Source organism: Colletes gigas, unplaced genomic scaffold (assembly GCF_013123115.1).
Source record: "Colletes gigas isolate AHSC1104 unplaced genomic scaffold, ASM1312311v1 Colletes_gigas_Sc00020, whole genome shotgun sequence".
NCBI classification, from domain to species: Eukaryota; Metazoa; Arthropoda; class Insecta; order Hymenoptera; family Colletidae; genus Colletes; species Colletes gigas.
In genome coordinates, this window is record NW_025106649.1 from 2,094,686 (window position 1) to 2,380,171 (window position 285,486).

At 35.0% G+C, this 285,486-nt stretch overlaps 16 protein-coding genes across 27 annotated transcripts; 9 read left to right on the plus strand and 7 right to left on the minus strand.

Annotated features, from left to right (window-relative positions):
• Positions 1 to 3,273: 3,273 nt before the first annotated feature.
• LOC122400722 (juvenile hormone esterase-like) lies at positions 3,274 to 7,963 on the minus strand. Its single transcript, XM_043402325.1, has 10 exons — positions 7,726 to 7,963; positions 7,104 to 7,238; positions 6,874 to 7,033; positions 6,613 to 6,798; positions 5,816 to 6,024; positions 5,230 to 5,389; positions 4,808 to 4,881; positions 4,571 to 4,718; positions 4,032 to 4,164; positions 3,274 to 3,531 (listed from the first exon to the last, which is right to left on the minus strand). The coding sequence occupies exons 1-10, from the start codon at positions 7,933 to 7,935 to the stop codon at positions 3,309 to 3,311; spliced, it is 1,638 nt and encodes a 545-aa protein (XP_043258260.1). The 5' UTR covers positions 7,936 to 7,963; the 3' UTR covers positions 3,274 to 3,308.
• Positions 7,964 to 64,522: 56,559 nt separating this feature from the next.
• On the minus strand, positions 64,523 to 68,526 carry LOC122400751 (protein obstructor-E). Its single transcript, XM_043402377.1, has 5 exons — positions 68,478 to 68,526; positions 66,641 to 66,835; positions 65,726 to 65,910; positions 64,701 to 64,933; positions 64,523 to 64,559 (listed from the first exon to the last, which is right to left on the minus strand). The coding sequence occupies exons 1-5, from the start codon at positions 68,524 to 68,526 to the stop codon at positions 64,523 to 64,525; spliced, it is 699 nt and encodes a 232-aa protein (XP_043258312.1).
• A 2,132-nt stretch (positions 68,527 to 70,658) lies between these two features.
• LOC122400764 (protein obstructor-E) lies at positions 70,659 to 76,343 on the minus strand. Its single transcript, XM_043402398.1, has 4 exons — positions 76,215 to 76,343; positions 72,365 to 72,685; positions 71,059 to 71,455; positions 70,659 to 70,795 (listed from the first exon to the last, which is right to left on the minus strand). Exons 1-4 carry the CDS (start codon positions 76,249 to 76,251, stop codon positions 70,678 to 70,680), a joined length of 873 nt encoding a protein of 290 aa, XP_043258333.1. The 5' UTR covers positions 76,252 to 76,343; the 3' UTR covers positions 70,659 to 70,677.
• Positions 76,344 to 76,846: 503 nt separating this feature from the next.
• Positions 76,847 to 87,070, minus strand: LOC122400886 (sodium/potassium-transporting ATPase subunit alpha-like). Its single transcript, XM_043402621.1, has 9 exons — positions 86,777 to 87,070; positions 84,775 to 85,087; positions 84,327 to 84,455; positions 83,359 to 83,765; positions 81,544 to 81,813; positions 81,149 to 81,463; positions 80,095 to 80,512; positions 77,895 to 78,183; positions 76,847 to 77,417 (listed from the first exon to the last, which is right to left on the minus strand). Exons 1-9 carry the CDS (start codon positions 87,068 to 87,070, stop codon positions 76,847 to 76,849), a joined length of 3,006 nt encoding a protein of 1,001 aa, XP_043258556.1.
• Positions 87,071 to 87,591: 521 nt separating this feature from the next.
• Positions 87,592 to 93,306, plus strand: LOC122400772. 3 transcript variants are annotated; one of them, XM_043402412.1, is made up of 3 exons: positions 87,592 to 87,953; positions 88,814 to 90,044; positions 90,132 to 93,306. In XM_043402412.1, exons 1-3 carry the CDS (start codon positions 87,801 to 87,803, stop codon positions 92,435 to 92,437), a joined length of 3,690 nt encoding a protein of 1,229 aa, XP_043258347.1. In that variant the 5' UTR covers positions 87,592 to 87,800; the 3' UTR covers positions 92,438 to 93,306. The 3 variants fall into 3 exon arrangements, with proteins under 3 accessions (XP_043258347.1, XP_043258346.1, XP_043258348.1); XM_043402411.1 differs by having other exon boundaries at positions 88,814 to 93,306; XM_043402413.1 differs by having other exon boundaries at positions 87,622 to 87,729; positions 88,814 to 93,306.
• A 1,410-nt stretch (positions 93,307 to 94,716) lies between these two features.
• Positions 94,717 to 186,842, plus strand: LOC122400774 (aquaporin AQPAn.G-like). Of its 2 annotated transcripts, XM_043402414.1 has the most exons (5): positions 94,717 to 94,931; positions 123,995 to 124,115; positions 155,445 to 155,638; positions 178,451 to 178,594; positions 185,475 to 186,842. In XM_043402414.1, the coding sequence occupies exons 1-5, from the start codon at positions 94,848 to 94,850 to the stop codon at positions 185,868 to 185,870; spliced, it is 939 nt and encodes a 312-aa protein (XP_043258349.1). In that variant the 5' UTR covers positions 94,717 to 94,847; the 3' UTR covers positions 185,871 to 186,842. The 2 variants fall into 2 exon arrangements, with proteins under 2 accessions (XP_043258349.1, XP_043258350.1); XM_043402415.1 differs by lacking the exons at positions 94,717 to 94,931; positions 123,995 to 124,115 and adding an exon at positions 150,539 to 150,944.
• A 2,421-nt stretch (positions 186,843 to 189,263) lies between these two features.
• LOC122400775 (SET and MYND domain-containing protein 4-like) lies at positions 189,264 to 197,363 on the plus strand. Its single transcript, XM_043402417.1, has 7 exons — positions 189,264 to 190,479; positions 193,195 to 193,729; positions 193,800 to 194,122; positions 196,056 to 196,264; positions 196,414 to 196,538; positions 196,639 to 196,848; positions 197,000 to 197,363. Exons 1-7 carry the CDS (start codon positions 190,173 to 190,175, stop codon positions 197,319 to 197,321), a joined length of 2,031 nt encoding a protein of 676 aa, XP_043258352.1. The 5' UTR covers positions 189,264 to 190,172; the 3' UTR covers positions 197,322 to 197,363.
• Positions 197,364 to 197,457: 94 nt separating this feature from the next.
• Positions 197,458 to 203,870, minus strand: LOC122400776 (RNA-binding protein 1). Of its 8 annotated transcripts, XM_043402418.1 has the most exons (7): positions 203,776 to 203,870; positions 202,449 to 202,662; positions 202,177 to 202,269; positions 201,578 to 201,625; positions 201,397 to 201,444; positions 198,912 to 198,998; positions 197,458 to 198,544 (listed from the first exon to the last, which is right to left on the minus strand). In XM_043402418.1, the coding sequence occupies exons 2-7, from the start codon at positions 202,655 to 202,657 to the stop codon at positions 198,541 to 198,543; spliced, it is 489 nt and encodes a 162-aa protein (XP_043258353.1). In that variant the 5' UTR covers positions 202,658 to 202,662; positions 203,776 to 203,870; the 3' UTR covers positions 197,458 to 198,540. The 8 variants fall into 8 exon arrangements, with proteins under 8 accessions (XP_043258353.1, XP_043258355.1, XP_043258357.1 ...); XM_043402420.1 differs by lacking the exon at positions 201,578 to 201,625 and having other exon boundaries at positions 197,459 to 198,544; XM_043402425.1 differs by lacking the exon at positions 203,776 to 203,870 and having other exon boundaries at positions 198,403 to 198,544; positions 202,449 to 202,663.
• Positions 203,871 to 204,462: 592 nt separating this feature from the next.
• On the minus strand, positions 204,463 to 205,331 carry LOC122400820 (mediator of RNA polymerase II transcription subunit 18). Its single transcript, XM_043402492.1, has 2 exons — positions 205,053 to 205,331; positions 204,463 to 204,967 (listed from the first exon to the last, which is right to left on the minus strand). Exons 1-2 carry the CDS (start codon positions 205,253 to 205,255, stop codon positions 204,520 to 204,522), a joined length of 651 nt encoding a protein of 216 aa, XP_043258427.1. The 5' UTR covers positions 205,256 to 205,331; the 3' UTR covers positions 204,463 to 204,519.
• A 3,640-nt stretch (positions 205,332 to 208,971) lies between these two features.
• LOC122400732 (translocation protein SEC62) lies at positions 208,972 to 212,242 on the plus strand. 2 transcript variants are annotated; one of them, XM_043402344.1, is made up of 5 exons: positions 208,972 to 209,125; positions 209,684 to 210,127; positions 210,258 to 210,605; positions 210,671 to 210,771; positions 211,068 to 212,239. In XM_043402344.1, the coding sequence occupies exons 1-5, from the start codon at positions 209,090 to 209,092 to the stop codon at positions 211,237 to 211,239; spliced, it is 1,101 nt and encodes a 366-aa protein (XP_043258279.1). In that variant the 5' UTR covers positions 208,972 to 209,089; the 3' UTR covers positions 211,240 to 212,239. The 2 variants fall into 2 exon arrangements, with proteins under 2 accessions (XP_043258279.1, XP_043258278.1); XM_043402343.1 differs by having other exon boundaries at positions 209,102 to 209,225; positions 211,068 to 212,242.
• Positions 212,243 to 215,027: 2,785 nt separating this feature from the next.
• LOC122400887 lies at positions 215,028 to 216,350 on the plus strand. Its single transcript, XM_043402622.1, has one exon. It carries the CDS (start codon positions 215,028 to 215,030, stop codon positions 216,348 to 216,350), a length of 1,323 nt encoding a protein of 440 aa, XP_043258557.1.
• Positions 216,351 to 216,488: 138 nt separating this feature from the next.
• On the plus strand, positions 216,489 to 219,335 carry LOC122400888. The gene has a single exon (XM_043402623.1). The coding sequence runs from the start codon at positions 216,489 to 216,491 to the stop codon at positions 219,333 to 219,335; it is 2,847 nt and encodes a 948-aa protein (XP_043258558.1).
• Positions 219,336 to 222,357: 3,022 nt separating this feature from the next.
• On the plus strand, positions 222,358 to 223,251 carry LOC122400889 (protein NYNRIN-like). The gene has a single exon (XM_043402624.1). It carries the CDS (start codon positions 222,358 to 222,360, stop codon positions 223,249 to 223,251), a length of 894 nt encoding a protein of 297 aa, XP_043258559.1.
• Positions 223,252 to 237,822: 14,571 nt separating this feature from the next.
• On the plus strand, positions 237,823 to 252,426 carry LOC122400790. The gene is made up of 6 exons (XM_043402453.1): positions 237,823 to 238,191; positions 241,763 to 241,996; positions 243,818 to 243,975; positions 245,018 to 245,418; positions 246,217 to 246,294; positions 251,858 to 252,426. The coding sequence occupies exons 1-6, from the start codon at positions 237,823 to 237,825 to the stop codon at positions 251,998 to 252,000; spliced, it is 1,383 nt and encodes a 460-aa protein (XP_043258388.1). The 3' UTR covers positions 252,001 to 252,426.
• A 2,068-nt stretch (positions 252,427 to 254,494) lies between these two features.
• On the plus strand, positions 254,495 to 259,120 carry LOC122400792 (inositol polyphosphate 5-phosphatase K-like). Its single transcript, XM_043402454.1, has 9 exons — positions 254,495 to 254,869; positions 255,093 to 255,209; positions 255,274 to 255,351; positions 255,459 to 255,606; positions 255,678 to 255,853; positions 256,273 to 256,500; positions 256,569 to 256,722; positions 256,806 to 256,995; positions 257,925 to 259,120. Exons 1-9 carry the CDS (start codon positions 254,844 to 254,846, stop codon positions 258,101 to 258,103), a joined length of 1,296 nt encoding a protein of 431 aa, XP_043258389.1. The 5' UTR covers positions 254,495 to 254,843; the 3' UTR covers positions 258,104 to 259,120.
• Positions 259,121 to 261,453: 2,333 nt separating this feature from the next.
• On the minus strand, positions 261,454 to 275,567 carry LOC122400793 (probable G-protein coupled receptor Mth-like 10). The gene is made up of 7 exons (XM_043402455.1): positions 275,280 to 275,567; positions 272,914 to 273,708; positions 268,969 to 269,210; positions 265,984 to 266,150; positions 265,470 to 265,703; positions 264,349 to 264,612; positions 261,454 to 262,655 (listed from the first exon to the last, which is right to left on the minus strand). The coding sequence occupies exons 2-7, from the start codon at positions 273,022 to 273,024 to the stop codon at positions 262,168 to 262,170; spliced, it is 1,506 nt and encodes a 501-aa protein (XP_043258390.1). The 5' UTR covers positions 273,025 to 273,708; positions 275,280 to 275,567; the 3' UTR covers positions 261,454 to 262,167.
• Between the last annotated feature and the right edge of the window lie 9,919 nt (positions 275,568 to 285,486).

The following is a 285,486-nucleotide window of genomic DNA, read 5'->3' on the forward strand; positions in this document are numbered from 1 at the left end:
AAAGAACTTTAATCAAAGTTGCAATTTTTTGTAACGTTTCTTACATGATAATATTAAAATATAATAATTGTAATTAACGATTCAATTTGTGAGATAATCGTGGTGACAATCCAGCGATAAATAGATCGTGACGACACTTCCTACACTCACCAGCAGAGGGCTACGCTCAAACTATACCACTCTCACAAGTACTCGATCTACATACTTATTCCTATGTGCATACATATGTATGTGTGTAAGTGTTGGGGTGTTACAAAAGGAAGAGAAAAATATATGACTTTACACTCTCACTTTATAGTTTATTAATTTTTTAAGGTTTAGAAATTGTACGTATGGATACAGCTTAAAAAATTCGAGTTTCGACTTCAGGGTTACATAGTTCATTCATTCCCTTGTGTTAGTATAAAATCTTTTAAATAATTTGTGAACGTAGCTTTAAAAACACAGTTCAACTTTATTATTAGACATTTCAGTCTTATGTTTCGACCAATTACAGTAGCAATGACCTAAATAGCTGTGGAACAAGTAGATGTAAATATGATAGAGTTAATGTAACGTACACTCTTTTTAAGTAAATAATAATCCACTAAGGAGAAATTGATTTACTAACTACATATCACAATTCCACAATAAAATATGTAAATTACAATTTGCTACACTGCCTAAGAACTTCAAATGCCTAGTAAAAAAAAAATAAAAAAATAAAAAAATAAAAAAAATGAATTTGGAACATTTGCAACTATAAATAACTTTTTTCAGAAATACGATTAATATTGTTACAAACAACTTTATTTCCAGTTTTTGTGTTTTTATATCCTTTGTTCGCGTTTGAAGGGAAGCATATTTGCTCGGTAGTCGATGAGCGAGTACTTCGTCGAACATTTGCGAGCCCTTTCGTTCGAAACGAAAACAGACGCACGTATATAATGTCATCGGTGACTGATCTTTATGTAGCGATCAGTTTAATAGATAAATTTTCCCTCCGAGTGATTTTAGCGACGTAACCAATGCGGATAGCCTCGACTTTCCGTGAGTGCATTCTGGGTAGGTAATTTTTTCCGGCACGTCGAGCGTTTGCACGTTGGCTCGAATTGAACTGGGAGTTACGCGGCCTCCAATTAAATTTCTCCATTGGTCCGCCAGTGTGATTCGAAATCGATACTACGTACCTCGAGTGACATCGTGTAATAATGTCGATGAGCTGACTCGTCGAGTACGAACATGTGGAAAAAAGAGAGTTTCTCTGGCGGTCTGGAAAATCTTCTCTGTCGATGTTAAATGGAAATGCTGTATTAGCCTCGCCGTACAAGGTATTTCGGTCGTTCGATAATTTGTAATATTTCTAGCCCTGAAGATAGCAAATACCTTCACCGACGATGCATAATGAAAGATCAGTATAATTTGTTATCTTCCTACACATTGGTAGTAATTTTTTTTTATTAAGCATTTGAAATTGAGAAAAAATAGCGTAACTTTGTAATTTGCATTTTTTGAGGAAGATACGAGCTTTCGAACCTGTAAATAAGCCGTGATTGCTTATTTGCAATTGGAAACTTAAAACTATCGGAGGGTTGATTGATCGAATTCTTTGCCTGTGGTAGAGATCATATTGTAATGGTTATTATGTTGAAAGAGTTTAATTATCGATATTTCGAATATTATCAAATTTTGAAAATTATTGATTTCACAGGAGTTTAAAATATCGCCACGGTTTGCAAGAAAGCTTTCAAACACTGTCCATTGATTTTTAAGCTATAAAAATGGTGAAACCTCGCTCGATAGACGACGAGAGCATGTGTCAAATTTAAGGATGATCCGGCTTATAGTTTCTCATTAAAAAATTTTCAAACATGACCCATTTTTCGAAGCGTTAAAGTGAGAGAACCTCTTAAGGTTAGAAGTGCCATAACGGCTTTCATAGCTTGCAAATTAATTTAGTACCTCGGTGCACGCGATAAACTGAGAACGTTGAACAGCGATACGTTAATTGGCTTTTTTTTTTAAGAAGCTTAGACCGACGAATCGTTCCAAAATAAAATCTTGAGCAAATCCAGACATATCCTTTTTTATAATTTTTATTTTCGTGCTGAAAAGTAAGAAAGTTTCGTATTAAACGATGTATGTCCTGCTTAGATAATTTTTTAGTTTAAATTTATTTTTAAGCGTACTTAGATCTAAAATAGTCTATTCATCTTAGTAATAGAAATAAGTAATTAATTATATATTTTAATCATTCCAAACTTTTTCGTTGACATCATCAAGTTTTGTTCGTATAAAAATGAAAGGGTCTCAATTTTTTGAGGATACAAGAATCGTGATGCACGAAACCGTCAAAGGGAAACGTTAAAGAAGCGAATATCAAATTTTTTCCAGGAAAATCTCTTCGAACTATTTAAATCGTACTTTCGGCTGTACAACACGCCCGTGAAATTCGCCGGAACTATGCGGAAAGTGTTTGACGTGGAAACGGGAGAACGAACTATTCTGCGTTATATACGCAACTTTGAGATTCGGGGTAACCAACGAAAAGCCACAGTAACTCACAGTCGAACGAATTCGGATAAAATTACTACAGCTGGGCTAACAGCTTTATTTCAAACAAAATACCTGCACGATTGTTGCACTCGATCTTGTCTTTAGGTTTATTAGATATAACGGATAAATATCGCGAGACAAATTGCGACAAAATCAATTAAAGGCTAATTTTACGCGAGTGAAACGATCAAAGAATGAGAAATAAATATTTTTAATGCTTGAAAAATGATTTCTCACGGTTTACTTAATTCGTGGTAACATAATCATTTGAGACGTAGGGTTCTCGACCAAGTTCTCATTTAGTTAAAAAATTTATATTCATCTTTTAATTTCGCACCAAAGCTGATAACACAAAAACGTGCTTTTCGATCCTTGAAGTTATACGTATGAAAAAATATGCATGTCATTGTCAAGAACAATATATACAGTATGATTTATTTAAATTGAACATCTAAGTTATTTCAAAGTAACAAAGAACTATTGCATAAGATGTATCGGTACAGCAAAAGGGGAAAAATTAATGTGATACTGGTTTATGGAGAAGCTATACAAAGTGTGGTTAGAGCATGTGATTTATATGCAGAACAGTATCCACCAGGACATCATCCTTCGTGTGTTCAATTTTTAAAAATTCTAAATTTATTTCTTTGCGTAAAAAGTATTAAAAAAAGTTACACACTTTCTCAGGATTGGGAAGAGGTTTGAAGGAAATTAGAGTGGCTTTTTTACTCTAGCATTATAGTTTATTAATTTTTAGAGAAACGGTTGCAAATTCATAGGAAAATGCTATTATACGAGACAGAAAAGTCAATTTTACGGCAAGAACTTATATATGGCCCCGAGAAATACAACAACCTTTCAATATCCAAAGTTTTTCCGGATGCTACTCGAGGAATCATTTCGAATGTCTCATTTATCTTAAGCATTCTTCCACTTTTTCCAGCTGGTTCCCAAATCACGCCATCGATGGGATTGTTATTTTTCGGTGTGGGATTTCTGCAAACATAAGCAACAATAAACTACTCACATCGAGTCATATTTCATTAAAATCATGATTTTATATCCATACTCAAATGAGAAATCAGACATACAAAATTCTACTCTAATGAATTGGATATCCATCAATTATTTAAAATAGGCGTGCATAAATTATTGTGAAAATTAATTTACATGACGTAGTTCAGGTTGTTTGAGAATAAAATTTGACATTATTTATTTTATGATTTTATGCTATTAAAAACTCCAATTATATTTCTATCAAAATTCGTATTAAAAGAATTTAAAAAAATACGAAATTGTAGCACATAAAAAGTGGATGGCTGTCCCCCACGCGACTAGAAAAGTTACCCTCGCTTATGCGACTAACGAAGGATTAAATGCGCAATGAAACTGATGACCATAGCGGAGTTAAAACTGGATGGCAGATATTTTCAGCGACAAAATGTCCTGTAAACCACGGAATACTTTTAAATTCCGAATGAATTCCTTTAACGTACCCATATTTGGCGAAATTCGCCCACAAACTGACACATTCGTGTCGAAACACGTTAAATGGATCATTCGGATCGGTAGGAGCGTTTATGTCATCTTCATTGAATAGAAATCCATTATCATCAGCGTGGGCAGTACCTGAAACACACAATAATATTGTGTACATTGTCGAATCCTAACAAACTGAAAATAATATCCCTTAAACCAGGGTTTCTCAAACTTCAGGTCCTCACGACTTCCTAGAATAAAAGAAAATTTCTAGTGAACCTTTTATAGCAGAATTACATAATTTAATATTGTTAAATATATTTGTGTTGCAAACATTTTTATTCAATTTAAATAGTATCTTAACACTCCAGGTTTAAAGTCCCTTTTAATCAGAGCAAAGTACTACGAGAACCATTTTCCTATTCCACGGATATAATATGTTCTTTTTTCTTCTGACAGCTCACAGAACTTCAGAGATCAACAAATCCAAATTTAAGAAACACTGCCACATTTAAGAGAAAGTTCCAATTTCCCAGTTAGAAAGATGTTACATTACCATTTATTGGAACACCAGTGGCTCTGTGTGGTGAATACTTCGACTCGTACGTTAAATAATAGTAATAAACGGGATGTTTGCCATTTTTCGCTTCCAATAGTTTTTCGGTCAAATCGAGAGCTGAGGCGGCGGCCAAATCTGATACGACCTGCACACAAGAAAACGCGACATGAAATCTGTGGAAATACTGTACACGGATGCATTGAGAACAACTTTGAAAAGTGTCTAAAAGGTTACCTGAGCAGTGTCATTAATGAGATTGTAGGTCAACTCGCGTGGCACAGCAGTGTAATTTGCTACTAAAAATAATGCTGTAACACATAAAAATGATGGCCAATTAGCCTACAGTAAGGATTTTTCGAAACTGCATTGATCCAGTATTAAAATCCAAATGGAGTTAAAACAGATCAAGTCTGGACGATTAGAGAGTTTGGAAGTGCAATTAAAATTAAATACAGAAAAGACGTGGTAACCATGGATCACTGCGTCAATCAGAATAAGTCCCCAGACTTAAATTCTAATCACCAATGTCAGTTAATACTTCGATTTGTTTCTACTATCGAGGATTTGTTATTAATATACTGGATTAAATAAATTATACAACTCATTGTTTATTGTACATTGAATTTTGAGCATCATGTAATAGTATTCACACTTACAAGGGGTAAACGCAAGAGCTTCGTTGGACGTCATTCCAAATATCTTCTCGCACTTCTTCATTTTGCCTGTCATAACCAACGTTATGGGGCATTCCGAAATGAACGTATTCTCCGGACAGTTCTTAGGATTTTCAATCGTTGGCATAAAAGGCAACGTGACCTAAAAATTCACAACTTTGAAGATGCGCGAAATAAACATTATCCTGCATCGAAAATCTGCATTGTGGAAAATAAATGATCAAGGGGCTTTCTGTTCGTTTTCTGAAAGTTTGAAGCCTTAAGAATATTACTCGCATTGTTTATCATTTCGTCGAACAGAAATAACACATTAGGTGTCACTCTTTCCATAAGAAAATAGAGCAAAGTCCAGCGGATGAATATAAAATTAAGGCTAAGCAAATACGTGTAACAGGTTTAATCAAGTATAAAAATATACTAAACAGTTAAAAATCAAATCGAATGGTTCTTGTACGAATAAATGCCAAAAAATCGGCGATTGTTATGCAACGGAAATCGAAAAGATACGCTAAAGCGGATGACACGTTTTAATAGTACTGAATACTGAGAAACAAAGTTGAACACTAACCACTGCCGGTAGCAAGTTCATAGTGTTCGTCACACGTACTATCTTTTCCGCAGGGACGTTAACGAGTTTTTTGAACAGTCTATTCGTGTTGAAATCATCAACACCAAGATTTAGCGCTAGATGATGAGCAGACGCAAGAGCTTCGATCGGTGTAGAGAATAGAAGATACAGCGGAGTCCCACTTTGAGTGATGGACCGGGTAAATAGATCTATGGAAAGACAGATACGTTTCGTTTTTTTCTGTTCATCACACGCCAAATTAATCTTGCATGATCAATGAAGATGGGTTAATCTTACACAATGTACGAACTAGATCAGTTTGGTTTCATGACAAAGCAAGGGATACACGTTCGTTACTTGAGAATTTAACCATAATTGGACCGTATCATTTTTTTCTTTAAGGGAGAAATCGACCCTTTTGTCTTTAATTATTACGAACAGAACAATCTTCTTTAGTCAATTTCATTCAGGAAAATTTCACGAATATATCTGACTATTTTAATCTTTTCTTAAAATTGGCAAACCAACAACGACTATAACTATAATTAAGTTAATTGCATATACTATTGTCAAATTTTATTAAAATCACTCAGAGCTACACCTTAGAACCAAAACCTGATAGTTTATTGTCTATTCGACCAGACAACTGACATAAGGAAACTGTCTAGTTTGAAGAGCGACGAGAAGTCTTTTCATTGTTAAGGACACGTTCTCTCAAATATAGCGAAGGATTTGTGCAAGTATTGAGAGTACCATACACAAATGGTATAATAAAATAGCATCAGACAATAGGATACCTTTCGATTTATCGGATAAATGATGAAGTAACACAGACGAGCCGCCAGCACTTTGTCCAAACAGTGTTACTTGAGATTTATCGCCTCCGAACATGGCGATATTGTCCTGCACCCATTGCAGCCCCATTGCTTGATCCTTCATTCCAGCGTTGCCCGGTGCACTTGGATTGTTCAGATATAGAAATCCTAAAATGCCCAATTCCTTGAAATTTGTTTATTCCATGACTGTCAAAGTAATGTCTGTCATCAAATGGTTTGTACCTAAAGCTCCCAGGCGATAACTAATGCTGACAACAATAACCTTTTGCTCTATGAAGAAATCGGGTCCGAACTGAGTCGTGTTCACGAAACCTTTAACGAACGATCCACCGTAAATCCAGACCATGACGGGCAGTAAGGCCATGTCCTCATGGAAGTCCAACTATTGCATGTGGAAGAAGCAAATGTTTTGAATTTTAACTAGAAGCTACGTTACGATAGTAATATTTTACCTTTGGAGTGAATACACTCAGATGCAGACAGTCTTCGTCTCCTATGTACGTATCATCCCCAAATATTTGAGGGCATACGCTACCCTCTTTAGTAGCATCCAGTACGCTAGTCCATGGTTTTACTGGTTCTGGAGCCTGTGGTAATTTTAAAGGAGATTGACAAAATTTAGAAAAATCGTTATGAGAATGCTCTATATTACATCTGTATCGCAATATATAGTAGCGAATTTTTTATTGCCAGTTAATATTGTTCGTGATAGTTGTAATAGAGTGTGGTGATGCTAAAAATATTCTTAATAAGATGTAACGAAAGTTAGTTACGTTGTACGAGTGTTTCATATTTGTACACTAGATATGTTCTGTATTTGAATACTGATAAACATCTGAACGGTTCTTGGTCCTTTTTCATAGAACGATAGTGGTTCTACAACCATGATGACGACTAGATGATAGACTGGTGAATGTCCATAGCTGTGTAGTGTATTTTTCAAACGAAATTTATACGTTTCTTTCTATGAACACTCCTAGAATTCTTTGAAATTAGCCTGTCGTTGAAGTATTACATGTATCGTGGTAATATAATAAAGTACGTAATTAACTCGTGTAAGATGAACGCGTTTACCCGAAACCTGAGTTTTCCAATCGCTGGCTCTGCATAACGGATTCCTTTGAACGAACAGTACTCTATTCCGTTCCATACCGTCTTCAATACTTCACCCTGGACAGGTCCGCGGGTTGTGTTTATAATCGGAGTATAAACAAGCCCAATACATTGGCTAACGAATGCTAGGAGTATCGAAACAATAAAGATTAAGTTACCCATGTTAGACATTTATTGTTTGCAAAAAATCAAACGTCTTACCACTCCAACGTTCGCCTTTTATAGCTGTTCGCCTGCAATTGTAATATTTTTATCGCTCATTCGTCACACATCATTTGCTTATCGTAAAGTTAAACAATTACTTATATAAACAGCAGTACAAAGTTACGCCATGCTACACAGTATATTGGGAAAATAACGGAACTTTTTAAATTAAAAGAAAAAAATTAGTTATTTTGCCAAAATTATTTTTTTTTATTCAAAATACATCCCTTCTGCATTAATACGCCGCTGGGCACGTTCGAATAGTGCCAGCATAGATTTTTTTATATCATTTTGTGGAATCGCCTCAATGACTCTTGTCACCGCGCCTTGGACTAACACTATCATAAAAAGTTCCGTTCATGGCCAGTTTGAGTTTTGGGAATAGGATATAATCACATGGAGATAAGCCCGGCGAATACGGAAGATGTTGGAGCACACAGACCTGTTTTTTCACCAAAAATTCACGAACAGCAACAGTCCTGTGCCATGGTGCACAAACGCTCTATAACATCCAGATAATATTCACCATTGACATTTTCACCCTGTGGGACAAATTCTCCAAGTATAATACCTTTAGAATCATAAAACCAGATCAACATTGTCTTCTCTCGTGACTTCTGGAATCGCAATTTTTTCGACTTTTGAGAGTCTGGAGACTTCCACGCTCCATTTTGGCGCTTTGTTTGTGGATCGTACTTGAAACACCAAGTCTCGTCTCCAGTCACAATCGATTCCAGGAATGTGCAGTTCCGTCTAGCTGTTTTAATAAGATCCTTGCAATTTTCAACGCGAGCAATCTGTTGGTCCTCATTTAATGCGTGAGGAACAAATCGAGCACAGACTTTCCGTTTGTTTAAGTCCTTTGTCAAAATTTTGTGAATCATACCTTTAGTCGTATTTAATACCTTTGCCAACCATCTCACACTTGAAGTCGCGTCGTAGGTAATCATTTCACGCACTTTTTCCACCAACTCATCGCGGTTTTTCTTTTTTGGCCGGCCTGGCTTTGGGTCATCTTCCAAAGCATCACGACCGTCCTGGAACCATTTATACCATTCAAACACACGTGTACGGGATAAACAATCATCACCATAAACTTTTTTCATGAATTCAAATGTTTCTGTAAAAGTTTTCTCGAGCTTGAAACAAAATTTAATATTTGCTTTTTGTTCCATTGTGTTTCTGCGACGAAGTGACAAAAGGTACTGCTACTTTAACCGTTATAACTTGACAATCTGTTAGTCGATTCCAATAATGATACTTTTGTTCTGCAGAGGAAATATACAGCTTTCAGGTTACATATTGTTTCAATAGATGGCATTAGCAATTTTCATTAAATTTAAAAAGTTCCGTTATTTTTCCGACATACTGTGTAGTTATACTTACGAAAGAAAACATGCTGTTTGGTGAAGCCACAATGAACAAGTATAAAAAAATTCATTTATCTTTACTGCCAATTTTGATAAGTTACGTTTTGATGAAACTACGCGAGAAGTGTTTGAGGTGAAAACGAGAGAACGAACTATTCTATGTTATATATGCAACTTTGAGATTTGGGGTAACCAACGAAAAGCCACAGTAACTCACAGTCGAACGAATTCGGATAAAATTACTATAGCTGGGCTAACAGCTTCATTTTGAACAAAACACAATTGTTGCACTCGATCTTGTCTTTAGGTTTATTAGACGTAACATATAAATGTCGCCAGACAAATTACGACGAAATCAATTAGAGTTTACTTTTATACCAATGAAACAATCAAACAATGAGAAATAAATATTTTCAATGCTTGGAAAATGATTTCTCGTGGTTTACTTAATTGTACTGCGTTCTGTTATGCTTCTATACGTAGTAACGTAGTCACTTGCGACGTTTCAGGTTTTCATTTATTTAAAAAACGTATATTCTTTTATTCTTACACGAAGACTGCATAATTTTTATTGACTTGTCTCATAATCTGACGTATTAGAATCCTACTTACAGAAGAAGAGGACCTCGAAAGAGTATGTGGCAGCTATTGATTTTTACTTACTGGACCAGATTGGAAATCTTCTCCAAAGAAATAACACACTTCAAGTAATTAAAGTAAAAGAGCAATATAGACTTTAGTGGAACTCTATTTAGGTATACATCGGAAGCAATTTATAAAGACTTCATCAGAAGATATCGATTTCATTCGATTACGTTTATATAAACCTTTTTCGCCATATTTTTATATACAAACCTTTTTATATCCCCCATCCATCGAATGATCCCTACTTTTTACATTTGAAATTTGTTAAGTCTCATCTCCAGAATGGTTTCAAAACATAAAGCATATAATTTCTGTATAGTGTGAGCCATGGTATCATAACAGAAATACGTGCTTTTCGTAATGGTTAAGTGTTGGGAAAATTTCCACCTACAAACCTTCAAGTTGCATCCTGGCTGGTGGGTGGTAATTTGTGCTGCGCAAATATTTTCGAGACCCACCCCCTCGAGAATGCAAGACAACTGATTGATCAGTCACATTGTGCCTCGTCGACACATCTTAATAATTAAGGGCGGGAAACTATGAGAAAATATAGACTTGTTGGAATATCTTGGAAAAAGATAGAGCCTTCTTAAAATTGTATTAGAGGAGAAGATAGCATTAACTCATGCAGCTTATTTGACATGAAATTGTCTAAATTTATTCATCAAAGTTTTTAAATTTGGACTAATCTGAAAGTCTCTAAGTTAAAAAATAAAAAGCCATTTATTTAGTTGAATTTTAAACAAACTATATTACACAAATGACTGTGTTTCCTTCAAGAAGGTCCTTCGAATAACGTTGACACATCACGTGTTTACTGAACAAAGCCTGAACGACGCAGGTCAGCCAAGGGCATCAACATACATACATGCTGTTATTAAGAACAATATATATGCACATATATCAAAATTATTCACTTACCTAATATTTAAATGTTTGTTATTATCTACTGGTATGTTACCATTGTGTATATACAGTGTTTTGTTTTAACTTAAAAGTATTTTGGAAACTACTTAAACTTTGTCGAAAAAAATGTTTCAAACATTTTATGTTAATCTTGTCTTGACAGTGAATCAAAGTCATGCACCTGCACCACGATTCTTGTAGTTTTTTTTTTAATGAAAACGCCCATTTTTCAATATGAATTTCAATAGCAAAAAAAAAAACAAATAGTTTTCGTTCTTACCAGTTCTTATGTTTGACCTTTGCACGGCGAATTTTGTGGCGGATATAAAGTTTATTCAATTATCTTGTTTGGTACTCTCCTGCTTTAATTTCGGAATGATAAGATAATAAAATAGACAAATATTGGCCGTAATTTCGGTCGTCAAAATTGTCTACATATGTATCTAGTCACTATATTTTCATCTTTATCTTCCAGTGAGAAACACTATTAATAACCCCGTATTACAATATTGTTCGCAACAATTTAAAGAAATTAATCAAAATAAAATTCTACGTTTGATTCACGAATATACTATTATTGTTAGGAAAAGGTATTCAGCAAATACGTTAGAATTTTGCTCACGAAAATTTTATTCGTAAATAAAACAAACGATTAATTAATTAAACACTTCCTATAAAAGTAAGCAGCTGTGCATTACAGGAGCATAAAAATGGCTATAACTTAAAAATAAGGTCAAACGCGACACATGTTGGCACTATGTCCAACTATGTTTATCGTTGTTTTTATGTTCCTTGCCCACCACTAAAGTGAGCACCACATTTTATGAAACACCCTCTATGGCGTTATGTGCATAACATCCACGTTTCCCGCTGATCTCGAGTTCATATTTTATTAGAATTAATTTTTTATGGGACCATTCTAGATGGCAAAACTAACAAAATTCCGTTGTCAATAAATATAGTCCACCTTATGTTTACATCTACCAAATGTGTTACTCTCACTTTCAGACGCAAGAATAGTTAACATTTTTCCTTAGAACTGCAAAGCATACTCGCCTGAACAATTTTTAACCATAACATGGGTACATTACTATGAAAGCAGACGAAGTCGTACGTTACCATATCACGTCGTGTCACATGAAACAAATACAATAGTACCAGATTTTCCAAGTCTTTGTATAACTCACTGTCACACGATATAAGATTACGCTCCCTGTGCAAGAAGGAATATTTCTGTTACTGACGTGCAAGTCATTCCACGCCAAATCGATTACTTTTATGTATGAAATATGTTGCAACCTCGTAAAAATGGAGGAGGAAATTAAATCATTATTTTGCTCTTATTGAAATCGATTAAAAAATACAGATCCTCAAAGTCAGCAGTTCCTACTTATATTTCACACTAATTTTCTTTCCGTAATTTTCTACATTTTTAAACAAGCCTATACTAAAAACCTAAAAGATTGATAAAAAAAAAGTAAATTAAATATCAAATTGTTTCCCGTGTATTTCTGCTCGTATTCTTGAAATTGCAAACGCTTTTTGAGAGAACATTTTCTTGTAGTTTACACGACTCCACACTGTACACAGCAAGGTGAACCGTGAAAGTTGTCCGTCCTAATTATTTTCGTCATTAGTGAAGTAATATAAGCTTTAACCGAGCCCAGCGTAGCTGAAGCAAACGTTCCTCCAAGAACCAATTGCGACGTATGATACAATTGTCGTTACATGACTGTGACTGATACAAATTATTATCTTTCTGTATTTTAAATTTTCTTTCCTTCTCTAATTCATAAACAAGCAACATTTTACTGGTCTCTCTTCAGTTTCAAGTTTGAACGAAAAGAATAATTCCAATAATAAAAAGCTGATAAAAAATTTGCGTTTGCATTTTTTTAGAGTATTGCGCTTGATAAAAAAGTGAATCATAGAAAAATGGACGCTAGAGATATATAGTCTGCCTCGATTTTCTTGAATATATTATATCACATAACGTTATCAGGGCAACGAAAAATATTTCTGTTTTATCGAACGGAAATATTGCAACGGGTTTAATATAGATACGGTTTCTGTAGTAATTAAACTCTCGGCTTTTCGAAGTTTTCAAATGTATCCGTATCGGCGGATCGATGTGTACTAAGCGATCCCCGAAGGTTTCCGTAACTTTGAAGCTCTGTGGACCGAAAAACGAAAGCTTGTTGAAGATTCTTCCCGCTGAAATGCTCCACGGTGGCATGTCGAGGAAATTTAATGCATTCCTCAACTGTATTCCGTGCAAATAACGGCTGAAACATGCCTGACAGCCTTGACTGATCTGACGTTTTTATATTATGTGCGTGCACGTTTGTCAGGAGAAACATTGAAATTTGCAAACTGCCGAACAACTCTAAAACGAAATATGTAAAAAAATAGTCATCTATAACTCGATTCGCTTTTCTGAAACAATCAAACTCTCTATTATGATAACACATTCAGTAAAAAATAGGATTCTTATGCGAAATATACGATAGTTAAAGTATTAACTATTTTTATAAATTGATAAATCTTACTTTTGAAAATTCCTGACATTAATTTCATCGAGAATCCTTTTCAGAAATTGTTTTTCCGTAATATGTTAATATCCAATTGAAATTCTAAATCCATCAAATTTTTTATCTGTGTTATAATTGATATTTATACATTTTATTTTATATTTCATTGACAGGTGAAACAATTTTTTAAAATTTTGATAGAAGAGTAATATGAATCAGATTGTTCTAATATGGCTACTGAGGAAAACTCAGCAGATATTTTATCAGAATTAATAAAAGATAATTTATTAAACATTTGAAAATTCATGTGTATGCAGTTTCAACGAAAATTAAAGACGTTTTTTGGTTAAATTTTTTAATTTGCATCACTTTTGATTTCAATCACGCGCACTATGAACAATTACCTCTTGCCTATAATACTAATTATAAATGCTGAAATTTCTCACCCCCGATTTTTCTCTAGAAATTATTAACCTATTATAATCGAATAAAAATATTTCCCTTCGGGCGAAGATGTTAAATTAATTAAACGGAGATATATGAATAAATTACGTTTGGTTTTGTATCTTTTTTCCAATTAAATAATTGGTTAGTCAGCCCGTACAATTATTGTACATTCATGGTAACAATATACTGTATTTCAGAGAAAAACACGTACCATGACTGGTGTGTTATAAATAAATTACAAATGCATTTACTGATCGTGGACTAAATTACGCAAATATTGTATTTTAATAAAAAGCGAGGAAGAAATATGTCATCTACATTTTATTCATCAGACACTATTTAAATTGTCAATCTTTCTGAAATAATATATTTTTTGTTATGGAAAAGAAACAAAATCTTATAAAATAAAAACTATAACAGTTTATAACGTGAGTTATTTGTAGAAATTCATATATTTCGTATTATTTTGAAAAGAAAAGAACAAACTTATGTGCACGAATTTTTTTAAATGTTCATTGTACACAAATAGTTAATTAGTTAATTAAAAATAGTTAAATTTTTACTTAATTATTTGAATGTTTTCATATGAATTATATATCGTACGAAACGTATGTTTTCTTCTTCTTGCGTGATTTAATAAATTAAACTAGATTACAGAAGATTAAATAGATCGTTGATTCGACTAAATTTTATGCATTTCGATAAACACCAATTATTGGATTGAAGTATTTGTCGTTTGAACCGAGGCACTTTCGACTTTATTTATTTGTCAAAGATAATCATAAAAATCATAAAAAAATAAACTGTCAATGCACAAATAAGTTTTACGCGAATAACGGAATTCTATCTCTTCGTAGAGCATTCATGAAAAAAACTCGATTAGATGTGATTTATTTAGACAAGCCGCATTTATTTAAGCGAATCACAATACAAATTTTTCGGCTATTATTGAAATCGACGATAAATCGAGTTTCGAATACAGAGAAGAGCAATCACACCTGAAGAGAAAGGATGCAGAACGGAAAGCGTCGCGAAATATGCAGACTCGTGGAAGATCGCAATGCAAAATAATGTTGTCGTAAACGTAGAATAGCTGTCTGCGCTGAGCACGCCATAAAAATACGTAAATTATTTGCGGAAGGAATGTTAGAAAGCAATGACGACAAAGTGAACTACAACTGGAAGTTCAGTAAATAACTTTCATTTCTCATTCGATGCTTCGACCAAAATTTCAGGCCCTCCTTAAAATCACAAAATTAAAATTAAACAGCTAGTAATGAAGATAAATATAAAAAAAACAATTTGGTCTTAGATCGTTCTATGTTTAATTTTCAAGCTTTGCTAAATAATATATGTAACAAAATCAAGATTTACTTATAAAAAAAATATTATTAATTATAAAATTAATAATACGTATAACAGAATCAAGAGTTATTTATAAAAGAAATATTATCTAACTCTTGATTTTGTTACGCGTATTATTTAGCGAAGCTTGAGAATTAATATAGGACTCATTTTAGGCTAACATTTAATTAATTAACATACGAAAGGAAAATATTTACCTAAATTTCATTCAAGGTCAGACAGATTCTACCAAAGCATTCGTGTCACAATTTTCAGTCCAAGTCCAAGAGGGTCAATTGACTTCTAGGTTAGAGTTATTTATACAAAAAACATAGGACTAATTTTCAATTAACATTTAATTAAACAGAATATTCCAATGTACGAAGGAAAAGTATTTACTTAAATTTCATTCGAGGTCAGGTAGATTCTACCAAAGCATTCGTGTCACAATTTTCAGTCCAAGTCCAAGAGGGTCAATTGACTTCTGGGTTAGAGTTATTTATACAAAAAACATAGGACTAATTTTCGACTAACATTTAATTAAACAGAATATTCCAATGTACGAAGGAAAAGTATTTACTTAAATTTCATTCGAGGTCAGGCAGATCCTCCCAAAGCATTCGTATCACAATTTTCAGTCCAAGTCGAAGAGGGTCAATTAATTCCTGGAACGGAAAACACTTTACGATTTAATTAAAAGCTTGCAAATCGATTCGAGTGTAAAACAGAGTTGGTCAGTTCGGGGTTGGGTAAAAAAAAAAAAAAAAGAAAATTGTTACCACTCTTCCGGGGGTGTCCTCCATGTCGGATACTCAAATTTTAAGCGGCGTTAATCTCGCGCGTGGGGAAGCCTTTTATTTATCACGCGTTAATTTTGACGCAGCTCCGGTTAAAACGTGTCGCGTCCGTCGGCCTCGTCGTGGGTGTGCGCGATCAATCGCCGCGCGAATTATTCAATGTTATCGTTATCATAAATTCGGTGGCGCCCTATTCTCGCCCACGCGCGCGCCACCCACGGAATGATCCTGATAAATTATCGAGCGTAGGGTTGCACCTGCAGTGCCGTCGGCTGCGCTTAAATTTTCATACCCGCCACAGACCGAAACCGTAAATCCGATTCTAAAAACGTTTCCTGATGGATCTATCGAGCAGCTATCGTTTCTCCATCGTCCCAATTCGCGCATGGCCGGCGTTCGTCAACCTGTTGTGAGTTTTGTTATCTTCCGGCGTTTCCAACTTCGCTTCTATCGCGTGTAATACGAACGGAACCGCGCATACACCGCCGCTATATTTCACAGTGGCGCGCAACCTTCCGAATTACGTCTATGGAAATATCGGATTGTATCATTATTTTTTGCCGGCTTTTAATTAAATCCGGACGAGAGTTGGAAACTTACAAACCTGGATTTATATTCTGGATCGCCTTAATATTTTGTAGGATAGTTTCGAGGCCTTGAATAATTACTTTATTCCGTTCAGATTTCCAATATTTCGTATCTTCAGTAATAGAAGAATTCTAGCTAAATAATTTACTCCAAAGTAGTGGCGCGATGGTCGAAAGTAAAAACAGAAATTATACGTTGCTGGCGTTCATTTCTTCCCGAGAACGAAGAAAATGAGAAAAAGAAGGGGAGAATAACAGCAGCAAATTTCGGCAGTAAACATTCGAGATAACCTCAACGACCGGCCATGCGAAATGACTTTTGTCGGGTAACTACGTAGTAGGAAGTTTCTCAAAAAGGTTGCTATTACGTACTACACCTCCCAGAGATTGGACTGCATCTTTTACGATCGACTCGTGAATATCTTAAGTCCTGCAGCTGCAGAGTACCATCTCAAGGCATTCCTTAAATCACACGCAAACGAACCAAAACAATTCTATGTATACTTGCATTACTTCGTGAAATCAATATATCTCCGCCAAACGCTGATATCGCTACGTTTCTCAGTAGAATATCCAGAAAATCATTAAATACTATGATAGATGACGCCTAACCTTGGTACTTTACAGAAAAGAGAATATTTTGCATAACATGTTGATGGATTGATTTCAAATAAACACTATGGTTTCACGATTATTTAAGAGTATTGTATTTACAAACAGAAACGTACATTAGTTTGCAGTCATAACGCAGAAAGAAGCGTGTGATTGGTTCTTGCCACTAGAGCACGTGACCTCTAAAAAATGGCTCCGAGACCGCGAGTTTTAAATTCTGTTTAACGCATACACGTCTTATTTTGCCAATTATTCTTTTATTTCCTATTTTTGATTGAAAAATGTCCATTATAAGATACACTCCTTCAATGTGGAACAAAATTTTGAAAAAAATCTCGCATCAAATTTCAAGAGGATTTATGTAAGGAAGCTTCAATTTTCGACTTCGTGATAATTTTATTATAAATATATGCAATGTTGGGCATAACTGCTTGAACATTCCACTTATTTTATTAAATATCTATTACATGCATTAAATATCTGCCACTTTCTTTTAAAGACTGTTTTCTACACTCTTTCCTTACGATTCAGGTATATCTATACTATCTATACGCTGATGAAGTTCCTTAATTAAAAAACCTACAGTGACGTTAACTATGTGGCACTTTGTCTTTTAAGTCAAACTAAGAAACTTTTATATAATAGTTTCAGCAAGTTTTATGCAAAACTTGAAAGCTGCTTTCTTTTCATCTTAAAGATCGTGACACGAGACAAAACTTGAACGAAAGTACTCCATGGTTAATTAACTAATTTATCGAAACAGTTGAAATATTTACGATCTGTCGTTAACTGTTTCTATAATGATATCCATAAACTGACTTTTTGGCCTGTTTATTAATTTCTATTATTTTTGTATATCCGTGTACAGTCCTAAAGACATCATCAAAATACTGAAATTCTTGAGGGTAGTTTCAACCCTCAAACTAGAGTTCCTACAACTGAAAAAAGTATGTATCTCTTATTTTTAGCTGCTGCAAAGTTTCGTTTAAATGAGGAGGGGAAGTTTCTTGTGGGTCTACAGAAAAGAAATTAAATTAAATTAAGAAACTCACGCTGCAATATTTAACAGTTTTATTAAACCAAACATAGTACATATTTGTCTACATAAATTAAGTCTACAGAATATGTAACTTATTCCATATGTCAGGCTAATCTCTCGTACCTTTCAACAATCCATTTGTCAATACACAATTATGATATTGTCAACGTCTACATCCAGTAGTAAAATATAGTTTCTACAATTCCTGGAACTATTTATTCACAAGGAAAAGTAAAATGAAACCATAAGACGATTGTACATTTACATTAACGGTAATATTTTAATAAATATATTTCGGGCGTAATGTTCCTAACAAAATTAATAAATTCTTATTCGAATTAGGCTTCGTCCATACTCATCGCGTCTATGTCTTCGTCAAGTTGCAAAGTACCCTGTTCGAGTCCCATCAAGAAAAAGTAAATCTTCATTATTGTAAAGCACACTATACAAATTAAATTGTCCACTTTTTCCGCGAGACAGTAATGGTAGTACCTAAATCTATTAAAATAGTACTTCAGGGGGTTCCTTGGCGTCTGTTGCACTTTTTTCTCATCTTGCTGTTTATCCGTTGCACGGTCTGCGTCTGTGCTTTGCCAGTCTCTGTTTCCTATTAACAAAACCTGTTGCAGTGCAATGGTAGTTTTAAAAAAATTAAAAATAACAGAAACTTACGTCGTTTACGTATTTTGTCCATAATTGAGCTTCTTTGGAGCGATTATCGTAACGGGAACATAAATGATCGTTCTGTAACAAGCAAGTGATAGTAAATACGTATATAAATATACTATAAAATAATAATGCCTATTTCACAAAATGTTTCTTTCTTTTCTATTTATAATTTAAACACATTCAGTTTTCTTTTTTTATTCTATAGTATAGTATTGCTTGTTCTGTTTCACTGAAAAAATAATAGCAGATAATAATAGAGTAGTACATTATTTAGTCAAAACATTGATCAGTCGAATGTATATTTTAATAATTATGAGATCCTTTACGACTTGCTGTCTGTTATTTACATCGTAATCTTTGACTATAATTAACGATATATGTATATATTTATTTAATAGATGAACAAGTGGTTATTTAAAAATATATATAAGTAATTCTACACGTACATGTACGAAAATATAATGTTTCAGTTTATATTCGTAAACGTTTTTGTTTTAGTTACAATTTAGTTTTTAATATGTAGGATATCTGTAAATATAACGAAGTGCAAATGTTTCTAGGGCTTTTCCCTGGAAATGTTTTAGATACAGTCCAACTAAATATTTTCTATTACTTACTTTTTGCCTTTAATTATCTTCACCGTTAATTTTTATTACCTCGCGAGGACAAATATGAAAATGTCAACCGATGTCACAAATTTTCTTCTATTTTACATACTCATACAAACACTGAACTTTAATGTATCGAACTCTGATACGCGGACATTTATTCAAATTATTCTATTAAGTAAACAATAGCATTCATTAAAGTAGTATACAATTATCACATATAAAATTTAGAGAACGTAACATTAAATTAATCGAAGTTATTATTGAAGGAAATAACTATCAGAATGTATTGAAAGCGCATATTATATATCAACAATGGTAATGATGATAGTAACAATATATTCAATCAAGGTAAAAAAAGCAATTTCAGACGTAATCAAAATTCAATCAAAAATCAATAATATTAAACCTTTCATACAAATTACAATAATTTGCATTTAAATACGGTTTTTTCAATGTTAAAACAATTAAAATAAATACATCATTACCGATAAAAACAAAATAGAGGACCTAACGGCATAATTTATAAAATTAACTAGCGGACGCAATAAATCACTCAACAAACGAAAACACAGTTTAGGGTTATCAACATACATCATTAACGAAACGTAAACTATTTTTTCAAGCCCTATCAGACGAATAAGAATTTCACTGTTTAACGATAAGGCACATTTCAACAATTTAGTTTCGTTTTATCTTGAATTTCTCCAACACAATCTTAATGTTGCCAACAATTTTCCGTACAAATAACAGTATTAGTAGTATTAATACACGAACAAGCTTTGAACAATGCAAGGAACGTCGTCTTAAACGAATAAATTAATTTCTTTTATCGATAAAAAAAAGGGTCGATCAAAAAGAGTAACGACTACCGTAGTCGAATTTTTGTAGTTTCTTTTCTAGAAAAAAAATGATCTACGTAGAACATCTTCGATTCTTATTAATCTCTAAATAACGCGAAGTTGAAAGATGAGCTCCTCTTCTTAAATCTCCTCGCCACTTTCGTATAACTTCCTTCAAAACAGCCAGTTGCTCAAAAACTTCAACGAAGTCAACAAGACAAATAACCAAAGTTTTACGTGAATACATCTAAATGAAACTTTCACTATTATTATTCCCAATACACTCTCGTCATTAGCCCTATTAGAGTGATTAATGTATGAAAGTCAACGAAGTCGTTAACGCTCGAAATTTCCATGAGATCACCCCTAGACCTGACGATCTGCATACTTATAATTATGTTTATTTATGCTGATTCCCCTCGAAGTTCAAATTTCAAAATACAAACGCGAAGAAAAATTCTTCGGAAATTATCGTCTCGCAAAATTCTAGAATGCTAAAAAGATTTAATTTATTTGCTCTGGAAGTGCCCTATTTATTAACTAAAAGGAAATAAATTTGTTGTTGTGATATTTCCTTTTAGATCCGCTGCAAGACTCGTCAGCAAAACTTTTCTAACATAAATTTTACAATTGAATATTGTCTTCCATAAAAGGAACTAACAAATTAGGCAAATAGATCATTATTATCAATTAATAATATTTCGAAGGCAATTTTGTAGCCATTCCAACATTATATCATAAGCAAAAAGATACAGCTCCTACAAAAATAAATAAAGGGATTCGTGTAAAGGCATATTTAAAGAACACAGATATATACATATTTATAACAAGACATATTGAACAAAATTTAGTCATAAATAAAATTATTTAATTTCTTGAAGATTTCACAGTTTCTATAACCACAAAAATATGGAACTTTATCCTACCAAAATATTCTGCTCCAAAATAAAATAAGTCTTTTTTTTATTATTAACGGAAACTTAATTCTCTTTCAAGCTTGCAAGACCAGTAGAGTATACATAAATATTGTAGCCAATATGGCTATAGTGGAAATAAAAAGAAAAAGAAAAATTGTAGGGGGTGGGAGAGGTATCTATTTTATCAAGCAAGCATAAAATATTAAATAAATTTGAGTCAAGGTTCGCTGGAAAAGCCATTTTGGCGAGCCTTCTGGCGGATATAGGACACCATAATTTCATCGCCCCGGAAACCAACAAATTCGCCAAAATTGTTCGAATGCACTTTTTGGGGTGACAGAGGGTTCGCGCGAAACGCAACGCGTTCCTGTCGTATCTGATTATCGTAGATCTCCTTAAATTGCAATACGACGCGAAGCGTGTCCCGGAGATTTCGTTGTTCGCAAAATGGTACGTGTAATCTCATCGCGCGTAAAATGTGAAGAGGAGGGGAGGGGGGAGGGACAAAACCCGATTACAATTCCGCGCGACCGTATTTCCACGATTTGAAACGGTCTGTCTGGCAACACCGATAATGGCAACACGGACAAAATAAAAATATCAAAGACGTTGATGCGTACATGTGAGCTAGGTACCATAAACAGTGCGTCGCGACTCCGTGTAACCGTTCCGTTCGATACAATCTCCATGATAATGCGTATCCTTTTTATCCTCAATGTTTTCTTTTTTCTTTTTTTTTTTTTACTGCAACATTCTTACGTAAAGTCTTGTTTATAGGTCTATTATCATTTTAACACTCCGTACGCGGTGTACTAAATGAAAATCTAAGGATATCGAAAGCAGTATTTCTCAAAACATTCTCGTAATGTTTTATTTCGATAAATTGAGATTCCTATTAATCGAACAGTTATATTGTGAATAATATCTAATCCAGATTATTTAATTTGTAATTTATTTTCAGAGAAAATTAACTAGTGAAATATTTATTAAACTTAGATTTAAATACTCTTGAAAAGTGGAGTTGTTATATTTCCACTGCGACTAATTGTCGCGATTAATAAAATAACGCTAAGGAATAGAATAAGAGTTTGAGTAGCGCCTGATAATTTGTTAAAATGTTTTCGCGAGGAACTTGCAGGTGAAATAAACAGTTATCCACGTAAACACGATTGCTCGAAGTAACGACGCGAGACTGCAACCTTTAAACTGAACTTTATGTCTCGGAGATAGTGCGGCTATCTTCGATGTATCGCAATTTCGCGTTTAACCGCGTTTACGTTGCCTTAAAGAGTCGTAGGACTTCGTAAAACATCAATATAATCCGAATACTAACTCTGGAGATGAATTCTGTTGGTGAGACAACATCGAATAAATACGGTAAATGCCCTCAGTTATTCTGGTGTTTTTAACGAGTAAACTAAAAATATTGTCACAATGCAGAACGAAATCTTTTGAATGTCAATTTATATCCAAGGAACAAAAACATAATTTATTCTGTACGAATTGAGAAATTGAAACTGACAGTGGTAATTTTAGATAAAGTAATCTTTTTTTTATTCCAATTTCTAAAGAGTAAAATGAACCGTGAAGAAACATTTATTTGGAGTTTTACTAAGAAAGGACGAAGAATGGAACTTTTCCAATAGAATCGATATCATTTTCTTAATTTTATGAAATTTTTATTTCACGATGGTTCACTCGATACACAAAATTAACCTAGATCAATAATGAGATGTCTATTTTATCCATTGTTTGAATTAAGAAAAGCAACAAAAACAGTGACCTCATTTTCGTTCTAAAATTAATTCCTCCTCGAAACATTTTACAGACTTCGAAAGAGATAAGAAATAAATCAGAGAAGATGGAATGTCTACTAATTATGAATATTCATTTCTGCAGATTGTTTACCACCAGGATCTGACGGCACTGGTATCATACTGATTATACTAAATAAACTGGTTTAACAAAAGGAAATAAATGAATATGACAATAGAAATTTATAATAATAACAGTAATATAAATGAACACAAATTTATAAACTAATATTGGGGGGCATTAAGAATAGAAAAAGGACGAATTTGAGAAGAATTAATTATGTAGATTCGACGAAATTACATCTTCAGTTTTTACTTTAAACGAGTTGACAATTTTAGGAAACACCATGCTAAGTTCGCTGACAGCAAAAATGTTAACCACTTCCGTTGGAAGGGTGTGCTATAAAGGCTGCACGCGACTCCCTACTCGCAATGTAGACGGAAATAACGTGCGTGACTCCTCATGAATTTGCAACAAAAAAAAACGCAAACCGTACTACAATATTGCCACGACATTTTTATTAGCGCATTTTTAGCGAATCGCGACAGCCACGCATTTAAAATAGTAATTTCCCTCGCTTACTTTGCACCAACCTTTGCGTAACAATGTGGAAATCTTTTTGATTTCAATCCTCTCGAAATTTCACCAACTGATTTTCTTATTATTTATTTATTAATTGGATTTCATGGAATACATATAATTATTGGAATTTTATTTTATCAAAAATTGTTATACGTATAAATATATCTTGGAAAATATGTTGGAAAATTTTGGAAAAACCATAACTACGTAATAAAATCTCTGAGTTATTAGTGGTCGTTTCATATTTGGCATGAGCTTTTGAAACACGAATTTCTAAAAATCCTAAACCTAACACATTTAAAAAAAAGATCGAGATGTCTAAATAAATGTCTAAATAAATCTAAATAAATTTGTTACAAAAATAACTAAGATAAGTTTTAGATAATGTAAATCAAAAAGACCACATTTTTCATTCATTGTTAGATCAAAACTGTACAATACAATATTGCAAGACTAAAATTTTAATTTTAGATCATCTACTACGTAAACTACAGAACCTAAAATTTGTTTCGATACTTGTTTCTTAAATAACTCTTATCCAAATTTATTTTTCTCAACATCTCAACTTGAGAATTAATTTTTCTAGAAACACCCCTAAAACTAATTTTATTCCTGCTCGTGTAAAATACCGAAAATATTCAACATCGTTTTTTATAGAAGTTGTACTTATAAAATTGTATTTATAGTACTTCTACACTTATAGAAGTCGAAGGATAAAAAAATTTATAGTTAATTCACACGTTTATATGAAAAATTTAAAATGTTGTTCTCGATTTCGTCCGACAATTTCATGGACTACGGTTTGAGAGACACTGATTCAGAAAATGGCTGGTTCCTCGTGGTCAACGGAGCGTCCCGAAGTGCTCGACGAAACCGCGAAAGCGAATAAAAATCGACTCCCTTCGATTTTACCGTTCCGCTCGGTGAAGCGACAACGGAAGCGTGAACTGACACAGAGTGAGAACGGGCAAATGATATTTTCGCGTTATCGAGAAACAATAGATGTCGAGGTCGACGCCGAACATTGACCAAACTTCCGACGTTTCTCGAGAAATTTCGGTACCGGGCGTCAATTTCGCATATTTCCTACCAATTCCACGTTCGATCGTAAGTTTCCGGAAACGAAATAGTCGCCATTTTTACCTGCCCTTCGCCACCATTTTTGTTTAATGGATGCGTTCGAGATGAAAGACAGAATCCAATATCTTTTTCTTTTTGAAACTGGCGTAGATTTGGCTTGCGCGAAGTTAGCTGAAAGCGATACACGCGAATGTATTTAGAATCCGTGGATGTGCATTGTTACGCAGTTTCCAGGCGATAGTCTGCCAACAATTCGACTATTCACGCTTCCACAATTGTAATTTAAACTAGACGCGAACACGGTTTCTCTTCTAACGTTGCATTTGTTTTATCGCTCGCGTTGGAAATTATTAAAGATCCTTGAATAAACGTGGCAACGATTTTGAAGATTTTTTATTGTGTGATAAATCACATTTTGTATGATCTATACGCAAAGAATTCAATCTGTTTATTTACAAACCCAACATGAAGTCTTATAAAATTATTTTTTTTTTCTTGAAAAATATGAATTACAAATTTAAGAACTCAAATGTTTAACAAAAAAAAAAGTAAATCTACTATAATTAGAACTGTGTACTTTGTTTATTTATTAATAAGGGAATTAAATGGACACAGAAAAGAAGGAAGTTTTGCCCAATTCGGAAAATCAAAACTTATTTTATAGTAATTAAATTTAAGAGGAAATCTTGAAAGAAATCGTTTATCAATATTGTAATCAAAAACAAAAGTAAATATATCTCGTGGAGACTATTACGAAATATGTTTTATTTAAAAACACGAAGGAAAATTGATTATTTTAAGGTTTACAAGAAATTCTTGGTATAAAACGAAATATGTTTTATTTAGTGTTTCATTTAAAAACACGAAGTATAAAAATTACTTCAAGCAATTGTATATATAAACATGTGTTCTATGTATTCAAACAATTCTTCCAAGATTCTTAAAAACGTCAAGTCGTCAGTCTGTCTAATCTGTGGTTCTATACCTTGCTTTTAGAGAGAGTTTATATTGAATGATAAGAAGATAGTTACCACTAAACTTTTATCAGCTGGGAAAACAAGTCACAGACGTACGTAATCACAATTTTTTAAGCCCAATTCAGAATTTAACTGCGCTGCTCCAAGGACCGATTCGCACTGCACAAAAATGCGTTGTTGCTACTAACTTTTATGGCCATGCCTATCAAACTCGTGCTATATTAGAATGCCATAAACGCGACAGGCTTTGATAACGATTCTGTTATGGTGGAAAAGCGCCCACGACTCGGTTTAAATTGTTCGACACGTGTAACAATATTTTTCAAAAGTTTATTTTGTTTTAAAATAACTTTATGCTGTAATAGATCTTTCAATTATCTCTGACAGAAGAGAAATTAATATTTAACAGCACTATTTGAGGATAGAAAATTTATTACAACGAATTGATTGTTGAAATCGTAACTTGATTATTTAAAAAATTATTTTTTTCATAACGTATTCTTTCTGCTGAAAAAATTTTTTATTTTCATAATATTACTCTGTAATTGATAATAGATGAACCCGAGTTAATAGATGAAATTACCTTTTGCAGCCAAGTGCTTGATAAAAAAAGGCCAAATTTTCGTAAACAACAAAATATTCTTTCCAGAATAATTAAATTATACTAAATGATAAAGTTTGGTCGTTTTATCCATACCGATATTATATTTATGTATTTTCCTACATTGTGCTTCATAGCGTTAAGCATCTAAAAACTGTTTAGATAATTCTGAAGAATGAACGAACAATTTATCACTGATAATGAACGGTAGTCATTTGAATCAGTCATACTCGAATTTCTTGAAAAGCTTGAAAATACATATATGTACATATATACATTACTATAATCAAATGCATGATACGAAAGAGTAATAAAAGAACTACTATGAAAATGATATGTTAAAATATAGTAACGAATGTTTAGAAGGAGCAGCTTAATGTAATTTGTCGTAATGTTGCTAACATCTGTTGGTCGACGTACCTTCGAATGGAATCCCGGGAATTATACAAGCTGCTGTGTTGCAGACAGTATGAAACAGCAAAAGCTATTCTTCGTTCAAAGGAATCCCTTATGTGGCGCCAACAGTTAGAAAACCGTTGTCCAGGTAAACACGTTGATGGTACACGGATTAAGGTTATAAAGGTAACAACGGCTTCCACTCCTCGAAAACTAGTTTATTATCGCAAACATGTTGCTGGACTACGGTGCAGCAATCGACTACCTTGGTGGCTCAATTTACAGCTGATTAATTTCGAAAATTTATCGGAAACGTTCATAGAAAGAAACGAAAATTTCCATTCAAAATTATTAATAATATCCTAGGATAATGAAGATCATTAAACCATACGAAATTTATGATTTTATCCTGCATTTAGATTGAGTCCATTTCCCCTTTGAATTGGTAATCTTCCCCCCCCCCAAAAAAAAAAATTAAATGGGCTATAATTATTTATAAGTAGCAGAGTGTAAATTATAATTTGCTAAGTATTTGTACCATTTTAGGCATATGTTTTATCGAAGAAAAAATACATATGATGGTACATGGCTTATTGTATTCGTACCACATCGCATTTACATCGTATGACATAAAAACTCCATTTTTCTAGTTGAGTCATTCTACGCTGTATCGATCACTTTCAGTATCCGAAGTCAGGGATTTCGATGGAATTGAAATGTGTTGTAGTCCAGCGTGAAACAAAGGGGAATGTTCTCATTTTGATGGGTTCACATTTGTTGGAAAAAGGTATAGCTATCAAAGTTTCCCATTTTTGCATATTTAAACGACAGTCGAGCCTGAAACTCTTCAAAAAGGCATTTTCGATATTTTACACATTCCAATAGCTACTAATTTTCCTGCTCATTTTAAGCGGCAATTTATGGAAAAGTTTCAAAAATTTAACAACAATTTTATTAATCCCAAGCATTTTCAATATTTATAATACCATTCGCATAAAATTTTGATAAGACACTGAATTTATTATTGTATTTAATTACGAAGTTTCTTCAAAGGATAAAATATACTACATTGCCCCAAACTTTTAACGAAGTTATAATAATATTCTAAAATCTTTTTGGCTCGAGAAACAAAACAAGTTTACGCAACAGCAAATATAATTTTGCATTTTAAAAAAAAGGGCTCAAAATATGCTGCTGAAACGATTTTTGAAATACATTTGAACGTACGGACTTTAACGTAACGTTGATACGATACTTAACACGAATAGGCTTTAAACTCTGCAAAACAGTAGTAACAGGGGCTTTCGCGATAGCTATAAATGAGATTTCGTTGATCGAGCGTGACCAGGGTCCGATACAAGGGATCGTCTGCTAGAGACTCGGAATTTTCTTTTCACTTCTAAACTTTACCATTTACCGGCTTCTCGATACGCGTCGATTTCAATAATACTGTTTCACGGTTTCCTTCGATACATTACGAATAAAATACCATACTTCGAACCCGTTTCCTTTCTTGTACCATTACGTATCAAACTATCGGTTCCATCGAAAGTACGACGAAATGAACCGTTAAACGTAATAAATTTAAGATTTGATTTTCCCGACCGGTGAATTCCGCGGAACCGGAGTAATTTTCAGGCGTATCGCTGATATCGTTAGCGACGGGATCCATAAAACTGCGGAGGGGAGATCTTTATTGTTGAACAAGATTTCTTACTGAAAAATTTTATCCCATTGCGTTCTCGTTCATGAAAAATGAGGTAGCTGGATTGTCCCTGGGAAGGACTGGAAAATTTAACTGGACTAATGTGCTGCAGGCTCCATTCGAATGCATCAAACCATTATTTCACGTTTCTTCTTAAAATCTCCAGTTTTTGATAACCGTTCACACCATTCCGTGTACGACGAATAACTGTTATAGATTATTCGTGAAAATGCACATTTTTATAGAGACTAGATGATAAAGGATTTGGATAGAAATTTATTTATTATGCACATTTTATATATTTCATATGTCTTACATATACAATATTTTGTTAAGTAAATATAGTCATCGTGTTTTACATAGTTAATATTTTGTTGATCGAAGAGTGTATATATGTATATAGGAATAGGTCGGGTACTTGTGAGAGAGCGTAGCCCTCTGCTGGAGAGTGTAGGAACTATCATCACAGAACTTTCGAACTTTACTAAGCAAACGATGCACCCACAATTAATTAACATAGTCCATGTTTATAGTTAGTTTTTTCCTTATCATTTCTTTCCCTTTTTTATGACGCCAAAAGGAATTGACAATTAATCAAACGGTCAATATTAGAATAAGTGGGAATTAATAGCGAGCCAGAAATTAAAATGAAAGCGTAATACGATCGAAGGTAGCACCAACGATAACGATAGCAATGCAAATTCTTCATTAAGAAACTTTTCGATTCTTAAATGATATAGAAACTAGTTCACGTCTGCACATCGATTATCGACGCCCTCGGAAATTATAACTTCGGTTAATTCGAACGAGCCGAGATTCCAGAAGCGATTTAATTACGGCGAGAAGTTTCAGAAGCTGACAGACACGTAATTTGTAAGATAATAGAAAAGTCGTGGATGGAAGAAGGCGGGCCCGACGAGATCTTACTAATGCCAAGGGAAAGAAATAAAACGAGACATATTCGGTACAAAAAATAATTAAATCCATCCGACGCTCCCGGAAGCTAATTACTTTCTGGAAAAAAGTTCTGGTATCGCGCGCTGGGAAAGTGAATCGCGATTTTTTCTACCGCCAACTCGATATTGTTCGCTTATTTAAGATAAATTTTAGGATCACCGAAGTATTAATTTTTTCTATTCATTGTGAACGATTCAGCGGTTTGGTCCTATTTTAGGTTCCCTAGTGTGAAATTAACCCTGAAACACCAATATAAATACTATTAATAACTTACTTACTTCGTAAATAGAAGTTAACCTAATTTTAATAAACAACAGTTGGTAAAGATAAATAAAAAAAATTCAGAAGAAACAAGTTTCTTTCCATTTATAGTGAAACAGTATACAAATACGAGTGATAGTAAAACTGTATAAATAACTAAGATTGAAATAATCGTTAATAAATTATAATGAAACAAAGCAGACTTAGATATAATAATAAAAGAACAAACGTACGACGCAAATTTCAATACCATTATATTTATATTACGTTAAAAATGTTCACACTGATCAAACGTTTGAAAAATGAACATGAAACAAATTCACCGAAATATTTAATATACTGCACGCGAGGATTTATTCGGATTGAAACAGTTTTATAAAATGTAACTGACTGCTTCGGTAAAGGTTTGGTTAAGTCTCACGGTATAGTTGGATCGTTTGGTTTGAAAATGCAACACGTGATTGCTTTGATGATTAAAAAGCAACTCTCGATTGGTTTGAAGAGCAAATCGCAATGCATGGACAAATTGGTAATAAAAACGAAGCTAGTCGATTTCGTGGTTGAGTTGCGGATTCCATTACCGTTATTACCATTATCACTAATACCACTAAATTGAACAAAATATGTTTGTTGTATATTGCTTGTATCGATTGATAGCTGAAGAACCGACAAATAGTTTCGTACATACTATGTATAAACATTATTCCACTTTTTTTGTTAATCGTTACATCCATTTCTATAAATATTTTTACAGAACAAAAACAAGCTGAATTTCTATAAGCTTAACATTGAAAAAAAATTCCTTTTTAGAATATAAAATAATTATTATAATTTGCCCAATGCTCCACCATGAACGTTTAAATATTTTATTACTCGCAAGAAAGTAGGCAAGGAAGAATATGAGCATGGAATAAATAACTTTGTGTAAGTAGAATAATTAATTCTTTATCCCTATATAAACTGCATTTGAAATTTGAAATGTATTCTCACTAAAAAACTCATTTTCTTTTAAACACAAAAATGTAGTTCTTGAACGAAGAATTTGTTCAATGCGTAGTTTTCTTATTTTATGAATGAAAAATGAGTACGTTTCAGAACGAAAATCGATCATTTTCATTTTAACGAATTTTTAATTATTTCATAAAGAAGTAATAATACAATAGGGGATTTCGAATTTGAAAGGTTTGGTCTACGTAAATAATGGGCCGGTTAAATGGCTTTAATATTAATGATAAAAGCAGGATACGTCTACGCGGATAATTTCGATAGCCTTAACACCAGCAAACAGTGAACGAGACTAGCGCACTAATTAATCAAATAACCCACCACGTCCAAACGCGCGATTAATTCACGAAACTTAGAAACTACCCGTCAGCCAACCAGCAACGATATTCGCATTTAAACGCACAGAATATTCCAAGTATCGCTTAGGACTGGAAATTCAAACATTTCCTTCCACGATAGGTACTAAAAATGTCTAGAAATATTTTATTCGAAGAAGCACGCAATACATTTTCCGCGAGTTTTCAAGGATGTATATTATTAATAATTTTATTAAGAAACGGACACAAGATAGAACACATGTAATGTTTCGATTCAGAGACGGGGTACGAATTAGAATCATTGATGTAGATAAGAAATATACATATAGGAAAGATGAAAGGAGAGAATCTTTAGTTTCCACTGTCTCAGAACAGTCTAACAACGCGTATTAAATATAGTTAAAATTTAGACGCGTGCAGTTTCGAAACTACTAGTGTTTTCTCCGTTATTGAGCCGTTGTTAGCGGCGGCAAAGCTTCCTCTTTGAAATGGCTTTTGGTTTTTGTCGATCCGACTTTCCGTTTTCGAGATATCGTAATTTATGTAAAAGGGTATTTTTCTTAATTTGACTATCTCTGTCTCCGTCTGACGCGTCGGATCTCTCGCTCGCACGTGCGTCGTGCTGACCTACCTCACGTACGTGACTGTCGTGACCCAGTTCCGCGTAGTGTTTCCAAGAATTTACTACGCGCTACTATTTACGCACGCGCGAGTTCATTCGCCATCAATGAAACGTAAACAAACGCTTCGGACGCTTCTATCTCCGTAACTAGCCACCGCATCGACTTGAAACTAAAATTCTCATATCTCCGGAACTAATAAAGCTATCGACTTGTTCGAACGCTCGTTTTAAAGGGCATTTCATCCTCTATCCAATGACTATTATTATTTCTGCAATCTTCTATGTTTATTTTGACATTTACTTTGACGCTGTATACCCAAAGAAGTTTTAGCAATTCCTATTCATCTGGTCTGCGATAAAACTGAATTATAAATTGTTTATTTAAATGGAAATGAATTTAAATTTGTGTACAGGGTGTTTGCATAATTACTATGCTATTTTGTTCGTAAATAATTGTTTTCTCCGGAATTAACTACGGTATCGAATTGAAATAAAATTCATTTTCGAGGGCGTTTTATTTTCTATCCGATGAAAATTAAAAAATTTCGACGTAGTTTGCAAATTTGTTGTACGAAGTTAAAGTACTAATGCACGTTTAAAGTAAAAGTATTGAATGTTTTTGTACAGATTTTTAAAACGTATGCTTTAAGAGAAAATATGTGACATAATAGAGAAAGATATCTTACGAATAAACTTTAAAACACGATTTTCTATACATATAATGCAAAAATTAGAAGGACGTTGACTCGTAAAAGAGAAAGAGAAAGGTCATTTAACCAATTATGATAGGAACATACAAGTGTATATGAAGTGTCGGTAGGTTTAGTGTTAAGAAAGAACAGTTTTATTTTCTTGGTATCTATATAGATAATCAAATGTTTTAATAATAATTCGAATAATCCTAATAATACTAGTACCAATCAGATAAACCTTGATTGCAGACACATTAAAAATTATTCCATCTAAGAGCGGAACAATTACCTCGAAGAATGATGTGACTTTTACCACACATTGTGCACACATTTCCATTAGAGAACTTTCTTCGTAAAGACAAAAACAGCGGAGATATTTGCTATTTCAGTCTTGAGAGGCGCGCTGTATAGACGTATCTTACAGAAGCTCATTACGGTTGGATGCTCGGACTTTTGAAAGACTGACAATCTTTACCTTAACTGAATGGCGAACGGAGAAACAATGATTTAACTGTCAGCGAAGCGGCCCGTTTTAATGGGAAATGGAGAATATCGTTATGTTACGTAACGAAGTATCAAGCAGAAGAGAGTAAGAAGGAAGAAAGTGCAACGGACGAGAAGAAGAAGACAAGAGAAACGCGAAAGCGAATAATGCAAAAGGGAGAGTCGAAGGGCAGAGTAATGAGGATAAAAGAAAATGGACTCGTAGAGACGAGAAAACGCTATGGTATGAGTTTCTTCGACGCCAGATGTGAGTCATTAGGGAACGTTCATCGCAGTGAACAAAGCACGGCTCTTAATGTAAGCGGTTTACTATTACACAGACCGTCGATGATGTTTGCGTAACGAGATTATTTTCCATTTATCTGTAATTAATCTCGTTTCACGTGCAAACGTAAATTCAAGGAAAAATGTGGAAATTGCCTGCGAAACTTCATTGCGAAATCGACACAGATTTCGACAATTTCGGTAGGGATTATTTTAAATTTCACCAGGTGCAAATATTTAAATGGTATCGAAGGGAGATACCATTCTTTTTGTCCTGTTATTTTTTCACTTTTCAAGATCCTCGTTACTTTTGATCAAAAAAGCTTATATTTATTTTTATTCCATTTTATAGCGGCTGAAAGAATACATTTGAATGTACTTAAGTCTATTCTTTTTTCTGGTCATTCCACTTACGAACAAATTTGAACAAAGTTAAATACTGTACATAATTAAATCGTACGTCAAGGGGTTAGTCTGCAATTTTTATTCGTTATATGCGAATAAAATTGATTCGACTCTGCCCTCAAAAAGACGAATTGACGCCTCCCACTATATCCAGCTTAATTCGTAAATTAACGTTCGTTTGCGTTTCTTAAACTGCCAGTAAAAGCTAATTCGGGAATTAATCTATAATTTTTATTCGTTATACGGGAATAAAATGCGCCCGACTCTGCCCTCAAAGAGACGAATTAATGCCTCCCACAGTAGATTCCCCAGCCGACCATCAAATATTCTGGCATCCGAAGCAGAATCTACTAAGTAGTATTACATCAGACCCAGCCCAAAACGTGTTCCTTTTCTCCTTCGTTTTTCTTCTTTCGTCCCTGTTCGTGTTTTCTCCCCGCCTAAAAAATAAATATAGACGTCGAAACTAGTTTTTATCATCGATTCGAATAGAAAGCGATCTCTTCTTGCGCGGATAATTCCGTCGGCTAGCGATTCGCCGAGTTTGATTAGCTTTCGTAAAACTTCGCCGCGAGTTGAAAAATGAAGTTTCCGGTCCTAGTGTTCGTTTCGGGGGAACACCGGGACTAAAAGTAGGTATGCTGAAGGGATTAAATGCGTTCGCCGGTAAAAGCAGTTTATACATTCGCGTACGAAGGGCGCGGAGGAAATTAGAGTGGAATGGAAAGGAACGGAAAAATAGGAGGAAGGAAGGAAAGAGCGACGACAGAAAGAGGAAGAACCCAGAGGGATAAAATCGTTGGGGTGAGCGAACAGTAAATCTCGCGGTACCGCGTCACGACGATTTGCAGTCGGCGCTGCCACTAATTGCATGTCAGCCCCAATGTTTTGCGTTTTATCTGACCGGCGCGTCGCTTTTGCTATCTACCAGGTGTTAACTGCCGTGTGAAATTCCACGGTCCAGAACCATACATCCGTTTGGTCGAAACGTAAATGCTCCATGAAGCCATCACCGACGACTTTACTCGTTTAAAACAGAAGACATTAACGTCTCGCCCCGTTCCTAAATTTACCTTTCCCTAAGAAAATTCGGGGGACAGTCGATTAATTCCATTGTCCAAATATTTCACATTTTTAATGAAACAGAACATGCAAGAAATGGCAAGAATGGTAGAGTCATTTTCAAACTTTTAATAGATTGTATTTGTTGAGTTAAGAAAGAGAAATTTTTTGTTTTAAACACGAACTAAGTTTGTTTATTAAAGTTAAATGGATAACGAAATGTATAATTGCACAGAAATGTGGCACAAACATATATCGATATATATTTTTTTAGGTTAAAAGACTCCATTTTTATTTGTATGGATACGCAGCGCCATCTCTTGAGATTCGAAGTAAAACATGGCGGGTGATTTGAAAATTTAGAATCGCGATTGCAATTCCAACAGTATTGAATAAATTTGTAATTTATATAAGAAATTGAATAAAGAAAAAAGCACTATTATTTTCCATCACTGTGATATCTATATATTTGAATCAATTGAATAGTTAAATACATTGGAATGGATATAACATGAGCCAATGTTTCACATTCGATCGATCTTTGACGAGCAGATCGTGATTAAGAATATATTTTAAAATAAAAATAAAAGGGTTATTCTCTATTTTATTGTCGTCAAAGATGATTAATGCATGAAAATTTAATAGTCGTGAAATAGGAAGCACCATCGTATGCCCGGTAAATCCATGTCGCGTGAAATAACGAGCAGCAGTTAAAACACATGTATCCGTGTATTAACATTTAAATGACCGCGTATTATTTCCAGTAGCTTTGCTCTAAGACTGGTGATTTTCTCGTTCGAAATTAATTTTCGAGAAATTTCGTGACCGTTCTTTCGCTTCCGAGCATTAATGCGCGAGAAATATCGCGAACGATCTTTTAAGTCGTAATATCGCGTGAAATAACATTCCATATCGAAGCGGGAAAAAACATTAATTTAATATGTGAAATGGAAGATTCTAATCAGCCCTTTGTACTCTAAGAATTATTTTTAATACGAGGTATGAATTTTGTTGCATGGGGTAATAAATTGTCCAATTCAAGATATTGTAGCATTATGTGTCACAAACGAGGTGTACGAATAGACCTTACATGCAATGTATTTTTTCGGCTCATAGAAAAAATAAAGTCCCATTTATAACAAGGAGAACAATAATTAGTTATCGGATATATTAACATAATTTAATTTAATCATTGGACACATTTTTCATTCATAATTTCGTTTTGCTCGTAATAACATAGTGGAAACAAGAAACAAATGGCAAGAAACAAGAAAGAAGTACATATCTTAATGTATTTTGTTAGATAATTAAACAGGGAGGATGTAAATTAATTTAAATTTATAGTTAGGTAGGCTCTAACAGTATGTTTCAGGTAGAAACAACAATGAAGAATCAAAAAGGAATTGTCATGTACTTTATTAGATAATTAGATAGGTAGGATGTAAACGAAATTAGATTTATAGTTAGGTAGAATATAACAGTATATTTCAGGAAATCTTCGTCGAAGGATCAACAAGAAGGAACACATTTACTATGCAGTTTGTTAGATAATTAGATAAGTAGGATACAAACGGATTTAGATTTATAGATAGGTAGGTTATAAACGAATTTGTATTTATAGTTAGGTAGAGTACAAACGAATTTAGATTTATAGTTAGGCAGGTGTTTGGTTGTTTACATTAATTATTATGTCAGGCAGGCAAATTCATTCGAAAACTCTTTCGTTGGTTGCACTTTCGTTCATTGCTTCCTCGACCAACGATCGTTGGTCACAGAAGATCTTTATTAATGGAGGGTGGATGGGATTCGTTTAGGGCGGGTCTCCATTCGCAGCAACCTCCACGCGGTGAGACCTGGGTAATATTATTTAGCTTTTAATTAATAATCGTATCACTCTTAGCTGGGTAATGCAATTATTAATTAAAAACTAAATAATATTAGCAAATTGGCTGCGATCCGCCTTGCATAGATCATCATAAACATAGAGCTTCTTCACTAGGTTAGTTTTTATTCTCATTGATTCATCAAAGTTTCTAGTATACAGGGTGTTCGGCCACCTCTAGCAAAAATTTTAATGAGCGATAGTAGAGGCCAAAATAAGACAAAAATCAAGAATACTAATTTGTTGGTGGAAGCTTCGTTAAAAAGTTATTAACGTTTAAAGTGCCGCTCTTACTGAATTTTTTTCTCGAAAATGCGCAAGATTTCGGGGGTATGTCTATTCACCAAAAATGACTGTAATTGAACCCTACAACCGAAAATAATTTTTCCACAACGATTTGCAATTTTTTAATTTTCTCGAATAATTTCACACCTTCTCTATTTTTTTTCTCGAAAGTGGGCAGGATTTCGTGGGTATGTCTAATGACAAAAAATGATTATAATTGATCCCCGCAACCGAAAATAATTTTTCCAGAACGATTTGAAATTTTTGAATTTAATTGTTAATAACTTTTTAACGAAGCTTCCATCAACAAATTAGTATTCTTGATTTTCGTCTTATTTTGGCCTCTACTATCGCTAATTAAAATTTTTGCTAGAGGTGGCCGAACACCCTGTATAGTTGACAGAAACTTTGACGAAGTCTATAGGCCATACTTAATGATTTTATATTTCCAATTAAATTAATCGATTGATGCCCAATTTTAGGACCGTACAGCTTTCATTCCGTTAAACAACAATAATATTTCTGTTATTTCATTTCCTGTCTCACTTCCTCTTGTGTTTATTTCTGTAACCTGTTGATAATGTTTCGAGTGACACGAAAATGGTAATGAAAAATGGGGCAAACAAATACATTTGATGCAAGGTTTACTCGTATACCTCGTCTGTGGGGTCACGAAAGTCCATAAGGTGTAAGGTTTACTTGTATACTTCGTCTGTGAACGTGTCATGCGACTCTCAGAGTGATTGGCTTGACAGAACCATCATTAGTATCGGATATCGATTACGTAGCTACCTTTCGTGTAAAATTTATCATTAAAAAAATGATAAATCTGCTCGAATTACGATCGTTTCGATATAAACTACAAGATAATTTGCTGTAAGATCTGATAGATACCGATCGAAACGATTCGAATGATAGATAAAGAATCTTTCGAAAAAGGATTATTTCCAATCGAATAGTTGCGTACCAAGTGAAAACCGCTTTCAACGGCAGAAATACTAAACTACAGTGGTTTCTGAAGTGACGTTTATACTGCTGGTATGTATAGCGATACGATAACTGTTAGCTCTTCTATGAAATTGTTTGACAAAGAATAAAGTAAGACGTTTCTTCGCTTCGAACATTTTTATTGGTCGTATAATTTCTCAACTTTTATACTGAGAAGTAAATACAATTTCGTTAACTCAGGTAGAACTGGTAATAAATTAAATCGTTGATTAACAAACTACATTAGGTTGGAATGAATTAGCACTCTTCAGAAAATAATATTCACTTATACTTTTATAATAGCGAAATACTATTCTGTCCAAAATTGACAGATCATTAATAAAATAAAATTTTAACTCACATTGGACACGAATTCTTTTTTAGGATTCATTTTCTCGTTAAATATTACTGTTTCAACGAATAGGTGGAAGAAAATTTGATAAAACATGTGAACTGTGTACCCGGTGGCCAGTGTGTGACGTAATAAGTTGGTGGAAAGTCACGTATCCTATTAATTCTGCAAGGGATTGTCTCGTATCGCGACTTTAAGAATGGAGGAGGGTATAGGGAAGATTAGAGCACCGCGGGAAGGCGGATGGAAGATTTGGTGGAAAACGCGGAACCCACTTAAGAGCGAAAATTTTCGTTGAAAGTCGGGAAATAAATAATTCTTGAACGCGGCATTTCCGCGGAACGAAGACCCACCTTTCCCTGGTACAAACTCTGTTCGAGCTCTCCGTCCTCCTTTCTAGTTGAGCGAGATCCAAGATCGACCTTCGTTTTCCTGTGGGACAGCCACCCTTATCAACCATTGATTTACATCTCGAATTGTTCCTACGGGAACACGCCTACCTGTCGCACTTCTTCCATTCCTATTTTTCTTTTCCCACTCTACGGAACGGCTGCATCATCTGACTTCTCGTTTTATGCTCCCGAGTCTTACAGAATACGCTTCCTCACGATACACTCCTTTTCCAATTATTAATTTTCATTCAAGACTATTCAGCCAAAATTTTGCGACCATTTTTTACTTTTTCCTTTATCTATGTACGTTTACTTTTATCATTTATACATATAGACAAGCGAATAAAATTTAATTTTCAATTATAATGTTGTAACAATGGTGAACCTACAAAATCTCGTCGATGTTAATGAAAAATGTAATTTAATAACGTCAAATATTAATTTAGATTTCCAATCAAATTTGAATTTCTAATATTCCAATTTCTAAATTTTCAATGACATTGTAATAACGATTTCGTTAACAATGCTTTAATGTATCACGCTGAAATTAGGAAACTTTAAACTACACAACGAAACAAACCTGTTCATCGTTTAAAATAATTGCTAGTCTTTTCTCGCAACAAGAACATGCAATGTGGCGCAACACACGAATCCCCGGGTTTTTTATTCGTCTAACCATTGTCCTTTCAGCAACGTACACGTTGCTCAACAATTTCACAGTGCTTTTAGAAAATTACTTGGAAACGACGACCCTGAAGATTACGATCGAATAATTCACGGGGATAATTAAAAAGCCACGAGGGTTAGAGAGAAGCGCGCGAAAACGCATCGAAATCGCACGTTAATGAGGAAAATCGAGCAAAAATAATGCGGACTATTTTGCTAATAGATTTTTCAACGGAATGAAAAGATCGCTGCTGATATCGCATTTAATGGAGCAGAAATACGTTTATAGCGGGGAACATTCAGAAATGAGTTCTCGCACACTTTGATTTTCACGCTGTTCGTTTCCCACTGTGCGCGCTATCTTCCTTCCGCAGCACGGTCTGTTTGTTACCATACATAATCAAAATATTATTAAACTCTAAACTCCCAATATGCAATAAAACATCGTATAAAATTAAATTCAGTATTATCTTCAAGGTAAAATAACGAAACACTATCAATGTAACTAATTTTAATGGGATTACTTTCCTGAAAATCACTCGCTTTCGTTTAATTCGTTATTTAATTTTTTCGTCCTATACCATTTCGTTATTTCTGTTAATTGCTTGAGCAATTATTCCTTACAATTATTATCCTTACACTCTCCTTTTTTGTTCTTTTCTCCTACTATCTCTCTCATTTCTTCTTCCAACAGCAACTGCCAATTATTATTATCTTGGGAAAATACCGTAACAATTTTCACCGTATACGTTGGGTCATTGTCATGTTGGAGGAGAATAATATGAAATAATTTTTCAAACTATTCTATGAATGGAACGTGTGGGATGACCTAATATAAAAAACAACTTAACTAATTCGTACAACATTGATTAATACTCGAACCCATCATCTATCAAACTCGTACCGTGATCAGTTAACAACTTGGCCTAAATCACCCGTGCGTCATTTGTCATTCATATAACTCAAATTGTTAAAGCGTCATTCTGTCAAACCGATAGCGTACAACGTCTTACCTAACACCCTTCATATACCATGTAGGTGGAAGCGATTACACGATGCTTCCATTAATTTGTCACGTGATCTAGACGGTCACAAATTATCGGAATCGTATCAAAAATTTATAAACATTATATTCACCTTCTTTATGCTTTTTTTCTACATAGAAAAGTAATTTATCTTCGCTTTAACTTTTATCTTCGCTTAAAACTGATTTATTCACACGAGATTTTACTTTTCGTTTACAAACTCTTGCATACATGTCTTGAAATAATAATGACAATTTCTAGCAACAGTTTCTATGAAAGCAAAAGCATAGTTATTACGTTATAAAAGCGACTGCAACTCATAGCGATGGGATGAATTCAATAACATAATCATTAACACCGATACGTAACACAGATATTAATAAGAGGTACTTGTTAACATTTATCGATACAATTGGAGCATGAACATATCATCGACGATATAACTACTTTACTATCAAATTGTGGCTCATTGAAATAGCTTTCGAATAAGTCTTAATATAATAAAAAATAAGGTATAATTAACGAAAGAAATTTACAACCGTTCAATGCGGTTTTAACAATAAATTTCGATACGTATTTGACATCATAGCAAAACTAAATACATACATATATTCCTTGCTGGACAATGTAATTAACTTTAACCCGATAAAATTATCATTAAAATGATCATGTTAATGATAAATCGATTACATAGGAACTACCGCGTGACTTATTAAATGAATATTAATATCTACGACTGTATCAAATAGTTCGATTCCCCGTTTAAATCTATTTTCTATTTATCCTCGACGGTTTCGAAAAATGGTAACGCACAGTATTCCAATAAATACTTGTCCCAGCAGTTTTCTTTTTATTTACCGTGTCCCGAAATGCATCGTGACAAATTGCATTAGATTGCCACCCAGAGGCGCAACGAGCAGAACGGTACTTCGTCCTAATGCTTACACTACTTCGTTATTTCCGATTGCCGTTCTGCTCTTCCAGGCAGTCACTCAAAATTCGATTTCCTCCCTCCACCGAGACACTCCCTTAAACATTTTAACCGTTCGTTCTGTCTAGCTTCTCTATCGCCGTTTTTCCGCTATCGTTCCACGGATATACGATTAACCCGACAGAACCCGAAGAACGATAGAACATGAAGCAACGATATAAAAAAAAAAAAAGAAAGCAATACAAAGCGTTTGGCGACAATTTAGTTTCCACTGTTTTGCACAGCACACTACCATATACAGGGTGGGCGACGACGGGTGGTACAAGCGACCGTAGAGTGATTCTTTGTGCAAAAATAAATCGAAAAACCGGATAAAATTTTTTTCCACAGGGAACATGGTTTTCGAGGAAAACGACTTAAAAAATTCTGTCGCGTGACCGTGCATTCGACTAGGTGCTATCTGGATAACGTATTTAATTCGAGGGTAAATAAAATAATTGAAACGTATTCCCACGGAAAATTAAAGAGTTACTCGTTTAAAAGGATCGCTTGGAAAATAGGCGAATTCAAATTTCTGTGATTCCGTGAGAAATAGTTGTACAAAGGGCATTTTGAAGTCTGAAAACTCAGCTTTAAAAGCGTATTGAACGATTTTCTCGGCGGTCCTTTTCCAAGCAGTGGCACCGAGCCAAACGTGCCTCATTTTTTAAAATTCCTCGACTCTCTACTGGCAAAGTTGAAGAATTTTTTAAAGTTTGTCACCTTTTTTCAACTCTCGACTCCCAAAGTTAAGGGATTTGTTAAAATTTGGCACAATTGGCTTGAAAAAGCCGAGGGAAATCGTTTAGAACATTTTTAACGCCGAGCATTCATACTTCAAAATGCTTTTTTCCTCGTGGAATCGAGGACCTTGAGTTTCGTTGTTTCTCAGCCTGTTATAAAGTGATTCTTTCATTTTTTGTTGAATTATTTATTTATTCACTAACAATTTAATCAATACTTTTTTAAATAAATTAAATTTTCTGTCAATTTTTTATGAGATTTCGATAGATTTATAATTGTTATAAATATTAGCGCACTTTTTATGAATAAATAAATTAATTTTGAATTTACATAGCGTTTCATAAATTTTTTGTTTCAAATATGCATTCGATACATTTTAAACGAGTTTTTAATCATAATAAATATGGAAATTAATAAATTTATGAATATATACATTGACATTGGATTTATAAAATAAATTCGATATGAATAAATAAATAAAAATTTATAAAATACATTGCAATAAATATGAAAATTGATGAATTTATGCAAAATTTATTTTTTAAAGAGTGATACTAATACTCAAATTGAAATGTACTGAATATTTATATTAGATAAAGTGTTCTGTAGCTATCAAATAAAATATTCAAACACTGTTAAGCATTCGAGTATAAACAAAAACCAAATTTTTAAAATTTTCGTCGTCTCAATAATTTCTAAAATCTGAAATACATTTTGTCCATTCTTTGTCTGATCAATATTGATCATTTCTACTTGACATTTGTAAACATTGATGGCAGCATAGTATTATTCGTTTTAGTCGATTCTAATTAGCTACGAGATAGTGAAATGGAAGATAATTAATACTATGCCACCGTCATTATTCACAAATACCAAGGCAAATAGAAATAATGAGTAATAGTCAGCCACGTTAGCCAAGTTGTACACTCGATTAAACGGATTCGTGACTAAGCAGCCATTGTCTTAATTCTTGCTACTCCATCTCCTTAACAATACGTTTGCAAATGTCTCGAAGGAACCAGTGGACTAAGTAAATCCAAAGAGTCACAAACTTCTATGAAACGACTGTGGATGCTGGCATCAATTTTATTTACTTAAATGGTACAATGAAATTAATCATTTGATGTGCAATCAATTTTTCGAAAGCGACTGATACAGGAGTATTAATTTATTATATTCAGATAGCTGCTAATCACCACTCTATACATAAATAATAAGTTATTTATGCGTTGTATAACAAAGTAGCTGAAGCTTTCCAAAATATTTAAATTTGATACATCTGTAGGATTATATTTGGAACAAATAACAAATAATAAATTACAAGAACGAATAATTTAAATCACACTGGACACAAATTTTTAATATATGTATAGCAAGAACATCTGTTTTTCATGACTACTTATTTTCTAATGAAGTTCTCTTGTCCCCAATCACCTATGTGGCAACACTTTCCGCACTCGCCACCAGAGGGCTACGCTGTTATCTCTCTCACAAGTACTCGACCAATCTCTAATTCGTATATACAGGGTGTTCGACTACCCTTGGGAAAAATTTTAATGGGAGATTCTAGAGGCCAAAATAAGACGAAAATTAAGAATACTAATTTGTTGATAGGGCCTTCGTTAAAAAGTTATTAACGTTTAAAGTTTCGCCCGAACTGAATTTTTTTCTAGAAAGTTGGTAGGATTTCGGGGGTAGGTCTATTCACCACAAATGATTGTAATTGACCACCGCAACCGGAAATAATTTTTCCAGAACGATTTGAATCTTTTCAATTTCGCCGAAAAATTTCACACCTTCTTGAATTTTTTTCTTGAAAGTGGGTAAGATTTCGAGGTTATGTCTAATGACCAAAAATGATTGCAATTGACCCCCACAACCGAAGATAATTTTTCCAAAACGATTTATAATTTTGTTTTTGCCGAAATATTTCAGCGCCTTAACCCTGCCGATTTTTCTTAAAAATACGTTTTTGATTTTTAATAAATTTGTTTGACGCCCTACAGAAAAGTTCTCTAATACTTTTTTGTAGGTACCTATGAGCTCTACTTCAGAAAAAAGTTTCATTGAAATATATTCACTTTTGCCGGAGTTATAGCTGTTTGAAAATTGGACAATTTTTACGGGGTTTTTCTCATTTTACGAGGTCAAGGAACAACTTTTTGAATATTTTTGCAACTTCTACATATTCTCTACTAAAATACGCATAGTTTGCATTTTGAAACATTAAAATTGTCCAATCCGTGCAGGAGTTATGACGTTTTAAAGATTCTCATGACATTTTGGGGCAACATTTCTGGCCAGAAATTATATTTTCGCTAAGGAATTTTTTAATATGAATAAAATGATTGTAATTGACCTCTGCAACTAAAAATATTTTTTTTAGAACGATTTGAAACTTTTCATTTCACCGAAAAATTTGTCCACCTACTCGAATTTTTTTCTCGAAAATAGGTAGCGTTTCGAGGATATGTCTAATGACCAAAAATGATTGTAATTGAGCCGCGCAACCAAAGATAATTTTTTCAAAACGTTTTGAAATTTTTTAATTTAATTTTTCAATAACTTTTTAATAAAGCCTCAGTCAAGAAATTGAAATTTTTTATTTTCGTCTTATTTTGGCCTCTAGAATCTCCCATTAAAATTGTTCCCAGGGTTGGCCAAACACCCTGTATACCCTCCTCGATCGACCATTGACTGTTGTGGTTCTTTTCTTTCCTCCTGCTATCCCGCTCACTTCTTCCTACAACAACAAGAAAAGCCTTGAAACACACATATTTAATCCCTTCTGCACAAAAATCAACATTGAATAAAATTACAAATGTAAATTTGTACATAAATTTACAAGTACAAATCTCCTACACAATTATCTACTGTTTATGACTTTGAAAACAACAATTTGTTCATTGGAGTGACAATGAAAATGGCATGAACCTATTGACAGATTGTTATAGATGGCAGGAGTTTCCGTTGAATGAACATGAGAATTATATGATTCCATTTAACGAAATTGAAGTTATCTTGAAATTTCAAAAGCACTTCGACAATAAAACTGGAATAAAACTTTGTGGATCATCGAACGTCCTCCTTAAAACAGTGTAGATCTTATCTCAAGCTCGAGTAAAAAATACGTGTAAATTCTCGTAACGTTCGCTCAACACAATTAAGAAACCTTTTACCGAGGGTTCGAAACACCTCGTAAGTTCGAGATTCGACAGTGACAAGCTTCCCCGTCGAGATTCAATAACCCCGACGTATGATGTCACCGAAAGCACGAGATTCACTTTGCCGCGAGAAAAGTGTTTCCAGGAAAACTAATTTGCCCCCGCTGGAAATGATTGCATCCTTAGAAGCTGGATATCGGTCTTTGCTCTCAAGGGATTAAAACTACTCTGTCTAGAGACCCGGGTTGCTCGCGTGCACACTACGGGCCGGATCGTGTGCGCCTCCATCGAGACATTCGAAAGAAAAGGAAACGTCAGACTAAGGGAAAACAAAGGGCAACACGTTCCTGGTAGAATGCACCCGGCACGTGTTACATTACATGCAACCACGAGATCGTTTCCCGATTCTCGTTGAACTCGTACTCCAGTCCATGGACAAACATCCTTCGACGATCTTCGAGGAACGAAAAGGCGTTTCTATCGAGGAACCCTTTTCTTATTTACAGTGATAGTCGCGGCCTTCGTGCATCGACGTGTCCTTCGCGTTATACAACATTCATGTTCCCGTTTAATGGGTATTAAGGTGAAACGAAAAGGCAAACGTTCGATTACGTAATTGCAAATGTAACTAACTTTTCAATGTTTCAACAGGGTGTTCGATATTCATCGAGTGGAAATAATAATCGTAATATCGAAATTTTTTAACGTAAAATTTGAATGTTAAGTTAACTATTTATTTATTTATTTTATTAATTATTAATTATTTATTTATTTGAGTATTTTAACTTAATTCGTTGTTAAAACTGTTTTCAATTTTGTTGTTTCAGAATATTTAATTGACGAGTTTAATTAGTTAGTTTTTGTATATTTTAAAATTGGTACTTGAATCATCAATACGTTCAAAATTAAGATTTCCTAATGAATTAGCTCTAGAATGATTCGACGATGTTTGATAAATTTCAATCGACAAATATTGCTTTGCAAGTAGAAAATAGATGGCACCTAATGTACGAGATTCTAATCACTTTCAAGTTACTCACTTGTGAATTTGTAAGTATATTGCTAATGTTTTCTGAGCCAGTGTATTATACATATAGTAAAATAATGAGTGTTACTAATAATTATGTTACTAAAATTTATGTATGCATATTTAACCTCATTATCTATAATATCTTATTTATTTTCTTTAACAGATCGCTTTGAAAATTAATTTATTTATGTCATTAATTAAAATTCTGTAAATTTCTTATAAAAAATATATATATGTATATTGTACTCAGTATATATAATGGTAGAAAAAAATTTGCTGCTAAAACGATCAAAAAGAGACGAAAAAGTCTCTAGTTTTGTCACAGAATATGTAAAATATTGGAAAGTTCATAATTGCTAGAATTAAAAATAACGAATAAAAGCAATTAGAATTTCGAGGCAATAACCGTCACTGAAAGGGTGTAGAATTTTTAAAAGCAAAGAACTATAAATTAGACCGAGCAATGCAAAATTGGATATTGGTAAAACGAAGTTTCGGTATGCTAAACTGCGTTGAATATTACATTAACATGGACGAAAGCTCAAAAGGAAGTAGATGCTGTTTAAATATTCATTTTGGAAGGAACACGAAACTTGGTTACATCCAAGAATTATTAATTTGCTTCTTATATTACATTTGCCATGTGTTATTTCAAGCAATAGACACACTTCTTTTAATATTATTTTTTGTCATTCTATCAGATACTTGCAATTTTGATTTCCAGAGTCAGATTGTTGTTTCTTTATTAGTTTCCATCTATATCTCAGTTTTGCGAGTGATATGTGATTTTGATTTTAAGTAAAATATATGTACGACTGTCTAAATATTTTAAATTACAATGATTCACGGTCTGAGAAATCTGAAGTCGATACGTGAGAGTTTTCGAGGACTTCGTCTGCTTAATTTACGCTGTAACAGTTTCCATTGCCAATGATAATGCTATCTTAGCTGATAAACATCGAGCACTCACAAATTGATTATTCACTGTTTGTCTTATAATATCTCACCGTTCTCGTATCATAAGTATTGTTGACTGACCTGATCGTGGCTTGTTTGCCGTGCAATTAGTTTTAAGCCAGAGTTGCAAAATTTAAATTTAAAACTCTATTGATTTCTCTATAAACTTTACGCAAGAAGACATTAATGTTCTCATAGATTAAACTAACTTTTTAGTAGATAGATTACAGTTACATAAAAATGTCAAACTACAAACTGACGGGATTTTTAATAGGATTTTTAATATATACTCACTTTTTTTTATCGGGTTTCAATAAAAATTCTACAAGAATACATCGTCTGTAGATAATATGCTACTAAGGAAAACGATACATACTAATATGCAATTTGTTTGAAAAATGTTCAAACTTAAATTAAGATTAAAATTAAAATAAATTAATAATCAAGGCAATGTCAAGAACTGAAAACTAATATCAAAGTCGTGTAAAAGAAATTTCATTAAAAGAATGATAAATATATGTAAAAATCTGGAATAAACTAAACGAAAATATCCCATTAAATTAAAACATACAACTGCAGATAGTGAACCTACAATAGATTCATCTTATTAACATCAGTTTTACTGTAGTTTTATAATATAAAGGTGCATTTCGTTCAACATTTTTTATTCGATTTATTACAAATTATACATGTTTGAGGCAAGTAACAATATAATATTCAGTTTAACCAATAAACTTTGATTAATATTAAAACTTTGTCTTATAAATAACTGATATTTCTGTATGAAATAAATATATTTTCACTCTATATATTTTCAATAAGTAATGAATAAACATTCGAGAAGATAACAAAAGAATAACGCTAATACACAAAAAAGGCGTATATCTTCTAAATTGTTTATAAAGATAGGAATGGAAAACATACGACTGCAGATAGTGAACCTATAATTATTTCCATTGTATGTACCTGCCATTTTCTTGCACAACATGTTCACTGAACATTATGAATTACATGTATTTAAACAATACAGAATACAGAATTGGCCATCCAGGACTAATAACACCAATCTTATTGATATTGAAACTACCGACAATTATAGTGATACTTGACGAAATGTATAATGCAATGGAAATAAATGTTTACTCGTTCTCTTATAGAGAACCACAGTAAATTTACAAAAATCCAGTCGAGTAGTAACAACTTTTATTATTGTAGGAGATTTGTATTGAATATTTATGCCACGCTGTAGCTTTGTTGAATGTTAATTTATGTGCAAAAGGGTTGAAAGTGTTTTGTTCGCGAAGAAATGAGTAACCGGGGACAGCGAGACAACAGAGAGAACGAAACGAGTGGTTGTGAAGAACAGACGTGATTCTTATATGATATTAGTTTGTGTAAAAAGTTGGTGTGTTTGGTGTGTTTCAAATTCGTTCGTATAATTATATCATTTGTACATTTGTTCCAAACACAATTCTCTTTGTTAAATCCTACATTACAAATTACGAATGGATCATTTTGACCAGTTCGGTAGTTTCAGTGTTAATAAAGCAATACGAGGAAAGAAATACAAGGATTAAAGTGTCATAATAAATATCCAAGGAATCGTACGCTCATGAGGCCAGACACTCCGGAGTTATGCGCTCGACAGAGTACGTAAATCCATAAGTTCTGGACTTCCACTGTCTAGCGACTTTGGTAGAAAATGAAACTACAGAATAAAATCGAGGGAAACTAAGGAGACACGGCGAAATCCTTGCTAAAATATTTATTACCGTCGAGCTGATCGACTCGTACTTCTGCCATGGAAGTTTCGAAACTTCATCGGGCTCGTTCCTCCTCCTCTCCCCTTACAGTGATTCCGCAGCCTGGTAACCGAAAAAGAATCGAAGGAAGAGAACTACATCATCCGACCATGGAAGATGCATCCGCCCTTTCGGAAGCTACCCTTTGTTCTCAGCCAGAGAACTTTTAAATTACTTATACATACGAATGGTAATACAATTCGAAAGCCCTACCTCGGGGGGACGAATCATAATTTTATTCGCAGTCGACAGCGCAACCAGCGAACATTCGACAGTATTTGGATAAGGCTTTTGAAACGAAGCAAACGGTTGGAATATAAATTGCCTCTTCGTAACGTATTCGCCAAGAAAGGTTTCGAGGATGTACGAAATTAAAATATTTGTGGTGCGCGATCACGCGTCGTTTGATTTCTAAAATCAGACTCGCTAAAGCGTATATCGGTTGTAGCGGAACAAACTGGACGCGCGTTTATTTAATATTCCGAGCTACCTTTAAACTACGAGCGAAATTAATAATACCAAATGTACCGAATCGCGAACGTTGAAACTCCGCGTATCAAGGTATTGAATTACTGAAATGAAACGACCAAGTATCGCAACTAATTCACCGTGCATGTTAATTCTCGTGAAATAAAATACTCTGCGGGATAAATTGTCGAGTGTGCTTGAAATCGAGAAATATTTTGAGAATTAGAGTATTGGAAAGAAAGAGTTTGAAACTGTTTGGTACGTTGATTGATTCGTTCACTGATTAGCTTTCGAGTAGTTGAAAACTTCGACGAATGAGATTTATTCAATTCCAGCGAGATAAAATATAACAAATATTTACATAAATTGCTGGTTCGTTGGGTTTGAGGTACTAACGAGTCAAAAAGCTTCAAAAAAAAATGTGCATTGTTCGTCGGGTGAATGTTGTTGATGAGTTTACTGTAGCCAGTTTTATTTTTGCCATTGCAGTCTCTATTTTTAAATGAATTTTAGCAAACGAAAAATCAGTAATCTGTATTAAGATTCAAAAATAATCATACATATGCCAAATATATATTGTAAATATTAGATTTAAGACTTTTTATAGAATTAATACGAAAAGTAGCTCTAAACTCGCGCTCGTTAGAGCAGACTATCCCCTTAAAAACTCTCAAACCATAGTCAGTGAAAATGTAATTACGTTTAAGGCAAGATTTTCTGGGTCAGCCTTGCCAGAGGAGTCCAGGAGCAAAACCTGGACGAAACTCCAATTTTATTTGTGTAACCCTTTCATCTGATGTTCCAAACCCAGGGACGAATCAATAAATGTATTGGAAGCATGTATGTGCTCGTAGAATTATTGACAAGACTTTCAGAGGCACAATCCTGTTATCGATACAATGCTCCTGTACCCCATTACTCTCTTAATGTTTACTCTATTAAAAGAGTAGCAATTATTTCTGATGATGCATTTATTCGTTGAACAGTGACTTACAAACGATCGATATTTTCTTTATATTATAATTTTATATCCGATTTTGAGAAGTAACGTCATTCCAATATTGAAAATGTAAAGTATTTACTTATTTTAAAAATAATTTTATCGATGATGTTCGTTACTCTGAAATTAGTTCGTCGATTTGAATAATTTTCAGAAAAATATGTGTAGAATTATTTTCACTCGTATTCGTACATTATAATCGTGATTTATAAATTTGGTGTTTTTTTAGGAGTTTAAATTTGAATAAATTAAAAGTAATACTTGCCAGCGGTCGTGGAACATTGAAAATATGGGCTCTCGTATGATTTTCGCTTGGGAAAATACTCGTATTGTTGAATTGTATGATGTTTTTATACTACTAATAGCTCTCTAAAAAACTATAATAAACAACATTTGGTAGAAATTAAGTAGAAAGAAATTCATGAAAAGGAAAAGTTTCTTTCCAGTTATATTGAATCATAGCATTACAGTGTACGAATACCAGTGAAAAAAAACAGTACATATATTCGATGTTCTAAATTATGATATAAATTAAAATTGTTAGAAATTCATGATTTCTCTATAGCTTCAAGCGTTGTAATCTGAAATTCGTCGAATTAGATTTGTCTGTAAATCTGATTTTAAAAGAATAACGAAATCGGTTAACGATCGTAATCGAATACATTAAACAACGAAAGTAACGCGCCAAGAGTTGAATATCAAAACGAAATAACTCCCCATTGTGCCTTTCATTAAGAATTCTCTCGATTTCTGTGCCCGTTCTTCCCACCAGTTTCTAGACACTCCTTCATTCTCTATTTCTTTGCCACCACGCAGTCGCGAAGTTGGACGAAACTCGTTATCGGATAGAACGGCCGATTACCGCCTCGTCTCGAGTTCGTCCTCGACTTTTAACGCGATTATACGTCGCTGAAACGCTAAATTGCACAGCGCAACGAGAGTTAACGCCTACGAAAACTGCAAGTTCGAACAATACACCGACGAACAAACACGGTGAACCCCGCGACGGCAAAAATTTACAGCGAAACCAACGATAAAGATATGAATTCTAGAAAACTAATATTAACGCTCTGAATTAAACCCAAATCACCATAGATTATTATGAAAAGTAACAACCATTTCTGGCCCTAAAACAGTAGCAATTGGCAAACAAGGTAATCATATTGCATATACAGGGTGTACCACACTTGGAAAAATTTTAATGAGAGATTCTAGAAGGTAAAATAAGACGAAAATCAAGAATACCAATTTGTTGTGAAATTAAACAATTTCAAATTATTCTGAAAAAATTATTTTTTGTTGCAGGGGTCAATTACAATCATTTTTGGTGAATAGACATACTCCCGAAATCCTAGACACTTTCGAGACAAAAGTTTTTTACCGCAAATATAATGTGTGGCTAGAGATCTGTGATTATATTCCACATTGTTATCACTTCATATGTAAATATAGTCCAATTATCCAGCATATAAAATTTTAACGGGTTATTTTACAGGGCGAAATAAGACGAAAATCAAGAATACCAATTTGTTGATCGAGGCTTCGTTAAAAAATTATTAACGTTTAAAGTTTTGCCCGAACTGAATTTTTTTCTAGAAAGTGGGTAGGATTTCGGGGGTAGTTCTATTCACCAAAAATGATTGTAATTGACCCCCGCAACCGGAAATAATTTTTCCAAAACGATTTGAAATTTTTTTTTCACCCAAAACTTTCAACATCTACTTGAATTTTTTTTTCGAAACTGAGTAGAATTTCAGGGGTATGTGTATTCACTAAAAATGATTGTAATTGACCTTCGTAATCGAAAATAATTTTTCCAGGACGATTTGAAACTTTTCAATTTCGCCGAAATTGCCGATTTTTCTTAAAAATTCATTTTTGATTTTTAATAAATTTGACGCCCAACAGAAAAGTTGTCTAATACTTTTTTTGTAGGTGCCTATGAGCTCTACGCCAGAAAAAAGTCTCATTGAAATATATTCACTTTTGCCGGAGTTAGAGCTGTTTGAAAATTGGACAATTTTTACGGGGTTTTTCTCATTTTACGAGGTCAAGGAACAACTTTTCGAATATTTTTGCAACTTCTACATATTCTCCACTAAAAAACGCGTGGTTTGCATTTTGAAACATTAAAATCGTCCAATCCGTTCAGGAGTTATAACGTTTTAAAGATTTTCATGACATTTTGGGGCAACATTTCTGGCCAGAAATTATATTTTCGCTAAGGAATTTTTTAATATGAATAAAATGATTGTAATTGACCTCTACAACTAAAAATATTTTTTTTAGAACGATTTGAAACTTTTCATTTCACCGAAAAATTTGACCACCTACTCGAATTTTTTTCTCGAAAATAGGTAGCGTTTCGAGGATATGTCTAATGACCAAAAATGATTGTAATTGACCTCTGCAACTAAAAATATTTTTTTTAGAATGATTTGAAACGTTTTCATTTCACCGAAAAATTTGACCGCGTACTCGAATTTTTTTCTCGAAAGTAGTTAGCGTTTCGAGGATACGTCTAATGACCAAAAATGATTGTAATTGACCTCTGCAACTAAAAATATTTTTTTTAGAACGATTTGAAACTTTTCATTTCACCGAAAAATTTGACCACCTACTCGGATTTTTTTCTCGAAAATAGGTAGCATTTCGAGGATATGTCTAATGACCAAAAATGATTGTAATTGAGCCGTGCAACCAAAGATAATTTTTTCAAAACGTTTTGAAATTTTTTAATTTAATTTTTTAATAACTTTTTAATGAAGCCTCAGTTAAGAAATTGATATTTTTGATTTTCGTCTTATTTTGGCCTCTAGAATCTCCCATTAAAATTGTTCCCAGGGTTGGCCAAACACCCTGTATACCCTCCTCGATCGCCTGCAGAACGGCAATCTGCCTTACGTGCAATAGTGGTTCTTACTCACAAGATAACTTTTTAAGGAAGTCTAGATCAACAAATTGGTATTCTTGATTTTCATCTTATTTTGACCTCTAGAATCTCCCATTAAAATTTTTCCCAGGTGTGATCGAATACCCTATATGTTTACGTGATTTTATCGAGTTTATAAAAGTGCTACGATAAATATTAAATGTTCCAATTGTCCAAAAATAGAACGTGTTACACCAACAAAGAGGCTGAACCTGATGCAAAACGCTCGCGTAGAAACTACGTGAAAACATTTGTATCGAAACGTGTATTGATGGAAGCCGTTACTGCTTCTTCGAGAGTAAAATAGCCAGAGCTCAGGGAATCAATCGTCCCTGAATATTTGAACTGTTCAGAATCAGTAAATAACTGAAATTGTACTAGGTGTTCAAATAAACTATCTTCTCAGAATCCGTTCAAATAACACCCCAATTCCCTAAACGTATAACATCGTAAAAATGCACACAGCGCGAGTAAATTTACCGCTACGCCGACGCCATAAACTTTAGATTGCGTCTGCCATTCAAAGAAATCTTTCTCGTTTAAAAATCCTTTGATACAGGCGGAAGATGTTGATTATGAGTAAAATGATCCTGAGACTTCTATTAAAAATATTAAAATTAATTAAATTAATTACGATCTAGTGTGCGCAAAAAATGAATCGTAACTTTTCACTTGGCAGAGTTGGAGAAAAATAAAAATTACCTAAAAGAATAGGAATACAGACGACTCGATACTAAATATAGATAAATTTTTAAAATAATAATTTAAATATGGATCATTTTTAATAGTCGTGAAACGTGTTTTTCAATAAATAAAATTTTTCTCTGTCAGAACATTTTTGTTTTGTCGTTAGAAAATAAAAATGATGGGAACAAAAGCAGAGGATTTAGGAACTCTATAATTAACGGTTGATTACTGAAATGTTTAACGGTATTGTGGTTCGAATCTCGTACAGTGCAGCAGAAATTATGCTTTCGTGCACACAGTTACCCCTCCTACTATTAGGTGAAAATTACAGAGCACGATTAATTCGTAATAGTTACAATTAGGTAATGCTATTTATTCCCCAGACTGCTTATGCAACATTTCGTATAACGGAATCGCAATCCCGACGTAGACGCATTTACAACTTATTTGCACCTTTTACTGCAATTGCAGCCATCGTTCTGCCCTCGTAAGATCATCTCAAGACTAACTCAACGACACTGAGGGTTAAAGATAAGCGCTATTTACTTTCGTAGAACCTCGAGTCGCCATTCTAACGAACCAGCAAGCTTCTCAAGATTTTAATGCAACAACTCTGTAACCGTTTGCATTCAACATAATCGACATTAACCTATTCCATACTTAATATCTGTAATTTTTAGATTATTAGTCATTGCAATCTTGATGCAAATAAAGAAAGGTACATATTATTGTTAGAAGATCAAATCATTTATATAAACCCATATCATGTGTTAAATAATGTTTTCATTATTAATATTTCAACTCGTGTATTTTAGTTTAAAATAAATAAGCTGTGTTTATTATGTTCATTCCAAATACATGTGTCGAGACATTAATAATAAAAATAGCTTGTCCAAAACTGATATTTAATTATTACTTATTTATTATATTGCTTTACCAATATTTAACACGTTAACTGCCACGCCAGTTTTCAACATTTGTTATTCTACAATATTCCAAATTAAATTAGCGTTATTAACAATTCTACAAGCATTAAGGTTCTTCCAATGTAAACAATATTGCAACATATTGTAAGTTCAAAGTGTCGGTCACCGGTGACCACCGTGGCAATCAACCTATTAAGAGAGGAAAATCAATGTCTATTCATATACAAATTCTGCTCGTTTACCAGTTATATTTTCCAAGTTCACACGATGAATGACAACAAAATGAACAGTGTATGTAAATACGGGGGAAAAACATATGCATAATGTGCATCGGATTAATGGGCAGCTCTGCACTTTATCCCGTGAAAAGAAAAAAGAAAATTGACGAAAGGAACGAGAGGTATACGAGAAACCTGAAAGATCGAACCAATCACTCACCTGCTCCAGCAATCGCACACCTGTAAGCACGCCAGCTACTGCTAAACCAATCGTCTCGTACGTATCGTTGTTTGGCCAGTTTACGAGCCCCTGCACTCCACGGATATCGATTACCGATCGGTTCGGCTACCCGCTACCTTCTAATAATAAAAAATGAACCCGAAGACTTTCCGCAAGCCCCCCCCGATGAAAGCTCTAGCGTAGAAGAATCCTTGATATCGAGACTGGAAAGAGAACTTTCCGAAAGAATGCTCCAAAACTTTTAACGTTTTATCGGCCAAGATCGTCAAAGAGCTGGATGGAATATCAAACGGCTCCTTATTCTTCGAATTGTTCTACTAGAGGAGGCCTTCTACTTTAGAGCCCTACAAAATAAGCGTTTCTTTCTTAATTTGATACTCTAACGCTCTTGATAATGGCTCTAGCAAAACTTTGCGTGCCTTTGTTCGTGTTTCGAGCAACCGTTTCTTCGTAAATAAATATGAAGTTATCGAATGAATACATTCTGAAGCGAATCGATGATAAAAATAATGCCCTGAACGTGTTTAATAAAGAGAACAAATATTGAGAATTAGTGAGGCGACTACGCCTTTGTGGCGATAGTGCCTGCATTCGCCGTCAGAGGGCCACGTTCAACTTGGCCCTCTCACAAGTGCTCGATCGACCTGTTCCTACAATACATATGTACACTCATACATAGGAATAATAAAAAAGAATTTATTTTTTTTCAATAATTCAAATATGATCGGGGGGTCTTAAAACGTGTATTTCCGTAAGAAAAATTTCACAAAATTTTTATCATTATAGTACCTTGCTTATGTTCGTCTACATACATAGGTCGGAAAGTAAAAAATACCTGGGCAGTCGAGACTTGGAATCGTATGCCGTCGACGTGAGGTCGAATTTCAATTGTCCAAGAGCGAGAAGGCAAATGTGAGCCTTCCTCTCTCGACTCCCACGAGGCGGTCCGAAATTACTTCGGGCAGTTTCGGAGAATCGAGAAAGAGGGCATGCGTCAGTTTGTCTTTGTCGACTTTCCGTAACTCCACGAGCTCACGTATGCGTGATCTGGCATGTGTGAGTAGTGCACCCGGTGCTCAATCTGGCACCTCTGCTCAGGACTTTCCTCCTGCAATTTCGGTTATTTCTCGAAAAAAGAAATAGCAAAATTGTACCGACAAAGTGGGGCACTTCTACGAATTATCAGTTGGTAATTTTTTCTTGTTAGAGCGATTTTTCCTTTGTTAATCTTCGAACGTGTTCTTTATCGTTCTTTATCACGCTCATAAATTCATAAAAGGTCAAAAGAAAACGCGTGAAAGAGAATGATTGTAAACATCCGTAAACAAAACTACACGATACCGTAATCAGACCGTTCGAAAACCAATTTGCATATGCCATTGACCTTGTCGAGGTTTGCTTGTTCCGTTATTAGCGTAACTTTGCCCTTGAAAGCGTTCGTAATACATTTATACTTCGGCTATTCAACAAACTTCTCTGTAGTCTCTTGAATATTATCCTAATGGGCGGCGCGAGTGTCCTTCCACGAATTAACGCGCTATTACACCCACAAGTACGCAACCAACGTTCTTTGTGTGGCAGACTCCGATTGTTCGTACACCATTTAATCAGAACATCCGATATTCCGATATCCGGTTGATCGAAAAACTTTAAAGAAATTCCCGGTTACTTTGTGTAACAGATTATAAAAATTGTAACGTCAATGGCTTTTGAAAATAAGATAAATATAATAAAGGTAACGATACGATGCAAGATGAGATTGTCGAGGGGTGAATAAAAATAGTAACAAAAATTAGGAGATCGATAGAGACCAACAGGAACATTATTAAAATTGTAATTATTTCCTATTCGATATTTAAAATATTTGTATAATGTCAGAAATATAATATTACTGATAGAAAAATCTGTCAGCAAAAAACAGATTTAAAAAATCGTTGCTAGATCGTACAAAAAACTGTGAAGCCTAAAAAAGAATTTTACCCTTGTTTCTAATAATAAATTTCTATGGAAATAGCTTATAGTTATTATTAATACGAAATTAAAATGTGGTTCGCGCTGTATATTTTATCAAATATTAAGATTGTAAACTGTGAGATTTACAAATAATTTTTGTGTTATTTTAAGACGTAAATTTCAAGAACACCTTCTATGATAATAAAAAGAATATGTTTGCATGGCTCGAATCAAAGCGACAATTTATAAATATTGATTCTAATCAGTATTCTCGAACGAAGTACGTCTCGTAAGAAATTCTACGACCAATCGAAGATCGGTAACGTATTTACGGATTTCCAGCGTGCAACTTGATTGCGATTAGACTTTACTAAAGCCAGTCTCTGCTTCCCTTTCGCTGTACGCGGTACCTTAAGGTACTCTTACAATCAGGACCAGGATTCAACCGATCCTCGTTAGACGCAAGAAATTTCAACTTAGTTTGAATTGCGTATAAATGAATGCTACAATTACACAACCACACTGTAATCAGGGGGACTGTTCCGAAAGTTTAGATTGATCATACTCATCTCTATGTTCTACTCGCGATTATTGCAAGCATCTCTCAGTTTTCGAACCGCGGAAAAACTGAAACTACGCGGCCATTTGACTCGCGACAACACGAACGAGGATGAAGGGAGATAGGAACGCAAGAAAATTTACTGTAACATACTCGAAGAACGTTTATGGACTGTCAGCAAGAACGTAATATTCAATATAAATTATGAAAAAAAGGACCATTACATTCTAGCTAAGCTCCATTAAAATTCAATTAAAATCAGATCTTAGGTTCCTTCCTTTTTGAGGTAAATAATTTTTTAGGTTATATTGCTTTTTTATGAAATGGTATATTTACGGATGGTGAATAGTTACAGAAGAACATAAGGTGGACTAATATAGTATATGTATAGGACTAATAAGAACATAAGTTGGCTCAAGATTTTACTCAAATGAGATCTTGAGATGAAAAACATAAATATAAGAAGGAATATCCTAGATCATAAATATGAGTAAGATGAAGTTCCACCAAAAACTAAAACCAAATTAACTTAAATAACAGTATGGGAAAAAATGATACAATTTTGCAGGCCACCGATTTTAAGTGAAAAACAATCAGATATATATTCATACTCGAAGAACGTTTATGGACTGTCAGCAAGAACGTAATATTCAATATAAATTATGAAAAAAAGGACCATTACATTCTAGCTAAGCTCCATTAAAATTCAATTAAAATCAGATCTTAGGTTCCTTCCTTTTGGAGGTAAATAATTTTTTAGGTTATATTGCTTTTTTTATGAAATGGTATATTTACGGATGGTGAAAAGTTACAGAAGAACATAAGGTGGACTAATATAGTATATAGGACTAATGAGAACATAAGTTGGCTCTGTATAACAATACCAGAGAAACCAAAAAAGCTACTCAAGATTTTACTCAAATGAGATCTTGAGATGAAAAACATAAATATAAGAAGGAATATCCTAGATCATAAATATGAGTAAGACGAAGTTCCACCAAAAAATAAAACCAAATTAACTTAAATAATTTTAAGTAAAAATAGTCAGATTCGCTGTGAATTGCATTATTTATCTTCAGAAACTAAAAATGTATAACCTACTAAAGCAATTTTCGATACCTGCATGACCGATTGTGCACAGTCTTGCTTCGCCAAAGAAACGTATAAGTAATCGGGGTCGCTAGTGCACAATGAAGGCGACATACGGCCATTGATAAATATTTTTGCAGGTTGTAAGAAAATAATTATAAAATAAGGGCTATATGCTATATAGAATATATCAATCATCGAATATATTATTTTGTCACGTTCAACGGTATCGATTCAGATTTAAATAAGGGTGTAACACTAGCAGCAATAAACAATAAAAATTAAATATGACTTGTTTTCAAGATGGTAAAAAAATTTAATTTAATTTTGTCTCGTAATAGTTGATCGATTTTATAATTGTTTTTACGTTTAAGAATAAACTAAATTATACGACAGTATCTTTATCGTTTCTAACTTGCTGTTTACGCAATTAAGGGGAAACGACGTGAGCAGTTTTTAAACTTCTTTCAACTATATAGCAAGACGAAAAGAGTCTTTTATGTTTGCCAAATGTACCGACTTCGATGTTTAGATCGAGACACGGGCAAGAAATAGGATAGACCTGCTACTCGATGGGAGTTCGTATCTCGAGAAACGAAGTACCGACCTCCTAAAAAATTAGTAGTTTGGAAAACTTTCTATCCCGCGACTCGTGAAGCTCTAACTAGAGCTCCCTTGCCATTTCAATATCACTTGCAATGTTATTATAAATAAGAATTTAAATAAAATATAATTATAATTTAATAATTATAATTTAAATAAAATATTTAAATAAAAATAAAAGTTTTAACTAATCATGTAGAAAATTACTGATTTACAGATCACCAACATTCAACTTTGCACGTATCAATAGATAGGCCTTCCAAAGAAAATTTAGTCTGCCAAATATTAATCAGCTATCCCTACTGTTAGGGTAGTTACAGAGCAAAACGTAATTTACAATTTATATACAAATTATATTAATAATATTTACATATTTTGCCTGAAGGCGTACACCTTTCTCAATTTTTTCAGAATTTTTTCCTGCAAAACGGAATTTTGAACAATTAAAACAGTTTTGAAATCTTAAATTCGAGGAACATACGATAAAAAGATATTATAACATGTGCTGATTTTGGCAGAACAAAATTATAAAACAATTACAAAATAATTCACATTTATTTAATAGTAATGTTTGATCAAATGTCACATTATTTTTGTGAAATCTCTTTTACCTGTTTATCACGTAACAACAGTTATTCAGATTGTTTTGTATAGTTTTTTAATTTCTTTTCATTATAGGACATTCCAACTTTCAGTTCGTTCATATTTTTCATTTACCTTCCACCTTTTCATAAACACTTAAATTGTCTTCTTCTCCATATAAAAATGATAGAAATGTTCGAAATGTCTTATATTTTTGTCCAATACTGTACCTGCAAGAAGAAGTTTATAATCGTGACATTACTGTTTTTCAAATATAGAGATGCATTGTTTATTCGATGCAAAGCTGACCCAAACGTCACAAATCATTTGCTACTGGCTTTGTTTCCTCTTTTTCGAGTCTAGTGATTTTATAATCGCGGTGATAGACCCCGAAACGAACGATCTGTTCGTGATTCCGGCCGCGTACACGAGTAACGATTTCTTAGAATCGTAAAAGTCATCTGCGTGCTGCACGGAATCTCGAACTTAGGCTGAAATTCCAAGTGGACGTTGCACCCAAAGAAAGAAGAGGCATCGTACCGAGAGAGGCCCGAACAATCTATTTCAAGAGAGGGCTGCAACAAATGGCTCTCCATATTAGGATGGCGAGTCCATTCTTGATATTACTCTGTCACTGTACCGGCCTGTATTAGTTTCAGTAGTTTGTTTGTTCCTCGGTTGATGCATGTGGCATAATAAAGCCCTCTGACTCGAAAATTGTTGGGTAAATTACAGTTTGAATAAATCTTTTCACAATTTTGAATGCTATTCTCCGTTCCAAAATAGTCTGCATGGAATGTTCTCTGAGAACTGTTTAGGTAAACTTGGCAATCTTTTCTTTTAGATTGTCCTTTGTCAGAAAAGGAAGTAAACAATTGTTTCGAATTTATAATAGGATGAGTCAATGTATTTGTAAAACTAATAATAATGTGGCGTGCTGTTGTAGAAAGAAATGAGCGAGATAGCAGGGGGAAGTCGAGTACTTGTGAGAGAGATAAGTTGAGCGTAGCCCTCTAGTAGCCAGCGCGAGAATTATCTCCACAATAACGTCATTCGTTAACTCTCCAACGCTTTCAATCCATCATTGAGCTCATTTCTTTCCACTCTGAGAAGAGAATGTTTTCTGCCAAGAGACGTGTCACATGTGCGTCACACTATTAGTCTCAGTGGCAAACTAATAATCTCGTAAGACCTCTCCTGATAATTCCATCATCGATCCAAAAACATCTAAGCGTCACTGTTCCTACTTTTTCCACTCGTTCAGAATTATCGACAATGAACGTATACGGTCATCCAGATTTTTCCTCGTGTTTGACACTCTTGCGACCATTTTTCAACTTTTCAATCCAATCATGCTGTGCTAGTAGCCTTCAATGGTACACCCTCCGACAACAAAAACTGAATGCTTTCTTGCTGCATTTCTTCAGTGCCAATGAGAATAGGAGGGATTGCCATTAACTTCGCGATTGGAAGTGGTGGAAAATGTTGTAATCTACGTTGCAATGGCGAGAGAAAAACCACGTCTAGTAGTACTTACAAAACAAAAAGTGTAACTGTAATTATTGGCCTTGGTAGCCGAACGTGATGCTGGCGCTTTAAAAGTAATTTTATTCTAATTCTTCTGGAATGCTCCGAATATCCCATACTTATTTTCTATTTGTTCTATAAAGTACGCTCAACGCAAATGTCAGTCTTATCCCAGACTTCAGCCACACCTTTCAAATAATAAATCCTTGTCGTGGTATTACGATAACGTTAATGTAGGCGGCGAGAATCAGACGTCGCATCTAAATAGCCAAAATGCAGGGTTCTGTTTAAATTTGCGATAACACTGCGTACAAATATTTGTGACCAAATTACACATGATAGGATCGAAGACTAGAGTCTAAAACCTAATATTCTGTTCATTAAAATTCAGAAGAAAAATGTTTTCACTTCATACATCACCTCAGAATTGAGGAATTTTTAAAAATTTGATAATATCAACTTGGAAATATTTGGAACCTAATTACACAAGATAGAATTGAAAATGAGTGTCTAAAGCTTAATGTTCCGTTGATCAAAGTTGAAAAGAAAAATGTTTGACCTCACAATTGATGAATTTTTTTTTTAATTTGATAATATCATCTTAGAAATGGTACCGTCGTTTAGGAAAGCACTCAATACACTTTTAAAGCTAAGTCTTGATACTTTAATATGGTTTTTTCGAATTTCATCAATTTTCACATGATTGTAAAGAGATTCTTGTCACATAAAATATCTATTTTACGAAAGCAATATTAATTTTACTATTTCTTCCGATAACTCAAATATAAAAGCACATATTGACCAGTCGATCGAGAAGGAAAAGATGAATTTATTAGCCTAAAGGATGAATTTGTCTCGATGCAAAGAAAAGCTGTAGAATCTAATTAAGAGGAGAATAAGATACGACTCAAGATAACGAATTGCAAGGAAAAAAACGGCGACAAGTATTGAAAGAAGAAAGGAAGTCGACGAGAAACGATGAACAATGAAGATGTTCGATAAGGGACATAGCAACAGGATGTGTAAGAGGAGAATGGCGATCGCGTCATCGTACGCGATATTGTGATACTGTCAATAGAAAAGGATATCCAAAGAATCTTTAGAAGACTGAAAATGTATTTGGAGGAGAAGACACTGACGATGTACGAGAAGACAAAGGTTATAAGGTTCAGAAGAAGGAGGGGAAACGATAGGTATAATGAAAGTACAATAGAGACGGGAATGAAGGAAGATTGAAGAGCTAACAGGATTTGTGTACTTAGGATGCATGGTGAAAAGCAATAAAGAGCAAAATGTGAGGGATCAAGAAAGGCGTGGGAGTGACAAAACAAGTACAGGGAACAAGAAAGTGTAAGTTTGCAGGAAATTGGAATCGGAGGTATGCGTAGTGATACGGATCAGAGATCTGTGTCTAGAAAGGATGGGATAGAAAGAATACAAAAGAAGTTTACAGGATAGGCAATACGGGCAGGGGTTGAAAGATGCACCCCGAAGTTGGTAAAGAGAGATAAGTTGGGAACCAGAGCGGAAGGAAGAGCATGGAATTTCGAAGAAAAGAAAAAACAAACTGGTTAGGAGACACTAAAAGGAGATTAAGACGTATTTAGAGGATAAGAATAAACACAGGCGTAGAAAAGGAGAAAAAAACATGAAAACATTCTTAAAAGAGGAAAGGAAAAAATGTTGAATGGGCGAAAATCGAAGGAATCTAAAGAAAGAAATATAAGAAAAATATCGTACGTAATAAATATCTGCCATCGTAAAATATTAAAAAAAGGATGATCAATAAAGGGGAAATATCTATGCTTGAAAGAATAGGAAAAGAGATTATGTGGAAGACAAACCGGAAGAAAACAGACCATTTACTTGGAAAATACGAAGTTAAAGTAAAGAGACGGAAAAAGAAGTTTTATAAGCTCAGTAGTCAATGTCGAGTAATTTTTAGTTAATTCCAAACCTCACTGATTATGCTCGAAGCTTTAAAACTTTCTACAAAATGAATACAAAATTATGTGGTTCTCGAAATAGAATGAATATAAAAACACTTTCACTGAATGTTGTTGGTAAATCAGAATGAACATTAGAAAGTGTGTATAATCGACATTTAACGATTAACGAGTATTTAGAATAACTGATAAGGCAAGTTAAAATATGCAGTCACTGAAATTTTCATACTCACGGTTATTTATGCATAGAATGTACCAAAGAGAACCAAAGTTAAGCTTTCGTCTTTAGTTTTATTTTGTTTATTTTTATGATTCTCAGTTTCAATTGATTTAGTAGATTGTAAGTTTTCGAAATTATAGATTGCGCAGTAAATAATGGATAGAGAGAAGAAAGCATGGGGCAATTATAACTCACTAAATAAAAAAAAAATAAACATGTAAACTGGAAGGATTAAATAAAATAAATAAATAATAATACATACACAAACAGAGATAGGATCAACTTTCATTGTTTATCAGCATAAAAAACACTCGATACACTATGCTACAACTGGCTATTACAAGTAAAAAATCAGCTGCTATTGGACACCCGTGCAAAAAGCACATTAATATGAAAGTTGTCTATTGGATGAATCGAAGAACGAAATAACAAAAGTAACAAAACAAGGTGAAAGTTTCTATCGATTTACTTGATTGATAGCTGAAAAGAAATCACTAAAAGAAATGAGATTTTTTCTGTACGCAGAAGTAAAATTATTAACTACACAGGGACTAATAATTTTTCAGATTAAGTCTTTGTTAACGATACCAAGACTCGAATTTATATAAAGGATCAGGCCACGAGTGAAAATGACATATCAGTAAATCACGATTAAGGTAAAATAGAATTTATTATTTACGAACATTCAAGTATCTAAACACACACATGATTACACACTAAACGAGGATGATGTGATTTTACGATGATGTCAGGATCCCGATGCGGGACATATAAATTTCAAAGGTCCTTCATGGCTTTTTGTCGTCGTCCTTGTACCAATCCTCGCTGCAACAAGAGTTATTTTCAATTTATATTATAAGCTGTCACTGGAATTATATACGATTTTTATCCAGCAAAATGTTAGGTTGAAATTATTATGATATCTTGAAAGTTTGTTTAAAAAGAATTGTTTCGATTTGTACGCACCATCCGGCGACATTTTCAGGGGCGTCGCATCTTTGTTGCTCCTCGTTGTAAACCGTGCCATCGCTGCAGCCTTGTTCGCGCGGAGTTACGCCATTGAGGCAGACATAAAATTTCTGACAATCGTCCGGATGAGAAAATTTAGGGTGATCGACGACCATTCCTCTAGTGTCGACCTGACTTTCCTTCGGACACTCGAATCCGTCTTTTAACTTTTTATCGACCACGCCACAGCCCTGAGTAAAACAATTAGTACCATAAAATTATAAAACTATAAAATCTTTGTCAAATTCTACGCGTATGAATAGACTATGGATGTTTATGCAATTCTTAAAAAGGTACAAAATGCATTTAATACACAAAAATATAAGAAATACGAATTATAATATTTAGGGGTTGAGGTAACCCTCTATAAAATTCCCATTTCATTAATACCATTAATAAAAATATGAATTTGCATAGAGATCCGCAGCCAACTTATAAAAGCTTTTGATCTTCGATGTTTCGATGGTTTTTTTAATTTTCTATCTTTCATTATTGGATGAAATTCGATCCCAGCGCTGGCTAATGGCGGACAACAGGCTCTTACGAAACTTCGATAGAGATAAAAATTCAACCTTTCACCGAGAAGTTACCATATGTCAGGGACTAAATCGAGAATCAGTTGCAACGTAATTTATCAACAGTTGAAAAATCATCGATATTAAAGAAATGGTAATGAATATACGAGAATTACAAATAGAACGGGTTAGGAAGAATGAAATGGCTGTCCATTACGATCATCGACAGGGTACGTCCATAGCACCCGCAGCCGTTTCCAGATACCGTTAATTAATCAATCAGCAAACTAATAGTTACCTATTAAATCGATTAATTATTCGGGTGAACATAATTGTTACAATTACAAACTACTAACGCATGAGGATAGAACGATGATCGTTAAATCGCAATTAAACCAACCGGGTGACTGAAAGAAAGAACTATCAATATAGTATATTGTACGTATCAAACGTAGGATAATTATTTACTTCGCGACCGGCGCTGTCGGGCCAAACGCAGGTTCCGCTGTACTCGTCGAAATGCAATCCAGTGGTACACGTGATTTCTATGGCCTCGCCGTCGATACAATTGTAAAAGATGTTGCAGACAGATGGATCCGGATGGGCGAAGAAACCATTTCGTCGCGGACACTTCTTCGTCGGTTGAGGCGGCTCTGGGAAGGTCAGAGAGTTATAACGGGAATTAAAAGCACTTTCGCTACCTATCGTCATTGGATCCTGTATGTCAAGGACACAAACCGCAAAAGCGAATGACACGTGTAACGTTCCCGACTCCGGAGATCTCGATTATATTCCGGAGCGTATATTTCCAATATTCGATACAATCGTTTCACAGAAAAATATTAATGGTATTAATACTTCTCGACGAGTCTGACGTAACATTTTTCTTTTTAGTAATTGTGGCTGCACGATTGGTTCAAATAAATTACGATTCAATATTTTTTAACATAAAGTTAATTATATTAGAACATGACACTTTGCCCTTGGTTCGATCTAATTTATAAAATGAAAAAAAAATTATATATATGTATATATGTATATTAATTGAATCACTAGGGCAAATTTATATTCGAATAATAGATACAATGACCAATATGTAGGAGTGTACTCGATCGAATAAATATTTTTATTTATCCCCTGTAAACTATTGCGAATTTATCTTCTTTTCGAATTTAGTTGGAATTTTTTTTATCTGTGATTGCTTGCATCGAGTGAAACGTTCGATCAAAATATTGAACCTTGCTTACATTGCTACAATCTACTCGAATTAATCTTTTATCACAGCGAGCCATACACGTTGAAAACTCGTCGGTGTGGCTGCTAATGCAGGAAGCTCGACACGATTCTTAATGCCGTGGAAAGTGAAAATTATGATGGACTCACGTAGTTCGAGCCGATCTCCGCAGTCCACGTTGAATACGTGATCGCACTTGTTGACTTTACGATTCAGAGGATCGAAAACGAGTCCATCTGGACAAAGTTTCTCCGTTGCAATGCCGTCCGCGCACTCGTAGAATTTGTCGCATTGTTTCGGGTCCTCGTACTGGCCATCTTTGCTCGGGCAATTTATTGCACCGTCTAGAACATCACAAAAATCATATTTTTCCAAGACTTTTCTTCACCATAACTTACACAAAATTATATAATAGAATATTTACAAAAAAAATCAATTATAGTCCAAAAGGTGTCTGTAATATTTTAGAAACAATCTGTGTCGTGTTTAGGATTACAGAATACAAAAATAACGAAACAATATTTCGTAAGAAGTGTATTTTTTCCGTAGAAACACTCAAGAAGAGAATATCAAGCATGAAATAAAACTTTCTTCGAAGGAACGTTTGACAATTCGTACAATTTATCGCTTTGTTTCGGGTCCTCGTACTGGCCATATTTGCAAAGCAATTTATTGCACCGTCTAGAACGTCACAAAAATCATATTTTTTCGAAAACTCTTTTCACCATAACTTACACAAAATTATATAATAGAATATTTACAAAAAAAAAATCAATTATATAGTCCAAAATGTGTCTTAAAATTTTAAATTTTTAAAATCTGTGTCGCATTTACGGTTTTCGAATATAAAAACAACAAAACAATATTTTGTAAGTATCCCATCGAGTCATTAACGCTAAAATTATCAAAGCAATCAGAATGATCCATACGTACTTTCTAATAAAACTTGTAAAAGATTAGCTCGACACGGATTTTCGAAAATCTACCGTAGTCTTCTATAAGGGAACAAATACACATTTATTTGCATATTTATCGTTTTAATTCCTCTGGTAGAAATAAATACACCGTAACTGCGTCGAAGAAGAAAATATCAAGCACGAAATAAAAATTTCACCGATGAAATTTACCAATTCGTTTCGCTTTAAAAAATTCGAGAGCCCGAAGCAACGAAATAGCGTGGAACAAATTTCAGAAATTTCTCCGCGCCGTGGGCAGCGTTCGCCTCGATATACCGGAAATCAATGCCACGCTTCAAGAGGCATATAAAGTAGCCCAGAAGCGCGATAGCAAACGCGAGGTGGTCGAACCCACTCTCGACTTCTCTCGTCCCGTTTCACGAATCCATAAGTCGATCTTATTGTTTTGTTTCTTTATGTAATTTATCGGTACTACGTGTGTGCAGGGACGATTACCGCCGCGGCTACTTATGCAACATTCCCAGAGCAGTAGATCTGACATTTACGCTTTAGAAAGTTTGTGTGCTCCGCCGCTGTCTCTTACGCACTCCCCGCGCGAAATTAATACCCGCTCCGGAGACGGAACGAACAATTTTTATCCGCAGGATGGACAACGAGTTTTCAGATATTCAAATCGTTATGAAATTTTACCGGTTTTACGCGACGATTACGATACCGGAAATTTCTGTTGCATTTTAGAGGCTGCGTTGCAGACCGTGCCAGAACCGAAGAGAAAGTCCCCGTCGTCCGTTTCAGTGAAACCGTTCTTTTTCTCCTCGCCGATTACCATGCACTATTTTTCCTTTCGATCGAAAACTTCTGGTAAATATGGTCTGGGTTGAAAGAAACAAGGTCTGAACAATTTTCTGATTCGTACAAAATCGATTCCATCGATTATCGAAAACCTCGTGTAAACGTCTTTTCATCGAAAGCGTAAAACTTTTCTACTTTCGTGATTTATAAATTACGAAGAAAGTTTTGAATATATTTTCTGGATTTTTAGTTGTTTCACGAGTGAAATTGTACTTACGCGTAATCGCTGCAGCAAGCAGTAGTGTTAGAACGGAGGTTCTGATCATTTTTGTTTTCTCGTACTTTCTGTCCAAATCACGGAATCACTGGTCACTGACGAGTCGATTGGAGAGTATGTGTTTTGGTGTCCCTTTGAAATGCTGTCCCCGTCGCGAAACACTGCAGCTCTTCGGGATCTCGGCACAGGGTATACCCCATTGGTCCCCACTACATCCGATGTTTCTTCCCCACTTTCGCCGCGTTTTCATCGATGGATAACTGTCTAGAATCGAGATTAATCAGAAGGACCACGCGCTTTTACCCGTCGTTCTCTCTTCTCTCTACGGCCGTCGTTATTTATCTTCTTCCTCTTGTTCGCGGTGTACTCTCACTTCGGTGTCCTTCGCTATTCGCGGAAAAATTAAAATTACCACGATCTCTATAAACGATCGTCGCGGTCTTTAAACGTTTCGTAATGAAAGTAATTGTGAGACTCGCGGTGGCAGCCTTTTATACAGCTCGATAGAATTTTCTTTTTATTCGATAGATTAGTCGGAAATTTATTTTCAACGCGAACATTGTCCTATAATGTTCCACTTTATATCGCAGAATTTATATCAGCTTTTATCGAACCAAGAATCATGTTCTAATATAGGACACTTTACGTTAAAAAATATTTTTAATATTTAACCACAGAATTCATATCAGCTTTTATCGAACCAAGAATCATGTTCTAATATAGGATACTTTATGTTAAAAAATATTAAATCTTAATTAAAAAGGCCAAATGAATCATACTCGTTGAGAAGCATTGATATTGTTAATATTTTTGTGAGAAACGATTGTATCAAATATTGGAAATAATGACCGTTCCTCATCACACCACAATTTTTATCGAAACAAGAGTCATGTTCTAATATAATAAATTTTACATTAAAAAATATTAAATCTTAATTTATTTGGATTCGAATTATTTAAAAAAAAATATTAACCTTATCTTACTCGATGAGAAATATTAATATTATTCACATTTTTGTGAGAAACGATCGAATGTTACAGAATTTATAAAACTATCAACATCTATCAAACCAAGGACAAAATCATATTCTAATAATATATACTTTATGTTAAAAAATATTAAATCTAGATTCATTTGGACCAATTTTACAGCTACAAAAAAAAAAATAATATATCAAACTCAGTGACAAGAATTAATATTATTAATTATACTTCTCGTATTAATCTGCATTCTATTTAATAAAGTAGTTTATATCTAAACAATAACTGTAGAGGCAATCGACCTTTCAAAGTTGAACCTTGCTAAAAATCAAGCAAAATAAAAACATTTACATTGTATAATTGTTATTTGAATCATGAAATTTTGTATTTAATAATGATATAGCATACATCGTAAATTATGTGGCGTTAAAGTCCAATTTGCAGAAGTAATTAAAGAAGGTAAAAGTGAGTTATGAATGTCGTCGTTTACACAAAAAGTGATTAATGTTAACTAATCCAGTTTCGTTATTACTGCGTATAGATTGGACCGTTAATGTTATCGTTGAAAAAGCTTCGAAGTAATGGGGAGATACGCGTATTTTGATAAGAGACTTTCGTTTCGTTACATAAAATCGCCTCGAATGAATAATTATGAAAGCGACGCTAAAATGAATTTATTATCCCGAATAGTCATCGCGTTGCTAATTCACCGTCCAACCGAGTGGATTTCGGAAGCGTTTCCCGTGAAATGCGAAGAACTTTCTGACTTGGAGCACTTTCACTGCTGCACGGGAAAATTCCCGTGACAACGCGCGATTTGAATCCATTATTCAATCGCGAAAAAGTAGAGTACTCGCGCCAACGTTACGAACACGAAGTCGATCGATCTGATAGAAGACAATCAACGATAAAACTTTATTTTATGGCGTAACGAAACTGTAAACAAATTCCAAAGCGTTACATAAGAGGGTCCAAACGATCTAGTAAAACTGCAGCTCTAATTGAAATAATTTACACGATAGCTAACAAAATACTTGGCTTACGTATATTTCTGTTGTGAAAAGTTTGATTTATGGTTATCTACGACGTAACTAGACTTTCAAGTCTCGATAAATTACTTCCTTCGCGGAATAAAAGGTGATCGTGTTAGAAAGAGTTTTATTCTCCAGATAGTATAAGTCAATGAATAATAAAATCTACATGGGTGTTTAGGCTTAAATCTACGAGGGTTTGGTGCCTTTTCTTCTACTGTGGCCACCGGTAGGTTTTGGTTTTGGCGGTGGATTTTCTAACGCGTCCAGTTCCTCGTCGGTTAGCTGACCTTTGTACCAGTCTTTGCTGAAATTTTATTAAAATATATAAATAGAAACAATTTTTGTTTCTTGTACGTTTCATCTTTAACGCTAACGCTACAGTCATGCTGTATCTATTTGTACCGAAGAAATGTATAATGGAAAAAAGTGCTTAATTCATTTTCTTACAAAGAAACTATTTTTGAATTTATAAAAATTTAATCAAGTAATTTTTTTACTATTTTTATTAGAAACTACGATTATTTCGAGCACTTTGATAGTTCTAGCGTTAATCTTGTTTTTATTTACCATTCGGGTACTTTTCTGGCCCAGTCGCACTTTCCTGTGCGTTCGTCGAAGGCCTGCCCCAATTTGCAACCGTTTCTCCTCGGTATCTCGCCGTTCACGCAAACATAGAAATATTGGCAGTCCTCGGTGTCAGGGTATCGTGGATGAGTGGCAGCGACAGAGTCGTCAACCTTTGGACAGGTGAAATTGAAAAGTTCCCTGGAACCACAGCCCTTCTTCTGCGCCTCGTCGGGCCAATTGCAGATACCAGTCTTCTCCGAGAAGACCAGACCGTCCGGACAAGTGATCATATTGAACTTCCCCTCGACGCAGTAGTAAAACGTGATGCATATCCGAGGGTCCTCGTGGGCGAAGTATCCGTGCATTCTTGGACAATGCGGCGATGGTTGTGGTTTCTCTGCAATCGTGTTCGTTTCAACATTGTAGCATATATAATCTAAACTATTCCATAGAAATATTCTTCTTTCTTTGATGGAATTTGTCGAAATCAGAAACTATAGAGATCGAACAAATTATAAGTTTAGAGGTCAAAATAAAAAATTGAAACATTTAACTTTTTCCAACGAGAAAGTTATAACAACGTTGGGTCATAGTACGTTTTCATTTTCTTACTTTTCCTCGAGAGTAGAGTTCGTAATAAGTGCCCTGGGCTTAAGTGTGAATCGGTGAATGGCAAGGATAAGACCAGGCGATTAGACTATGATTTAGGCCTGTAGCCTATCTAGCAAATGTCATCTTACACTGCTTGAAATAAACAAGATTATGGAAAGATGGAATAAAGTTCAGGAGTCTTGCTTAACTCGTTGATCTATGCAATACTTTCAAATTGTTTATCAAATTTGGACGCTACGTCCCTGCAAAGAAAATCTAATTTAAAATTTAATTTCCTTCTATTATCTAATCGACAAGCTCTAATACAAATGATATGGTCGAGGTAAAAAATATAAAGTAATATATGAAATACTTAAAAATACAAAGAATTATTTTATATTTCACAGCAACGAAACATTATCAAGTTAATTTATTATCGACAAGAGAAAATCAATATTAACATGTTAACTTCCATACCAAACCTCTCTGAATTTATATTTACAGCTTCTATTCACTACTTCCATACCAAATCGCTCAAATTGTCCACAAAAACGAAATTTAGATTTTAGACAATTGCTTTTAGACTAGTAAACCCACAATTTATCAATAAATTAATATTTACAGCCTGCTTAAAATTCAAGAGTCCTGTCTAGATGTATTTTCTTCAACGTTTAATTTTTAAAATTAATTTTTCTTGACCCAAGACAATACTCACGTAATTTTGGCCTTTTGGAGCAGTCGATTCCGAACGGTAGATCGCACTTCTCGTGCTGGGGGCTGAAATCGTTGAACACCAGACCGTCAGGACACAGTTTCTCGGTGAATTTACCATCCCGGCAGTCGTAGTATTTGTCACACTGTTCGGGGGCAGGGAAATAACCGTTGGGTTCAGGACACTGGTCCGAAAGTTCCTCCTCGTCCTCGTATTCTTCTTGCTCCGCCGAGGCAGACTGCTGTTTCTTCTGCGTCGGCAATGACACCTTTCGACGACTCTGCTCCGCTGCCTCTTGCTTCCTCGTCAATGCAACGGCAACGCCTGAAAACCAATCGTTTAATTCTTATTATTCATCGAATAAACTGTCAAGAAAAAAAAATCAATTCATCTTCCACTTATACTTATTACTAGACTGCGGATGTTTATGCATTTATGGGGAATTTTAATTCTCAAGAAACTACAGAATGCACTTAATATGCAAAAATATAAGAAATACTTAAAGTAAGATACGAATTATTATATTTAAGGGTGAGACAATCATCTACAAAGCTTCCATTTTATTAATTCTATTAATATAAATATGAATTTGCATAAAGATCCGCAGTCTACTTATTACAGTACATTTGACGTTCAGCTGAGCTTTATTATGTTTCACTGTAAAACAACTGTGCTTTGCTCGTTTAAGAGCATCTAAACGTTACCATTGGCGCATTTCTACGTAGTTTTACCAAATAATGGATCCGCCATTGCACATGTACGCCAATAATACAGTTACAATAATAACAATCATTGTTCTAACTATAATGCAATGAAAACAAATGCATTCGACTGCTACTAATTGAATAGAAGTGACAGCATTTGACGTTTAGCTTTTATTAAATTAAATTTAATAACTTTTATTTATTACAGTAAACAAACACATGTGTCGATTTGTTTTCAAATTCCATACATTGTTTTAAGTCAATTATTTACAGATTGATATAACAATTGTTCACGTATATACAGTAGAACCTCAATTAATATTTCTTAGTGTCTGGGTTAAGTCTGGGTTTACAAAAGAAACAATAATAGAAGAGATAGTTTGTATAATTATACAAACCAAAGAACCACGTCTGTGTAAAGTAAATTATTTACAAATCGATATAAGAATTGTTCACGTATGTACAGCAGAACTCCAATTAATTTTCCTTGGTGTCTGAGTTTACAAAAGACACAGAGATAGAAGAGATAATTTTTCTAATTATGTTAAAATAAATTTCTAATATTCATATACTCAAAGGAGCTTCCCCAATCGAATAAAAAGTCTCTCTAGCGGATGCAATAAGGGTTCTTTCATGCAGAATCCGAGCACACGAGCGACGAGACAACTTCCAACGTGAAAACTCTTCCGCCTGCTCGTGTGAAAAAGCTGTTATTGCTTTCAGGAAACTCTTAAGTGGATACCATAAGGTCTGCTCGATTCTGTATAATCCAAACGAAGCGTCAACTTATTTTCCTAACTATTTCGAATTCATGCTGATGCACGATGGTTTTTCCGTCGCGTTAATCTCTACCTTGTTTGCGACTGATTTTATCCTCCTTTGCCTATTTTCGTCGTCGAAGGAACTCTCTGTTGGGAAGCTGAATTTATTTTTATATTCTTTTCCCCAGCGGAAGGCGTGGTAACACAATGCGGATGTGTTCCCGTCGGTGGACGAGAATGACAAACGAATGGAGGAGGGATGGAGGGGAAAAAAGTGGAAAGAGCAAGAAATAAAAACGGTGAACGGCGAGAGAGGGTCAACTGGTCGGAGTGTTTTCAAGGCGTTGCGACGTCTTGCGTCCCTGAATAAAACGCCGGTCGTACGTAAACGCCGGTCGACCTCGCGAACGGAAGAAAGCGAGAAAGTGACCGGGCTCCCGTGTATCTGATCGGCCAGAACTTAAATGTCGTGTAATCGCTCGGACCTGTTAACTTTCCAACACTCTATATAGATTTCGAATTATTTTTGAAGATCCTAGACAGGTTTGCCTAGCCACGGATCACCATCAGGCTGTGTTAAAGCGTCTTATCTGGTCTAAAATAGAGCACAGACGTGGTCCTCTTCGAAATGCTTCTTAAAAACAATAATACGATGCTTGGAAACTGGTCTAAACGTTGCATTGAATGTTTATATTACTTTATATGGTCAATTTCTATTAATACACGTTCACAATATTAAATAGTCTTTTTTGAAAATGTTGGCTATATATTCGATTGTTAAAATTAATAAACGCTTTTGTATTCTAAATTGGTCTCAAACTGATCAAAACGTTGAATTAAATTGTGTTTATATTACTTTATATGGTTAATTCCTATTAATACACGTTCACAATATTAAGTAGTCTTTTGAAAATAGCACAAAAGCACAAAAATACCACTTGCAGAGAATAAATTTCGACAACCGGATTATTAAAATTCGTACCATGTAATCCAAACGAAGTGTTATCAGCACTTTTCTCAAAAACACCATAATTTCCACAATGTCTTAAATTTTTAAATATTCCCGTAGGTTATGTGATACACAATATAATGAAAAACAATAATATTGTTCGATTTCGAATTTTCAAACACTGTTGGAACCAGAATCACTTGCGCCCGGGGGCACCGCGCATGCGCAGATCTACGCCATCTTGTTTGCTCGATTCTAACGTACACATAAAAAGTCTACCTAAAGCTTATAAAAATTTCGTGTATATGATTGAAGATATCTTTTCAAAACACTATTTTTTAAACAGGTGTTAATTAACAAGTAACCATAATTGCAACTCAAGATGTAATTAACCGATTTGAAGCTATGCAAATATAAAGTACATCTATTGTGTAATATTATTGTATGTTGAAATTTCTATAGTTACTCTATAATCATGCTGTAAATTTTTATTAATAATATTCTTTTAATATTCATTTCTTTGAAAAGAAAATGCTTGAATCGTTTACACCATTAAGCAACTACGCTTTTCACGCCCTTCGATACAAGAATTTATATTTCAAGAACAAACGGTCATTGATACTTGACAAAATTGACACAAGTACCCAAAGCATGCACAAATTCTGTACAAAATGTTTAATCGATTGGACTAATATTTTGTCTACAATAAATTTGCAAGTAAAACTTAAACTTTCGCTCTTCGGACCAGGCTATTATTTTAACATGATAATTATCTAAATTGAACGAGTTTGCAACGTTTGAATTTAGTGCACCGAAAAGAAATTAACGGTGCCCAGTGGAGAGAAGAAAATTGTTTAACGATACTAGTTTCCATTGCTGGAAAGCGAATCTCGTTAACAGCTATAATAAACTCTTTTGTAAATCTGTTTTTAAAGTCGCGAGCCCACACGTGGCCTGGAGAAATTAAACTTTCTATAGAAGTGTAAGGCGAACTGATTTCTCAATAACAAACGATGGCGTAAGCTCGGTCGTGGTTAAGCAAAGATCGTGTCTCTACGTAGAATGCATCAATAAAATCCATCCGTGAGTCATGCGAATTCTATGAGATACTTCGAACAGTATAACACCGTGTATTGTATCCGAATAATTTCCATATTGAGTATTCGTAGCATTATAAACAATTGAAACTGTAGTCGAGTCGTGGTGCAATTATTAAGCGAAGTAAAACAATACTTCGTGCAAAGGTCATCTTATCACCGATCGTCGCTCGTCTACCATTCGAAATTCCTTTGTTCCACATGTTCCATACATTCTAAGCAGTAATTTTACTTTCACTAATGTACGAGAGCGTGGTCGGAAAAAGAAGAGAAGTTTCAGGCGTGCACGCGATTGCAAAATCGCAACCAGTTCGGTAACCCGGTAAATGTATGATTACTCACCGAGACAGATCAGTAGACAAAACACCTCCGTCTTCATCCTGACGGAGGACAGGATCAACTAGGGGGGGAATGAGGTCTTTTCGTCGTGTCGGTATCGAGTCACGGTTCTTCGAACGTGAAGGAATTGATGACTAGAGACTACTGGGCCCCATAGAGAGGGTCCCAGAGCCTTATATGCAGCCCCCACTTTTCCCTCGGCGAGGTTACAACACTCGACGACCGCGTAGAACCAAACGAGAACCATTGCTCTTCTGCATACTCGTGTACTCCGTTAAAGATGCATCGAGTTAACTGTACATCGAGATGGCCGACGTTCGCACTTTTTCAGCGCGAACTGCACCGATGAAAATTTAGACCACGTCCGCCATTTGCATTCCTGGTATTCTCGATCATCAATCTTTTGATTTTACATTTTTAACAATTATTACTACATTAATTCATCGAATCCTTGTGAATTTAGTAACAAGTCTCGCGGTCCCACCATCCACCAGGATCTCTTCTGATCCACAGTTTCCTAAGTTCGCCGTAGATCAGAATGATTATGACATTTGCATTCCTGATATTCTCGATTACCAATCTCTTGATTTTACATTTTTAACAATTATTACTGCATTCCTCGAGTCCTAGTGAATTTAATAACAAGTCTCGCGGTCCCACCATCCACCAGGATGTCTTCTGATCCAAAGTTTCCTGAGCTCGTCATAGATCAGAATGATTATGGCGTAAGGTACTCCAGGTAGCCACCATTGGAACTTCAACGGATAGGTTCTGAGGATTTCGTCCATGTAAGGCGCGTAACAAACGACGCAGGCCACCGCTATCTCGATCAGTATCCCGAAATTGAGGACCCAATTGTTCATGCCCTGGCGGAAAAGAGAGTTCCTGCGTGTTTTGCAAATCATGACGTCGGCCGCTTGAACGATCACTATGCTGACGAAGAAAGCGGTGTGGCAAGTGTATTCGAGAATCTTGCGTTGTTCGTACGTCCATTCCTGGCCAAAACTGTCCTGCAGGTCGTTCACAACGATACTGTCCCACAAAGAACGCAGGTCTAGCAGTTTGCCGGGCAGGAAACCGTGTTCCGCCATTACAACGAAATATGTGAAGAATCCGGCGCAGGCCTCGATCATGCCGATCTGTCCGTAAGCCATGAAGATCAATCGACGACTCACGAGATGATCCACGTGTGGTATTCTAGGCTTTCTGGGACCGGAATTTTAATATATGACGCCATATAGTCATTCTACATATTACTATACATATTTACATTAGTACTTCATTCTAGGGACCCTTTTTACAATATTTTCTTTTAGTTTCTGATTAAATGTGTGTGCATATAGGGTGTTCGGTCACACGTGGGAAAAATTTTAATGGGAAATTCTTGAGGCCAAAATAAGACGAAAATCAAAGATACTAATTTGTCGATTGAGGCTTCGTTAAAGAATTTTTTTCTTGAAAGTGAGTAGGATTTCGAGGGTATGTATATTCACCAAAAATGATTGACAGATCGATTTGAAATTTTTTAGTTTTGTCGACAAATTTAGGCACCTTCCTGAATTTTTATCTCGAAAGTGCGTAGGATTTCGGAGGTATGTCAGCTTTTCAAAAACGTGGACAGTTTAAAATGGGCCCTGTGAAATATTATTTAATATTGTAAGAAGTTGGCGAGTATGTTGGTACCTGAACATGATATCCGATTCAGACTTCTCGTAAGCAAGTGAAACTGCAGGCCACATATCTGTGCCTAGATCTATGCACAATATACAAATCACGCCTACTGGCAAAGGAATCCCAAAAACGATGAATGCCAAGAAAGGCGTTATCTCTGGAACATTGCTGGCCAAAATGTACGCTATGCTGGATTTCAAGTTGTCGAATAGTCTTCGACCTTCCTCGATGCCAGTAATTATCGAGGCAAAATCATCGTTCAATAGGATCAGGTCTGCGACTTCTCTCGTCACATCCGATCCTGGAAGAAAATACACACTACACATTATAAATTGAAGCATTCGAGATTATGCATGATATTATTGAGAGTTTCAAAAATAAAATGATAGACCGGAATTTTAAAACGTGCTTTAGTAGAATAGTTTAAATAACCGGACCTAAGTTCTTTTTAATTTTATAATAAAGAAATAATATTGGGATGAATTCATTGATAAAAGGGAAACAATTGAAATTATAAAATGAATGTATCATAATAAATATAAATATATAGAATTCATTAATAAAAAGAAAACTAAATATAATAAGGAAAAATATATATATAATAAATATTATAGTAAATATAAACATATAGAATTCATTATTAAAAGGAAAACGATTGAAATTATAAAATGAATGTATCATAGTAAATATAACACTTTGTCTTCGTTTATAGTAATTATAAGTATTAAAGAAATTTACGAATTGTGATTGGACGATCATTGTACCTCCGCGATAAATGGAACAAATTAGAATTTCCTCGGTTTAATAATTGCTTTAGAATAGAAACAAAAAGTGAAACCGAGTGAAAATAAAAAGAACAGTATTATTCCTAAATATAATAATTAGATAGAAAGTATGTCAAGAAGAATGAAAGCTGTAGCGGCTAATAAGAGAAAATGAACTAAATATTAGTTGTTGCCGTTAATGTAACAAATATTACTCGAGTAGAAAAATACAAAACATTGTATGCATACCTAGTTTTTCAAATACTTTATATACATATATGATTACCACATTAAATGGAAGTAAAGTACATATTAGGTTTTACGGAATACATTCATCTTGTAAGTTTAATTATTTGTCTTTAGTTACTGGCAGTGAGTTCAAAATATTTGCAGTATTAACGTTTCATTGCGAAATTAGCGTCGTGTATTTACACTTTTGCTCGTCGTTGGGCAAACAAGACTGAGGAATTTGAAACAAATCCTATAGATTTAAATGGAAAAGGATAATTCGAAAATCCCACGATCATAAATTACGAATAGTAATAGAAATATTAAATTATTGGTGGTTGTTTAATATTTGTAAATGAATAAGGAAATCTGTAGTGTTCAAATGCAACGTATACTGATTACACGTCAGTTTTTTATTAAAAAGAACTACAATGCTTTTAGCTTGCAAAGCGTGAGAAGCTTCTCATTTTACTTTTCATCAAATATCGAACGAACGCGCTTCTTTTGCTATAAAAAAGAACATGAAGTAAAGAGAAATGCCAACGAGACTACAACTTATCGCCACACATGCTCTAACACAGTTTTGTTTAAGCATATATGAAACTCATTTTTGCTCAACGACCAATTTACATTTTACTATCACGCAAAAAAAGGAGAGGGTAGCACAGATGAATAATAATTTTATATTAGACAAATATAGTATAGAGAACATTTTTCAGTTATATTTAGCCTACTTAAATAATATTATTTCTTTCTTTTCTTAATATTTGACACTGTTCTTATAGACATCGAAGTGTTGTTTAAAGAAGGTATTAATCAACTAATCTAATGCTCCTTCAGGTATTTTGTCGTTCTTCATCACTGAAAGAAGTTATTCGCATAAATATGTACGCACAGGCAGAGATATAACAGTAGTATACGAGTATCTATACTAATTATTTAATAATTTTAATACAAAAATAAAAATATTAAAAAATTCCTAAAATATCAATGGATACTCAAAATAATACTTATACTCTCAAATTCATAGTTCACTCTCAAATTGAGAGTAATACTGAAATTTAATAAATAAACTTTGAATATGCAAAAATATAAGAAATACTTAAAGCATGGTACGAATTATTATATTTAGGGGTTGAGACAATCCCTAACCTTTGATTTCGTTAATTCTATTAATAAAAATCCACAGTCTAATAACAACATTTATTTAAAAAAACTACCTGCAATGCCCATAGCAATGCCAATATCGGCCTTCTTCAGTGCTGGCGAGTCGTTGACACCGTCGCCGGTGACAGCGGTGATCAAATGCAATCGTTGACAACTCTCGACGATCTGAAGCTTCTGCACAGGCGACGTTCTTGCGAAAACAATCTCAGGATAGGTTCTTATAATACCGTCGAGCTCCGGCTGCTGAAGATCACGCAACTCCATACCGGTCACCACAATCGAACGTTTCGTTCCATTGTTATCGTTGTGCAAAAGATCCTCGGTGATGATGCCGACGTATTTTGCGATCGCTCTTGCCGTGTCAGGGTGATCACCAGTCACCATGATCACCTTGATTCCAGCGCAACGACACTTATACACCGCGTCTGGCACCGTTGGCCTCGGAGGATCCATCATCGAGATCAGCCCGATCTAACAATGTAGAGTATCGATACGCTTATGGAAATCCCCAGCGTATAGACGTAGCAAAATTAATGCGATCGTACAAGGATAATCATATTTTCTCGATGAAATAGTCCACGGTTGTCGGTCACGCGTACAACGCGTGCTAAAATCATTTATGACATGTGTTCTTTTAAATTTCAACAATGAAAGACTCTTGCTAAATATCGTTCGATATTACGAGAATTTTTTAAGGGCCGTATCTCTATTTTAGATTATTAGATTGTACTGCAAATAATGAAAATGGTTAAAAAAACTTGTGCAATTATAGTACTCTGTATGTATAGAAAAATGTAAACATGTAAATTAGAAGTTATCCTAAGCCTCCTAGACAAGGATTAAATAAATAATAATGGATTTAAATTTTATATTATTAGATTGCATCGTAAATAATGAAAAGGGTTAAGAAAGCAAGTATACAGAAAAATGTAAACATGTAAACTGAAAGTCATCCTAAGCCTATTAAACAAGGATTAAATAAATGATAATATATTTCAATTTTATATTATTAGATCAGATAGAAAAATGTAAACTGGAAATCACCCTAGTCCTCCTAGAGAACGATCAAATAAATAATGTACTTGTATTTCGTGAAAATCGAATTACCAGTCTCAAATTCTGAAGCGGAAAGTTCGGAGGGTCCTCTTTAAAGTCGAAACCCGGCGGGAAAGCGGAGACCGGGAGATCGAAATCAGCGAAACCTAGCACACGTTCGCCATTGTTCGCAAGTATATAACAAGATTCCGTGTAAGCGTTCTTGATTTCGTCATTGAGCTCCATCGTCTCGTTCCCGAACGCCACGGTTGAACATCGCTCCAAAACGCTTTCCGGCGCACCCTTGAAAAAAACGAAATGCTTCTTGCGGCACACGTGAACGCTCGCCTGGAACTTATCCGTCGAATTGAATGGTATTTCGAACACCTGCGTTTCAGAACAAACATCTAATTTTCTGTATGGGTTGTTAGGGTATCGTGATACACGCGACCGCGAGTCTGATGTACCTTCGTGCAGATTTTCCTGTAAGAGTCCACGCCCCCCTTCACCAGAACTTCCATACACTTTAGCAAAGCTGCGTCGGAAGCGTCGCCCAAAATTTTCCTTTTGTGCAATGGCGGCAGTGGCACGTTTTCGGCCAGAGGTGCCCATTCGGCGCGATTGCACAGGCTAGCCACTCTGGCTAAATTATTGAATCCAGGGTCTTTGACGTATTTTTTCCACGTGTCGGAGGCCATTACTTCTCGCAATTTACCGCTGTACCACATGTGTCGAACCTGTGATATTTAAAACGAGATCTATTCGTATATTGTATTATATTTTTAATTGGAATTATTTCACGTTTAAAAGACAAACGTGCAGGATGGTCCACGCTACTTGTAATCCTCTACGATTTCCAAAATATGCGTTGGACAAACAAATTTTGTATACAAAAGTTGCATGGTTTAAAGGGATATAATTAATTTGAAGGCCAACTTTGTTATTTTAAATAGAATACTATGTTTTTTGTATCAAAATATGGAAGAATTTATTAGAATAGGACCTTTATTAGCCCTAAATCTAATAGCTAACGAGTAATTTCATTTCATTTCGTGACAATTTTCTTCACGTAATATCAAATTGGATAACCTTATCACAGATTTCTACATTTTTTTTAAATTTTTTAAACGTGTGTAATTGTTAAATCTTCAGTCAGTCAAATTTTGTTTTTATAACGTTAATTTATGATATACACAAATTGTATCTTATAAAAGAAATGTCTGTTATTTTTAAAAAGTTTTTTTAACAAAATTGTCTATATTATGTTGTACAACATTGTTCTGGTTTGAACCAGGGTAAAATAGAGCAGCAGCTTAAAAAGATGTTGAAGAATAAATGCAAAAATACAAAAAAAAGAGACAATATTTGCACAAGTAATGATTAATTTTATTTATCTATTCATATTTTTTTAATTTTGTCTAGTAGTTCCTAAAAGAAAACAAAGCTCATTACTGGATTCAAAAGGATTTCATAGTTTATATTTTATGTTTTATATTTCTAATATAAAGGTAGAAACTTACTTCTAGTGAAACTAAAAATAAACGCCTTGTTTCTACGTTATTTTTAACATAGCTTAATAATGTAAATACATTACGAAATACAATGTACGATATTTAACTTAAATGCTCACTAAAAATTTCTTCGTTTAGGCATCAATTCAAATTAGTGCTCAATTAACACCTATATTAAGACTTTATTCTCAAGTTGAGTGTAAACTCTGAATTTCAATATTATTTTAGAGTAATACATTTGAGAGTAAACCTTGAAATTGAATGTAACTCTCATTCAAAATCACACTCGACTTGACTGTTATTTTGAGTATCCATCGATTGTTATTTTCGAGTTTTGTTGAATATTTTTCCCGTGAAGGATACCATGACTAATTTCAAATTACAAATAATGGTAAAACATATTCTCCTAAGTTATAACTCCATTCGTATTAAATATATTATATCACTGCAATGTGGATTAGATTTTTCGTATATTTTTCCCGTAAGGGATACCATGACTAATTTTAAATTACAAATAATAGCAAAACAATCTTTCACAATTTACTAATGCCACTGCAATTTAAATGACCATTACTACCTTAAACGCCCACAAGTCTCAGAATGCAATCGAAAATAACCAAATTATACGAAAACCGAATTGCAGTCAAAAGAAAATATAAAAAAAAATCTTCCCATCGCAAGGAGTTAAAAATGAAACGTTCGATTAGAAAATCATTCGAAAGTGCCGATCCCCCAGAAGAAGAATGGCCGCCAATCGCGAGCCACGCTTACCGTCATTTTGTTTTGCGTGAGCGTTCCCGTTTTGTCGCTGCAAATAACAGCCGAGCATCCTAACGTCTCTATAGCTTCTAGATGCTTCACCAGGCAATTTTGATTCGCCATTCTCTTCGCCGTTAGAGTCAGGCTGACTGTCATGGTGGCTATCAGTCCTTCCGGCACGTTCGCTACTATGATCCCGATCAGAAATACTATGGAATCTATCCAATTGTAGCCCATCGCGATCGACAACGTGAAAAAAAGGAGACCGAGGAATATCGCCCAGGACGATATCAATTTCATGAAACGATGAATCTCGCGTGAAAGCGGCGTCGGTCTTGGCTTCAATTTAGACGTTAGTTTAGCAACTCGTCCCATCACGGTGTGGTCGCCGCAAGCAACTACGACTCCTTTTCCGGTGCCTGTTGTGCATTAACGAAAGTTTGAGAAATATCGCAGGAAAAGCTTGGGAAACCGTAGGAAACACTTAAGAAACGAACGTGCAGAAATTCGTTACGCAATTTAATTAAACGTTACAAAATATCGTACGATTAATACTGCGCCTTATATCGATTAAAATCATCGTGAAATCATCTATTTTCCTTTACGATTATAACGTATTTAAAATATTATCTTAGATGCTCCAATAAAAATAAAAAAACATTCGATATATGAATTTTTTCGCTTCTATGGACAATTCTTCAATTTTTATATACGTTTATAAATATAATTATGAAATAAATTAGGATGTCGAAGAAGAGACTATTATAATATAGCTTCATAATGCCGAAACTGTAACGCAAATTTCAGTATGAAACGTATTATACTCGAATAATAGAGGAAACACACAAAATAAAAAATTATCAGGTATTAAGTTATTGATAAAATAAAATAAAAACGCATAGTATAATACAGTTGTAATTAATTCAATAGCGAGAATATTAAAACACTCGACTATAAAATTATTTTCATCGCGCCATTACCTTCAACTATATCGGTCGAGAAGAAAACCAAGTTTTTAGCTTCGACGACGGAGTCCGTTAAAGGAACGTTGGCAGTTCTCAAAAGCGGTATGGATTCGCCAGTAATCGAGGCATTGTCGACCTTGAGACCTTAATTCCAACGCACAAACGTAATAAAATTGAGCGATCGCGATAAAGAGATCTCAAATATAAAATTAAAAATTGTCGGTGAACTTTACTATTTGGTAAAGAAAAATGGAAAATAAAACTAATTTCCGTACAACGAGCAGAGTCCACCATTCGCGGTATGGTTTAAACAGCTTGCTGCACGAGCAGTTCCACGATTCTGTGAAATTGTATTTATAAGGAACACAATCAATGCGATATCTCGAGCGTCAACGAAGAGAAAGGACCTTTTTTCTCGAGAAATAAGAAAGTTACGGCTGCAACTACGGCGATACGAATTTACCTTGACATTCCAGGATCCTAATGTCAGCGGGTACGCGGTCACCGGTTTCCAAAAGGACAATGTCCCCGACGACTAATTCGGCGACGCAGAGCTCCTTCTTCGCACCGTCTCTCAGAACCTTCGCCTTTTGCGGCAGCATCTGCTGAAACGATTCCATGATCCGCGAACTTTTCGATTCCTGGTAATGGCTGAACATCCCCGTGACCAAAATCAGGGCCACCAGCACGATACCCAGACCCAGGTGCTCATTGGAGGCTTCCCCGTAGGTCTCGTACTCCAAGACATAGTTGCAGAAACACAGCAAAGCGCCCACCTACAAACATTAATTATTCCCACGTCGATCAATATCCCAATTTTTACTGTGAATTTCGCAATACAGGACAATAGAATTTATAATGCAATTTTTATTCGTATTTATGCGATTAGGAGTAACGAGTATAGTTAGAACGTCGACTATAAAAAAATTTATTATAAGAAGAAACTAATACAGTTACGGACTAAATTGAGTGGACAGGTAAAGGAAATAAATATCAATAAAATTTAACCAAAATAGTATAACTATTATGCATTTGAGTTTTATATATTATACAGGGTGTTCGTCTACCCCTGGGAAAAATTTTAATGGAAGATTCTAGGAGCAAAAATAAGGCGAAAATCAAGAATACCAATTTGTTGATTGAGGCTTCGTTAAAAAGTTATTAACGTTTAAAGTTTCGTCCATATTGAATTTTTTTCTCGAAAATGCGCAGGATTTCGAGTGTATGTATATTCAACAAAAATGATAGTAATTGACCTCTGCAATCGAAAATAATTTTTCCAGAGTGATTTGAAACTTTTCAATTTCGCCGAAAAATTTAGGCGAAATTGAATTTATTTAGTTCGTTCTTCATTTTTAGTAATGTTATTTGACGCCCTACAGAAAAGTTGTCTAATACTTTTTTGTAGATGCCCATCAGCTCAACTTTAGAAAAAAGTTTCAATGTGATACGTTCACTATTGTAGGAGTTATGGCCGTTTAAAAATTGGACCATTTTTATGGGGTTTTTCTCATTTTGCGGGGTCAATGAACAACTTTTCGAATATTTGCATAATCTCTACATATTCTCCATTAAAATACGCGTTCTTTGCTTTTTGAAACATTAAAATCGTCCAATCCGTTCAGGAGTTATGACATTTTAAAGATTCGCATGACATTTTGGAGTAACATTTCTGGCCAGAAATTATATTTTCGGTAAGGAATTTTTTTCTCGAAAGTGCGTAGGATTTCGGGGGTATGTCTATTGACCAAAAATGATTTTAATTGACTTCTACAACTAAAAATATTTTTTTTAGAACGATTTGAAACTTTTTCATTTCACCGAAAAATTTGACCACCTACTCGAATTTTTTTCTTGAAAATGGATAGGATTTCCGGTGTACGTGTATTCACCAAAAATGATTGTAATTGAGCCTCGCAACCAAAGATAATTTTTTCAAAACGTTTTGAAATTTTTTAATTTAATTTTTTAATAACTTTTTAACGAAGCCTCAGTCAAGAAATTGATATTCTTGATTTTCGTCTTATTTTGGCCTCTAGAATCTCCCATTAAAATTTGTCCCAGGGGTGGCCGAACACCCTGTATAAACAAATTATAATTTATTAAATTAAGGTTGCGTTAAATTAAAATAATATGCTTACGTAGAATTAAAAAAAAATATTTGTTTTTAATAAATTTTCGGAACGTAACTCCCCTTTTTATACTGATTCTGAGTCTCATATAACACGGTTTCACACAACATGGAACCTATCTACCGTGTTATGGGAAGGTTACCTGTATAATGTACAAAACTTAAGTGCATAATAGTTATAGTACTTTGATTAAATTTAATTCGTGCCTATTTTGTACCTGTTTACTTAATCTTGCCCGCAACTGTATAACGAATTTGAAATTTAAAGGAAAAATATGGCTACACTAAAATCCATCATAAATGTATATCATATTTTTAAATTTATATAATATACCCAAATTAACAGAGAGAATCCTCCGAAGCATCTACGCAAGAATTTCAGCGCGCCAGAAGTCTTTCTAGGCGGCGTAAGTGCGTTCAACCCGTTTTTGTTTAAAAGATCGCGTGCAACGGTCGTGGTTAAACCGTGCTTCGCATCGGTTCGCAAACTTCGTAATAAATCCTCCGCTGGCCGTAAGTGAACGTCCGTTTCGATATCCCGGCGCAGAGATTCCAGATTACTGGTAGTGTGCCTTCGCCTTCGCTCGCTAAAGTAACTAAATAATTTCCAACCGGAAACCCAGCTCATCTCACGCGCCGTCGAACGAGAATTAAAAGCGAAATGTATACTTTTCTTCTATAAAAATGCCGAATAACCAAGATTTGTGCGTTCGATAACAAAACTCGAGATATCGTTGCACGCACATTCGACCGATCGAACGTCACGCTTCGACCGCATTCGATTGCTTACTAATACGAGGATAATCAAAATAAAAATTCGTGAATCGTACAAACTATTGATACAAGTCGGTATTCGACGAATATATATCGTGAAACTTTTAAAGAAAATTCCAAACGTACTCGTTCGATCGAATAAATATTGTTTGCCAGGGAAAGTTTAATATACCGACAGTGTGATTATTGCGACGGGAGGAATATTCTGCGCTACCCACGGAGCATCGATGGCGGCGGAAGGAAGAGGATGAATGGCGGCGCCAGTGTGGAAAGGCCGCAGCCAGACGAGCCTCGAAAGTCGAAAGACGCCACGCAGAGGAAACGAGTTTCGGACCGCCATAATAGCGCCATAGCGGTGTATACTTCGTCCCGCTCGTTCGTTGTTCGCGACGCGACGCTTACCGACGCTCGGCGTCGTTTATTAAAATTCCGATTAATGAGCGATCCGTTCGTAACGCGATTACGTTCGCAGTGTGTTAAAACGTGTATAGACGACGCACGAGAGGGCTCGAGGTAAGAACGACGTGAGAGACGCGTGAGTGCGTGTCTTCGTGGGTGCCTGCACGAACGATAGGCAGGAAAACATGGAGAACAGGCCGGCGCCGCTCCGTTCGAGGAGAGTCTGTCGGTTTTGCTTGACAGAATCCGAACCACTGAACTTCATTTATGAAAGGGATCATAGTAAGCCGTTTCAAGTACCGCTTACCCTGCAGATCATGTCGTGCGTCGCCATCGAGGTAATTATTTTCTTTAAAGACGGCATCGACCGCCACCGACCTATTCTCTACCTTTTATACCATATTCTTGTGATAGGCATGCCACGTTATGCGTTAGTACTGATTCTGTGCGGCCGTTTGTTTCGTACGTCGACGATATCGGTTTTCGTCGAATCATTTGTTGAAATTGATGCTCTTTATCGAACAAAATGCATACTACGCTAATAAACAGCGAACGGTTTTGATAACACAGATGTCACGTTTACCGGTTGAGTCGTATATAGTCAACGACTTTTCGTTGAAATCGATCATGAAATTTCGTTCAGGTTTGGTAAATAAATGATTTATGATAGGAACGGTTAGCAACGTTCGATTGATAATCAAGCATGAACGAAATTTCAATACGCACCCTTATTTAATTATGATTTACGTAGTGAAATTACGCTATCAATAATATAATTTCAATGCTGCGATGGTAAAATATGATGTCTGATTTGTCTTGTTTTTAAGTCATTAGGATATTCCCTATTTTCGATGTTTATATGTACGATGTAAAATGATTTGAAAAATATATTTATCGACTTATTTTACGAAATACTTTTTTGTTATGATAGATTGAAATAATTCACTTTGGCGGGAAAACGATCAACGTGCACGTTCTACCCGATTGTTGTACATAATTGTGTTATATACAAATATTATATATTATTATATGTTCTGCTTTTATAAGTCAGGACTATATTTTGAAAATAAACTTGTAAAAACTTTCATGTAGTACTTTTTATGCTTCTAACGTTACAATCTCTTCTCATTTTTGTTCGTATAAGCTTACATCTCTTAAAAAGGTTTTAATTAACATGTCATAACGTATTATTTTTAAGGTGTATGCAGCTGATGGAATGCCTCAAATGATATGCACTATGTGTCGTTGGAATTTGGATCGCTCTTATAAATTTAAACTACAGTGCAAGAAAGCAGACGAAGCCCTGAGAGCTTATCCGCTGTCTGGTGTTTTACCAAGACCGTTTCCACCGATTCCTAATGATCCTCCAGAGACAAATAATAAACGTCCTTTGGAACAGAGATCTCAAAATGAAGGCGTAAAGAAACCTCGTGTAGACAATGGTGATAGAGAAAGACGAGAAACACGAGAACGAGACAGGGACAGGGACAGGGATAGGGACCGAGAAAGAGAAAGAGAAAGAGAAAGAGAAAGAGAGAGAGAAAGGGAAAGGGAAAGAGATAGAGATAGGGATAGGGATAGGGAACGAGAAAGGGATAAGGATCGTGACAGAGACAGAGAAAGAGATAGACAAACTGAAAAACAGGATGAAACGCATGATTTTTACGAAGAAGAGCATGACGGTGGTAGCGAAGGAGATCAAGATACAAAGCGTATTAAAGAAGAACGGAAATTAGAACCAGGTGAGATTAGAGTACATGCATGTGATCAGTGTGATCGTACATTTCCTTTGCGTCAAGCTCTTGCTCTTCATGTTCAAAGAGCTCATCGAGATCGTAATTACAAGTGTACAGAATGTGACCGTATGTTCTTTTCTAAATATGATCTTGCAAAACACATGACTACGCATTCGGAAGAGAAACCATTTTCTTGCCCAATTTGCAACAAACAATTTTCAAGAGCAAATTTATTGCAACGTCATGAAAAGGTTCATAGGGACGAACTAAGATATGGTTGTCAACATTGTGATCGTGAATTCTTTACAACCGAAGAATTAGAAAAGCATGAAGATTCTGTGCACAAGAAAGAGAAACCTTTCCAGTGCAACATCTGTAACAAACGTTTTACATACAAACAAGGTTTAGAGCGTCATGAAGTCCTACACAACGAAGATAAAACTTTTGTTTGCGAGTACTGCAAGGAGGCATTCCGTACGAGTACGAAGTTGGCCAGTCACTTAACGACTCATGCTGGACATAGACCATATCTATGCAAACTATGCCCTCGTTCGTTCCTGCTGTCTCACCATCTAACTAGACACATGCGCACGCATTCCGTAGAAAAACGTCATGTTTGTGAAGATTGCGGTAAAGCATTCAAACGTAAAGAGAGCTTGGAAGTACATCAATTAACGCACACAAAACGCACAGGTATGGGATTAACTTGCGATGTCTGCCAGGAGTCTTGTCGTAATAGGGCAGATTATGTAACTCATATAAAACAACATATTGAAGCAGGTGAAAAAATGGGACCAGATGGATTGCAGCCAGACAATAAAACTAAACTTGAATTAGACTCTGATGAGGATGAAGAAGAGGAACAATATTCGGATGGAGATGACGATTATGAACCACCAGCATACATTGTGAAGAAACTTCCAAAACCAAATAAACCAACCGAAAGCGACGATGAAACGGAAAGGACTGAGAAGGATGAAAATCAAAAGGAGCAAGTGGTATTTGTAAGACATAAAGATGGTAATATGATCAAAAAGACAATTAAAACATTGATGCCTATACAACGTCGGGAAGTGCAAGATACGAAAACGAAACAAAGTCCAAATAGTAGTCAGCCTCAAGCGAGTACAAAAACTGTACATTCTACTGTACAATCGAAGCCGCCTGAAGAATCTGCAAAGTCTTCCCGTGTGGATGAAACAGAAGCACAAGTTCAAAAAATTGTTGCGTCTGTGTTTAAAGAACATAAGATTCCTTTGAAACATCAAAATGTTACTCAAGAACAGAGTAAAGAATCGCCTACATCTACAAAGAATAATTCACAGAATCAAACGCCCATAAAAGATGATAAACCTGAGGCATCTACACCGACCACCGGTACTCCAAAAGCTGTTAGTACTGTCAAAGTAATAAAAAGAATTGTTATGAGGAAGCCTAGTGGAAGCACCGAAACTCCAACAGGTACATCTGTAACAAAGGAAGGAGATGCAACAGGTACCACTCCTCAGGTGGCTAGTACAGGTCACAAAGTTACAAAACGGGTGATTGTTCGTAGAATCATTCGACAAGGTGATACTACAAGAGAGGTTATTATGAATCCTGATGGTACAATAATAGATCCAGCGGAACTGGCAAAATTACCAACTGGTAATGTAGTAAAGAGAGTTGTTGTAAAGAAGCCTCTTGATAAGCATTCGAGCCTGATTCAAGCTGTGTTGCAATCATCGGCAACGCAACGACCAGCAGCAAGCATAAAGAATAATGATTCAGTATTAAATGAATCTCCAAAGTTCGAATTAAAAACATCTCAACCTGTAACTCCATTGCCGTCGACAACAAAAATTACAGCAACTGTTGAGAAACCCGCCCCTACGGCAGGAGATCAGGAAACTAAGGAAAAATTAGAACAACTAGAAAAGAGAGTGGAACAACAACGCCTGAAAATTGAAGAATTAGAAGCACGCAAACAGCAGGAATATGAGCCTATGGAAGAATTGTCACCAGAACGTCACGATGAGTCCGAGGATGAACAGCAGTTACCTCTAAAGAGAGTATTTGTGAAGAAAAAGCAAAGCATGTACGATGAAGAACAGGAGTATAATGACAATGATATAACAACAATAACTCCTGTAACCACGTCTACAGTTACAACTGCATCATTGACAACTGTTGCAACAACATCTACCGCAACAACATCTGCTGCAATAATACCTGTGGCATCAACACCTTCGCCAACAACGCCTACGGCAACAACGCCTTCGACAACAACACCTTCGTCAACAACATCTTCGGCAACAATACCAACAGTGACAATCCCTGCGACAATAATAAGGGAAAGTAATCAATTTGAATCAGATAAAGATATAATTGAAACTGAGATGAAACTAGATGAAAATACGCAGAAAGAACCTGTAATACTGCCAAAGGTAACATCTACACCTGTTGTTAGAAGAGAAGGTAAACCATTGATAACCAGCTCGAAAGTTTATGGAAATAAGAAAATTATTGTTGTGAAAACGGACGAGGCATCAGAAGTGGAAGAGATGAGCCGAGAATTATGTAGTATATTAGACTCTGCTGATTCTGTGGTGAAAATGCAAGAAACGGTTCTAAGTAATCTCACTCAAATATCTTCTTTCGGAGAATCTTCTCAGAAAAATTATATTGACAAACCAAAAGCTGGTCCTTCTAACGCGGATGATAATAATGACGACGTCATCCATGATTCAGTAAAACCAGAACTTAATGTATCTGGGCCCCAAAAAGATACGTCTATGAAACTAGATGATGCTACACCAATGGACGTAGAGAATTTGGATGGAGGCGACATTAAAACAGAACCCAAATCTGAGGATGATCCAGGCGTTCGACAACCCGAACAAAACTCGAATTTGTCTTTAGATGAACAAGATCTTTCCGAAGCTACAGATATTTTTGAGCCCTCAGATAATGTCTTAGAAGTTCAAAAGAGTCAGTTAGGGGACTCTGTGATTGAACTTGACCATGAAAATCATACAATAAATTTAAACGATACTAATGACAGTCAAGATAGTCTTGAAGATAAACTTCAACAAATGGAAGGTTAAATTTCCTTACAGAAGAAACTGTAAAATGAGAAGGTGGACGAGATTTAAAAACCAGCAGCTCGAATTTAATCAATGTTACACTTTTGATTACAATTTTATAAATTGAAAGTCCGACTTTGATGCATTTTGGACAGATATAGAGAAATATATTCATTGTTTTATTATTAAATTCATTAAGAAATCGTGAATTTAAAGTAACTTGAATCTTATTATATTGCATCTAAACTTCCCTATGTATCTTTGATTTTTTTCCGTGTGATAATTATTGAATCATTTCTGTAATGTTAATTACGAAAGGTATCAGTGAAGTATGAAAACAAAGCGTGCTATCCATTAATGAACATAACAGCATGAAAGAAAATTTTTATTTAAATTATAATAACGAATTCATGTATACCTTGTGTATGTATCAAGAAATTTGATATCTGCGTTATTATCTCAATTGTGCCAATTGCGTCGATCCAATTGGAGGAATTTTTGAATTTAAATATCTCTGATTTATTATCTGGTATATGTGCATGTAATTACCGAACGTAAGACATTTGTATATACATTGGAAGTTATATTTTGTTTCGAATATACTTTGTTCGTAATAACAATTCTATTGACAAAACATTTTGATCGTATTACATTTTTCCTCATTGTTATTCACAACTGACTCCATTATTGGGAACACAAGGTACTTTAAAGAATTAAACTTACTATAATACTTAATGATAATTGTGCGAGACTAGAATGGAAACGGTACATAGATTATTCAATATTCTATAAACATTTGAAGCTGTGTATCAAATACAAACTATGGTGTGTAAATGTAAAATCACGTGTTGCTTATTTTCCAGGAAAACCTTCCGCCCATGCAATATAGATAAATCCACTCTATTTAACTTTTACGTAAAACGTGCATATTTTATTTTATGCAATAGGATATAGGACATATTTAGGTATGCATTTTAATATTAATATTTTATTTTATATAATATTATTATAATATTATATAAACATGATTACATGTCTGTTAATATTATTTCCGTCGTACTATGATGTACAATCTATAAAAATAATATGTATCTTATAATTATAAATATAATAGATACAAAACAGTAGTGAATTTGAATATAGTCATCGGCATACCACCAATAAGGATGTACAAAAATTGATTAAATACTGAAAGCATACTATCGTTACAATTTACACATTATATTCTGATCGTTTATTACGGTATAATAGCACAAACGAGATATTTATCTACACGTAGATAAATAAAACACGTGAAAATAATATAGAATAACTTCTAACGTTTAACTACAATTACTTTCATTAAATGATTGCGAATGCATATCTAAATACATGACAAAAATTAAATAAATTTTGCAGTATTTATTGGGACTATGTCGTTCACATTATTCAATAAACGTATCGCGTTTATGTAATGGTAGATGTCGCCACCATGAAGTTTTACTTGGGCAATGTCGATCTTTGGTTTTTAATATCTTTCGATCATCGATGTAATAAATTCTAATTTACAAAAGTAGCTGCGAATTATTGATGAGAACTACGCGCTTATAAATCATGCAGACCAAACAAGTATATGTAATCGAATTCAACGAATATATATGGAAATGTGATAAATTAAATTATATTAATCGAGAAGCTTAAAATGTAATTATTGGAAGGTTAGAATACTTTAATTAATGATAAATAAACCACTCGGAAATAGAATACAATTTACGGTTACGATCTCGAAATACTGACGTCAGCCAGTTTTCGAGTTTTCAAGTTGGACAGTATTTATAATAAAATACGACGATTAGCAGCAGCTGGAAGATCAAGCGGGGTTGACGTCCTTCTTACTGGTAAGGCTCTCTAGCTGCAAAAATAATACTTCGCATGTTTTTCACTGTGTTTTGACAACCACTTATAATAAGAAGCAATATAAACAAAAAAAAAAATATATATAGCATTCCCGTCTTCGAATCTTTCTTTGTATCTTCGTTTCTTAAAGTCCACCCCTTCCACTGTCTATGTACTCGAACTGCTGTGAAACAGAGACGATCGAAAATTTAACCAAAAAAAAACTATTTTATATCGTCCTCAAATTATATGTATATGCATGTATAAATAAAACATAGAAAGATTCTACAACGAGAATTTTATAGACCTGACCGAATCAAGTTATTATACTCATTTAATATCATTGTACTTAATGAAATATGGTTGGCCCAAAAATGAAATTCAAAGTATATTTTCTTTTAGCTTCGGTAGATAAATTCCAACTAAACTGGTCCTCTTGCGACAGTGGTGTACTGCTCTTCCTGTTCCTTCGCAGGACCGACTGCATGCTCATAAACCAATCCACCCGCCATTCCTCCAAGAATCGGACCAACCCAATAAACCCAATGATTGTCAAATGCACCCATCACAGCAGCACTGCCCAATGATCGTGCTGGATTCATGCCTGCGCCAGTTCTTGGTACCTGTTACAATGATTCAGGTAAAGATACGCTTTTCCCATATTTGCATTAATCGATTACGACAAAATTAACCTAGCACGTAGACATTTTCTTTTCGAAGATGGATACGCGATTTGATGAAAATCTGATATTTAATAATTTAGATTTATGTAAAAGTTCGTCTGACTAAATCGTTTCGAAAAGTAAGGAAATTTTACAATTTATAATTTTTATTAAAAACATTTACGATTTTTCTCCTAATTGTACGAAAAGTTTATAATTAATCGATATTCTATAAATATTAATTTTAGATTATCGTATAATCTTTGCATTTTATAATCACAAATATTTAAAATTAAAAATTTTAAAAATATAAAAATTTTTTGTTAACTAATTATTCGTTAAATTGATGACGGAGTTTCCTCCATTAGAATTGGTGGGAGGTTTAGCAAGTTCTCTTGGATTCTTCGGTTAGATTGTCGGAATGTAGAAAATTCGAAAAATCTTACTCCAACAAGATGGCCGACCGTAACAGCGAGTCCAATTATGAGTGGGGCCATTCCTCGACTGTGTGGCTTGGCTGCGTCGCATGCTCCGCACACGACGAGAACTAGTATGAAGGCTAGAAAGAATTCTATTCCAAAACCTTGTACAGGCGTAACACCCTCGGAAAGTTGCACTACTCCGAGTGCAGCCTCCATTCTTTCGGGGGACAGCGCCCTTAATGCACCAGATCCTGCTATTGCTCCCACGCACTGAGCCAACACGTACAATAATCCTCTAATTATTGGTACCTATAGAATAAAAAAATCTTTTATTACTTACAATTAGAGAATTATAAAATTCAACGTTGATGGTTAGGTCCGAAAACACAAAATGGCCCCTGACTCTAGGCATTCTTTTCTTCCAAATTTTTCAATTAAAATTACACATTCACCAACGAACACTATTATTTGTATTATTTTGTTCAGAGAAAATTCCATTGATATGCGTGAAATATCGAAAAAATAATTACTCGACACTATTACTTGTAATTTTAAGAGTCATAACAATTTCAAACGTGCTTCTTAACAGTCTGTTCATGTGTACATTTTTACACAAAATACGAGTACTTGCAATGTGCCAAAACTGTTATTATAATATCTATTTTCAAGAAGAAGGCTCATCACTGAGTTTGGTACCACATTATTTTAAAATCCTTTGATCAGAACAAAGTAAAAATGTATCATTCGTGAAATTTATTTTGAATGGACAATTAACGTTACAGAATAATTATCATATTCGTTTTACCTTGCCCACAATCATTAAACCGAACGTAACAGCAGGATTAACGTGGCCTCCGGAAATATGGCCGACTCCTTGTATCGCGGCAGCCACCGTCAAGCCAAAGGCGAGACTTATGGCGACGACGTTCGCGGTGATGACCGATCCGCAGCCAAAGAAATTCAACAGCATCGTGCCTAGAAATTCCGCCAACAGTGCTCGATAAAGGCCAGCCTTTGTATCGGTTAGTTCGTTCGTGCCTACGGTCGCCTTTAAGTTCTCCATCTGCGAAACGAGATAGCCGATTAATCATCATCGCGGCCGCGTAAAGGATGTCGTTTAGACGCGTTTTCGATACTACAAAAGAAACGACTGCCGTTCTCGATGGCGTACGTTTTAACCATAAAAAGCAACGTCTACTTTTTCGCGTAGTTTCGCGGCGTCCGCGGCTTCTGTCTGCTCTGTAACGGTCCTTGAATCTCGCTTGGCGAAAAGCTTTTTACGCAACATCGATAAAGAACAATTAATAATGCCGTCGTTGCAAAGAAAAAAACGCGGCAGACTCGCGTCGAAGAAAATCATCGATGAATAGAATACCGTAAACAATTGAGGCCAGGAAAACGGACTGTTCCGAGGGTTTTCCATTTTGAATTGATCTCTGGATAAACGAGATATTTTATATCAACGTCTTGTGTAGAGAATAAATATGATTCGTTGCATGAAACAATGACATGTTTCGTATAAGAAATTCGCGTGACTTTTATGCTCCCCTTTGTGGAATTGGTGTCAGACTGTTTGTAATGTTTTGGCAGATGTCGCGATAGACACGATTCCCAAAATTACGTCTTTTTTTTTTGAAGAGTTCTATACGTGCATTCTGACCTAATATTTTTAAATCTTACAGAAACTGATTATAAAACTACGATTTCATTAAAATTTGTTACGTTGCTCTTCGAATCTTTTTCACCGATTATATTTGATTTCGTTAAATTGTTGTATTCATTTATCGAGTACAATTGCATGAAGTAAATTATTTTTCAGAAGTAAAGCAATTCGATTCGTTGTTTTCGTTTTACGATTTTATTTTGTATCTTTTCTTAAGGAAGAATGCTAAACGGAACACTAATGAAACAACTTATGCAATACGAGAAGACATGAAGCTAATTAGAATGCAGTACACTATAACTGTACCAATTACTGTTATTTTGTAGGCAATCATTTTATAATATCAAGGAAATTCCAACATTTCAACCATTTTTGCACGAATAGTTTATGTTCCTTTTCGAAGTCGTTTGTCGCTCATTAATTTATTATATATCTCAATAATTTTCAGTTAAAAATTGTCAAGTTTCTGCTTATATTTTCATGATACATTTTCTTTCATTTATTTACTTAACGTTGTATCAGCTTGATAGACACATTTCTATTTTATATCTTCACCTTTTAATATTTCATTTTATTACTTATTATTTATGTACCTTAAGTGCTATAAACAATATATCTGCCTAGTACAATTCCAATATTTTTGTTAGCAAAACCCTGTTCTTTTTCCTGTTTCTCTGTTAGAAACATTTCTAAATGTATAAATAAGTTTAAATTATGGTTAATCAATTTGAGAATAAAGTTGTACGATCGTTTAACAGTTCCGTCGACTCGGGTCATAGATCTAGATCGAGGACGCGCGTACGCTAAACGTGCGTAAATATACAGGGTAGATAAAAAAGGACTGAACGTTTTAAACCAAATTATTCAAAACAAAATATATTTTTGAATTTAAACTTAAATGGTTTTTTGTTAAAAAAGAATTAAATTAATTTATCAAATTTACCAAATCTTCTCCTGTGGATACAAGATGGCGTAAGAGAAGTTCAAAGTTTACGTTAACTTTGATGTATCACATATACATATTATGATAATAATAATATGTGCATGTGTATCACGTATATTGAATAAAAATAGTAATCGTACGCTCTAGAAGTCGACATCGATAAGTAAAAATTACGGAAATCATGTCAATGGAGCGATAATAAATAATTCTGAGATAAAGACAGCTCGTTAACAGACATTTTAAATTAATATCCAGGCATGCAAAATACTGAGTAAATGCTAGTTAATGATTATTTTTTAATAAAATTCGCCCAACTCGAAAAGCACGATAATTTAATTCATATTTAAATTCAAAAGATTGGGTCCATTCTCGATTAGCCTTCGATTTTATCAAAATTTTATCACTCTAAAATCGGCTCCAATCACATCGATTTTCATGATAGACAAGTGTTTTTCAAGGGTGAAACCGATTTCACGTGGTACAAAAGTGTTTTTTCGAAGGGTAAACCGATTTCACGTGGCGCAAAAACGTTTCTGTTTCGCCTTGTAACACCGTTACGAATTACGTCGTCGAAGAAACGAAACGGTTACGTTAACCAGCGACGCATCCAGGTTACATTACGCATGCAGATCGTCATATCCTCGACGAGTGCGACAGCCGGTCCCGATCGCCTCGAATTACTTAATCGTTCCCGCCAGAATGTACGACAAGTTAATCGTCACCCACGCCGTTGCGTTTAACGTCTTTCGTACGCAACGCGATCATTTTCTGGGTCGTTTCTCTTCTGCTCGTTCTTAATTTTCGTCTTATCTTCGATGACACACTTCGTTACGGATCATCTTCGGGAAATTAGAACCCCGCCTCCGCAATTACCAAATCAAAGATCATTCTGGACGAGGTAGATATCCTAATTATCCAAATACCTTTTTACAATCGTCCTTTTTAATGATAATAGATAGGATACTGTTTTCTCCCTGCGTTGTAGTAAAGATATTTTATATTTAATTTGTTAAAAAGCAGGTCACTAATGTAGTAAGAATATTTTATATTTAAATAATTAAAAAATAGATCACCAGTGTCCCAGTCATCGTTATGTAATATTTGTTTTTATAACTGTTATTTATAAACCAACAATTGGCTTTTCCTTTGCTCAAATGTATTATTAGCGGATAATGTGACACGATGTGTGTTTTATTTAGATATTTAACGAAACGATATATCATGCATATAGTCTATGTGACAGAGTTAGGCGAATTTTATTCTTAGATTAGTATTTTTTTAGCCACTATCACTGTAAATTCACTTATTTTATGGATATACTGTGAAAGAAACTTTGACAATTGACATTTATCCAGTGATAGAAAAAAAGAATAATTGTGTTTTAATTGTGTATGTTTTATAGCTTTGACATTTACCCAAAAAAGCAGGATTACCTCCTCATAAGATTTTGGTTTTATATTCTCGAAAAATCAATCATTAGGATCACTATGCTAATGTTACGTTTTTAACTATTTCACTTTAAGTGCATAGTTTGTTAATAAAATAAAAGCTATAATGCTTTTACCAAACTGTTAACGGAATAAATTGAAAATGTCAAAATTAGGTGCACTTACTCTACTGATTTAGTAATAAATAATCGGAGGAGGGATGGAAATTAATGAAAATCGTACGAGTTACGTTTGTTTCCCGGGAAAGAACGTATTAGTTGAGTCAATAATGGATTTAATTCGGGTGAGATCATCCGTGCACTAGCAAAAGACGACGTCCTCGTATCACGATTATGCCACGACTCGCATCACGCGCGCGATATTGTTTACAGCTGGCTTTTCCTTTATTTTTTTCGTTACCGATACTCAATTCGCGTAATTGCATAATTTCCATCGTAGACGAACGCGCATAACAATCGTTGCTTTCAATAACACAATTTTTCCGTTATCGTAAATTTCAATGATCGAAACTAAATACATCTGTGTAATTATTTTAAATAAAAATTGTCATCTTATTTTCCTTGAACGATTCTAATTTAATTTGCTCTATTTTCAACATATCGCAATAGAATTGGCTCTTTGATCGATTATAAAAATATGTCGTTATTACAAAAGAACAAAGTGAAACTTGAAAACTCATAAACAAAGCCTCGATATTATCGGTGTTCCTATCCTGACATATTTTTTCGTACTGTCCAATGAATTTATTTATCAGGATAAACGGAACACCCTGTACGTTTGATCTTCGTGCAAAATGGGTTGTCTCGAAAGCATCCATGATTAGACATCATTAAAACGGTACATAATAAAATATCACCGAACTCTGTCGGTAATAGCAGGAAACTCTTCCTCCATACGTTAATTTCGTCTAATTACTAATTACATAGACAGTAAAAAAATTGTGTCTTTCATAGTTAGAAATTATTAATAACCCCCGTGTTACTTTTTCTATGGTATTTAATAATTGAGATAAACAATAACGGTTGTATATAGATGATGCTGGTTATATCGAGGTTTCTACGGAGGATCTACATAAACGATAAGTTTTTATGCCATCGTAAACATAACGGTAAACTACAAGTACGATTAGCTTCGTCTATGCAGAGGCTCGATGTACGTATAATCACGGTAGCTGTTCTGTCACAACGAGTTAAAACGACACTACTCAACTGTCAACAAATTGCTTTCCATCAACTTTCCGCGACCCTCGAATAAATTCATCAACGAGCAAACGGCATCCTTTCATCAAGGCGATAAATAATATATCAACAGTCGCTCGTAACGTCCCGTTTGATATCCGCGCGGATCGGATGTTCGTAAAATCTAAATTGATTAACTAGGAACTGTATCAATAAATTAGCGAGTATGAAACTAGATTAGCTCCTTTTCGTCAAGACATCTGGTAGGCGAATTACGCAAATGGATGTCGTTAAAGATGTCGTTTAAACTCGGTCTAACTCGACGCGGGGGTGTTCGATTTTCCCGATGATATCATATCTCGAGACTATTTCTTCTCTCCGCGTGCAATGCAATTTCATTTCATTAAAAAGAACTGTTGAGCAATTATTTTTTTTTTTTAATGTAATGGGAAACGAAAACTTATAACGATGTGTAACAATTGCTAGAAGATAAAGAAATCTTTAGTATCGATTTTATACAGGATAAAAGTCTCTTTTGTCTGCTCTTTCAATTGGTCAAACGTTTAACAAAACTAAAAAAATGTACAAATTTATTACAAAGTTTTGTATACACTTACTCCTATTTGTATTTTTACACTATAATGGTGATTCACTATGAATTAACAAAAATTTGCCTCTTTTGAAATTAGTATAAATCCATTTTTATGGTTTGAACAAATTAAAAATAAAATTTGCTAATGGTCAACGTTCTTGTGAGGTCAATTGACGTTAAGCTGCGTTGGTCGTGTGCAAGTCTAAGATGGGTAACCGTTTGAAAATACCCCGTATTGTTGTTATTATTATTCTTTTATATTGTTTATATTATACTTCAATATCGAGTTTTGTAATTAAGGATCACTTGCATGTTAATATTTAAGAAAAAGTACGAAAAGAAAACTACTTCATAAGTATAATTATCACAGAATAATAAAAACAACATTTGGTAAAAATGTTTGAAAAGAATCCATAAGAAACAAAATTACTTTGTAAATAGAAGTAGTGTAATAAAAAAAAGTAAAATGAAATTAATGGGAAAGAATTACTACGTAAATAGAAGCATAATGAGTGTAATAAAAAAAACATTTGGTAAAAACAAATGAAAAAAATTGAATCACCATTATACTGTATGAATACGAATAGGAGTAACTGTACATAAATAAAGCTTCGTCAGAAGAATAATTATCATTATAATTTGATGCATGCGACAGTATAAGAAGTACATTTTCGAATTTATTATGTATTATAAATATAAAACCATTCGTAAGATGTAAAAATCCTTGAATACAGTAACGAAGTTTTGGATACTTACTTCGTAGAAAACTAGAAGATTATTGTCCAAGTTGTTAATGCCACAAGCTTTCGAATACGACTAACGCAAGGTATTAATAATACTATATTATGCAGTGTTCTACCTCGAATTATCGCTGTTTCTGTTCTTGAAACTATCACATCGTTATCTTCATCGCTTCCTGAAATATTTGCACGCAGCGAGTTTCTACTTGCTCTTACTGTTCTCTCATTCTCTGGGTCGTTTCATACTAAACGACAGACAACTTCTAGAGATACATTTCGGATTTGGCTGAATTGCCAATTCAACAGTTACAAATTATTCACCAACTGTATTGTGCAATTAACATCATTTTGAAAAGTCTTTCAAAATACTTTAAAATATCGATAAAATTCATAAGGTACCCAAATTCTAGCCAAATTAAAAATGGTACTCGAAAAATTCTTAACTCAGAACGACGATGATTAATGAAAATGTAAAGTAGCATTTCTAACCTTTCAGACCTGGGAAAAATTTGAATGGGAGATTCCATAGGCCAAAATAAGATGAAAATGAAGAATACTAATTTGTTGATGGAGGCTTCCTTAAAAAGTTATTAACGTTTAAAGTTTCGCCCGTACTGAATTTTTTTCTCGAAAATGCGCAAGATTTCGGGGGTATGTCTATTCACCAAAAATGATTGTAATTGACCCCCGCAACAGAAAATAATTTTTCCAAAACGATTTGATATTTTTTTTTCCATCGAAAAATTTCACACCTCGAATTTTTTTTTCGAAAATGCGCAAGATTTCGGGGGTATGTCTATTCACCAAAAATGATTGTAATTAACCCCCGCAACAGAAAATAATTTTTCCAAAACGATTTGATATTTTTTTTTCCATCAAAAAATTTCACACCTTCCTGAATTTTTTTCTAAAAAGTGGGTAGGATTTCGGAGGTATGTCTATTCACCAAAAATGACTGTAATTGACCCCCGCAATCGAAAATAATTTTTCCAAAACGATTTGAAATTTTTGTATTTAATTGTTAATAACTTTTTAACGAAGCCTCCATCAACAAATTGGTATTTTTGATTTTCGTTTTATTTTGGCCCCTAGAATCCTCCATTAAAATGTTTCCCTGTATATTTATTGTTATTTTTAATTATATAAATCTTTCCCGAGTTCGGTTGAAATTAAAAATGTCGATTCGATGGTTTTAAAAACAATCTAATTGTCCAATAATATTCAAATATTCAAAGGTCATTTTAAGGTCATTTATACGAGTCGATTCGAAGCATTTCGAATATGAAATTACTGAAAACAGTCCCAGCTCCATTCGAAATCACGCGTAGCGTTTCCTGCTCGTTTCGAACATTCGTTATCGTCCCGTCTCGCGTTTCAGGGTCTCGAACAGCTCCGATTCATAGTAGAGCAAAGATCTACGGAGGTATATAACACCTATTAGTGGTCTCGTCCAGGTTATAGTAATTATACTGAAAGCATCCGTCCGTGGTTCCGGCCGCGTGTTTATTTTTCTGTAACCTTCGATCGTTCCGCAAAAGCAGCGAAAACCGGTCGATTTCACACAAATCACCCGTTACGTCTTCTCGCGATTTATCGTCGCGCCGTCTCGGATGGTCGTTATCCCTATATGGTGCAGTACAGGTACACGATATCTCTCCTTATCTCTCGCCGCATCTCTTTCTCTCTTACCCTCGTTTCTTTTACCGCGGATAAAGCGTCATTTAAATCTTTTCCTACTTTCCTGCGTTACGGGCTTCGAGATAAGACAAGGCTCCCCTTGGCAGTCGAAACAATTAGAAGAGAAATAGAATTAATTTCCAGTCTGGTCGAACGAGCGTAGCGAACCAGCACCAAGGGCGAAGGAAATATCGCGTACATTATATAAGAATATTTTCACGGAGTGCTGGAGCTCCAAAGAGGGCGAATAATTCAAGGCATAATCTGTACAGGCTATTTTTTATTTTGTGCAGTTTAATTGCACGCGTTTTTGCAACGTAAATATTTGCTCGCGAGATATTTTATTTCCCTCTTTTTTTCTTCACGACGTCTTTGCTGCACAGGATGCGTGGAAAAAGAGAAAAATAAAAAAATGTGTAACAGAGTGGTTGTGTTCGACTATTTTAGAATATATGGAACATGTGCTTCAAAACGTTACAGTGTTATGTGAGAAATTGAAGTTAACGGTTATCGTCTAGAACATCTTCTCGAATGAGATAGGTAAATGTTTGCACTGAAACGCGTGAATTTTATATGGTTCTTTATCCCTCTATAAATTCGATAATGCAGACATGTGGTTGTATTTTTAAAAAAATATGCTTAATAGAATAGCTTTTTCGAAATTTACTTGAAACACCTTAGATGTAGTAAATAACTGTTAACTTACGAAATTGCAGTATTATTTAACAAATCTCTCATTCTGTAAATAAACTCCTAACGTCACCATTATTTTAACAATCTATTATATAACTTTCAAATTTAATACGCGACTGCAAAATTTTGAAGTAAAAATCATCGAATTAATAAAATAATTCTCACCTCCCCCCACCCCCCCTTCAACCTTGACACATTAAATTAATAATATCACCAGAAACTGATTGCTTTTCGTTTTCGACGCGCTTCTCGGTCGTGCCTCGCAATTATCTCTATTTGCACTCCAATAACCATAATCGTATCGTTCGCAACCTCTCGACTTGTTTGGCTTTCGCGACGCGCTCGAATTTTCCGTTTCCATCTCGTATTCTTTCGCGTACGTTTTCTTTTCCTTCCGAGCACGCTATGGCGAGGCTCTAACTACAGTATTTATCTGTTACGGACGCTACTCCCGGTCCGACCGGTAATCCACTCGTTCTACTTTACAGTAGAGGTAATAAAGGCTCATTCCACTGTCACTTCACGAACTTGTCACCGAGCCGTTTCGTTATTTTTGGTGGACATCGTACGAAACTGTTGTTGTTTGTTTAACCCATTTTATTTCCCTTCGTTAAACTATTCCGGGAGCACGCATACCCCGGTTTGGCTGCCAACCGGCGTCTAATTACCTCCATTCATCGACGATTCCACGTCCCCTGCGCGAAATTTACGCGCTCGCCGCGGTTCATTTTTCCACGAACGATTTCGATGAGCACGCGACGGCGACAAAAAACCGCGTCGTTGTATAATCTCGAAACTTTCTAATTATCTCGAGCAAGCAAATCTGCTGTTCTTCTGTCGAGACGAAAATAATAAAAATCTGTGACCGTACGGAGTTAATGGCACTGGTTAAGCTGGTCGCGAAAACGCGCGTTGATTTTAAGTAGAAATCGTTCGACGATTATTTTTGGTCGGAGTTTACGATTTTGGTGGAATATCGGAATTTGTTATTACGGTGATAAATGTCGAAACTCACCGCGATGGTGTCTGTTAGCCTGATCTGGGGGGAACGGACGTAGCGGTTTCGATGATCTCTCAGTGACTTCTGTCAGGTATGGGTTCTGTCACAACCTTTACGGTAGCAGCTCACAGAGAAACGAACTCTTCCTAGGAGTCACTGAAAGACAACTGTCGAGGCTGCCGAGCATTGAAAACAGCTGGTCTCACGTAGGTATCTAACTGCGTCTGGTACTCTGGTAGCTGGTACCAGAGTAGGGATATCACGGTTAAAACGAACCACGATCTCCAGGTAACACCACTGTTTTGATTCTGCAGCCGTACGAGACGCTGCTCGACGGGTTCCTCGCTCCTATGAATATGCTAATTAACGTACACTCATCAGATTTAGGAATTTTTGCTTGTGTCGTTTACTTGTTAGACGGCCAGTAGCAGTTACCTTCTTAACAAACGATGTCAATCTTATATAAACAAATAAAAACTACAAATAGTAACCTATCTACATGTCATGTTCTATATAATAATATTTAAATTTAGATATATAATATTTAATATTTAAATTTAGATATATAATATTTAATATTTAAATTTAGATATATAATATTTAATATTTAAATTTAGATATATAATATTTAATATTTAAATTTAGATATATAATATTTAATATTTTAATATTAGATTATAATATTTAATATTTAGATTACTTACCACCAGTTACCACTTTAACTTTCAATATTAATCTTCCATAAAGAATGAAAATCACACATAACTACCTACTCACGTTTTATTGATTATTTACTACTAGTTATCGCTTTAAATTTCAATATCAATCTCATATAAATTTAACAAACAAAATTTTATTTACATTCTATGTTTCATACAGTAACATTTAAAATTTTCTAATCGATCAATATTAGTACAACAATACTACCTTCGTCGAGTATGGTTGTCCTTTCTATAGTAGGTTATACTTAGTATTCAATTCTGGTGGTTTTAACATCCTCTCAAGGTGGTTGGCAAGTTTCCTTTTTCACGTATATTTCTTTGTTCTAGTCTTTTGTTAGAATCATAATTTACACAAGAGTGAAGTTTGTTTTTTGATATTTTATTGAATCTCCTAAATCAATAGATTACGATTTTTCCCCTTCTGGACAAATTATTTGCTAGATTATTTAAAAATATATTTTCTCTCACAGTCACGAAGACCTGTATTGCAATTATTATTGATTCTGCTTTTGAACAACCATTTTGCCAAGTATATCTGTGCATTCGCCTCTGGAATTTATCTATATAAAGTTAAAACTTATATTTATTGGTCTCTCGGTAATTAACGATGATAAATTGTTTATTTTTTTTCATGGTGTACGTTGTGGATCGATAAATTATTATTGTAAAGTTTATGAATTTCGTTGAGAGTTGCTGAGTTTCTATATTAATCTGCTAAAGCATTTCTGTATTTCTTCCTCATATTTTTATTGCTGAATATCTATTTTATTTACTTTTATAATGGATATATGAATTTAGATAGCAAACGTATTAGTTTGATTTCATTCCCTACGTAATTATCATTTATTCATAATAATTTTTAAACATATAATTCCCGGAATATAATATTCTTATCGAATTGAAAATTCTAGAAAATAGTTATAACAAATGTTATGTACTTTACAGTAGCAATTTGAAAAGTTTAGCTGCAGTACAACCAATGGAAAATTTAATTTTATTGGAAAGGTCGGAGGTACGTTTCCTTTCTTACGCGAAACTAATTTGTTTCTATAGAACAATGATTACAAAAACAATACTTGGAATGTTCGGTCTGTTGAGTCGAATTAGTGATGTTTTATTTCCAAGATAGACAAGATAGACGTAATTCATTGAAGAAGCAAAGCTTGCACAAGAATGCTTAATCCGTGACTAATCGATTTCTCGGTTCTAATAGAGAATTCAAAACCGAATCTAACAATATTTCCACCAATTATTAACATATTTAGATATTTACAAGATTGTGTATAATTTCCTTTTTCCAGGTATCAATGGATGATTCAACTAAATAATATATACCTACTTTTGTTTTTCCGTTGCAAACAATGTATTCGCATTTTTCTGTTTCATCGGATGCAAATATTGTTCCATATTTACGACGTTATCCGTAATATAGCGACTCTACTGTTACCGCTATAATTATGTAAACGTAACAAGAATAAAACCAATGTCCTTCGCGGATTAACAAAGAAAATTGAAGGGAACTTTTCGTAACAAGAATTGCTCAAGAATCTGCACATAAACGCTGCAGATACATTTCTATGATATATTTTTCTCAAATTTGTCAGCGATAAGAAAATTATTACTTTCATTTAAAATAAGTTTCGATTTAACTATTTTAATTTAATACAGTTCTTATTTCAATTAATTTTTACTTTATTTCAAATATCTATTAATGGTCGATATTTACAGTCAAAGCTTTTATTTTCTGTTTGTAAAACTGCCATGCAAAGAATATATTTAAAGGTATTAAAAATTTGAAATTTTATTCTTATTTAACGAATTAAGAGAATTTAATAAATAATTTAAACGAAAACGATGACGATCGATAAGAACTATATAAGATATTAGGAAGTACCGACGAATTATTTCGTTGATTAATTAATCTTATGAATTGGAAAATTAGTATCGTCGATTGACGTGCGTGACACGTTTCATTGAACTTCCGACCCAACCTCGACTTCGATTCGAGTCTTCGAAATTAGCGAGGATTGATTCGTAAATCAATTCAGAATGTAGCATGTCATGTAAACAATTAAATCAACTTCTCGAATTTCCTGTCTTAGCAAATGAAATTGTGCTTTCTTCGTTTTATAGTGTCAAGCAAATTAATTTAAAGCTCTTTGAAAATACACAAACATAATACAATTCGGTTAAAATTAAAAATTTGTTTATAGTCGTGTTTGTTTAGTATCATTACATATTATTCGAAACTTTTAATATTAATTTAATCGTGTTGTATTCTGTGTTTCCTAAATACTGAAAGAGAATGTCGAAAGCATCGATAAAATTAATTTGCTCCATGAAACCAAAACCAAATGGGAGTTCCTAGCATTTCAATTAACAATTCTCCTTGTACAATTTGTACGCATCAATCTTTTCCTGCCTCCTCATTGCGTTCCTATTACATTGACAAGTTGCTGTCTTTACCCCCTTATTTGTTCAGCATTCTCTCTTGTCGTTCAATCGAACGTGCACAATCATTGGCTGCAAATTTAACGGTTTACCTGGAAGCGTGCATAGACCGTATCTACTGCTATGCAGACAATGTCAAGCGAGAATGTGTTCTTGCATAACGTCCACAGGACACAATAAAACCGTTAAAAGTTATCTAAAAATTACTTACTAAACAGAACACTTCAAAGCAAACATTTAAAATGTTTTTAATTCTATTCGTACGATTCGATATGCATCGATACGATTTCTAGACAAAATTTGTTCACTTGTTCATTTGTTTTTGTATAAAAAGTCGAGAATTCCATCCCTGGAAATTATAAACACAAATAGAAATATTTTCAATAATTATTTAATACTTAAAATTCAGGTAATGAAGTTTTTGGTCAATTGTCTGATCTCAGGTCATTAGTACTATGTAAATAAGGATTCTTTAGAAATTGTTATTTTTGTTTTAACAAATCTGAACAGTCAAAAGTCCATTATACAGGATTGTAATAATAATAAAGGTAAACAAAATTTTTTTTTAGGAACAATGTTTTATTTCCATTAATAGATGAGGTCTGAAAAAGACTGTAGTCCATCCCTAGAAATTATAAATACAAATAGAAATATTTTCAATAATTATTTAATACTTAAAATTCAGGTAATGAAGTTTTTGGTCAATTGTCTGATCTCAAGTCATTAGTACTATGTAAATAAGGATTCTTTAGAAATTGTTATTTTTATTTTAACACATCTGAACAGTCAAAAATCCATTATACAGGATTGTAATAATAATAAAGGTAAACGTGAGATTGTTTTTGGTAAAAAAAATTTTTTTTTTAGGAGCAATATTTTATTTCCATTAATGGATGAGGTCTGAAAAAGACTGTAGTCGTGTTTTCGACATTAAAAAATGTGCAAGTGTGGAAAGTATGATATATGGAGAAATTATACGTGGTTGTATTTTTCCTAAAGAAATTCCCAAAAGGACGTTTCCTTCTGGTTACGAACAAGAATACTTCTAATCGCGAGCAGATATAAAAATGATCGAACAGGATGAATCGTTTTGTGTTACGAATTGATCGAATGGCCAATTTGCATTTCTAAACGTAGCAGTACACGCCTCCGCTGATTCTCTACTCGAGAATGATTTAATTCGTTCATATATCAACTTCCTCAACGAGATTAGCTTGCTGCGTTATGTTAATCAAGCTTGAGTGGTTTGCTATAAAAAGACCATTATATGTTAATGGACGTTACACATCTTTTGGTTGCATTGTTTCATTTATGGTGACGCTGTGATTAACATACTGGCAAACATCTTTTAACTGTGGACAGTGGCATTTATTCATCATTAGCCTTTTCAACCCTGCAATACATTATGATACACAAATATTTCTCGATATAAAATAATTTTTTTTAAATTATTCATGTAAGACACACAATTATCTGTATACAGAGTGTTCGGCCAACTCTGGGAAAAATTTTAATGGGAGATTCTAGAGGCGAAAATAAGACGAAAATCAAGAATACCAATTTGTTGACTGAGGCTTCGTTAAAATGTTATTAACAATTAAATACAAAAATTTCAAATCGTTCTGAAAAAAATTATTTTTGATTATGGGGCTCGATTACAATCATTTTTGGTGGATACACATACCCCTAAAATCCTACCCACTTTCGAGAAAAAAATTCGAGTAGCTACTGAAATTTTTAGACGAAATTAAAAAATTCCTAATTTTACTAAAAAAATTATACTTAATTGCAGGGGTCAATTACAATCATTTTTGGTGAATAGACGTACCTCCGAAATCCTGTACATTTTCGAGAAAAAAAATTATTTACCTAAAATCTAATATGAGGTCAGGTACCCTGAAATTTCATTCGAATCTTTAAAATGTCATAACTCCTGAACGGATTGAACGATTTTAATGTTTCAAACGGCAAACAACGCGCATTTAGATGATGAATATGTAGAAACCGCAAAAACATTCGAAAAGTTGATTCTTGACCCCGCAAAATGAGAAAAACCCAATAAAAATGGTTCAATTTTCAAACGACCATAACTCCTACAATAGTGAATATATTTCAATGAAACTTTTTTCGGAAGTAGAGCTCATGGGTATCTACAAAAAGGTATTAGACAACTTTTCTGCAGGGCGTCAAATAAAATTACTAAAAATAAAAAACGAATTTTTAAGGAAAATCGCCGCCTAAATTTTTCGGCGAAATTGAAAAGTTTCAAATCGCTCTGGAAAAATTATTTTTGATTGCAGAAATCAATTACTATCATTTTTGGTAAACAAACATACCCCCAAAATCCTACCCACTTTCTAGAAAAAAATTCGAGAAGGTGTGAAATTTTTCGACGAAAAAGAAAAATTTCAAATAGTTCTGGAAAAATTATTTTCGGTTGCGGAGGTCAATTACAATCGTTTTTGGTGAATAGATGTATCCCCGAAATCTTGCGCATTTTCGGGGAAAAAATTCAGTACAGGCGGAACTTTAAACGTTAATAACTTTTTAAGGAAGCCTCCATCAACAAATTACTATTCTTGATTTTCATCTTATTTTGGCCTCTGGAATCTCCCATTAAAATTTTTCATTTTTCAACACTCTGTATAATTTTCTTGATTATTGTCTGTCTTAGTATACCACAAGACAGTCGAAAGGACTTGCAATAATATTTATATAAAATTAATAGAATTTCTTAACAAAATTTTGAGTTCATAATAACAATTAAAAAATATTAAACCAAATGTTGTCTCACATATTAAAAATGCTATTGCATTTGCTCCTTCAATAAAACGTTAATTTAACAGTCAGAAATGTGTAAACTATTACACTAGAAATAAATACCACCGTAATTATTAAAATTCCATTACATTTATCGAACCTCGACTAACTTTAAACGAAGAATATTTTTGTAATCCAAATAATCACGATGCTTCCTAAATCGTTTGAAATTAGGTTTCATATAAAATCTAAACTCTGAAATAAATTATCGTACATGAACCGGCATGACAGCGTGATTCTCTTCGACGGAAAGTTCGATGACTTCTATACGTTTCACACAAAACATAGTAAATCACCAACAGAAGGTTCTCATATTTTTCACAGTTTCGCACTCGCATTCGTGTGTACCGAAGCCACGTACGTTCTAGGAAATAGCATAACAGGATCATCATCGTCATTACCGCTCCTTTCACGAGCACTGTCAACTCTGTTTTTCCGCAATGCGGGAATGCGTCTGATAAGAATGTATTTCTTCGTCGTGTGCGCGCAGTTGCGCTCTACATTTTACCCAGACGCTCGTCTCTTCGATCGCGTACACGCGGGTCATTACTGACAATTATCTTCGTCCCAGTGAGCACGTCTTTTTCGCAGAAATCTAATTGTTCTTCAATGTCAACGAACCATATTGCCCTGAAACGCACTAACGAATCGACGTCGCGCATTTGCCGCTGAGAAATTTCAAGTTCAATCGAACGCGGGTCTGGTAACGCGTGCGAGGATTTATTACAATGATCGCATTTATTCCCAGTGGCATCGAAACTGCTTTGTGTCAAGCATTAAGAAGTCGATTTAATGAAAACCAGCCGCCTCGCCTTAAACACACCCTAATCCACTTCGGTTCTCAATTTAGAGCATATAATGCATTCGGAGAATGGCTTTCGTGCCGACCTTGACAAACCACTTTTCGAAGATACTAATTCGCAAATCTTCGACAGAGATACACGACACTTTTATGGGAAGAAAGAAATCCATTAATTAAATTAAAATTAATCTAAAAAAATAATAGACCCTATTGATCTTTATTAATAATGAATAAGATTTTGAAATATAATTTGAAGAATAGTATAGAGACTTCAGAAATTGTAGTAGTATGTTTGTAGATAACGAGGGAATGCAATATGATATTATACAGGCAGTAAATTTCACCCATGAAAGTTTAATAATATTGCGCTATCGCGGAGGATTTATGCTATGTAAAACAAACACACATCGATACGAAGTATATTATTATTACTCACCTTTGTACGTTTTATTTGAATCAATTTTATGACCAGCATGTTTTTCCATATTTCACGCTGTGTAATACAGTTTACACGAAACATCGTGTCCGTATGATTCCAGTTTGCATTCTAGAAAATAAATTTGATCAATGAATTCATATTCGAGTATTAAAACAATGTAAAATATTTTCCAGATATTTACCCAGCTTGAATCTTATAATATATTACTATAATTATAGTTACTATCAAGCCTTTATAATATTATAGATCAATATTAGTCTTCTTAATTTTCAAAAAGAAATTAAAATATAAGTCTATTATACAACAAAAATACTATACAAGTAAATCTATGTGTAAAACACAAAGACTTTTCATCCAAGCCAATATATATGATTATTCTTTAAATATTAATATTGATCTATATTAAAATACTACCCAGGTCACAAAGCATGTTACATTATATTTTAATTATTCTTTTTCTCGTACAATATTATTCTACTCCCTATACTACATGTAACAGTAACTACGTACATTTTAAATAAGAAATTTTGATGATTTACCCTCCATTTTGGTACCAGACTACAGTTAGTTATTTTAATGCAAATAAGTATCTTTGGACTGAGAAACTAGCCAGCAAAATAATTACTTGGGACAGTAGATACGATAGTTGGTAGAAAAGGTTTGGCGTTGCAATATTTTTGGTGGGGATCGTCAGAGCGAGTGGAAGACACTGCAGGTGTGACGTTCCGCCGGTGCCTCTTTCACGTTGAATCCATCGACTGACCTCACGTATGCTAATTATCGCGATTTTATCTGCACGCGAGCTCACCATTGCTGTAATATCAGTTAACGGGTTCGATATAGGCCGCGGGTAAGGTCTGAGAGGATTGAGTATTGATTTACGACGAATGAACAATATTTTTCACGATGCTCTTCCCAGGTTGGTCAATTTACACCGGCTAGAGCGAACGCTAAATAAAGTTTAACCGTGTCCGTGGTCTCTTCAGCCGGGTTAAGACCTTATTCCAGGCAATGACGACCCACTTGCGAATCGTATCGCTAGATCTCGGCCAACAAGAGGCAGTAAACGTCAGACTTCGCAGGCGATGACCGGAAATGGCGGTCGAAGACTGTTGGCCGACCTCTGAGGGAAACTCTTATCGCCGTCCTTGATATCTTAACGCCGAAAAAGGCATTGTTACGCTGCCCTAGAAAACATTGCGTACTTACTTTAACGCTTTGAATAATCGTGTAACGTAGCTTTCGTGTTTCGAGAGGTGCCAAACAATGCTGAGGATCGACAAACCAGAAACGAATACGATACGATTCTTCTAAAATCTATTTATTACACTGATAAAAACCAATTAGTATACAAGAGAAAATATAATATTTTTACTGGTGAGGTAGACAACAATTATAGATAAACGATATAATTAAATATAGAATAAAATGGAATTGATATTGAAACTCATAATTTAATTGTATATTTCAATGGAAGATAATAAAAATAATAAAAGAGAGTAAAAGAACGAAGCTAGTCCATATATTTTAATTCTAGCATCGAAGCTTGGGTTTTTATTTCAACTAGTATTTAATTTTAAATTGTATTTTATCTTTTTACTTCGACATCTATAATAAAAAAATTTATTGCAATTTATTATAATTTTATCTATCAGTTCTAATTTTCCATGCCATTTATTTGGGCTTCTTTCATTTTTGCACAGTATGAATGTTTTAATTAATGTTTTTATACAAATATTATGTTATTTAAATAATTATTTTGTGTAAATTTTGAAAGAACTATGATGTATTTGTCTCAGTTAATTTCTTTTTATTATGTCTCCTGCAATGGTTATTGAAGAGTTCAAACAAAAGTAAATTAAAAAGAAATGATCAAATCAAAATAACATGAATATTAATATGATACGTCAAATTAACTTATTCACATGTAATAACAAACGAAAATACTCCAAAATGTTCAAACAGTAACGTAAATCTCAATGTGAAACATATTATATTTAAATGCATTGATTTTTATTATAGTAGAGGAAAGCACATAATTAAAAATGATATAAACAAGGTAATGAACATTTTATCTGAAAACATAATGAAACTTATCAGTTATTTAAAGAATATTACTTTATATAGAATGTGTAAGTTATTGATGATAAAATAAAAAAAAAAAACAAAAGGAGGTCAAAATTCTAAAGATGAACGAAACAAACTATGACACACAAGCAATTGCAATATTTATTTTAGAACTTTTTAAACGTGCATTAATTATGTACTTCGTTTCGAGTGGACTATATAAAAATGCACAGAAAGAAAGTTAAACAGATCAATACTTTATTCGAAGTGATTATAAGAGACATCCGATTGTTTAAGAATATTTAGAAGGCCGTCGTGCAATGCAAACAGAAACATCAATATTGCGGACAGGCATTATAAACTCATTTTACAGAGTGAAAAGTGAGATATGGGATCAGTCTTTAAACGAATGGGGTTTTGAGTGACATTCAATTCGCTGCGAAACTTAACGTTGCTTGGCTCGTGAAAAAATAAGTAAATTCAATTATACAACACGACAACGAAAGATGCCACGGATAAATACTCGTTTGAATTTTCATTTATTTCTAGCAGAATACCTAATATATCTTTGTTCTACTCGTATATTAATTGACATTTTCTCATAAACGAGTTTGAATTATTTTTTTAGAATGTGTTTAACTCTTCAATAAAATTAGTCAATTTTCTATTAAATTTACAGTGTAATATAATTCGAGAATTTGTAACAAATATAAATTTAATACTCATGATCTTATCGAAAGCTCAACGAAATCTAGATCGTTAGAAAAAGTATAAAAAATGAAATGAAGTAAGCTTTCATTAAATATAACAAGTTTTATATAAAGTCACGTGACATTGCATATTTTATATGCGTCGATCTGATAATTTGCAGATCGGATCTACGCTTACATTTTTTAAATTTTCATTGCAACTGAATTTTGTAACAAGGATAACGCATGAGATGGATTAACAAGCATGGCAATAAACGATGCTGAAGTGCTAAAAAAAAGCCACGTGCGGGGGTTGCATCAGATGCAGGCTGTCAAAAACATTTGACAATTGTTGCAAAACATTTTTCATATTAATTTCAAACCCATAAAATTTGCTAGCTTCCAGAATCCAAATTTCTAACAAATATAAAAGATTCATTTTTTCCAACAATTTATTAGGCACTGATGCTTTATGTATAAATGTATCAAATTTGGAGGCAAAATATGTCAAATTTTTGAAAAAATTTTATGGCTTCTAAGATATAATGTAAAACAAAGACCAACATACAGGTATACATATATCCATACTAAATTTTGTAACTTATTTCTTTTTCATTTCAATTAATATACATATTGAAGTTACAATATTAAATTTGATACTTCCCCACTCTGTAGCAAATTTTTCAAAAATATAGTGTCACAAATACATAGAAGTCGCTATACCAATTATCATGATTCATTTCCTAATAAACCAACACGTAAAGAACTTCTCACCATATTTCCTTCTTCTTTCACATTTTTAAAAAATTAAATATTACTAATGTCCCATGCATAGAAATACGATCTGTACCAAATATCGTTCAGTTAAACCACTCACATGACCCCGAAACAGAGGTAAATTTCTAGCCAAAATTTTATATTTAAAAATAAAAATAAATAAATTACAGGGTTGAAATTTAATCGCGTCCAATAACAACCGGAAATTGACGAGGATATGCGTGTCACGTGCACCGTGTCCATTTTTGCATGCAATAGTGGCAGGGTTGTTGTCAAGGACATCGTGCACGAAAGATCTACGTCGGTCACGCTACCATCGATGATTAGTAAAGATCTTGTAGTCGCGAAGAACACCACACCCCCGCGGTCATTCACGATTGTCTCTTGTAATTTCACGTGTTTACGTGACCCCTTGACGTAAACTTTGGCACGTGGGTCCGACCAAGTGCGCAGTGGCGAGGTTTTATGACTGGACGAACCCTCGGCCAGGGTGAAGAGAATCGCCTGTGGCATAGCAAGTGGTTAGGGGATGAAACGTTCAGTGAGCAAGAAGCCTTCATATCTGAATCTCTGGCGGGAGTTTTTGACCATCCAGCCGACAGCCAAGCAGCTGACGCGAAATCCTGTGAGTGCGATCCACACACTTCCGGTCGACGGCGATATTAAATATTTATACGTCAATCGAGAACATTAAACGCAATTTTAATAGCAATTTACGTTTACTAAATTTAATATTATTTTTTCTTTTATTATCTTATAAAATTTACGATCTGCCTACAAGCAATAAGTAAATTGAATGATGATTAATAATAACACGTTGGTGTTCGTCCAGTGATTCCCACCAATTATACCATTTGGAGCCTATGTAATGGTTTGAGAATATTGTTTATATTAAATTTAATATGATTGATAGTACACGTTCTTGGTAGCCTTCGAGATTTTCCGTTTATTTATTTATAAGAAAGATGATCACGTGAGAAGTGAGTAAGAAATTCATTTAGAAGAAGAAGTTCATTAGAAAACTAATGAAACGTGAAACCACGGACGTTTGTGTGGCGGCCAAGGCACCACATACGCCTTAGCCGTTCGAAGCCGCTACAATGTATGGTTGCACACGAGACGATGGTTGCACACGAGACGACCAGAGCCGCGTGAGCCGAAAAGCCGTTGTCGTCGTCTCTGACCGTCTTTTGTTTTTGAAGGCCTCTTGGTACGGTGGCGATGATCGTACCAGAGAGTCGAGCGTAACCCGCACCACGAGTCACGTCGTTGTACGACAGCAACAATAAAATTGTGCGGAACGGAACAGAGCGGAGTCATTATCTTCCCGATCCCACATTGGTGACCCCGACGTGATCTCGCCGCGCAAGTAAAGTTTTTTTAAGAAAATTTGGACATTTTTTGTATACGGACAATATTAGTTAGTGTAGAGAAATAAGTGTATAGTGTTAAGGACATAAGAAAAGGACACGGTCTGACAAATAGTAAGCGCGGTGTGTGTGTGCGGTGAAACTATTTTTTTTTTTTTGTGACTAAGACTGGTAAAATGACTGACCCTAACGTTAACGCAGGGACATCCGGGAGTGTGCCGTTGGCAGTTGATCGCGTCGCTGTACGAATACCCGAGTTTTGTCCGGGAGACCCGGAGATGTGGTTTTCGATGGTAGAGAGAAGTTTTGAGGTATCCAATGTAACGTCGGAGACCACGAAATTCGGGTACATTCTCGGCGCGTTAAGTGCGCGACACGCCGCGGAAGTAAGAGACATTATCATGAATCCTCCGGCCACGGATCCGTACACGACGCTCAAAAATGAGTTTATTCGCCGGCTTAGTGCTTCGCAGGAACAGAAAACGCGACGGTTATTGGAACACGAGGAAATCGGGGACAGAAAACCGTCTCAATTTCTTCGTCACCTGCGCGGATTGGCCGGTACGGCTTTTTCGGACGGTGTATTGCGGACGCTTTGGATGGGCCGGCTACCTGCTAATATGCAGGTGATTTTATCCACGCAGCGGGACACCCCGCTGGATAAGGTAGCAGAGTTGGCAGACGCTGTCGCGGATACGATGACACCGCGGGTACACGTCGCGGAGGCCGCGATTACGAGCGTATCTGCATCCTGCCAAATACCCCCGCCGGGCCCGAGCATCGAGGCCATGTTAAACATTAAGATGTCACAATTGGCTCTTTCCTTGAGGCAGGAAATTTCTGCCATCCGTGAATCCTTGGTGGACCAGGGGCAATCTTCCCGTCGCAGGTGGACCCACCGAAATCATCCAAACTCGCGCTACCGCAGACGATCTCTATCGCGATCGCGAGAGCGGCCCGCGGGAGGACAAATGGACCATCAAGGGAAATGCTGGTACCATTGGCGGTTCGGTCCGGCCGCGCAGAGGTGCGTTGCACCGTGCAATTGGAACGCCACGGATCAGGGAAACGACCTGGGGAGTCGTTGATGGCGGCCAGCGACACAAATCCAGCATCACGCCGCCTCTTCATCTTAGACAACAGCTCGAAGACGGAATTTTTAGTGGATACCGGGGCCGATTTGTGCGTTTTTCCGCGCCGCCTGCTAGGCGGATTGCGAGAAAGATCGGAGTACCAGCTGGCGGCGGCGAATGGGAGTGTAATTAACACCTACGGGACAGTGTCGTTAAACCTGCACCTCGGCCTACGACGGGATTTCGTGTGGCGATTCGTGGTTGCGGATGTTACAAAACCCATAATCGGGGTAGACTTTCTCGATCACTTCGATCTTATGGTGGACATCCGCAATCGTCGCCTCGTCGATCGGACCACGTCGTTAACGGTCCGCGGAACACGAGCCGAGGATGAAACGCCGTCGGTGAAGACAGTAGCAGGGACTACCGTTTACCACCAGCTCCTGATGCAGATGCCGGAACTTACACGGCCTAGCGGCACCCCGATGAGGACTACGCACCAAACGGTGCATTACATCGAGACAACCCCTGGACCACCCGTTTCCAGCAAGCCGCGGCGGCTTGCACCGGACCGGCTCAGGGCTGCCCAGAAGGAGTTCGACGCGATGGTGAAGATGGGCATCGCTTGTCCTTCGAAGAGCGCGTGGTCAGCACCCCTTCATATGGTTCCGAAGAAGGGCGAAGAAGCTTGGAGGCCTTGCGGTGACTATAGAGCGTTAAACGCACGGACAATTCCCGACCGATACCCCGTGCGTCACATTGAGGATTTTGCGCAACAACTGAGTGGCAAAAAGGTATTTTCCACAATAGATCTCGTCCGAGCTTATAATCAGATTCCGGTTGCGTCGGAAGACGTCGGAAAAACGGCCATTACAACGCCGTTCGGGCTTTTTGAATTCCCGTACATGTCGTTCGGGTTACGAAATGCCGCGCAAACATTTCAGCGCTTTATCGACGAAATTTTACGCGGTTTCGATTTTTGTTACGCGTATATAGACGACATTTTGGTCGCCTCAGAATCCCAAGCCGATCACCTGCGCCATTTAGAATTATTATTTAAACGATTAAAAGATTATGGCATTGTTGTTAATCCGAATAAATGCACGTTCGGACAGGAAGAAGTTAAATTTCTAGGCTATCGGGTAAATGAAAGCGGCACTCAACCTTTGCCCGGCAAGGTACAAGCCATAAAGTCATTTCCCCTTCCGAAAAACGCGAAGGATTTGAGGCAGTACTTGGGAATGCTTAATTTTTACCGCCGTTTTATCCCAGATGCCGCTCGCTTTCAAGCACCCTTGAACGACCTTCTAGCCGGCAATTTAAAGGGCAAGACCTTGATAGCCTGGACTTCGGAAGCGCGTCAGGCTTTCGAAAATACCAAAAATAGTTTAGCAAACGCAACCCTGCTTTCTCATCCTGCGGTCAACGCTCCATTGTCGGTTACCTGCGATGCTTCTGATTACACCGTAGGAGCTGTTTTACATCAGTGCGTCGGCAACGAACGACAACCATTAGCATTCTTTTCTAAGAAATTAGGATCTGCCGAAAAGAAGTATTCAGCTTACGACCGGGAACTACTTTCTATCTATTTAGCAATAAAACATTTCAAACATATGCTCGAAGGCAGACATTTCACGATTTTTACAGACCATAAACCCATAACTTTCGCTTTCAAACAGAAATTAGATAAATGCTCTCCTCGACAATTCCGATACCTAGATTACATTGCGCAATTCTCTACAGATATTCAACATATTTCCGGTAAAGACAACGTCGTTGCCGATGCACTGTCCAGAGTGGAAACGGTTAACCACTCGATTAATTTCGAAGAATTGGCAAAATCGCAAGCCCAGGATGAGGAGTTGCAGCGGTTGTTGAATAGCGAATCTAGCCTGCGATTACGTAAAGTCTCGTTGCCTGGCACGTCTTCCGAAATTTTTTGCGATATTTCGACTAAGAATGTAAGACCTTATGTCACCCCTCCTTTCCGACGCGCAGTTTTTAATATGTTACATGTATTATCACATCCAGGTATTAACGCGACGATCAAGCTCATAACGCAACGTTATGTTTGGCCGTCGATTAAAAGAGATGTTCGCACGTGGACACGTTGCTGTATACCGTGCCAAAGATCAAAAATTCCCCGTCATGTGACTGCACCATTGGCTACATTTGTTAAACCTTCTGCGCGATTCGAACACATTCATTTAGACATAGTAATTTTACCGGTGTCCGAAGGTTTCAGGTATTGTCTGACCTGTGTAGACAGATATACGCGGTGGCCGGAAGCCTTCCCCATGGTCGATCAGGAGGCCCAAACCGTAGCTCGAACCTTTTATGACGGTTGGGTAGCGCGGTTTGGTGCTCCCGTACGGATTACCACCGATCAGGGTAGGCAGTTCGAATCCAAATTATTTTTTGCGCTGAACAATTTAATTGGATCCACACGCCTTCGCACAACGGCGTATCACCCAGCGGCCAATGGGATGGTAGAGCGTTTTCACCGACAGATCAAGTCGGCTATAAGGTGCCACGGATCCGACAAGTGGACAGAAATACTTCCGACGGTTCTACTCGGTATTCGTTCCGCCTGGAAAGAAGACCTCGGCGCTACCTCAGCGGAATTAGTTTATGGCGAGCCATTAAGATTACCGGGAGAGTTCTTGTCTTCGCATTCAGCGGAAGGCACAGAAAATGCTTCCGATTTTACTAATAGACTACGCAACCATTTTTCTAAATTGAGTCCCTCTAATGCATCACGCCATTCCGTTAATCGTACATTCGTTTTCAAAGATCTTAGCAGTTCAACACATGTTTTCATCCGAACAGATTCAGCCAAAACTATTTTACAACCCGCTTATGAAGGCCCATACGCCGTAGCGCGCCGAGGCGAAAAAACATTTACAATAAACATTAGATGTAAGGAAATAAATATATCAATTGAAAGGCTAAAGCCTGCTTATATGCTAGCAGAAAACAGACCGGATCCCGTGAGCATAGGAAATCAGCCGGTCACACAAACAAACGTACCTGACAATACGCCGGTTATACAGCAACGTGTTACGCGTTCAGGTAGACGCGTACGTTTTCCCGATCGATTTCAAATTACGCGGTAGTACTTAAGGCTTGCGCATTATTATAATAAGTATCATATACCATTTATTTTTATCCATCACTTTTATGTACTTTCATGTATTTTTAGGTATTACGTATTATATATTAAACTCCATGTAAATTCCTTTTTTTTTTTTCAACTCTGTTCAAATACTGTAATGTAAATCTTAGTTAGGATAACGTATTTTATATAGTAGAGTAAATGGTAGTGGTAATGTAGTCGGTCAATTTTTCGTAATTGTGCCAATTACTGGCAGGGGGGTAGTGTGGCGGCCAAGGCACCACATACGCCTTAGCCGTTCGAAGCCGCTACAATGTATGGTTGCACACGAGACGATGGTTGCACACGAGACGACCAGAGCCGCGTGAGCCGAAAAGCCGTTGTCGTCGTCTCTGACCGTCTTTTGTTTTTGAAGGCCTCTTGGTACGGTGGCGATGATCGTACCAGAGAGTCGAGCGTAACCCGCACCACGAGTCACGTCGTTGTACGACAGCAACAATAAAATTGTGCGGAACGGAACAGAGCGGAGTCATTATCTTCCCGATCCCACATTTGAAATTGTAAAATAATTCTTAATTCTTAATTCTGTTCCGGAAAGTTTATTGTCGGAGAAGGGTGGAACTGCGTTTCTTCGTTCGTTTCAAGTCCCATGAAAGTGTACCGTGTACGAGATGATAATGCTACCGGTGATAAAAATACCGACGATCTTATCGGGTAGTGAGTTTAGAATGTAAGATGGGAAAGCGTCGTTGGGAGTGTATTTAGGTCATAATGAAAATGCATGCGGTGCTCGAGAAAACTCCGACGCGTCCCAGGAACATTGCAAAAACAATGGCAACTGTTCCCTTTGCTGTGCACCGCGAACTAATAATAACAATCTAACGACCTTAACGCTTTTAAAGAAATTTTTTAAGTAGTTTATGAACTACTGAAGAATAGTTACACATTCATTTTTTCATTAATACAATTGATAGATTTTTAGAAATCAGTGCGAACTAAAAGAAATTTGTTTCCTTTATCGAAGTGATCGATGATGAACATTGTTGGTTGCAACAAAAGATAAACAAAATTTTGTTAGCATAAATTTGATTATCCGTTTGACTGGAATAATAATGAAAATTGAAAATACCCCGAATGATCTCGTTTTAAAAAGCAGAAAAATCGAAAAATTAAAAAAGTGTATTTTTTTTATTAATAATAGAACTATAATGGGAATCCTCGTTTAATTAACCTACTCAATTTTGAATAATTCGTTTCTATCGCAAAAATTCATCTAAATATGAATTCACACATTTCAGATTACGAATAAAAAGTTCTGTGCAGAAACTAAATATGTTTTATTTTTTTTTTTAATAATCTTAACATCTACATGCAATTAAGTAATGAAATTAGTAAATTGAATTATAATTCTTTTAATGACCACAATATTCGAGTTCTAATTTTTTTTTTTTTTAATTGTGTTCTTTTCGTAATAGGACCAAAATAGATGATTTTGTTTGCGATACGTTTGCCTAACGGAAAGGGTGCACCAGCAACGATCGATTACCTATCACGGTTGACCAATGTAAAATGGTAATGACTCGAATCGATTTTATTCACTTTTTTTTAACCTTCGTTCCAATCTCGTCTGTCTACTAAATATTATGTCACGTTTGATAAACACGGGTTTCGATATCGGAAATCGTCGTTGGCATTCGTGACGAGCTGTCGGAGAAGGTACTAATAGAATGAATTTAAACATCGAATTAGCAGTACCCTCAAAAAGACGATCCGGAAGCGCGATCGGGCGAAGATAAATCAGTGATACGCGACATTTCTTACCACCGACATCAAAGTTTTTATTAATCACGAACGTTGAACAATTAATACAGCCATGAATGTAAGTTACGTATATTCGAGCATTCCACAATTTAATTGGTGTGCTTAAATTAACAGTGAAATTAGAAGCTCATAGTTTTAAATTAAGGTCCATTTAGAATAGTACACTGCATTCAAATACCATGAAAATGGAGACTAATACATAGTATTTAGGAAATTGAAAAATATCAGTAACTGAGTAATTATTAATAATATTTTCTACATTTCAATTCTTAAGAAACGAGTCACCAAATTGTTTATATCTTTCATGGTGGACCCTATTATTTTATTGCGTCGTTTAGTACAAAATAATAATCACAATATGAGGAATGTAAATAAATTAAAAATATACTGTTTATTAAAAATAAAAGACACAATTCTATTACCAAACTGTTAGCAATCATAGTAATAAAATAAATTGAAAATATTAATGACTGGGTTAGAATTTAAAATTAGGTGTCTAATTTTCAAACTTGACAGTAGCGAATCTGCTTTATTTCTAGTTTTACAAATCGACTGGTATTATGAACGTCTCTACCGTGTTTCCGGAGGGATTTACTGAAGCACCACGTCACACATCAGCGAGCATGAAGGATGACGACGAGGTTCAGGATAGATACAATCGTAAGTACTTACGGATTCTAGTCTTTCTTTATGCATTGCAATTTTTCACTGCAATTTTGCATCAGTTTCTCTTTTATTGCATATTATATTAAGTACTTTTGCTTCTTATTATGAAATATGACACAGTATATATTTAATTTCTGTTCGTTCGTTTCGTATTCTAATTTATCGACCAGTTTTCTCAATGTTTCTTTCGTATTTCCTATGATCAGGATGCTATAGTTAATTCTGCACAACATTTGGATGCGATTGTGTAGAAGAAATTAATTAACTTCTTAGAAACTGTGACGCATAAAAAGCGAAAACGGAAACCGTGCTTTAGAGCAGTGCTTCTCAACCGTTTTAAACTGTTACAGATATCCAATCTTATGAATATCTAATATTATACAAAATGTTACAATATATAAACTAATATATCTTGAGACGTAAGTTGATTTGATAAATTTTTATGATATACTTGTGTCTTTTAATTAATTTATGGAAATATTATTATACAAGACATTCAAATTTAATTTAAATTCGATTTACAATTTTTTTATACAGAATAGATTGAGAACCACTGTGCTGAATAGTAAAGTGTAAAGTATACACTACCTCCAATAAAATATTTGATCACTCGTTATACCAACGTTTGAAAATGGAATAAAAATTCAGTTATTATTTTAATAATAGCTACATGAAATTTTACTGTTTTTATTAATCAAAAATATATGTAAGTTCACATACAATAAAACGAAAATAAATCCGTTAAGGATAGGTGTGAGTTCGCTAAATTTTCTCGTATTTAAATTCGTACAAATTTTTCAAGAGGTAAATAAGAATTTTTATAAAAAAAATCAGAGCATGCTAAATTGACTAATATTTAATTTTACTAATTTTTCAAGAGGTAAAAAACGGTCAAATTAAAATATATGAAACCATTCGAATTAAATAAAAATTTTAAATGAAAAGTACAGTTCTTTTATCAATTTCATAGCGTATTAAAGAAACAGTGATACGATTTTACTTTAAAAGGTTTATCGAAAGTGGAGGTTGAGAAACACTGATCTGTACTATCGCAGACGCGAGGAAGGCGCCAAGCTCGTTCCGACTTCCGATTGGTAGAATGCATATCACCGCGTAATCTCGTTCCTCCAATCGGAAGTCGGAACGTGCTTAGAGCATTCCGTGCACGCGTAATAGTATGGACAGAATCGTTTAACTCGAGCGTAATGCTATATAAATATACAGTCATTGCGGAGACACGAAACGAATAATGCATAATCTTGAAAGGTGGTTATTTCGCAATTCGCTACAAATAAATAAAAAGAAACCGCACAAAATAGATTACGTGCGAGATAAAACGCCTGTTTTACCGAAAGTTCGATTATACTTTGGCTCGAATCATTCGCCATACTTTAAATCTCGCGCGTGATTTCGGTCGAATAGATCAAATCACGGTATTTCGAGTACACTCCGCGTCAAAACTATGAGACGCTTATGATTTTACCAAATATATTAAGAGAATAATCGTGCAAAGGGGATTGTTAAATTGTAAAAAAAATAACCAATTTTCCTGAAGTTTCTGGTATTGTCATGCATCTTTGAACATTTCCACGATAGGTGTATGGAAATGTACCGAACAGGAGACTTTGTAGACGGTATTCTAAGACAAGTTGCATACAAACAGATACATTTCCGGCGAGAAAACATGATTCACTATTTGTTAGTTTGATATGCAATTATTCCGTGGCAAAGTACTCCGAAAGGAATAGTGTTCATCCGCATACGTTTACATGAACTCACCGTTCCCTGGAGCGAGACTATTATGCTATTACCGTGAAATTGACTAACACACAGTGTCCTAAGTACGCGCCATTTTATACGAGTCTTGGGAAAAGAGTTGGAAAAGTTTTCCACTTCATTTAATTCGTGCATCCAGCAACGTATGCTTGGAAACGCTTCAATTATCGTGGCTAGTTGATGAATATGTGAATCACGATACAAATTAAGAGTAGGTATCTGAATGTATATTAATTACCTACTTTTTTAACAGTAAACATTGTATTACTATAAATTTCGATACCATTGAAGACAAACAAAGCACTCTCCCGGATAAGTGAAACGAAACTGGGTCCTCGATGTTCAGTTATCCGAGCGGGCTAAGTAAAGTCATTCAGAAGGAAGGAAATTTCCTTTTTAATCCATGTATCATATAGCCAATCGTTGTACCGATCTTATACAGCAACATTGCCCACCGCTATAAATAATTTTTATTTATAACACGCAAATAACATTCTTATACATTGGCTATCGCTATTCGATTGCTCTGTCATTCGTACACGTAATATCTAGCATTAATCTAAATTTGACATGCGAGGAATCCAATTTAGAATATTTGAAATACCTTTTTTTGAATTTTGAAAATCACGAAGTAATTTAAATAGCGAATACTAAACACAATTATTAGTTACTCGACACATTTTTAGATAAGTTCAGAGTTCTTTTGAGATTTTATCCGACAACAAAATTATTTTAAAAATACTTCTGACTGCCAATTTATCGACAGAGACGACACACATGTGGTTAATTTTAAATTGATTAGAAGAATTGTCGATAGATCGCGACTGCCTACTGATTAACATTCATATGTTAATCAATGCCAACAATATAATGACACGCACTACTGATAATATTAGAAACTCGTCAAGCATCTGTTGAGAATTACAAAATGAATTTTATCGTACAGAATATTAATAAATACTTTACTCTCGCGAACGTATTACGCATTCATAATTATTACGAAGATGTGCACACGTAAAAAGTAAAGTGTATTTAGTAACATAGCACAGAATTATATAACATTATTTCATTTATCGTAACGCATTGCCTCCTATTCGTACAAACAAAAAATTGCCAACGTAGCAGAATTAATAGCCTAATTACTCGCTGAATAATTTAACTTCATTTAAAACTCATATTTATACGTTAATGTATGGTGTCGTATTCCACCTATCGAGACTCTTTCTATATGATACATTCGAGCATACAGTTTCGATAAATCTTAACTCTTTAATTAAACGCGAATTAAGAGCACTAAATCAAATACATCAAATATGATCTCTTATCTCACAGCAATGATTAACTGCTACTTATGTACATATCCATCATTCTTCGTTTCGTGTTCGTTGCTCGTTTTAATTGGTAGACAGTTCCCACTCACGCGTCGTGAAAATATCGACTTTTTACAATTTTCGATTAGGTTTTGCATCGATCTTTCGAGGTTGTGGCCGAAAATGTTTCTTATACATTGTGTAAAATAATTTCCCGGAATTTCTCGCTTTCAAATCCCACAGTGCATGAATCGAAACAAATTTTTGTGTGTAAGTAGGCAACATTGTGTTTAGTTGTTACGCTAAAGATCGCAATATGACAACCAGTGTGTTCACGGCAGTTATTTACACCAGATCTCGAGTGTGCTCTGCGATTTTTGCGATGGAAAGAACTGTCGAGCAAAGAATTTGCCTTAAAAGTTGAGGAAAATAAATCTAGATCTCTTGAATTTTAACGAGGCTACAAAAATAATTTCGCAGACAAATTGTGGCTATGCTAGTTTTCCAATTGCCAAAAACAAAGGACAATTTGGGGGGTTTGATCTGTCGTTTAACGCGTTAAAGAAACGTCCCATTGGACCTGTCGCGACGATCATAGAAAGTTACAACGTCGACGGTTCGATTCAGCCTCTCTGCTCGACTGTTTCGGAATGACAGAGATCTGGTACAGGAGAATGATTCAGCCAGAGCGTTTGGAAATTTCCAGATTTCACCTTGACTTTGATTGCACGTCGCACGCGAGCCCGATCGTGCGAATCTCTCGTATAAAACAGGCTGCTACGTGTTACGTGTACCAAGCGAATCTGCCCGGCCAGTCCTGAATCGTGTTTACCGAGAAACGTCGCTCATTTTTCATTCATCGACGATTAACGGAGTGAGGAAAGCGCCGTGAGCCGTTTTTCACGTTCCCGTCGGCTTTTACAATGGAATGTTTGAATTAACAACGATACTCTCGTGCTGCGGTTTCGACGATCCGTGAGACGCGAACAGGAAAAACGGATACGTTAGATTCCTCTGTTTTCCGTTTCCTTTGTTTGCGATGGGCGCTCTTGAGCGTGGAAAAAGTACAGTGGCCCGCAAAAGTAATCCCCTACCGATAAAATAATTTTTTAATATCGAGGATAATTATTAATTCCATAGCAAAAAGTAATTTCCTTATTTGTTACAAAAATTAATGAATTTTATAATATTACACACGGTGTTCGACCACACCTGGGAAAAATTTTAATGGGGGATTCTAGAGGACAAAATAAGACGAAAATCAAGAATACTAATTTGTTGATGGAGCCTTCGTTCAAAAGTTATTAAAATTTAAAGTTCCGCCCGTACTGAATTTTTTTCTCAAAAATGTGCAGGATTTCGGGGGTATGTCTATTCACAAAAAATAATTGTAATTAACCCCCAGAACCAAAAATAATTTTTTTAGAACAATTTGAAATTTTTTAATTTCGTTAAAGAATTTCATATCTTCTCGAATTTTTTTCTCGAAAGTGAGTAGGATTTCGGAGGTATGTGTAATGACCAAAAATAATTGTAATCGACCTCTGCAATCGAAAATAATTTTTCCAAAGTGATTTGAAACTTTTCAATTTCTCCGAAAAATTTAGGCACATTCGTTTTTTATTTTTAGTAATTTTATTTGACGCCCTGCAGAAAAGTTGTGTAATACCTTTTTGTAGATACCCATGAGCTCTACTCCCGAAAAAAATTTCAATGAGATACGTTCACTATTGTAGGAGTTATGGCCATTTTAAAATTGGACCATTTTTATGGGGTTTTTCTCATTTTACGGGGTCAAGGAACAACTTTTCCAACATTTTCATAATCTCTATATATTCTCCACTAAAATACGCGTTGTTTGCTTTTTGAAACATTAAAATCGTCCAATTCGTTTAGAAGTTATGATGTTTTAAAGATCCGCATGAAAATTCGTGCAGATATTTCTGGCCAGAAATTATATTTTCGGTAAGGAATTTTTTTCTCGAAACTGAGTAGGATTTCGGGGGTATATCTGTTGACCAAAAATGCTTGTAATTGACCCCTGCAACTAAACATAATTTTTTCAGAACGATTTGAAATTTTTTAATTTAATTGTTAATAACTTTTTAACGAAACATCAGTCAAGAAATTTATACTTTTGATTTTCGTCTTGTTTTGGCCTCTAGAATCTCCCATTAAAATTTTTCCCAGGGTTGGCCGAACACCCTGTATATACAGCTTTTAATAATGGTTGCTGCGTAATTTTAATTATTTCTCATACCTAAAATAATTTTTTTAAGTAGAATAATATAATTGAACGTTAAAGTTAAATGTTGCAGAAACGAACGTGAAAAGATCAGTGATAGATTATTGTAATTAGTTTCTAGGGGACGTAACATTTCATATTTTTTATTTATAATAATTTTTTAAGTAGAAGGATATAATGTAATATTGAAATTAAATATTGCACAAACGAACGTGAACAGATCAACAATAGATCGTTGTAATTAATTTCTAGGGGACGTAACATTTTATATTTTTTATCACCCTTGTAAAAAATAATTTATATTAATAAAGTAGGGACAAAAATTCTGTTACGAAATCTGCTACGAAGTTAACGAAGTTTCGAGCTTCGTATTTGATTTTTTAATTTTACTACCGCAACAGGTGGTCTCGAGCGCGGAAAAAGTACAGTGAATCACAAAAGTAACCACCCCCGCAACATACCTATCGAAAATCATTTTATATTTGAGAAAAAAAATTCTGATTTGACTTTCTCGCGCCAATTTTTGTAAAATTTTATATTTTACTTTACAACTGCTTACGATCGAGGTAATTACCCGCGAAGTAATTACTTTGCTAACGATGATTTTAATTATTTAATTAATTCGACACAGTGTACAAACGTAATTTAATTAGACGAGATACAATATAATGTAGTTTAACGTAATCTTTCGCGTCGATCGGATCGCAAATATGCATAATTCGCGAATTTCACGGCGATCTCCGTGAATTAGCCAACGTTTGCTAACCGAACTTCGAATTTGCAGGACAAATTAACAACGTTGAAGTTGTCGTATAACGCTTCTGTCCTGAAGACCTTGAAAATAGAACTATAGTCACAGTGAATCCACTTTAAAGACCAAAAGTTTACAAACTTCACAGTTTATGGTGTATAGGAACCTCGTGAAAAATAAAATCGAGTATAATAAACGCAACATTTTCTTTAAATATTTATTACTGTACAAGAGACAAAAATACTTAATTCCATATTGCTTTCTTCGCTTCGCTAAAAAAAGAAACCGCGCGATCGTTACGAAGGGTGTGTCGCGTTAATGGCCCACATTGGACGAACGAGGTGCACCATTATATGGTGCAAAATGCACGCTAAACACGAACCTCCATAGGGAATCATCAATGCTCCTTGTGCATCAACGAATTGTGAAAATATGCGACGCGAAACGGAATTAAAACCTGGATAGAAAATAAACTACCGAAGGCACAAACGATACGTTTCATACTGGCCCAAAGGAATTCATTAATAATGTACGGTGTGGTTTCTAACTCGGAATGCATGTTAAATAAGCACTGAAATGCGTAAGAATGCGCAGTGAACGCATCATGGGCAATAACAGAGGAAAAGAATTAAAATTATACATTCATTTTGTGGTTTTGAGAAACTTCAGTAAACGTTATTTATTCCTGTCTTGTTCCTTGTCTGGTATTCAAGATATCAAAATGATGTGTAGTTTACTATTTTTCATCATTATATAAATATTTTTTTTTTTTTCTTTGTAAATGTGCACAAATAATATAAGGAAATTAAAAAAAAAAAACAAAAAAAATGTCTCAAAGTGTTATATGTATACAGGGTGTTCGGCCAACTCCTTGGAAAAATTTTAATGGGGGATTCTAGAGGCCAAAATAAGACGAAAATTAAGAATACCAATTTGTTGATGGAGGCTTTGTTAAAAAGTTATTAACGTTTAAAGTTCCGACCGTACTGAATTTTTTTCCCGAAAATGCGCAAGATTTTGGGGATACATCTAATCACCAAAAATGATTGTAATTGACCTCCGCAACCGAAAATAATTTTTCCAAAGTGATTTGAAACTTTTCAATTTTGCCGCAGGCACCCCCCGTCGATTTTCCTTAAAAATTCGTTTTTTATTTTTAGTAATTTTGTTTGATGCTCTGCAGAAAAGTTGTCTGATACCTTTTTGTAGATACCCATGAGCTCTACTTCCGAAAAAAGTTTCATTGAAATATATTCACTATTGTAGGAGTTATGGTCATTTGAAAATTGGACCATTTTTATGGGGTTTTTCTCATTTTGCGGTGTCAAGAATCAACTTTTCGAATATTTTTGCAGTTTCTACATATTCATCGTCTAAATGCGCGTTGTTTGCCGTTTGAAACATTAAAATCGTTCAATCCGTTCAGGAGTTATAACATTTTAAAGATTCGCATGAAATTTCAGGGTAGCATTCCTGGCCCCACATTAGATTTTCAGTAAATAATTTTTTCTCTCGAAAATGCGCAGGATTTCGGGGGTACGTCTATTCACCAAAAATGATTGTAATTGACCCCTGCAACTAAGTATAATTTTTTTAGTGCAATTAGAAATTTTTTAATTTTGTCTAAAAATTTCAGTACCTACTCGAATTTTTTCTCAAAAGTGGGTAGGATTTCAGGGGTATGTGTATTCACCAAAAATGATTGTAATCGAGCCCCATAATCAAAAATAATTTTTTCAGAATGATTTTTTTTCTTTAATTAAATTTTTTAATAACTTTTTAACGAAGCCTCAGTCAAGAAATTGGTATTCTTGATTTTCGTCTTATTTTGGCCTCTAGAATCCCCCATTAAAATTTTTTCCCAGGATGAACACCCTACATATAATATCACGTTATTGTAATTGTTAATAAAAGGCTATTAGAAAAAAATATTTTTAACAGTCATTTTCACGTCACTGTCGAAATTGTGACGCACAGTTATCGGATCGAGAAAAATTGAACTCGAAGAACCAATTCGAATGGTAAATAGAACGTGCACCGAATATGGAATGTAGGATCTCGAAGTCCCCGTAAAAAGGTTTCACCTATCACGGAGAAAAGGATGCGGCGGTATAATAAATCTAATCAACCTTCCTTACGGACAAATAGAAAACCTACACGACTACTTTTACAAAAAAAAAAAAAAAAAAACAGAAAGATATACGGATTCAAGCAACAGCAGTAAACAGTAACAAACACTAAACACAATTTGAAATATCAAGACTGGAATCCAAGCGAAAAAATACGGATCGATGACACATTAATAACAGAATGGAAACAAAATAAGTACCCAATGATTCAAGAAAGAATATAATCTCGTAGGAACAAAAGGATCAAGCAGTGGCAATGCAAAATGGCGAGAAGCACATATCTGAGGACTTGTGCTATCTGTGCAACGATTTATATTGAAAATATGGAGCATAAATGGAGGATATACGGTCTTTGCACACAACAAATCCACAGAAAGGCACAACAACGTAGTTAAAAGGTTGCACCAACAATTAGACCATGCGAGATCATGCTAGAAAAAGAAGCCATACTTTATTTATGAGCTTATTATGAGTAACAGGTACTTGGACGTGTGAGGTATACTGGAATAGACAAATTATTAACTAGACCAAGAGAACGTACTTAAGAGATGTTGCAATTCCAGTGAAAAATATTTCTATAAACATATTCTGTAAATATAAGTAAATAAATACTCTGTAAAGATACAGATAAAAAAGATAAAAAATAGTTAGAAGTGTTATTTTTGGTCTGAGTTAACGTCAAAAAAGTTATTATTTGTTTCGATCGAAAGCAACAATTTTTCTTTGAAAACTTTGACACTTTCACGTTTCGATAACGACGAAATGAAATTTGAATAAAAGCTCGCAACTACAACCATCGGAATAATATTGCACAATTTTTAAAAATATACGAAGGCCTCGATTCTTCTTCTTTGCGACGCGATAATAAGTACTCGCTGCACTCAATATCGTAATAACAGGTTGTCATAAACAGCCATTTCAGCGTCAAGGAAAACGATCTTATCCTATGATAACAAACAGTAGCATCTAGCGTAAGAAATGAACACCGTAGCTTAGAAGATCTTTAGGCCGATACACCTAACTACCGTGCCTCTCATTTGCACCGCGTAATTACACGGTAGACATTTTTCATATTCATAGTAATATGACTTCACGCTTGTTTAGCATAAACTGCAATTATTTATTTATTTATTATACGGGTAGAAACCCATTATTGTAACAAGAGAAAATATTATGATACTTTTACCGTTGAGAACAGTGATTATAGACAAACAATGTATAGTATGTAATATAGAACAAAATAAAATTCATAATAATAATTCAATTGTAAATTGTAAACTTGATTCGTGAATCAGAAAATTTTAATAGCAAAAAATTAAAAATTGCATACTCGTTAACGTGCAAATCCTTTAATAATCTTAGTGCAAGCCAATTAACATTTAACGTTTTCGACCAATTTTTCTTTCCAAGTAGAAATATTTTAAGTGTCTCTTTAAAATATTAGAAAATATTTAGAATATCGGTGAGTAATGCAGTTGACAAAAATTATGTTGTGTTCCACTTAACTGGACATTTATTTGAAGAAATGTAAACAAAAGTATATGTCGAAGTTAATGGACATCGTTTTGAACATTTGTTAAGATAAACTTTCGTGATTATTTCATTAATTGAACGGTTTGCATCGATAAAATGGCAATTTCATTTTTGATATAGTTTTTACAATATATCCTAATTATTTTTAAATAATGTGAACTTTCGCTCGAAGTAAAGGAAGTACTCGATCCTTAATTGCTTTTTTCCATAAAAATCATACTGTTATATGTCTATGTTTACAACTTTGATAGAATAAAGGCATTTTTTTATTATTATTATGCTTACTGATAACGGAAATGAGTTTCAAAAAAACACCATTTTCAGTTTCTGCCATTCTACTGAAACATGCTAGATTTACACAATGGGTTTACATAATGCGTAACCTTACCACATCTGCATTCATCTAACCTTAACCTTATAGAACATTGAGATCGGTTCGCGTTCGTGATTCAGGAGAAAAATAAGCTGTTCACTCTTAAAAACCAGCCAACCGGAATTCCGTTCAGAAACGAAGCTGTTACGACAGAAAAACAAATTCCTCGTTTCTTTATGCTGGTTTTCACGTTCGATTTCTTTAAAAACATAATTTCCTTTTTATACTGCATAAAAATTACGTGAATTTAATAGCCGCGTCACTTTTTATCGATTAACTAAAATTATTTGTAAACGAAACGTAATACGGTTATTGAAAAGGTTCAAAATAGGTAATATAATTTCAGTGTAATAAAATAATATAGCAAATAATGTTAGGAAACTTTTTGTATGTAATTACATAAATGTAACAAAATTTCTCACCATTATTTACTGTATTATTTTATCACACTGAAATTATATCACCTATTTCGAAACGAATCGAATTATTATAACTGTATAATATCGATTCACTTTAAAAAAAAATGAGAATAAACTGGAAATCAATCATTTGTTGATTTTTATTGTCGCTACTGTAGATAAATTTATATAATAATTCTTGTCTATCAAAGAGTCTACTTTTAAACGTGATGTCCTTTAAAGACTTGGTAATTTTATGTAACCGCGTAAAGTGAATACAAATTCTGCAGGTTCTAGCAAATAGTTGTAATATATAAATCATTCGTGTCACGAAGCTCATTAATATTTCATTAACGTATTATTTACTTTTATTTGTGATAGACATTCGCTTTATTGAGTGAAACCTGTACGTATCAGATCATGTTAGATCATCGTTTAGACGTACTATTGAATTTTCTGAAACAACTATAATTCCCTGTTTATTTAATAACTCGTTATAAAGCTTGTTTGATCTACAAATTGTATCCTCATTGATCTAAGAAAAGTAGAATTTACTTGATATTACAAATTTCTAGATACAACGAGCCAGATAAATATAATCGAATTAAAAGAGTACAATATTAATGTAAATCTCAATAATTACGAGGATATTTAATGATTTATTTTTAGTGTAAATGATCATCTAAATATAAAGTAACACATTTCAGACTCTGAATGAAAGTTTTATACGAGGAATAAATACAATTTTTCATATAAAATCGTGATTAACACTTAAAAATATTATTTTAAAGTACCCCCATGGATCACTATGGTGCATTGGTGGCAAACAATTTGTAATGTTTTTCGACAGATGTCACTAATCGTCGCGAGAAACGCTTAAACAAAGATCAATTGTGGATATGTAATATTCGTAAGAAATTAATTGCTTTGTAATAAAAAATAATCTCAAAGTTCATGTATATTATAATGTACAAACTGGTTTGAAAAGATTAATAATTTACAATCGTTTATATTTTTATTAACGTTTGTTTTCTATTTAGCGAGGACCTACTGTATGCAATTACTTCAATTCGTATTCGTACACTATAGTAATGATTCACTATAAATGAAAAAAACTTGTTTCTCATGAATTGAGCTGTTATTTTTGAAACTAGTATATATTCATACATTGAGATATTTAAGAATTTCTATTTATATAAATTAAAAGCAAAACATGTCAATGGTCATCGTTGGTACGTTGGAAACATCGATTTTCGTGTGATCAGCAAAGTGAAGCTGCATTGGGCGCGGTCAAATGCAGTACTTTGGGATGGGGGTGACCGCCTGTATAAATAAATGTACTTCGTAAATAAAGATAACATAGTGTTAATAAACAACATTTGGATAAAAATAAATGGAAAGAAATTTCGTTACAGAAAAAAAACAAAACTACTTTGTAAATACAAGTTAAAACACAGTTGTAATAAACAACATTTAGTAAAAATAAATGGGAAAAAATTCATAAGAAATATTACATGTCCGGGTTAATATTATAAAAGAAATAAAACAAAAACTACTTCGTAAATAGAAGTTAAACACAGTTGTAATAAGGCAACATTCGGATAAAAATAAATGTAAATAAAAATTCATAAGAAATATTACTTACTTGTATTAATATTATAAAAAAGAAACCTACTTCGTAAATAGTAGTTTAACACAGTGCGATAAAAACGACATTTGGTAAAAATAAACTGAAAAAATTCATAAGAAAACAGGTTTCTTCTCATTTATAGTGAGTCACCATTACAGTATACGAATACGAATGGGTATAATTTGTATTAAAAAATGCCATAAGCTATTTTCTGAACTTTCTTCAACGAAAATAGTCGTGATAAGTAGAATGGGCCCCGTGCGTGTTCAGCCTGCAACGACTAAACGTCCACTTCGTTTTTCCCCAACTATTCTCGATTATGCTTCGTTATGCCTCGCAGGTACATACCGCTCTAAATATAATCCCCTTCGAAAACCCGCCTGTTTCTCTGGTTAGTTTTGTCGTAGAAGCAATCCATAATCGAACGGACGTGACATTCGAGAACTTACACTTGAACATATCGTTCTCTTAAGTTCCGTCAATGATGCATGTTGACTTTGCCACTAGAAATACGCATTTCCAAGGAGAAACGTGTACCGCAGACATCGACTAAACGTCTTGCATTAGCAATTATTACGAGTTACGAGGATGATACTGACCGTCCTATCCAGGAGTATCATAACTCCCCGTGAACTGAGTAGTGGGAATAAGTAACTCCATCTTTGTTCACGTTAAAGGCAAACGATTACCCAATATCGTGATAATAATTGATTTATTTCAACGCTTTGACAATTTTTTAAATATTATCAACTATTCCGAGCGTCAGTATAACACATTTTCCGCCATTTCGCGCTGAACAGAAAACTCGATAGCGACGATCACTGACAAAGATAACCACGTCGATGGTCCGTTTAATTTACGACGAGGGTTTTTACTATTTCTCGCTAAGACGAGCCATCGATGATAAAATTCTAGACACGGTGAATTCTTCTGTTCTTCGTTATTTATTGTGGAATTGATGTTGACTCGTAACATTCGCGCATCGATCCCGAAGTAGCGGAATATGCCTGGTTGCAGTATTTATTAGCGTCGGCGGCTATTGCTATTTTTGTGGACGAGTTAAAGAACAACTTATGATAATTGCATTAGCAGGAAGAAGATATCTCGGGCTCGAGTACTGTAACTATCGAATGACACCGTTTCTACGGGTACGAGGAAACTACGATAGCTTAACGCCAAAACTACCTACAATTATAGTGTATTTATTTGTACCAAAGAAATTAAAACGATAAATGCACGAAGAAACGTATAATGCGATGGAAATAAGTGATTATTTGTTTTTTTTTTATTGAAAATTACAGTAAATTTTTGAAAATATAATCGTGTCAATTTTTTACAATTTTTATTAGAAATTACTAAAATATTCAATAGTTCAATGGGGTACTTGTTGTTTGGTGGTATTCCTAATGACAATGACATTATTAAACAAATATATTAAGGTTCATTTATTATAGGCGTCTTAAAAATGTAGTGTTGAAGCGCCGGTCACCAGTGACCACCATGACAGTCAACGTGTTAATTGCTCGAAAATTTCCGGAATATTTAAATAATTGGCATATTTACCACGAGTATTCTTCGGTAAATATTACGGAGTACATTTCACACAAAGAAGTTACAACTGCATGCATCCAGCAAATTTTTAAGAAAAATCGACAGAGTCACAGGTAGGTGGCGAACTTTTTCGACGAAATTATAAAATTTCAAATCATTCTGAGAAAATTATTTTTGGCTGCAGGGGTCGATTACAATCATTTTTTGTGAATATATATACTCCCGAAATCTTAAGCACTTTCGAGAAAAAAATTCTTTAACGAAAATCTAATCAGGTGCCTTTTTCGACGAAATTATAGAATTTCAAATCATTCTGAGAAAATTATTTTTGGCTGCGGGGGTTGATTACAATCATTTTTGGTGAATATGTATACCCCCGAAATCCTAAGCACTTTCGAGAAAAAAATTCTTTAACGAAAATCTAATTAGGTGCCTTTTTCGACGACATTATAAAATTTCAAATCATTCTGAGAAAATTATTTTTGGCTGCGGGGGTTGATTACAATCATTTTTGGTGAATATGTATACCCCCGAAATCCTAAGCACTTTCGAGAAAAAAATTCTTTAACGAAAATATAATGTGTGGCCAGAAATGGTTCCCCGAAATTTCATTCATATCTCTAAAATATCATAATTCCTGAACGGTTTGGAGGATTTTAATACTTCAAAATGCAAACGACGCGTATTTCGATGAAGAATATGTAGAAATTCCAATAATATTCGAAAAGTTGTTGTTTAACCCCGTAAAGTGAAAAACGAACGCAATATGGAACGAAAATCGTGTAATATTTTATCCCTTTCTACCGAAAATAGAATACTCTCGCCTTGATAATTATTTCGATTATGACACAAGCTGGCTGTATACGTTACGTCGGCCATTTTGGTGCACTGACATTCATCATTTCTGCTCGAGAAAATTGCCCAGAGGTATACGGGCGCTTTACAGCCTTTTGCGGCATCGAAGGTATTCAATTTCAGGTTTCGATTACCCACGAAAGTTCAATGAATTTTTTTGCTTCGAGACGTCCCTGTTCTCGGTACACCGCAACGCATGAATATGCGTATGGATCGGAGGTCTCGCGAGACCTCTGGTTACTTCTGCGGTTTCATCGTGAACGGCGTTACACCGCGAATGTTAATGATTTTTACCGTCGATAAAAGCGTGCAACTGCATGGTATGCACAACGGATAATTGATACGTCGCTCGTGCTGATCGGATGATTCGTAACGTTATAGTGTGCGGATAATATCGTCCGCCATAATGGTACCATTGGATCTTTCGTTATCTTATTTATGATACGCGGTTCTGCTGTTATTAATATTTGAGGCGGTTCGCGGAATCTTTCAATTTTAACCCCTCTTCTGTATTGTAAAATTTGGTTCATCGAGAACCTGGAGGATTTAGGGGAGCTCGAAGGAGAGGGGGACAACAAAATATGAAGAAGAAATTCGAAAATCATCTCCACAAGTTATGAATAAAAATAGAAGTATTTTGATATGTGACGTTATCAATATCTTATTACTACTCTTCAATTTAATTTATCAATATCTTATTACCACAGACAATTAATCAATTTTGTAATTTTTCACAAAGCTACATAGTCGTTGCAAGTTGCAAATTCTCGCTATTACAGAACTCAATTGACAATTACAATCGATCATTTGCAATCGATAAATCGATGGCAAATTATAATCGTCAATTATCAATTTAATTGCATTTTGTCCGACGCTGGCACCGAAGAATGAATCGACTCGCGTATGTAACCGCTGTCAGGAGATTCCCGTATCGATAGAAGCTAGTTAAAACTATTATCACGTAACGAATAACCATCTTAATTCAGATAGCTCATCGCGCGAATTTCATCGTTACGTTAAGGTATTTTTCCTTCCTACGGTCAGTTCTCACGTAGAACACAGCGTATCCCGTGGAAATTCACGGTAACTTTTATTATTCGCGTATTACCTTATTCTTCGTTCCACTTCCTAGAAGCGTAGCGATTGTTTTTTCCCCAATTAGACATGCACTTATCGTACGCTGATTTTGGCCCCAGGCGCGAACAACGCACCGATTACAACGCTGGTTCTCAATGTTTACAGCATCGCCATAATCGAAGCGATCGTTTGCTGACATAATCAAAATTTAAGAAAAGTTTAGATACCAGCTAAGCGACGATAGCAATAATTATATTTAATAATAAAGAATAATCGTTGCAGAGTTGAATTTCTAAAACTAATACTAATAAAAAAAATATTATTCTTCGTATGATATTTAAAGCACCAATATTAACAAAACAGGGTTATTAGATCGTTAATGAAATTAGAAAAATTTATCTTTGCCAATGATTCTGTTTCGAGTTTGTTTACTTACTAGTGTCCATGTTGCACATTTGTTGGCATAATATAAGTAATAAAAGCATAAAGTGTTGTTTTTAATCGCAAATGGCATGATTCTCATGATTTTTTTTTTCTTTTTTTTTTAAGTGTATAAGTAAAATATATTAAAAGAAACCGTGTTTCGAAAAGAGACCAGAATATATGTTAGTTCGTTTAAAGAGAAGGCAATCAAGAATATTGTAATAATAACAACTTTCCAAAAGAAAAATGTTTTCCCAGAAATTAATTCCCCCAAGTTCCACAACGTTCGAACCACTGTTTCGCTATGATCATTAGAACCGAACATTGTTATCCTTTGTTAATTAACTGTTCTCTTGAATCGCGCAATGATCTAATAGATTGAGAACCAACGTGTCACGAGTTCTCTATTTTTTCCATCCAGTCTCCTGGATCATTAAAAAAGGAAAGTTTTCGCCGGAACACGCTCTTTGTGGCGCTGCAGAAAAGAATGAACGCAGCTCGCGGATATAATTGTAGTAGTTTCGTGGCACATTCGCCGGTTGGTAAATAGAAACTGCTCCATTTTGTCCAATATTAGCAGAATTAGGTAAATTTTAGATTTTCGTGCGCGAACTAATTTTTACTCGCGTCTCTGTTCGACTGGATGTCGCTTCAAAAAATATATTAATGGCTCCAAATTAGCGAAACTTTATCGACAGTTGATTTAAATAAATAAATGTGAAATTGTTCTCCGTTGTTCGTGGATATAATTTACTTTCAAACTCTTATTTACAAAGACTTATTTATTATAAATAAATGAGAATCTGAGTATTTCGAAAATAATCAGTTTCTAGATCTATGTTTGTCGAGACTTTTTCATTTCTCGTGAAATTCATCAGTCAACACTTTATACAGGGTGTTCGGCCAACCCTGGGAAAAATTTTAATGGGGAATTCTAGAGGCCAAAATAAGACGAAAATCAAGAATACAAATTTGTTGATGGAGACTTCGTTAAAAAGTTATTAACGTATAAAGTTCAGCCCGTACTGAATTTTTTTCTCGAAAATGCGCAGGATTTCGGAGGTATGTTTATTCATAAAAAATTATTGTAATTGACCCCCGTAACCGAAAATAATTTTTGCAGAAAGATTTGAAATTTTTTTTTCTCGTCGTAAAATTTCACACGTTTTCGAATTTTTTTTTAGAAACTGGGTAGGATTTCGGGGGTATGTCTATTCACCAAAAATGATTGTAATTGACCCCCGTAACCGAAAATAATTTTTGCAGAAAGATTTGAAATTTTTTTTTCTCGTCGTAAAATTTCACACGTTTTCGAATTTTTTTTTAGAAACTGGGTAGGATTTCGGGGGTATGTCTAATCACCAAAAATGATTGTAATTGACCCCCGTAACCGAAAATAATTTTTGCAGAACACCCTGTATAAAATTTTGGAACATTTTGTATTTTACTAACAGTTTGCATAGTTTGAGAATTATTTTTTTCTTATATTTATTATACAGAAATTTTTGATATATTATTCGTAATTTAATATCGACTTTATAAGATTATTTTGCTCGAATACGAGTTTAAAGTATTCTATACAAGTAAGTTGGAGCAACATTTTTTTAAAATCACGATGATTAGTATCGTTCGTTTTGAAACACCTTGTATGCATCACGTATAGCTGTTCTTTTCTTGCCTTCTCGCGTTCTTTTACCTATAAATGACACGCGTGAATAGTTGCACAGGTGTGCTGCCTGCTGATGGCTCGCAGAGGCCATTCCTATGGTGTACAAGTTCAAATAAAGGCATTTAATTATCGTTAAAAAGATCTCTATACAGGGTGTCTCTACACAAGTCTAGATAAAATGCTGTAAAATTTCCGAATGTCTAGTTTTTTAATTAAACGAACCTTTATTTTAAACAATCTCAATTTATGAAGAGAATAATTTTAAAGAGTAGCAAATTTTAGTGATCTTGCTTGCTCTGATCACTTTTTAAATGAAATACACCTAGGCGTAACACGTCTATTTTAACATTTACAGATTCCATACTTACAGCTATAGAACTCACAATATTATTTCTCAGCGATTTCTATTAAATTTGATTAATGTAAATGTGTATCCTGATCGAAAAGAAAATTGCATTTTAATGAAACTGTTGGCACGACGGGTTTGGATAAAAATGTGTACAATTAATGTCCGTAAATCTAGTGTTAAATCACTGTAAAACGCACATAATCTCTTGGAATGCGTGGCCGGATGCTGTTTTAAAGAATGAACGTATAAATTCTACAAAGAATTAATCAGAAATACTTGTATTCGTCGTACCGTGTAACATCGAACGATAAAAATGAAGAGGCAGGTGCGCGAAGGATCTATTTGCAGGAGACACTTTGCCACGTAGTGACCCAATTAATATCGGTTAATTACTATCGAGGGACATGTGCGGAGTCGGTACAGCTCGGTTTTGCAATCCCAAAGAATTCGACGAGCCCGTTTATCTACCGATAGAACAACGCTGTTCGTAGATAACTACTGATAACTGAAAAACGAAAACGTTCCCGTGCATACCACATCGCTCGTTATTTACATACCATTGTTGACTCTTTATAATTGCCTCGTTAATGCGATCCAGGCGCTTATTCAATGATGTTAGTAAAATAGTACGAGCGAAAATATCCGATTACCGACACCTATTCGAGTTACAGATAGCGTAACCTTCGCCTAATTCGTTCGCAATAATTGGCTACGAAAGTAAACTAAAATTTTTAATTAAATTAAAAATCACTACTTTCATCGATACCGAAAGTACTTTCTAATTGAACGAGTTTTTCTTGCCAGGGAAAGAGAAATTTTTATTTTTTTAAATTGGAAGGTGAATTTTTCATTTATTTTTATCTACAACTGTACAGATTAGAATTATGATTTTTTTATTATTACACTAAAAATTTATTTTGAAATGGAAGCTTTCTATTTCACTTTAAAAAATCTTGAAAGGAGACTGTATCCATATTTTCAACATTAAAAATCGTTACATTTTGGGACCATGTTCTGCAATTTTCTGTTAAAAAAACAATTTTCTGTTCTGTTTCGCGCAAGAAATTCACAAAATGCAGCCCCACTTGGCAACGAGAATACCCCGTTAATAGGAATCATACGTAAAGGTAACGTGTAATTTAAGAGACGCGAGAGATGTAATTATACGACTATCAGATATATAATTTCCGCCGAGTGTTTTCATTTAATTTATACATTTCATACTATTTATACGAAACCAACGAAAGATTGATCGGTGACAGGAAAATTTTATTTGCAATTAAAACAAGCAATAACGTCTGGAAATAATATTTCAGTAGTTTATTTTAAATACTGTTATTGTGGAATTAAATTGAACGTTGTTTTATATAAAAACAGCGGTCGCGACGGAACCGTTTCGTTTGGGACACCGACGAGAAATTCTTTCGCGAATTAAACATTTCGAAGCTGTCCAGAACAGTCTATAGAAATTTAAACTGAAAACAAAACTGGACGTTGATCGACAGAAAGTAATTTTAAAATTAAAAACTTTTTAGCGACACACAGGAACAATTTTCTTTAGAATTGATAGAAAATTGTATTGGACAATTTTGTCGATGTGAATCCTACGAGAAGATATAAGAAAAATATGAGAAATTTTCTGGAGGATAAATATTGAAATAGTTCTCTGCTCAAGGATATATCTCGATAAATGTTCAACTCTGGTCGTCGAACTCTCGAATTACCAATTACCAACTATCATAACACGCATGTCTCGGTGGCGCTGATAAGTTTCGGATCAAACAAGAGCGTAATGTATGCACATTTCGTTACGTATACTTGTATCAAAGTCGAGTGGAGATCGTTCCGTACGATTCTCACGAAACTACGAGTTACAACGTGCTCTATCGCCTTCGTCTAGTTCAAAGCTAAGACCGAACGTGTGATTATGTAAGATCACGGCCGGATGAGTAGCAAGAAAAAGTTAGGCGGAAAGTATGAAATAGTGATACTTACACGGAGATCGTGGATTTGCAAATGTACAACGTGCAACGCAAATATCATGGACTGGAGAACTTGCGACTCGCGATTATATCAGACCCGAGAAAATCTGCATTTTGGTTTACGAACTGTTGACACCTGAAAGAAAATTAAACGTTAGCCTTATGTTCATACTATTTCAATTATTTGCATTTTCGTTTCTTTCTCTTCCTGTATTTTTATTTTACATTTAAAATTGTGTCCCAGTAAAAATAGTTGAACGAAAAACTTGTGACTCTGACCATGTATTGAGTTGCTCGAGTCCCCGGCATTTTGGTTCGCGAACTGTTGACACCTGAAAGAAAATTAAACGTTAGCTTTATGTTCATACTATTTCAATTATTTGCATTTTCGTTTCTTTCTCTTCCTGTATTTTTATTTTACATTTAAAATTGTGTCCCAGTAAAAATAGTTGAACGAAAAACTTGTGACTCTGACCATGTATTGAGTTGCTCGAGTCCCCGCCATTTTGGTTCGCGAACTGTTGACACCTGAAAGAAAATTAAACGTTAGCCTTATGTTCATACTATTTCAATTATTTGCATTTTCGTTTCTTTCTCTTCCTGTATTTTTATTTTACATTTAAAATTGTGTCCTAGTAAAAATAGTTGAACGAAAAACTTGTGACCCTGAACATGTATTGAGTTGCTCGAGTCCCCGGCATTTTGGTTCGCGAACTGTTGACACCTGAAAGAAAATTAAACGTTAGCCTTATGTTCGTACTATTTCAATTATTTGTATTTTCGTTTCTTTCTCTTCCTGTATTTTTATTTTACATTTAAAATTGTGTCCTAGTAAAAATAGTTGAACGAAAAACTTGTGACCCTGAACATGTATTGAGTTGCTCGAGTCCCCGCCATTTTGGTTCGCGAACTGTTGACACCTGAAAGAAAATTAAACGTTAGCCTTATGTTCATACTATTTCAATTATTTGCATTTTCGTTTCTTTCTCTTCCTGTATTTTTATTTTACATTTAAAATTGTATCCTAGTAAAAATAGTTGAACGAAAAACTTGTGACCCTGAACATGTATTGAGTTGCTCGAGTCCCCGCCATTTTGGTTCGCGAACTGTTGACACCTGAAAGAAAATTAAACGTTAGCTTTATGTTCATACTATTTCAATTATTTGCATTTTCGTTTCTTTCTCTTCCTGTATTTTTATTTTACATTTAAAATTGTATCCTAGTAAAAATAGTTGAACGAAAAACTTGTGACCCTGAACATGTATTGAGTTGCTCGAGTCCCCGGCATTTTGGTTCGCGAACTGTTGACACCTGAAAGAAAATTAAACGTTAGCTTTATGTTCGTACTATTTCAATTATTTGCATTTTCGTTCCTTTTTCTCTTAGATTTAAAATTCTGTTAAATTTATAGTAAAAATAGTTGAACGAAAAACTTGTGACTCGCGATTATGTTTGACTTAAAAAATTCTGCATTTTTGAGTTTCAACGAAGTACATATTGGGTTGTTCGAGTCCCCGCCATTTTACTTCACGAAAGATTGAAACCTACAAGAAAATTAAACGTCAGTTTCATATTCGTGCGTATAAAGTACGTTTTATTTTATTAGATCTATGGAAAGTACTGGTCATTTGCCATGCAATTATTTAATAGAAAGTTTTTTTTTTCTTATGTCGTAGAGTTGGTTAAAAGTTGTGAAAATTTGTTATTGTTTTTCCACTTGAAACTTTCTGACAGGCTTGGTATAGTTGTACAGTAAATAGAAAAATTGGATTTTTGTTAAATTCAACGCGTGTCTTCAGAAAAACGTCACAACACGGAAACGAAACCTCGAAAATAACTAATTTGCAATTCGTAATACGATACGTAGTGGCGCGAATCTAATTTTATAACGATTTCACATACGCTTGGAGGACGTATTTCCGGTTTTGCGTTGCATTACGTTTCACGACATAGTGAATGAATATTATCCAAGTCGTTTCATAATAGTTGTACGGGTCGATACATGACAAATACCCATACAGTACATAATTATGCGTAATATGAGTCGTCTTTTAATTTGGATTTCAGTTATAAATAATATGACATTATACTTTTGTTAATATTGCCTGTTTCTTGTATTCTAAATTATTGTATATAATTTAATTACACCATGTCGTTATACATAAACGTAACAGGTAGGAAACGATATTAGTTTTATAAAAATTATTGTATCAAGTGTGTAATTGGCTCCATTGTCATTGAATACACAATAGAACTAAATATATTTTTCAAGCAAAGATTGGATATTATACACGTAATAAACCTTGCAAATTGACTTTTACTTTGAAGATCATAATTTCATGTCTTCCACAAATTCATTAACAAATAATTCGTTCCTATTATTTGCGATGTTACAAATTAGACAACATTGTTAAGTTTCCCAAATACTTCACCTTGCGAACGTCGACTATAACGATTAAAATCGCAGCGTTGAAAACGTCGTGCTCCGAGTTAGCCCCAGTTATGTCTGTTTTGGCAAATAAACCTTGATTTGCATTGATATAACAATACGTAATACGAGTTTGCGAAACGCGAATGTTTTCCTACGCGTACGCCAGCGATAAGTTATCTGAGCAATGCAAATCTACCATTTTGCCATTGTTTGAAGTAGACGGTAAGCGAGGGAATTGATTATACTACTTCTGTTTAAAGCCTCGTTCTTAGAACAGGTACGGTTGCTTTCAAAAACATACTCTGATAAAAATTGTAAAAAAAAAATCAATGCCATACGAAAAACGCGAACAAGTGTTCTTTCGGTATTTTTTATTATATTTTTATTATTACCTCTGATGGAAATTAAAATTTGAATATTTACCATATCTTCGTGAGAGTATCACCAATGTATCGATGATGTTTTCCTGATAAAAACAAGTCCAAACACTAAGCTGACTATTTCTAATTTAATTGAAAGCGTTTTAGAAATTCTGAGAAGAATATTTCATAAATTTAAAATACATTGACGCTGCATAACATGTGTTATTGTTGCAAATAATGGGAACTCAGAGGCCGTTTTTAAAAATCTTCTATTCACATGGATGGTTAGATTTGTAATTTATATTAAAATAATATTCTATGCTAATTATAGTTATAACAAGTATTTTTCTAATTTCAAATTTTCAAATGTTTATATTTGACATACTTTAAACTTCAAAATATCGAATTGGCTGGTTGTAGATTATTTAAAATATTCATTAGACTAACAATTTTTAAAACTGTACGAAATAAAAATTTAACGATATAATTGCCAAACGTTTGTGGCACTGTGTAAGAATCATTGATTCGTGTATAGTAACAGCTGATTGATCATTTAGTCGTAGGGAAGTCGTGCGTGCAATGAAATTGCTCGACGACCATTTCATTTTATTACACAAACACACGAAAGAGAGGCACAAGTGTGCATCTAAGGGCCTATAGCGAAATGTAAACAAACGTGGCGTAAGTATTACACGATAATGCGAACAACATAATTATCTCAGCTTTGCTCTGAAGACCAAGACATTTAATTACTACCAACGGTACCAATTATTTAACCTTGAAGAATGTTCGAGGGCACTCATAGTCTTAAAGCAATTAAATTTAAAGAAAAATAATCGATAGCTGAAATTTATTTTCAAATTAAAATTATTCATTCGTTATTATAGCATAATAAATTCACCCTAGATCCAAGTCAGACAATTATTTCACGCTCCACAATACTCATAAACCTTTCTCCTTTAACACACTTTAAGGTCATCGAAATCAGCGAGGTATTTAATGTATATAATCATCGTTATTGTTAAAGAACGTTTACGAGACTGGATTAGGTGAGGTCCCAGAAACGTGTCAAGGAAGTGTTATAACTCGAGTTTCTAATAATTACGTCTTTAAAACTGATAATAACCATTATTTTTCGTTCTGGAACACTCTTACACCTTTACCCTTTAAACATACTTCAAGGTCATTGAAGTCGTCGATACCACAGAGGTCGTTAGTACCATAAATAATTATTCAATCCTGACTAATATATTCGACACAAACCCGGAAGCTTACAGTATTAAAAACACGCGGATCGTGAAAGTTTGAAAAGTCTTATCTAAAATGAAATTCAGTTACGTGCGTGACATTATTTTCTATCGCGTAACTCTCGTGTCACGCATATGAACGTCAGTCTCGTGCAATCAGGTACCAGACAAGAGCCGAATTCTCCATTTTCTATAAACAATTTTCTCAAATAAACGATGCGAAATCTTATCTTCCATATTTGCACGCGACGATGGAAATTAAAACGTTTAAATTTTAATCGAATAATACGTAACTAACGAATCTCGAATTATAGCTAATTGTATCGGTTTCTTGTCAAATATTCAATTTTTTAATTAAAATTTTGCCATTTGATCGATACTTCCTTATCTTCTATTCGTTATTCGAAAATTTACGATAAGAGATTATGTGGATAAGAACTGTAACCGTCTTTCGCCTGAAATACACGATGGAAATTTTTAATCGAGTCGTTACTATTTTTAGAATAACAAAAGTTCCGAGCTTGGTCGATTTGTGAAATAAAGGATTTGATATTGATATCTTTTAATCTGCTAAACATTTTTTTAAATCTTTCTGTTTTTAACTTCTGTTTCTGCAGAACTACCGACAAAATTACACAGCAAATAATTTTCCATTTAGAGTGGGGAAAATATTTTATAAAATTCTATAAAAGAGTACTATCTGTTTTTGTTTCAATTTTCATGCGCTGAAAAATGCAAGAACTTTCTGTAAAGATCCAATTCGAGTGTAATTACGCCTATCCTTACATCGGTAGCTCCATTTCGACTTTTGCACAATTGCAACATCTCGCGGAGCAACTCGTATCCCGCTATAGTTCCATTTGGTTAGAAATTCTTGGCATTACAATCAGCGGGAGTCATTAAAACAGCGATTCGTAACCACCGTGCTGTGAAGTAGACAACACCGTACTGGGAATGTTTGATAAAGGATTTAATCAATTTTTATCTTCCACGGTTCTTCAAACTATTACGTGATTCTCTTTAAACTTGTTAAACTTTTCTACAAGCGTGACCCTTTTTTAAAAAAAAAAGAATTAAAAGCCATTGATATGTTTATTTTAAAATTAAACTGTTGTTATTTATTTTTACTGAATTTTCACTCCATTAGATATGAAGAAGTATTTAAAGAATACGACTCGACTAAATGCTCCCAAAAAGTGTACTAATAAACAAATTATGTTGCAAATAATATGATATTTAGAGTAACGTGTTTGTAGAATTTTCTTGAACTGAAATTTAGTTAATATACAATTATAAAATAAATGTGAATAGGAATTGATTCTTTCACCTTTTAGTTTGGGAAACACTATCCTGCAATACTATACTTATAATCTTGTTAATATTACACTGGTGAACTCTATAACCATGAATCTATGTAAAAAAGTAGAATTCAACACTTTGGCAGCCATATACATACATATAGATGACAGGATTTTCCATTATGAAACCAGAAAAATTGTAGGAAATAAATTAGAATAAGATTTGTGAATTTTAGCAAGGTTACAAAAATAAATTTTAGGTTATATAGTTTACACCGATTTAAAATACATATTTTAATCCTGCAGAAAATTGAACCGTTTCCATCTGGCAGTGAACATGTTAAATGATTAAAAAAAAGCATCTTACTATCAACTATTATTCCAATCTATCGACAAGCATAACACACACTTTAACACTATTCTAAATAAAATGATTCAAATACAGTATTCTACAGTTTTCCAGGATAAAAGATACTCTAATTCATTCATATTTTAGAGTTACAAAGTTCGAAAAGTGCTGTCTACGCTGACCGGAACCGCCGCCATGTTGGTACCGTTTTCACACGAACGAAGGTTCTCGCGACCACCAAAAAAAACAAAACACAAACTTGTTATTTGCTTCGTCGAGAATTCGCGGAACAAAAAAATGATGTTTAGTGACGTTCGATATTTCGTACGCGTGCCAAATGACTTGTCATCGTGGTTCTAAGCTGCGTCGCGTGCTCGAGAAGGTTAAGAACCACTGCGTTAGAAGATCGGAATACGTTAACCTGCGTCGTGTCAAGGATACGTGAGCCGCGATCGAGCATCCTCCAGGACCACGTCCGGCAAAACGGATCCACGGTTTTGAATGAGTTTTTGAGTGGGCAACACCGAGTGGGGGGTTACGATGATGAAGTCAGGAGGTGGTGGATGGTGAAAAAGAGGGAGGGGGGGATCCGAGTGTCGATTGGGGGGAGGACAGGCAGTGGAGAACCAGCGATATATGAAGGCGAAACTGGCGCTCCGCAGACTCAATAGCCCAGAAACTCCACGTGGTGTACCGTCGAACACATCGCATAATTCGCGTGCGACAGAAACGGATATTTTTCTTCTCTTCCGTTACCACCGTGAACGCCACGGTTCACACGTACTTACAGCCTGTTCGCGTTAACGTAATCGCGATAGTTACAGTCCATTACCGCGACTGCCAGTTCCCATTGTCTTCTCGTTTCGAAGTCATCCTCGGTGCCCGAAGAGGGGGACCACGCGGGTTCCTTGTGACCGGTGATCGATCGGTGCTCGATAACCCTCGAGAGATGATAGCCAAGCTCAAATGAGAGAACGATCGTCCGCTGGCAGCCAGCATCTGTGAACTGCGTGAAGAGGGTAGCAAGCACTGTTCTCGAGGACCTTTATCAGTGGCAAGGGCAAAATGGGCAAGGGGTGGAAAGGTACGTCGTTTAGTTCTCATTGTGTGGAGAAAAGAACGTGATAAAATAGCCTTGGTACACATGGTTCGACGAATTTAAGTAATATACCTGGGAAGTAAAGTAATTCGTGAATTATTGTAGCTTTGTTAACTTCGTTTCACACTGCCAGGAATTAATTTTTAATTTGAATTTCAAGAAATATTTACAGGGTAGTAAATATATATAATTTGAATCTATAAAAATACAGATCAATTTAAATTAATTACAATCCATGAGAATATTCTTCCTATTCCTATAATTTTAATCTTTCCACTGATTCTCCTCTCTCAGTTTTTAATTATAAAAAATTAAATTCCGATTCTAGATTATAACGACTGATCTTCTTTATTTAAAAATACAAAATATTATGGCTTTCTTTAATGAGGAACTGGAGCAATTTACTTTGTAATTTTATACGATTCAGCGAGGATTATATTTTTCATTTTCATACGTTATATTTATTTATAGTTTACTTGAGAACGTTTATAATAATTTGCAATAAAAGATTGCTTTCACAATCATTAAAGTATTAATTTATTCCTGAAGTGTATAAATTTCATATTTGTCGAGCAAGATAATTACAAGTTAGTTTAATACATAATTTATTACTTCATAAACGTTTCGATCCGCAGTTTTAGGCCCCTTTTAGTACGATTAAAGCAAACATAAATATTAGTTCAACCTGAAATGTAAAAATATGCGTGAAACAAAACCTTTTAATAAATTATAAGATCAAATATAATAAAGATGATTTATACAAAATTACGTAAAACAAAAATCGTCGTTTGTAATAACTGTTGAGTAATAATGTACAGCGAAACGAATGACCAAGAATCTAAAAAAAAATGTTATAGTTAATAAGGTAATGAACATGTTATACTATTATAAATACTACTTTATATATACAAAGTTATACTATCAGTAAAAATCATTATTCTAATGAAAAAATTGAAAGAATGAATTCCCGTACGTTTTTAATTTCATGTTAGAGAAGCATACTAAAAAAGAAGAACAATGAATAGGTTAAACGTGTACCTGGGAAGAATATTATGTAATATTATTCAACTTAAAAATCACATAACGTTGAAATTAATTTTGATATCCGCAAGAATATGTTTTTCCGCATTTTCTCTAAATGATGGTGATACTTAATGGATTACCGCGATACGGAATTAAATACCTACGTAGTATAATTACTACACCAAGTGTCATGCATTTATGGCTCAGAATGATAAAGAACACGTTAGCAGAAAATATTTTCTAAAATAACACAACAGTATTTATTTTACATTTATACATAATTACATTTTGTAATGTTCAATGAAATGTAGAATTTTGTAAAATCAACAGTAAATACGTTTGTTACAATGGGAATCGAGAAATAATATATTCACCCTTTGCACTCCAAGGATTAATTTTAATAGCAGTAACTGGCTACTTAAATGCAATTTTGTGACACTATTTTAAATAATATGAAGATCGTTCTTTCTCCCAGAGAAATTTATAAATATTTGTAATTTTTAACTTCTACGTTTGTTTCGTTAATTAGTCTTGTGTTGCTATAAATAAACCTTAAATCGAATTGGACAGGGTTAATAATATTTGTAATATAATATGACAACTTTAATTTTATTTAAAATGGCGTCACAAAATTGCATTCAAGTAGCCAGTTACTTCTATTAAAATATCATAGAACTTACTGTATCAAATAAGATTTTTAGCCACAATAGTAATTTAACGTATAGATCCATTAATTCTATTAACTAAATTCTATATTTAAATGTGTATAGAAAAGAATATAAATTTTGTAGCATATAATAAATATCAATTGATTATAAAGACTCGAATCGAGTAAAGGTTAGATTGTTGTAACGTGACAATTATTCTGGGCTGAAAAAGAATGTATGACTCGGTCTACATTTTCATCAGAATCAGACAAACGATTCTAAAGCCTGACTATTTGTTAGAAATCATGAACTATTTCAATGCTAAACACGCACGTCGGCGATATCTCCGTTTCGAGCTGTTGGTTCGATAATGAATTACATATACTGGAAAAATTGCTGTCTCTTCACGGTGCATGAGTCGTAGTAAACGAAGCTAGGCAGCAAAACCGTTTGCACAGATGGCCAAACCCGACAAAACAATTCCTAGTTTCGATTACGCATCAACAGGTGCCTTTTTATCGGACGTTTCGCGTTCGAAAAAGCGCGCTATACCAAAGAAAGAAGGATGAGTCCTACAAGGAATCGCGAGTCGTACTGTGTCAGACGTTTTAATCAGCCTTCGCGAGGTCTGCAACTGTGTAACAATTACTCGACACTATTCGCATTCTACATACTGATTGTGCTGCATTCTCCTTAAACCGGGATCGATCTTTCTTTTCTCATTCAATAACAACTATCGAAGATCGAAGTCGAGATGAAATCGAGACTTGTTACACGACTTTGTGACGCGAGTCTAATTGAGGTTAGAGTTAATCAAACTATACGTACTGCTTAACGTTACTTTAACACGTTCACTGGCGAATCAAACCCCTCAAATTGTCCACGAAAACGAAACTTTGCTTTTAAATTGAAAACTAGCCACAATTTGTCGTAGAACTTATTTTTATAACCTCGTTAATATTCAAGAGTCCTATCTAGATTTATATTCTTTAACATCTAATTTTGAGAATGTATTTAACTCCTTAACAAAATGAGGTTAGGGCTAACTAAACTATACGTATTGCTTGACGTTACCTTAACACCTTGACTAACAGCCCCTTAAAATTGTCCACGAAAACGAAACTTTACTTTTAGGCAATTAGAAACTAGCCAGAATTTGTCATGGAACTTATTTTTCTAGTTCCTTAGTGAAAATTCATGTCATCCATATATGTGACACGAATTAAAATTCGTTATTCGACTCTAACCTCACTTTCGATCAGAGGAAATATTATTCGTGATTAACGAATACAAATTTTATTTTGAGATCCACTCAACTAGCTTTTACCCGCGACTTTGGACATCTGAATGTTAATTCTAAAAGGTTTATTAATGGATTCTAATGTACGAATGAAACGCAAATCGAGGTTAGTTTATGAATGAAATGTCATTAATATATAAATTAACAAACTACAGTTATTCAAACTTAGTGTAGTATACGTTACATTTGGGTAGAATTAGAGTTAAAAACGATATTCATGCGAATCATGGACAATATTTTGTAATGTAAATAAATATAAATATACGAACAATAGGACTATTCATCCAATTTTATTTGATAATACGAATAATCTTCTTGCTCGTAGCTTTTCTAATTTAACCTCAAAACATGTATTTTCTTACCACGATGATCGTTAGAGAAATTACTGACAAGAAGATTGATTGTATTACCGAACAAAGTTGGACGAACAATCTACCTATTATTCGCATATTTATTCGTCATTATTTAGAGCGACCAGACTCATCCATTAGATAAAAATAAACGTACATCGGATAAAAAAAAAAAAAAATTGGCAATTTTAATAAAACTTTAAACTAAGAGGAGATGCAAAATTTCATCAAACACTAATCTTGGAAGAGTAAAATTCTTATTTAATTATAATTTTTCCATAAATGTGACAGAGAATATGTTAATACAAAAAAATGTAGTTTATGTTTATTTTTCCCCATCGAAACTCCTTTGAAAAACACTATTTTACGCGATACCCGCCATATTGTCTCTCTTTGTATTTAACAATTGTCCAAACATTCGAGAAGGATTTCGATGGAAATAACAACGTTGCATCCGTGCATTCTATTTACACGATGTCTCGTTTTTGCGTCATACTACTCATTGACTTCTGTTGCATAATCAGTACAAAAAGGGAAACGGAAAGAGTACAAAAACATCGGTACATTTAATTAAGAATTATCATCGCGTTTCGGTGATTGATGCACCAACAAAACGAGCCTCTTCGCTGAAACTAAAGACGACCGAGATATGCATTTTCAAAAGTCTCGTCGACTCTTTGACGCTGTCGAACCACGGTGTCCCATTTCTTTTGTATCCGCGTGTCACTCGGACTTTTACGTCGCCGAAAAGAATATCGCAACACCTTACTCTCAGCCGCCATTGCCTGCAAACTATCCACAAACGCAATAAATGGAAAGTAAGGGTGTCAGGACACCCTTCTGTTCGAGTTAGACAAGTTAAAAATACGTTAAACAATTTAATAAAAATCTGTAAGTAATAAGTTTATAATAGGTTAATAGTCAAATGTTTTTCAAATTATCCGAATTTTTATACTTCGTTCTAGCAATTGACTCGGTTTTGATACCATTGAGTGATAATAACGGTTAACTAACAATTTAAAATATATTTACTCGTAAATCTCGTTTGTCTAAGTTGTTTGATTATTTGTATGCATTGACTTTTAATATTTTTAAATTCAGATTTAGTAATTTTATTTTGATAGTTTAAGTAATAATGTCGATTTGATTTCACTGTTTTGCTCAGGTGCGAAGGACTTCGTGGGCATCGAAGAGGTGACGAAGATCGAGTTCCTGGTCATGATGTTCGCTGAAGCTTTGGGAACGTTTCTTTTAGTTTTGATCGGTTGTGCATCGTGCATCACGTGGAACGACAATCATCCACCCACCGTCGTGCACATCGCGTTCACCTTTGGACTAGCTGTCGCGAGTCTGGCGCACGTGAGTCTTTCGAACATAAATAATTTTTCAAAAATTAGAAATAAAATTTTCAATATATAAATTAAATTTTTTCAATGTAAAAGAAACATTTTAAATTGAATTACAATTTTTTTAATAGAATACATATTTTCAGTTTAAAATAAACTTGTAATAATATAGTCTATTTGGTCGAACAATAGAATAGTTCGTCTCGTTATCTCTGTTATTTTCAAAAACATTAAAAAGGACTTTGTCCCGCGATAAATACAAATTAATAATTTTTTACCAAAATTATCTTTGTTATTTTTTAGAAACGTTGAACAATTTTAGGCACGATAAATACGAATTAATAGTTTCCTACGAGAAGCTGCCAATTTCTCTGATTCTGATAAGAATTTTTTACAATGGAAAATTTATACAATATTAAATATTTTCAACCGCAATATTTAATTAAAAATAAATTTTTTCTATTATTTAGTAATAATAAAATTAGTGAATTTAGTATATTGAAAATTCTATTCAATAATTTGATATGTATTTATATTATAAGAATTAAGCAAAAATTATATTCACGTCTTTTTGTTTATAATTTAAAGTCAGTTCTGCTGAGCGAAATAAGATTTTTAATGGCTGCAGTATTCTTACTGTACTAAGGTAGCATAATCATTAGGCCTTTAATTGAAGTCTTGTACGAAAGAACTAATCAAATATAAACTGTCTTTATTGTAAAATTTTCATTTTCGTTTGAAGTAAAAATGACTTATAGTGAATGCCTTTCCTGTTTATTAGGGACAAATATCAATAAAACATTATTTTTCACTAATATAAACAGTAGTCGTTCGAAATAGTGAGAACAAAATAAGAAATGAAAAGAAACGAATATAAAAGAAAAAATATACAGAAAAAGTATGTAAAAGTTATGTTAAAAATACATAAAATAAAGCAACGTAGTATAAAAAAGCCAAGGGATAGAGGTTGTAATACAATAATATAACCAAATCAGAACAAATAGTGTTAATAACAAATAATTTAAAAGAGTTGTAGATAAAATTACTACATATAATTACATATAACTGGCTGATGAGATATATACCTAATAACGTACTATAGTGTTCGATATAAAATAACGAGGCAGGTCTAAGGTTTCTAATTAGCGTATAGAACTTACTTTTGTGCAAAATATCACGACATGCAACATGGTAATTAATTAATTAATGCGTACGAGAATAATAAGTCAGTTATGATTATGCGTTCTCTTCAGAGTTATTAATCATAGCTGCAGGCATCGAGCATTATAGTTATGACACATAACCGACATACGAACACCCAGTCGTATGTTTTCATCCTAATTGGTACAAAAAAAATTTGTTTAATTTATACATTTATAATGTAGTCAATGTAACCACACTTTTAACGTTTTCGACTGAAACATTTATAACTTATAAGTTATTTATTTATTTATTGGCTTATAAGTCAATTATAAAAATATAATCGTTTGATTTTTCTTAAACATATGCAAAGTTTCAGATGTATTCAAATTAATAGTACATCAATTTATAAATTAATGCTATTGTTAGTAGTTCAAATTGATCTTAAAAATGTGTGCCTTGGAAGTTGTTTGCAAGTTAATATACTATAAAGTTTAATATCAATCAAACAAATTCTTATATATTATTATTTTTAAATACTTTATGAGTCGAAAATATTAAAACTGTACTTATGATAACTAAATTACAACTATATAGTTTAAAAGAAAATGAAACTGAGAAGAAACGATCGATTATAATGAAGACGTAAGGACACCACATAATTGAACCACATAAGTGAAGAAGTTTCTAATGTGACAACAAATACGTATAATAAAATTAAGAACTTTCCCTATTATATTACAGCAATGGTAATGAAACGAATAATTTTTGTAGTATTTACACTAATTAGTGGTACAGAGTCGAGAACATAATTGTGATTTATGTTACTCCCTCTTATAGAAAAGTAATATGATACTTGGAAAAATTAAGTTGCAGATCGTTAATAATACACCATCCGTTTAGTATGCATAAATCATCGATTAGTAATAGCTCATCATCGCTGCTAACTATGTTGCAAAAGACTTTCAGATACGTCGGCATAAAGAAGAAATATATTACAAACGAACACGCGCGGAATATCGTTGATGAATTAATTAATCGGTAAAAGTCCTGAGTGAGATCCTTGAGATATCCTCGATTATTTTTATATTTATCCCAAATATGAAATAGTCAAAAATAACCACAGTATATTTTTTTAAATAAAATTTTATCTAACTCTCGTGTCCAAAGACACGATGTCATCGTTGACACAAAATAAACAACTTAAATACGTATTTACTAAAATTCCATAGAATGTTATCAATGCTACGAAATAAATTTTATTTATTTTGAACTATTTACTGAATTTTTGGTAAGCGGTTCGCGTTCTCGTGTTCAGGTGCGTGTTAAGTGCGTGATAAATCGTTTACCACCTCGCGTTTATCTGATTTCATTGAATGAGTAAAAGTAATCGAGGGACTCGCATCGTCCTATAAGAATTGTGTGCCACCAATACTCTGGCGAGGACAGTGACTGGAGGGAAGAGGGGATTCCATTCACCTTACTAAACTGCCGTGTCAAGGGAAGTTTCACGAACAGACTGCTTCCACTACTCTCACTATCGTTCGTTCACTCGTCCGTATCGTTATGTTTTCTTCTTTTTATTATACATATTTATGGACGCATCAATTACTAACGATTACACTGGATCGATTACTGATAATTACATTGGACAACAAATTGCAAGCAACAGTAGGATTAAACTTACACTTGAAATTGTAAATGAAATCCCTACTTAAATAAATTCCTCTTTTATTCTTAATTAACTGTGAATTTAAACGGATATTGAACTTTATATAAATGACAGGTATAGATACGATAATTGTAATAAGTTTTAAGTCGTTTGTAGACAATATTTAAAATACTTCAATGCAGGAGCATCAATTTTTAATTAAAATTTATTAATCTATTTAACAGCTACAATTTTTCTAACTGTTTTGAGTAAAACATAATATTAAACTTGATATAAATTGTAGATATGGACACAATAATTGTAACAAATTTCAAACCGTTTGAAGATAATATTTAAAATAATTCAATGCAGGAGCATCAATTTTAAATCAAAATTTATTAATCTATTTAGCAGCTACAATTTTTATAACTGTTTTAAATAAAGCATAATATTAAACTTGATATAAATTGTAGATATGGACACAATAATTGTAACAAATTTCAAACCGTTTGAAGATAATATTTAAAATAGTTCAATGCAGGAGCATCAATTTTAAATCAAAATTTATTGATCTATTTAGCAGCTACAATTTTTCTAACTGTTTTGAGTAGAACATAATATTAAACTTGATATAAATTGTAGATATGGACACAATAATTATAATCTGTTTCAAACTGTTTGAAGATAATATTTAAAATAGTTCAATTCAGGAGCATCAATTTTAAATCAAAATTTATTGATCTATTTAGCAGCTACAATTTTTCTAACTGTTTTGAGTAAGACATAATATTAAACTTGATATAAATTGTAGCTATGGACACAATAATTATAATATGTTTCAAACTGTTTGAAGACAATATTTAAAATAGTTTGAGGCAGAACTATCAATTAGAAACCTAAATTTATCAATTTGTACAACCACACTGCTACAGTTTTAACTGATTTGAGAAAATCATAATATTAAACTCTATATAAATAATAAATATCGACACAATAATTGTAATAAGTTTCAAACCGTTTGAAAAGAATTTTTAAAATAATTTGATGCAGAAGTAACAATTCTAAATCTAAATTTATCAATTTGTACGACCACGCTGCCACACTTTTTCTAACAGTTTTGAATAAACCATACTTTATAAAAAGAACTGTCTTACAAGTAAAGCACATATACGATTACCATCCATATTGTTATTATATTGCAATTCATCATTTTTCACTGAAGTGTCACGCAATTATTACGCGTGGAACGTAATACAGAAATAAATCAAAACTCGCTTACCAACCCGACGCGCGGCAAAGTTTAAGTACCAAGTGTTAATAACCGAACGTGCAAAATTTTATCGTGATGCGTGCCATTTGACCGAAGTAAAGTTTAATCCTGACCTATATTCTCCTTTGGAACATTATCTTCCACGCTACTCATTGTCAAATTTCGCAAGTTTCATCAATCTCGGTACCAACAAAAACAATCCCGAAATAAATTTTACGTATCTGTTGCAAGTCTCTTGATGGGTCGAAAGGGGCGGTCACTTTTTTACTGGAGTCGAAAGAAACAGTGTATAAATAGTAAGAGATCGTTCGACGCGACAGTCTTCTAACAAACATTCGTTAATAACGATGAGAATCTTATTTCGTTAACAAAAATTTTCCTCTCGATGTAAACAGTAATTTGCTACCTATTTATCAATTTAGCAACTATAACGTTGCTAACAGTTTGAATAAAACGTGATGTTACACTTGAAATTAATTTGTAGATATCGACACAATAATAATGTTCTGAGTAATAAACATTTACGTAAATTTATCAATTTACGTAGCAACTACAATTTTTCTGTTTGAATTTTACAATTTTTTAAGATTCTAAAATATCACATCCCTTAAGACTTTAACACTTTGGAATTCAAACAATTAATTCTCAAGCTGAAACGTTAAATAAAATTTTGAATAAGATTCATAAATTTCAATTTACGAAAATAATTACTAAGACAATTTCTAATATACGTAGTTCACGATGGTCCAAAATCAAAGTTTTGGTCTCACAAAAAATTTTTAAATTTTGAGGGGTAAGACCACTGTAAAAGTCTAAAATAAAGCGTTTTTTTGCGATTTTTTTTTTGAATGGATGGAAAAGTAAGAGGACAATAATATTCAAGAATATTATTAGCCATGTCGTTAAGTGTTACAAAAAAAAATATTTTTAAAAAAATAGTGCAAAATGACGACGCTGGAGCCATTCTCACGAGGCGTGTTTTGAATTTGTAATTGACCCAAATTTGTATCTGGAAAAAAAACAAAAAATTTTCTCTTAATCTACATAAGTATAGCTAGAGAAATACGTAAGGGATCTTCGATAAGTTAATTTTAACATTATTTACTGACGTTTTGTACAAAATTGAACTTTCTACTTCAAATGCTCGCCAATCTCATAAAAATTAATGTTTCAAAAATCCCCTACGTGTTTCTGTAGCTATACTCATCTAGATTAAGAGAAAATTAGTTGTTTTTTTCTAGATACAAAACAGGCCTCGCAACAATGGCTCTTATTCAACTAATTTTGAATAAATATTTTTTTTTTAACACTTAACGACATGGTTAATAACATTCTTGAATATTATTATCCTCTTACTCTTACATTTATCAAAAAAAAAAATCACAAAGAAACGCTTTATTTCAGATTTTTACAGTGGTCTTACCCCTTAAAAAAAAAAAATCGATCGAACGTGTCAGTCCCATCGCTAGTTCGTTGAGCACGGCTTCCAGTGACGATCGTCGGCCAGCGACAGGCAGTCTAGTTGCTAAACGTGGCAGAAAGCAGTCCGAGTTGGGCGAATTGCCGATTTCGTGGACCAGTCCGCCTCCCACGTGCTGGACCTACCTACACCTCGTTAAGCAATTACGGTCAGGTCGCCGTTCGACTTCTTTCATTTCGCCGACATCGGCGGAACGTCACGTTGCTTTTTCATCGAAGCTCAAAGTAGAAAGGAGCGACGAGTAGCGATGGGGCCGACACGATTAGCTATCCACGACGCTCAAACAATTCAGTACCAGAGTAATTAACACTGGGACTAGCGAAGTAATTTCAAATAAAAATTGTGAAAAATTTACTCGACTGGATATCTGAAAATTTGAAGGGAAAAACATGGAGAACAAATTGTTTCAATCTAAAGTGTAGCCAAATGTTCACTTTTTAATATCTCTTTATTATTCTAGTTCTAGTTCCAATATGTTTTTTGATTTTTCTATTTTTTATGAGCAAAACGATGGAGGCATCTCTTTTTGAAGGACCTTTGCTAAGGTTACCGTAACTTCTAAAATATCGAATATTTTTATACAAAAAAAATTGTAGACGTTCTTCAAATCGTAGATCTAGATATACGTATTCGTATAATTTGATAAAAAAATATTTTATCTTTTCCACCAAAAAATTCCAAAGTATCATGAAAAAAATGAGTTCGACTCTATGATAATCTTAAAACCTAGGTATTCGATTGACTTCAAAAGAGAGAATCGCCAATAGAGATGCCTCTATAGTGTGAAATAACAAACTTAAAAAAATATTAATATTTACTATTTTCTTTTTTTATGTTTCGTTCGCGAAGATTTTTGCTCAAAAGGAGAAATTTGAGAAGTATTATAGAGATTAAGCAAAGGAAAAATGAAGCATCTATTAGAGGCATGTGATCACATCTAGAAGGTCACTGTCGCAGATTGATGCGTCCCCCGACAAATCGGTTTTGAAGAGAAGACTATCGCCACTAATCGTTCACTCTGTCGGCTACATGAAAGAAGCGCTTTTTGCGTAATACACGGTTATAGCTACATGCATTTAATAACTGAACGCGTGTATTTCGTGCTCAACGCAAAAGGCGAGTTATAAAGAAGCAGCGTTAAAAGGGGTCTCACTGTATATGTCAGTGGTTTCCAAACTTTTTGAAAGGCGCCCCCCTCTCTTGAAAAGAAAACATAAGAGGAGATAAGTGGTGGGTTTAAAATGATACAAGTGAAGTATTACATACATAAATTGCGTTGCTTTAAAGAAATCTTTAAATTAAGCCCATTTTTCTACGTTCAAAATTTTCTTTCGTACTTCAGCTATATTCTAAAAACGTCTACCTATGTGTTAGCTATAGCGTTAAGTTATACAGAAACGAACCTCTACTATATTTTGTAATTCCTATTATAGCTCTTATATTGCTTATTTTGAACCTACTCTATATTTTATAATTCCTATTATAGCTCTTATATTGCTTATTTTGAACCTATTTTATATTTTGTAATTCATACTATAGCATTTAGATTGATTATTTTGAACCTGCTCGATATTTTGTAATTCCTATTGTAGCTTCTATTTTGATTATTTCGAAACTATTCTATATTCTGTAATTCCTATTATAGCTTTTATATTGATTATTTTGAACCTATTCTATATTTTGTAGTTCCTATTATAGCTTTTATATTGTTTATTTTGAACCTACTCTATATTTTGTAATTCCTATTGTAGCTTCTATTTTGATTATTTCGAAACTATTCTATATTTTGTAATTCCTATTATAGCTTCTATATTGATTATTTTGAACCTACTCTATATTTTGTAGTTCCTATTATAGCTTTTATATTGCTTATTTTGAACCTACTCTATATTTTATAATTCCTATTATAGCTCTTATATTGCTTATTTTGAACCTATTTTATATTTTGTAATTCATACTATAGCATTTAGATTGATTATTTTGTACCTGCTCGATATTTTGTAATTCCTATTGTAGCTTCTATTTTGATTATTTCAAAACTATTCTATATTCTGAAATTCCTATTATAGCTTTTATATTGATTATTTTGAACCTACTCTATTTTTTGTAGTTCCTATTATAGCTTCTATATTGCTTATTTTGAATCTAACCTATATTCTGTAATTCCTATTATAGCTCTTATATTGCTTATTTTGAACCTGCTCGATATTTTGTAATCCCCATTGTAGCTTCTATTTTGATTATTTCGAAACTATTCTATATTCTGAAATTCCTATTATAGCTTTTATATTGATTATTTTGAACCTACTCTATTTTTTGTAGTTCCTATTATAGCTTCTATATTGCTTATTTTGAATCTAACCTATATTCTGTAATTCCTATTATAGCTCTTATATTGCTTATTTTGAACCTGCTCAATATTTTGTAATTCCTATTGTAGCTTCTATTTTGATTATTTCGAAACTATTGTATATTCTGAAATTCCTATTATAGCTTTTATATTGATTATTTTGAACCTACTCTATTTTTTGTAGTTCCTATTATAGCTTCTATATTGCTTATTTTGAATCTAACCTATATTCTGTAATTCCTATTATAGCTCTTATATTGCTTATTTTGAACCTGCTCGATATTTTGTAATCTCCATTGTAGCTTCTATTTTGATTATTTCGAAACTATTCTATATTCTGTAATTCCTATTATAGCTTTTATATTGCTTATTTTGAATCTAACCTATATTTTATAATTCCTATTATAGCTTTTATATTGCTTATTTTGAACCTACTCTATATTCTGTTATTCTTTAACTTATTTTAAACTTATTTCATATTTTGTAATTGCTATTATAACTATTCTATATTATAGAAAATTTTGAGTGTAACAAGTCGTGGATAAATGCCTCTTTTTATCAATACATTAATATATCGATCGCAAAAGTTTAACAACCGTTGAAGTATATCATTCTACATTGAATAAAAAGTTACTTTCTTTCTAGAGATTGTTCCTAGGAAGCAGAATTTCTCATTAGCTTGCTACGTAGTGAAATCAATCAAAGAACTGGTTAATAACGTTCGAACCTTGATAAATGATAAATAAGAAAAATATAAATTAGTTTTTGTTCTTCAAACCCAGTGTGAAAATCATTGTTTGTGTTACTAATGATACTATCGATAGTAATCATTGGATATTATTCCTATCGCTACTATAAACGATCTAGCACGATTGTAACACGAACGAGCGTGCTACTGCGCGTTCATTAATATTTGTAAAAAAAAACAACGATCATTCAGGGCCAAGACGGATCGAGTAAACGTGAATCTGAATGACTGACGTCGAGATCTGTCATTATGAGAATTTAGGACGTAACTGGTTCGCGTAACCATATATTGCACAATGAATGAGTAATAGTTCGTTCAAGAAAGAGGGTAAATTTAGATACACGTTGATGTAACGCTGTTTTGTATAATTAATTCTTATTTCTTTTGGCATTGAATTACCACGAACACGTGGAACTTTGTATCCTCTAACGCACTAATCGATATTAATTCTATGCCGGCAGAATATTAATGTTTCTGTAATTTCTTCAATAACAGTTATCGAATCCGAATAACAGAGAATATTGATAAATTATTCGCTATTATTAGGATTTATCGCCGCGTTATAAATCACGTTTTATCGGTGGCGTCAATTGCAAATAACATAAATCGATCGGTCGCGTGCAACTTCGATTTACTGTAATCGATTCTCTCTGAAGTCGAACCGACGTCATAAAGTATGAAGTTCGATAATTTTGTTTCTGGACAATCGGTTGCTACGTTGATCCGAGGTTTGTCGTGGTACTTATTTTTTAACTTCATCGAAATTCATGAATCACGTCCAGATTTATTTTCTGCTACGTTCAACCTTCAGAATTAATTTCTTTAGCTCCGTAGCGGGAAGTTGGCCGACAATTGTTCATAGAAACGTGGAGCGTCTGTAACAGAGACGAGACAAATTTTGTAAAAATTCGCGATAACAAATTAAATAAAGTTCTGAAATATTTCATTCTATCATTCGTTTGTTTAATCGAATAAAACTGTTACTGATTTTTCGGCTCGTTATTCGAAACTTTTATCTAGACAAGAATTGTTTCCATCTTTGATATCAATTTTTAATCAGTTCTAATATTCCACACGTACCTATTAAATATTGCTAGAATCAAAGTGGTACAATCGGGGTCCTCCATTCGTTAAACGAATTAAAGACTTCTTTAAATCTGTTTGGCTCGATAAATCGAATATAATCCGGACTTTATAAATTAAAAAATTTGTTTTTTCTTTAATATGTACTTTCTTCGTGGCACAATATCATTTTGAAATATGTATGTAGTCACTGTAATTCGAAGATAACCAACAAGTTGCGGTGAACGAGAGACTTCGGAGTGAATGAACTCTGTCTCTTTCTCTCCCTTTATTCTCTGCTTTTCATTGCGTAGGGACGAGTACGGAATGAACAAGCGGCCACCGCGATGTGTCCTGAGATCGATGTATCTCTGCCCCGGGTTGCCTCACTTTGGCTACATACATAGTAGATATTTATTTGGCTGCGTTTACCTTTAGCTGCATGTTGTACATTCGCGGTTAAATGGAAGTGAACGGTCCGACAAGAAAGAGAAAATATTAATTCCAGTACTTTAGGAGTGGCTTGATAAATGAACGGGGTATAAATAACTGCTATAAATTAATTAAGAAATTTATGCACCAACCGTACGAAATTTTGACATTTCCGCAGAATTCGATTATTCGATAACAAACAATATTCCATTCGGTGTTACAATTATTAGTTATCCGTCATAGATTAGAGAAAGAAAAAGGACTCTGTTACAATTTAATTTTTAACCCAAGGTATATGAAAAACTCGAATTTTATTGTTTTTATTTTTCTTTACTTTGGACGACAAAATGTCACGGATCGACATTTTCGTAATTCGTTTAGGCCCAATACGATGCTCGTTAATTAAGCTACGAAGTCTCGTACGCCATTCGGAATGTGTTGAACACGGTGTCTATAAAAGTGAAAATTCGCTTTGGTTTGCTTCGCAAACCCGTTCGAAATGCAACGAAAGCGGCACCGAAACGCACATAAATAACATAAATAAGACGTCGAACAAGTCCTCTGTTCTTACAAGACAACGCAACGGCCCACTGCAGCATACTCTTTTTAATTTCGGGTGGGAGTTTCCTGTTCGCCTACCATGCTCCCCAAATATTATTATTCCTTTTTTCGTTTCACGACTTAATTCGCCAAACGAAAAACAAAGGAGCACAAATGTACACAGTAAGTACAAAAGTACACAGTTAACTGAGTAAGATGGGAAGCGTGATGTTCAACGAATACGGTTGGTTTACAATCTATCCGAAAATGTTAATCGTCGACAAACTACTATCGTTCCCAGGATCTCGATAATTTTATTGCACTGATAAAATGATGAACAGGTTCCACCTTATTATGATATTCCTTCTAGATGAAAGGAATAGTAGAAGAAATTATTATGATAGTCCTAGGTAGAAGGAATGACCTAGAATTATTATAATACTCTTTCTAGGTAGAAGGAATAACCTACAATCATGATATTTCTAGATACAAAGAATAAACTAGAATTATTATGATATCTCTTCTAGGTAAATAGTAATTCTGCCTAGATCGATAATAATAGCCTAGAAGGAATATCGTAAGGTGATTATTATGATAGATAGAAGAATTCTAGGTAGAAGGAATTATTATCATATTCTATCTAGGTAGAAGGAATAACCTACAATCATGATATTTCTAGATACAAGGAATAACCTAGAATTATTATGATATCTCTTCTAGGTGAATAGTAATTCTACCTAGATCGATAATAATAGCCTAGAAGGAATATCGTAAGGTGATTATTATGATAGATAGAAGAATTCTAGGTAGAAGGAATTATTATCATATTCTATCTAGGTAGAAGGAATAACCTACAATCATGATATTTCTAGATACAAGGAATAACCTAGAATTATTATGATATCTCTTCTAGGTGAATAGTAATTCTACCTAGATCGATAATAATAGCCTAGAAGGAGTATCGTAAGGTGATTATTATGATAGATGGAAGAATTCTAGGTAGAAGGAATTATTATCATATTCTTTCTAGGTAGAAGGAATAACCTACAATCATGATATTCCTAAATACAAAGAATAACCTAGAATTATTATATCTCTTCTAGGTGAATAGTAATTCTACCTAGATCGATAATAATAGCCTAGAAGGAATATCATAAGGTGATTATTATGATAGATAGAAGAATTCTAGGTAGAAGGAATTATTATCATATTCTTTCTAGGTAAAAGGAATAACCTAGAATTATTATGATATTTTTTCTACGTAGAAACAATAAGGTAGAATCATTATAATGCTCCTTATAAGTAGATAGTAATAACCTGGAAGCAATACCATAATGTGGAACTATTGCCTCAATAAAATATAAAATCTTGATTATTTTGTTGAATCAATAGTTTCACCTTATTATGATATTCCTTCTAAGTAGAAGGCATACCATAATAATTCCTTCTACTATTCCTCTAATTATTCCTTATATCTAAAATCCTTCTTTCTATCATAATAAGATAGAACTATCGGCTCATGGAGATCTTGGATTGGTAATAATCTCCTTCTAGGTAGAAGGAATATCATAATAAGGTAAAACTATCGGTTCAATAAAATTATAAGCTCTTGATAATTTTAAATCAATAATTACACAATATGATATTTCTCCTAGGTTATTCCTTCTACCTAGAAGGAATATCGTTGAAATGGTAACAATCTATCGACGATTGATATTTTTAAATTGCAAATGGCGGTTGAATGTGCTTATTAAGACCAACGGGCAAGCATACATATAATTTTTCCAGTTGCGACAACCTCGAATCTCTTTTTAATTGCAAAAAAGTTTCCTATCGGAGGAAAAATGACAAACGTATCGTTAGACGTTTTCTCGAGCCTGCGTAAGAAACGTGATAGACAGCGGCCGAGGAAAAGAAAGCGAAGGAAGAAGTAGTACATTTTTACGCGTTTTTATCACACGTGTGCACCGCCTTTTACACGCATGCACATGCGTGTATTCCCTTTACACGTGACGTTGGTGGATTTCAGAGAGCCGCCGGCATCTTGGTAGAAGGGTAAATAAGGCCGGTGATTCGCCCAAGGGGGTCTAACTGTCCGGATGGTGCAATTCTGCCCCGAAGGCTCCAATAACCTACTCGAGACCACTGACTCGCCTCGAACCTCAGATCGACTAGTATGACTCCTGTTCTGTCTCTTTTGATACTTTGCTTTCCGACAGCTCGCGGCGCGGATATGAGTATTTATAATCCCTCGTATCATCGATTTCGCGAACGACGATTACACACCCGACGTACATGGTTTCCTGTGTTGGTTCTCGATTCAGATTTTCCTTCGCGTAATCGTCCTTTCTCGCGTTAGCCTGAACGTTTATTAATTTCCCATTTCGACGATATTCTGCTTTCTTGTACGATCCACAAATCTGTTAAACGAAAGAAAATAGAACTTATTTACGTATTCAGAATAGTTGTACTTATCTTAAAATGTACTACCTAAAATTGTTCTTTCAATTCCAATTTTACACTTTTCTCGTGGGTACTTTTATAAAGCAAAAGTTTTACTGAGAACTTATCTTCAAGCTGTTTTATGGAACATTTTAGAACTGTTACATCCACAATAACAATTATTTCAGAAGTTTTATTAGAAAAAATGATATATGGACGGATTTGTTCAGCTGTGTCCTGTCGATCGGCGAAAAAAAATATATAATGTATCATGTAAAACAATGTAAATGGCCTTGAAATGAATTTGACTGTTCCATCCAGCCCACCTTTCTATTTACACAATCAGGCGTTCCTCTCGAAATCCTTTAACCTCCCGAAAGTTGTTTTTACCAGATTTTATCAACGTAATTCCCGAAATACCTACATCGATTAATTAAAATAAGACACTCTATATAATCTATAAAATTATAATAATATTCACTGCATTAAAATAATAAGCAAGAACTATCAAGTAAAAAACAAGAAAATAATAAATAAAAATAAAAATGAGTATATTAAAAAGTATCCTACGCACTATTAATCTTTCGAACGTCATACGCAATATGAAACAGATAATGCAATTTTTTCGGTGCATCAGTGCATTTAATAAGAAAGTAAAATCACAAGAATTGTTATTCTCGATTTTCAACGAGAAAGAAGCTACTGGGCCGTTCCAGTTGCGTGACTCACCCTGTATATGCATGAAATACGCCACGAGCATTAAACAGCATAAATTTGAACAACTATTATTAACTATTACATACATTATTTAGCACGGTGTACAGAATAATTAACTTAACTTGACGACCTTCAATTAGTCATAAACAACTCATCTCACAATCGAATGCACGTGAAATAAATTTTATTTCAAATGACGTGTATTGCTGTATTAAATCAGACGAACTATACGCAATATATCTAACAGACGAAGTCGGGAAAAGCAAAATAATGGCCATTTTTAAATTCATAAACAATTTATCTTTCCCATAAATTCCTGAAGTAAACATACTACGGACGAAGAAATAATATATAAATGTACGCATACTTATTTACAAAAGATAAATCAAAATAAAACTCATATGAAATGAAATATTTCACAATGGATGGATAAGCATTCTAAATCAAAGTGTGTAATTTTAATTTATTGCTCTTAATAATGAAAATAATAAAACTTAAATTATTCTATTAAAATTTCAACAAGAAAATAATAACAAAAGTTCATATAAAGGTATGTCCCATTTAACTCCACTTTTAAGTTTGAAAATGGCCTTCTTACATCTAAACACAAGCTTAGAGACGTCCTACCATTGGCTATTGTACCCTCTCTGGTCGTCAAGGTATTATTTATAATAATAAGTCCATACTCACTGTATGTATTTCAATAATCTGACACCTAATACTCTAATGTTCACAGGAAGTATTTACAGAATTAAAATACAAAATAGTTGGACCTTTCGAGAAAATTATTCCAACACAGAATTCACTATAAATAGAGCACATGTTTATATGAACTTTTGTTACTGTTTCCTTGTGTAGAATTCATCTTTAAAATGGATATGGGACACTCTGTATACTTCCAAATTGAACAGACTCTTTTACTATTTTCTTTATACTCTTTGTTCCTACGATATAAGAACACGTGTCTTTTCTCTTAGAAAATTAATGAGAAACGTACATTTCTATCGAAGAACGTTCTTTATTCGTCTTTTCTTCAGAACCTCCAAAAACTCCATTTTGTCTTGGGCTCCCGACAAAACGAGCCACCGCGTACGAACGTTTCGAGAACATAAAAAAAGGTCGTAAATAATGGAAACAGAGGATAAGAAAGAACGAGGAGAAAAACGAGAGGAAGTCGCGAAGCCGTTACCAATCATTCGAATGCAAATCGCACGTTTCCCGCCCTGCATTATGCGCCATTTTGTCGCATACGAACGGAGAATCGTTAAAGGCGAAGATGCAACATTGCGCAACCGCGACCTAAACTGTAAAAAGAGCACCGCCGTGTACGAACAAATTATAATAAAATTGAATGGCGCGCGTTTGGAAAATTACGTGCAATTAAATCGGACGTCGAAGAGGTTAGGAAGTTCCGTGCAAAAATAACGTCCTGTTCGAAAACCGCGCATTAACTTTTCACGTTTGCCAAACAGACGTGCTCAATTTGCGCGCGTTCGTTCTCTTCTCGAACAAAGGGACGCTCGGCTATTGTGCAGCATTGTTTAGAAATTACGTGAAAAGATTATCGGTGTTGTTCCAACGGAAATCGCGACACGTCTCGTGGAACGCGACCGCGCATAATGGCAGATCGATCTAACGAACGCGACAAACGGTACGTCGCGTTAGTCGTCCGCTAGGTGGAGAATTTGCGCTTTCGATTGCGCAATCGCAATATCGCTTATCTGATGCACCACGGTGCGTCACGTGTGATGACGTTACTCGGGTCTCTTATTGCAGGTGTTACGCATTATGCGCCCCCTTCTTTTTTACGCGACGTGACAGTGTGTAAACATACCTTTTTTATTGAATTCAATAACGCTCCACCTTTTTCAGACTCGTACGCAACGCGTAATCGGGACAACGAACAGTGAATTTTCGTTCGCGTACAAGAATCGAGTTTCTCGCGAAATGTACGATTAAAAATTTAAAAAGAATACTTCGATAATTAAATCCTTCGAACGAAATAACAGATTATATCGATGCTACGAACATAGTGCCAACGTTGTTTTTTTAAGGTTAGTAACGGGCTCGTTACCCACGCGCCATTTTTAATTTCTATGGCGGCGTTGTTGAAATTGTTGCAACGGTTTCCCTGTAATTTCCCTGTTCAGCTTGAAATTTCTGATAAAATCGATCCTGTCGTAACAACCGCGTAGCCTTCAGCAAATATTAGAGTCATCTTGCTGGAGGCCTTTTCGGAGGCCTATGAGAGACCGCTCCCTTGTCTCGAGCCGTTGTGCAACGTGATCCACGAGCGAAAGATCATTGTCCCGCGCGATCGTACGTGAACCTTGCAGCTCGTGTGCAAGTCGTGCACCCTAATTATGCGGCCGCGGCGCAAGACAACGCCATTGTCTGTGAATTTTACGAGCTCGAATTTGTTTCTCGTAATAATGCCTGGTAAATCAGTGCTCGCGGGCACAAAAATTTTTATACGATCTTTTATCTTATCAACGTGTCGTTTGGTACCTCGACGCGCCGTAATAATATATCATAACATTGTTTACGTATTTACTATTAACATAAAATAAATAAAACGTAACACATTTCTGAAGCATACAAAGTTAGGCGAAGCAGGATATACTCAGGGCTAAGGGGTGAAGCTACAATAATTTTATACAACCAAGTTAGCATTAACAAATAGTACAAATTTTGAAGAAAATTTTTTAGAAGAAAACGATATGTCTCTATAGTAATTTTTCTCTGTCTAGGGATATTCTCGATATTTCGTCATATTATAACTCAACAAATAAAAATATTCAATAGTTCAATGTCGTACGTGTTATTTTGTAGTATTCCTAATGACAATGCCATTTTTAAGCAATATATATGTATTAAAGTTCATTTATTGTAAGCGTGTTAAAAACACGTTGTAGGATTGCCGGTCACCAGTGACCGCCGCTTCAGTCGACGTGTTAATAACAAAGATTAATGATGTAATGGATTTAGAAGAAAATATTGTGGAACTGTTATTTCTTTACCATATTCGAACTACGTTCTAAACGCTCCGTAAACGATACATCTGCTCGTCAATCGTCGACGCTTATAATTAATTAACTTTCAGCGAGAGTCAAGCGTGACACATACGACATCACAATGTATCCTCTAAGATCCGTAATTCATTTAAACGAAAGAGAGCAGAATCATACTCGCGAACGTGCAACGAACGTGTCCGGAGGCTGTGGGTCATAAGAGCCTTGGGGAACGAAGTCTACGAACTAATTCGAGATTCTACGATACCTAAGGAATGTGTACGATTCGCTCGTAAGGTGAACAAGATCGCAATTGTATTCGATCGAGCTTAACAATATCGTTAAACTTTATTTCATCGTGTTTCTCCGCTAACGTTATTACGTAAGTATGTCGATATCTTATTGGATACAGAACGAGAAACCGTTCTTAAGGAGTCGTAAATGTTGTCTATGTCAAAGATTGGTTTTATTTAGAATATAGGGATATATTTAGTTTTTAGGTTAGGAACTAGATGTAAGTTGGTACGGAAGGAGTGGGGTGCAGACTGCGTGGGTGCATGATATGTATTAGAGGTTAGGAGAGTGCTTGCCTTTAATATATTGTTCAGATATTCAGTTTATTATTAAAGTTTCATCACGATCAGAAATTTCAGGTTCATTCGTATAGTATCATTTCGTTCGTAAATTCGTTACTATCTGGATCTTTTTATTCTAGTTTACCAATTAATTTGACACTGTAAACACGAACAAAACTTTCGAATAAGTGAACAAATATGTACAAAATGTATATACAGAAAAGTATTCGACAACTTTTCTGTAGAGTGCCAAACAAATTTTTAAGAAAAATCGACAGAGGGTTGCTGCTGAAATTTTTCGACAAAAAAAAAAATTTCAAATCGTTCTGTAAAAATTATTTTCGATTGCGGGAATCAATTACAATCATTTTTTATCACTTGACATACCCTCAAAATCCTATCCACTTTCGAGAAAAAAATTCGAGAAGGTGCGAAATTTTTCGACAAAGTTAAAAAATTTCAAATCGTTCTGGTAAAATTATTTTTCGTTGCGGGGATCAATTACAATCATTTTTGGTGAATAGACATACCCCCGAAATCTTGCGCATTTTCGAGAAAAAAATTCAGTACGGGCGGAACTTTAAACGTGAATAACTTTTTAACAAAGCGTCCACCAACAAATTAATATTCTTGATTTTCGTCTTATTTTGGCCTCTAGAATCTCTCATTAAAATTGTTCCCATGGGTGGCCGAACAACACCCTGAATATTACCAATTAATTCACAACTTTTGCTCGTTATTCGCGAATGAAATTTCCCAGCTTGTTTGAAAGGAAGAAATAAATTGTTTAGATATGGTAACGATGTTATTTGAGTTCTCGAAATGCTGAAAAGTGCTCGGTGCCCGGTGCAACGTGAACAATTTGTCGATATTAACGTTCGACCGGATCGAGATCGCTCTCGGGTCAAAAAGCAGTGCGTCGACCTCGTTTCGAGCAGTTTCGTTTCACAAATCTTCGAAATTAACGATTTTTAGAGCGTGCCCGTTTCTCGATGTTGTTTCGCCACCTGTAAATCCCACCGTACATCTACGGGTATCTAGACACTTTGCAGAATTAATAATTCAAGATTAACGCGAGATAAGCGGTCCAGCTACGTAAGAAGCGGGAGGAGGCCTGAAGAGGGCGTACGGGCGAAAAAGTCTTATCGAGGCGCAAGTCGCCGAATAAAAGCCGGGCTTCGTTTATTGCTTTTCTTGGAACAACCGTGCAGTGGACGAAGGTCGGGCGGCTCGGCCAAAGAGAAGCAACACCTTCCCCTTTTGTACCTTCTCGCGCTGTACTCGAGCCAAAGATGGCCAAAATTCTCATCTAGATAGAATCAAGATAAATCAAACTTTCGATCCCCCGTTCGTTCCATAAAAATTACAAAACCGTTCCGTGTTTCGAGTTAAGCGAATAAAAAGTTCATCTGAACAACTAATGAGAGAAACGTTGCGGGGAAAGAAAATTATTCGTCGTCCATTACAGAGATTTATCTGACTTATCTGGTTTACATTCAGAATAATTTACAGAAATACAAAATAAACATAATAAAACTCACCGGTGTTTTAAAGGGCATCAATGTATACAACATGATTTAAAATAAGAATGTATAAGTTATCGATGATTGCTTATGACCTTCACTGTTAATGCAACCTTGGATCAAATAAAATAAAAAAAAAGAAGTGACGTTCTACTGTAAAAAATGAATTATACTCGAATAAAATGTTGCCCTCTTACTTACACTTCGAATAATAACGAGTAAATTTTCTATTCGGATAACACGTTTTTGTTCGAATAATTTGTTCGCACAAAAGTGACCTCAAATTCAAAATCAAAACGTAATACGTTATTTAAATAACAAAGACCGACAAATAAATATTAATCCGTCGCGTGAACGATGAAAATCAACAAAAATTCGTTCGACTCGCTAAGTCCCAAATCCGGCCCACCGTGCAGCGGCTGTATTAATTAAAATCGCACCAGATAGGATTTTTCACAAGGTCGGGCCAGCGGATCACGAAGACGCGCGACGAAAACGAATTTTCATTTTCAAAGCGAGCCCTTACGTCTGTGATCGCAGCGCTCCCGCGCCTCGATTAAAAGGAGCGTCACGTGTCGCTCGTGCTCGATCTTATAATTAATAATATCAATTAATCGGTATCTTGTCGTGCCGATCTCTGCTCGCAGCGCCGTCGGAATTTATGCCGAGGTAGCAACAGGTAACCCGCGAAGGAAAAGTCTCAGCGCGAAGTAGCAGAGGAAGGCGGCGAAGAAGAAGTCGAAGAAGAAGAAGAGGAGGAAGAACAACAACAAGAGCAAGAAGAGAGGAAAAAAACGAAAGAATAAAGAAGATGGGGGTTGCGTAATCGCGGCAACTCGTCGGCGCATGTGTGCTGAACGCCCGCGGCGAGCCGAGACCTTGCCGACGTGCATGAGAACTGGGCCGTGCCGGGCCCCACCGGGCCCCGCCGGGCCCTGCCGCCATCAGCCCGATTCCGCCGGACTCAAATCGGACCAGCCACCGATCTAGAGAGCATTTGCACTTCCCTTTCTCTCTCTTTCTTCTCTTTGCTCGTTTTTTTCCACGCTTTTGCTCTCCTCGCCGTAGAGCATTAGGCCCCGTTCGAACCGTTTCGCGTTCTTTAACCCTTTGCGGCCCTATATCGAGCCGTACTCTACGTAGACATTGTTGACCCAGTACCGTATTTACGATACGATCCAAACATCCGATAACTACTTCGCCAGAGCGTTTTGAACGTAAATGATTAAGATCGCATCGATTTGTGTTTATATTACGCTGTCGGTTCCAGCAGGGAACGCAAAGATGGCGCAATATGCAATAAGTTATTGCTTCGATTATAGTATACAGGGTGTTCGGCCACCCGTGGGAAAAATTTTAATGGGAGATTCTAGAGGCCAAAACAAGATGAAAATCAAGAATACCTATTTGTTGATCGAGCATTCGTTAAAAAGTTATTAACGTTCAAAGTTCCGCCTGTAGAACGGCAGTGTGCGCGCGATAGTACTTCTAACCACAGGCGAGGTATACGAGTAGACATTTCATCCAATATATTTTTTCAGCCATTAATACGCATTGTTTGAATTTTGGATCATTAAAATCCTTCAATTCGTCCAGAAGTCATGATTTTTTAATCATATGCATGAAATTTCGGGGAAACATTTCTGGCCACAGATTACATTTCCGGTAAAGAATTTTTTTTCTCGAAAGTACGTAGAATTTCGGGGGTATGTGTATTGGTAAAAAATGATTGTAATTTAGCCCCGCAATCAAAAATAATTTTTCCAGAACGATTTGAAATTTTTTAATTTCGCCGAAAAATTTGTCCACCTTCCTAAATTTTTTCCTTGGAAGTGCGTGGGATTTCAGAGATATATGTATTCACCAAAAATGATTGTAATCGACCTCTGCAACTAAAAATAATTTTTTCAGAACAATTTGAAATTGTTTAATTTTGTCTAAAAATTTCAGTACCTACTCGAATTTTTTTCTCGAAAGTGAGTAGGATTTCAGGAGTATGTGTGTCCATAAAAAATGATTGTAATTTAGCCCCGCAATCAAAAATAATTTTTCCAGAATGATTTGAAATTTTTTAATAACTTTTTAATTTTAGTCAAGAAATTGATATTCTTGATTTTCATCTTATTTTGCTCCCTAGAATCTCCCATTAAAATTTTTCCCAGAGTTGGCCAAACACCCTGTATATATTGTAAGGTACGGTTTCGTTGATACGCTAAATGTAAATACAGGTGTCAACAGAGAAAACTGGTCGTATTATAAAAAGAATTTTAATTAGCATCGAGAGTACGTTTTGATTAAATTTGAATACTTAACCGTTTCTGCAAGTTGTCCGCTTAATTTTATCCCCAATCATAATCGACGAAGAAACGTAAAAGCCGTATCGTTTCTCATCCCTGTATTACATTAATATATTATTACTAATACGTAATGGTAATGATTGAGACCCAACACGTTCATATTACGTATATCGAATAGCTAGACAAGGTTATCGCCATCAGTATAGCTCTGTGTCGTTTAACCTTTTCGCTGCTACAGACTTCAGTCGTCTATCTAATAATGTTTAAAACAATAATTATATTTTTTGTGCAATGAAATATCCTTTTGACGCATACTATTGATAGCCAATGTAAATAAATTGGCAGCCATATTGGAAGGATGCTTCTCGGTCGAAACGATTAATGTTCTATTTTAATATTTTAGTAAATATAATAATTAGAAATAATGTAATATAATAATAATATACATATTGTTCATGTTTATTCCCCAGTTGCTTTTTCCTCTAATTTTCTTTTCCAATTCTTCGTAATATTTTAAGCACTTCGAGCAATTCTCTCGTCTTATTAGCAATATTTGTTCTTCGTTGGCTCGCGTCGCAAATATGTCAGCCAGTTCGCCGACGCCAAAGAGTCTGGCGACGGGTTTCCTCTCGCGTGGCGGGCTAATTTGCGTACACGTGCCTCTCGAATTGCGTCTTCCTTTTCTACAACGAGACAATTAATAACATTACATATTTATTCTCTGGACGTGCATATTTTCGTCGAATAAAATTTTAACTATCGATAAATTATCTTAATAAATTCAACAAGCGAACGACTCCTTAAGAATTTCTTGAGAAATAAAAAAAAAACGTTACTGTCGCGACGGTAAGCTCAGAAACGAATATTTTTTTGAACATAGTCATCTAGATCTAAGACTTTGATTTCACCGGAGATGTATGTGGGGCACAGTGGTTACATATTAGGAAATCCTTCATACGGCGGGACAAATTTAAGATCTCTTTATCGGCGCGTATCTCGACCAACAGTGACCCAGCAATTGCGAAATTTGACTTAGATTTGGAGGATTTTTTGCAACATAGACGGTGACTAAATTTTAGAACACGGTCACTTATCTTCTCAGGTAATGTACGCGCGTACGACCTGTTTTCTCGACAAAAAGAAGTGAATCATACAAGTTCAAACAGACATTTAGAAATCCGCTAAGGAGCCAAAGTTTCAGACACGTTTGATAGAATTCTGCTGAAATGCGGGCTAGAATTTAATGGATGTGTCTTAAGAAACCAAGCTACTTTTATATACAGGATGTTTCACATTGTAAATGAAAATGTAAAATAATATGTTGTTCCTATGAGGCCTTGTTTCTAACAAAATTGGCTATAATTGATTTTAATTCTGTTTCTGAGGTATTGATAATTGAAAATATAAAAAGATATGATACTACTTATATTGCTTGGTGATGAATCGTGAGTCAAAGTCATGAGTTTGGTCTAGCAGTCGACGTGTTAAAAGGACACTTTTAGAGAAACATATTCCTACAAATAAAAAATTTCGATGGTCAGTGTATCAAGTTATGTTTAAATAAATATACATCTTTCTGTGTTGCAGGTGTTAGGACCAGTTTCAGGGTGCCACGTGAATCCAGCTGTATCGATCGGCCTTCTGGTAAGCGGAAATTGTTCTTTTCTCAAAGCAGTATGCTACATCGTTTGTCAATGCTGCGGCGCCATCGCGGGTTCAGCAGTGTTAAAGGTAAATTTAACAATTTCAAACAGGGCCTGAAAACAGGAATTGAATTTGAGAAAGTAATTTAGAATACAAAATACAAAATACTGGAGAATAATACTATCCATACAATATAAAATACAAAATACTATTATACAGGGTGTTCGGCCACCCCTGAGAAAAATTTTAATGGGAGATTCTAGAGGCCAAAATAAGACGAAAATCAAGAATACCAATTTGTTGATGAAGGCTTCGTTAAAAAGTTATTAACAATTAAATTCAAAAATTTCAAATCGTTCTGAAAAAATAATTTTCGGTTGCGGGGGTCAATTACAATCATTTTTGGTGAATAGACATACCCCCGAAATCCTACCCACTTTCTAGACAAAAATTCGAGAATACGTGAAATTTTTCGACACAATTAAATAATTTCAAATCGTTCTAAAAAAATTATTTTTGGTTGTGGGGGTCAATTACAATCATTTTTTATGAATAGACATACCCCCGAAATCCTACCCACTTTCTAGAAAAAAAATCGGGTAGGTGCTGAAATTTTTCGACGGAAAAAAAAATTTCAAATCATTCTGAAAAAATTACTTTTAGTTGCGGGGGTCAATTACAATCATTTTTGGTGAATAGACATACCCCCGAAATCCTACCCACTTTCTAGAAAAAAATTCGAGAATATGTGAAATTTTTCGACACAATTAAAAAATTTCAAATCGTTCTAAAAAAATTATTTTTGTTTGTGGGGGTCAATTACAATCATTTTTTATGAATAGACATACCCCCGAAATCCTACCCACTTTCTAGAAAAAAAATCAGGTAGGTGCTGAAATGTTTCGACGGAAAAAAAAATTTCAAATCGTTCTGAAAAAATTACTTTTAGTTGCGGGGGTCAATTACAATCATTTTTGGTGAATAGACATACCCCCGAAATCCTACCCACTTTCTAGAAAAAAATTCGAGAATATGTGAAATTTTTCGACACAATTAAAAAATTTCAAATCGTTCTAAAAAAATTATTTTTGTTTGTGGGGGTCAATTACAATCATTTTTTATGAATAGACATACCCCCGAAATCCTACCCACTTTCTAGAAAAAAAATCAGGTAGGTGCTGAAATGTTTCGACGGAAAAAAAAATTTCAAATCGTTCTGAAAAAATTACTTTTAGTTGCGGGGGTCAATTACAATCATTTTTGGTGAATAGACATACCCCCGAAATCTTGCGCATTTTTGAGAAAAAAATTCAGTACTTGCGGAACTTTAAACGTTAATAACTTTTAAACGAAGCCTCCATCAACAAATTGGTATTCTTGATTTTCGTCTTATTTTGGCCTCTAAAATCCCCCATTAAGATAATGGGCGCAAACTACAGGAATATTTAACGTTCTGTAGAATGATAAGAAACAAAATGCCAGAATATTCGTCAAATTGATCTACTCAGTACTGTATACGTATTTTAATTACAAATAATGCCCATGAACAATGAACTTTCTCTTCTATTTTTACACTTTGGTTACCGAGGATCATTCTTCGATCATCGTGCGTTAATTAAGGTGTTTGGCAAGGTCAGGGTCTTATCATGCGCTATACCGACGCTGGTTACATCAGAGACTGGCGAGCGAAGCGAATTACGTAGACAAAATGCATGATATTCCGTTCAGTCGTGACAGCTAATTCATGAGCACATTAATTTCTGTGATTAGCCGTGAGTGTATTACGTTCAGCGGCGAATAACGATCGGGATCGTAAATACATTAGAATACACAATGTGATGAAGACGAATGGCTGAAATCTAATTTATCAGAATGGTATAAAGTCCATTTTCAACATGAAGCGTTTCATTTGTACGGTAAAATTCGATCGATCCGAACATTTAAATTGCAAAATGTAGCATTCGTTTGCATTACATTATTGCTTTCTTTTTCATCCTACACGTGGGATCCAGGTCATACAAGATCGAAAGAATTAGAAAAAAGAAAATTTAAGAAAATTAAACGAATACGAACAATCTAAGTCGTAACGATGATAATATGCGTTATTAACTTCATTTTCTTCCATTCGATTCCCCGCAAATCGTCAAAGTTCAATAGTAGATAACCTTTATAATTTATACCACTCAGATAAAACTCATGTTTCTTCCATATAGGAATATAACACCACAAAAAGAAGTGAAACAATCTTAACAATAGAGAAATTCATTCAGACCTAAACAAAAATTGATGTACGAATAAATCTCAAATTTTTATTCGTTGTTACATAATACTCGACTCTGTGGTACCACAATGCATAATGATCATACCAACTATAAGTAGCGTAACTATATTTTCATATCAAATAAGCTCGATCATCGCATAAATCACGATACTTGCTAATATTTTTAGTTCAATTCTCTCACAATTATCGAAGTTCTCTATCACTGATCGTCAGAAATAATAATCCAAAGGTGCCAAAGATACTAAATAAATGTCTGCTGAATAAATTGCGCGATTAACTTCCTTTCCAAGAATCACTCCATCAATGTTACAACGCGGGGTCAAGAATTATCATGCAGCACAGCAGGATGACCCGTGGACTCCCTCATTCAGCAAATAGTCTGTCTATAATATTCTGCAGCAGCAACTCTTCATTTGAATACGAATGATCCTTAGAATGTCCCATAGAGTGACTTTGTTGCTATACACTGCCTGAGGTTTCTCGAGTTGCAACCCTGCAATAATACATCTATGTATATGTATGTCGGAATCCATTAAACAGTTGTTGTTCTAATTGAATGTCACTTCAGGTTGTGGTAATAAAGTTATATTGCCCCTTATCGATTCTTAAATTTAATCGACGCAAAGAATATCATCGGAAACGCAAACGTACGTCTGGTTGGCGTTGACGTTTGAATGTGGCCTTTAAAGATAGTCGAGTTGGTTGTCTGGTTACCGGAACTTTTAAAGAAAAAAGAAAGAAAATTGAAAGAGGGTGACCAGACGGAAAGGTTGTGCGAGAAAATCTAAAAAGAAATCCTTGCAAAGGACTCATTGGTTTACGTCGAGCATTCTTTCGTTTCGTTTAAGTGTTTGTGTTAATTATTAGTTAAAGTTTATTTAGTTCAAAGATTAAAAAATGCATATAGTAACAAGACAAAGGCTTGGTCGCCCGAGAGGACCAAATACTAACCGCTCCACAGTGGGGCCATTGCATGCCAAACGCGGCAAAAAGTGGTTTTATACAAATATACCCACAATGAAATAATGATTCACTAATAGTTAATGGGACACATGGGCCATGATTTAGTGTGATTTTTTTTATCATGCCAGAAAATTTAGTAGAGAAGAGTGCAATATGGATGTTTTGAAAAGGTAGGATTAAATATCGACTATAAGTTACTGCAATACGTTACAATTAACAAAAAATCGAATATTATTTAACTATTTTTATTATGAATAGGCTTCTAGTCACGTCGGACCCTTTATTATCTAGCTTAAGAAAAAAAATTACAAAAAAATCAGAACCATACACAAAAGAGGTTACAGAAATGTTCCTCCCAATTTCGGAAACACAAGAGGAAGAGGAAGAAGAAGATACGAATGAAGAATCAGATGAAGAATCATTCATAGATTCATAAATTCTTTCGTTTTCTCTTCGAAAAGGCCGTGCCGTCTATTCGCTAATTGCCATCTTCTCCTGAAACGGGACTTCAAAGTTGCAATTTCTGTTTTCAAAATATTCTGGTACTCCACAGAATAATTATCCTGGCTCATTAAGGACGGCTCTAAAAATTCTAGTTTATTTTCAAAATCATGATTTTGATGCTGTGTCATGATGTTATAAAACTGCATCATTAAAAACACACCTACTCCTGATGAACCTTAGGATTTAAAAAAAAATGTCACCCTATTAAAATGAAACTTTTGCTACGAAAACTGTATTAACAAACTATGTAGAAGATGAAGAAAAATGGCGAAATTCAAATATATATATCTGTACCTACCTACTTCAATTGGAAATTCCATTATTTTAACACTAAATATTTCACTCACAACATACAAGTTAGGAACGTCAAACGACAAATGCCCCAAATTCGTGATCATTTTATGCTTTTATAGTATTCGAAGCAAAAACAATGAAATGTATGCATTGTTTCCTAGTTTTGATGTATTTTTGAGAATCGTAACAATACTCGCAATCGCCGACGCTCGCACGTGCCGAAACAATTGATCATTTTTATATTTTTCGCAGTAGCAGCTAGCAGCAGCTAATTTTTTTTTTTTTTAAAAAGGTAAGGCATTACTCTATAAAAAGCAGCTAAAATGAACACTGAATCACACTGCATTCATAATTAAAAAATAAAATGAAAACTGAACATGTTCAATTAGTTATAACTCAAAAAATGTTGGAGATATAAAAGTGTACTTTGGTGTAATTTAAATACGTACTAAGTACACTTAATTCAATTACTCATCATTTACTTTGAAGAATCAAAGCAACAATAAACGATGATTATAATTTTGGATGATTTTAAGAATAAACGTTTCAAAATCATGTAGTCGTATCAAAAATCGACAAATGATAAAAAAAATCATACTAAATCATGGCCCATGTGTCCCATTAACTATTAGTGAATCATTATTTCATTGTGGGTATGTTGTACAAAAAGTCACAAAATTCTAAGAAATTGTGTCATTATACGAGGGCGGCCCGATAAGTACTTAGCCTACAAAAGAAAAACAAAAATTTTGGAAAAGTGGCGATTTATTTTTCTACATAGTCTCCTTTCAGCTCGATACACTTGACCCAGCGATGCTCCAACTTCTTTAACCCGTCTGAAAAATACGTTTTCTGGAGGTCTGCAAAGTAGGCCTCCGTGGCGGCGATAACCTCCTCATTCGACTCAAATTTCTGCCCGGCAAGTCACTTTTTCAAGTTTGGAAACAAAAAGAAGTCGCACGGGGCCAAATCTGGAGAATACGGCGGATGAGGCAGCAGTTCGTAGCCTAATTCGACCAATTTGGCCTTGGCGACAGCGGAGGTGTGAGCCAGTGCGTTGTCATGGTGGAAGAGCACTTTTTTCTTCACCAAATGGGGCCGTTTTTCCTGCAATTCGGCGTCGAATCGGCCCAATAATCCGGCATAGTAGAGCCCTGTGATCGTTTTGCCCTTGTCCAGGTAGTCGATGTAGATCACACCTTTTGAATCCCAAAAAACGGTGGCCATTACCTTTCCGGCCGATAGGACAGTCTTCGCCTTCTTCGGAGCACGTTCGCCGGGTGAAGTCCACTGTTTCGACTGTTCCTTGGTCTCTGGTGTGTACCACTGGATCCATGTTTCATCGACGGTCACGAAACGACGCAGAAACTCCTTCGGATTGCGCCTAAACAGCATCAAACACTGCTCTGAAGTGGTCTCACGGTTGCGCTTGTTGTCCGGAGTAAGCAAACGCGGCACCCATCGCGCCGACAGCTTTCTCATGCCCAATATTTCATGCAGGATATGACCCACGCGATCTTTTGAGATGCCTACTGTCTCAGCTATCTCGCGCACCTTCAATCGTCGGTCTGCCAATACGAGATCGTGAATTTTTTTCACGTTATCCTCCGTGGTAGCCGTTTTCGGGGCACCTGGACGTGGCTCTTCAAAAACTGACGTGCGACCACGTTGAAACTCGTTAAACCAATTTTTGACGGTCGCCATCGAAGGAGAAGAGTCACCGTACACAGCATCCTAGCGCTCTTTGATTTCGCTGCGCGATTTCCCTTCCAAAAACAAGAATCGAATCACCGACCGATATTGCTCTTTTTCCATTTTTCTAAAATACGCGGACACACCCGCTTCCACACGCGGTCAAAACAAAACTACGAATCCGATTCGGCTGAAATTTTGACAGTAACTGTCTACAAGAATGTACTATACGATAGTAAATTTCTCTTGCCATCGTGGCGACCATCGGGTGGTGAGGCTAAGTACTTATCGGACCGCCCTCGTATACATAATTGTTTTTCTAATTGAAATTAAAAAACAGTCAAAATGACTTCCTTGGGCGATCTAGTGTTAAGGGCCCACAGGGTCACAACAGTGCTTCTTGCACTCAAATATGCTCAAACGTGGTAGCCTAGAGTAAGGCGTACTATTATTGACTTTTGATCCCCCGGTATTTCGGAAACTGTTCAATTTACGAGCTTGGGCCCATTGGAACTTTTCATCAAGATATCATGAACTACATCATATCAGAAGTTCAGCTAATTTAGCTGGGGGCCATTTTCCATAAGATCTGTGCGAGGTCCAATTGTTTCTGTCGCGAAGCGAAATCTTTTTAAGAACGGGATATTCTACATATAACACCGAACATTTGCGTCCAACGCAGGTAGCTGGAAAAAGGTCGCCGTAAGCAGACCATAGAAGCAAGTATTTTCGCGACTAAAACCGTCCCCATAAACGTAGACTCCTCGACAGCTGCACCTCACGTGCAAACACCCCCAATAAACCATACCTGCCCCAACGACAAACATTTTCCCAAAAATATTTAAACATTCAAGACACGCCTCAAGAACATTCCTGATACACCCTCCTCCCAAGCACCACCAATAAGAAGCCATCCATCTCGCCCTTTCCACTGATGAAACCAACCAACCACAACTTCACCGAGTCGAAAAGCGCGAAAAGATACCTCCGTTAGGCAGAAATCAATCAACGCTCACTCAGAGTACACACCAAGAGTCTCGTCATCTACTAGTATTCAAATAAAGACTTAACGAACAAACATCGTCTTTGCTTCTGTAAGCACCCTAACTACTCACACAATTTTAAGTAGGCGTGTGAGGTACGCGTACAAAAAGGCAAACGCGCAATTAGTTACGCGTACAAACAGTTTCGTTAAGTTTCTTTCAACGATTGCTTCCATCACTGTTGCTCCAGGTGTTGATACCAGAAGCTCCAAGTCACGGTTTGGGTGCCACGGCCCTCGCCACGTCGGTCACCGACAGCCAAGGTATCTTCATGGAGGCGATCGTCACTTTCCTCTTGCTTCTGGTCATCCACGCAGTGACCGATCCCAAGAGAACCGACACGAGAGGATGGGCGCCGTTGGCGATCGGACTGACCATCACAGTGGCTCACATGGCGGCTGTGCCTGTGACTGGTAGCAGCATGAATCCTGCCAGGACATTGGGTCCCGCGGTTATTCTAGGCGAGTGGAAGAACTTGTGGATCTACTGGGTCGGTCCGATTTTGGGTGCTTGCGCGGCTGGCGGCCTTTACAAGGTGGCGTTCAGGCGCAAGAAAGAAGACGACGAGGCATCCTACGACTTCTGAACATGAAATCGGGAACCACCGTTGCGATTGGTCCTCTTTGAAAAAAGGGGAGACACATCTAACGCTGGAACAAAAAAAAAAGCAACGAATTAATACTGGGGAAACAGTGAGATTTCTGTTCGCGTATCGGAAAATATCTCTCATGACAAATCTCGCGAATCACGCGACCAATTCTTGATTTTTACGAATTCAGGATGGAACGTGAACGTTCTATTTATTACAGTACGAGCAATCTTTCGAGGAGTATTTAACACGATCAGGTTGTGATCAAAGTTCTTGAAATTTAAACTCTTTGATTAGGAACAGCCGAAAGTTGGTGATTGAATGAAATTAAAAATAAATTCGGGCAGCCTTTCTGTAATTATCTGGAAATGTACATTTCTTGGACATTTCTAGATAAGAAATGAAAAAGAGACGCACGTTTAAGAGAACATTTTGTTTGAAAAACAATCTGAAAAGAATTAATCGAGAACTTCGGCCATAACGAATAACATAATTAGTGTAATATAAGCTATGTTTGTCGAATACATGTATATTAATAATATTTTAAAACGGAAATCATTTTGAACTTGACTCGACGTTTTCAGTAATGACTACCGATTAGGAGAAAACTTGAACTCCACGTGTTCGGTGGTTGTTGTCTATGTTTTCGTGTAACTTCTAAAACGTTTTAACGTACAGTTAACGCTTCTAACAGTAAAGCATTCTAAATAATATTACGACTCGCGTATATACACAACCATTGGAATCATATTCGACTTTGTAGAATTTAGTTCCATAGATTTGTATACCTTTCACCAAAAACATACTGCATTCGTGTCATTTCGACATGCCATGTCAACGTTTTCTACGTCGTTTAAGTTTTGTATATATTGTACTTAAATTAGCTTGTAAGATTCCGTAACAGATTATCACGTATGAATACGCAGCTTACGTCACACTTTAAGTGTACATAAATCGTTTATCTTTTAATATTGGCGTTTCATTTTCGCTAACCCTTTGACCTCAATTGTGCACAAATATTTTCACTCCGATTACTTTGGCTGACGAGTATCTGATCGGTCCGGATTATTTGTAAATAACGAATAAAGTTTTGTTTTTTAACGACGTAGGCGGCTGAGAAATACGAACGCCTACGAGCATACGTAAAAGATAACTTGGTTGCTTACATAATGCATAAATATATTTATCGTCTAGATAACAAATAAAAAGAAATTTATTCAGCCATTTACATTACTTGAATGCATTCGTTCTCGAGTCTGTGATAAATATTATTTTTTTTTTTACATTTTTACCTATGAAATATAACAATAATAGAACGATAGAACAGCAATTAGCACAACGTATCTTTATTTGGCGTTTAACAGCAAAATAACCAGAATTTTATTAGTAATAAGTAAATTAAAATTTAACATTTATCGAAGCAAATGAGAATAAATTGTTTTTAAAAGCTATCACTTTCGCAGAGATATACGCAAGGTGTTCTAGTAATCAAAGTATAACACAAAAGTGATTTTCTTGCAAAAAACAAGTAAAAAATATGTAATAGAATTTGTATTAAAATAATTTTGAAAATCTGTAGAACACGCGTCTACGTGTAAAAATTAGTCGAAAAAAAAGAGTAATATTTTTTCGTTTAAGGTTGCGTTTTCGATAGAGTTGAATTAAGAAATTTTGTAGACACTCGAGAGATCAGACATCAATGTATTAATATAAAAATGTTGGTATTTTTGTTCTACATGTATTTGACTAAAATAACTTTACAAACAGATAGAAAACGGTCATCTTCTAAGTTTAATTATTAATTATTGCTGCATATTATTTTTTCTATATTTTTAATATTTTAAGTACAGGTAACCCTCCTATAACACGGTAGATAGGATGCTAGAAAATGCTGTGTTGTATGAAACTATGTTATATGAGACCCAGAACCAGTATAAAAAGGGGAGTTACGTTCCGAAAACTTACTAAAAAACAAATATTTTTTTTAATTCTACATAAGCATATTATTTTAATTTAACGCAACATTAATTTAATAAATTATAATTTGTTTATACAGGGTGTTCGACCACCCCTGGGAAAAATTTTAATGGGAGATTCTACGGGGCCGAAATAAGACGAAAATCAAGAATATCAATTTCTTGATTCAGATTTCGTTAAAAAGTTATTAAAAAATTTCAAATCATTCTAAAAAAATTATTTTCGGTTGCAGAGGTCGATTACAATCATTTTTGGTCATTACAGATACCCTCGAAATCCTCCGCACTTTCGAGAAAAAAAATCCTGACCGAAAATCTAATGTGAGGCCAGAAATGCACCCTCGAAATTTCATGCGAATGTTTAAAATGTCATAACTTCTGAACGGATTGGTCGATTTTAATGTTTCAAAAAACAAACAACGCGTATTTTAGTGGCAAATATGTAGAGATTATGAAAATATTCGAAAAGTAGTTCCTTGACCCCGCAAAATGAGAAAAACCCCATAAAAATGGTCTAATTTTTAAACAGCCATAACTCCTACAATAGTAAACGTGACACATTGAAACTTTTTTCTAAAGTAGAGCTCATGGGTATCTACAAAAAAGTATTAGACAACTTTTCTATAGGGCAACAAATAACAGTACTAAAAATGAAGAACGAATTAAATAAATTCAAGTTCGCCTAAATTTTTCGGCGAAACTGAAAAGATTCAAATCGTTCTGAAAAAATTATTTTTGGTTGCAGGGATCAATTGCAATAATTTTTGGTGAATAGATATACCCCCGAAATTCTACGCAGTTTCGAGAAAAAAATTTCAATAGGTGGACAAATTCGTCAAAATTGAAAAATTTCAAATCATTCTAAAAAAATCATTGTTGATTGCCGGGGTCACTTACAATCATTTTTGGTGAATAGACATACCCCCGAAATCCTACCCACTTTCTAGAAAAAAATTCGGGAAGGTGTGAAATTTTTCGATGGGAAAAAAAATTTCAAATCGTTTTGGAAAAATTATTTTCGGTTGCAGGGGTTAATTACAATCATTTTTGGTGAATAGACATACCCCCGAAATCCTACCCACTTTCTAGAAAAAAATTCGGGAAGGTGTGAAATTTTTCGATGGGAAAAAAAATTTCAAATCGTTTTGGAAAAATTATTTTCGGTTGCAGGGGTCAATTACAATCATTTTTGGTGAACAGACATGTCCCCGAAATTCTGTGCATTTTCGAGAAAAAAATTCAGTACGGGCGGAACTTTAAACGTTAATAACTTTTTAACAAAGCCTCCATTAACAAATTGGTATTCTTGACTTTTGTCCTATTTTGGTCTCTAAAATCGCCCATTACAATTTTTCCCAGGGGTGGTCGAACACCCTGTATATTTTCATATAAAGCCACTATAATTCATTATTCCTTCGCGTCATTATTTTAAGGTAATTCAGTTTTTAAATATGTTAAGCAAAAATCATGTTATCCAGTGTTGTACAAAGGTTTTCGTAATTTTCTTATCGTGTTATAGCAAAACCTTGTTATAGGATGCCGGGTGGTAGGAGGACTACCTGTATCTAAATTTTAGAACATTTAGAAAACAGTAGGAGGGTAAATATATTTCCATAATAACAGCATTAACCTTTCATGGAACGTTTCACAGAAAGAAAATCCCCTAAAATTAATTAGCTGCAGTCCCTAGCACATCCAGATTGACCAGTCGGTACTATAAACCAGAAATGGCTAACAAATCATTAAATAGTATCACCTAGTATTAAAGACACGAGTTTGAATGCGTTAAATGTCAAGATTTTACTAAATTGCGACACATTGTTAAGAAAAAAAAAACTCAATGAGTTTTATTGCATCATGTATACAGAAGTTGGCTACCTCTGCTACAGCTAATCAACCGCCATTTTTTATTTCCGTTTCAATTGCAATTTACCCAGTACTAATCCGTCACAATTACTCTATCGCAATTACATATGCTTCTGTCCTGGTTCCTTGTCGTGTATCGCGCGGCTCTACGTTTCCCGACGACGAGAATAGCGCGAACGGAAATAGACGAACATAGCTTCTGGGAGCGTGGATGATGCCAGTAGCTTCGGGTGTCGTCGACCGGCAACTTTCTCAAACACAGAAATCTCGGTTCGATAAAAAGAATAAACATTTAGAAACTCTTCCGTTGTCCCCAAACGCGAGCTGTAAACAAACGATAAACTTGTAAATAATTACACAAATGGCAACAAAGGAAGGATAAAAGCGTGTAAAATAAAACGAACATCAGGTCGTAGCGTATAAATTTGATCGTAGGATTATAAAAGCTCGCCTAAAAATGTTGGACGAATCGAACGAGGAAGCCAACAATTACTTCAGTTCGAATCTGTTGGAGTTGCAAAACGCCATCAGTCCACAGGATTCGAAAAGATTCTCGTCCCTGAACAGCAACTCGGAGAGAATCGATTTCGTTCTTAGCTATCCGGAGGCCCATAGGCTTCCCTTGGAGATAGACAATCAGACGCAGAAGAACAGCGAGAAAGCTATTGGACTCAAGGACTTGGGTAACAAATATTTTGGCCACGGCGAGTTCCACAAGGCCTTGGAAATGTACTCGAACGCTGTCATGCTGGCACCTCAGGAAGGTAATTAATGGCTGTCGATACTATCGGTTGTATTTATTTAATATTGTTAAAACGTTCCCCGCCCCGTATACGGTATTTGTTCCGTGCGAATTTGTCGTCCGGGTAACGAACGGCACACTTCTCGTGAATTATACCTCTCGCCCGCTTAATTTATTGCGCCAATTTCATAATGGCGTTACAATTATGTCGACGTTTCTTAAATTCGACTCGACGGGAGTATTTTAAAAACTTATTCGATATAATCACCTCGACGCTTTGCTATATTATTTAACACTTTGACTGCCACACGTTGGTCATATATGACCGGCCACGGTGGTGTAATAATCAGTAGACTGCGGATATGTTTATGCATTTTGTGGCGCTGCTTCGCTGCGGGTAGGAACTCGTGAGAATTCGTAGGAGGACAGAAAAGGAAAGGAGGGGGCGCGTTTCGTCCGGGCCTGCCAGTGGACTCATCAGTAAGGCTTTCTAGCAGGCCCTGCCGTAAGGGGCCTTTCTACCTTGTGGGATTAAAAAAATCGATATTTTTTTTTTGCATTTTCCTTTAGTATGTAGTCTCGAAAATATGTCTACCAAATATTAAATTGAAATTCGGAAAACTAACGAAGTTATAGCCTGCTGAAATGTACCACACGCAGGTATAATAACTGGACGTAAAACTTTAAAGCTGTTTTTCTCGAAACTACATTTTTCGGCACTGCGTGCGTGATAACTAAAAAACTATTCAAGATATCAACATCAAATTTATACAGTATCTTCAGAACTGGTCTCCCTATAGCATGAACTAGGATAATTGCGATATATGCAATACTTTTTCTTTTATTAACAAAAAAGCAACCAAATATATGAAAATATTCAGTATTTTTTCGTAAAATAGCTGCCATTTTGCCATTTTTTGTTTTTTTCAAAAGATCCTAGTTCATGCTATAACCACACTCATCTATATTAAGAATATCGTTGGTTTTAGGATTTCGAATAACTTGTTCGCAAGATATCACGTACGCAGTCGGGTGCCGTTCGTAAAAACTGTTGTTTGATGATCAACAAAAACAGCGTAATCAATAGATATTATGCGTTGCAAAAATTCGTAAATATAGCTAAATATATAATAAATGTATCTACAAAATCCGGAATTAATCGCTCTTTAATAACCCGCAAAAAAAAATCACAAAGAAACACGTATTTTTCATGCCTACAAGGTAGAATGGCCCCTTAAACGACTGGGATATTGGGAAGTCGTTCGAGGAATGTATACAGGGTGTTCGGCCACCTCTAGCAAAAATTTTAATGAGCGATAGTAGAGCCCAAAATAAGACGAAAATCAAGAACACTAATTTGTTGGTGGAAGCTTCGTTAAAAAGTTATTAACGTTTAAAGTGCCGCTCTTACTGAATTTTTTTCTCGAAAATGCGCAAGATTTCGGGGGTATGTCTATTCACCAAAAATGACTGTAATTGAACCCGACAACCGAAAATAATTTTTCCACAACGATTTGCAATTTTTTAATTTTCTCGAATAATTTCACACCTTCTCTATTTTTTTTCTCGAAAGTGGGCAGGATTTCGTGGGTATGTCTAATGACAAAAAGTGATTGTAATTGACGCCCGCAACCGAAAATAATTTTTCCACAACGATTTGCAATTTTTTTTCTCCGTTGAAAAATTTAGGCACCTAATTGGATTTTCAGTAAGGAATTTTTTTCTCGAAAGTGCGTACGATTTCGGAGGTATGTGTAATGATAAAAAATGATTGTAATTGATCCCCGCAACCGAAAATAATTTTTTTAAAACGATTTGAAAAATTTTTTTTCGCCGAAAAATTTCAGCACCTACTCGATTTTTTTTCTCGAAAGTAGATAGGATTTCGGAAGTATGTGTACTCACCAAAAATGATTGTAGTTGACCCCCGCAACCGAAAATAATTTTTCCAGAACGATTTGAAATTTTTGAATTTAATTGTTAATAACTTTTTAACGAAGCTTCCATCAACAAATTAGTATTCTTGATTTTCGTCTTATTTTGGCCTCTACTATCGCTCATTAAAATTTTTGCTAGAGGTGGCCGAACACCCTGTATATAGCAACCGAGGGGTCGGTCGAGCGCTTGTGAGAGCGCGACCCCTCTGGTGGCGAGCATGGGAGGTGACGCCACACATTTATGGGAAATTTTAATCCTCAAAAAACTACAGAATGCATTTAATATGCAAAAATATAAGAAGTACTTAAAGTAAGATACGAATTATTATATTTAGGTGTTGAAACAACCTTCTGCGAAGCTTCCGTTTCATTAATTCTATTAATAAAAATGTGAATTTGCATAAAGATCCGCAGTCTAGTAATCAGTGATCGGAGCATTTGAACGGCTTACAATTGTAAGAGTTGAATGAAAATTGACGCTTGGTACATTTTGAACGTAATCGCTAATTAGAAGATACTTTGAAACAAGTGCTCCATTGAGCAATTAAATATTTTCATTGGAACATCGAAAATAAAAGATTAATTTCTATGAAATCTTGCATCTGGTGATGCACGTCCGTGGCGTCCTGAGCAAAACATGATTTTGGCGTAGCAGTCAAAGTGTTAAACGTATCTCGTATCTCTTCTATACAAAAATACACAAATAGTGTTAAAAATTTCTAAGATAGCGAATCAACCCTCTGCGCTCCGTTTCCATCGAGAGCAATTTATAAACGTTCGAACCAAAATCTGTTTCTCAGAGTTGGGTATCATACTGGCGAATCGTTCCGCGACGCTTTATTACCTGGAACGTTACAATTACGCTCTGATAGACGCGGAGGAAACTGTACGGGTCGGCTATCCGAAGGAATTGTTGTACAAAATCGAGGAAAGGCGCGCAAAGTGTTTGCTAGGCTTGAAACGGCACGCGGAGGCCGTGCAAGCGTTCAGAAGCGCTTTGACCGCCCTGGACCATACGAGATTGACGTTAGAAAAGAAACAGAAGCTCGAGTCCGACATTAGAATGATGCTCGCGGTGATGGAAAAGGGCGATCAAATGGCGCGGAAAGCGAACAAAATGCCGCCTCTCGAGACGCAAAAGGGTGGCGTACCGAAGAGACCGACTCCTAAAATGGAGAACTGTAATCCTTTGTATCCTGCGTGTAGCAAAGCGGTGGAAATTAAAGATGACGGCGGTGACGTTGGAAGACACGCAGTTGCTACCAAAAACATCGAGCCCGGTGAAATACTGGTGATAGAGAAACCACATTGTGCGTTATTGTTGGCCGAATATAGGTACAATTGTGAATGTTCGTTATTTATTGCACGGGATATATTATTATAAACTTTTGATATTTCGTTTCAGACTCACGCATTGTCACTTTTGCTTTTTGAGAATATTCGTACCGACGCCAGCCGCTTGCAAGATGTGCAGCTGGGTGGCTTACTGCGGTATCCGGTGCAGAGACATGGACGCAGAAGTGCATCGAACCGAATGCATGCTGCTGCCCGCATTGTGGCGTTCAAACATATCCATAACGTGTTTCTTAGCCCTCAGGTCGGTTACGCAGCGATCGTTCGATGAATTGTTCAAAATGAAAGACAGACTGGCAACTTCGAAGGGTAGATTCGAAGTAACGCCACAGCGACCCCATCAGAGCGACGACTTTGAAGCCTACTATGGACTAAGTAACGCTCATCGCTAAAATAAAATTAACGATCACTTGGTATTTTTATCAAACTGAAATTACTATTAAATTAGAACTAATTCATTCCGAAGCTTTATTTTTTTTTTTTTATGTTCCGAAACTGATTCGTTTACCTGGAACGATTGAATACTTTCTCCGATGTTTACAGTTTTATTTGGCTTGGATCATTTTTTAAAAACTCTTAAGGAGCACGGCGCACCTGAGTACAATTAGGCTATGTTCTTCTTTATTCTTCGTATACAATTTCTACAAGAAAAGGTATAAAGGGAGTTCGGCCAACCCCGGGAAAAATTTTAATGGGAGATTCTAGAGACCAAAATAAGACGAAAATCAAGAATATCAATTTGTTGATTGAGGCTTCGTTAAAAAGTTATTAACGATTAAAGTTCCGCCAGTACTGAATTTTTTGCTCGAAAATGCGCAGGATTTCAGAGGTATGTCTATTGACCGAAAATGATTGTAATCGACCTCTGCAATTAAAAATAATTTTTTCAGAACAATTTGAAATTGTTTAATTTTGTCTAAAAATTTCAGTATCTACTCGAATTTTTTTCTCGAAAGTGAGCAGGATTTCGAGGGTATGTCTATTGACCAAAAATTAAAGTAATTGACCCCCGCAACCGGAAATAATTTTTCCAGAACGATTCGAAATTTTTTTTTCGAAAAATTTAAGCACCAACAACCCTGTCGATGTTTCTTGAAAATTTGTTTTTCATTTTTAATAAATTTGGTTGGCGCTGTACAGAAAAGTTGTTCAATACTTTTTTGTAGGTATCCATGAACTCTGGTTCTCCCCAAAATTTCAATGAAATATACTGACTATTGTAGGAGTTATGGCTGTTTGAAAATTGGATCATTTTTATGGTGTTTTTCTCATTTTGCGAAGTCAAGGAATAGCTTTTCGAATATTTTTGAAATTTCTACATATTCTCTATTAAAATACGCGTTGTTTGCTTTTTGAAACATTAAAATCCTCCAATCCGTTCAAAAGTTACGATGTTTAAAAGACTCTCATGAAAATTTCTGCAGATATTTCTGGTCAAGAATTATATTTTCGGTGAGGAATTTTTTTCTCGAAAGTGGGTAGGATTTCGCGGGTAGGTCTATTCACCAAAAATGATTTTAATTGACCCCCGCAACCGAAAATGATTTTTTTAGAATGATTTGAAACTTTTTAATTTTATCGTAAAATTTAGGCACCACCCCTTGTCAATTTTTCTTAAAAATTTCTTTTTCATTTTTAATAAATTTGTTTGACGCTCTACAGAAAAGTTGTCTAATACTTTCTTGTAGATACCCATGAGCTCTACTTCAGAAAAAAGTTTCAATGTGATACGTTCACTATTGTACGAGTTATGGCTGTCTAAATATTGGACTAGTTTTGGGGGGTTTTTCTCACTTTACGGTGTCAAGATACAAATTTTTCAATATTGTTAAAACTTCTACATATTCTCCACTAAAATACGCGTTGTCTGCATTTTGGTCTCACATTAGATTTTCGGTAAAGAATTTTTATTCTCGAAAGTGCGTAGGATTTCGGGGGTACGTTTGTTCACCAAAAATGCTTGTAATCGACCCCTGTAAACAAATATAATTTTTTCAGTATGATTTGAAATTTGTTAATTTCATCCAAAAATTTCAATACTTGAATTTTTTTCTCGAAAATGGTTAGAAATTCAAGGGTTTGTGTATTCACCCAAAATGATTGTAATTAGGGACCGCAACCAAAAATAATTTTTCCAAAATGATTTGAAATTTTTTAATAACTTTTTAACGGAGCCTCAGTCGAGAAATTGATATTCTTGATTTTTGTCTTATTTTGGCCTCTAGAATCTCCCATTAAAATTTTTCCCAGGCGTGGTCGAACACCCTGTGTGTAAAGTATAAGTATAAATGTAATGTTTCTCGCGTAGTAACGCACGAAGACGAAAGAACGACAGAAGATCTAATCCACAGAACCTACATAGCCAGTTGGTTATTGAGACTCTTAAAAAAAGGCTCGTATTTCCCTCGGGGTGTTAAAACCGAAGACACGGCTGAAACAAAACTCTCCGAAGGTGAATTATTTATAGGAGGTTTAATTTTACAAAGCTTGATGTTGCTGCAATTCAATACTCACGAGGTAAATCATACGTGTCTAATTAAAGAATTGTGCACATTTTATTTGAACAAACTATTAACCAAAAAAGGAACCCTCTTCGTTTTAGCACGCATATTTGTACTTTTAATATCGTTTATCGTCTCGTTACTTTCCCGTTTCTCAATTTTCAGATATCAGAGTTGGCAATACCAAGAGGCAAAAAAACCTTGGCAAATGCGAAAAGCATTTTTATAGGTGGTGGATTGTATTCAACGGTATCGCTATTTAATCATTCGTGCAGTCCTGGTATCATCAGGCAAGTGGAGAACCCTTTATTTAGAAACAGCAACTAATTCCTGCAAAATTTACATGCAACAATTAAAGTAAACTGATAAATACTATCTTCGAACGCCTAGATATTTTGTCGGTACTACTATGGTTGTACGAGCTGTTCGTTCGATCGCGAAGGGCGAAGAAATCTCTGAAAATTACGGTCCAATTTTTACGATGTCTCCTGAAACTGAACGTAAGAGAACACTGAGACTGCGGTACTGGTTTGACTGCAAATGCGAGGCATGTACGGCGCATTGGCCTCTTTTGGAAGATATCGATCCGACGATTCTCAGGTATCGTTATCTAAAACACAAAACCAAGGGGGACAATTAGTGTGAGAGTATTTCTACTAAAGTCTAAAACTCTTGTCATTCTTTACACTCACCGTCGAAACAAGTCGTTTAAAGATCTATTCGTTTGCAAAATTTTATTCTACTCTTGCAGATTTAAATGCGAGACTGGAACAGAATGCAAGAATATTTTACCTGTAAGAACGGACACGAATGAGTTCATGATTAAGTGTTCCAAATGTGGCAACAATACGAACATCCTAAAAGGTTTGAAAGCCTTACAAGACACGGACGCGCTTTACAAAATTGCCGCGCGAAACTTGGAAGAAGACAAAAACGTGGAAGCGTTGAAATACTATTTGGAAATACTGAGGCTTTTGGACGAAACCCTCGCTCTGCCTATAAGAGATTATCACCTTTGTCAGCAAGGTGTTCGGTTATGTATGCTCACTTTAGGCAATGTCGCGTACGTTTAAAAAATTCACTGTGTCAAACGAATTGGGAGAGGTCCGTTTGATAATAAGCGAGAAACAATTTCTGAATGCTGCAACGAGACATTTGTTTTTTTTTTTTTATTATCCGATCATTTGTATGCAAAATACAGTACAGGAGGTACGAGTTACGAACACTGATCTGCTGCTACGTTGGTACTTTATTATTATTTAGCAGTAGACATCAAATCGCTATTTGCAATAGGAAAGCAAAAATAATGATACGATACACGTTTTTATTTTTAGCCTTAGTTTCGTAAGAGTACAAAATAATTAATACAACATAAAACGACCATATCTTTCTTTTTTTTTCTCTCCATGTCTTCTTCACACTGAAACGTTTCTGGCCCAAAGTCTATATCGATTCTGCCGTCAGTTCCCACTCACGGATATCCTGATGATCGTTAATTATTCTTAATTGTAAATCGAATCTTATCGCACTCGTACACTTTAAAGCAATAAGCACATTTCGTAGGATATCCAACGCACTTGGCAGCTCGCGTCACAAAAGAAACCTTGTCCTGACATTTGTATACTCTGCATCTATGTGTGTAATACACGCGTGTGTAAGATGTGTGTAATACACGCGTGTGTAAGATGTGTGTAATACACGCGTGTGTAAGATGTGTGTATACGTATGCATAGACTGCGTGTGTGTATCAGTGTAAGAATATTACGCATGTACCTGACTTTCATGCGTGCATAAAATTAACAACTTAAACGCTAAATGTGTGTGTGTGTGCGCGCGTGTATGTGTGTTTATGAGTGAGCGTATCTGTACTTGGTGAAATAAATATAGCGAGATGCACACAAAACACTCGTACGGAATGGAAAGCGATACCCACAAGGATACAATCACCGAGTGTGCTTTACAACGCGCAAATCCACATTGTGCTACAGTATCCAGAAAGCGTAAAATTCGACGCTGGAGATTTGACTCGCGACATTCATTCGATCGTACTGTTTTCAACCCGCACACGTCACTATATTTCACAACCCCGGTATATTTATTTCAGCAAGTATGCGTGTTTGTTTCGTATCATATGAAATGTCTTTTACTCTTTATTATCATCATTGCTTCATCCGAGTATGTACGCGTGGTAACGATTATTATTATTGTTTCTTTATGTACATATAAAATCAGTTTTCTTTTGTCTTCCATCCGGCACAATTAGTCGGTCCGTTCTCTCGACACTTTTAGCACCTAACTGTAAGTAAATAGAGAATAAACTTAAAAATGATTCGCTTGGTTCTAAATTTAATTTCGCTACATCGCTGCCTTTGCACTGCGCGTCGTAATCTCAGTGTAAAGTGGATATAACAGACGAATTAAATCAAAACTGTCGTAATAGGAATATTTGGATCATTAGTATCACAGATCGTTTATCATGCTATTTAAGTCCATCCGGCTAGTTCATTTAGTTGACAAGTATAACGAATGATCCCCATTTCAACACACGCTCGTAGACCGTATATCACGAAAGGGATTCCATTCCCGTTGTAAAAGCAAAATCTGACTAATGCTTCCTTTTAGTCTTTTTCATTTTTGTTTTTAATTTGGGGTTATATCAATACCGTCTGTCACGGGAATCCGAACGAGAACGACGATCTCGGCTGCGGCTACGGGTCAGTGATCTCCTGCGAGGGCTACGGGACCGTGACCTAAAATATTAAAAAAACATTTTACACCACTTTTACTCAAATTGGGGAAACAGTTTATTAATGTGCAACTCCCCACTTCGTCTCAAAATTTCACGACGCTAGAACCATCGGATCGTATTAAGCACCTCGATTGAAAATTACACTAAAACTTTATCTAAAAATGTAATATCGAATACATTGTAAAACGAAATATGAAACGAAATAGAACGTCGCACGTTAAACACATAGGTACAAAAATGATCGCAAGGCAACCGTAATAGAATTAGGACTGGCTAATTCCTATTTGCCTAAGGGGTAATAAAACTAGTTAGACACAATAATTAATACAAAATGACATCTCACCAATAATGAGAAACCAATAAACGAAAGTAGGATTAATTTGGTTAAATTAAATCTTTACAAGTAATTGTTCAATATATATATGTACATATTAATAGATATATAAAAGAAAATGTATGTACATACATATATATATTGATAAATACATATTATGTAACGGGCGACAGTTCCCTGGTCCAATGTATGCTGTACCGCCAAAGAAATTAAAGCGAAATGATAAACGCAAGGTGTCTTGCGTTCTTTTACTAATGATCTGCCGAATAAAACGTAAAATTATCTAGTATGAATACTGGTATTGGACTACAGAGAACGTGACGCCGTGGTAAAAAAAAAAAAAGATAAAAAATCTTTGAAAATCGGTGAAATACCAGACAACTGTGAACATGTAGTGGTGGTTGGTGGTGGTGGTACTTGGTTGGGTGGTGGTGGGATGGTGTGTAGGTGGTGATCATTTTGCTTTGCTCAGTTGAAGAGAAGTGGCGGTCGCGTTGTCGGCTAAGTTTAACGTGATGGTTGACGAGTAGTAGTAGTAGCAGTAGTAGTAGTAGTAGTAGAAGTTGGGACGGACGGACGGACTGACGCGTCGAGATTTTGACAGAAGAATTCGTTCATATCGCGTCGGCTGTTCGATGGATTCACGATGCTCCTAGCCGCTAGAGGTTGAGGTAGCCCGAAGAAGTCTTTTTGAAGGGGAACAGACGGACTGACGGACTGACGGACAGCATCGGACTGTCAACTGACGGACGACTTGGCTCCTACCGGTGACTGGTGGTGACTGATGGTGACTGGTTGGGAAGTTAGTGGGCAGGCAGGCTTTTTTTTGTTCAGTTTTGATTGCTAGACTTTTTTTCACGGTGGCTGTAGTAGTAGTAGTAGTAGCAGTAGTAGTAGTGGCGGGGAGACGAGCAGAGCTAGGAGCTGACGCTGGTAGAATCTGCAAACGTCAGTTTTAGCAATATAACCATCAAAGTTATCATACTCCTGGCCACTATCGGTATACACGAGTTTTTCTTAATCCAAATTTACAAAATTTGCACATGTTTCACTCATCAACGATAGTTCTCATTACGATTAATATATCCTAGACTGCCCACTCTAATGCGTACAAAAGAAGACTCTACTTGCAACTAATCGATTAAACTTATATGATGGATGTATAAATCATCATGTTATCATTTATGTACTTATCGTAACGCATAGTGCAGTATGCAAAAATAATACAGTGTATTATAACAGCAAAATAAAAATTCAGCTTTAAAAAGCTAATGTAGGAAATATAATTAAGGTAATTTAAGCTGCTTCGATGCGTGTACGATAAATAAATGTGACTAAAGCACCAAGTGCATTTTCAGCTATTCGCACATTAGTGTGCATTTAAATATCAAAATTTTTTTTTGTACGATGTAAGAAGCTATGTAATTTATATTTCATTCGATATCTGAAAAGTTTGTTAACGATTTAATACGATTGAACGAAATGATATCTTAAATAATTACTAGTGACCTTAAATATGTAAAACGTGATAATAAGTCTTCAGATACCGAATAACTACTGTTTTCAGGCACTTACACAGTATAACCAATCAGATTCTATATGGTAAGAGCACAATAAGCGTTAGAAATAAGTTGCTTTCAAATGATAAAATTAACACCAGACACCGCTATGATTTATTTTTATACGCCACCGGTGCTACTTTCTATGCACCGAACGAGCTTCATAGTTACCAACTAATTCTTGATCTCGTATAAATTTCTTTTTTCAGTGTTTCAAACTCTATCTTCGTCCTCCGTCTACCGCACTTTGTTTTAATACTGTTCTCTCCAACTTATGCCAATCAATTAAACATTTGACCACCGATCGTGACAATTACGCAATTTTCAATATTCAATTCATTTTGAATTACTCTACATGTTTTATATGATACATTGTGATTCTGCGTGCAAAATTGCGATGATCACAATACAAGCGGTACTTGCAAATACCTACTTGCAACTGTAGATTGGCTGTTCTTGATAAGGCCCTGAAAATTTGGTAAAATCAGAAAATCAGAAAATATTACCTGGAACAACGACTTATCGGTGATCTGCGCGGACTTCTTGGCCAGGACCTAAACAAAATTAAGAAAAACTGTTGTATGTTTGACCGCTCATAATGTTGTCGATCACCGTGTTTCACTTTGATTTTTCTTTTGTCTACTCGAACCTGAAAATTTTCGGTCAACGGGGCTAGGAAAATCTTACCTGGGGTAACGACCCAGTGATCTCCTGCGAGGACTGCGAGATCGGGACCTATAAGGTTGTCAAAAAGATATATGGTTCGTGAATTCCAGTTGTTTGCTAAGCATAGTCACAAGGAGATTACAAAGGGGAAAAATTAACTCTAATGATTTGCTACCTCTGCCATAACTAAAACTTTGCCCTAACATTTCTTGTTTACGTTACCCATGCAGTGTATTTGATTGCTCTTTGGCTAATGTTGCAAACTTCCAAATGTGTTACGGAAATGATCCATAATGTTCAAAATTTCTTTCATTGTTATCTTATGCACTAATATTCATCTTTGTTTCTTTATTAGTGAAAAAAAACAGCCAAAGAGCATTAAAATCAAATAAATGCAGTATATAGTATATATTCTACCCGCATTCCTATACAAAAATACTTAAAAAAAATATTAATTTATCCGCTGTGCATAAAAAAATTCACCGAAACCCGTGCATAGTTTCTTGACATTCTTATTCATTAACTGCACTGTAATACCTACTTGGCAAGACACTTTAGCCATCTGCAGCAGCTCAATGTTGCTGTAAAATGCGGATGCTTAACATTTTGAGATTCCTTACCTGGAGTATCTTGGACCTGGTCTCCGTCCACCACCACCACGCCGACTTCTTCCGGAGGACATCTCTACCCTTACTCTGGTTCCACAACAGCGTCTGTAAACAAAACAATTAATGTTTGTTACAGTTAACTTTGCTGCTCTTTTAATATATCTCATTATGTATTGGTTAAATACTGAGGGTGTTCGGCTATCCAAAATTACTGACTTGAACCAAAAATTATGGCTAGCCCACCCTTATAAAATACTAAACATTCTCTATATTATAATACTTACGTTCCATCTAGTCCTCTAACTGCATCTTCAGCATCTCTTGGATCTTCAAATTCCACAAAAGCAAATCCGGGTGGATTTCTGGCAACCCACACGTTTCTTAGTGGACCGTATTTACTAAACGCACTTTCAATTTCATGTTTGCTAGCGCTACTACCCAAGTTTCCAACATAAACTTTGCACGAAAGATCCCATTCACGGTAACGTGACATTTTGTCTGTAATTGATAATGAAATTAAAAATATTATTTGTTTCGTAAATAATAAAGACAGTATCATAATACTATTATTGTGGATGACGTAAGTATACTAAGTAGCTAAACTGGTAACATGCTTTGATTCTACCTTGAACAAAGATTTCATTACATAATTATTTAAATTCATGCTCATCACAGTATAACATATAGAAAACTTTGTGACATTATGCACAAATTAAATTTGATCTCTTAATAACGTTAGTCTTATTAGTTTGATATTTTTCAACATGAAACAAGAGAAGTGCTATTGTGTTGCACGATATTATTTGACACAGTTTTCAAAATGACCCCTGGCATTAAAACTGTTAAGGAGACTGGCAAACATTTTCATTTGTGTTACACAAGAACCCTGGGATTAATTGTAGCAGCATAAGAAAGATAAAATAGAATAGTCTTAACAAACTATCGCTGATCAACCATTCTTGAAACTAACTTTATGTGATTCTAACTAAGTGATTTTATTGTTTTAAACACAAACATATTTTTCATAGATAAAAATATCATTCACGACAATTCTATTATCGGATTCAACAACAGATTATGAATGAGTTATTGACAACCACTGTCAGTTTACCTATATTACAAAAATATCGACCGGCAACGAAAATACTGTTCATTGAAGTATTTACAGCACAAAGCGAGCTCATATTTTAGCCGTACAAATTAAAAATTCAAGATTAATATACGTAACAAATTACAATTATAACCATATCAGATGGACACAAAATACAGACGACTATACGGAAAAGGGAAAGTCAGAATACCGCCATGTTGTGTTCTCAATTTACTGCAGGGACGAAGACTAATTATACCAAATATAAATATTTCGATTTATAGAAGAAAAGCTGTATAATTTTATTTAAAATACTAAAATATTAAATAATAATTGTTTCTTTCGCACTTGCACTCTTATAAATACAGAAATAATGAAAGAATTAGCCAATGTCGGAACTAACAGAAACGACGCCATGGATATTTTGTACTATTTTCTCAATTCATCCACGATACATTTAGATGTAATTGCAAATAAACAACTTTACGTTTATTTTGAACGAAATACTTTGTTTTACTTACATTTTAAGTGATTAAATTTATTAAAAGTACTTTATAACTTTCCGACACACACAACCGCTCCTTTGAACCGCGCAAGTAGAAATGCTCACAAAATGGTGGCGTGTGTAGCGTTGATCTTCTTCCGTGGCCTCCTTTCTAAGATGGCATTGGTGCATGTATATTGCCTTCTACTTTCTGATCAAATGAACATTTAAAACTTTTATAACATTTCTATATTTTTGCATAAAAATTACATTTTTAATGTTTACCGATTTATATATTTCAAACACTAATTAATTCAAAATACTTTTAATTATTAGTGTAAAAATAAAATACTTTATTATGCTTTAATTGTAAATTACGTATTAGTGCCGTTAAGTAAAATCTGTTTATTATTGAAGAGCTATTTTATTTTTCTAAAAAAACCTTTCTATTGTTCACATAATAGTAAAAAAACAACGTTAAATAATTGTTTCCAAAAATCGATAAATACCCTAATTTGATTCATATTGTACAGGTAGTAGATTAAATAGCATACTCTAACCTGTATGCCAATGCGTGGAGAATTAAATTTAAAATACGGTCAATTATCTTCATCGATGACATATGTTAATGTAATTAGGACAAATAAAATATAAATTTCGTTTATTTTTACGTTTTTTAAATTATAAAAAAAATTGTATTATATACAACGGTATAAAGGGATTTACAAAACTTATTACTATAATTGAAAATACAATACTAATTTGTTTTATAATTTTTCCATTAATGAACAAGCCTTTTATAGTCAATTTTCTCAAGTTGGACTAAAGGTTTTAATTGTTCTGCAAAAATTCTCATGTCTTCTGCTATCGCATCTTGACCACTTGGTGCTAACACACTCAATTCGACTAGATAACTTTGAGATATAGCTTCCATACTTTCAGGCATTTTTCCTTGTTGAGCCATTTTAAATATCTTGGAAACAGTGACTTTCATTCTACCTTTACGGAACATATAACCACGTGCAATGTATTCAAAATCCAACCTACATCCAAGTTCTGTCAGAAAGTCGACAACTGTATTACTGGTTGCTATATCTAAGCTACTTCTAACTATTGTAGGACGTGATTTGTCACCAAGTTCAGGTTGACCGATATAACGTAATTGCCAAGGCATGTCTTGATAATCTAAAGCTCTTCTCACATGCAAAAGCAACGGTTGTTCTGATCCCCTAAAACATAAAACGTTTAACAATTATGTGATTTCTTCAGGTAATTTGATATTTTTAACAATGTTTCTCAACTTATATTATCTACCTGATACTGAAACACATTTCATGGTCATAAAAGGTTTCTGGTCCAGTGTCAACATTATCACATAAACCACGTAACCTGTGAAGTAACACTTCTACAGCACTGTCCAACACTGATCCTTGTAATAAATATTCTTGATTTGGAATTATGTTAGATTTAATTGCAGCTGTTAAGCTGTCCATAGCTGTACTTATTGGAGCACTCATTTTCAAAATTTCAAATTTAAAGCAATATATATATATATATATATATATATATGTTTCTTATTTAAAAGATATACGAATGTTTGACAAATATGTAGTTTTAGGTTAAGGTAGAACTTCAACACTTTATTATCATTGTTCTCCTCCGAACATAGATGCAAATTTTATCCAACATAATATACCTAAATAATCTCCAAAATATTAGTGACTAACTTCACGCAAAATCTCGTAACCAGAGATGCCAGAAAAGCACCGCCGGGTGCACACGCACACATGCCAGATACGCGTACGTGAGCTCGTGGAGTTTCGGAAAGTCGACAAAGGCAAACTGACGCATGCCCTCTTTCTCGATTCTCCGAAGCTGTCCGAAGTAATTTCGGATCGCCTCGTGGGAGTCGAGAGAGAAAGGCTCACATTTGCCTTCTCGCTCTAAACAACTGAAATCCGACCTCCCGTCAACGGCATACGATTTAGATTCTCGAGCCGAGATTCTCGACTGCCCAGGCATTTTTACTTTCCGACCTATGTAGGCGCACATAAGCAAAGTACCCATAATGAAAAAAAAATTTTGTAAAATTTATTTTACGGAAATACACGTTTTAAGACCTCCTGATCATATTTTAATTATTGAAAAAAAAGAAATTTTTTTATTCCCATGTATGAGCACACATATGTATATTATTATTACGATTGAGTATAAATAGCTAAATGAATTTAAATGAAACTTTACATTTAAGTTTTATGTTCTCATTTCAAAGTCCGGTTAGACTTTGACTATAATCAGTCCATGGATAATAATGATTATACCTCTTGTTTCATAGTTGTTCCGATATATGTATAGGCATAATGTATAAAAAATCTTTTAAATGTTTCATATAAATCTTAGGACGAATTAAATTTTATATATGTTATACAGACGCGTAGAATGGAATTAGGAATTAAGAAATACGTAGGGTATTCGTATACATGCTTTATTCCCGTTCTTTCAGCGTCGGAAAAACAAATGAGCCCGTCCTGGGCCTAGACCCACGCCTTTGTCGTCAGCCTTCTCCCCCATCGGTAGGGGTGGGAGTGTTGACGGACGAAGGCCAGACGCGGTCCCTTGCCAGCGCCTCGGCTTGGGCCTCGCCTTTTCCCGACGCCTTACATATAAAAAAAATTATATAAACTTTTTCTCTATCTTCTCTAGAAAAGAAAAAATTATATGAAATCTTATACATTACATGCTTACTTAAATCGCATTGAAAACGAATACCACAAATGTTTTAGAATAATGTGCAAAATGTGATTACGATTTTCGCTAAGACAAATTGAAAACTCGGTTCTAACAAGGAAAAGTTGGAATGGTACCCGATTTTGGGTTAGGTTTTACTTTGAAATATTAATAAAGTTATTACAGATACTTATCTTCAGAAATAGAAATACATTCAACAACCAGCGTGGCGTGAATGACAAGGTATTTGCCTGCAAGTTCCGAGCTTCTTCTGCTCTGCAGGTTCAAACCCTGCCAAAACAAATCCTTTTTTTTATTTTTTCAATCATATTTTAATCGTACACTAAATGTGACATTATATTTTTGTCTGACCTTCGAATATTTTTTTTTTTAAATTGAATTTAACATATGTTATTTTCAATGTACGAAGTACATGAATCTGGATGGTACTTTTCGTAAAAACAGTGAAAACATAACAATTTCAAGCACCACCTACATCTAATGAAAGTTCTGTTTTCACAGAAATAACAAAATTTTGTATCTAACTCTGATGGAAAGGCCGCTTCATTTACATTGATAAAATGTGAACGATTTTCGGATAGTCGTACCTTGTAGCTCGTACTTTTTACCTTATACTTCAGGTAAAAAGGGATATAGCTGGGAAAAACAGTTTTATGACATTACCTGCTAACTTATGTTACTGTTCTACAATGAAACGCTATGTTTTGTACCTTTAAAAATATTCGACTATGTCCTTTTAAAATTTAAGATGCAACCCATACTTTGTATTAAACTGGCAAACGGGATCACTTTTCCTTTGTTTCTAGTTAGTTCTATTTAGTTTGTCATAACAAATTGATATGGTTATCTCAAAACAATCAAGGAAAATCATTATTAATTAATTTCTGCAATTATTAATTCTACTGTTTTGTTTATGTTATAAAAGTAAGAACTCTTCTTATTGAAAAATACCACAGCGTGCACAATACTGGTAAAGAGTAGAATCTCATTTTAATTTATTAATTTTCAATCTTAAAGTATTTTGATTTTGAAAAATCGTATTAATAATATATGTACATTGTTGTATGACTAACTCATAAGCCAACATAGATACCGCACTAGAATCATCCTTACACAAATATCCCAGTCATAGGTTCCAAACTCCAGCCTTTCTAGCCTCCTGTACCCGCTTACTCATCCTGTACCCGGTTACTCATTCCGTACGCCACCATTGTCACCCTCAAATATATAAACGACGCACATTTTTGGACTCAAGTCAGATCTCTGTAGTTTGTACTAACGTGCGGAACTTGCCGTAACGATCGAATAAAACCACCAGTCTCTCTAGTAAAGTGTTGTTCTTAATCCCGCAACCCGGGATCCAACAACATATGCACGCTCATACATGGGACTAATAAAAAAAATTTCTTTTTTTTCAATAATTAAAATATGATCAGGAGGTCTTAAAACGTGTATTTCCGTAAAATAAATTTTACAAAATTTTTTTTTCATTATGGGTACTTTGCTTATGTGCGCCTACATAGGTCGGAAAGTAAAAATGCCTGGGCAGTCGAGAATCTCGGCTCGAGAATCTAAATCGTATGCCGTTGACGGGAGGTCGGATTTCAGTTGTTTAGAGCGAGAAGGCAAATGTGAGCCTTTCTCTCTCGACTCCCACGAGGCGATCTGAAATTACTTCGGGCAGCTTCGGAGAATCGAGAAAGAGGCCATGCGTCAGTTTGCCTTTGTCGACTTTCCGAAACTCCACGAGCTCACGTACGCGTATCTGGCATGTGTGCGTGTGCACCCGGCGGTGCTTTTCTGGCATCTCTGCTCGTAACTATACATATACATATCTAAACCATAAACAGTAGAAATAGGTACATGCTTTGCAGCAAGTATATTAAATAAAATAGTTCTCACAAATTTTGTCGGTTCGTTCAACTATATGTTTATGCACACAAATTATTACTCTAAAATTTTTTCACAGTATAGTTACATAAATATCTTTGTGGAATAGAATCTGAGTATCGCCGTTATAACCTTATGTAGCGTTGTACATGCAATGAGTACCTATAATTATATAATATAAAAAACTAATAATATTTAATTTCAATATCAAGCAAAATTTCTTTCACAACTTCTAGCGCAAAAGAATCATATGAATACAATATTTGTATCAATCTTATGAATTCTACGTAAGAGTATGTTCTTATAAATAACAAAAATTTAATTGTATTTACAAATAAATCTAAGTACTATAAGAGGCTGGTAAATTTGAAAGCAAGATGAAAAAAGGGAAAGAGAGATTTTCCATTTGCTCTACCTATCCCTATTGTTGATCACCTGTCTCTACGTTTCGGTCTTCGGATCTCGGTAACGCGCCGAAAATACGTATAGTAAACAAACAGGGACTCTAGACTCTAGACCATAATCTGGGCCTACACATTCCTGTGCCTCGCAAACTTAACAGCCCTCTACGATATTATTATATTTTTAAAATGAATGCACACATTTAAACAGCCGGCTATATAAGTAGTTATTGGCAAATTACGCAAACGTTTGTTGCTTCTGTTAATGAATAGATAAGATTGAATGCGCAAGCGCAATACGAAATTTACAACATGGCGGAACGCAGGAAAAGCAGGAAGCGCAAAGATGTAAGCATCGCATATGGCTGCAATTATTGTGATATTATTCAACCGTACATGTGTGTTGTTTTGTTTATTTGGTAATCGGAAGTATAACACAACCTTTTATGTTAGGTTAATTTTATTTTATTCCTTTAAAACACGTGTCACTGTTAATAACTATTTCAACTCAGTCCATCGGATGACGTAGCAAACACATCATTCATATTCTCTATTCAAAATTCTTCAATTGATCTTAATTGTATAATTAGTTTTCCTTTTATATATTCTTTATTTTCTTATTCATGGAAATTTGACAGCTGTGCTAAAGTATTCCTTGCACAGAGATTGTAGATTAATTACAAATTGTATTCTGGCATACTTCGGGTCACCATCTGTATCGTCGGGGTTTTTATTATTCTGGCTCTTTAAAATCATCAAGTCGTATTTTAATTTAAACATTTTTATTATATAGTAAAATTTGCATTTATTCGATGGTCCATATCATTTTTACAAAATAAATAAATAGCGATTGAATAAAGAACGTTATAAAAACGTCAAAAATGAAAATTTTATTTTATACAACAGGAAGTGTCAAGTACAGATAATGAAATTGTTCAAGAAAAACCATCTAAAAACGAGTATGTTATAGCTAAATGGATTCGTAACAATGTACCATCAAAAAAAACAAAATTTGACAGAAATCACAATGTCGAATACTTCACTGGCACACGTGCAGTGGATGCTCTATTGGAAAACTCCCCATGGAGCAAATCTAAATTTGAAACACGCGAGCAGGTCACAGAATTCCTCGATTTGATGTTACGGCATAAATTCTTTCATAGAGCAAAAAAAGTAGTAATTTCTGAAGAAGAATTATGTAAAATACGTGGAATAAAGAAAAAAGTTAAAGAAATTAAGAAAGAGAAGAAACCTACTGAAAAAGAGAAGGAGGAGTCCAAGAAGAATAAAGATGCAACAACTGGAAAAGATATTGAAGACAAAAGTGAAGAGAAAAAGAAAAAACCAAAAGTGAGTTTTGATAATTAAAATAATAACTAATTTATAAAATAATGTAAATTGTTTCACATGTAAAATATAATGGAGTAGAAACTAATTAAAATAATTATATATGTAATAACCTGAATTAATAAATAATCAGGTACGACTAGAAATGCACATGGAACAATATTTTGTGGATTGCAATGATGCTTATGTTTGGATATATGAGCCAATTCCAGTGTACTACTGGTTTTTTGGAACACTTGTAGTGTTAGGTGCAATTGGTCTCTGTCTGTTTCCATTGTGGCCATCAACGATCCGTCTTGGTGTATATTATATAAGCGTTGCAGCTGCTGGATTCCTTGTATTCATTTTGGCATTAGCGATTATTAGATTAATTGTGTTTTGCCTTCTTTGGGTTCCAACACTTGGTAGATGTCATCTTTGGTTTCTGCCCAATTTGACAGCAGATGTTGGATTCTTTGCTTCATTTTGGCCCCTCTATCAAGTATGTATCAATTTTTAATTAATCGTTATTTACGAAGGATAAATTTTACGTATATTTATTTTTAGTACGATTACTATGGTTTCACGTCTGAATCTGATAAAAAACTAAAAAAGAAAAGAAAGAAGGAGAAAGATTTTGATTCCGACGAGGCAACATCAACTAACTCGTACGTTTAAATTCACATTAATATTATTAGTTAGTAACTATTCAGAATCAAAATAATAACTTTTTCACAATTTTTAAATCAATGTTAAGGGTTTGTACAGTTAAGGATGCAAAAAATTCGGGCAGAGCCCGATACATATAAGGTAATTGGACTGTTTCGGGTTCATTCGACGCAATTCGACCCAAGATGCATCGAGCATTGCCCAAATTTTCCAATATTTTTACGGACCAAGCCCGAATTTCGGAACACCCACAGTCTCCGTAATCAATATCATTTTTTATCATTTTTTTCTGCAGGGAAGATAAATCTAGTACAAAAGAATTACATTCAGAATATACTCAAAGTGAAGAAATTACACCTAGCGACGAGAAGAAGCTTCCTTCAACCGAATCGGCAGAGGGTGAAGAAGGCAGTGAAAGTTCAGAAAGTGAAAAGTCAAATACAGGTCGGGATTTTGTGATGCTTTAGAACAGGAATTTTTGGCAATAAATAGATTCCCTTTATTTCCACCAACTGCCGTGTCAATCAATGATTAATTCTTGTCTATTCTGATGAAGTATTATCTAGATCCATACACATAAGTCAAGCATTTATGTGTTGTTGTTAAATTTTTGAAACATGTACGGTTTGTTTTGTTAAAAAATAAGCAGGATTTTAATATTAGTCAATCACGGCAGGAAACGAGAAAACGGTACATCAATTTAGCAAACACAATTCGCTTATTGCTGATACCAATATCTTTGCATTTCTTGCATTTAGACTGCTATAGTCAAGTAAACAAGATGGTACGTATATTTTACAGAAATGAAATTTTTGTAAACTGTGGTATAATAATGCCAACTTTGAGATTCCAGAAGTATGCGTATTTTTATTTAATTGATCAATAATCGACATTTGTTTAGATATTTACATGATACTTGTAAGAATTATTTTGTGGAAATGTATAATTATGTTAATATAGGTGCCTGAGATTTTCCTGCATCAGTTGCAAGCTGTTTTTAACATTTTACATTGTATGATATTGTATTCCGCCATAATTACTATAAAATTTCAGTAACATGGTTTTCTCAGGTTTCATAAATGTACAGAACTGGTCAAATAGAATCTCCATGAACAAGACTAAAATTATTTCCACCAATTGTTACTTTGTCTGCGAGTTCCTTTTCAGTAGAACTAAAACTTCATATTTCACAGATTTAATATAACAAATTGTAATTTATATTTTTATGTAAACTGTCCAACTATAATAATTATTATTGTATTAATAACATTATTACGGTATCTCATTTTAATCATTGCAGGCACGCTGAATAGTCAAAATCGTATACGTATTTTTTTTTTACCATTCACCAAATGGTATGCAAAATATTTATAAACATTAGAAACATAATCAAGAAGTTTATGATCGGACAAAGTGCAGTACTATTTAATGTTACAAATATCAAAGATTCGATTCATCCAGCTAATATTAAGCAAAATATAATTTTATAACATTTTATGGAGCTAATTCTATGTTCTTCCTCATTTCTTAATTCCTGTTCATATATCTATTGTGTATTACACGTTAGCATAGATCTCATATTCCCACTTTACCTTCACCTTCACTCGATGTAACCTTTCCGATACTATCGTCGATATTAGTCAATGTTCAGAAATCATTGGTAGCGTTCACGTGTACCGTATCAAAAAGTGTAATAATTAGATTCAAATCTTTGAAAACCTTTATTTCGAATCCGAATAAAAATTAACTTATGTACTTGCATGAAATATAGTTCGATTACTCTAATTTGCACATTTATTGTTATTCTATTATTGTATTGTATTTTTTTTTTTGTTTTCGTGTTTTTCGTACATTTATATTATATTTATATCTATGTTGTCTTATTTTATTTTATTATTACCATAACGTGTTCAACATGTTACCAGTTTATTATTATATAGGGTGTCCCGTAACTAGTGTAAGAACCGGAAATGGGGGGTAGCTGAGACGATTCTGAACAACAATTTCCTTTGCAAAAATGTTGGATGGGGCCTCGTTTTTGAATTATTAACGAAAAACTCTGACCAATCACGGCGCACGCGCAGGGCCGTCCGAACTCGGAGAGCCCACGCGTCGGGTAGGTAGCAAGATGTGAATTTAAGATACATCGAGGAACGAATACAAATAATTAAAAATACTACCACTGCAACTATTACCTAATTCGTTAATTACTACGTAATTAGTACGTAAATGATTAAATCGAATCTATTAATTATTTGTATTCGCTGTTTCCAAGGAAGAAGGAATAAAATGTGGGAAGATGCTCTCGGAATTTTTAGGAACTTAATCATGCACACCCGAGTGACGCTTCTCGCCAGAGTGTTTTAAAATTAAAATAAGAATTATTTTCAGAAAATTAAAATAAATACGGTAAAAACTATTTGTAACCGTTTGATATTAAAAACTGTACTGGAAAAGCAGACTGGATTTGTACGTACCGAAACATTCCTCGAATGCAAATGGTTAATAGAGAAATAATTGAAATTCGACTTATCTGCTGTGCTGACAATAGGGCCCGGTCAGTGCACCCCTATACCCATCCCAGCAGCTTCCCCTATCCGCCACCTGGGGACGCGCCACGTAGGGGTTCACCTCCCCTGCCGCTTGGACCACCAAATGGGTGCGTGGAACTGACTAACTAACTGCAAACTAACTAACTAACTAACTAACTAACTAACTACTAACTAACTCAAACTAACTAACTAACTAACTAACTAACTAACTAACTAACTACTAACTAACTAACTAGCTAACTAACTAACTACCTAACTAACTAACTAACTAACCACTAACTAACTAACTAACTAACTAACTAACTAACTAACTAACTAACTAACTAACTAACTAACTAACTAACTAACTAACTAACTAACTAACTAACTAACTAACTAACTAACTAACTAACTAACTAACTAACTAACTAACTAAAACTAACTAACTAACTCAAACTAACTAACTAACTAACTAACTAACTAACTAACTAACTAACTAACTAACTAACTAACTAACTAACTAACTAACTAACAAACTAACTAACTCAAACTAACTAACTAACTAACTAACTAACTAACTAACTAACTAACTAACTAACTAACTAACTAACTAACTAACTAACAAACTAACTAACTCAAACTAACTAACTAACTAACTAACAACTAACTAACTAACTACAAACTAACTAACTAACTAACTAACTAACTAACTAACTAACTAACTAACTAACTAACTACAATCTAACTAACTTAGTTAGTTACTTAGTTACTTAGTTAGTTAGTTATAATACTTTCCTTCCTCATAGATCGGAGAGTAAGTGCTCGATGCTATCGACATACTCTTTATTGACGGTACCTTATTATTCTTAACTCAAGTCTGATCTGTTTTTTACCTTGCAATACAACGTATTTATACATATAATTCGAATTAATTTTAAATGATGAAGTTACTATGTGTTCCGGCCGACGCGAACGAATATTCCAGAAGTCGGGCCGTCCCCAACCGATTGTAGGAATCGGGCCGGGTGCAAAAATCGATAGCGGACACGTGTCGCGGAATACCGTTCTCGAAGGATCGAGAATGTTCCGCGGCACGCGCGTGCGAGGATTTTTGCACCCGGCTCGACGGAAAAAATGACGATCGGGAAGCACCTATAAAAGGCAGGGCCCCGATCGCCCGGGACCAGTCAGTCTAAACAGAGCGAGACATTCACCATCAAAATTTGAACCAGTTATAATTAAAATTAATTTGTTAAGATAACGCGTCGCAGTACGGCCGCGAATCAGTAAATGAAGCTGGGGAGTGACGACCCCGAGCCCAGGAAAAATCACGCGCGGTCGCGAGTGGCGAGGTCGCGATCACAGTCGGGTCGCGACAGAGTTATGGTCCTTCGAATTGGATATCAGTGACGTGTGGACACTCTAGACGAGACATTAAAGGACACGGACATTCCTGGTCTAACAGTGAGTGGAACAAACATTCGAAATAGTGAGAAGAGATTGTGCACTGGATCCACCCAACGACGGCTCCACCGGTCCGAGGGTCAAGCAGACGGGAAGCAGCTGAGGCAGAGATCAACGACAGCCATCCGAGCCGACGACAACTCCACCAGCACTGACATCGGTCAAGGTAGGCTCGTTTCAAACACGAATCACCAATCAGTTTCTTTCAATTTCCCTTTATCGATCCACTCTATCTCGTCCGTCTCACGATAACAAACGAAATGCCGAACGAAAACGTACCCGCGAACGAAGGCAGTGTCAATCAACGCAGTCGGACGATGAAAAATAAACGGCGGACGTTCAAGGCACAAATTACGGCGTTTGGAAAATATCTGAGTACTTTCGGAGATTCTGCGAAGGAACGCGTCAAGCTTCGCGAAAGAATTGAAAGAGCGCGTAAACAATTCGAGTCATTCAATGATATACAAGATGAATTAGGCCTCATCGACGATTTCGAAGAAACGGAAGCGGAGCGGGAATTTGTCACCGACCAATACGATGACGTAATGGCGAGTGCAGTAGCGTTGTTAGAACAGCTTGAGCAACCCACGACACAGCATTCATCCGCGACAACAGTCCGGATTCCGAGCGATTCTCCTGCACCACCAACCTCATCGACCGCGATCGGGGTGCATTTGCCGAAAATCGACCTTCCGAAATTCGACGGGCGTCTCGAGAAATGGGTCGCGTTCAAGGACGCATTTCAGACAATGATTCACGCGCATCCGGGACTCAGTGACATTCAAAGGCTCAATTACTTACGTCTATCGTTGTCAGGGAAGGCAGAATCCGCGATCGAATCATTCATGATAAGCGAAGAAAATTACAAGTCCGCGTGGGATCAATTAATCGAAACATACGATAACACGCGCGCTCTAGTCTTGCGACACGCCGCGTTGCTGCGCGATACGCCCGCGATGCGTGACGACACGTCCGAGTCAATTTGTGATCTCGTTAATCACATGCAGTCACACGTTCGGTCACTACAGGCTCTCGGGCGATCGTGGGAGGATATCGCGAGCGACTTAATCACAAGCATCGCGATCTCGAAGATGGGTGTCGGTACTCGGCGGGCTTGGGAGCAAACTCTTGGGGACACGAAGATGCCAAAAATCACCGACATTTTCAGGCATCTCCGAAACGCGTCGCATCAATTAAGGGAAGACGAGTCATCGAATCACGGTACATACGAAAGGGAGATTCAAGCGCAACCCAGCAAAACTCGGGCCGAACATCGGGTCATGCAACGCAAACCACCACCGCCGGCTCCGCGAACCAGCACGCGCTACACATTCGCAACAACCGTCGCTGCACAGTGTCGAATTTGTAACACGGGTGCCCATCCAGCGTATCAATGTCGCAAATTCATTGACGCAACTCCAGGTGAAAGGGTGCAGTTGATACGAAAAGCGAAGTTTTGCCTGAATTGCCTCCGTCCAGATCACACCGCAGACGACTGCAAATCTGGAAAATGTCGCGTGTGTGATGGTCGTCACAATACCAAGCTGCATCAGGATTCCGCACCGCGAGCAGACGAGATCTGACTAGCGCCGACGCATTCAAAACGATCCTTACGACAAGGGACGACACTGATCTCGACGGGACAAAGCAACGGGCTCCTGGCAACCGCGAAGATACATGTGTTAGACCGCGACCGGCGACTCGTTCAATGTCGCACGTTAATGGACACTTGTTCGAACGCGAACTTCATCACAGAAGAAATCGCTATGAGGCTGCGCTTACCGTGCAAGCAGACATCCGTAGCAATCGAAGCACTCAACGAGTTGAACACAATCACGAGTAGACTCGTCTCAGCCACAATCAGATCGCGAGTATCAACCTATCAAAGGACTCTAACGTTTCACATTATCTCGAAAATCTCAGGTCCTCTGCCGAACGTCCCAATCGACCGCTCGAACCTCACGATTCCATCAAACATCAAACTCGCGGATCCGAATTTTCACCAACCAGCGGCCATCGACATGCTGATTGGTACCGGCACGACGCTTTCGTCGCTCAGCATCGGACAAATCGATTTGTCTCAGCCTAACGGATCGGATCTGGTTCTTCAAAAGACGCAACTAGGATGGATTGTCGGGGGGAGTGTGCCGATCGCCGCACCACAATCAAAACGGAGCACGTTTCTAACGTCGTTGGATTTCGAGATGAGGAGATTCTGGGAAGTAGAAGAGGGATCAAACGCACAGCATCTCTCTTCGGAGGAACGGGAATGCGAGGAACATTTTTCCCATCAGGTACGACGCGACGCATCCGGACGCTACATCGTGGCACTTCCCTTCAATGAGCAGCAGCAGCGACTTGGAGGATCGCGATCGCGCGCGCTCCATCGGTTATTCTCATTAGAGCGGAAGTTTGATCGGAATCCAACTTTAAAGGCCGACTACGCCGCGGTCCTTGATGAATATCGCGCGCTCGGTCACATGACGCAGGTAGAGTCCTTCGACTCCCCAGGCTTCTACTTGCCTCATCACGCGGTCATAAAGCCCTCGAGCTCGACAACAAAGGTTCGTGTGGTTTTCGACGGCTCAGCTAAGTCGAGTAGCGGTCTGTCACTTAACGACGCTTTGATGACGGGCCCGACATTACAAGATGATCTTTTTTCGTTACTGCTGCGATTTCGCCTGTATGCGTATGTTCTCACCGGCGACATTGAGAAAATGTATCGTCAATTCCTCGTGCGACCAGAAGACCGATCATTTCAGCGCATCTTGTGGAGGGATCAGCGAAACCGCATAGCGACGTACGAGTTAAACACCGTCACATTCGGGTTGACTTCGGCACCCTATCTGGCTACGAGATGTTTGCAGCAATTAGCGACCGACGAACAAATGGAGTTTCCAATTGCCTCACTCGTCATCAAACGGGACATGTACGTCGACGATTTATTAACGGGCGCCAATACCATTGAGGAAGCGAACGAGTTGCAGACCCAAATTCTCGGTATGCTCCAACGTGGAGGCCTTAACATACGCCAATGGGCCTCTAACGAACCGCGACTCCTCACGGGACTCGGCGAGGATCAGATTCATCCCAAGATTTTAGGCGATTCAAGTGTAATGAAGACTCTCGGTATTACTTGGGACGCTCGAAACGACAGCATTTCGTACTTCGTTGAATCTCCGACGGCGATAAAACCCACTAAGCGATCGATCTTGTCAACCATTGCAAAGATCTTCGATCCGCTCGGGTTGCTCGGTCCTGTGGTGATCACAGCGAAGATCATCATGCAGCGTTTGTGGCAACTCAATATTGATTGGGACGAATCATTGCCAGCCAGCATCCACACTGAATGGACTACTTTCTTCAATCAATTGCAGCATCTAAACAACGTTTCGTTCGTGAGGAATGTAGTTCAACGCAACAGTCGACAAGTGGAGCTACACGGTTTTTGTGATGCTAGCGAGCGGGCATACGGAGCGTGTATTTACGTGCGTTCAATCGACAACAACGGTCACGTCGAAACCAACCTTCTCTGCGCGAAATCTCGGGTTGCACCACTGAAGACAATCACTCTCGCGCGGTTGGAATTGTGCGGTGCCGCGTTGTTAGCAGTTTTGTACACGACAGTTCGAGCAGCGATTCTCCATCAAATCGATAAAACCATTCTTTGGACCGATTCAACGATCGTTTTGAACTGGATAAATAAGCAACCATGTACACTTAAAACCTTTGTGGCTAATCGGGTATCCGACATACAGCAAAGGACAGAGGTCACCAGCTGGCGACACATCAATTCGGAGGACAATCCAGCGGATGTACTATCTCGAGGACAGACTCCCAGGCAATTCGAGCAAAGATCCAACTGGTTGCATGGTCCCGAATGGCTCTCGACATCCGAAGAGAATTGGCCACCATCGAAGTTCCTCATTCAGAACGAGGTGCCCGAACTCAAACAGATTACCTGCCTGATTGCGACTACAAAACACGACGACGAAATACTACAACGATACTCGTGTATTAGAAAACTAAGGCGCATTACAGCGTACGTTTTACGATTCGGCCGACGTAACCGCCGAAAGGGTTCCTTGACGGTGGAAGAGCTGCAAGAAGCAAGCAGCTGCCTCATTCGGCTTCTACAAGCAACTGCATTTCCCGATGAGATCCGCCAATTAGGCAACAAAGGCAATTTACCTTCAAACAGCAAACTCCTTCCCCTGAATCCATTCCTCGACGATCAGGGAATTATTCGGGTGGGAGGTCGGCTACAAAATTCGACCCTTACCTATGCACGGAAGCATCCGATCCTTCTGCCAAAGGGTCATCACATCACCGATCTCATAATTCGGGATACGCATCGCGCGAATCACCACGAAGGCATCACTTCCACCCTGAACAGTGTGCGGCAAGCCTATTGGCCCATCGATGGAAGGAATGCTACACGAAAGGTCGTCCGACAATGCGTCAGATGCTTTCGTTTTCGCCCACCGTCTACGGATTACATCATGGGAAATCTTCCAGCATCGCGTGTGACGGAAAATCGTCCATTTTTCAACAGCGGCGTCGACTAATGTGGTCCATTCTACATAAAGGAATGACGGTTGCGAAATCGTGCACGCATTAAGGTTTACGTCGCCGTTTTTGTGTGCTTTGCGACCAAGGCCGTACACTTAGAGTTGGTAAGTGACATGACGACCGAAGCATTTATCGCCGCATTGCAGAGATTCATCGCGCGCAGAGGAATCTGTCAGAGCATGCACTCTGATAACGGAACAAACTTCATCGGTGCTAACAACGAGTTGCGCGAGATTCACCAAATCCTGCAAGGTGACGACACCGTTCGCAATTTTCTCACCGGGGAAAAAATCACCTGGCATTTCATACCCGCGTTATCACCTCATTTCGGCGGACTTTGGGAAGCCGCGGTGAAGTCATTCAAACACCACCTCAAGCGCGTAGTCGGTGACGAGCTATTCACTTTCGAACAATTCAACACCTTCGTGATTGAAATTGAAGCCATTCTCAATTCGCGGCCCTAGACTCCACTTTCGTCAGATCCTAACGACCCATCTGCATTAACTACAGCTCATTTTCTGATTGGTGATTCGTTAACGAGCATCGCCGAGATTGATTTCAGTGCTACACCAGCGAATAGATTATCTAACTGGCAGCATATCCAACGTGTGAAGCAGCACTTCTGGGCCAGGTGGCAGAAGGAGTACATCAACCATCTGAACGTGCGGTCCAAGTGGAGAAAGGGTTCACATTGCATCAAAAAAGGCACCGTCGTGGTCTTAAAAGAGGACCACCTTCCACCACTCTCGTGGCATCTCGCACGCGTGGAGCAGATTCATCCCGGATCGGATGGCGTCATTCGAGCCGTCACTGTTCGGACCAGCCATGGGACCTACAAGCGGAACGTGCGGCAACTGGCACCCCTGCCTGCCCAGGATGCTCATGAGCAGTGCCGCGACACGAGATAGGACTCATACGTAAAATTAGGATAGATATATAATAGCGTCGAGTTACATTGATCAATCGTCTCGATCAACGGGGGGGAGCATGTTCCGGCCGACGCGAACGAATATTCCAGAAGTCGGGCCGTCCCCAACCGATTGTAGGAATCGGGCCGGGTGCAAAAATCGATAGCGGACACGTGTCGCGGAATACCGTTCTCGAAGGATCGAGAATGTTCCGCGGCACGCGCGTGCGAGGATTTTTGCACCCGGCTCGACGGAAAAAATGACGATCGGGAAGCACCTATAAAAGGCAGGGCCCCGATCGCCCGGGACCAGTCAGTCTAAACAGAGCGAGACATTCACCATCAAAATTTGAACCAGTTATAATTAAAATTAATTTGTTAAGATAACGCGTCGCAGTACGGCCGCGAATCAGTAAATGAAGCTGGGGAGTGACGACCCCGAGCCCAGGAACAATTACGCGCGGTCGCGAGTGGCGAGGTCGCGATCACAGTCGGGTCGCGACACTATGTATCGGAACAAGTAAACCATAAAAGTTACGTGTTATTAATTCGTATGTCGTACGTTAATATCGGCAAGTTCAAATACCTGTATGTAATAAGAAATTTTCTTTACAACTATTTTATTGCGTTCGTTCAAGCGTCCGATAATACGACTAATGGTATCGTTGATCCTGTTCGTTAAACGTTGTTCAGGAAACTTGTTCCTATTTGTCGTTTTGCCACGAATTAATTGCGTCACGTCGTATACTGTAAATTCTTTAGTAATGTCGCCGAACCGGCATTAGATTTTCCTTTTATAAGAAAGCTTTCGTCGAGTTTTGCAGACAATTATACATATAAATTTGTCAAGGGGAAATTCAACCAAAAAGGAATAACTTTTGCGATTGCAATTCAACATTCGATAGAAGGTCGATGTTTTTTTTCGGTTATCAAACTTCAGAATTGAACATTTTTATTGTAATTTTTGATACATTGTAAATAATTTATACAGCAGTGGTTCGTGTACAGTACTGTGACTCGATCCGAAGGTCGGATAATCGAGGGTTCATTGGGTAGAATTTTTTTAGCGACCACCACGTTATATTAGTTTTGTAGCGGTGTGAATGGGTTGTAAATAGTGAGTGGTACGACTGATGAGAATGCATGATCGATGGCTGAACGGTTGGTGAAAGGAAAGAATGTGTGGTAGGCCTGAAAGGAAAAAGAACAAAAGAAAACGAACACGAGGCGGGCAGAAGCGTGTGGCCCGTCCTACGTGGTAGACCAGAGCAAGTGCAATAAAATAGTAAGCCAAAAAAGAGAGTTGTGATTAGTAGACCAAGACCTATAACAAGTGGTGACCCCGACGTGATGGCAGAGAGCTAATCTGTGCTGGGGGACAATTACAGTCGAATTAAATGCCGCTAGATAAAATACCCACATTTGATCCAAGGGCGTGGGCTTATCCCTCTGATGTAACACATTATCAATTAGTATGGCAATCAGCATTAACTGCGGGTGGATATTCTCATATCCATCTGCAGTTCGTATATCCCTCGCTACAACTGAAGCGAACATTGGTGAGTACATTGCACGAGGGAAGTCCAATCCAGCAAAATTTGCAATGGCTCTTCCGAAACCCTGGTCATATAGTGAAACGGTTACCTCAGCAAAAACTGCTGCAACCCTTGGTAAAGTGACAACCTCTGGGCCTATAGCCTCAGTACGCTTTCGGCCTGGAGTGTCAGGCTTTATGTCGTATTTGTTACACAACATCCTCATAACGGCTACGAAGTCCTGGTGACTCTTTTTAAGAAGTTTGGACACAACAGCCCCTCTGCTCAGAAAAGTGGTGATAAGAAAGTACATATCAGCAGATATGTACTCTTGATTTGAGAAATACCAGGGCACCTCTCCAGTATCTGTCCTATACATTAGTTGATAGGTCTGCTTGGGGAGTCTTGCTGCTATGGCATGAGCCTTGATGACCTTCCTCAAAATTATGGTAGGGTCAAATCCCTGATACCGGCAGGCGTCTGCCATGCGTCTAATCTTCTCCTCAAAAATGCCGTCATCAGGTATGTCAACAAACCCCATGATTAGCCTCCAGTCTCGTCTTTTTAAGCCAGCCAATGCCAACAAGTGGGTCATCTGAGCTCATTGGACCGTTGCCACCTTCAGAAGGAAACATATACTGCTTGACGTGTATTGATCGATTTACGTGCTGGATGGAAGTAGTTCCGTTGCAGATCATCACAGCTGAAACTGTAGGAAAAGCATTTTACGAAAACTGGGTGAGCAGATTTGGCGTGCCAGACAGTATCATAACAGACCAAGGAAGGCAGTTTGAAGCACGACTATTCAGGAGCCTGATGGCGATGTGTGGGGCGAAAGTTCTGCATACCACTCCGTATCACCCACAATGCAATGGGAAGATTGAACGGTTCCATAGAACGTTAAAGACTGCTATAAAGGCACATGGCAACAGCAAGTGGACGGAAACCCTGCCCACAGTACTGCTGGGATTAAGAGCAGCGCTGAGGGAAGATACAAACCATTCGGTGGCGCAAATGGTTTACGGAACGAATATACGACTTCCAGGAGAATTTTTCGAACAATCGAAACAGGAGGTGGAACCTGAGTCTTTCGTAAGCAGACTCCAAAGCCACATGGATCTGTTAAAACCCGCTAAGTCGCAGAGAGGCAGGAAACAAAAGGTATTTGTTCACAAAGATTTAAAAGTGTGTTCTCATGTTTTCCTAAGGGCGGACAGGATTAAAAAACCACTGGAACCGGCATACGACGGACCGTTTCCAGTGGCCAAGAGGCAGGACAAGTACTTTACGATAATGATAAAAGGGAAAGAAGTAAATATCTCGATAGACCGACTCAAGCCAGCGTACATTTTGAAGCCGGAGGAAGATTATAGCGAAGGAAAGCCAAGCAAATCGGATGATAGCGCACAACCCACTGTATTAACACGCGTTAAAAGAACGATTAGACTGCCGCTAAGATTCCAAGACTGAGTATAGGGTAGTAACAAGTACAAAACTATAAATAGAAGCAATATAATTTAGTCTCAGATTCTATATTTGCATACATAGTCATCGTAACTAGTTATAAATGTAGAGTAACGATAAAAAGACTGTAAGATGCGATGCGAAACAGGTAAATGTAACGGGAGAATAATCTATATAGCTTTAAGTTAATTTGTATCGTAACTCAGTTACTGAAAGGGGAGTGATGTAGCGGTGTGAATGGGTTGTAAATAGTGAGTGGTACGACTGATGAGAATGCATGATCGATGGCTGAACGGTTGGTGGAAGGAAAGAATGTGTGGTAGGCCTGAAAGAAAAGAGAACAAAAGAAAACGAACACGAGGCGGGCAGAAGCGTGTGACCCGTCCTACGTGGTAGACCAGAGCAAGTGCAATAAAATAGTAAGCCAAAAAAGAGAGTTGTGATTAGTAGACCAAGACCTATAACAGTTTCATTGATCTAGCAAGCATACAGAGAATAGATTTCAAAGTGCCAAACGGGAAATTGATCTTGGCGGGGATGCAGAATAACCAATTCCGTTTCCTCGTCGTAATGGTAATAAGCATTTAACTTCGTGCTTTTTGCCAAGACCCGTAAATGTACCGTTAAAGCTGCATAAGTGTTCCGTTTAGTATCGTGTCCTTTCTACGAATGGCATGTTAAAAAGCTTAATTGCTCGCGTGGAGCTTCGACTGGCTAATGAAGTCACAGACGCGCTGTGCACGAGTAAACAACTCAAAAAAAACAATCTTCGAGACACCGCGTCGTGGGCGGAAACGGAAGAAACCCTGACACAACCCCAAAATGTAAAGTCACGAAATATGCTTTTTGTACATACATCCGTTAACGTCTATGTCAAACACCTGGTTAACACTAGATTGCCCAAGGAAGTCATTTTGACTGCTTTTTAATTTCAATTAGAAAAACAATTATGTATATAATGACACAATTTCTTAGAACTTTGTGACTTTTTGTACACCATATAAATGCGTTTATTAATAATTGTAGTTACCTCCTCCCTCCTTCATTTTCGGTATATATATATATGTGTTATACCTATATTGCCCAAAAGCAGTCATTTTGACTGCTTGGGAAATTTTAAATAATCAAATGACTCTTATTATTGAATCGAGTAAATTTTTTATATGACCAGTTCGGCTCTGTATTGAAATAACAGTTTTCATTTTTTCTCGATTACCGACACATTATAACATACAAGTACATGATAAATTGTCGATTTGGGCATATAACTTGGTAAGTTGCAGTTTCTCAATAAGCTAAAGTAGTACTTGTTATTCGAATCTTTATGCAGTGATACTTGTTCTAACAAGTTGTTTATTTCATTTTTTTGCGCCCTAAATTCATAATATTAAAACCTTATATTAAAAATTAATTTTAAACACTTTACACATTAGTTATTCTTTCACAATGCAGTCATTTTGACTGCTTTTGGGCAATACAGGTATACAGGGTGTTACTCTACCTATAGTCAATATTTTGGGGGGTGATTCTACAGGCGAATATAAGTCGAAAATCAAGAGTGATGAAATTGCGGTAAATGCTTTGTTTATTAATTATCGATGGTTAAAGATTGGCGTCTGGAGCGCCTGAATGACGGCAACTTAAAATAGGGCCGGTCAGTATACCAATATCGATCGGCGGCAACGTCGAAGACGCCAACGAAAATCAGCTGATGGAACAGCCCGGCCGCCGATCGATATTGGTGTACTGACCGGCCCTATTGTCACCGCAGTTCGAATTTTAATTATTTCTCTATTAACCCTTTGCATTCGAGGAATGTTTCGGTACGCACAAATCCAGTCTGCTTTTCCTGTACAGTTTTTAATACCAAACGGTTACAAATGGTTCTTACCGTATTTACCGCTGTCCGTCAAGTTGCCGTCATTCAGGCGCTCCAGACGCCAATCTTTAACCATCGATAATTAATAAACAAAGCATTTACCGCAATTTCATCACTCTTGATTTTCGACTTATATTCGCCTGTAGAATCACCCCCCAAAATATTGACTATAGGTAGAGTAACACCCTGTATACTAAGTTTCAGTCTTTCTAGTTTAATAAACATCGATCGAAGACAGATTGTCACCAAAAAATGATTCGACGAGGAAGGAAATTACGATTTCGACGTATTCGTCTTTGCTAATTTTTAGTTGTACCCTCGTCGTTCGATTTCAAATCAAAGCAAAGTTCAGTCGATTTCGGCCGGCTGCGCGTCGTTTCTGTTTTCGAGTCGGCGTTCGCAGCCAATCTAACGTTTTCATTCAATGAAATTCAATTAATATGTGCAAACGAGCCACTTAGTTAAACATGAACTTTCCGCTCGGAGGGAATACACCAGGCATGCGGTTATTTTTCTGCAACGCGGCACGGCGATTCGCTGGCCGGTCGCGGAGCGAAGGGCCGCGTCACGAAGGCAAAGTTAACGGCCCATAATTCATAGCCGACATATAATAAATATCGTTACTCCATCGTGAGCGCACGCAGACGCTCGCGTCGCGGTTTCACACGCACGTAACCTTTGTACAGTACGTGTGCGAGGATGTAAACGTTTCGCGACTCCGTACAGACTTTCCCTGATATTACGTGGTGAGCTTTCGTCCTTGGCGTAGGTAATAAAAGTTCGCCTTTAACAATCCACTCGCGGCCAGAATAAAATAATACTCGGCCCTTTTCGGACATATCTTCACCCCGTTGCACAGTGGTCCGAAGGCCAGTATTTTTAAGTTAAAATTTAGAAACATTCTCTTGGGACATTCTCGACGAATATTGGGTTGGCCAAAATCGCGTCTCTTTCTGTGTAAATGAAGAACATAAAATTTTATCAACGATCGTTTAACGTGTTTTGCAAAGGACGGAATAAATGGTAATCGTTTAGTGCCAGGTCTGGTGAACATAAACAGTTTTTGACGAATGATATACGTTCGAATTAATGGTTTGGATCCTTGGAAGCAGCTCAAGCTACCTACGCGATTCCTTTGAAATCTCACCAGACTTCGGTGATAAGATTGTTTCGAGAAATGCGCTATCATTTTTTGGCTAACCTAATAGATGGGAACAGCGAGTAAGTTGGCAAATTCCACACACGTGCAACCGTTAAAACGGAATAAAAAAATCAAGCACGAAGAGGAACCCAAAATAAGAGGAATAAAAAATATCCTGCACGGCCGGCCACCGCGGTTTGCGGTTACAATGTGCAACGAAAAAAGAATTCTTCGTTTCGTCCTACTCCCGCCTTTCTTCCACGGCGTCTTCCATTCCTTCGACCGATTCTCTGTCCTCTTCTGGCTTCTTGGTCCGCGAGGCTTCCAACGTGTGTACACAGCCGGATTTATATTCAAATGAATCGCCGTGGAAGGGTCGACTTATCAATGTATCAAACCCGACGAAGCGAAGGATAGACGAAGGGTGAGTCGCGAAAGAATGTTAGCTTTCTTGATCGATCACGGGTATCGCTCGAGAGAATTGTTATTAATTATCCCGATGGCTTGTTCCACCATAATTAATTCCTCCGTGTGGAATATAGCCGCGCGGTTCTATATTAAAATCTGCCACGGGTAATGTGACCAATCGTCAGTCATTCGTCATTTTGGATATTGATAGCTATTGGGGCGTTCGAAACTTTACGTTCGAGGATACGAAGCTTCGAATCGATTTGAATACTGTTGCAATCCAGAAAAATATTTATTAATGCATTTACGAATAGTATATTTATGTTATCTAGATAGCGAATATAGTTTTTTATTCGAGCAAATGGTAGATAATTCCACCATTTTGTATGTACACGTATGGCTTTGTGTGTGTGTGGTAGTCCATTATACGAGAAATTTTAATGGGAGATTCTAGAGGCCAAAATAAGACGAAAATCAAGAATATCAATTTGTTGATGGAGGCTTCGTTATAAAGTTATTAAAAAATTAAATTAAAACATATCAAATCGTTCTAAAAAAGTTATTTTTGGTTGCAGGAGTCAATTACAATTATTTTTTGTCAATAGACATACCCCTGAAATCCTACCCACTTTCAAGAAAAAAATTCCTTAACGAAAATATAGTCTGAGGCCTGAAATGGTTCCCCGAAATTTCATGTGAATCTTTGAAACATAACTCCCGAACCGATTGGACGATTTTAATGTTTCAAAATGCAAACAACGCGTATTTTGGCGAAGAATATGTGGAAATTTCAAAAATATTCGAAAATCTATTCCTTGACTTCGCAAAATGAGAAAAACACCATAAAAGTGATCCAATTTTCAAACAGCCATAACTCCTACAATAGTCAGTATATTTCATTGAAATTTTGGGGAGAACCAGAGTTCATGGATACCTACAAAAAAGTATTGAACAACTTTTCTGTACAGCGCCAACCAAATTTATTAAAAATGAAAAACAAATTTTTAAGAAACATCGACAGGGTTGTAGGTGCTTAAATTTTTCGAAAAAAAAATTTCGAATCGTTCTGGAAAAATTATTTCCGGTTGCGGGGGTCAATTACTTTCATTTTTGATCAATAGACATACCCTCGAAATCCTGCTCACTTTCGAGAAAAAAATTCGAGTAGATACTGAAATTTTTAGACAAAATTAAACAATTTCAAATTGTTCTGAAAAAATTATTTTTAATTGCAGAGGTCGATTACAATCATTTTCGGTCAATAGACATACCTCTGAATTCTTGCGCATTTTCGAGAAAAAAATTCGAATATGTACTGAAATTTAACTTTAATCGTTAACATAATGAAATATGTAATCGTTTCGTAATTAATGACGAACAAATTAATCATGTCTGACGATTACATTAGCTTCGATTACTTGTATTATTCGTAAGTCATTATTACTAATTATTCAGTTATTATAATAATTTATCATTGCTTTTACTACACTGTGATCATAATTGTTAATCATTAATCAGATTGCATTCGTAACACAACGATACACAAAGTTTCCAAGTAATAATAAGTAAAAAATACTTCTAAAATTAAATTCAAACATTCATGACGAATTTTAACGGAGATGGTTCGCGTGACAATATGTTTGTCCGACACGATTTGTTAAACATTCATATCACAATAAATAAATCCATTTTGAAATTGAAAATAGGAAACAAAACGTGGTACGAATAAGATTATGTTTCAAAGAGTGAAGAATACTTTTGTAAAAAATAAAGGAAAAAATTATATAAAAGAAGAAATATATTTCAGAGACAATTTGAAATAAGAAACATATTTTTGTGTCGATGAAGGTATGCGTATAAAATACCGGTATCGCGTACAAAATCATATGGCCCGGTCGAGCACTCCGATTATGCGAGTACTGTACTCGAAAATGATGATTACTGTTTTTAAATATTACGCAGCGGTTAATGATCGTTTCACGAGCAGGGCCGAAAAGTTTTTCGAGGGCGCAATTATCGACAGAACGATTTCCTTCGTTCACGCCGGTACATGTCTTTATTTAGCTTTAGTTTGTCGAAACCGGTTGCAAGCGACTTCTCTTCTCTCTTACTGCAACACCGAGAGTTCGGTACTCCGCATCATTTAGGGTTCCTCGGGTGGAGGAAGGAATTTCGCGCTCACCACGCTCCACAGCTTCCTTTCGCATTGGAATAATCCTCGGTACAGAGAGCTTCAAACAATTCAATCGTCCTTAAATTTTATGGGGCAACCTTCCATTAACAAGCGCTGTTCTTAATTTTTCAGCTAAAATAGTTACGGTAGATATTTATATTAATACGAATTTACATTATATTTATACGAAGAAATATATTTTTTTCTTGTTGGAAAATAACAAATAGAATTAGCCACGCTCGATATTGATCAGTCGAATACTTTGTCGGTAATACTGTCAATTTGAAGAATTCAAGAATTGTGTCTCTCAGAATATCTTGTAACTTCGATTGTTTTTGCAAATTGAATTAAAATTTTATCAGCTTGTATGTTTGATTTACGAGAAACGCGAAGAATTGATTTACGTGTCATGGCCGCCGTTAGATCCGATCTTCCGGTTGATGTCGTTAAAGAGTCGCGTGATAATTAACCGTTTTTCCCCCTAATTCGTTCGAGCTTGTAATTTACATTCCATCGTCGGTTGACGTACCAGAATGAAAGCGGTTCACCGTACTTCGTATTAGATTCGAGCGTGGGCAGCTTGCGTCATTAAGCGTAGTAACTTACAGTACAAGAATGACTTTGGCTTTGGCGGAGAAAGTGACCGGGTGTGGCCATTGCGAGACATTATACTTTGTACGCATTTGCCTACACTAGCTTCGGGGAAGGATTTTCGCTTGTTCGGTCTTTGATAACGTCTATTGTTCCGTGAATTTTTCCTACGGTCCGAATGGTTAAAACGTTTCGCGGTAGTAAAAGTATTTGTGAACGTCAACCCGCTAGGATATAAATCTCTTTTCTAACAACGCGAGACATAACAGTACATTAATCGTCATAGGGGAAAAAGCTTTATCCGGAAGATCGACAATACCACTCTACACGGTGCTCGAATTGCACGATTTCGATTTAAATTAAATTAACATCGTCGAACAAACGCAAAGAGATTTTCTATCAGGTAATAGAAAACTAGAAAAAAGACTGGATTTATTTTCGACCATTTTCCAAATTGTAAACGATGAATAAAGAAACATTTAAAGACGTATAAATATAGTCGACGATTATTTATAGGTTTTAGCAAACGTTTGATTTATAGTCTCCTTCAATATACAAGGTTATCAACAATAGTAAATTCTGAAAAATGAGAATACGTTTTGCATAGAAATTATTGAGGCAGGAAGAATTACACGTATGTTATATTATACGATTATAAAAATCTTGACAATGTTTTAAAATCACACGTTCAATTTATTTGTAAATCAGAGATCGAAAGACAGTTTATTTTACTTCCAAGTAACTGAATATTTTTGGTAATCGATAAATAAAATATCTCTATCTGATTTACAAATTGTTTGAATGGATTAATATCGATTTAATTGGAACTAATTTATTTAATTAAACAGTTGAAAATAATATGTGTATAAAAGTGTCTAATATATGTGAAACGAAATTTCAGTGTACCGGCAAAACACGTGTGCAGTGTAAGTTTCTTTTTACGAGTTCTGCCTTGAATTCATCGTCATGCCTTCTTCGACTTCGCTGATGTTTGCTTTAGATAACGAAGAGGACGTCTCGAGCACATCCACACCGAAGAAAAAAGAAGAAATAACTCTGTTCGCAGGAGCACCGCAAAACTACGTCCCGAATTCGGTAGGTTTAATATTTATGTGTCCTGCTCGATCCTGTTTGTCGGTAACATTATTACGGGATACGTGAAGTACACGACACGTTCTCGTGGAACGTCGAAGAACTTCAACGGGAATGAATAAAAATTCATTCTATGTGCCGTATAAAGTTTCAATAATATATTTCTTTTTTATTTATTTATCATTTTAATTTAAAAAAATCTTTACTCGAGCAGTTTTGTAAATAATTAAATTTTTATTTAGGAGACACGAATGTAAATTGCGTTATGCGGACTTTATTCCGAATTATTTGTTTAAACGAGCAAATTATTGTTCTCGGATATATTTTTCATTATTTTTCTGTGTCTAAAATAAATTAATCGAATTGATACTAACCAGTTCCTAGTGGCGTTAAGTTAAAAAAACAATACGTTACTTTAATGGAATATTGGTATAGAAAATTGGAAAGATTCTTGCCAAAATGATTTGAGATTTTAAAGACATTAAAAATATTTAAATAATTTGAAAAATATTCAGTCTCTAAGCCTACAATGGTGCATGTATAGGGTGTGAAAAATTAACCAGCTGGTAAAGTTTCAGTTAAATTGTTGATTCGAAGGTTTTGCTCTGTCCTCGAAGCAACTTAAAATCCGAAGTGGAAAAAAATAAAGTCGAGGGGCACGAGGCACTGGTATGCATTTGAATTTTATGTCTGCGATACGACGGGCACGGTCGGCGGAAACATTGTTACGGGAAGAGTCAGAAACGTAAGGCATGTTCGTTGTACTTGCTATTGAGGAAGCTGAGCCCCCGAACCGAACGTGCAAACGGTTTGTCCGGTTTTCGAGGCAAGGAGTTCATCGAACCTTGGTTGCAAGGGATCGATCGCGTACAGCTACCGAACGTGTCGTACGTGCGCAAACGATCATTGATCTGTGACGCGCGACCGCCTACATGTTATCTAGTTCAAACGCTCGGGCGTCGAATAAGACGCGCTGCATGGATCTGGAATGGAAACCCTCTCTGTTATCACTTTCACCGGCAAGAATAATTTTACACGTGATTTCTGGGCCAAGGTACATAATTCATACCTGTCGCGTTAGTCTTACTGGATGAATGGTCGAACTGGATTCCTAAGCATTTAACCTTACTGTTCTCGGGATCTATACGAACCGAAACGAAATTGAAACTTTCACGGATGTTCTACGGGCAGGAGCGAGGAACCTTTACGGCTTGTAAGGCCGCGTGTCACTTTATGAATTCCTTATAAGGCCGCGCGGTTCGCGTACAAGTAATTTTGTTAACATTATAAACATTCGTAAATGCAAATTTATCATTAGGAAAATTTGTTTTTCTAAGATCGACGAGTTCATGGCCAGGTCCGCGTGAAGGTAAATAACACGACAGGCCAAACCTGTGAAATTTTTTATATAATCAAAGTTTTATTCTCTCGCGATTAAAAACCTAAGATTTGTTGTTTCTCGATAGAATCAAATGATATATAATTTCCTGTCAAGTTTGTATTATACAACTATAAGAAAATACGGGAAAGAGGCAACTTTGATCGATTAATTAATTAAAATCCACGCCGTTTTGAAATGTATATTTTATGAACGAAGAAGATACATTATTGATGAAACGTACGAAGAGATTTATATGATTAATTTAAATGTTTCTTGGCCAAGAAATTGTTGAAACACAAAGTAAAAAGAAAATATACATGATTAACTTAAATGTTTCTTGACCAAAAAATGTTTGAAACACGAAACAAAAAGAAAATTGACATGATTAATTTAAATGTTTCTTGATCTAAAAATGTTTGAAACACAAAACAAAAAGAAAATTGACATAATTAATTTAAATATTTCTTGACTAAAAAATATTTGAATCACGAAACAAAAAGAAAATTGACATGATTAATTTAAATGTTTCTTGACCAAAAAATGTTTGAAACACGAAACAAAAAGAAAATTGACATGATTAATTTAAATGTTTCTTGATCAAAAAATGTTTGAAACACGAAACAAAAAGAAAATTGACATGATTAATTTAAATGTTTCTTGATCACAAAATGTTTGAAATACAAAACAAAAAGAAAATTGACATGATTAATTTAAATATCTCTTGACCAAAAAATATTTGAATCACGAAACAAAAAGAAAATTTATATGATTAATTTAAATGTTTCCTGACTGAAAAATGTTTGAAACACGAAACAGTATCGAGAGTCCTTTATTTTTTATTTTTTGGGTAGCTTTGTCTGTTACGTTAACGAACTATGGCGTAAGCGAAACACAATGTGGCGATTGCAAGCACCGCAATCGCATTGTAGATCACTGTGGGTGAGTTGCAATCCTACGCTAGCATTTGTCTAGTAAATTTGTAGAATCGAAACGCAGGTTTCGTTCCGGTATTACGACGCGAGGCACGTAAATATTTTTATCTTGAGTTTATTGGGAGTTTTAAATATAACAATAACGGCTACAGAGGTGGATTTACCATGACACTAACCGTAGCTTGAGCCTCGAACTCCCACGTAGAAAGGACCTTCGAGAACTCAATATTTATAGTTTTTTTAAACGGTGGAAGGCAGTAACGAAAGAAAATGTAGTAAAAATTACGAATTAGGAAAGAATTAAACTAAAAATGAACGGTAAATTATTTTACGCGAGAGGAAGATATTTTTAAAAGAACCAGATAAGTCTTTAATAATGTCATCCATTAAAAGGAAGTAACGAAGAAACCATTGTTATCGTACGAAATATTTAAAATACAATAACAGTACGAATTTCTTGATACGTTCTAACTAAACTTATTTTTTTTTAAGTGAAAATAATTATTACACAAATTAATAATTGGAAAGAAACAGTAGGGTTTAAGAAACCGAGAAGTTTGTCCAGACTCGTTAAGATTGCCATTGAAAGGGTCTGCGTTTGGATTTCTCAGTCTCTTCCCTTTCGTTGTTGGTGTTTCACGAAACACTCCACCTACAGAAAACAATTCCTCGAAGATGTTACCGATGTCTCGTTGCTCAAAGTCCAAAGAAGCTTGTTAAACGTTTCTTCAATCGATCCTCATCCTAAGGTTTCACGTTCATTTTTCCCTTTTTCCTCGTTTTCGCAGCCGAGGCGAACCTCGGGCCATTGTTAAAACTTTTTCGATGTTATTACACGTACGATATGTAAATGCGTCGCCGGGTCCGGTCTTCGACGTCGGAGGACCAGCTCCTCTCTTTTTCTTTCTTTCATTCCGATCCTACTCTCTATTTCTCTTTTATTCCACTCTGTTCCTTCTCTCATCCTGCCAGGGGCGGATCAGATCGACACCGTCTCGATGAAATAGACCTGTCCCGGATAATTACAAATTAATTGAAATCCCAAGAAACTAAACTGCTGGATTTAACAATCTTCGAACACGGTAACTGCATTGCATAACGACTTTCTTCCAGAAATTCTATTATTAAAAAAAATTACTAATCACGTTTATTCGTTTCTAATTCTTCGACATACTTCTTCGTATATAAATTTTCAAACACGTTTGTACATGGAGAAAATTATGTACAGATTTCCACAAATAATGCTCGTTTATCTTTCATGTATCGCTCACTAATAATAAGTATTTGGTTTTTGACGATCAAGAATATTTTAAACAAACAGAAATATAAAATAAAAACAGAAAAAAATAAACAATTTGGTAGATCTTAATAGAGACAGTTACATGTAAGAAAAATTAATTACACAGAAGTAGACAATCGTCTTGTAAATTTTACATACGTTGGATTTATAATAGCTTCCAAAATTTCTCCACGTATAGGATTAAAGATTGTCCAAATTCTTCATCTTCCACGATGAAGCGTGCAGCACTGTTCGAATAAAAATAAAAATTTCCCAACGATCGAATAAACGTCGCGAATAAATTCTTCTGTTATTCGAACGAAACGTTGCCCAATCGCGACCTTGGTTCGCAAGCTCGGTTGGAAACGTAACATCGATCGAGACAAGATACACGTAATATTTCTGCATACCGATCGAGGGAACCGGTCCCTTAATAGGGATTTGGCTTACTATCGTTTATAAATACGATAGAAAAAGGGAATCCTCTCCGTGAGAGTTGCGTGGATCCGCTCCTGCTGTATGCCACTACCACCTCGGCATCATCATCACCATCTCCCCTGGCTCCTTCGTAACGGATAGGCTTCACCTCCAGAACGGAACTCCAGTCTGCTTCCAGTTTCTGCCCGGAGAACGATCGTTGGTTTAGTCGGAGTTCGGCTCTCCTAACACGCGCCTCGCAGCCAACTCGAATCGACCCGATCCTAACCGGAGAACCGATAATCTGACAGAAAATCTGTTTAAATCGTTGATAATCATCGAGCATCTTTGCCAGTGTCCGTTGATATTTTTCGTTCAGGCAACGATAAACGTTCCCCAGGAGTTACGAAAGTACCGAATCCTTCGAGGACTATTCGAGAGCGGTTAGTGGTCAATTATTTCGCAATATCGATAGTGTTTACCGTCGACTCTTCGTCGAGGACCAAGGTACCACCGGTTTGGAGAGCTCGATACACGAAAAGAGATGCGCTGGAAGCGGTGTCGTCGGGATATCGAAGGCACAGGATGATGATCGACGTCTGAAAGGTCCAATCGCTATCGTGATTTAAATTATCGGATCGTGATCGTCGCCCGATGGGACACGGTATTCGGCTGTAACAGCGGCGAACACCGCGATACATGTCTTCGATACTTTACCCCGGTTTTACTCAGTTCATGCTTCACTCTACTTACGGCTGACCCTGTTCATAATAATTAATGGTGTTAGGCACTACGAATGCCTGCAGACTGGTCATGCTTAGCTCTCTGCGGGAGAATAGGCCTGCAGTTTATTTGGCTCGGTTCGCTGTGGAATTTTTCCGAAACGATTCTTATTTGTACCAAAGAAATTCGAAGGATAGATACTCGAAGAAACGCACAATGCAATGAACATAAATGTTTATTCGTTCTTTTAAAGAAATTACGGTTCTTCAAAGATCGAGTCGAGTAACTTTAATATAAGTATTATTAGAAATTACGAATGGGTCATTTTGATCACTTTAGGTGGTTCTGGTGTTAATAACATTTCGATCGTTACGTCACCGAGTAAATATTGAACGTTTTATTCAACGAGTGTTTCCACTGTCGAATATTGTTCAGTATAATCGTACGATAATTTAAAATTGAAAGAATAAACATTGGTTACAGCAAACTTCCAGAGAAAGTTCGGTCTGAAGTTTATAATGCAACCGGTAATTATGTTTACGAACTGTTGTATGTTCAGCAATGTTAATTAAGTTTCTTTGACTCGTGAATATTGAAGAATCGATGGAAATGTATTCTATGCAGATTTCGGGCCCCCAAGAGCCCCTTGTTCCTTAATTTTTTAATCTATCTAGTACTCGGGGCATAGAAGACAAATTTTGTTGTTGTTCTTGTTCAATATTTTCCAAATTTTAAGTAACATTTCGAGTTTGTAAATTTATTTGTGATATACGTGCATTTTCACAAATTGAATAAAAAGTGATATTTTTGGTTATATAGTTTGAGTAAAAATGACTAATAAAAGGTCTAGTAGCAACAATAAAAATTAATAAAAACATAAATATAGTTTTATAATGATATTTGCCCTCCATAAAACATTTTAGAAAAGGAAGATGCACCCTTAAAGGGTAGCGAAATTTAGCAATTTTCATGAATTTTTTTAAAGCGAATGCTATACCTAACGTTGTGACTCTTTTTTGCAGTTCATTTAATTACATTTTAGTCATGCATTTATATTTTTTATACAGTTTTAAGTTATTGCTTTTTATTGATATCACGCTTTCAATAAATACATATTTTAAAATCATGTGTCACTGGTGTAGATAATTGGAGAGCTGTCAGGGTGGTCTAAAATCAAAAACTTCTTAATTAAGATTCTGAATTAGTATGTTTATGGTTATCGTCCCTGCCGAAATAAATAGTTTATATTGACAATTGACAAAATGGCGAATGCTAAAAGTGAAAATTTCAGAATTTATAATAAAAAAACTATGATATATTCAGCATAAAAATATAAGAATAATGCTAAGCTAGTAATGCGTGGAATATTATACTAAATTTTTGGAAATATTACTTGAACAATACTTAAAATTTTTCTTTAAAAATTTAACAGTACATTCTTAGAGGGATGTTCTAGTCTAGAGTTTCATTTTTTGGTCTTTTAAAGAATTCTTTTACAAAATAAGTATAAGTTTCTTAATTTTTCATACGTATTTATTTATGTTTTACGAATGTTCACAACTTTTTTCAAGTGAAAATAATCAAAACTGACTGTATTGTATGTCATTGAAGAAGGTTCCGATCATTCTGCTTAACTGAAAAAATGAAAAGGATTCATGATTAGTATGATTGTGACGATGATGTGAACCAAAATGATAAAAAAAAAAGAATTTTCTTTATTGTTTTTTTAACTCGCTAAACTTGTAATAAGCCAAGAAAATCGGTATTCAAAATTTAAAGTGTTGCCATTTTGTAAATTATCATTATTTTTTTTTTGTTATTTTCTTAAAGCTGGTTGGTCTCTACAGGTACTGAACCTATTTTAAACAAAAAATTTGGAAAATTTAAAAAACTGCAGCATTTTTGTTTGGTATAGAAATTTTGTCTTCAAAATGCTATAGTTTCTTAAATTTTCTATACTTTTTGTTTAAAGTAGGTCCACTACGGATAGGATCAACTACTATTTAATAAAAGATAATAAAAAATGAACTAAAACAATATTTTCGTCAAATTTAAGGGTCCCCCTTTATGCCCCTAAAAGCCTAATATGATAGAACTTTTGATTCTTTACGAAACAGATAAAGAAGGGGACATTAAATTTTAACGCTGTTACAGGAGAATTCCGCCCCTTGAAACGATAGCTTCACGGCCCGACGAGCCTAGATCCGCCATATCGACTCGTCGGAAACATAAAATTCAAGACAATTCCTCCCACGACTTTAATCGTCCTGATTATGAACGCGCCGCGTGTCGAAGTTGTTGACAAACGTACCGCCACCGTGTCGATTCACGGTTTTAACCGGCACCTAAATCCGGCCGAATGGACCGACGAGCCTTAATTACCAAGGCGAATCGTAATTGCAGGTGCGCTATACCTCCGAGTAAAGAGAAGTGGGCGCATAAGGATGCGCTTACGCAGGAAACGGTGCATGTCCCGGTGACGCTGTAGAAACTTGGAAAAAGGAAAGAAAAAAAAAAAAGCCATACACACAGAGACAAACCACGGAAGTACGGATGACGCGATGAGACTGAGTCCGATTATCCTGTCGTGGGCCACGGCAAGCTGGCTCGGTCCAACCGGAACTACGGCGATACGGGCCCAAGCCTCGAGGGACTACGAGCTGTCGACGGAATTCTTCCTGGTGCCCAGCGACGTGGCGATGGACAAGAATGGTTTGGCCAGCGTGGCGAGTGTCATCAGCGTACCGGCGCCGAACAGGACGGTTTCGGTGTTCAGGATGCCTGGGAAAAAGAGCCAGGAGATCGAGTCCGATACTCAACCGTACCCGAGGTCCTTGCTCAGACAACGACCCTGGGCTCTTCCTCTGGCGGCCCTTAGCGCGGCCACGATGCTCCTCATGGCTGGCTTCGAGGTTTTCGTACTGCTCAAGGTCGGTTCGTTTACCTTTACAACATTTTCCAAACTGATCACATCGCGCGCCCGACGTCCAGACTGCAGGAACGAAGTCATAGAGAACTCGGGGGAACGTTCTCGGGAAACGGTTCATAATTGCTACCACTTAACACTTTACAACCCAATTTATGCATCCGACATTTTACGAAATTTATATTGATTAACGTTAATTACGGGATTACCGAAAGAGGTGTTTTAATAACTATACGTTGCGAATCAAACATTCTTGTCTAGATAAAAAGATTTCGAGTAATGGAGAGAAAACAATTCGTACGATCCTCGTTATTACTTTAATAAATTCCTGTACGTTGATCTTATTTTTATCCGAATGAAATTGTCTCTATTCTAAACCTATATAGGGTGTTCGGTATCTATACGGCAAAAGTTTAATGGGAGATTCTAGAGGCCAAAATAAGACGAAAATTAAGAATATCAATTTCTTGACTGAGCCTTCGTTAAAAAGATGTTAATGTTTTAAATTACGCCTGTAAGACGGCAACCTGCGAACAGCTGCGTGTACGCGATACTGGTTCTCACTCAGTACGAGAAACTCTACTTACTGACGTATCGACAGCATCACAGTTTTGTGAATGACAACCACTAGGACCAAAAACTGTCTCAACGAAAAAAAAATTTTAAATCATTCTGGAAAAATTATTTTCGGTTGCGGGGGTCAATTACAATCATTTTTAGTCAATAGTCATACCCCCGAAATCCTACCCATTTTCTAGAAAAAAATTCGAATATGTACTGAAATTTTTAGACGAAATAAAAAAATTTCAAATCATACTACAAAAATTATATTTAGTTACAGGGGCCAATTACAAGCATTTTTGGTGAATAGACATACCCCAAAAATCCTACCTATTTTCTAGAAAAAAATTCGAGAAGGTGTGAAATTTTTCGACAAAATTAAAAATTTCAAATCGTTCTGAAAAAATTATTTTTGGCAACGGGGGTCAATTACAATCATTTTTGGTGAATAGACATACCCCCAAAATCCTAACCATATTCAAGAAAAAAATTCCTTACCGCAAATATAATGTATGGCCAGAAATGTTTCCCCGAACTGTCATACGTATGTTTAAAAAAATCGTAACTTCTGATTGGATTTAAGGATTTTAATGTTTGTAAATGCAAACAACGCGTAGTTTGGTGAAGAATATTTAGAAATTTCAAGAATATTATAAAAGCTGTTTCCCGTAAAATGAGAAAAACTCCATAAAAATGGTCCAATTCCTCGTTGTTATCACTTCATATGTAGGTATAATCCAATTATCCGGCATTGGTCCAGTCCCGAATTTGCGGTGTAATCGTAATTTTACTGTACATATATTTCATCAAACAAAATAGGGATATATTATTTCTTTTTTCTGTAAATCGTAATTTGGTCAACAGAAAATAGTTTGTTTCGTTTAATCCAGTGACAGAAATAAGTAACGAAAATGATCGTAAGCTCTACATTTTCGAGTCCCGCAATTACAGGAGTACATTATAATGTTGCCTTTAAAGAATAGTTCAGAAAAGCATAATAACTACACGAATGTTCCCTCGAAGGATATAAACCAGTTTTCGCCAATGCGTGTAGCAACGGTGCGATAAATTACGAGCGAAATTACTTTGAAATTTAAATAGAATGGCTGTTATAAAATTTAATTTATAAATCAGCTACTTGATCGCCGGAAGTCGAGCGCGAAGTAGATTTCTTTGACACGTGTTGGAAAAAAGCAGATCGTGTTGTACGATTCTGTCGCGTTCAATGATACGAGACAGATTTCCGTGGTCGTATAATCGTCCTGTAATGGAGATTTGAGGAAGCTAGGAGTTAATAGAGCTTGCAAAAGAATCTGTATCTCGTTCTCTCCTGGACTACACGTGGCCAGCTTCTACGAGAATCCATGGTAATTGTTTTCGTTCGCGACAAGCTCCAATAACCAGCACGTTCGCAATTTCGCCGAGACCTAGGCCTAGTTTGCATGTCGATTGCCTATTTCTCCTTTCCGTGTCGTCTGCTCGGACCGATACACTCCATTGAACAGGAGCCGCCAAGAAAGTTTCCGATACCAAACTCGATATTTATACCACCTTTAATGCTACCGTTACGTTGCCATCTACGAGCCAACTTCCTTCTGCTCCTGTTTAGAACAGAACGATTAACGCGTAATCGAGCTGAAAAAAATTAATTCGCAACTGTGAGAGGATAAATAAAAACAATCCAAACAGTACTCATACGTTTCAACGAGTTTTCGATCATCTAAAAACAAAATTTAACAGGTTTGATCTGGCAGTCAAGGATAGTCTCGACGATGCACCCAGAAAGGAAAATGGCAAACGAGAGTCAAATATATAATTCTTTCGACAACTAAAATTTTGATAAAGCACGGTTCTATTAGACCCAAAGTACCACGATATTATAATATTTACATCGTAATATCTTACGATAGGATTTCAATTTTCACGTTTCATAGTTATGACCGTTAACTTCATACATTTTCTTCATAACTTTTTATAAATTGCAGATGCCTAAAAAAATATACCATCCTGTTTTAATAACAGGGGTGCAACTAAAAATTAACAAATTCAAATCGTCTAAGTTATCTTTTAATTATATTATGTATAGTTAATAATTATATATTATTTAATTATATTATATATTACTTATTACACAAACACACTACGCGTGTGCTACATATCGCTTGCATAATGAATGATTTATACATCATATAGATAAGCGATCATAATATATTCGTCCGCCACATTATTCGAACAAACTCATAAAATCATTCACGACGTCACGAATGAAACGTTATTCGTTATTCTTATCGCGGTATATTTTCAGACATTACAATTAGCGAAATTAATCTATATAATTACCGTGCCTTGTTTATAATCGAATCAAGGCACGCAACGAACTACGATACAGCTAATTTGGCACGCGATAAGCCTCGTTATAGGTATGTTTCTGCCCTGTCGGAAATTAATACGACAAAAACAGAGAAACGTGATTAAGAGTCAGCCTTGAAACGTACAAAGAGGTACTTTCTGATCGCCATATTTAGGTTTTCCTCGCCGAAGGGGGAAAAATTAGAGCATACTTGTGAACTTGTATCCGAACATCACGCACATCCTTTTAATGGGGCTCGCAGAAAGTCTTAAACGAAACTCTGTCTTTATTAAATATCAATACAGAATCAACTACAATAGTTGCAACTCATAAGCTATGTCCTGTCTGCATATTGCTCGCCATTTTTACTTCCATCTATATCCAAATCGAACTCTATTACGATTTGGCTGACACGTCCGTCCATTACTCGCTGTTTCTGCTTCTACTGTCTAATTCGACTCTATCGCACGCATACTCGATACAATTTACAAACTCATTTCTATTCTTTATTTATTCTGTCTTTTCTACTTGTTTCTTTATTCAGATTTCTGTTCGTCAAACTCGGTCTACGTTTGCTTAGCAGTGAACAAAGATGGCGGTTAACGAAAGAAATATTTGGGTGAATATACAGCTAACGAGAAACGTATTTGATAATATTTTTCAGGCAAGAGTAACAGCACCGAACAGACGACATTTGTTTCTGGGACAAGCTCTTCTTTTAGGCCTCTTCCTCCTGGCAGGACTCTCAGCAGCCGCGTCCCTAAGTCAAAATCCTCTATCCTGCGCAGCATTTCGACTAGTCGGTTTACCCGCAGCACTCGTATTTGCGGCACTTCTGGTTAAGTGCGTCTTCTTACTTTCTTTAAATAGCGGCATCTATCTACCAGCACCGTATCAAGTGAGTTTGAATATATTTTATTAACCCAATGCACGCTAAACTTTCGCTAAAAATCCGCACGGTTAATTTTCCACGGTCATCCACTCGGATTTCGCGTCGCGAGCTCAGCGAAACCGAGCCCAGCAGAAAACATTAATCGCGAGAAATCATGCAATAAGGAACATTTTTAATTCCCGTACTTTTCATCTTACCGTTTTAAAAACTATACCGACGCGTTTCTGGGATTCTTCCGGTTCGAACGAGTCCAAGCACCATGTAAATAAAATTACATTTAATATACAGGGTGTTCGATAAGTATGAAACCAAACTTAAACCGCGTATTGCTGATGTCAAATAGATGAAAAAAGTTTGTATAAGTTTTTAAAGGTTTTTATGATTTACTGTGACACGTGTAAGATAAGTTATTGGATAGTATAGGCGTCCATTCGTCGATTTAGTTATTGTCGAACTCTTTCAAATATTTCATCTGTATTGGAATAAATGCATTTCGAATACATTCTCGATTGAACATTTCTTACGACTGCCACAATAAATCATAAATATCTTTTCAATGAAGCATTTTCGGACATAAAGTTATACGAACTTTTTTCGTCTATTTGACGCCAGTAACACGTAGTGCAAGTTTGGTCCGAAACTTTTTGAACACCCTGTATAATAATGTTTTATTTTATATTATTATTTATATATTTATTTCTCTTAAACCTTTTCATTATTTACAGTGTATTCTATTTTGTACAATTTTTCAATAAACAATTTAGTACTATGACCTTGATCACATATATGAAGGTCATTAATGTTGGGATCTTTTTTGTTCGTATTTTCCCAAAATAGGGATCGAAACCAAATTGAAAGTTCCTCTCTCGTCCCGTTGTGAATGCGACTTTAGAAAACGGACGGTAGAAACTCGTGGAACGACTCTCCGCGGAGGATACACGGGATTTTTCTTATTTCGTTGCGCCGGAGATCCGGATGTCGATCCCGATCTATTTGTACGCGCGGGACGGGAACTGAATGAAAAGTAACGCAGTAGTAACGCCCGCTAGTAATAGCAGTAAGTGCAGCTGTCGCGGTCGTAAAGTAAGTCCCGTCCTACGTCGAATAACATTAATATTTCCGATATGTTTTCTGCCCCGCGTAACGGATTCAACGTGTTTTGTTTCGTTGCTCATCATCGGTAGGCGTGATCGCGCGCATCAAAGGAAGCAACGATAAGAGTGGAAAACCAGTTTATAAAATAGGTTGTTAGAAAAATACAACCCGGGCCTCTTCCGGCTGTATAATATTTTCTGATTATGTTGACGTACGTTCAATGATTATTATGCCTACCCTAAGTAATTACTCGCTCGTAGATAAATTGTTGTACGGCGGACAAGCGTTAAGAGGATATCATGAATTAAGAACGTCGTAATATTAATTACACCCTATCGTCGATCGAGCGAAACTAACGTTCCGTTCCATTCGTACTTAAGAAGATCGTGTTGTAACGATTGTTGCGGATCGGTGCTGTAGCCAAACGTTTAGCAAATGCTATTACAAATTTATAGATACGAATGAGTATACTTTCCAGAATTTAGTAAAATTTATTTGAATACTTACCCTTGATTTATTTTCCATCTAAATAATTCTGATTTTCATTGCTTCTTAAGATATTACGAGCTACCATATTGGAAATGTAAATTAAATTCGGTATTTTTACTCTAGATTTTTTATCTGGAATCGAGTTGTTCTAATATAGGGGGAATGTTTAATTTCGTTTGATTCTCAATTTTTGTATAAGGATAATGATATATGAGATTGACCGTTTTATTTTTCTCGTTGCAGGCGTTAGTATTGGGATTCGCGGTATTGGTGCAGGTAGTCATCATTGGACAATGGTTTTACGGCGAACCGCCTGCCGTGGTCCAGGCACAAACCACGGGACAAATCTCTTCAGCCCCATGCTGCAAAACTCCACTTGGGCAGATAGTGGCTTCCCTCGGGTAAACTTTTGAAATGTAAACCTTCCACCGACACTAATTTTCTCAGTTCTAGAGAAGCATTACTCTGAATAAGTATCCTGTCTTTATCAACAGACAATTCACAGATTCTTTAAAACACTTAGATTTGGAACATCAAAAAGCTACTTCGCGTTTAAAAACCGTTTCCAGTATTACGTAATGACGATAAACATAATGAATTTGTTTCAACCTTCCAACCAACCTTCCGTTTGTACATATGTATACGCTTTTCGACCAGCTACCCATTCTCCTGGCTCTCCTTTCCTTTTCCATCTCATCAACAGGACTCCACAAATATTTGTTTAAAGACGTGTTATAAGAAATAAAAGTTAACTGTTCTCTTCGATCCCGTATATGATCGCTTGTCTCGACTCTTACATGAATTTGAATACCTTGAGTGCTTAATTTACGAAAAAAGTTGCGTTTACCAATATCCATTGCTGGTGTTTAATGGTTGAGACGGGCTCGTTCGGATATTGAAAGATTACACGTGGTGTACCGACTAAAACTAAGCTCGAAGGATCACCCTTCTTCAAGGGACTAACTAGACGAATTGGTTTTCTATATTTATTAAAACTCAACGAAACAATACACGTGACCGAGTCTAAGCTAGTGTCTGTGCTAAAGACGAAGTGTTCAAAATGCTAGAGGAAGTGATTTGGTTCTATGCTAAAACCCAAGTGTTTGAAAACCAAAAACGAAGTGACGGCGTTCTGCCGCTTTTCCAAGGCGTTGGCCTTTTGCACCCTCTTCCACCAAGAGTTTCCATGGCGGAGGTGCAACGATGCCAATGTAGCTTGGCGTCCAAGATGGATATGGCAACCGCTGGGGTTGCAACCACACGAGACTGCCTTCGCCGACCAAGTTTATGACACTTTGTTCTATCAACGAAATTCTAACTGTTGCCCATGCTGGCCTTGACTAAAAACGCGGTCTCACCGAAGCCCAAACAGCTGGATTTATTAAAATTGTACCCGCTTCTGATATTTTTAAAGAGATTGAGTACTCAATTGTTCGGTTTCAGGTATCCTGGCGCGCTGCTGGTCGCAGTAGCTTGTTTAGCAGTTCGAGCACGCGGTGTTAGAGACAACAACCGTGAAGCAGCGTTTATCGGCCTTGCTGTTGGTTTGTCGCTGTCGATTTGGATATCGAGCGCGATCGGTTCAGTGGCAGCTTCCTCGGAGAGCGACAGAGAGGCCTGGTTAGCTTATGGTTTATTGACCACTTCCCTCCTCGTGTTCCTGACGATGTTCCTGCCTAAGGGTCGGCAGTTGGCTGCCCTTGGCCGAGAAGCTCCTGATACGGTGATTCGTGATCGAGACGATGCTCTCAGCTCGCTTCCTGGCAGCGGTTACTCGCCATCCTTCTTCCACTTTAAACCAGCCGAGGCTTCTTTGAAGAGAAAGCTGCATTATCACAGTGCTGGTATATTCATATTGCATTTATTTATATTGCATCTCAAAGTAGAATATCTAAGCAAGATCATATTCACTTTCACACGGGCAAATATTCTTTGAAACAAGTCCTAATAATCTCTGTACTTACAATTTGTATCGTATAATAGCGTTAAAACGAAAAATTATAAGATTCAAAGTTCAACAGATCCCGCGTGCGGAAATTTTCCAGTCACGTCTGTTAAGTACGCCCAAAGGCGTTCATCGCAAAAGCTTGTGCCTGCAACACTAAAACGATTAATGTCAACAAAAAATGTTTTTCAAGACCTAAACCTCAAATACACGCAACGGTGATTTCATGGTTTTCTTTTCTTTTTGTCGAACAAGTAGTCTCAGATGTGTTCTCAAGCGCCTTCTAGGATTATATTTCTCTTTAGTATCCGTGATTCTCGTCCCGTTTCGCTCGTTCGGTACTCTATTAACGTTATGTGCACTTCCTTCGTAAAAACTGAGCATGAAAATAAAGTATCGATTTTTATTGTTTAATTACTGTACATACTAATTACCGGAGCGAATGTGCCACGTACGCCACAGCGAAATACCGAAAAGTAAGGAGACTTAATTGAGATGTTTCTTACGTAAATGGTGTTGTATATATCGCGTATAATGACGTTGCCGCTAAAGTTGCACGTAAATGAACCCACGTAATTAATATTTCATAAACATAATGCCGTAAAACATGTTTATGCAACGGGCGTATAATGTAAGAAAATATTACTATTTTTAACATTGTGTTAACTGTATCGTATCGATGTGCTTTGAATTATAGATCGTGTGGCATTAGTCTCATCCGCTATACCTGGATGTACTGCCTGCAGGCACGGTGGAAGCCCCATATATTCCGACGGTAAGGCTTTTCAGAAATTAGCTAGTTATTAAATACCGGTATTATCGATTACACTAACTTAACGTGGACGCTCAAGTATTTATAGACACGCAAGATTTAGCTTTTACCAAACCTATGACAAAAATTCCACGAAGCATTCCACGGGTTTAGATTTACTCGATCGATCGGCATTTTGTATGGAAAAATAAAATTTTGCAAGAATTAACAAATTAAAAAAAGCTCAAAGGAACAAAATACATAATTCAATTTCAAGCTTTTTATAGTAATAGATATTAGAGAAAGTTTGAAATAAAAGAGGTAAAAGAATGGCTCAGTTTTTTACTAATGCGAGAAACTTTGAGTAGAAAAATAATGCAATTTTAAGGTCTTTATATTGACGAATATTATTGTTGAGAATTAGTAAGAATTTGGAATAAAAGGGGTAGGAGAGTGGGGGTTCCCGACCGTGGAAACTTTTTCAGATGGTTTCTTGTGCTCGACTATAGCGTCGAACTAGAGATAAAAATAACACGCTTCGTAAAGTCGTCCAGGAAATTCCTGGGTTCGTTTACTCGGTATATTCTCCTACCAAGCTTTTCCTCCGTTACGGCGTCGCCTCTAGCGACCTTCACCTCGAGGAACGAACGAAAGGGAGGAAAAACCTCGTGCTGGAAAGGTGGAGAGGGAGAAAGTTTCGAGGCGGAGGTCAAGCGCTTCTCCGAGAATTAAACTGGAAGGGGAAATGGATCCCGTTAGATCAGACGACGCTAGTTAATCGGTGTCCTCTTGTCGGTGAATGATCGAACTTTTTTACGAGAACAGATACGCAATTTTATCTTTCGTAACGAACATAATCATCGTACATTCTCTACTTTGCAACGATTTATTTTCAATCAATAATTATGAATATTTTAATTTACTTTACGATTCTGCAGTGAATCTAAATGAATCTATAAACAAGTATACATTTTTAACTCAGTTCTGCAACAATTAATATAGGCAACAATGATTATGTAAATATATACAAAATGAACATATTATATTAGTTACATATAGTTTATTTTGAAGACAGGCAAAATCTATTATTAATTTATTTTAATAAAACATTTACACGAGTAACTGTTAAATAAATACGAAAAAGGGTAAATTAGTATACGAAATAACTCCATTTCTGCAAAAGTTTGCATAGTTTAATAATCAAATAATTATGCAGAATCGAATGTGAAATATAACAACTTTTGCATGGAATTTTGAACATTTAAATGAATTATTGAAACAGTATTCGAAATTACAAGTAAAGCCTTTATCGAATCCTGTTCCTTTTCAATTGCAAGATAACGGTAAAATTTTACAACTTTACGTTCAGTAGTTTCCCATTTTATTGATGTCGTTATAGACAAAGATCCTCTACTCAATTTTATTACTACTGTAGATAGATTATTCTTTGGTCGTAAATGTCACTGTATGTTTTTCTGTCAAGGTGTAAATAAACTGTACAAAGAAAGTGTAAGGATTTATAGTACGCTTAAAAAAAAAGGAAAGGTCATCATAAACATTTATCCAAAAAATAATAGTTTCAAAGATATTGAACTCTTGAATTTTCAGAATTTTTTTAACGAAAAGTGTAGAAACTACGAACGTGAACTTTTTTAGGTTTATTTACTAATATTATTAGATGCTCTCTGAATTTGTTCAACGTTCTCCAATTAATAGTTTAAATATTCCAAGCTAGAATCAATATACAGTTTTCGAGAACGTTCTTGTGCTGTACTACTTATATGAAATTAATAAAACCAGAAAATTATTAAATACACTGTGGCTATAACCTAACTCAAAAAAAAAAAATGGTTGCATCATAAAGGCAAAATATCCATTTAAATCTCATAGGGGCTATTAACAGACGTGTTACGAAGGTTAGATGCGATTAAAAATAAAAATAGTTATGAAGATTAAAATTCGAAATGATTATAAAAAAAAAACAAAAACCAATTTGTATATTATTCTACCTGTATTTATTTTAAATTAACTAGTCGAAATCTTTGAATAAAGATTACCTTGTCAAAATTGGCAATCTTGGTATCAGTTTGGACACTGTACTATGTAAAAAAAAAAAGAATTATAATTGGGAATTTTTAAATGCAGAATGTAACAAGTAACTATACTTCGTAATACATCTCCTTAACGTAATGCCCATTATTACGAGTAGGGCGTGGAATATACTACAAATTGCGAGGCAAAGGTCGCCAGCCTGCTAGGCATAAACCATCCGCTCGTTTATGACACCGGTTGTAGTAATCATAATTTCCAACCGCGTCACTTTATGGCTACACGATCAACTTTACAAATCAGATGTTTCCTTATTATTAAAAGTTCCATCGAGATCTTGGTTCAACAGCATTTTTATTTAAATTTTATGCTGGTACCTCGGTAATTGTGGTACAACCAGGAAGTGGGCGATTCTTTATGCAAAAAGGAAATAAAAAATCTGGAATAACATTTTTTTTCTACTTGTTTTTTAAAAATCCGGTTCTTCCGGAATTTCCGTCTGCTTATAGTATAAAAATACTGAATGCATTTTTCAACGTGTAGCTTTTGTTATCAGTTCTCCGCTTCCCTCCATATTTCTTTATTAAGATAACGCATAGTAATAATAACATAAAGATTATGGTTGTATACATTATACAGGGTGTTCAACCAACCCTGGGAAAAAATTTTAATGGGAGATTCTACAGGCCAAAATAAGAGGAAAATCAAGAATATCAATTTCTTGACTGAGCCTTCGTTAAAAAGTTATTAACGTTTAAAGTTCCGCCCGTACTGAATTTTTTTCTCCAAAATGCGCAAGATTTAGGGGGTATGTATATTCACCAAAAATGATTGTAATTGACCCCTGCAACCGAAAATAATTTTTTTAGAACGATTTGAAATTTTTTTTCCGTCGAAAAATTTCACACCTTCTCGAATTTTGTCTAAAAAGTGCGTAGGATTTCGGGGATATGTATAATGAACAAAAATGATTCTAATTGACCCCCCGCAATCGAAAATAATTTTTTTAGATCGATTTGACAAATTTTTTTTTCGCCGAAAAATTTCATCACCTACCCGTTTTTTTTTCTCGAAAGTGGATAGGATTTCGGAGGTATGTGTATTCACCAAAAATGATTGTAATTGACCCCTGTAACCGAAAATAATATTTCCAGAACGATTTGAAATTTTTGAATTTAATTGTTAATAACGTTTTAACGAAGCCTCCATCAACAAATTGGTATTCTTGATTTTCGTCTTATTTTGGCCTCTAGAATCCCCCATTAAAATTTTTTCATGGGTGACCGAACACCCTGTATAGTCTAATGATTTCATTAAGTTTCTCATTAGTCACAAGAATAAACTTCCTCTTACTAGAAGCTATTGGTCCATTTCATCCTGTTTCTATTACCTCTTCCTAGCGATTCGATTTCAAAGATAATAAAATTACTCGTCCGTTTCAAGAAACTTTCGAATAATTATAAGGTTGTGAAAAGTGTGACAGGTGTGACCCACTTCGTATCGCGGTTAGATTTGCAGAGTAATTGTGCCGTTTGTTAATGGGACTTTTATCTTGGTATGTTACAAATGTTTTTATCAAAATTTATTTACAAAACTTTCAAATATTACAAATACCCCAGGGCACTGAGAAACTAATGATACATCTGCATACTACTCGATAAGTAAAGTATAGTTTTAAATAATTATATACAGTATTCGAGTCAGAATAATCGCAGATTTTCTTCAATATTTATAAAAACCATTGTGTTTAATAAATGAGAATAATAAATTATCTAATTAACTTAACGGGCACAATTACGATTTTTTTTGCAATAAATGAATAATAATTTACATATATTTCAATTAAAAAACGATACGAATGTTTATTCGTTGAAAAAATCATACTCCATTGCTTGATCGATAAAATAAGGGAATTCACAGTACTTTTATCATTAAGTTAATAACAAGTTTCGATAGGGCCAAATAACAATTTTCATTTAGATTTTAAATCTAAGGGCCTCAATAGTAAGTTTCAAAATGGGTAAATATAGGAAAGTTAATTTTATTTTAATGAGAAAAGACAAGATAATCTCTTAAATCTAATTAACACGGCGTTTAGGAAAATTAAAAAAGGAAATTGTCAATTATAAAATGAATTTTATCACGGACAGATAAACATTTTTTGTAGCTTATTTATTATTCGAATTAAATTTTGCTGAATTTTGCGTCTCTGATCTGATGTAGTAAAATGAGTACAGGCTAGTAACATCCAGAAATAAAGAACAACGTTTGCCAGATAATTTCTCTCAACACAGTAGATTGTTACAACTTTCTACATGTATGAAACTGTTTCCACGATTTACTGAAAGTATCGTAAATCGTTGTGGGAAAGAACAAAATGAAATTTGTCAATAGTGAAAAGGTGGATATATTATAGTTTGTGTCAGAATCATTTCTAGTTTCACTCAAACATACGTGGATGCAATGTATAGTGTCAGGACAAAATGACAAAGCACAGTTTACCGTAACCTATAAAATAGAAGAATGCATATATATTTTGTTCTACGCTCTCTTCAATAGTTTTTATAATATATTATTGTAATTTGAGGAACAGAATGGCTATTAATTACACATGCACAAATTTTATTAACCGAAATATATAATGCACACGATTCTTATACGTATTCACGCTTTCTTCTTGTCGTTCGATCTGATGTTTTTCTTTTTCCCGCGTTCGTGCTTTGTTTTCACGTTCGTTCGTCGTCGTCCATTTTCGGACGTTCCCGTTCGTTTGGTATACTATATCTCAGATTGTGTATCTTCTCAATCCATTATCTAGCATTTTATTTTTAAAATATTAAAAAAAGAATATTTGATGCGTATTAAAATTTGTTTGAATATCACACGATTTTTATAAATAGTAAATATAAATTCTGAAATAAAACATTTCGATACTCAATGATTATAAACGAATACGTTGGAAGTGAATCGATTATGCAGAGCATGTAACAGTGAAGTTGGCAAAAGCAAACGTAAACAGTAACTAAACATACCTAAAATAAATGCTAGCTCGAAATGGTTTTACTTTTTATATTCTTCGTAGACAGCAATCGAAATAGACACAGTATTAAACGTAAATAACTCTATCGCGATAGTATCAATACTATAATTAGACTAGAAACAGTGTTCAGAAACGGGTCGAGGAAAGTAGTTAAATCAAAGTGAAATTGATCGAATGCCACTTTTGCGATCAGAAAAGTACCACATTATAAAAAGTGTGAAGCTAATCAGCAGATATATGTAAGAATAATTTTATAAACACTTATTATTAATACTTGATGATTTGTCAATGATTTAAGAAATTGCTAGAATCAATTAAAATTTAGATAATAGATTTTTTTGGTGAATGGTGGGGTCCTCCCTCCTGTTGTGTCGTCACTGACTAGCTGTAACTATTAACGATAGGAATGGAAAAAACAATATTAATAATATCGGTAACACTACTAGTATTAAGTTCTTTGGCGAATGTAATTAAAATTGAAATATTTGAATGTCGCAGATGTTCACGGGCCGATGGAGACATTCGTTTTGCCGCCCGGCATGTACTTAAGGCCAGAAGACGCAGGAAACTTATACACAACACTGTCGGCGAACCCGAATGTATTTTTTCAACGAGCAGCTCATCCGGGGATGATGTACTGATAATGTCCCGGAAACTCTGTCGCGCGAATGTTCGCGAATTCGATAAGAGAACTCCATTCCTACCATTCTTCCACGAGAAGAAGGCACAGCATGTGTACATCCCCATTCCAGTTGCAGTCCGCTGGCTCACAGGTATTGGTCGAAAACTGTGACGAAGATCGGTGACAGCCAATCACCGGACTGCAGCAAGAGCAGGGATGTAAACACGCTGTGCCTTCTTCTCGTGGCAGCACGGTACATTCTTAGATTAGATAGCCACGAAACAACGGACCATTTCCGTTTGTTTGTCTTGTTATTGTAAATAATAAAAAAAGCCGCTGTCGCTAGAGATGTTAGCGTTTCTTTGTAGAAGCGACGCTCGATTATTTCGATAACAAATCAAACGATAGCAATTGAAAACGAATTTCGCGGAAAAATTATAATAAAGCTACGACATTTTTTATAATCCTTATTTTTCTTTCCATCTTTTACACAAAACCGGGGCACGTTGATACGTAAATTCTATTCAAACAAGTATCTTATAAATGATTGAAATTACAGAACGGTTCAATGAGAGAAAATACGTCTTTGAGTCAGCTACAATAATGGTTACGATAATTAATTTAATTTAAATAGTAATTGATACGACAATTAAAATAATGTTCAAAAATCGATCAAGAACCTTCTTAATAAAAATTTCTCTTTATCTGCTTGCCCCTGTCTCAAATTATTCTGATTTTCCCTAGTTGTAAATGGGGAGAGGGAGGGGGGAGTCCGCCATCAGACGACACTTATGATCTATTGTAATAAAAAACAAACAAAATTTATTTTTATTGGGAACGAAAATAGAGAGAAATGATTTCTGCGCTGGACAGAAGTAATGTTGAAATTTTCAATTCACTTTTATTGTACATCCTCGATCTTACTTTTATCTGTCAATGAATTAGTGATAACCTGATAACCGATATCATCCAAGCAATTTCTCGAATAAGGTGTATTCAGTTCTGGAACGTGCAACACAGTACATATACATATAGTGTATATATAATTTAATTTTTACTGTGGTTAACGCTAATTGTAAGGCTATCGTAATTAATAATGGTATTTCCCAGATAAGAGTGATACGATTATTAATTACACGCTAAATAATATTGACTCTCCATTAATACATATTTTTGGTGACAAACGATTGTGTTTAAATCGCTGTTCGAACAAGCCATAAACAAAAGAGGTTTTAGAAGAATTTGCCTCGTAAAGACTGTCTAGCAAGACATAAAAATCAATCGACTGTGCATCGATCATTCTAACCAAAACGAGAGTTCGCATTTAAACAAAAATAGCTGAGTATAGTCATCGGCGAAGTCATTTGGATATTCCTATTGAATTCGTTAGCTTTTATGATATGTCTGTAAGTATTCATTTTGAACGATTTGATTGAATATTTTGATCAGTAACATTTCGACTTCTAGTATGTAAACGCGTTTCTAAGCTGTTCGTTTTCATAATTCTCGCTAGAGGGCCATGAAGGTATAACATTTCTCGCTAGTTATTGCTTGGTCAATGGTTTGTATATAAGGACCATGAATAGACGTTCCAATAGTGGGTTACGTGGGAACACGAAAGTACCTATTCGGTGCACTTCGTGTTCGTGGAGACCTAACCCAGACCTAACCCGGCGGCTTATTCCCTATTCCGGAAGCCTGCTTTAGCTCCTACGGGAGCAACTAAACTGGTTCTTCGCTCTTCACCCCAGTGTGCAAAATTGAAAGAGTCTGCACGTAACTCGTATTTTTGCAAATTGAACAAACGGTACAGCCCGTTTGGATCAAGTTAACGTTTTTTTAGCTCTCCAAATCGAATTACTTACAGGTGCAAGACACTGCCACGCGAAAACGTACCTACGCTCGTATGAACAACTCCCGTATATTTGATAGTTTCAGGGCAAGATATTTATTTGCATAGCCTATTTTTGCCTAAATAAATCAAAATAAAAAGCAATGGTTTATAAGAACATTCTAATTCATTAAAACTACAACTATGCCTCCAGAATGTTTACTTCAGAAGTACAATTATGTTTTCGATAAAATTCAATGAAAAAATGAAAGTTTATTTGTACCCTTCAAGTGTATAGCTTCTTCCCTAAATCCAAATCGAATAGCATTTTGATCGTTTTTTAAATCGTATGTCTAATCATATTTTAAGACACAAATATTTTTCAGTAACCTTCGGATAAAGCACTACTTTAAAGAATTTTTCCAACAACCAAAATATTTTATTTGTAAAGGTATATGTACGATTTAAAGTGAAATATTTATTTACTTATTATAATATTATTTTACCCATCTCTTAGTACATGAAACTGCGTAAGAAATAGATTAAGGCTTTTAGTCGTACTTATACTTCGCTATCAATAAATGATTACACATTTGCGTAGTACTACATGTATACTTAAGTACCTCGTCTGCATTAGTAGATATGTACACATATAATGGTTTGACAGCAAACGACAGGTTGCTTCTTTGACGTCACGTGGCGAAATTAGATGGTGGGGAAGATAGAATTTCTCATCAGCTGTGTATAATATGGTTCTTTGAATGGCTGCTCTAATGCACGGTAAAACGAAAAATCTTGTAGTTTCTGTAAAACGTCTAGTCGATCGTTCACAAATAATCCTTCAATGAAAGTTTACAACCATCAAATCATCCAGCCACGCGTTGGCATTATAAATAATATCTCTTAACCTAAAAAATGTATTTGCAAACATTCTGCACAGTCACCGTAGTATAAACTGACCTCAAATACTAATATAGACGCGTAAATTTTTGGTGAAATCGTTTTACTAGAAACACGACAGTGCATTAGAAATGGCGGACAAATTGGAACATCTCAGGTAAGCGAAAATATCGCATTTTTTTCTTATACCATATGTCTCTTTTAATTAATATTTTTGAGTAATTTCGTATGAACTTTCGTTTTAGTAATGATAAATTAAAATTTTAATGACAAGCGAAAAGTATGTTTCTATTTAATGTTAGTTTTAATTTTATTTATTAATTATGTTTCATAGTTTATAGTACATTGTCTCATTGGTAAATATTTATTGTGTGTTTTAGGATCTATTTCGTCACATGGAATGTGGCAACTAAACATCCGGAGCAAAATTTACACCAACTTGTTGATCTCACTCACAGTACTTCGTCAAGAACATTGCCAGATTTCTATTTTATCGGGTATTTATAAAATATAGCAACTTATAATTATGGAAAAAGCAATCAAGCTTATAAATTACATTAGATTACAGGAAGTGAAAGCCCAGCCACAGAATATGGTATTAGAAATGTTCTTTGAAGATCCATGGACTAAATCTTTTAGGTGGGTGTATTAAACAGTTTAAAGCATTATAGCAATAAATCCTATTACATATAAGAATTGATGATTTCATTTTTGAAGATATTATAATTACCGTAATTCCCTTATAGGGAAATATTGAAGAAATATGACTATGTAAAAATACGTTCACAGCGTTTACAAGGACTTGTTTTAAATGGTTTTTGCTTGCGAAAACACATTCAGCACTTAAGATTGATCGAAGCTCAGTATACAAGAACAGGGTTCAAAGGCATGTGGGTAAGAGAATATTTTAAATGTATGATGTTTCGTATAAATTCTCTAATAAGAAACTTGTTTTTTTTTTTTAGGGTAACAAAGGAGCAGTTAGCATAAGATTAAATATATACGGTGTCAGTATGTGTATTGTAAACACGCACTTAACACCTCACGATCATTTACTGACAGATAGAATTACGGATTACAATACGATACTCACGAATCATAGCTTTACTTGTGCAGATACTTCGAAAATATTATACCATGAGTATGTATTAATTTATCCTGTATAAGGTGTCGCATGGATATAAAACAGACTGCATCATCAAAACTGTTTCTCACGTGTAAGAAATGTTGAATGCAAAATTGAACAATTTTAGAATCTGTTGTGAAAACAGAACATTGTTGAACATTTTTCATTATTTCACTCTTCCTTTTCACTACTATCCTCGATAATATTCGCTTCGCGAACCTGAACCGGCGAATATTAACATCTGCACTTTGCAGTTTTATGCACACAAATGTGTAACAGTGATGTCTTACTTTTATAAAAAAAAAATGAGTATTTTAAACTATTTAATTTAACCTTATACTTATTTTTATCATTTGAGCAGTTTTGACGATACAGTCCGACCAAATTGCATTCAATAACTCGTATGTATATTCTAAAAATAATTTTTTAAACAGCTATGTATTTTGGATTGGGGACTTAAATTTTCGACTGAACGGAGAGAATCTAACCGCTACAGATATCGATGTATTGGTTAAAAAGAATGAACTAAAATGCTTGTTGGAGAAAGATCAGTTGAAAATGGTGATGCAAAATGGCGATGCTTTTGCCGAGTTAGATGAAAGTGCTATTACATTTCCTCCAACTTACAAATACGAATTTGCTTCGCAGGAATTTGATCTCAAGTATGATAAATTTTTTATTTTTATAACATTTTTTTGTCAAGTTTTTTAATTAAAAATTTGTTAAACAGGCGTAGACCTTCTTGGACTGATAGAATTTTGTACAAAGTGAATGCAGATGTTTATGATGATGTTAAGCTTAGTGCTATCCAGCGTAATTACAAAAGTCATTCCAATTATATACAATCAGACCATAAACCCGTCACAGGAGAATTTGATATCATTGTAAGATACTTTTTATGGTATACAACAAAATTGAAATCGACGATGGTTTATTTGTTAAGAAAATTTAATAATTCGGTATATAGGTTAGGTCTGGAGTAGAAGATCATGGTATAGAGTTCCAACCCATATCAGAATGGTTCATAGGCGAAGAAAATTCTGTGTCATACAAATTATTGGGAGATGCTAGACCCTCTAGTGGTGATTGGATAGGCCTCTTCCATAATGAATTTTCCAGCTTGGATGAATATATTGTCTATGAGTATGTAAGTCAAGGTAAGAATTTTTTTTAATAAGACTTCATACACGTTTATCAAGTTGCACCTTAAATGTGCCTTAATCATTTTAACGAGTCACTTTTTTTAACAGTTTGTCTATTGATTTAATGATGCAAAGGTTTTTAATGGATTGTTATTTAGTAATTGATCGGGACAGGATTCAAATCACATACCACTTATTACAATAAACGTATACTTTAATAATCTAACTTGTAACTAATGACTCTTAATATCTGATGTATTATACGGTTACACACGAGTTGCTCTAATGAGATCTGATAGCCATCCTGACTCGCATGGATCCATTGTTTTTATAATGCATCTTCTTTCCATTATATTCTCCTTTTTCAGATTGCTTCTGTGTATTTTATCGCAGTCTTGTAATAGGTGTCTCAGTGTGCCTATTAAGTTATAGTTACATAAGATGTACCTTTTGTCCTCCTTTTCCATCCAAATTGACGCATCTCGCTCTAGCGATCAGTCTACGGCTACCTCCATTCTAATATATTTGTATTTCTTATTATATTTAAAATATCGAAATTATCTACATAATTCCAGAATTCCAGCTTCTTATTTGCAATTCCTATCAGCTCGTTCCGTTTTACAAAAACACTGAGGTCCTCCGTCAGGTAGTTCCCCCTTTCCCCTTGGTTTTTCAAATCACTCTATTTACCCTCTATTCTTAATCTCTGATAGCCAACTTCAACTTTCCCATTTTTCGTTCTGTTTCTGCTACTTCCAGCAGTTTCTGTTGTACCTCTCTCTTTCTGCTCTGGTTTGGTCGTGCTCAACATCTATACACCTCATCCCTCAATTTGTGTTTATTTTTCATGACCTGTTCATTTTCCTCCCAGAGTCGTATCAGTATATAATAAAAATTTTTCATTAATTTTCTATGTCTTTTGGATAACAAATGTTATATCTTAGGCCAAACGTTTCCAACTTCTTTCGAGCCTAACGCGATCACGGAACGAATTTACTTCAGCGGCCCGGCTCTTCGTTCACCAGGAATATATCGCTTGGTCTATGTTGCTCAACGACAAGAGAATCTGATTGGAATTCTAGGCGTTAGTCCACCATTTCCAGGTCATCACAGACCTACTTGATAAATACAATTTAACTCTATAGTATAAACGCAATAGATTGTTTATTATGTTACTGATAGGCCGAATATACTTGCGATATGTGCGTGTTTAGTTGTGAAATTCACGTGGGTTGATACACTTCTGTCGAGTTGCTCTAAATTATTATTCACGCTTACAGTAGGGTTTACTTTTATATTTTTTAAAAAGTGTATTGAACGATTTTAATGTTCAAAATAATTACAACGCACTAGGGGAAGTAAAATAGTACATATTTATGTACTTATATACAATATATCATACATCAGAGGACCATAAAGAGATTAAGTGCGATGCTATTTTACAGTATGACAAGTTACCACGATTGGACAAAGTGAATTATGCAAATTACGCATTAAGACTTTTTAGAATTGTAACTTCAGTTAAAGTAAGAATTACAGTTGCTACTGTATCTTTCAGTAAATGACGTACATTTTCTAAAATAGTTCGTTTCTTTAAACTATTGACATATTAAAATGAATGTTTTAATTTATTTATTTTTTCTAATATACGAACGAACAAACTTCTTCATATATATGGGTTTTTATAAAACTGACAACATTCCTGAATTCTGACAATACAATATCTACTGAAGAATACAGTAAAATTTTAATGAAATAGAACAAACAAACTCATACACAAATGTTATCTAACGATCGGTTTCTTTATGAGTGTTTGAAAGTTACATTTAGTACCTGGTTTTTCTTGTCGGGCTATTGCCCAAAGACGCTAGTGATTAAGTTTTTCCTTTTTTTTTTTTTAGAGAGAGTTTATTAGATAGTGTTAACACGATTTTATGCACCTTGCGTATGAGGGCATTCGTAGATAAAAATTGACTGTTGGTTTAAAAACCTTCCAATTGGATTGACAGATAGTTGCGGCGGTTTGATTGTACAAATCTGCGATTATTTTATTTGTATAGCGCAAATAAAAACGCAAGAAAATTGAACAAATATATATTGTGGTATAAAAGGGTATGCAAATAAAAAATAATATTTTTTACGTGTTAGACAGATTATTTTATCCCATGTCGAGGAATTACAATAAAAAAGAAAACAGTTAAATATTTATAAGAAAACATTTATTTGACAAGTTAAATTTAGGCAAATAACTTAGGAGCTTTACAATAAATAACATACACTCTTTCTGTGGTGCTACATTTACAAAAATTGGGGTACAGTATCTTTTTCTATAATTGTGAAATAATTTATTATTAATATAAATAAATAATACGGAATTATTATAACATATGGCTGCTATACAATATTAGTGTACAAACCTATAGCTTTAAAATGAATGTTAATCTACTAGAACATGAAGTTTAGTAAGATATAGAAATAATACATTTAGTTTTTAAAATATTTATAAACAATATAACATTCACGCTTTAGCCATAATACTGTGGTAACGTCGTATTTTAGAGAAAATACGATTTCTGGTAAGTTACTTTATACACGACTCGTTAAAATACGAATTTATGTAAATTATGAATGAACAATGAAACAAGTAATAGTAAGTGCTTTTAACTATCGATGTGTCATGTAGTCGCAAAGACGATTCTATATCTAGAAATTGTGAAAAAATGTTTGAACATTATCTGCAAGAATCAACGAATGTAAATGCTCAATGTAAGATCATAATACAGCCTATCCTGTTTTTCATTACGCAATCGGTATACAAACATTACAACTTGCACGTTGTTAAACGAGTTGCAGATGTTTTTATGTAACCAGATATTCCCAGGAAACATGCTATTTCTGTCCAAAAACACAAATGCCTCTATAAAGTGGTATGAATCCATTTTAAACGCAGTCTCGAGGCCAACAGTTCAGAACCATATGTTGAATTGCAAAATTAGAACTGGACTTTTAAATAACGATGAAGATTTCAATATATTTTCAATAAACGAGATCTAAACTGGGTGCTGCGCGACTATAATTATGATAAATGTAAATGCCAAGGCATGCGACACTATCACAGCCAAAGTAGAGGATATATTAGCAATTGCTTAAACGTCGAAGGATATATGAAGGTATAAACGCACGCGTATAAATTACAAATCAAGTTTTCGTCCGTAGAAAATTATTTAAATAATTTGCATCGAATGATGAGAATTTTTTTAAAATAAATTATTATATTTTAAACGATTTTCAGCTGGAAATTAGTATCTCTTATACAATTTCGCTGTTCGAATGATAATAGTTGATGTTGCATTTTGTACAATGAATTATAAATATATGTGCAATGTTAGCTATCGTTTTATTTCACCGACGCGAACATTCGATGGGGTCGAGGTTTCTTATTTCCCATACAGCACGGAACATTGTAGGAACACATTTGATAAAATATCTCTGGCAACAACAACGTTACTATGGTTTATGTGCAAGTCATAGCAACGTTTCTGCAATATTACAAACAATATTGCTGAGCCATTGCGGGAACCGTAATATTACGAAATTATATTTCTACTTATACATTAACAACAATTTCATTTTTATACAAATTAAATACAAGTAAAAACTTGACAGTTCCCGCTTTCAACAATATTATTTAAATTGTAAAGTATATAAAAAATAAATCATATTAGTAATGCTTTTTTTATACGATACAATTTTATATATATCCCAGTAATGTTCCTCATTAATAGATTACTGAACATAGCTTTCAAAAATTATATATACAGGGTTAGGTTAGATCTGGAAAAAATTTTAATGGCAGAATCCAGAGGCCAAAATAAGACGAAAACAAAAATACCAATTTGTTGTTTGAGGCTTCGTTAAAAAGTTATTAACGTTTAAGGTTTTGGGGAAACATTTTAGACCACACGGTATATTTTCGGTAAAGAATTTTTTTCTCGAAAATGGGTAAGATTTCGGGGGTATGCTTATTGACCAAAAATGATTGTAATCGACCCTTGTAACAGAAAATAATTTTTCCAAACCGATTTGAAATTTTTTGGTTTCGCCGAAAAATTTTGACACCTACTCGAATTATTTCTCGAAAGTGCGTAGGATTTCGAGGGTATGTCTATTCACAAAAATTGATTGTAATTGACCCCTGCAACCAAAAATAATTTTTTTAGTACGATTTGAAAAATTTTTTTTTCGCCGAAAAATGTCAGCACCTTCTCGAATTTTTGTTTAGAAAATGAGTAGGATTTGGGGGGTATGCCTATTCACAAAAAATGATTGTAATTATCCCCCGCAACCAAAAATAATTTTTTCAGAATGATTTGAAACTTTTTCATTTAATTTTGTAATATCTTTTTAACGAAGCCTAAATCAACAAATTGGTATTCTTGATTTTCGTTTTATTTTGGCCTCTAGAATCTCCCATTAAAATTTTTCCCTGGGGTGGCCTAACACCCTGTGTATTGCCTTTTATCAATGTACTTATATTTGATGTATTCATTTTATAATTAGTGAGAAAGCATTGGCAACTTGAGTCAACTAATGTCACTAATCTTCTTTTACCAGATTATTGAGAGCCAAAGGTAACTAAAAAACATTTATCCGACTTCTATACTAATTGAATTTACAAGCAAATTGATAAAAGACTATATATTTATATACGCAGAGATGGGGAAAATTCTCGTCCAGATAAATGTATCGACCAACGAATTTATCTGTTATTGCTCAAATAAAAATTAGAATTAGAAAGAAATATTTTGAAATGAAAAAAAAAACGTTTATTCGTTCGATCGAATAAACTCAAATCGCTATACGTTGGTTGTATTTCTTATCTATTACTCAAGTAACATTTTTCTTATCTCAGATAATGTGTTATTAATATGTACTACGAAGTTATGGTTGAACTTTTATATTGCAAACGTAACCGCAGCATTGCAGTATTTCTGTACTGTTCCATGCTGTATAGGTAAATGCATCGAAATCGTCGAGTATCATTAATTCTACTTGATGTATCGCGGAGGAAGCCACACCGGAATTGTGTGCGTCTCCTCGAAGGAACTTTTAAGCAACTTGAGGCAGTAGATTAGCAACGATCCCTCGTCGCGCGTGCTCAGACCGTGAAACGATCGATATTGTTCTTCACGGAATGATCGTTTGCGCAGACGCGGGATCGCCGTTCAATATTGGAAGCAAATACGATTCCATGCTCTCAGCTTCCGGTGCCGCGGTATCGATACCTCGAAGCTGTTGTATCCTGTGCCAAACGAAGTCTCTCTGCGGTCTTCGTAGCACGAACATACTAAAAATAAGAATACCTTGAAGAGCGTTCACGACGTCGAACGTCGACCAAGAGAACGTGTTTCCGGTTACGAGCCAGGATATCAGGTCCATCGTCCAGTTTATGGCCAACAGGAAGCATATTATCAAACTGACGAACGCCATTCTTGTCAGCCGCCGGAGGAACCTCCGATCGCGTCGATCCGACTCCTCGTTCCTCGCGAGAAGCCTCAAGTCGAGATCCTTTTGGTATTTCGTCAGCTTGACGAAAGTCAGAACGAAGAGGATCACGTTTCCAAGCAGCAGCAGCCCGACTGACACGTAGAAGAATGACATTGCTTTCACGTCGGCTGTATAATGAAGAAAAGAATTATTGTTTGGTATATTAAAAATGGTATATCAATAGTAATTATCAATTAGCTCTGGATAAGTGTGATTAAAGCTTTAAAAGCCCTGACGAGAGAAGAGGAAGATATATTTAAATTAAGAAATGAATTCCATCATCTTCTCATTACTTCTTATGACGAAGAAAAGAATTATTGTTTGGTATATTAAAAATGGTATATCAATAGTAATTATCAATTAGCTCTGGATAAGTGTGATTAAAGCTTTAAAAGCCCTGACGAGAGAAGAGGAAGATATATTTAAATTAAGAAGTGAATTCCATCGCCTTCTCATTACTTCTTATGACGAAAAAAGGAATTATTGTTTGGTATATTAAAAATGGTATATCAATAGTAATTATCAATTAGCTCCGGATAAGTGTGATCAAAGCTTTAGAAGCCCTGACGAGAGAAGGGGAAGATATATTTAAATTAAGAAATGAATTCCATCATCTTCTCATTACTTCTTATGACGAAGAAAAGAATTATTGTTTGGTATATTAAAAATGGTATATCAATAGTAATTATCAATTAGCTCTGGATAAGTGTGATTAAAGCTTTAGAAGCCCTGATGAGAGAAGAGGAAGATATATTTAAATTAAGAAGTGAATTCTATCATCCTCTCATTACTTCTTCTCGAATTCGAATTTGCAAGTATTAGCAGCGACATTATTTATTTTCTACCGGCTCTTCTAAAACACCCGTCGAATTGTTAACGAGTTTACGATGCAATTGAATTTAGTAGAGAAGATACGAGAGAAAAGCAAACATTACTGGACGAAGAATAGCGTGTGCAGATGATATAATTTTGCATTTCAAACAGACAATTATAAAATCATTCAAAGGATTAAAGCTTGAAGTCTATTGAAATACCTTCGCACAACTCTGAGTAGCGTGGTCAAATTGAAAATTACTTGGTTCTTAAATAAGTAAATTTTGATGCAAAATGTAAAATAATATTATTAAGTATTGTGTTAATATGACATTTGTTCAACATATGTAAATCAGTACTATGTGATTAATGAAAATTTCATGGATTTTTATGCAATGAGAAGACACAGCACCGAAGAATGAAATCACTATATCTTGCAAATGTATTTTTGGAAGGCATATTTTCACACTCGAGTAATGTTTTCCGTACTCTTGAGTTGATAATTTCTAATTCAAGATTGCTACTCGCATCAAACGAACCTTTATTTTTCTTGGAACGATCAACGAGCTTATTATTCTTTCTGACGCAACGAGCAACAAATCTTATCATCTTTCTCTGTTCAATTTTATCTATCTAAAGAGTAGATTAAAACCTCATCAATAAAGGGAAATATATACCAAGCCATTTTGAATAAAGTTAAATCATCGTTATATATACATGTTGTATATAATACCATATTATATTGCCATTAAAATTTACAATGTACTATAATTGTGGTGTCTTATTTATTTAATGAAACTTTTAAGAATTGTGAAATTTCATGGATCTTCCACGGTAAGAATTCTAAAGTGTAATAGTTTTAGTTTTATAAAAAGAAGAAAAAGAAATTTTTCCATAGGTAAAAGTCGCGATTGCGTGGGAAAATCACTCCTTTTCTGGCTGTACTATGATTCCTGGGACACCCTGTGCATCGTTTCATCGTTCGTAATTTCGTTAAATTCGACTTACGTTTGAACCAACAGTTTTCCTTGTCAAAGTTCGACTTGACGTATGTTGCAGGTATCATCGGATTAAGGTCCATAAACATCGAGACGAGGGTAAGTATCACCGAGGGACACCAACACCATAAGGAGTACCAAAAGAATAGCGTTCTGGGCTTCATTCTCTTGTACGTTTCACGATCCACGTGGCTGCGTACCAGCGACCACATCTCGATGCACATCGCGTTCAGCCAGAAGAAACAGGCGATGAAGGAGAACTGGATGACGAACGCTGAAAAAGTAAGTTGCTTTTTAATCGGTCCCAAATGAGTACCTAGCTTCGAAAGGAATCACCCGTTGCACCGTGCCGTTTTATGATATACCATAAAGCGTGCTGTGCATCGTATAAAAATAAATCTGATCCGAAAACGAGAGTCCCAGAAGTCTGCTTTTAAACTGTTACTTAAAATTGTCGAGTCGAAACAGCCATATTTGGTTGCAAGAAACAATTATACTGATTATACTGATACTGTCTTTTGAGAATATGATGCGAGAACAAGAGTTCCAGAAGTCTACTTTTAAACTATTACTTAGCCAAAATTGTCGACTCAAAGCAGCCATTTTTGATAGCAAAAAACAATTGACAAAGAACTCTAATAGATGGTCTATTTTGTTTTAGGTACTGATACTGTCTTTTGAAGATATGATGCGAGAACGAGAGTTCCAGAAGTCTACTTTTAAACTGTTACCTAGCCAAAATTGTCGACTCAAAGCAGCCATTTTTGATTGCAAGAAACAATTGACAAAGAATTCTAATAGATGGTCTATTTTGTTTTAGGTACTGATACTGTCTTTTGAGAATATGATGCGAGAACGAGAGTGCCAGAAGTCTCCTTTTAAACTATTACCTAGCCAAAATTGTCGACTCAAAGCAGCCATGTTTGATTGCAAGAAACAATTGACAATGATTTTAATAGGTGATCTGTTTTGTTTTAGGTACTGATACTGATGTCTTTCGCGGATATTGCATGATTGTAAGTAGAACCACTAGTCTCAGTTATTATGTGTTCACCATTTAATTGATTTCTCCAATTTTTCTTTTTTTAATCATCTTTTTGCAGAGATCTCAACATTTGGAGTAATTCTCACCTATGCTGGTGCACGCTTGGCTCGACAATTGCGAATTTCCTAGTTGCGTTACTGCCAGCATAATGAAAGCCAGCGCTAAGCATCCACAGTAACGGCACAGCGCTCTTCCGTAGACGTCCCTTAATTTTGGCGTGATGGAATACGCCGCGATAGTGAGGATTAAAAATGGCACGGATATTAAGAGGCCACAGGCGTAAATTGTGAATCGTGACGACGCAGTGACTACTATGCGGTCTGAAACAATTACCATTCAAGTCAATACAAATGTTGGCAACGCGGAATAATACTTTTAATATCAAATTCACGGATATCGTTTGCACGCGTATTTTCCCCGAAACCTGTCATATCTATGGACGTTTTGTTACTTTTTATCGACACGTGTTGAGAAAAACTAATTTTAAATTGATTTTTAATAGAAAAGTTGTTGTTCGAAACTAAATATTTTCAACCAGCAATCGCGAAGGCTGGGACCACGAGGCAACAAATATTTGAGAAACACTTTTAGAATGCTTACCTTCGGATAAGCACAACACAGTCGTGAGTCCCATTTCCGGTGTGATTTCCATGCAATAATCAACGCCTGGATTCAACATGAACGGCTCCATACGCGGCATGAACACAGATCCGTTTAACAGTAAATAATATCTTTCGTATTCGCTTATCTCCGGTTCCAAGATCAGTCTGCGACAAGCATTTAATTATAATTGTCATACGATCTTTTTGTCTTCTTCTTGCGTGGAATATTTCGTGTGAAAATAAGTATATCTACGTCAGATTTATATAACAGAACCTTGCGGACTAATTGCAAGTAGTTTGAAAAATGGAAACACGTGGAAATAAATTTTTAAAATGCGTAATATTTTCTGAAGCATCCTAATATTAGAAAACTAGCCTAATCACTGGGATATTATACGCTGACGATTCGAATATTTCACTAAATATGTACAGACTGCCCAATTATTATCGTAAAGTCTATTCTTAAAACCAAACTACATAATGTAGTTATAATCCACTATAATAAACCGTATGACTAACACAAACAATCGAAATAGTACCACAAGGACACGGGCAGAAATATACCATATTTTGTAACTTCAAAAGTGTAAAAACAGGATAATCAGAATTGTATGCACTAGCTTTTGAAACAGGTCTATAGATATCATTTAAGTGCTTACGTTAGCATTGAAAAGAAAGATCTTGCGGATAAAATGATCAACGAAATAGCCGATCTTATAATAATACCTCATCGATCGATTATTAATGCTGAACAACTTTATGGTTGAGAATGAAAATATACAACCTCTTGGCATCTAATATTAAGTGGGAATGAATTTTATGGAAAAACGTTTAAATAATTCGAGACAGAATTAAATTGAACAAGAATCAGGACTGATAACAAAAGAGTTACTATTATACTTATTATTCGTTTATTAACGGGAAAACCCCTTTAGAAATTAATTAATTAACGTTTTGCAAAATAATTTTAATCCACAATGAGAGTACCTGTTCCATAAATTTTTAAATATATTTCAACCATTTGTAACTAATAATTTGACTACCCGTTACAAGTATTTAAAATTATCAAATATATTGAAATAGTAAATATTAAAATTCAACAAATAATCTTGTGATCGGTTCCAATCCTAGAAATTAATGTTTTGCAAAATAATTTTAATCCAAAATGGGGGAACCTGTTCCATCAACTTTTAAATATATTTCAACCGTTCGTGACTAATAATCTGACCACCCGCTACAAGTATTTAAAATTATCAAATATATTGAAATAGTAAATATTAAAATTCAATAAATAATCTTGTTGTGGTAGGTTCCAATTCTGGAAATTAATGTTTTGTAAAATAATTTTACTCCAAAATGGGGGAACCTGTTCCATCAACTTTTAAATATATTTCAACCGTTCGTGACTAATAATAGTATAATTTGGCTACCAACTGTACATACATATACACGGTGTTCGGCCAACCTAGAGAAAAATTTTAATGGGAGATTGTAGAGACCAAAATAAGACGAAAATCAAGAATATCAATTTTTCGTTAGAGGCTTCGTTAAAAAGTTATTAACAATTAAATTAAAAAATTTCAAATCGATCTGGAGAAATTATTTTCGATTGCGGGGGTCAAATACAATCATTTTTTATGAATAGACATACCCCCGAATTCCTACCCACTTTTTAGAAAAAATTCGAGAAGGTGTGAATTTTTCAACGCAAAAAAAATTTCAAATCGTACTGGAAAAATTATTTTCGGTTGCAGGGGTCAATTACAATCATTTTTTGTCAATAGACATAACCCTGAAATTCTACCCATTTTCAAGAAAAAAATTCCTTACCGAAAATATAGTCAGAGGCCCAAAATGGTTCCCCGAAATTTCATGTGCATCTTTGAAACATCATAATTCCTGAACGGATTGGACGATTTTAATGTTTCAAAATGCAAACAACGCGTATTTTGGTGAAGAATATGTGAAAATTTCAAAAATTTTCGAAAAGTTATTCCTTGACTTCGCAAAATGAGAAAAACCCCATAAGAATGATCCAATTTTTAAACAGCCACAACTCATACAATAGTGAATATATTTCATTGAAATTCTGGGGAGAACTAGAGTTCATGGATACCTACAAAAAAGTATTGAACAACTTTTCTCTACAGCGCCAACCAAATTCATTACAAATGAAAAATGGTGCCTAAATTTTTCGACGAAAAAAAAAATTTCAAATCGTTCTGGAAAAATTATTATCGGTTGCAAGGATCAATTGCAATCATTTTTGGTCATTACACATTCCCCCGAATTCTTAGGCACTTTCGAAAAAAAACTTCCTTACCGAAAATCTAATTAGGTGCCTTTATTCAACGAAAAAAAAAATTTCAAATCGTTCTGGAAAAATTATTTTCGGTTGCAGGGGTCAATTACAATCATTTTTGGTGAATAGGCATACCCCCCAAATCCTACTCACTTTCTAGCCAAAAATTCGAGAAGGTGCTGACATTTTTCGGCGAAAAAAAATTTTTCAAAGCGTTCCAAAAAAATTATTTTTGATTGCAGGGGTCAATTACAATCATTTTTGGTCATTACACATTCCTCCGAAATCCTAGGCACTTTCGAGAAAAAAATTCCTTACCGAAAATCTAATTAGGTGCCTTTATTCAACGAAAAAAAAAATTTCAAATCGTTCTGGAAAAATTATTTTCGGTTGCAGGGGTCAATCACAATCATTTTTGGTGAATAGACATACCCCCGAAATCCTGCGCATTTTCGAGAAAAAAATTCAGTACTGGCGGAACTTTAAACGTTAATAACTTTTTAACGAAGCCTCCAACAACAAATTGGTATACTTGATTTTCGTCTTATTTTGACCTCTAGAATCCCCCATTAAAATTTTTCCCAGGGGGTGGCCGAACACCCTGTATATTTTGTTATTTCTATTACTTGACAAACTTATAAATTTAACGCGATCGTTAAAGTTAACGTTTGAAATTGTTACCTTTTATAGGTGCAAGGATCCCCAATGATCGCAACGAATTTTCTGTACTGATCACCGGGAATTTGGTAGCCGCTTGCATTGAACTTGCTGAAGAAAGGTGAGAAGGTTTGGTTGATCGCTGAATCGAAAGCGACGCAGGCCAATTTCTTGTTTTCATTTACCACGAGCATCTGACCCTCCGCACAACATTTTCCAACTACTGGTAAATTTTTGTATTCGTTCGGTATCACCGTCTCATTTTGCTGTGGAATCAAGGTAAACGATTATTTACACAAATTTTATTCTCAAATAACAAATAACAATGTTAGATCCGCTCGTAAACTAGCTTTTTAAATTTCTTTGTCCGGTAATAAATATACGTCTCTTAAAAAAATGATCTTGAAGTCTCGAGAAACATGATTAAGAAAAATTGCTTGCTCATCATAATATTTGCCCCTTCCAGACAAATGATGGTTTTTTAAAATAAAAATGTTAGATCCACTCGTAAACTAGCTTTTAACCACGACTTTAAATTTCTTTGTTCGTCCAAATATTGGTTTAATAAATTCTATTAATCTATATTTCAATCTAAAGTTTGTATTTGTTACTAGTTAGTCCAATAATAAATAAACGTTTCACTTGAAAAAATGATCGTTTGCTTATCATAATATTTGTCTTATCAAAATATTTATGATACTCAAATTGGGCGCGTCGCCCTACACATATTATCGCCCAAGCATAAACACAATGGGTGCAATAGAAGGTGTGGTCTTAGAAAAGCTAGTAAAAGCATCCTTTCGCTGAAGAATTTCAAGTTACTGATTCACGATTACAGATTACAGATTGCAGATGTTATTTATATCGGTTAATTAATCTCAGCGATGACTGATCATTTATATCTCGATTACTTTTATTGTTCGATCACAAAGGTAATCGCGAAGTAACCAGCTGCTGTTTAACTCCGTAAGAAACTGATTCTGAAAAATTTAGCGAGTCGAGCAACAAAGGAAATCGTAACATCTGAAATTGAGTAGCGATCGAATGGATCCCTCCTCCTCTTATTATTTTTTTCGTAACATCACTTATTTTTATCAAAGGAATTTACGGAATTCTTGCTCACAATGTGTGACCAGGAAACGTAGATGCAAGAAAAAATACAAAGTGTACATTTGAATATTCTAATATTCATGACTTTAGTTTCCTTGAAATATCTTCCCACCCGTTTAATAGCCAGTATAAAGTGGTCCCCACACTTAAGAACACTTAAGATGGTATTCTAGCCTAGAATTTCATTCTTTAAGCCTTTTTAGAGATTTTTTTATACAAAAAAAGTATGTTTCTTAATTTCGATATTTTGCACACATATTTATTTATATTTGACGAATGTTTATTATAATTTCGGTTCACACCATGGTCATTATCACACTTGATTGGTCAATCATATCCTTCTGATTCTTTCATTTCAGCTGGTAGGATACTTATTCTTAAAGGAACCTTGTCAAATCATAAAATTTGGTCAATTTTGATTATTTTCACTACAAAGAAATTGTATTAAAACATGTATGTGTTAAAAAAGAAAATGTCAAAATTAAGACTCATACTTTTTTTGTAAAATGACCAAAAAAAAAATGAAACTCTAGATTAGAATACAAAAAGTACAAAAAAACTTCTCAAGAGTTGTCAATTAAATATTATTTCGGTTCATGTAGCTACTGTGTCTAAATTTGAAATATAATGTACCTTCGTATATGTGTTTAATGTATAAATAAGAAAAACGTAATATTCAATTTAATTAAGCCATTTTCTGACAAATCTTCTCTGATATTTACTTTAATTATCACATTAGCATACTATAAGTATATAACATACTATTAACACATATATTCGCATACACTAATATATTATTGTAAAGTACATAATTTTACTCGTTTCACACCAAGCAAGTTCAAAATCAAAATATCGCATTTGAAACATTTCCCTCGTATATCTCGATATACGCAAATAAATAGGAAGATAATCATATAGAATACAAGCTATTGTTTGCAATTTGTTGACCAGTGCAATCATTAGTCAATATAATTGCGTACTGTCAGAATTTTAGTAGGTGATAATTGTTAAATGAATGGATACATTTATCACGATAGCCATTTGCATCAAACAGTGCTAATTCAATGAAAGGAATGCAAATCGAGGTTTCTCGATCTCCTGTGAGTCATGTATTTAGAACCAGAAGTAAGTCGGAAGCCGGAACGGTTACGAGGATTCGCATAAATGGATAGCCAGATCTCTAAAAATAATTTTGTAAACATACAAATGTCTATATTTATCGCGCTTTACAGGAACGTATACGTAATTATATCTTTCTTGCCTGGATATAAATGTTTAAATTCAATCGATGCGTAAACTAGAATTAACAGACTATTTTTCTCGATAATGTAAAGCTTCGACTAAGGTGTTTGGAAACGTAATAACTTTTTATCGGTCGTAAAAGTAAAATAGAACGAAGATTCATTTGATTCGATATTTCGACGTATACGCTGAAAACCTTGTAAGAACTTATTCGAAATTCAACATTACTAAAATACAGGTTGTTCGGCCAACCCAGGGAAAAATTTTAATGAGGGATTCTAGAGGCCAAAATAAGACGAAAATCAAGAATACCAATTTGTTGATGAAGGCTTTGTTAAAAAGTTATTAACAATTAAATTAAAAAATTTCAAATCGTTCTGGAAAAATTATTTTCGGTTGCAGGGGTCAATTACAATCATTTTTTGTCAATATACATACCCCCGAAATCCTACCCATTTTCAAGAAAAAATTCGAGAAGGTGTGAAATTTTTTGACGGAAAAAAAATTTCAAATCGTTCTGGAAAAATTATTTTCGGCTGCAGGGGTCAATTACAATCATTTTTTGTCAATATACATACCCCCGAAATCGTACCCATTTTCAAGAAAAAAATTCCATACCGAAAATATAGTCTGAGGCCTGAAATGGTTCCCCGAAATTTCATGTGCATCTTTGAAACATCATAACTCCTGAACGGATTGGACGATTTTAATGTTTCAAAATGCAAACAACGCGTATTTTGGTGAAGAATATGCGGAAATTTCAAAAATTTTCGAAAAGTTATTTCTTGACTTCGCAAAATGAGAAAAACCCCATAAAAATGATCCAATATTTAAACAGCTATAACTCCTACAATAGTGAATATATTTCATTGAAATTCTGAGGAGAACTACAGTTTATGGATACCTACAAATAAGTATTGAACAACTTTTCTGTACAGCGCCAACCAAATTCATTAAAAATGAAAAACGAATTCCGTCCGTACTGATTTTTTTTCTCGAAAATGTGTAGGATTGCAGGGGTATGTATAATGACCAAAAATGATTACAATTGACACCCGCAACCGAAAATAATTTTTCCAGAACTATTTGAAAAATTTCTTTTTCGCCGAAAAATTTTAGCACTTTTTTTTCATTTTTTTTCTCGAAAGTCGATAGGATTTCGGAGGTATGTATATTCACCTTAAATGATTGTAATTGACCCCCGCAACCGAAAATAATTTTTCCAGAACGATTTGAAATTTTTTAATTTAATTGTTAATAACTTTTTAACGAAGCCTCCATCAACAAATTGGTATTCTTGATTTTCGTCTTATTTTGGCCTCTAGAATCCCTCATTAAAATTTTTCCCAGGGTAGCGAAGATAATATTGCAAGATAAATGACAGCGTAATGTAAATTGATCGTTAGAATAATAGTAAATTGTAGAACTTATTGTTAGATTGCCTATGTTTTGTGTTGGTAATCATTATTTTCTTAACAACACTGCACTTAAACAAAACAGTATTCGTCATCCAGATAAAGATGTACCCAACACTAAATTCTATCAAACACAATTTAAAAATAGATTCACTCTGGAAGGTATTAATATATTTGTTGTAATCATTTTTTTTATACATACCAAAAGAATCGAATGTATAGTTGCTGCTTCATTGTTTTGGGCGATGGAAATCGCCAGGTTGCAGAGAAGAACGTATAGCAACATTAAAAGTTTTTCAGCGTTTCCAGACATCTTTCCTCGAAATCTTTTTATAGTATCTGCAAAAACTGTTGTAAAATATTTTTTTTTTGTAACGTTCTCGAAATCTTTGCAGAACGGATTCCTCGGGTTCTCGAGTCGCTTCGTCGGTATTGCCTTGATAACGAACGTTCTTTAAAGTCCAGTTTACGTTTTATCGTCACCGATTTTCGGGCATCACGTGTCAACAACCGCGGTGAAATCGAATATCTGGATATTTCGAGCCGCCAGCGACATCTTGTATCGTTCGCGATATCTTTGTAAATTTTTCCACTCGGTTTTTAATGTCCACCGATCCCGATTCGATCAGAGTTTATATTTTCGGTGCTAACGGTAACGTTTATCGCGTCGATATGAGTGAATCAGATACCGGACGGTTTATCCGCCCGATAAACGCGTATCCAGGATCGACTTCGTTTCTTGAACCTCAAGAAGCTTCCCCAACGTTCCTTCTCGGCGATTCCACGTATTTATAGAGATGTTTCCTTGAAACTGAGAGCTCTATCAGGTTGCCTGATTATTTTCCCGCTATCTATTAAATGCCGAACGATGCGTAAGATAATAGAAATCTGTTAGTCGAGTCTGAACACGGATCAGAAGAACACGTTCTTCCACTTGTTCCTGTCGCGTTATCTTCTCGAAGAGGCAACGAAACGGCAGCGAGAATACCTTCGAAACCTGCAACATACGATAATTGCGTTACCTAATTAATCCATTGCATTTCGCGACCTTCCACAATTATTAAATCGTTATTCCATTATCACCCGATATATTTGTTTTTCACGGTGACAGAGTCACTTTTCGTTAATGCGCAACGTCCCCGGAAATGGACAAAAATAATAGAATGAGAGACGTTTATGTTCTACAAATTCATAAATATTAATAACAGAACGTAGATTTTGATCTTAGAAATGTTTTGTAATTTTAAAAGTAATAAAATCGAGGTTTATGCTTGGCAAATGTTTAAATATTAATAAGAGATCGTACAGTTCGATGCTCAGAATTTAAGGTAATTTTAACAGTAATAGAACAAGAAGTTTATGTTCTGGGAACTGTTAAATACTAATAATAAAACCTAGATTTTGATGCTAGAAGTTTATTATGATTTTAAAAGTAATAAAACCCAAGTTTATTTTCTGCAAATTCTCAAAGATTAATAACAGAACATAGATTTTGGTGCCAGAAATTTATTATAGTTTTAGAAGTAATAGAACTTTAATTTCTACAAACTCTTAAATACTAATAACAGAACGTAAATTTTGCATGTTTTTAAATACGTTCCATTTTGTGTTTACAATTCGAGTTATGTAACTTATATTTAGTACTCGAATAAAATAATGTTCAAACAAAAGTATTACTCGGTAAACAAGGAACTGCGATCAAAGTCACCTCGATCTTTTAAATAAAAATATTATACCTTCTTATACGTTTTGTTATAGTTTGGGAAAGGCCACCATTAACACGAACGTATTTAATGTAGTTATTATTACTTTAATAATGCTTTAATACTACATAGCGTAACTTTTACGGAAATAAAAAAAGGGGCATGATGTTTCACCATCGAGTACTACGAACATTTTAGGCGTCGGACGGGGAAGTCCCATTCGGATAAGTCTAATAGATGGCGACACTGCATTCGTCAACACTTTTCTTATTCTCTTTAAAAAAATTATTAGACGTCTGATGCGGAAAATTGATTAATTTAGAAATTATCATTTTTATTCCGAATGCCCATTTACGCGACACATTGTGCAATCGTTATAGTGACAGTAGTTAACTCGAGGATGTTATTCGTGGCGCATGAAGATCAAACGCTCACGGATCCGCAATCAAAATGCGTGGATCCTCTGTGGAGTGTACCGAAAAGCATTTAATATCGTGTCATAGTGACGGTGAATCGTCCGATGAATGGTCATTCACCTACAAATTCCCGCTACTTCGAGAACGAAACCAACAACTAGCATACAGAACTTTCGATCCTCTCAAATTCTTATAATTCGAATGCCATATGAAACTATTTCATTAAAAATCAACAATGTAGAGAGGATCTGCGATGGAAAGTTACAGAAGCCATCAGAGTTTGACTTTCATTCGCGAACAACGAATCTGAAATTTTAGATTCGTAAACTTCCATTTCTATCCGTAATTCGTGACTGAAATTTTCCGAAATCTAACGTCAGGGTATCACGACGGAACCATAACCTCACAAACACACAGAATCCGCGGGGGACTGGTAAAAAGATACTTACTTCTCAAAATTCAATGCTAATAAATCGTACGATTCACCACTGTTGAAACTAATATCGTACGTGGAATCAAAGATTCTTAAGATCTTATCGTAACAGATATTACCGCGGTAAATTCCAACAAATCACCTTCACCAATTTCCAGAAATAATTTTTCCGCGGAATAGTTTGAACGACGCTCGGTTCACAATGATCGTTAACGTTCAATTACACTTTTTATAACGATAGGATACAGAGGATCGTGTAACGACAGAAGCAATCCGACGAAAATTCGCGTGGTTCGCCGATCGACGTCCGAGAACACACTGACCGCACTCTTGGAGGCCTCGTGCCTTTATCTATCACTGCACGATTACTCGTACGGTGCATACATCGTCAGGAAGATTCACTAAACAGGTGTCGTAATTATATTTCCCGTGATTGCTCTGGAAAGGGCAGTTAACGTTAAACTCAATATACGTAGATATAAATATAAATTATTATCGAATTGGAGAAGATACCATTACAGATGGAATTTAATAGTGAAAATAATTTTTACTATATTTTAATTCAATTCATTTTAGTATATTATTATTTATTTTTAGTTTATTCAAATATAACTGCAAGGCTCGAGACAAAAATAAGAATATAGCAAATTAGTTGGATATTTAAAATAAAAAATATATAAGTTGAGCCTCTTGTAAAATAAAAAATACAGATTCTTGAAATTATAAACATTGACACTCGCGTAAATTATTTTAGGTTTAGTACTATATAAAATTGTTACACTTATATTCAGAATTTTATTTAGAATTTATAAAGTATATATTTTTTCAATAAAAGTGATACATAATACAAAGTAATAAATTAATAATTAAATAAACATTTCAACTACTTTCCTCCCAATTAAGTATTTAACGCAGTTATAAAATAGTATCATCTTAACTAGGTAATAAATTACGTTTACATTGCTCTTTAATTTCATTCGTATAAAAACAAAATTTTCGTTTCCATTAATTTCATTCGAAACACTCGATGAAAGTGGTCAGTTGCACGAGGAACACAGTATGGGGCACAATTACTTATTCGTTGTACGATAAAATTTCGCGGTATGCGAAAACGCACGCTTAATGAACGTCTTTCAGGTGGTTCACGGAAAATTGGACGCGTTCGCGGAATCGGTTAACCTTTTCTCCGTCCGTCTTCATTAAAAATACCGTGGACTGATATCGAAAGTGTGACGTAACATCGAAGAAATTTTTTCTATTATCGCCCGTGCTATGACGTAGGCGTGAGCTACAACTGCAAATATAGCAACACGTCACGGAGAATCTCGAACTTTGATACAAATACCTTTCCGCGAATTGTAAGCTTCGCCAACGGTTTCTGCGAATTCGTTGTTCCGTCGATCCGCGAACAATACTACGTGCATATATTATTCGTTGATTTTCACGATAATTGAAACTTGCAAAATCACCCGTGGTGCAACTCCGCATACAAACAGAGGCTGGGCTGTAATTTGAACAGAATCAGAAATAGAGACGAGGTCAGTTTGTCTAAAAGTTCGAAACACGACGGAAAGGTACACATAACCTTAAATCGAGAAACGTTGAACCATTCTCTCCGTTGGAAGTTTTAAATAACGTAGTTGATCATTCTTCAATGGAAACGATTTAGTACTTCGCAGCAGTATAATTATAATTCAAACACTATTTCTAATAAACGAAACATAAATCAGCTCGTATTGCAACGACAATATGTTATAGAAAGCATAGTCTTTAGGAGCATGATTTGACTTGATTTATTTTGATCCTAAGTATTGAATCCTTGAATACATAACAGTGTAACTTAAATAATAAATATAAATAAAGTATAAATAAAGAAAATATAAATACAGAAATGTACTTAGATTATACATCATTATAAGTTATTTTATAATAAATTACAGAAAGGACTGTTTTGTACAGATTAATATTTTTGGATGAACTTACACAAATAAAATGATTCCAATACTTAAATTAATTATAAATGTATATAAAGATTATAAAAATTGCTTTGTCACTTTCATAAATATTTAGTTACAATATTCCAATAATCCATTCGGTTTTATTTGAACTATTTTTGCCGGATTTTTATATTTCATAATATTCATTGAAAATTATTTCAGTTTAAGCACGTAACACGATCAGGGCGTGATATTCAATGTTTACATTACGTTGAAGACATTAATCATCAAAGATAAATTGAGAGAACACCACAAGCATAAAACTGATTATTTTCGAGTGAATTGTTAAAAATGCCTAGATGTGAAATTTCTCGTTTAAACGAGCTCGAACAGCAATTTGCATTTTTTTGGTAACACAGTTTCTCGTATTCAAAACTGATTATCTTGCGTTGATTTCTCCCAATTGTTGTGTATATACGGGGTATTCGGCCATCACTGGGAAAAATTTTAATGGAAGATTCTAGAGGTCAAAATAAGACGAAAATCAAGAATACTAATTTGTTGATGGAGACTTCGTTAAAAACTTATTAACGTTTAAAGTTCCGCTCGTACTGAATTTTTTTTCTAGAAAGTGGATAGGATTTCAGGGGTATGTGTATTCACCAAAAATGATTATAATTGAACCCCGCAACCGAAAATAATTTTTTCAGAACGGTTTGAAATTTTTTAATTTAATTGTTAATAACTTTTTATCGAAGCCTCAGTCAAGAAATTGATATTCTTGATTTTCGTCTTATTTTGGCCTCTAGAATCTCCCATTAAAATTTTTCCCAGGGATGTGTAACGACACACGTCTCTAATCAACGCGGGTGTACAGTTTTGTACAACTGTACAATGCACAGTTTCGTGAAATATTAACAAAAAGTGCAAATAGTATATTTAACAATATATTTACGAAAAAATATATATCGTTAATCTATTTATTTTTACCAAGAAAAACATTTCAATCGGGGTTGGAAGTGTTGACAAGAATAAGAATGCTTTCCGTCCTAGGTTCGTCATTATACGATAGATGGCTACCCTAAATGGGATGAAAAGGTAAACAGAAGCATTGAGAAGCGGGCGATATGGCCAGAATCACGTACGACCGAAGGACGTGATCGGCTGTACACTTTCGCGATTTTAAGAGTTATCGTCTCACCACCGTAATCGATAGACGGTACATCATACAATTAAATTCCGCGGTGATTCGTGTTACACACGCGATTGCGACCAGTGAAACAATTTCTGACGTCAACGCGAGCATTCACAAAAGAATTGAATATTTCTGTGGAGTGATAAAACGGTGCTTCGAGAATAGCGAGTGTTTTTATGGAATCATCGGCGAAAAGAAAACGAAACAATTTAGTCAAAACCTAATTGGCCACTTCGTTTCAACCAATCGCGTATTTAAACATAATATGCAACGACTCGACAGAATCTTTCGGCAATGAAAAAACTTTGAAGGTTAAAAAAAGTAGATGCCACGAGAGATTGTTTTCTTAAACGCGCTTGCAATTCACAGTGAGACAGTATGTAGCATAAATAGCGATAATGGTAGTTTTCGTATCAAGATCGAACATTTAATCGATGGGAACGAAATAATGAACGTATTTTATATCTCGATACGAGGAAACAGAACGTTACTCGTCGAATTTATTGTTTATGTGTGGGTCTATCGAACGGTATTTTGAATCGACGTATTTTGTAAGCTTCGACATTCACGAAGTCGAAAAATTAAAACCTCAAATTTAGCAATGGACGCAACGAACGTCTCGCTACCCACGAGTCGCAAACTGATTTGCGTTGGCGTCAACGAATTCTAACGAAAGACCGGAATGACTCGGACTAGAGATAATCCAATGACGTATTCGATGGTGTGGGCGTCTTAAACCCAGAAGGGGATTCTACCGGACCACCTGTAGGGATCAGGAAGTAAAAGTCAAATGCCAGATCAGTGAGTACGTATTTCTTTCTGTTTGCACTGGACGTTTGTAAACTACGGATGACGAATCAGTTTAAGCTTAGATACACGTTCTACGTTACCTTTTTAATAGTTTTTAGCGGCCTGATTATTTTTTCTATGATTTTCTAGTCTACGTCATTAAAACATAATAAGGATAGTAGGTGAAATCAAAGTAAATACTATTTTTTTTTCCATTTTGTGTAATCGATTAAGATAAAACTATGCATCAAAGATGGACGTAATTTTATTCGAATAACAGATAATCAATAAGACGTGGATCTAGGAGCCCGAGCAGGGTGAAATATGAAAAAGTATATTTTCTAACCTCCTTCTGATCGATTCGAAATTTATTTATTAAATTTTGGATCCAATAGTAATGCACATTATCGAGTTCGCATTAATTCTTTATTTATACATATACTCGAAATCATTTATAGAATTTAGTGTAAAATGAATAATACATTTTTATTTTATTAAGACTTCAAATTTTTATTTATTCGTTGTGAATTATTTCTTTACATACATATATACTCCTTACCTGTTATTCGGTATACAAAACTTTTAATTAGATGAAAATTTTCCCTTGCCTTTGCTATGCATATACAAGGTGTTCGGCCATCCTGGTGAAAAATTTTAATGGAAGATTCTAGAGGCCAAAATAAAACGAAAATCAAGAATACCAATTTGTTGATGGAAACTTCGTTAAAAAGTTATTAAAAAATTAAATTAAAAAATTACAAATTATTCTGGAAAAATTATTTTTAGTTGCGGAGTTCGATTACAATCATTTTTGGTGAACAAACATATCCGAAATCCTACGCACTTTCGAGAAAAAAATTCGAGTAAGTACTGAAATTTTTAGACGAAATTAAAAAATTTCAAATCATACTAAAAAAATTATATTTATTTACAGTGGTCAATTACAAGCATTTCTGGTGAATAGACATACCCCGAAGACCTACCCAGTTTCGAGAAAAAAATTCGAGATATGAAATTTTTCGAAAAAATTAAGAAATTTCAAATCGTTCTGGAAAAATTATTTTCGTTTGAGGGGGTCAATTACAATCATTTTTGGTGAACAGACATACCCTCGAAATCCTGCGCATTTTCGAGAAAAAAATTCAGTACGGGCGGAACTTTAAATGTTAATAACTTTTTAACGCAGCCTCCATCAACAAATTAGTATTCTTGATTTTCGTCTTATTTTGGCCTCTAGAATCTCCCATTGAAATTTTTCCCAGTGGTGGCCGAACATACTGCATAATTAGGAGCCGTTCATAAATTACATCGAGTTAATAGCGGTGGGGGAAGGTCACAAAAACATGACAACTTGTTGATATAGGAAAGGGGAGGCCAGTTTTAGTAGAATGCAGTAAAATGTAAGTTACTGGCATAAATAAACTCCTAATAATCCCGTAAGGGGTTTACAAATTAAAATTTAAAGAATTCGCTTTTTTCGTTTTACTTGAGAAATGGAAATTTTGTAATTACTTTATTCATATTTATGCTTTGTTTCGGGGGGGAGGGGGGGAGGGGGGGAGGTGTATGAATATGTGACGTAATTCTGTTAGAAGGGATATTTTCGATCATGACGATCCATGGGGAGGAGGAAGAGTGACAAAACCAGACGAATTTAGCATGACGTAATTTGTGAATAGCCTCATATACATATAAGGGTTCCATTATGTTTGGCATAATCTGAGAAGAGGTAATTTCTCACGAAAAAAATGAGTTGAAAGTGTTACAACATTGTTTTTTATCTTCGTAATCGAATTTAAATAAACTAAAGTACATAACATTTTACTTCATTGAAAATCTTCTAACTTATTTTTCAATTGCAAAACATACTGGAAAAGCTTATTTTAATTAGAAGTTTTCATATTTGATATTAATTACAAATATGTAGGTATTGTACTATATTAAGAGATTAAGATATAAAAGTAATCAGGATGTTAGCTTTTGTATCAACTCGTATCTGTCGTTTGATAAATCTGTGGATACTTGAATGATTGGAAATTCACATTTTTTAGTGTCCATTAAGAGCGATGAGCTTTTAATTCTTGTATTGTTTTTAATCGTTTGCTCGATATATTCTTGAAAATTTGAAATTGTAACAACATTTATGAACTACTGTGCTCTCTGGTAAGAATCACTGTGAATCACTTGTGTGTGCGTAAACTTTGAAACCTCGGTCGATAATATAGATACCTGGAAAATGTATTGCTTCATCAGAATTATTATCAAAAACAACAATTTTAATTCAATACTTTTTTATATAAAGTACAAACAGTTTACCTCTATTCATTAGTTTACAACGTACAATTTTAAATTTAGAGATAGCCACTCTCATGGTCGAAAATGGTACGAAATATAATCTAAAGCTAACGAATACATATAATAATTTACTTTAAATTGGTACTTTAGAATGGATATTTTTAAAATCTAAAAATAACATAGGTGTCCTCGGTCGAAAATGTTTATGTAGTAAATATAATTTGATGCTTGCAAGATCCATACTTCTTTTGTTACACATAGAAATTGTGCGTGTGTAGCATATTGAACAGATCTATGTTGTTCCGACATTGACGGTGATAAGATTTGTGGACTAAACGAAAACGAAGTAGCTGACGCTCTCTAAGGTTTCAAAATGACTAATACATTTGTTATGCGTACGTTCGGTTAAATACAGATTCGGACGATATTTTCTCCTCGCATTTCTCCATCGAATCTATTAAATTATTCTCAAAGTTATCATATACTTCCGTTTTCAAATGTACCGTATATTTAACGCATCGTGTTCCGCGTATAAAACCAGTAGAAAATCGACGCTTAATTGGCGCTGTCCCGAGTTTACTGTATCCGGTATCAAAATTTAGATTCACTTGCCTGGCATTTCGTCGACCGTATACTCCCTCGGATTACCTAACGGAAACCATTCATGTGATTCAGTTGTTAGCAACGGTAATGACGCTCGAGGGTGGAAACATTGATTTTTTTTTTCTACTGACGAACAAAAACGCGAATGGCGGAGAATCGCGATGAAATAATTTTTTTTTTCCCTCTATTTATTTCGCGACGAGAACGATGATGGCATTCGTGAACGGCACGTTGCGTTGTACGCGTGTACGTTGTTGCATAGGCGATGCTGTCGCGCGTCACTTTTGTCCATCCGGAGGAAAGGTCGATTAGAAAGCGGTAAAAGACGCGTCTTCCTCGAATCAGAGTTCACCGAGGCCGCATTCTTCCCTTTTATCTGACGATGCACGGAGTTGCCGCCATGTCGCGGACAAAATTGTCGCGAGTCTCGCGTGCGTCCACGGTCAGTGACGTCTCCCTTCTATGTACGTTCCCTCGTCTCGCCTGAACGAAGTCCATCACGTGACCTTGGTGGTATACCTCGTGTTTGCCACCAGTCGCGAGCAAACACGAGAAAGACTAACTTCTCCCGATAAAAAACGGGCTGTAGTGTTTACTACCAAGATTGTAGGCAAGGCTTTCAATTCCTTCGATGAAAAATCATTTTTCTTATTATTCAAATTACTAAAATTCTGCTGTCAGAATTTTACAGGTCAATTTTTTTAACACGTTCATAACCGTATAATACTTTGCAAAAGTAAAATTTTGATTTTAGACCATTGTAAGCTACATAACCTACAGTTTGTTTCATAAATTCTGCTTTCAAAATTTTACAGGTTAATTTTTTTTAATTGTGTTTTTCGGATAAAGACAATTATTGAAATTGTGCTCTTCAAATTTTACATGTAAAAGAAATTTTTGGGGTAAAGAAACTGATTAAAACTGTGCTATTCAAATGTTACAAAAGAAATTGTTTTTAAATTAGTTTCTCGGATAAAGAAAATTATTAAAATTGTGCTTTCCAAACTTTACAGTTAAAAGAAATTTTATTTTATATGAGTTTTTCGGACAACGAAAATGATTAAAATGGTGTTCTTCGAATTTTATAGGTGAAAGAAATTCTTTTGAAATGAGTTTTTTGGATAAAGAAAATTATTAAAATTGTGCTTTCCAAATTTTACAGTTAAAAGAAATTTTTTTTTAAATGAGTTTTTCGGATAAAGAAAATGATTAAAATTGTGTTCTTCGAATTTTATAGGCGAAAGAAATTTTTTTGAAATGAGTTTTTTGGATAAAGAAAATTATTTAAACAATGCTTTTCAAATATTACAAGTAAAGGAAATTTTTCTTTATACGAGTCTTTCTGATAAAGACAATTATTAAAATTGTGCTCTTCAAATTTTATAGGTGAAAGAAATTTTTTTTTTAAATGAGTTTTTTGGATAAAGAAAATGATTAAAATTGTATTCTTCAAATTTTACAAATAATTTAATAATTCTCGTGGTATTTTGTCGATAGTCCTGAGAAACATAGTTTTGAAAAAAATCTGAAACCTGCTGGACGGCATACTTAAGCAATCTAACATGCTCTCGAAAATATTCGATAGCTTCGATGTTTCTTCGATTTCAAAAGGAAATTTGAGAAATACATTTCGAAATAAATAAATTTTTCGAAAATATAAGCAACATTTCTTCAATTGTTTCAATCTCGTACCATGGTTATCCCCTTAAAAATTAAAAGTGTTGTAGCTTCTGTAATTTTCTATACAGGGTGTTCGGCCACCTCTAGCAAAAATTTTAATGAGCGATAGTAGAGGCCAAAATAAGACGAAAATCAAGAATACTAATTTGTTGATGGAAGCTTCGTTAAAAAGTTATTAACAATTAAATTCAAAAATTTCAAATCGTTCTGAAAAAATTATTTTCGGTTGCGGGGGTCAACTACAATCATTTTTGGTGAGTACACATACCTCTGAAATCCTATCTACTTTCGAGAAAAAAAATCGAGTAGGTGCTGTAATTTTTCGGCGAAAAAAAATTTTTCAAATCGTTTAAAAAAAATTATTTTCGGGTGCGGGGATCAATTACAATCATTTTTTATCATTACACATACCTCCGAAATCGTACGCACTTTGGAGAAAAAAGTTCCTTACTGAAAATCCAATTAGGTGCCTAAATTTTTCAACGGAGAAAAAAAATTGCAAATCGTTGTGGAAAAATTATTTTCGGTTGTAGGGTTCAATTACAGTCATTTTTGGTGAATAGACATACCCCCGAAATCTTGCGCATTTTCGAGAAAAAAATTCAGTAAGAGCGGCACTTTAAACGTTAATAACTTTTTAACGAAGCTTCCACCAACAAATTAGTATTCTTGATTTTCGTCTTATTTTGGCCTCTACTATCGCTCATTAAAATGTTTGCTAGAGGTGGCCGAACACCCTGTATATCGGTATAAAATTCACAGAACATATTTCCCTTTTGAATATTTAATTTAAATTTTTATAAACTCATTTTTAAATATTTCTAATAAGAATTCCTCCTTAAAGTTTTAATTTGTTATCAAGAACGTGTATTTTGGAAACATATTAACACAAAAAATTCAAATTTGATTTCTATATATATGTGTAATTACAATTAAACAAAACTAAATGATACTAATTATAAAAGGTGTTGGAAATAGATGGTCGCTCGTAACACTTTCAGTTTCATATTTTTATGATCGAGGTTAAATAATCAAAAAATTGGCTTATGTTTGACATTCATTTCATTACTGCTTGGAAAAGTATTCGTTCTTTATAATAATGTTGGATACAACAGGGAATCGATAGCATAAATTGCAAGGAATAAAGTATAATTTTATTAATAATCAGTTACATCAATTACAAACAAAATTATGTAAGGCTAATTCATTTATTATCTTACATAGATTAAATGGTGTTTACTATATTTAATACGTGTGTAATAATACTGTTATCTACTCGTTCTATATGGCATTGATATCATTGATATAGCAATTTGTACATATTAATACAAATGATATCAGTATTTAAAAATAATACCAAAGAAGTAAGACTTCAATAACTTTCCATTCTTGATATATGTATACGCATACAAATTAACTCTTGAAAGTCATTATAATCGTACAAATAATACTTATAACACAGGCTGTTAATTCATAAATTAAATTAAACTTAAATATTAACAGGATGGTTATTCTTGTTTTTTATATTTTTATAATATTTTCCCGTCCGAGTTTCACAGTTCAAGCGTCTAAATTCGTGAACATTTCTTATAGAGAATAACAAAAGTATAAATATATTTTCATAATAATAACATGTACCTTTCACGAAACACGACATGAAAGAAAAAGGCTACTCAAGCTAATTAGTTTCGAGTTCTTATAAATTCAGATCCAGTAACGAATTA

What these genes read in the sequence shown, in the direction of transcription:
- LOC122400772 (XM_043402411.1), top strand. Translation starts at nt 87,801, where the DNA reads ATGGAGAACAGGCCGGCGCCGCTCCGTTCGAGGAGAGTCTGTCGGTTT. An exon ending in TGTCGTGCGTCGCCATCGAG is followed by an intron (nt 87,954 to 88,813) that starts GTAATTATTTTC and finishes ATTATTTTTAAG; the next exon opens with GTGTATGCAGCTGATGGAAT.
- LOC122400722 (XM_043402325.1), bottom strand. Translation starts at nt 7,935, where the DNA reads ATGTCTAACATGGGTAACTTAATCTTTATTGTTTCGATACTCCTAGCA. An exon ending in TGAGTGTATTCACTCCAAAG is followed by an intron (nt 7,034 to 7,103) that starts GTAAAATATTAC and finishes CACATGCAATAG; the next exon opens with TTGGACTTCCATGAGGACAT. An exon ending in TCATTAATGACACTGCTCAG is followed by an intron (nt 4,719 to 4,807) that starts GTAACCTTTTAG and finishes TCTTGTGTGCAG; the next exon opens with GTCGTATCAGATTTGGCCGC.
- LOC122400764 (XM_043402398.1), bottom strand. Translation starts at nt 76,251, where the DNA reads ATGAAGACGGAGGTGTTTTGTCTACTGATCTGTCTCG. An exon ending in CTCCAAAAGGCCAAAATTAC is followed by an intron (nt 71,456 to 72,364) that starts GTGAGTATTGTC and finishes ACACGATTGCAG; the next exon opens with AGAAACCACAACCATCGCCG. An exon ending in GCCAGAAAAGTACCCGAATG is followed by an intron (nt 70,796 to 71,058) that starts GTAAATAAAAAC and finishes ATAAAATTTCAG; the next exon opens with CAAAGACTGGTACAAAGGTC.
- LOC122400887 (XM_043402622.1), top strand. Translation starts at nt 215,028, where the DNA reads ATGCCGAACGAAAACGTACCCGCGAACGAAGGCAGTGTCAATCAACGC.
- LOC122400820 (XM_043402492.1), bottom strand. Translation starts at nt 205,255, where the DNA reads ATGAGTGCTCCAATAAGTACAGCTATGGACAGCTTAACAGCTGCAATT. An exon ending in GAAATGTGTTTCAGTATCAG is followed by an intron (nt 204,968 to 205,052) that starts GTAGATAATATA and finishes TTTATGTTTTAG; the next exon opens with GGGATCAGAACAACCGTTGC.
- LOC122400775 (XM_043402417.1), top strand. Translation starts at nt 190,173, where the DNA reads ATGTTGGACGAATCGAACGAGGAAGCCAACAATTACTTCAGTTCGAAT. An exon ending in TGCAATTCAATACTCACGAG is followed by an intron (nt 196,265 to 196,413) that starts GTAAATCATACG and finishes CTCAATTTTCAG; the next exon opens with ATATCAGAGTTGGCAATACC. An exon ending in ATCGATCCGACGATTCTCAG is followed by an intron (nt 196,849 to 196,999) that starts GTATCGTTATCT and finishes CTACTCTTGCAG; the next exon opens with ATTTAAATGCGAGACTGGAA.
- LOC122400790 (XM_043402453.1), top strand. Translation starts at nt 237,823, where the DNA reads ATGAGACTGAGTCCGATTATCCTGTCGTGGGCCACGGCAAGCTGGCTC. An exon ending in GCTGCATTATCACAGTGCTG is followed by an intron (nt 245,419 to 246,216) that starts GTATATTCATAT and finishes TTTGAATTATAG; the next exon opens with ATCGTGTGGCATTAGTCTCA. An exon ending in AAGCCCCATATATTCCGACG is followed by an intron (nt 246,295 to 251,857) that starts GTAAGGCTTTTC and finishes TGAATGTCGCAG; the next exon opens with ATGTTCACGGGCCGATGGAG.
- LOC122400776 (XM_043402418.1), bottom strand. Translation starts at nt 202,657, where the DNA reads ATGTCACGTTACCGTGAATGGGATCTTTCGTGCAAAGTTTATGTTGGA. An exon ending in CCAGGTCCAAGATACTCCAG is followed by an intron (nt 201,626 to 202,176) that starts GTAAGGAATCTC and finishes ACAACCTTATAG; the next exon opens with GTCCCGATCTCGCAGTCCTC. An exon ending in TCACTGGGTCGTTACCCCAG is followed by an intron (nt 201,445 to 201,577) that starts GTAAGATTTTCC and finishes AATTTTGTTTAG; the next exon opens with GTCCTGGCCAAGAAGTCCGC.
- LOC122400889 (XM_043402624.1), top strand. Translation starts at nt 222,358, where the DNA reads ATGCCAACAAGTGGGTCATCTGAGCTCATTGGACCGTTGCCACCTTCA.
- LOC122400732 (XM_043402343.1), top strand. Translation starts at nt 209,139, where the DNA reads ATGGCTGCAATTATTGTGATATTATTCAACCGTACATGTGTGTTGTTT. An exon ending in AGAAAAAGAAAAAACCAAAA is followed by an intron (nt 210,128 to 210,257) that starts GTGAGTTTTGAT and finishes ATAAATAATCAG; the next exon opens with GTACGACTAGAAATGCACAT. An exon ending in CATTTTGGCCCCTCTATCAA is followed by an intron (nt 210,606 to 210,670) that starts GTATGTATCAAT and finishes ATTTATTTTTAG; the next exon opens with TACGATTACTATGGTTTCAC.
- LOC122400793 (XM_043402455.1), bottom strand. Translation starts at nt 273,024, where the DNA reads ATGTCTGGAAACGCTGAAAAACTTTTAATGTTGCTATACGTTCTTCTC. An exon ending in TGTGTTGTGCTTATCCGAAG is followed by an intron (nt 265,704 to 265,983) that starts GTAAGCATTCTA and finishes TAATTGTTTCAG; the next exon opens with ACCGCATAGTAGTCACTGCG. An exon ending in CCAAGCGTGCACCAGCATAG is followed by an intron (nt 264,613 to 265,469) that starts GTGAGAATTACT and finishes TTACTTTTTCAG; the next exon opens with CGTTCGTCATCCAGTTCTCC.
- LOC122400792 (XM_043402454.1), top strand. Translation starts at nt 254,844, where the DNA reads ATGGCGGACAAATTGGAACATCTCAG. An exon ending in TCGCAGGAATTTGATCTCAA is followed by an intron (nt 256,501 to 256,568) that starts GTATGATAAATT and finishes TTTGTTAAACAG; the next exon opens with GCGTAGACCTTCTTGGACTG. An exon ending in CAGGAGAATTTGATATCATT is followed by an intron (nt 256,723 to 256,805) that starts GTAAGATACTTT and finishes TTCGGTATATAG; the next exon opens with GTTAGGTCTGGAGTAGAAGA.
- LOC122400886 (XM_043402621.1), bottom strand. Translation starts at nt 87,070, where the DNA reads ATGAGCTGGGTTTCCGGTTGGAAATTATTTAGTTACTTTAGCGAGCGA. An exon ending in GATTCTCTCTGTTAATTTGG is followed by an intron (nt 85,088 to 86,776) that starts GTATATTATATA and finishes TAATGTTTGTAG; the next exon opens with GTGGGCGCTTTGCTGTGTTT. An exon ending in ACAGGAAAATCTGCACGAAG is followed by an intron (nt 81,464 to 81,543) that starts GTACATCAGACT and finishes TCTGAAACGCAG; the next exon opens with GTGTTCGAAATACCATTCAA.
- LOC122400774 (XM_043402414.1), top strand. Translation starts at nt 94,848, where the DNA reads ATGCACCCATCACAGCAGCACTGCCCAATGATCGTGCTGGATTCATGC. An exon ending in GGTTCAGGATAGATACAATC is followed by an intron (nt 124,116 to 155,444) that starts GTAAGTACTTAC and finishes TGTTTTGCTCAG; the next exon opens with GTGCGAAGGACTTCGTGGGC. An exon ending in CGGGTTCAGCAGTGTTAAAG is followed by an intron (nt 178,595 to 185,474) that starts GTAAATTTAACA and finishes CTGTTGCTCCAG; the next exon opens with GTGTTGATACCAGAAGCTCC.
- LOC122400751 (XM_043402377.1), bottom strand. Translation starts at nt 68,526, where the DNA reads ATGATCAGAACCTCCGTTCTAACACTACTGCTTGCTGCAGCGATTACG. An exon ending in CGGAGATCGGCTCGAACTAC is followed by an intron (nt 65,911 to 66,640) that starts GTGAGTCCATCA and finishes TGACCTTCCCAG; the next exon opens with AGCCGCCTCAACCGACGAAG. An exon ending in CCTGAAAATGTCGCCGGATG is followed by an intron (nt 64,560 to 64,700) that starts GTGCGTACAAAT and finishes CTCTTGTTGCAG; the next exon opens with CGAGGATTGGTACAAGGACG.
- LOC122400888 (XM_043402623.1), top strand. Translation starts at nt 216,489, where the DNA reads ATGGACACTTGTTCGAACGCGAACTTCATCACAGAAGAAATCGCTATG.